This window comes from Lutra lutra, chromosome 8 (assembly GCF_902655055.1).
Source record: "Lutra lutra chromosome 8, mLutLut1.2, whole genome shotgun sequence".
Lineage (NCBI taxonomy): Eukaryota > Metazoa > Chordata > Mammalia > Carnivora > Mustelidae > Lutra > Lutra lutra.
Window position 1 is genome coordinate 72,154,869 of NC_062285.1, and position 273,386 is coordinate 72,428,254.

Sequence of the window (273,386 nt, forward strand, 5' to 3'; positions counted from 1 at the left end):
GCCCCCGCCCCCACAGCCTGGGCAGGAAAAGAGACCCCGAGTCCTAGGGTCACGGCCGGTGGCTACCTATGATTGACTCGGCCCACTACGGTTTTGCAGCAGGAAATGTATTCCAACATACCCCAAATAAATGTAAGAAAAATCTTTTGGATCATAGCCTGACCATCATTTGAGAGCCAGATATTCTATTATTAATTAATTAATTTATACTCCGTCTTGTTCCAAAAAGAAGAATCTAAAGGAATTGGCTGCCTGGGTCTTCCTTACCCATGTAGAGAATTATACTTTGGGTCATTTTTTAAATCCGAATCCTCATTGTCCAGACCTAGGGCTTTAAAGAAAATACAGCTTCCAAAACAGAGACATAAAAAATCTTTTTTTTCTGGGAAATGCTTTTCTCCACATCCTTCACTTAAAGACAGAATTTTCTACTACCTCCTGCATGGCCTTCCTTCTGTTATCCAGAATAACTTGTTCTCCCCGAAATGCCCTGATCAGAAAAGTTGCTCTTACTCGGCCAACCCAAGTGTGTTAGGGTCTGGACTGTGCATCGGCAATCTCACGGCTTCCTATCAACTTCCAGAACTCCTCCCTCCGAGATAATCCAGGCTCCTATAGGACTCGTGTCATTTAAATATATCACTCTTCTTAGCCTTATCTCTGTCAGAAGTGGACTTCTGTTCCCAGAAGTCATGGAAGACTCTGATCTTAGAACACAACCTCCTGGGGCAGCTCACGTCTTGTCACCCACCCATTGATGGACAGCTTCTGCAAATACCCTACTTGGACCACTTATGTCCTTTTTAATCCTCATTTTCTTCCCCTTGTTCTTCTCCCCAACCTTTTTCTAGCTAAAACCTTCATCAAAGCACTTTACCTTCTTTTCTCCTTGCCCAATGCTGCTGAGTTCTGCTGAAGAAATTTATAAAACTCTATAATGACACCATTGCAAATTCATTTTTCCAGCCTTAAGGGTCCTGAGGCTGCCTAGCAAACTTATTTGTCCTGCATTAACACATTCTCCTATTTTCCACATCAGCGATTTCAAACCTCCCACACTTTCTGCAAACCCTTTGTCCCACTCCTATCCAGTTTCAACGAACATCTTAATTTCTAGTTTCCAGAAAGCACTCTGATGATCGTGCAGAAATTCACGAGGACAAAGTGCCGAGGAAATGCGGAGTTCTCATAAAAGACTGGAGAGGGGACTAGTGGGAAAAAAAAGTATGGTGCTAAAATATTTCATTAGATACTAATCTGTCAGAATATTGCCAGAACACAATTTACAGTTACTATTTAATTTAAAAAACTAAAATGTATTTGTAAACTGTCTGAAAGGTAAATCAGATGATTACACAAATGTGTGGCTATCTATGTCTTTATGGTACAGTCTCCTCATATAATGCGTATATATTTATGTTTTGGAAACGGGTATAGTATATCATGATGCTTCAGTGTAAAATAATCTTTCTAGATAAATATCTACATGGTAACTTTCCACCCGAAAGTGAAACTATTTAAAAAGTCTTTGCCTGCCTTTAAAAGTCTGTGTCCAGGGGCACCTGGGTGGCTCAGCTGTTAAGCATCTCCCTTTGGCTCAGGTCATGATCCTGGGCTCCTGAGATCAAGCCCTGCATCAGGCTCCCTGCTCTGCGGGAAGCCTGCTTCTCCCTCTTCCACTCCCCTTGCTTATGTTCCTTCTCTCGCTACCTCTCTCTCTCTGTCAAATAAATAAATAAATAAATAAATAAAAGTTTTTTTTAAGTCTATGTCCAATAGAATGAGTAGATTTCTACAGTAAATTTCTAGTCATGACTTCATTTGAACATCTAAATAGTCCTACATAATCCAAGTCTGGGCCTCAAAATAATTAAACAACTTGTCCACAGTTATACAGGGGATAAATTAGAGTTAAGATGTGATCCCTCTTCTTCTGTCTCCATAGCCTGTTCTATTGTATCATGTTATCATTGGCAAAAGAAAGAATCCTCTCCTCAAAGAGTAGTCACTAAAGGACATCCCTGAAATATAGTCACCTACCTTTGACAGGAGAACAAGCAACCTTACCTTATAAATACTGTTCCACTCAAGTAAGTTTTAAAAAGCTTTAGCAATTCACTGCTTACTCCCAGTGTCAGCAGGATTTGCCCAGGCTAGATTACCCGATTATATAATACACAGCAGATCTCTTTGCAATTAAAAATCTATTAACGCACCTAGAAGGTATAAAAGAATCATCTGGAATATTTTCTCCAACTAACTGCCCTTCCCAGATACTCTGCTTTGACGTCAGATAATGGGGTGGTGGATGTCCTAGGACAGCTAGTTTGCCTCCCTGCGTATGGACTAAGTTGCCCTTTTTGTGGCTACACTCATAGAAAATAATCTCTAGAAAACGAGCGCTAACAGGCCTGCTTTACACTGTCCTCAGGTCATACCCAGAGGACGCTTTTTGTCCTCTGGGCACTCCAAAACGGTAGCAATGGAGCCAAATTAGAGCTTGTGCAGCAGCGGGAGGGTTAGTGACCCCCAGGTTGTAATAATTGGAGACAAACGTGGCTTTTCTTTTCTTGAGGAAAAGCAGACTCAAGGTCTGTTTGTTTTTTTTAAATAATGTATGTATTTAAACTCTGTTCACTCCAAAAATGGAATGGAGGCAGAGTGAGGCATGTTAACTATCTTCAAATATTTAGAAGGCTATCGTGGGGAAGAGGAATTAGTGATCAGAGGAACGGCTTCCTCTCTAGGCAAGCTATGCCACAGTGCTAACAGGAAGGATCTGGGAGACTGACACCTGAATTTAAACCTGGGCTCCTTATGAGTTATGCAATGGTCTGGCCTGCCAACGTCTGCATTTCCCTCACCTATAAAATAAGAATGATACCTGGCTCTTGTGTTCTAGTGAGGATGATAGGAGATCATGTTTGCATAGCACTTAGCTAAGTGTCTATATCACATAGTAAGATTTTTTTTAAACATCTTAACAGTACCGAGATGGAACGCGTCATTTGGGGGCAGGAGCTGGGGTGTGAACCTGTTGTCAAAGTTAGGAAGTTCAAGTTTAGCTGGTACAATCCTTGAGAATGTTATAAAGGCAATTCAAACATCAGGCCGGTGATTTTAACCAGACGATCTTCAATAGACCTGTCATTCCTGAAACTTCGTGACTACTAAATGTTTGCCAAAGAGGAGCTCAACTATTGTGAGCATAGCATATTCTTCCATAGGGAATAGGGCAAAAGAAAGTGTTAAACGCAGTTCTCAAGACCCTCCTGTTAAAGTTACACTTGCTGCGCCTCTCTGAAATTAACAAGTAAAAGCTTAATCATTGGCAAGTGAAATAAGGAAACTAACAATAAAGCAGATCTACCTCTAACCCCAGGGAGAAGGAAAATCCTGTGGGTACAAACCATTTCTAAATCCTGCCTCTTCAAAATTCTGCATCGTCTCGGTACGTTATTTTTATTTAATGAAAGGGTTGGGAACTCACGTTTGAGAACTGTTTTTCGTTTTTTTTTTTTTTTTTTAAAGATTTTATTTATTTGAGAGAGAGAGAGAGAGAGAGAGAGAGAGAGCATGAAAGGGGCGAGAGGCAGAGGGAGAAGCCAGCTCCCTGATGAGCAGAGGGCCTGATGTGGGACTTGATCCTGGGACTCCAGGATCATGACCTGAGCCGAAGGCAGTTGCTCAACCAACTGAGCCACCCAGGTGCCCTCGTTTTTGTTTTTAAGTGCTCCAGATACCCGTGAGTCAGAGAAACATTAATAAATTCAAAGGTCATGCATGGGTAGGCAAGATCAATATGCATTGCACAACTCAATCAAATGATGTATCAGTTTAGTATTTTCAGGAGAAATCGCTTTTTGTTCATCTTTATAAAGCAAGTGTCAAGATGACTAATACTTTCATTTCTTTTATTTGGGGAACTTTATTCCTTTTTTTGGAGAGGGAGAATGTGTGTGTGTGTGTGTGTGTGTGTGTGTGTGTGTGTGTATCGTTTGTTGGTGTTATTTTCCATTTAGGCAAACATAAGACATGTTTCAGGCTGCCTGTGAAGGTTTCAACTGTATCTTGCTCTACTCCAATCAATGCATAATTATTTCACTGGCAAAACTGATGGTATATGAAAAAAAAGTGATGCTTGATCAGAATTAATCTCTGTTTTACAAACATTGCTATCAGCTCAATAAGTAATTGCAAATCCATACTACCCACAGGTGATAAGGAAGTCCGTAAAGAAACAAAGTGAGAAAGAACGGCTTTGAAGTAAAAAAAAAAAACAAAAAACTATTCAAATGTATTCCTGAAAATGGGTCGCAAGGATCCAGTTAAACTTTTAGAAAATGCTTTCATTTGGAGGGGAACTGTATATGATGAATAGAAATCATTGCTATATTTACCATCTCCTCTTAGGAAAAGCTCGAAAAATGCAGCCCAGGTTTCAGTGCCAGGGAGATTCGGGTTATCTCTGTAGTAGTGGAATAAAGAAACAGCCGTGTCTTTTGGATTCCTAACGATGTAGATAATCTGTTAAAAAAAAAATCAGTTTATTTTTAGATGGAAACAGCCCCCATGCAAAACATGTTCTCAAAAAAAGCAACTGGACTTAACCTGTCCATGCCAGGATTTTTTGACCGCTTACACTGATTATTAAGCACAGACTCAGGGCAGTGTTTCTCAAAAGTTAACGTGTGCAAGAATTATTCAGGAATCTTGCTAAAATGCAGATTCTGACACAGAGAGTCCAGCATGCGGCCTAACATTCTGCGTTTCTAATAAGCTCCCAGGTGAGGTTGGTAATGCCAGTCCACTGACTACACTTTTTCAGTTTAGGCACTAACTGTGGCCCCATCATTTTAGCAGTGGATTCGAGAAACCATCTATCCATTTGTAGGACACGATTGCTTTCTTAATATAAAAATTTTTTTAACATAACATTTAAACAATTTTAATGTTATAACACATGATTTAAATACACTCAGATTTCTTGTAAATTGTCTACTATTATTTATAGGAAGAATGATATTTTAGAATTTCATTTTCTACAGTTGAATCCCCCACAGAGCAGGAAGTCTGAGCCACCCTCCTAATTTACACAAACACCGCCCTTGCAATCGGATTCAGTTTAATGCATTTCTGTTTATCATGGGCTACGGACTGGGCAGAGTGGAGTGTTCCTGGTCGGAGAAACAGGAGCAGTAAGGCAGAAACATGACCAGCTCCCTCGAAACAGTCAGGTGCAGGAGCGCGGAGTCATGAAGGTTATAACAGGGACGTAGGGACTGCAGGAACGTGCATATTAAAAAACCTCAGAAAACCAGGGTGAGGAGATGAACTATTTTCCATCACAGTCAGTGTTGCATGAGGACCAGATGTTCCACTTGCTCTTAGATCAATAATCAGGTGGACACATTTTACGTAGGTAAGAAAGCTTTTACTGAGTCACGCTTGATACATAACTATTGTTCTGTACTATGTTCATAGTCCAGGAGTGGTGCGTGTAACCCACATGAACAACACCCGTCCCTCTTGAGAGACGTGTAAAGGCCGCTATGCACTGAGGTGAAAAGCCACCTTTAGCCCCCATTGTGTCCCCATTATCCTCTCTTCCTCTCCAGAGAAAATTATAGAGTAACTCAACACTTCAGGCTTTCTCGAACTGCTCTCTGCTTCTGGAGCAGATTCACAGAAACCCAAAGCTCTGAAAGTGATTTAAAAATCCACTCACTCTTTTATTCTTTTTTAAAGCTGTTTTAAAGATTTTATTTATTTATCTGACAGAGAAAGATACAGCAAGAGTAGGAACACAAGCAGAGGAACTGGGAGAGGGAGAAGCTGGCTTCCTGCCAAGCAGGGAACCCAGTGCAGGACTCGATCCCAGGACCCTGGGATCATGACCTGAGCCAAAGACAGACTGAGCCACCCAGGCACCCCTCCCCTCACGGTTTTAACAAAAAGGGATAAAGAGGCGGGATGGGAAGCCTTAGCCATCTAGTTGGAGTTTTTTGTCTGTTTTGGTAGACAGAAGCATGCTTCAGGACCTTTGGACAATACCCGACATCACACATCGGTATCCAGTGGGAAGGACAATACAAACTACTAACACATTAATACATATTTTGACAAAAGAGGTTAAAAGAAGTATTCTGTAATTATGTGTAGTGACATGGTAAGTAGACTTACTGTGGAGATCATGTCACAATATATATTAATATCGAGTCGTTAAGTGGTACATCCGAAACTAATACAATGTTGTATGTCAATTAGATACTCAATAAACACACACATACAATATTCTAAGAAATATTAGGGGATGGTTGGAAGATATGAAGAGAAGGCAGAATAGTACTCTGAGAAAAAAATTAAATGTTAACTAAATATCAGGAAATGAGCTAAAAACAGACATTTCATGTAAGAGAGTTTGGAAGCAGAAAAAAAGATGGGGAGACAAAGATTAGGAAGAAAAGATAGGAGGCTAACTAGGGTTGAGGGCCACAAGAGGAAGTGATCACCTGACAGGACTGATGGAGCAGGAAAGCTTCCAGTAGCTTGTAAGCTCTGAGGGCTAGGCAGGGGGCAACAGAGGACAGATCATCATCTTGGGAAACCAAGTGCAACCAGTGAATCTCATTTCCCATTAGAATTGTACCTTAAGACTCTGTCTTTACTGTGGTGGTTTTAAGAAGCCACCCACCCTTTCTGAGCTTCAGTTTCTTTGCTGATGAAAGGAAAAATCTATGGTTACCTTTGTTGTAATGTGTTTACAAAACATAGCTTAATCTTTGCCACATTGTATGCGATGGATACTGTTATTTCTGTATCAAAGGAGGAAATCAAAGCTAGGAGAGCATCAGCAATTTTCCAAGAGTGGCAGAGCAAGAACCCAAGCCAGGTTTTCTGGTCTTCCCGAACCTTTGCCCTTAACCACTGCACTCACCTTGCATTGTTTTTGCTTAATATTCACTGGTAGCGTGTTGTAGCTCAAATGTGTGGGAATAACTCTTCTCTTACAGTTCATTTTTAGCTCGTCAAGTTTAGAAATATCTCCCAACTCGATAGGAGACGTTAGATTAATTCGAGCATTGGGAATGTTCCCAATGACCTCCGCAATCCAGTGAGTACCTTCACATAAAAATAAAACAAAACACATTTTTTAAATTAATTGAAACTCTTGATGAAATAAATATAGAATTAGCATGAGGTTATAATAGCAAGGAGCGCATTAATTTTGTTATAAATAGTTATTATTACCTCTTGACACCCATTGAAACCTGAGACACTTGTGAAAGACCAGAGACATCAATTCATTTGACAGGAACAGTCACACTTTAAAGCATGAAGAGACTGAGAACTGTCTATGCCTTTTTCTCAGCTTGAAGTATTCTCCTGTGCTACAGTTATCTCTAACACCTTCTCCAATCCACAAATATGCAGATCTTGCCAAACACAGTTCCTCACCGGTCCTGAAAGCTCATGTATCTTGCTCTTTTTCAAACTGTCTTCTGAGTCTCCCCTCCCCTGGCATAACTATTTAACCTCTCTGTCCCTCCCAAGTAGACATACCAGAGTCTAGTTGCTACTGCTTGTATTCATGCATGCATGAAATTCCACTGAAATTCAATTTCATGGAATTTCATCTATCTTGCTCTTTTTTAAACTGTCTTCTGAGTCTCCCCTCCCCTGGCATAACTATTTACCCTTCTGTCCCTCCCAAGTAGAACATACCAGAGTCTAGTTGCTACTGCTTGTATTCATGCATGCATGAAATTCCACTTCATGGAATTTCATCTATCTTGCTCTTTTATAAACTGTCTTCTGAGTCTCCCCTCCCCTGGCATAACTCTTTACCCTTTCTTTCCCTCCCAAGTAGAACATACAAGAGTCTAGTTGCTACTGCTTTATTCATCTATCTTGCTCTTTTTTAAACTGTCTTTTGAATCTCCCCTCCCCTGGCATAACTATTTACCCTCTCTGTCCCTCCCAAGTAGAACATACCAGAGTCTAGTTGCTACTGCTTGTATTCATGCATGCACGAAATTCCGTTGCATGGAATTTCATCTATCTTGCTCTTTTTAAAACTGTCTTCTGAGTCTCCCCTCCCCTGGCATAACTATTTACCCTTTCTGTCCCTCCCAAGTAGAACATACCAGAGTCTAGTTGCTACTGCTTGTATTCATGCATGCATGAAATTCCACTTCATGGAATTTCATCTATCTTGCTCTTTTTTAAACTGTCTTCTGAGTCTCCCTTCCCCTGGAATAACTATTTACCCTCCTTCCCTCCCAAGTAGAACATACCAGAGTCTACTTGCTACTGCTTGTATTCATGCATGCATGAAATTCCACTGAAATTCCATTTCATAGAATTTCATCTATCTTGCTCTTTTTTAAACTGTCTTCTGAGTCTCCCCTCCCCTGGCATAACTATTTACCCTTTCTGTCCCTCCCAAGTAGAACATACCAGAGTCTAGTTGCTACTGCTTCTATTCATGCATGCATGAAATTCCACTGAAATTCCATTTCATGGAATTTCATCTATCTTGCTCTTTTTAAAACTGTCTTCTGAGTCTCCCCTCCCCTGGCATAACTATTTACCCTCTCTGTCCCTCCCAAGTAGAACATACCAGAGTCTAGTTGCTACTGCTTGTATTCATGCATGCATGAAATTCCACTTCATGGAATTTCATCTATCTTGCTCTTTTTTAAACTGTCTTCTGAGTCTCCCCTCCCCTGGCATAACTATTTACCCTTTCTGTCGCTCCTAAGTAGAACATACCAGAGTCTAGTTGCTACTGCATGTACTCATGCATGCATGAAATTCCACTGAAATTCCATTTCATGGAATTTCATCTATTCTGCTCTTTTTAAACTGTCTTCTGAGTCTCCCCTCCCCCAGCATAACTATTTACCCTTTCTGTCCCCTCTAAGTAGAACATACCAGAGTCTAGTTGCTACTGCTTGTATTCATGCATGCATGAAATTCCATTTCCCCCTGGAAGTTAGCCCCTGGAACTTATTTTTGTTTGTGTGCAGACTGGTCGTGCAAACGAAGCCCTTGAACAATGAACAAATGCGGGTGCCTGGGTGGCTCAGTGGGTTGGGCCGCTGCCTTCGGCTCGGGTCATGATCTCAGGGTCCTGGGATCGAGTCCCACATCGGGCTCTCTGCTCAGCAAGAAGCCTGCTTCCCTCTCTCTCTCTCTCTCTGCCTGCCTCTCCGTCTACTTGTGATCTCTCTGTCAAATAAATAAATAAAATCTTTAAAAAAAAAAAAAAAAAAACAATGAACAAATGCTACATTCAAACAGCATAAAGATACAGTCCTATGCTACCATGAAGTCTGGAAGGAATACATAAAGCAAATGTGGGTATGCTCCAGTGTTGCAGACAATAGTAAACTGGAGCAGGGAAGCAGAAGTTTGGATGGGGAGGATGCTTTGTTGATTTGTAAGCAATGTTCCTAAAAAGTTTAAATCAGGCCTATTTTCTTTCCATTGAACTCATTTGTAATTTCAATTCAAAATATGTTATAATATTCACTAATATATAGCTGAATAAATATTTAAATGGTGCTCTCATCTGCATGATGTGTTTTAAATTTAAGACTTTAAGATAATAATGCTCATAAGTCAACTCTAATATTCATATGAGCATGACTAATATAACTAATGACATTTCTATTATTTTCACAGGATGTATTGATTTATTGTGGTGAAGAAGACAGAATACAGTTTTGGATCGTATTCAGGGGCCTCCAGAGCTGGCGGGTGATATAATTTATAGGCATCAATATGTGCAGTGGAAACTTTATATATGGTTGTTTATATAAGGTATAAGCTAGGGACCTGCTCAAAGAACCTTAAAAGTATCATAAATTACTTTCTGAACTAACATATCAATTTGGGGTAAGGTATGTTTATTCACGGAGTAACCTACCACATAGAGAGAATACTGAGGTATTCTAGAAGCAATCACTTCATTTCCATCTGCAACACCATTTTCCAATAAAATAATTACATATGTGATTTACATTTATTCTCCAAAAACACCCTAGAAAGTCTATGTGAACTCTGTGTCTTCTAATGGAGAGGGCCTCTTGGGCCTGATTCACAATCAGATAAAAGGACTAAAATGCAAACATTTGAAAGAGCTAAACTCTTAGTTGCTGGATCATGCTAGCAAGCATATGCCTATTCACACATGTCCACTCTTATGGAAATCACAGCAGGCAGATGGATATTATATACCCTGGCCACCTCTCAAAATTAAAAAGAATATATAATTAATATAGATTACCCCAGGATGCCATTATTTATAATGGTCCTTTCATGAGTGTATGACCATATATGGAAATAAACTTTTCATAAGAAGGCATAAAATTGAACACTAAAGTGGCACCTGGGTGCCTGGGTTAAGTGTGTGTCTTCGACTCAGGTCATCATTTCAGGGTCCTGGAATGGAGCCCCCATCAGTGGGGAGTCTGCTTCTCCTTCTGCTCTTGCCCCCTGCTCCTGCTCTGTCACTCTCTCTCAAATAAATAAATAAAATCTTTTAAAGAATGAACACTAAAAATACTTATGGTTTTTTTATTAGCTCAGGAAAGAAATTATTCATTTATAAATCAATCATTAAAGTATAAATTGAACAAATCTGCTTATGGCCATGACAGGTACAAGTATGAAGAGAACTTTATAATATTACAGACAATATGCTTATTATGTATATCAACATTTGTATACTTTAATGAATAAAAGAGAAACAAAACTGTAGTAAAAGCTCTAGTTGAATTTTCTTGAAACACAGTTTTCAGCTTTCTAATGTCAAACTTTTTCATTAAAATGAGCATTTAGGATACTTAAATTTCCTATGGATAAATTCTGAAAAATAATGTTTTGTAAAAATTATTATATTTCTATAGTCTACTATATTATTATATTATTATTATATTTTGATATAGTAGAATATCATACTTATTTCTTATATTTCACACATTTTAAAATGTACTTATACATTTAAAAATACATTAAAATAAACTTTACCAGATTTTGGATAGGACACCAGAAACACATCATCTTCTCTTGCATTGAAAAAATCCAGGGAATTTAGAAGTTCTTCTGAAGACATAGTAGAAAAGAGGATCTCCTTGAATTTATGAAGAACACTTGACTGGTTCTGGAACGACATCTTTTGTCAAATGAATCAAAAAGTATTACGAAACACTGACTTTACACAAGGCACAGAATAAGTAAGTTCCTTGATGTTAATCCTAGCTCAGTGGCAGGATAATCTTAGAATTACTAAACTGGTGTTTCAGCTAGAGGAATATGTATATATATATATACATTTTGCAATTCTCCATAGGAGTAATTTTTAAACCATAACTAAGCCAAAGTCTACTGTGAAAATGATGTCACTTTCTTGATAACACATTACAAAATATTTCCTCCAACTTGACATTCAAAATAGTTTACATATAAGGCTATCAAGCTATCAGAATGTAATTATTATCTGAAAGGACCAGAGTTAATCAAATCCTTTGGCCTTAAAAAGAAAAGAATTAGTGGCGATAAGGGATTATGTCACTGTGGAAAGGACAAGAAAAGTTGAATGCAATGTTAATATTAACACATAGTGAGAAAGTAGCTAATATGTATTACGTTGCTGGAAGAGGAGAAAATTGAGTGAGGAAATATAAATTTTTCTCAGAATTGGCAAATAAACTTGAGACTGAAGATAAACTTCACAGGAAATACTTTAAGAAAGATAACATGGGTCTCAGGAAACCCAAGCCAGAAAATAGATATCTTGATTTTTGTTGTATAGAAGTTTATGGCTGAATTAAGCAAAATTCTTGTCTGAGTCATTCTTTGGTTTTCTCACTAATATTGTTATATTCTGGATTCAATGAGATATGGCAACAAAGTGCCCAATAACTTCACTGAACCACAGTGAATTTTTTTGTTTGCTTGTCTAACCATCAAAAGAAATGTATGTCAACCAGGAAATGACCAGCATTTTATTGAGCATAAAAAAGTAGAGGTCTACTGTGGGAGAAATAATTAAAGAAGAAAGATATTCATGATAGTGGCAGAAATGACATTCAGAATAATCATATACATAGGAAATTCTAAAGAATCTACAGTTAGAATAAACATGTAAATTGGGTGTGGTTGCTAGATGATGAAAACAAATGTATTTCTACATTCTAGCCAACCCAATTGAAAAATAAAATTCGAAAAACACTACTATTTACAATAATATGAAAAAAATCAAATGTCTAGAAATAAATCTAACAAAAGATATGCAAGGCATTGAAAATAACAAACTATTACTGAAACTAGTTAAAGAAGACCTAAGTAAAAAGAGAAATATACCATGTCCATGGACCAGAAGACTCAATATTATTCAAATGTCAAAATTCTCCTTATTGATCTACAAAGTCAATTCTGTTTGATCAAAATCCCAACAGGTGTGTGTGTGTGTGTGTGTGTGCGCGCACGCGTGCGCACCCACGTGTGCATGAGCATGCACGTGTGTAAATTGACAAGCATTTATATGAAAATGCAAAAGCAGAAGAGCCAAGGAAATCTTAAAGAACAAACTTCTAAGAGTTAGATTATCAGATTTTAAGCTTTAGCATAAAGCAACACTAGTTAAGACAGAGTGGCCTGAGCTCAAAGATACATATATAGATCAATAGAATGGAATAAAGAGTACAGAAAAAGACCCACATTTAAATGGTCAGTTGATTCATGACAAAGGTATAATTCAGTAAAAAAAAAAAAAAGATGGTCCTTTGAATGAACGTTGTTTTGTTCAATTAGATTCATATGGAGAAAAAAAATCTTATCTTACATCATATGCAAAGAAAAAAAAGCTGGATCATAGAATTAAATTGAAAAAAAAGTTTCCAGGGGAAAACAGAATATTTTCATGAGTTATTGGCAGGTAAATTGTTCTTAAATATGATACACAAAAGCACTAACCATTAAAGAAAAAAATTATAGTTGGGCCTGATTAAATTAAGAGCCTTTGTCAATTAAAAGACACCATTAAGAAAGTAAAAGGCAAGACACAGACTGGAAGAAAATACTATAATTACATATATTCAACATTATACTCACTTCCAGACTCTTTAAATTACTCCTAATAATCAATAACATAAAAATCAAACAACTCAACAACAACAACAACAAAAGAGCATACCCCTGAATAAGCCTTTGGAAAAGTGTTTAACATCAGCAGTTATTGAGGAAATGGAAATTAAAATTAGCATTATGGGAAGATCTACTCCCACAACGTTGGCATGATAAACTCTGTGGACCCACTCCCTGATGAAACAACCATAAATAATGACAATTATTTTAAAAATAAAATAAACGTTTAGGAGCGCCTGGATTGCTCCGTAGGTTGAGCCTCCCCCTTGCCCCGACTTGGGCACTCTCTCTCACTTGCTCTCTCTCTCAAATAAATAAATAAAATCATTAACAACAACAAGCCAGTTGCTGTCAGGCAGTTGCTGTCAAGTTGTAGTTAAGTACTGGATTTTTCTGAAGACTTGACTGGGCTCGTCACAGAAGACAGCTTGATCACACGGCTGGCCGTGGATTCCAGCTGTTTACTGGGATGGGGCTCTCTATCAGAGAGCTTATGCTTGGCTTTCCCATGTGGCTTGGGTTTTTTACAGCATGGTGGCTAGATTTTGAAAAGAAGCATTCCTAGAGTGAGTGCTCCAAAAGACCAAAGCAGAAACTGCAAGGTTTCTTATGACCTAGTCTTGGGAGTCGTGTGACATCACTTCAGCAATATTCTACCAATGATACAGGGTCAGCCCAGACTCATTGCGGGGAGAGGACTACATGCGGATGAACACTGGGGAGTGTAGTCCCCGGAGCCATTGGTGGAAACTAGCTCTTACAGGGTTCTTTGACTTCCAATGTCTCATTTCTCTCCTGGCAGCAAAATGCTCTCACAACCTTTGCAAGGCCTCCAAGGTCCCACTCTGTCAGTTGTCAGGGTCAGGCTTCCCGTCTGTGATCTCATTACCTAAATCAGGTCCAGATATCAATGGGGCTTCCTGGGGCCATTCCCTTTGCGGAAGCTCCTTGAGCGCAGCTTCTGCAATACGATTCTCTCAATCTTTAGACTTGTGAATTAAAGAGACCAGTTATCTTCTCCGACACCCCACCATACAACAGGAACAACGGTATGAGACACGTTCATTTAAAAAGGCAAAGGACAGGAAGCACATAACTATTGGAGGACGATAGAAATTTCATGGAGTCCAGTCCTCCTCCTCCCTGTCCGTGATTCTGGATGGCTCTAGGCTTTGTGATCTAAGCTCTTGGTTCCGAGCCATCTTCCTTCTCCATCAGAAATAACACTTCAGTCAGCTGAGCTGACTTCTCAGGCTGACTCATGCCTGTAGAAGGTTGGGGTCCTATAGCTCTTTTCCTGTAGAGTTGGCTCTGTCCCTTTAAGTCCACGTAGGGGGTTGGTTGGTTTGTTCATTTGCTTAAAAAACAGTATCTAGGTTTTCTGTGGTTACTGTTGGTGCTCCCTCTGTGAGACAAAAGCCACATCCACAAATAGGCTGCATTCTCCTTTGGGATGAGCATGGGGGTGTTTGGAGATTACGTCTTTAAGGTTCTTAGAAACCTTAAGGTAATATTTGTCTAGCAGGTAATATTTGACATGTGTGCCCTTAAGATTTTCTTTTCTTTTTATGCCTCTAAGAGTCTTTTTTTAAATCTTATTTTATTGAAATTCAATTAAGCCCTTAAGATTCTTAAAAGCCTGTAGCCTACCTATGAAGTCTGTGAGGCACAAACATGTTTTAATCTCTCTGAGGTGTCATTAAAGGATCTTATGACCACATCCTTAACTTCATTTTCACCTTGAGAACGTGTTTTGCTGGTGGTGTTATGGATGTGATCTTTGTTCTGGTGTCATTCCTTACTTTGAGACCATCTTGCTCACTGGAAAGACTGTCATGGGCCCCCTCTATTTCCACTAGATTCTAATTAAAACCTGGGCAGTTTCTTCTTTAGTTCAACTCCCTTCCCATTTTTATTATAAGCAATAGAAGATACCAGTTATCACTTTCAGCATTTTTCCTGATAATCTCCTTCACAAAGCCACATGTGTGTCAAGTACTCTTCCTATTTTCCATACTTACTCAGGGAAGAGTGGTGCTAATTGTTCTTCCATATATGATTCATATCCTCTTTCATTCAGCCTCCAATAATCACTTTATCATTATCTCAGTCACTGTCTTTAAAAAAAAAAAGACTTTATTTATTTATTTGACAGAGAGAGAGAGAGATCACAAGTAGGCACAGAAGTAGGCAGAGAGAGAGAGGGAGAAGCAGGCTCCCCGCTGAGCAGAGAGCCCAATTGGGGGCTCGATCCCAGGATCCCGAGATCGTGACCTGGGCCAAAGGCAGAGGCTTAACCCACTGAGCCACCCACACGCCCCTCTTAATCACTGTCTTACAAGAATTTGTTAACAAGGTTCTGGTGGCTTGTCAGGTTTCTGCTCACTGTCTAGTCCCCAAGTCAATGTTACATGTTATAGGTTTTTGTTATAAAAACACTTCATATGCAAGTACCAATCTCCATTTGATCATTTTATCATCTATTTGCTGAATAACAAACCACTCCTTTTTAAAAAAAAAAATTGTTCATTTATCTGAGAGCGAGGGAGTGAGCGAGCAAGAGAGAGAGCACAAGCTGGGAGGGAAGTGACAGAGGGGGAAGCAGATTCCCTGCTGAGCAGGGAGCCCGATGTGGGACTTGATGGGGGGCTTGATACGGGGCTTGATCCCAGGATCCTGGGATCATGATCTGAACCAAAGGCAGTCACTTAACCAACTGAGCCACCCAGGCACCCCTAACAAACCACTCCTAAAATGTAGTATCTTCAGACAACAGTGTATTGTCTGTCATAGTTTATGATTTCACTGGGCAATTCTCATTTAGAGTCTTCTCATGATAGCTAGGGCTGGAGGAATGTGAAGACTGAGCTGGTGCTCCAAGATGACTTACTTACAGTGAGGAGGAGATGCTGCTGAATGTTGGCTAGGGCCCTCTACCAAATAACCTTTCTACCATTTTGCTCTTTCCTTCCTTCTCCCCTCTTTGTCGGTCTTTCTGTTTTCCTTTCTCTCTTCTTTTCTTCCTTTCTTCCTTTTCTTCCCCCTTTCCCTCTGATGCTTTGAGACTTTAAGTCTTTGTAGTGAAGAGACAGCCCTTGGCTTGGTGTCTGGATCAGGTGTATTCGTTTGGTCAGGGGGTGCATTTCTTTTCCATAGGAGCAGAGCGTGCTGTATCTCCCACCACTGATAGGTTTGCTGCCAACATGGGGTACCTAACAGAATTGAGCTCTGAGGGTGGAAAACCATGAGCAAGTGACTGATAATTACAAGCGAGCAGCTGGAAAGAAAAACTATGAACAAAACACCCAGATCTGGAAGGATTTGGTGACTTAGAATTGCTGGAAGAGATAAGTGACAATGTAAGTTTAGAAAATAAATAATAAGAACATTTAAAGAGATTCTATTAAAACCTTTAAAAAAGACCTTTTAAAATGAAAGATTTAGGATTCAAAATACAGAAAATGAATCAAAGGAGAAATTGGTTACAGATAAATACGCAATAGGTAGCCTAGAAAAACCACTGAAGGAAAAATGACAAAACACAGAGCAAAAATTAAAGAAATAAGGTAAAAATAATAAAAATGGAAGACAGCTCCAGGAGGTTTAACAATTGAATATAAGACATTAATAAAAGACATTTTGACAGGATAGAATATAAGTATTTAATGGGAATAGATATCACAAATCAAAAGATAAATAAAGATTGTGAAAATATTTCCAAATGGTATGACATTATCATCTATACGAAAAAGATTTAAAAACTGATTTAAATTTTTTTTTAAATGACAAAAAGTTTGAGACAAACTACAGATCCAAATGGATCATAAGTACATAGGATTTTCCTCAACTTATGATGGGCTTCTGTCCCTATAAACTCATGATAAGTTGAAAATATCAGAAGTTGAAAATGCACTTAATATACCTAATCTACCAACCATCACAACTTAGCCTAGTCTCCCTTAAACATGCTCAGAACACTTAGCCTACGCTTGGACAAAATCATGTAACACAAACCTGTTTTATAAAAAGTGTTGAACAAGACATGAAATTTACTGAACACTATACCTAAAGGGAACACAGAATGGTGGTCAGCACTGACTATTTACCCTCGTGATGGCGCGGCTGAACAGGAATTCTGCTCGTGGCCGTCACCCAGCGTCACAAGTCTTACACTGCATATCACTAGCCAAGGAAAAGACCAAATTTTGAAATTCCAAGTATGGTTTCTGTTAGATGCATATTGCTTTCTTACCAACATGAAGTTGAAAAATCCTAAGTTGTTAAACCCTCCTAAGTTGGAGACAATGTCTTACTCACACACATCTTACTCCTGTTGGTAAGGAAATGGTTGTATGAATTTGGATCGGGCCATACTGGGAAATATTATGTTGCCATTAAAAAGATGCATTGAGGGTGTAAGCAGCATACAAAGAAAATGTACACCATACGGTCCTGTTTTTACAAAGCAAACAGTAGCCCTCAAGCCTCAATTTCTCTCTAGCTATGTATGTATGGCACACTATGTATTTGTGTGCCTATGATAATACAGTAAGAGAAAGGTAGGGCTAGTTATCACGTGTGAATAGCTATAGAAGTGTGCAAAGAAGGAAAGGAAGAAAGAGGCAATAAAAACAGAGAACAAGAAGAGTCTTCCTGACGAAACAGCAAGCATGATATGATATAAACTAGGCAAAATTACATATACATATAATAAATGCCTATACATATCTATATGCATAAAGAGATATATGAAAGGAAAAGCATTAAATTTTAATGGTGGTTATCTCAGGATGAAAGGATTTCAAGTACCAGTTTCTTGTTTATATACATATTAATGATGACTTGAATTTTTTCTACTGGGAACATATATTATTCATATCCTCAAATATGAAATTATTTTCATTGTAGAAAATGGATAGGGGAGATGAGGGCTAGATACACTTTTCGAGTAAACCCATCCTGAGATGGAAGAAGGCTGAGAAAGGATGCCTGATCAAGAAGGAAAGAAATGTGTTTAGAGGTAACACTGGATGGTCCTGTGAGAGAGACTTGGTAGCTCAAAAACTGAATGGTGGCCCAAATCGTTCTACTTGTATGGGCCAGGAAACCCCTTTCAGCTCCCCTTCCAAGGAGTGCTTTTCTCCTGTCTGAGAGAGAGCTGGGGACCCTCATGGTGTGACAACCGAGCCAATGGCAATGCTGGAGCTAGAGCAAGGGCTTTGGCTTGTGACACAGGGGTGACAGAAATGACAACTGCCATCAGCAAGTCATGCAAATCCAGATCTCCTCACATGCTTCTTCCCATAATCCCCTGGGGCCAGAAAGGGGCAGACTCTCCACATTGATCTTACTGTCCAGACCCCCATAAGAGTAACTAACCATGAAGCCCTTGTTAGGATGGTAAAGAGACTAGCCTTGATGTGCTAAGAAAAATTAGAAGGGGAGGGGAGCGAATGTTCAAGGAAGTATTTAAATCCTCCTTCAAAATGATAATTTGGTTTATAAGAACATGTCTTGTTGCGTAATTCTACTTTCAATATGGAAAGTGGCTTTTATTTGCTTTTCTTTTGTATAATTGCTAATTCCCTTTCCCAATTTCTAGGAGTTCTGAGGTACAGTTCATGTGCTTGGAAATTCAAAAGAAGAAAGTATATTAATTATGTTGAAAATATTGCCACTCTCACAACAGGTACCATCTATGGTGTACTTATTACATGTCAGCCATTGTGCTAAGTGTTCTATTGCCTATCTTTACTTAATACTCCCCACAACACTATCAAAGAAATACTATTAAACTCATATTTCTTTAGTGATAAAAACAGACTCAGTGGGATTACAATTTACTTAAGAATACACTTAACTAGCCTACTACTGTCAGTGTTAAATATTAACTTGAAAGCCCCTATTCTTTTTTTTTTTTTAAAGATTTTATTTATTTATTTGTCAGAGAGAGAGAGGGAGAGAGAGCGAGCACAGGCAGACAGAATGGCAGGCAGAGGCAGAGGGAGAAGCAGGCTCCCTGATGAGCAAGGAGCCCGATGTGGGACTCGATCCCAGGACGCTGGGATCATGACCTGAGCCGAAGGCAGCTGCTTAACCAACTGAGCCACCCAGGCATCCCGAAAGCCCCTGTTCTTAATCACTAGGTGGTATCCTCTGAGTTGTATCTGTGCAAGAGCATGTGTGTGTGTGAGTGTGTACACATGTGTGAATAAAATGTCCCGGTAATAAATCTTTAAATATCAGAATTTTATATCTGCTATTTATTGTCCTAATAAATATATTCTCTTCACTCTCCTCTGCTCCTAAAAACATTGTTTGCATCTTTGAGGTCTTCCAGAAACCTAGGCATAATCTCCAGTGGGAAATAAAAACTTAGAGCAGAATCCAGGGTCGAGTTCGGTGGAAATACAGGGCTGTGTTAGTGGAGGAGAGAAAAAGCAGGTCAGAGGAACAGACTGGTAATGGCTCCAAGGAGAGGTGGCCTTTGACAAAGGATTTGAAGACAGGAAGATTTTCACAAAGTGGAGGTGCATCGCCATTTCTAAAAATGGTGTGGGGGTGCTGCGGGAGAGAGACTGTACACCTCAAGGACAGTGCCTGAAGAGTTCAGCGACAACCTAGGTTGAAGATAGACTAGGAGCAGCAGAAGGTGAGGTTAAAAGATCAGCTTGGGTCTCTGCGCTGGAGAGTCCTGGGGGCCAGAGAGAGGGGTCTGTTTCTCATCTGGGGTCATTACAAGATCGAGTCACACCCACAGAGGCTGGGGAGGTGATGTAAATGAGTGAAGAGGGCCAAGTGGAAGGCACAGACATATGCTTTCTTTTTTATATTAAACATTTAGAAATTAACTTGACTTCCCTAAGCAAACATGTTGCCTTTCATTTGTCATTTCAATACGTAGCTTCTCAGGCTATCTTTCATCTTCTTGTGTTTGAGAGAGAGATAAGGATAAAGAAAAATTTCTCCACGCTAAGAAAAGCAACAGCTCATAGCAATTTGACTTGTAATAGCCCAAAAGTGAAGACAACAACAACAAATGTCCAACAGGAGGTAAGGGGATAAAAAAATGTGTGCATCCGTGTGACAGAGTACTACTCAATAAAACGGAGTGAACAGGCCACCGCGTGCGTGCATCTCAAAAGACTTTTGCTTGATAAAAAAGCCAGGAAACAATACTGCATGACTTTACTTATATAACATTCTGAACAATGTAAATGTGTCTGTGATGATGGAATACAGCTGGGGTTGCCCGAGGTTCAAAAATGGTAGGGAGGGGCAGGAGGGAGAACCATGAAGGGGCGCCAGGAATCTTCCAGGTGTGACTGATGTGCTTATTGTGCTAATTGTGGTGATGACTTTGCAGGTGTGTCCCTATGCCCACTGTGTTCTTTCAATATGTGCTGTTGCTTGTATACCAAATATACCTCAGTGAAGCTGTTAAAATTATTGAGGAAAATATTTCAGTACCCAGAACCTGACGATCAGAGATTATTGCAACACTCTTTGCTATTTACTGTTTGTGTGTGTTCAATATAAGGTGGGCCTCGAATGTTGCTACTGAAATTATCTGATAAATCACTTATCTTTCTTCATAAATTGTTAGAAGTCTTTTCAATCAGCAGGTCAATTCATAGTTTTTCTTTCTTTTTTTTTTTTAAGATTTTATTTATTTATTAGAGAGAGAGGGAGAGAGGACAAGCAGGGGGAGGGACAGAGGAAGAGGGAGAAGCAGACTCTCTGCGGAGCAGGAACCTGATTTGGGGCTTCATTACAGGCCCCCAGGATCATGACCTGAGCCAAAGGCAAATGCTTAACCAACAGAGCCACCCAGGCTCCCCTGTTGCTTTTCAATTAATAATCTAAAATTGTTGGAAATACCCAGGTGCCTGGGTGGCTCCATCTGTTAACATCCAACTCTTGGTTTCAGCTCAGGTCACGATCTCAGCATTGAGGGATTGAGCCCTGTGTGGGGCTCCATGCTCAGCAGGGAGCCTGCTTTAAGATTCTCTCCCTCTCCCTCTGCCCCTCTGCCCCCCGCCCCCACTCTCACGCTCTCTCTCAACAAAATAAATTAACCTTTAAAAATTAAAAGAAATAATAAATCTTAAAAAAAAAACTATGGGAAATATCATGTAATTATGTTTTTGTCTTTCTTGCTAAGGTCATTTATTGTGTAGGTTTATCGTTTTGGTAATGAAACACGCCGTTGTCTTCTCCACCCTCACTGCCTGCCAATCACACATCTACCCTCTCTCTTCTCAGTGTGTCATTTCTAAGCACCCCCAAGTCTGTCTAATCAAAAGGCCACTGAACCAAAGTATTACTGCCTTTAAATACCAGGGCTTTATTTTTTCACTTAGCTGTTGATTCAGAGACATAGTTTATGTAGATGAAGTTCAGTTTGGGGAACTATTTTGTACCCACAGTGTGGGTGTTTCTCTGAAGTATGAAGAGTAATTGCTTTTCTCCTTTTGAGCCCCGCACACGTATTGATTGTCATTGCCAAGAAGCTTAGCTCCGAATATGAAATACATAGAGATTGATTTGGGAGGGGTGATTAGAGGTGTGAATCCAGGAGATCTAGCTTTATTGTATCTGTCCTGTTTGTGCACCATGCTCACACCATGCTCACACACCTAATTTGTGAAAAGCAGCACTAACACCAAGTAAAGTCAGCAATAAATATAACATCATAGTTACAATTTTTGTTTCTCATGAGCCTTGGAATAGACACCTATTACACAGGGAAAAGTTAAGAACGAACCATTGATTCTGCTATAGTTTCCAAGGAGAAAGAAGTTTTCTCTAAAATGGAGAGCAACTCCTTTGGAAGATACAGAATCTTTGTCACAGAGGTTTATAAAATGTCATTTAATAATAAGGTTGGAGCTTATTCAAATGATCTCTTGGGATTTTTAGAGATGCTATATTTCTATCATTCTTTCTGGGCTTAGGATGTTGGCATAGTAAGACCAAAAAGAAAATTTAGAATAGAGACTGTATTTTATTTAAGATTAGAAAAATCCAGCTTTGTTTATAATCTAAATTTATAATCTATTTGCATGCATAGACCAGCTAGCCTGTATATACAAATGGGACTATATTAAAAATAATAAATCTCATTTCCTTTGTCTATCATAAGAATACCACCAGTATCCTCTTCCTTCCAGACACAAATGTGTCCACACTATGTGATTCCATTTATATGAAATTCTAGAGTACAAAAAACTAATATATTGTGTCAGGAAGCAGATCAGCAATTGCCTGGGACCAGAATTTGGGGAGATTTACTGAAAAGGGTAACAAGAAACTTTTTAGAACCACAGGCATCATCTAGATCTTACATGGTTTGTCAAATTCATCACATTATGCACTCAAAATGGATTCTTGTTATTCTTCTTGAATTCTACTTTAATAAACATTTTTAAGAACTATATTAAGATATCACTTACACCTATCACACTGATTTAAAAATTTAAAAGCTTGACAACACACTCTGTTGGGCAGGCAGTGGGGAAATGCCCACGGGCGTTGCTTGAGGATTAAAAAAAATTCAATCCCTAAGGAGGGGAATCTTGTGCCTTCTGATATAATGTCTCAGAATCTGTAGCATTCCTGACAAAAATCTATTAACCAAATCATGAGACTATATCGGACAAATCCAAATTCAGAGACATTAATTTGACCAGAACTCTTAAATTTCAATGTTAAAGATAAAGGTAGAGGAATAATTTCAGGTTGAAAGAGACTAAAAAGACATGATATTAAATTCAAAATGATCCTAGATGGGATCTTAGAACAGGAAAAAAAAAGTTATAAAGGACATTACTGGGACAATTGGTGAAATTTGAATATAAACTTAGATTGGATTATACTATTATATCAACATTAAATTTCTGAAATTATTTTTGTACTATGGTTTTATAGAAAAATGTCCTTGCTGTTAGGAGATGAATGCTGAAGATTTTAAGAGTAAAGGATTGGGGCACCTGCTGGGCTCAGTCAGTTAAGCCTCAGACTCTTGGTTTCCGCTCAGGTCATGATCTCAGGGTCCTGGGATCAAGTCCCGCATTGGGCTCCCTACTCAGTGGGAAGCCTGCTTTTTCCTCTCCTACTCCCCCTGCTTGTGTTCCTGCTCTTGCTATCTCTCTCTCTCTGTCAAATAAATAAGTAAAATCTTTAAAAAATATATATCAATGATTGTTGGCTCTGAGTAAAGATTCTACTGGAATACAATTTTTACAGCTTTTTAAGTCTGATGGTTCTTTTAAGTTAAAAATTTTGAATAAATAAGATAAATCTTCATTCAAATAGCTGTTTCTCCATTAAGAAGGTAAACAAAACATGAGAAAGCCAATAATTTTTTTACCTCGACCTCCTATAAGAGAGTAGACCTCTCAGATTGTTGAAAGAAATTTCAAAATGTTCCCAAGATTGTAACTTTGGGTAGTCTAGGAGTTCAGAAAATGAAAGAGGAAAGAAGCCCCAGGAAGGAAGTGAGCAAAAATGTGTATGTGTGATGGTAAAGGTTAGAGGTCAGTATTTCTGCAGTCCTGTTTCTGCTCCTGGTCTACAAATTTGCCTCCCTAATTCAGAGGGCTCTGAACATCCTGTCGCAATTTTGACCACAATAGAAAATGCAGTCATATTAGTTAGGGGTTTTGATAGTCGTCAAATTTTCTGGGAAAAGAAGATGTCCCAGAATTTGCCTTGCCCATGAGATTAAGGCCATATAGTAGAGTTGCTGCCAGGTCATTAGAGTCTGGAATCTTCCAAGAAAGAAGACGACGAAAGAAGGGATGTCTAGGAAGAGAAGGGAAGGAGAGAGGAAGGCAAGAGGAGAAGAGCCAGTGCCAGTGATGCGAACAAGGGCAGCCCCTCGAGGGTACTCTCCAGGGGCCAGTGTCTCAGCTCCCATCCTGCCCCATACCCCAGTCAGGATGGTCCCTTGAAATATAGGGTCTGGCCACTTCATTTAGGGAGATGTTTAAATTTTTTTTACCAAGTCAAAGAAATTTAAGCTGATCTAAGGAAGGATTCACTGTTCTTTTGACAGTTTATAATTCTTTGTTGCTGTTTTCCAACACTGTCTCATGCCTCCCTTCATTTTAACTTTCGTATGTGCTTCATTTCCTATACCAAACTGTCAATCTCCTATAAGCTGAGTATAGAACGTACTCATTTTTATTTTCCTCACTCTGAGCCTAACAATTCATGCTCAGTAAATATTTGTTGAGAAAACTTTTTTTTTTTTTTTTTTAAAGAACAGGCTACCAGTATTTCATTTGACATGTTGTGTGTTAGAGCCCCCTAGTGTGCAAAACCAGCCTTTGGAAGGAGCCCAGATGAACAAGAATTCATGGAACAAGCTTTCAAGGGAATGATCTCTGACTCCATTAATTCACGGTCCTTTTCTTATTTCTCTAATTTATTCTTCTGAGGGGAAAGACCAGCTGCAGGATATGAGAACTCATTAATTCTCGGCTGCAGCACTGACTTGTGCTTCTGCCTCCTTCCAAATTGCCTTCTCTTTCACCCCAGGAATGGAGGATAAAGTGTTTTTATTGGTTCCAAAATACACCTTTTCACATTTTAACACTTCTGAAATCAAACCACATCTTACACTTGATGTCTCTCCGTATCACTCCTAGCTATGTGGTGCTCATGACCTCATCATTGCCCACACAGGAGCAAACTTGATTAGGGCACCTCTCAGGTTCACATCAGTTCAATTACGGGCTTTGCTTGTCCCATTTTTGTTAAATTTAACTGCCATTTCAATACTTTAAAAAGATATATATTAAGATACACTAACAATTGCATATCTACAGGTATAAATAGAGAGCCATAATTTGGCATAAAAACAGACAGCTATTATGTATGCAAAAAGGCAGGAAATTTATGCAGTGAATTTGTACATTGATTAGTGTGAACTGAATATTTTTTGGAAGAATTATTGTATTTCCAGATTGTGCTGTAAAACAACTAAGTTTTCTACGAGAACTGCAAAGGTCGATAGAGCTATGTCGTAGTTTATTACTGAGATTAATACAAACAGATTGCTTATCATGTATCAAGAAATGCAACCAGAGAAAATTTGCCAGCACCCCTCTGAATAGATAACAGATACTTTAAAGTAATGAGAGAATGTTGTGATCTGTTCATGCATTGTACAAGATGATTGGTAAGATTTACGTTGTCAGTTCCTTCAGGATAATTTGAAATAGAAGTTGCTTGCTTCCAATGCTACATGATTCATTTGAGGAAAAAGTAGAAACGATAATAATGGTAAATTGAAAATCCTTGTGAAACCGTTAAGTTAGGAACATTCCTCAAAATCATATTGACAGTGTTAATGGTGTTAAAGATATCATGATAGTGAGCACAAGTGATAAAAATTAGCTTATCACTCTGATAATACACATAATTACTGATAACTGAAAATTATCTCCATATATCAATTTTAAGCTACAACATGAAATCTAAGAATGAGATCGGCTCTAAAAATGCCACTGTGTGTACATGGCAAAATAATTGAATGATCATGGTTGAGTTAATGGTGGACTGGCTGAAAGTCACTTGGGATTGGTATCCAACAGCTTCACATAACGTACACTGTAATTTGATTTTCAATGTATCTTAACATTGCACCTTAACAATGTACCTTAACAGTAAAGGAGAAGCTCACTGAAACTATAGTAACTTGGGGTGTCTTGGCTATTCTTGGCTCTTTTCTTTTCCATACAAGTTACAAGTTAAGTTACACAATAAAATCTATAGGCCTAGATCAATGTTAAGAGCTATGACATCTTTAAGAATCTTTCTGTTCATGTGTATAGTGCATTTCTCCAATTAATGTACATATTTTTTTACTGTGTTTCAATACATTTTATAATTACTCCATAAAAGATCTGTGCATCTTTTCTTGTGTTTATTATGGATTGATACATCATTATTCTTGTTATGATCATAAATGGTTTCATTTAGTATTTTATAACTATTACTGGTGATACAAAATGAAATAAACTTTCATATGTTGATCTTATGTCTGGTAACTTTGATAAATTTGTGCATTAATTTTATAGATTTAGCAAACTTTGATAGGTGAATTAGATGATAATTTTGGGTTTCTTATCATTTTCATAAAGAAGAGCTTTGCATTTCCCTTTCAAGTTCTTTTGTGTTTATTTCTTTTTATTTTCTTATTGTGTCACTAGATCCCAAGGACAATGTTGAATAATATGACATCCTTTTCTCATTCTTCATTCTTAAAGGCATGTTTCTAATGTTTCACCACTAAGAATGACTTTTGCTATGCTTTTCTTGGGTAGATACCATTATAAAGTTAAGAAAATTCTATTCTATTCTTTTCTTTTCTTTTTTTTTTTTTTTTTTTTTTTGAAAGGGAGAGAGGATGGGGGTGGGATAGAGAGAAAGAGGGAGAGAATCTTAAGCAGACTTCATGCCTAGTGTGGAGCCCAGTGGGGGGGGACTCAATCTTACAACCCTGAGATCATGACCTGAGCTGAAATCCAGTCAGACATTTATTTGACTGAGCCACCCAGGTGTCCCATATCTTCTATTCCTAAACTGACAAAAAATTTTTAAAAATCAGGAATGATTATTAAATTTCTCCTCGTGATTTTTCTTAAACTACTGATACAATAATGACATTTCATGATTTAATCAAGTTAATGTGATTCATTATATTATTGTCTAATATTAAAGCCTCCTTGTATTCTGGAATAAATTCAACATATTCAGTCATCAGAAAGATTTAACAGTTCTAAAACTGTACCTAATAACATAGCTTCAAAATATATTAAATATAAACAAATTAGACAAAACTCCAATTTGACAAACACAACACAAAGGTGGGACATTTGTCTTTTAGCAGGAGACTTTAGTACATTTAAATTAATTGTTATAGGTGGTATATTTGGTCTTTTTGGTATATTTCACAATGTGAAGTATCCATTGTTTCCTATATACTTTTCACTTGCCTGGATTCCTTGTGTTATTCCATCTTCCTAAAATGTCTTTCCCCATCACCTCATTATTTTTTTTTTTTATCTATACATAATCATGATGTACTATTCCTCTTCAAGATCCAGCCTGAATTCCACTCTCTCCTCAATGATTCTCAGACTCAAGATTGAGAAGTAATCATTGTTTAAACTACCATAGCACTTTATCTTTATCCCTCCAGGAACAAATCAAAGTAGAGAAAGGTAGAAAGAAGAATGTAACACAGCTTGAAGCAAAAATCAAATGAAATCTTATTTTTTTAAAAGATTTTATTTATTTATTTATTTGAGAGCGGGAAAGAGAGAAAGCAAGCACAAGCAGGGGGAGGAACAGAGGACAGAGGGAGAAGCAAAATCCCCACTGAGCAGGAGGAGCCCCATGTGGGGCTTGATGCCAGGATCTTGGGATCATGACCTGAGCAAAAGGCAAATGTTTAACCGACTGAACCACCCAAGTGTCTGAAATGAAATTTAAAAAAAGAATGAATGAAACCCAAAATTTCTTTTTTACAAAGACAAAAACAATTGCTAAACTTTAACTAGGCTAAGCTGAAGAAAAAAGAAAGACCTAAACTATACATGTAGAAGTAAAAGTGGAGATATCACCCCAGACTTAGAGAAATTAAAAGGATAATAACAGAATATCATCTAAAGGTTTATGCCAAGAAGTGAGACAAATTACCCAAATTAACAAAACAAACTTGTGGAATCTGAATACCTATATTCAGGGAAGAAATATAAATGGCTAATTGAAATTTTTCCCATCAAAAAACACTAAGGTCCAGATAGTTTTACTAGTGAATTCTGTCAACAATTTGGTGAAGAAATAATATGAATCTCAGGCAGACTCTTTTAAAAGTAGAGAAGGAGACATATCCCAGCCTATTTTATGAAGTCAGTATTACCTCAGAGCCAAAAATATCACAAGGAAAGCAAATAGACCAATACCCCTCATGAACACGGATACAAAATCCTTACCAAAGTATTAGCAGACCAAATCCTGAAATACATAAAAAATTTTAAACAACATGAGAAAGCAGGTTATTACAAAAATGCAAGGTTGGTTTAATATCTTAAAATTGATTACTTTAATACACCACATTAACAGAATAAAGAAACCAAAGATGATCATCTCAATAAATTTACAGAAATGAATTTGTAAATAACAAATATTCATGTTAACAACTCTCAATAAACTAGGGATAGAAATCAAATTTCTCATTTGGATAAGGGGCATATACAAAGAAAAATTACAGCTAGAATTATACTGATCCAGAAAAATAAAACATTTTCACATCAGATCAGGAAAAAGGCAAAGATATCCATTCTTAGCATTTCTATTTAACATTGTGTTTGCAGTTTTAGTCAGTTTAGTAAGAATAAGAAGTGAAAGGCATACTTATTTAAAAGAAAGAAATACATGTGTTTTTATTTTCAGATAACATCAGTAGCATTATCTTCATGGAAAAGCATAAAATGAACTTCATCAAAATGAAAAACTTTTGATTTTCAAGAGATGCTATTAAGAAAATTAAGAAACAATGCATAGATAAGGAAAAAATAATTGCAAATATTATACCTGAGAAAAGACATGTATACAAAGGTATTTTTTAAAATCTAAGAACTCAATAATAAAAGGAACCCTCCCAAACAGGCAATGCAGAAGACTTTTTTTTTTTTTTCTTGCCAGAGAGAGAGAGCACAAGCAGGCAGAGTGGCAGGCAGAGGCAGAGAGAGAAGCAGGCTCCCCACTAAGCAAGGAGCCCGATGCGGGACTTAATCCCAGGACTCTGGGATCATGACCTGAGCCAAAGGCAGTGGCCCAACTGACTGAGCCACCAGGTGTCTCTGCAGTGCAGAAGATTTTAATAGATATTCCATTAAAGGAGATATATAAATGGCTAATAAGCACCAAAAATGCAGTCAACATCATTAGTCATTAAGGAAATGAACATTAAGTCTACAAAGATACATCATTACATACTCTCTAAAATGGATATATTTTTTAAAAGCCCAACAATACCAAGCGTTGTTGAGGATGTGAAGAAACAAACATACATTTACACTGGGTGGTATAAAATGGTATAGCTTCTTTGCAAAACAATTTAATAGTTCCTTAAAAGGAAAATCTTACCATGTGAATCAGCAATCTACATACAAATGTTTAAAGAAACATTATTCGAAATAGGCAATCACTTAAATGCAAACATCCATTCACTGCTGAATTAATAAGCTAGATGTGTTAAATGCATACAATGGAATACTATTCACCAATAAAAAGGAACAAACTACTGATACATGCAATGACATAGATGAACTTCAAAAACATTTGGTAAGTGAAAGAAGCCAGAGACAAATGACTATGTATTATTATTTCAATTGCATAGTTTCCAGAAAAGACAAAACTATAAGTAGATCCAGATTTGTTGGGCTGAGAGCAGGCGTTTTCCATAAAGTAGAACTAGGGAACTTTTGGGGTATAACAGAACAGTTATAAAATTGGACTCTTGTAATGGATTGACAACCATAAATTTTACTAAAAATAATCAAACTATACATTTATAATGGGTAAATTGTATGGGACATAAATTATTCTTAAATAAAGTTGTTAAAAATTTACTAACTTCCCAATTCTATTTTAATTAAAGTGTAATGTTCATCTCCCACACAGATATCAGGTAACTTGTTCATTAAATAATAAAAATAAATAATAATAATCATTCAAGCTGCTGGTAATGGGAGCACAAGGGACTGGAAAATCCTCAGGTGCACCAGTAATCTACTTGACCTGACATTCCCCTCCCTACTAAGCCACCACCAAAAACAACTTTGATGGGAAAAGGTTAGTAAGTCTTGACTTGAAAAACACAAGAACTCACGTAGATTTGGACATTTTGGTGATAATTAGAACTAGGGACTCTGATACTGCTAAGTCCAAAGGTGAGACCTCTGTCAAAGTGTCGAAGGCCAAAGATGAAGAAAAAAAATCCTAAAAGAAGTTAGTGAAAATAAAGCAAATATAACAGTATAATACAATGGCAATTTTAGCAAAATTCTCATCAAACACTAGACAAACCAGAAAGAATGAAATGACATATTTAAAATGCTAACAGTAAAAAACTGTCAAGCTAGAAGTCTATATCCAGTAAAATATATTTCAAAAATAAAGATGAATTATAGAAATTTTCAGACAAACAAAGCCTGAGAGAATTTACTATCAGCACTACAAGGAAAGCTAAAAGAATTTCATCAGGCTGTCAAGAAATGATACCAGTTTTACAGGGAGGATTGTAAAGCATGAAATTAGGACATGGGGTAAACATGAAAAAGTACATCATACTATCCTAATTTTTGTAAGATAACCGCCTACTTCAAGCAAAAACAATAGTATATCGTGGGGTTTATAACATGCATGGTAGTAATATACATGATGTCTTCATGTCAGTTTGGGCAGCAATGGCAAAGTTCCATAGAGTGGATGGCTTATAAAGAACAGAAACTTATTTCACTCCTTTCTGTAGGTTGTAAGTCCAAGATCGGGGTACTGGCATGGTCAAGTCTGGTGAAGACTTTCTTCCAGGTTCCAAACTTCTGACTTCTTGTATCCTTCCAAGGAAGAGAGCAGAGAGAGGAAGCAAGCTCTCTTGTCACTCTTTTTTTTTTTTTTTTTAAGGATTTGGGGTTGTGGTCAGTTTTTTTTTTTTTTTAAGATTTTTTTTTTTTTCTTATTTTGACAGAGAGAGATCACAAGTGGGCAGAGAGGCAAGCAGAGAGAGAGAGAGGAGGAAGCAGGCTCCCTGTGGAGCAGAGAGCCTGATGTGGGACTCGATCCCAGGACCCCGAGATCATGACCTGAGCTGAAGGCAGAGGCTTAACCCACTGAGCCACCCAGGTGCCCCTCTCTTGTCATTCTTAAAAGGGCACTCAACCCATTCATAAGGGCTCCACCTTCATGACCCTCCTCTAATCCTATTTCTCTCTCAAAGCCCCACCTTTCAATATCATCACATTGGGGTGTAGGGTCTCAACATATGAAGTCGGGGGTAGGGAACACAAACATTCAGTCCATAATATATGATAATAGGAGAAAAGGACAGGAAGGGCAGAGTAAAGTGGCTTATCCTGTTGTAAACTTGTTTTATTTTATGTGAGGTGGCATAATATTACTTCAAGTTAGACTGTGATTAAAAAAGCATATTATAATCCTTAGAGCAAGAACTTCAATAAAAGCGTAGGTTAAAAGCTAATACAGGAGATAAAGTAAGATACTAATAAAATACACGATTAATTTAAAAGAGAGCAAGACAATGCCTGAAAGGAAAAAGGAACACAGTGAATAAAGAGAAAACAAAGAGCAAGATGATATACTTAAGCCCACCCAAATCAGCAACTATGTTAAATATAAAGGGGTTAGACATTCCAGTTAAAGGGGAGAGATAGTCAAAATAGATACAAAGCTAACCAAGACCCAACTACATGTTTGTTTGTTTTTTTTACAAGAAAGGCATTTTAAAAATATACTAGGATAAAAGTAAAAGGATAGAAAAAGATATATCATAAAAACATTAAGCGTAAGAAATCTTGTAAGGCTTTCTTGATGTCAAAGTAGACTTCAAAACAAGGAGGATTACCAGAATTAACAAAAGAAATTTACACATTTATCTTGATATTTATTCATAGCATAATATTTGTGTTGTTATAAGTATAACAAAAAAGGGTCAATTCCTAAAGAAAATATAATAGTTATAAATGCATCTTTCAAGTAATCAGGTATCGAGGTGGCCAATTAAGATAATGAGCCAAATTAAAAATAATAATCAAGACTTTATTCACTTACTGTGACATTGCAAACAGGAAGCAAAAACAGGCCCCAGTTCCTAAGGGTTTCATTTTTCCTCATGAAATAGCACTGGCGGGGGTGTGGAGGGGGAATCAGGAGATGCTGTGCAGGTGGGGGAACTGTTTCACACCAAGAAGCACGAAAGGCTTCTCCCTCTTTATGTACCTGAGGGCCAGCAGGGACAGAGGGAAGAACTAGGCCTGGGAAAGTATTGAGTCAAAGTGGAGAAAAGTTGCTTTGCGTAGACCCCTACTGAGGCCTTCAAATTGAGGTGTTAGGCTAGGAATGCAGACACCCATATGATAGTAGCTGTCTCCGGGGTCTTGAGTCCTTGACTGCAATCCGCTCCAGAAGACCAGCACATTGGCTGCGTACAAATATGGTGTGGGCAGGACAGCTTCTCCACAGGAAGCCTGCTAGGCCAAGCCTTATAATTGCATATAGTTGGGTATGAAGGAGCAGCATAGTTGTTTGGCCTGGAGTCACACTCTTCACTTTATATAGTTTATGATGGAACGGCAAAGTACATAAAGCTAAAATTTATAGAATGAAAGGAGACGTGGGCATATCATATTGGGAGAATTTAGGACTTCTTTTTCTGTCATTGATAGAACAAATAGATAAAATATCAGTGAAGATACACTTGACCTAATAAACATATTTAGTATACTCCTGATAGCAACTGTAGAACATACTTACTTTCGAAGTAATTGTGGAAGCTGAGCCATAAAACAAGTCTCAATACATTTCAAGAAGTTAAAATCACACAGGGTATTCTTTGATCATGAAAAAATTAAAGTTAAAAAAGATTAAAAAGATACCATTAACTGCCCTCCCCCCTTATACTGGGAATTAGAATATATAATTCTAAAAGCTCATGGGTGAAAGAAGAATTACAAGGTAACTGGAAAGTATTCTGAATTAAAATACTGGAAAGTATTTTGAATTAAACCATGACAGAAGCACAATATACTACAATTTGTGGAATTCACTCCTACTTCCATCCCTTAGTCACCAGATCCAAATACTCTAAATGTGATCCAAGTATCTAAATACAGGAAAAACTGGTCACTATGTAAAACACACACCACATCTTACAAGATGGTGCCACACCCCTAAGATACTGTCTCTCAGATGGTTCTTAAAATGAGTCTCTATTAGGCCCTACCAACGTTCTGTAGGGCAAGTGCTTCTAGATCAGCATTTCTCTAACCCTTTTTTTAAATCCCCATCTCTGCCCCCAAGGAAGCTTTTAAGATTTTTTTTTTCCTCTAGTCATTGTAATATCTAAGGTTTTTTTTTCCTTTAGAACCAACTCTTGCCTCTTGTGGAGGCAATATTCCTCCCACTGAGAATGAATGTTCCACATAATATGGTAAAGAGAATACCCATTAATCCCATAGGCATAAGCCCCTTTCTACACTCTTTTGCTGTAAAATGTGCTTCTTGGCCAAAAGGATGCTCCATGTTGTATACAATACCGATATGATAAATAATTCATTATGTAGGTTCATAGGTGGGGTACTGGCAGAAGCACTAAGGACAGGAAAGGCAAATCCAAAATATATAAATACCTATTTCAGCGAGAACAAACTGTCCCATGCTCCATGATGGAAAGTACTGGTAATCATTCTTGGCCTCTGCAGGGATTAACAACACTACCTTTATAAGAGGTCCAGACAAAACAGGATGCTAAATGGATACCAGTTAATCTCTTTTCTCAATTACCGCACTACTTTGTCGGTGGGCTTCTATACAAAGTGGTTTTGGTAGCAGGTATGGAATTCATTCATGGAATCGATAACCTGGCTTCTAACATCCATCGAGTGCCCCGCCGGTCATAGCAAAGGCCAACGTTGAACATTCAGTTAGAAAACCATGTCCCAGGAGATCAGTAATCCAACTGGTGGGAGGCTGATGAAAGTGACCCACCAAACGAGCATTCTTATTCTTAATTTTCACCCCTCCTCCACATGCAAAAGCTGAAATCTTCCTGATTAAATCTTGAGAACAATACACTCTCAATTGCCTTATAACTTTTGACTGCATTATCAAAAAAAAAAAAAAAAGTTCCCAAATACTGATTTTTAAATTCATGCCTGGAAACCATGACTCTTGTGTGGTAAAGAAACAACTTTAATTCTATCTATATAAAAGAAAACATAAAGGGTTTTTGTTTTCCCATATTTTCAAAATCCTAGAAACTAGATATGTCTTAGAATTATACATGTTAAGCATAGTCAGATACAGTCTCAACTTCATCCCATGTTCTCCAGCTCATTCACAATGAACCCCACAAAATTCAATTCAATAATCCTACATCTTTGGTTCTTCATGTCATCAAGAATCTGTATATCCAAAATAATAAGTTTTCAAGCAAAAATCTAGTCTGTGACTGTAATTACCTTCTTTTTCGGTTTAGAGATTCTTGAGTAATTAATGCTTTTGGATTCTTAATATCTGTTTTTGAATGTTCTTGAGCTCAGTAATATCTAGATTTTTTTTTTTAACTTAATGATAGTTGGTAAAAACAAGTCAAATCTGTTTTCTCCATATGGTCTGAGAATAGGTTAGGGCAACCCACATTTATACTAGAGTTCTGCCTTTTTTTACCCCTGAATGATTCAGCTAAATACCGTGAAGTCTTAACATTAGGTAACAGAATGACCTTCTTAAAATAGCTGTAGCCCAAAAGGCTGTTGTGTGAGAGTGAATGCAGAGAATTAATAAGGAAATCTGTACAAAGCATCTTGATCAATATCTGAGGTGAAATGTATGATAAAGAATGGACCAAGGTCACTTTGCCTGATGTCCCTGCTGCTGAGAGAGTGTCTGACAGAACTGGGCCACTAGATCCCAAGGGAAATGGGGGCTCGAAGCAATTATCTAAATAATTTAGACAAGAAGGCACATTCGGGCTTGTCAAAGTCACCCATATGAACAGAAGGGGAATCTAAATATTTTGAATCCTGTTAGGAATTTGTTAAAGTATCTCTAGGATACACACACACTGATCCCAACCCATTACATAAAGGGAAAATTTTATCACTGGAAAAAATAGGCTCATGTACATATATCACATTAAAGAAGCGCTCAATTTTCTTTCTACTTTGCCCAATAGATAAGGTCTTTTACCTGCACAAGAGTAACAATAGTGTTCTTGTATTCTATTCATAGCATTTAGAGTTCTGTATTTCAAAAATAATTTTCTCACCCAGCAGCATGAGTTTTCATCCAGAAGGAAAAAAAATCAGTGTAGCTGATATGGATACAAAACAGAGGAACAGAAAAGGAAACAGAATTACCCATACACTTCTGGGAAATAAAAAGACTTCACAAGCTATAAAAAAATCATTTTATTCACAGGGTACATTTCCAAATTTTCTCCAAGTAAGGGAGGTAGAGAAATTGAGACTTACTGAACCTTCTCACTACCAGCCATAATTACAATGAACACACCAAAGAAAAAGACATGTTTTTACAGCAAATCTCCTCCTATGACATTGCATTTAGATACTGTAGAAACCAACTCAGCAGAACCAAGATAGATACTGTTTTTTCAAGTCACACTATAAAAAGTATCAATTAAGGTTTTTTTCTTACCTGCTACATTTTATATGAAACTTCAAAAAAAAAATAGAAGAAATGAAAAGCATTGATTTTCCCTCACACCGCCTGCCAGTGGAATTTAGCCTTATTAGGAAAAAGTAACTCCATATATACTTCAAAGGTGATTTCAATTTTATAGTCTAATCTAAAAAGTCTTTTCCAGAATTATTGCATTATCGGACTGGTAGTCAAACTACACTGTATGAGAAAGAATATTTGAATTTCTCTATTTTTCTCTTACCTCCCATCTGGGAATTGGCTGAGAAACAGCTTGCACACATGTGGAATGATACAGAAGGTGCAATCATCCAGTAAAGAGAACAATGGGAAACTTTTCATTCCTCAAAGCTTTTCAGACCAACTTTGCTGTGTGGTACCTAGAGTTCTAATGATGTTCCAGACTTTTAAAAAAATTAAACAAGCTTTTCATTGGAGCTGCTCCTTGTCCGTTCTCCCCGCTTCCCTCTAGTGTCTCTGACTCCGATGTACCCCTGTGGCCATCAATCCCCACAAACTGTGGAATCCTGTATGTCGAGAGGGATGTCTATAGTAACATATGGATAGGAAAGCACAAAGAATTGGGGCTTAAGAGTGAATGAGAAATAGAAAAAAATTGTTTCCTTGCTTCCATGAATGCTACTGTTTGCTGGAGGAACAAACATTTTTAATATAATCATTTTTAGTTTTCCTGTAGCTATCATCTAAGGAGCTCTCTATAAGAAGGTTCTACTACTTCAACAAAGGATATTTACATACCATTATCAGATGTCTCCAAGGCCTATATACTATTGTGCATTTATATAAAAGAGTCACATTCACTACATTTATAAGAGTTCTTGCTGATGGTAAAGATACAACTTGGAACAGACATGGCTATGCCTCTAAAGTGACTGGGGCACAGGAAGGAAATACAGAAGGAAGTGGGACCCAACCCGGAAAAAGTTAAGGCACCCTCTGCCACCCCCACCTGCTCAGCCATTTTTCTCTTTTCAATGGGCATAAATAATGCAGGGTGTGTGTGTGTGTGTGTGTGTGTGTGTGTGTGTGTGTGTGTGTGTGTGTGTTTACACTAGAACAGAGGGGAGAAAATGCATCTAAATCTTTGCAACTGTCACTTGGCATAGCATATGGTGACCATGTTTCAAAGGATCAAGTTCAAAGTGACACTTCCTACTACTGCTGCCTCACCATGCCAGATCTAAATAATAATCTTGTGCATGCGTCAAAGTAGAGATAAAAAGGGGCCATGAAAATGGCAGCGTTTGCATATCCCAGCTCAGATACCAAGGAAAGCATGACTCGGAGTTGGGGCAGAAGGGCCAAGTAGGTAAACTGGTGCGGCTCTTCCATTTTCTTCCCTGAGTGTCTCACCATCTGCCTCTCAACATTGCTTCCTCTAGTGTCTTTTCATCATGAGCCATAACAACGGCATAACAATATATTTCCTTTAAAATGTTTTGAAAGGTTCTATTCTTGGGACTGCACTCAAGGACAACAGCCTCTGTGCTCTGTGCTTAGCTTCATACTCAGATCCCTCCCAGGGGTCCTCCACAATTAAAATCCTAATTTTATCTCTCTCTTTTTCATTTTGCTTAAACCCTTTTTTATTACAATTTTCCATTTCGCTTATGATACAGAGAAAAACAGACATATCTGACTCCCAATTTTCTCTGCCCTGGATAAACTCATACCCCTTAGATGTTCATTGGTATCATGTGAAACATATGCTTTTAAAATGACAAATAACTGGGGGAAAATCTAATTATATAGAAGCAGAAAGAGACATGATCAATATATTTGAATATTATTCTATAAAACTCTGAGACAGCTTTGCATCATTGATTATATCCTACAGCTTTAACGGGAAAGCAAAATGAGAAAGGATTTTAGCACAATGCCAAGATCAGTAAGAACACAGAGGAGGTAGGCACAGAAATGACCATGAACAAAATAGAATTCCTCTCTTGTGCTTTAAAAAAGTTACAGCTGTGGGCTTTGATTATTGCACAAATGTTCACAGGTATTATATGTCAATTTATAAGTTATTTATTCCTTATTTGTTAGAGAAGAAATCAGAAGTGTTGGCACCAGAAAGAAGAAAATCAGAAGAGGGAGACAGAAACATGTCATTTTTCCTTATTGTGATGATGAGCAGAGGCTTTCTCATGTTTGAATGAGGTTTCCTTTCCTGACTTGTTTCAATCTTTCACCACTAGGAGGTATGTAAAAAATGCAAGAGACACCTTGGCTGAGGTTAGAGTCAACCGTAACCATTTTCTGATGATACAAAGAAAAAAGGCTATAGCAATTGTAGCTTCATGTAAGTCTCTTTCCACTTAAAAGATAGGAATCTTACAGGGTTCAACCTAAATATTCTGCCCTCGTATTTAGGAATCAAAAACAAATATTCTAGGCTTCCAGATTGTTTTGGATCAGTCTCCCCAGCTTTTAAAGAGACTATATAAGAACGGATGGAACACAGTCCGCTCCAATGTGGGGATCAGGTCAACCCTGCCATGCAGTCAAAAATCTGTTTGCAACCTCTGACTCCCCCAAAACATAACTAGTCCATAACGACTATGTCTAATTTTGACTGGAAGTCTTATCAACATCAACAGTCAATTAACACATACTTTGTATGTTATTTGTATTATATACTGTATTCTTGCAATGAAGTAAGTCAGAGAAAAGAAAATGTTATTGAGAAAATCACAAGGAATATGAGGAAGTTGAGAGGCAATGTGGGGGGTCTGGGGGGTAGGAAAGGAATAAATGAAACAAGATAGGATCGGGAGGGAGACAAACCATAAGAGACTCTTAATCTCACAAAACAAACTGAGGGTTGCTGGGGGGAGGGGGGAGGGGTGGGGTGGTTGGGTTATGGACATTGGGGAAGGTATGTGCTGTGGTGAGTGCTGTGAAGTGTGTAAACCTGGCGATTCACAGACCTGTACCTCTGGGGCTAATAATATATTATATGTTAAAAAAAAATAAAAAATTTAAAAAAAAAAGAAAATCATAAGGAAAACACATTTACAGTACTGCACTACATTTATTAAAAAAAAAAAATCCATGTATAAGCAGACCCGTGTAGTTCTCATCTGTGTCCTTCAAGGGTCAACTATATTTGCTATCTCCCTAGCTTCAAGAACTCAGAAAATTCATCTGAATGGGAAAAATGTTCCATTTTTAATCATCACTGACAGGGCCATAATTAGGTCAGGGTGACCAGAATTCTGTCACAGGACACCCAAATTTAGAGAGCATAAATTTAAGGGGGAAAAAAAATACTGTTTAAGGCAGTGTAAAATTTTAAGCTTCTCAGCAAGTTTTCACACCAAGTCCCCAGTCACAAGGCTACTAGCTTGACCCCACAGACAGCCCAGCCTCCTGGTAGAGATAGAAATAGATAGTGCTGGAAAGCGAAGGTCAAGGGCAGAGACTTCTCTGACCCTTCTGTACTCTGAGAGCTTGGGAGTAGGGTTTTCTCCTCCTTTCCACTTGCCTCATCCTCTCTCTGGCACAGAGACCCAAGTGGCTGGCTTTATTTAGTTAGTTACTACAGATTTTGCCAGAGGCTCGACCTAAGTTCTAGGTGCCTTGTAGTTGTTTACCGACTTCCTGATGTGCACTCACTAAAAGTCATCATCTGAGAGTTGACCTCCACACTGGGAAGATAAAAATATAAAAAGCATAGTGATGCTCTCAGTCCTTATGCCTCCGCATATCTGTCCTTGGGTTCTCACAAAAGTCTTTACAGCTCTTGATCCCTGGAACTCTATAAAGGGAGCAGATACTATTACCTGGTTCTGGTGGGAACATTTTTGAACAACACAATCAGAATTCCCTAAAGTTTTTGGTGGACTGTGCCGTTTTTTTACCTCTTAGGTCCTTCCTAACAAGGATTTGTCTGTTAAAAATTTCACAAAGCCACTATTTTTAAACATAAAAATTAAAATTACAGAGTCTGATTTTTCAAAGAAATAGAAAGCTGTATATAATACATTATAAAAACTGTGACAGTTGCTGACCAGAAGAAATGTTCTTGATATTTTTTTCTATTTCAGAATCATCTCTAACACTTCTGTAAAGCTTCTGAATAATCTAAGAATATTTTTGTCAAATTCAGAATCCTGGGATTTCTTCCATTGTTTTCCACATAGATTGTGAAGTTATGTTGCCCACTGCTTCAGGTACAAGTTACATATAATCTAAAATTAGTCTGTAGCCAGGGGCAATAGACATCACAAAGCCAAACAGGTGTTGTCTGAGTATCTATCATTTGGGGTCATTTGTATCATTTTGGAATATTTACCTTTTTAAATTAGAAGTGAACTATATAGAAACAAAATCCCATGGGTCCTCTTTAACTTCATGTGTTGGTTGCAGTTTAGATGTTTATATAAACTGTTGATCAAATACTCTACTTAAAGTATATGTATCCATTGTCCTCTTCCATACAAAAATCTTTCACACAAAAAATCACTTTTCTATCTTAGAGAATGACTTAATCCTTCACCTATGTTAATTTTACTCTAATGTAACTAAATTAAACAGAGGTCACCCTTACTTATGGTCCTTAGCATCAATGCAATTCTCAAACTGGGACTGAGGGAGCTGATAAAAGGTAAAAATCGAGTCAGGTACCCATGCCAGCTTCGTCACTCTCTCTTTTGCCCCCAGGGAGCAAGCTAATTTTTGCCAATAAAAAGCAATTTCAAAATTAGACCAATATTAGAGGGTGACACACTCTCTTGGCAGATGCATTGAAGGCAATGAAAAATTTTCTTACTGAGTATGTCTAGCATCACCTGAATATCTTCTGAGCTAATCTTATGGATCATTAGTATTAACATGTCATTGACCAAATTTGGCAAAGTATGAGGCCCCATTCCAGATAAACAGAATAAAATAACAGGTGCTTTGAGTTCAAATTCTTTTTTTTTAATGTTACTGTCTTCTTTTATTTTTTTTTTAAGATTTTATTTATTTATTTGACAGAGATCACAAGTAGGCAGAGAGGCAGGCAGAGAGAGAGAGGGGGAAGCAGGCTCCCTGCTGAGCAGAGAGCCCGATATGGGGCTCGATCCCAGGATCCTGGGATCATGACCTGAGCCGAAGGCAGAGGCCTAACCCACTGAGCCACCCAGGCGCCCCTTGAGTTCAAATTTTTAATAGTAACAGAGTATTCCAGTCTATTCTGCAAGATAATTCTGGATAGAGTGTCACTTAGAAAACATATATTTCAATAAGGATAGAGATGTATGACTTTATGCTACAACACACATGTGCGTACACACACACACACACACATATACACACACAAGGATAGTCACACTCTTAGTTTAGATACCTCTATCTAACCATGAAAAAGGACTATGTATGGCATATCTTTGAGTCAATATAAAATAATATCATCTGCAGTCTACTCTAAGAAACCATTCTCATTCAACTGTAGTCATATTCCACGCGATATGAGCATGTATAGGTGTCCCTAAGTGAAGACAATTTGGAGCAATCAAAGCATTCTTTTGGTCTAATCCAGGGTTTCTCAACCTTGCCTCTATTAGTATTTTAATATTAATTAAATATTCCTTCCCTGTGAGGGGCTGACCTCTCCACTGTAGGGTGTTTAGTGGGATCCCTAGCCTCTGTCCCCTAGATGCCAGGAGCATTCTCCAAATCACAACAATCAAAAATGTCTCTACGCACTGCCAAATGTCACTGGATAGGGGAGGGGAATCACCCCAGCTGAGAAGTACTGGTCTAATTCAATATTATCATCTTGGGCGATTTCTGTTCTGCCTTTCAGAAGCCACAAATTTATAGTCTGAAAATTACACAGTTCATTGTATAAATCTATCCCAGAAATCATAACAAGATGTTAAATTTCCAAATGGCAGCTTCAGTGGAACTGTGATGCATGGGCTTTATGGAGCTCTTTAGTTAAGTTTTAACAACTTTATCAGTTAAAATGCTAATTTGCGGGACACATGTTTTTCATTAGCACTTTTACATTTTTGATGAAGTGTACAGGTAAAAATATATTCCTTTTTATGGTAATTATTAAATAATTACAATGGCTCTAAAAAGGAAATAGGTTTAGGGTTTCACATCTAGTGTGTATTCAACACAGCTCACTCATAGTACATTCTCATTATATTTTTGCTGCCATATAGATCAAAATAACAAATCAGTCCTGTACAGAATCAGTATTCTCAAATTCTTAACTCTCCAAGCATCAGTATAATATGTGTTATGTCAACCAGTCATTTTTTAACTGCTGATTTCTATAAGAACCTCAAAATTTAGTCTTATTTAGAAATTGCTTATTCTGGTGGTGATACAGAATTTTTCCAAGGGCTCTGTTATCTCAATGCTTTTAAATGAACCCACCAAAAACTGCCACCTGTTTTAATTGATATGGTAGACTAAGTTTCTACCATTAAAAATGAGCAGAACTTTTTGGCATAGTTTACCTACATTTTGGTGATATTTAAACGAATAAAAATAGTGATTTCTAGTGTCTCCTTTTAGATTAAGGCATTCCAAAGAACAAAGACAGTGAAAGGTTTCCTTTACCTTCCTTGCACACATAAACACACTTAACTATTTATAATCTGTCAGGGGAGTTTGTTTGCAGTTTGTCGAAACTTATATAAAAAGCTTTCTAAGTGGCCTTACCTAGTACTACCAAGGAAATCAACATCTGTGAATTCACATCCCTTTACTTGTATGAACCACATGTGTGTGACCGTGCTCAACACAGGGTCCATTCATGAGATGTTAGGGAGAGTCAGAATGAGTAAAACAATTCCGCTCATTTGGGGTAAGCATGTGGGGGTCATGCTGCTGTGAGCTTTATGTGCAACAACAGGTGAGCTGGCTTGTCCTACCTCAAGGGGTAGTGGGTATTGGGTAGTGGGTAATTCAATTGTAGCTTTTCAACAATGATGACAGATTTTTTCCAGACTCAGTCATGCGGGTTCAGCTTTTGGAGTTGTGTGGGAATGAGTTTTGATTAATTGTGTGTATGTGTGAGTGGGTGTACATGAATATATATGTCTTATTTGTGTGCATGTATCCTGGAGTGAATATACCACGGGAGATAGAAAAGGGATGTGCCTTCCAGTCTGTTTTGTGACTAAACTTTACATCATTGTGCTTTATCTGAGTATTAAATTATGAAGACAATTATGCCAATTTGCAAATAAATAATGCACTCACATTTGTAGTCTTTTTGCACTAAAATAACATAATAATACAAACAGCGTTAAATAATGCAGACCTAAAATTGAGTTTATGCCCTCAATTCTGAGAAGGAGGGAAAGTGGCTCATGTTATCCAGACTATGAATCAACACAGTCTAAATTCAACAATGTTTCACATCGTCTAAGTAGACTTGACAGAAGGGGAGGAAGCAATTCTTAACATTTTTTAAATGGAAGGAGACTAGAGTTAACATAGACTTGGTTCAACAAATCACAATAATTAGCTGTAGTGTTTTATATCTTTATTACTCAGTAAGGGTTTTTTTTAAAATCTACCTCATCACCCACTCACTGCCCCTAAATAGGGCAAAAATAATCATTTTTTAAAAACCTATACTTCTAAGATATAAGATAGGTTTTTTGGTTTGTTTTTTTTTTTTTTCCCTAAAGCCAGATTGTGTTGATAATCAGTAACACTTTGCCCTGGCATTTCCTTTATTCTACCTTGATTAATTCCTCAACTGCAGCAATTAGAGCTCTGTCTTGTGAACTGCATCTTCTAGATTTGAACCACCAAAATGTGCTTCACCAACATCACCTCATCAGCATGTTACTGGTTGAAAATCCACAATGTGCTACGAAATATTTCACAGGATGTTTCATTTCTTATTTGTCCTCCAAGACAACATCCAAAGTAGAGTTTCTCTTGGGTTTTTATAGTTGTTTTGTTTTTGTTTTGTCTTATTTTTCCAAGTGGCCCCTGTGAATCCATGAAATGACTTGACCTTTTGGAGTCATGTAGAAAACCTAACAAAAATACCCTGTCTCAGTTCTTTCTTTTTTCATGGTCCCTAGGAAGTGGGCTGGAGTGAAGTGTCTTCACATGGGTCTAGCTGCATTCTCAGTGCACCGATTTTATGAAGATACCAGAGCTGGAGAAATTCCTCTGGCATGGCATGGAAGCCAGAGAAGGGCAAGACGTTATCGTAATAGTGGTGGCTGATGGGCTGCTCATGCATATTCACAGAGAAAGGCCAGAAACCATAGATAGCAACCTCTTCACAGAGGCCCAGAGCCGCACTCACCAGAAAGAGTCCTGTGGACAGGCGCTTGGCATGGATTCCCCTACTTTTCCAGAACTTTCCAATGCTACGCAGAAAGTTGGGGTTGGCAAAGAGCACTGTTTGATTGGCACCAACATCTGACAGTGTGTAATAAACCCGGAGAGATGGCTCTGTTCCCGTCTTCATAGAGAAGGCAGGCATGTAGATGTAACTGTGGTTATAGATCTTCATGTTGTCCACAAAAGTCTTCCTGGACCACAGCAGATTCTGAAACCTATTATAGAGAAGAAGAGGCTCAGCTAAACCCTGAGAAAAGGAACTCATCACATTCCACTCTATTGTTCGTCTGATGGACCTGATAGTTCACATTATCTCAGGGGGAAAAAACATGAAAGATGCTTCACTTATATTTAAAATCTTCCTTGAACTTAACAATTATTTCTCATCAAGTAGCTTGGCTTTCCCCAACCCCAACAGTCTTAAATTCAGGTTAAGAATCCTTAATGAAATTCCGTTTGAGCTAAAATATACTGTACATTTTGCTCTCCCAGAATTATTTGCCTGGAATGTAAAAATGGTTTAATACTCATGAATTCACAAAGGTTGCTGGTTGTTGGATTGGATTTTTTTTTTTTTTTACGATTTTTAAAAATTTATTCACCTGAGACAGTGAGAGCATGAGCAGGGGGGTAGTAGCAGAGGGAGAGGGAGAAGCAGGCTCTCCACAGAGCAGGGAGATCAATGTGGGGCTTGATCCCTAGACCCCAGGATCATGACCTGAGCTGAAGGCAGACACTTAACTGACTAAGCCATCCAGATGCCCCATTGGATAGCATTTTGTTAAAAACTACTTGTGCAGGGGCGCCTGGGTGGCTCAGTGGGTTAAAGCCTCTGCCTTCAGCTCAGTTCATGATCCCAGGGTTCTGGGATTGAGCCCCGCATCGTGCTCTCTGCTCAGTGGGGAGCCTGCTTCCTCCTCTGTCTCTGCCTGCCTCTCTGCCTAATTGTGATCTCTGTCTGTCAAATAAATAAATAAAATCTTAAAAAAAAAAAAAGCCTACTTGTGCAGTCTGATATAAGTACAGGACTGGTTTCTTCATCTGCAAATCAAAGGAACCACCTGGAAAATACTTCTTCCCATTGAAATTCTATGATCCTAGAAGTATTCAGATTATCTGACACTATATTGTAACTATAATATTATATGGAAAAAGAAGCACTTGTTACTATTATAAAATGACGCTGACAGAGTTGACCATTTTGCTTGCTCCAAAGAACTCTACTTTCCTATGTTCTTCCAGTTTGGATTCCATAAAAAGAGGATCTCTGGTTCAATGTATTCAACTAAAATTTGTGGTAAACATCTTCGTGTCAGGCACAGGGGAATTAAAAATTTAATGACCCAGGGGCGCCTGGGTGGCTCAGTGGGTTAAAGCCTCTGCCTTCGGCTCAGGTCATGATCCCGGGGTCCTGGGATCGAGCCCCACATCGGGCTCTCTGCTCAGCAGGGAGCCTGCTTCCCCCTCTCTCTCTGCCTGCCTCTTTGCCTACTTGTGATCTCTCTCTCTGTCAAATAAATAAATAAAATCTTTAAAAAAAAAATTTAATGACCCAATTTTTGTTCTTAAGAAATTCATGTCCAAGTGTGGAAACAAAAATGTAAATGAGTACCACATAATGTTCTAAATGCAACAGTTGATATCTGTATACAGTATTGTGGGAATACAGATGAAAAAATAATCCTGCCTTAGGAGAAGAGTGGAGCCTGAAAAAGCTTCAGCGAGGAGATGACGTTTAAATACAGCTCCTGTGGGGGGACAACAGGAAGCACAGCAACTAAATGAGAAGAAACACTGGTCACAGGCTGGGGTGCACGGTGTTCTGGAACATTCATGAAGAAGAGCCTGTTTTCCTGGGCCACGGAGGCAGGAAGGGTGGAGGCAGTGACATGTTGCAAAAAATGTGGAGTATCTCTAATTTGTTTGTGGACTTCAGTCAGCGGTGATAGGGAAACTCACAGACGCTATTTGCATTACAAATATTTCCTCATCTGTTTAGTGGTCAGTCTGTATCAAAAAGGTAACTGGTGATCTGGGGAAGGAAGAGGCTGGTAGCTTGGAGACCAGTGAGGAGGTTGCTGAGACAGATCAAGTATAAAAAGGGAAAAAAGACAAGGAACTACACTTAGGCTCTAGCAACTTTTATTCTCTTTCACACCGGGCTGTCACCTGTCTCATGTTACCTACAGATGGAGAACAATGCATGTAAGAATGGAACGGAGCCAAAACTTGCAGGGGAAAGTGTGGCCTGACACGTTGGCAGCATTCACCATAAATATGTGAGACTCAAACTCTGAATAAACAAATCCACAGGGTTTTCTGTAGCAATCAGTGTCCTTAATTCTGCCTGCCAAGAAAGGTATGTTCCGTAAGCCCCACAGAGGGAAAACTGCTCCAGGTTTCTTCATGTCCTTGACTCAGAAGCCTGCTTTAGCAATTTTCTCTGGGCCCTGACAAATTAAAAAAAAAAAAAAAAAAAAGGATAACAAGGTTTGACAGGGTTTGTAAGTGGGACCACTTTATTCTAGAAGAAGTCATGGAAACACATTTAACCATATTCCGGAGCTAGACCAGCCTTACCAACACAAACTCCTGCCTCTAACTCCAGTAGCCCATGCTTAATAATTCTAGTCTCTCTGTTGCCCATCCCGATCTTCTGCTGTGCTCCTTAAAACATGAATACTTTCCCAATAATATGAACACACCCTGCAGGTAACCTCCTACTTCTTTTAAACCACGGGTCTCAAACTCCAGTTAGAATATCCTGATAATACAGCTTCCTGGGTTCCAATGAGTAATCCTGCTGAATGCGTAATCCAGCTCTCCCTGGTGATTCTGGTGCAGGGGTCCTGTGGATAGACTTATTTAGTAGATCAAAGCCATCCATGTAAGTTGTCTAGCTCTCTACCATCTATCCTTCAACATCTCTTTCTTTACATCATCTAATTTTATCTTTGTTGTAATTCTAGCAGGAAGAAGTGATCCCTCTTCCCCTCTGTGTTTTGGAACAAACCATTTCATATTTTCTAAAAAAATTCATGCTCTAAAGTGGATCTCGCTTCTATAAAACACTTAACCTCAGAGTGCCTGGGTGGCTCAGTGATCCCAGGGTCCTGGGATCAAGTCCCACACTGGGAATCTCTGCTCAGTGGGGAGTCTGCTTGTCCCCCTCTCTCTGCCCCTCCCCAGCTCCTGCTTATGTGTTTTTTCTTTCCCACAAAAATAAATAAAATCTTTTTTAAAAACACAAACATTTAACCTCTCCCTCTATACCAAATTACTCCCTTCTGTCTTCTAAGCACGGTTAGAACTTGGTATGATGCAATTCTTTACATGCTCATATCATTCCCTGAGCTACATTCTAGTTTTTTCATTTCACTATCAACATTCTAGAGCAACTGGTCTACTTCTATCTGTTCCCTTTCTTATTTCCATTTCCTCCTGACTGCTGTGCAGAATGGCTCCTATTCCACAGCACTCTGCTGGTTAAGGGAACTTACTCCTATTTTTGTAGTGGACTACATACTAATGAGAATTACAGACAGCTCCAGTAAAATCGAGGAAATTGATTTTATGTTCCCTGTCTTAAAGCTGACTGATTATCCTTGAAGAAGGCAGTCTTTCTTCCTTGAGTTTTAACTTTGAAAAGGAACATACACCTTGGATTTACCATAGCCTTGATTTTTTGATACTGTTAAAGAACAAGCCTATATATAACATTTTATTATTTTTACCTACCCCATTTTTCATCAAATGACATTGTTTAAGAACTCCAATCAATTCAGTGCTTATTTATGGCACCCCTGATAGATCTAATGTTAGTCTGATCAAGAGCTTACTAGAGGTGGTTTGAATTCAACTAGAATTATAAGAGTAGTGCTCCTCCCCTTATCTCTCCAGCCTCATTCTCAGATACTCCTTATACCCTCACCCACTATTCCAGCCACCTCTGTATGTGCATCTGTCCACATCTTTTTGCACTGGTAGTTTCTTTTTGGCTTATCTATTCATGGCCCTGGTAAAATTCTGCCTAAACATCAAGACTCAAGCTTCTCCTTCTAAAGCTCATTCCTTCTTTCAACTTAAGCTTTCAAAGGAGGTTGGAGTTTCTCGGGATGAACTCAAAGGAGTTTCTCGGGATGAACTGATTCTACCCTCCAAGACTGTGTACTCCTTGAAGACAAGGGACAAGTCTTACTTGTCTTCTGATTTTTACAACTTAGCTCAGAATAGTTGTATACTATAAAAATGGAAAACTTTATTAAACTGAAAAAAGAAAATGAAATGAGATCAGCCAATGAATTATTAAAAATAGAAATGATTAATACATAATGAAAATGGGCATGAAATAGGAAAATATACCAATAAAAATAGAAATCACAGAAATAAAGCGTACTACAAATTGCATACATGATAATAAAGAGAAAATCATTGAAATTTTAAACAGTTACTATCAAGCTAACTAACAATTTGAAAATTGGACGGGGAATAGATTTATATTTGACAAGAAAATTTCAAAATAATTTCAAGATAAGTAAGATAAATATTTATAGTCTATATTACAAGAAAAACTAAACAACTGCAAATTTATCAGCCACTTGCAAATTATCTTTCTATAAAGGAAAATACTGCCAAATTGATTACATGAAGATACAAAATTTCATTGCCATGAAAATAAGAAAACTAAAATAAAAAGGGAATGACTCTGAAAAGTATTCTCAACAAATATAAAAATAGAAGCTCAATACTGATAACATTAAAGTGTCTAAATATATTGATATAATGATATGAAAATGGACAAAAACACAGATAAGGGACAAAAACACAGATGCAAGTAATAAAAAATGTTAAATGTTCATTTTCAGAATGCCACTCAAGATGCAAACTGAACAGAAAAAAGAAAAGTAATGGTTCAGTTCTCCCCTCTTCCAGCAAATTTCTAGAAGTGAAAGAAAAAATATTTTTAAAGATCTACATGTACCCTGAAAAAAAGGAAAAGAAGGGAAACCCTCAATGAATCCCCAAATCTGTTTACCTCTGAAAAACAGAATGCTTACAGAAAGAAACCAGAATATAGCTAATTTGCTGAGCACTGCTCTAGAACATAGCAGTGCCGTATGCCTAACGGCAAAAGATACTGAGAAGCTAGTCATCTTGTAACAATCAACAAGGCAATTGTTTACATTAAGCGGCAGGAGAGACATCCAAGTGGACTGAACCCTAAAATCCTGCACTGATCAATTATCACTCTGGTTAGCAGGGAGAGAGTATCAGCCTTTACAGAGGAACAGTGACTGTGTGCCCAGAGGTGGCCCAGCTGTGGGGAAACTGAGATTCTTTTCAACTTGCACAATATTGGCAGCCAAGCTTATAATTCCCAAGTAGAATATTGACACTGGCCCAAGAGAAAAGACGCCATATAGATAATGACATTTGGGAACCACCCAAAAGAAAGCCACTTGTTACCTTCTCAACCAAAATTAAAGCCTAGTCTGCACAGAGCTTCCAGTTGGTAAACAAGAACAGAGAGCCAAGATCAGAAGATACCAAAGGAAAGCCTCCACCAGGAGAGTCAGAGAGCAAAATTGAAGAATAAAGAACTCAGAGGAAACCAATGTTATTCAAGGGCCAGAAGAAAACTCTTAAAATCTGTAATTAGCTTGTTTAGAAATATTAATAGGTTATTTGGATCCATTAATAAAACTAGGATGCCATAAAAAGAAAAAGAACATTTAGGTAACAAGAAACAGCTCTTGGTGATTTAAGATAATTGATGGATTCTGGTAAAGGAAAATAAATAAAAATAAAAATTCTGGTAAAGGAAATCTCCAGGAAAAGAGCTACAAAACATGCCTAGAAACTTATCAAGCAGATTTTAGTGAAAGGGAAAGGGCGCTTCCTGGAGAGTTGTCTCAACAACAACAAAAAGTGCCTCTGACAGACTCCTCTGATAGATTTTGACAGTATTGAAAGAAAATTTGCAGTTCTCACTGGATTCTGGAGATGAATTAGTGACTATTGCATGGAAAGCCTGTATTTGCTCTGGGGAAAAATTAAGAGGAAAAAAATTGAGTTGAACAGGATATCAAATACTCAAAAAATAGACTTTTTGTCTCAGATGTGAATTATTATGTAGACAATAAGGTAAGCACTATTAATTTGTGATATATCTTAATTGAGAAGTTACGAAAGGGTAAGTGTGTATGGAGGAGTGCTGAGTGGCACTTTTTTTTTTAAGATTTTATTTATTTGACACAGAGAGATCACAAGTAGAGAGAGAGAGAGAGAGAGGAGGAAGCAGGCTCCCTACCTAGCAGAGAGCCCGACGTGGGACTCGATCCCAGGACTCTGAGATCATGACCTGAGCTAAAGGCAGAGGCTTAACCCACTGAGCCACCCAGGCAGTCCAGGAGTGCTGAGTGGCACTTTAAGAGAAAAAAAAAACTTTATTTTTCTGTAAGAAATCAATAGATAAACTGAAAAGTTTAAAACTGTGATTAAGCATGCTGCTTTAAAATGCAACAAGAGAAAAATCAGCTAGAGAATTTGAACATTTTGGAACATTACTTGGGGGAATGTGAGATAAGAGTTTGCTTCTTGCCATTTTAAATTTTGCCAAACTACTTGATTTTCAAAGTGTATATAGCAAAAACTGATTAAAATTTAGATATTCACAAATCTATAGAGAGTCTTCAAATAAAAAGTTTATTATTTTTAAACACAAAAATTTCTAAAAAGGATCACACATCACAAAATATATATGTGTATATATATAAAAAATATATTAGAATGATTATACAGGTCATAACACCTGATCTAAAATGAAAAGTCAACAACCCAAAGATACACACATGGCACTGAAAAAAATTTTTTTTATTTTTTAAAAGATTTTACTTATTTATTTTGAAGGAAAGAGAGCGGGGAGAGAGAGAAAGAGAGAGAGAAAGAGAGAGCAAGCACAGGGAGGAGGGGCAGAGGGAGAAGCAGACTCCCTGCTGACCAGGGAGCCCAATGTGGGACTCGATCCTAGGACCCTGGGATCATGACCTGAGTAGAAGGCAGATGCTTAACCAACTGAGCCACCCAAGTGTCCTGAAAAAAAAAAAAAAAATGTTTTTAAGTGTATTTCAAGTATGTCTTTAAGGGGGAATCTATCAGTATTTGCAGATGATATAATTACCTGTCTAGAATATATATAAGAGAAGCAATTGGAAAAATGATTTGTTGGAACTAATAATGACATAGAAAGCATAGTTTTTAAAAATCCGTAGATAAACCAGGCATAGAAAAGAACTTCCCCAACTTGATAAAGAATAGTTACAAAAAAATCTACACCAAGCATCATACTTTATGGTGAGAAACTTGAAACTTACCTATTATGATCAGTAATAAGTCAAGGATGTCCCCTCTCACAACTACTTTTCAACATTATACTGGAAGTCACTGCTAATACAACTAGACAAGAAAATGAAATAAAGATACACAGTTTGGAAAGGAATCCATAAAACTGTCTTTGCAAATATAGTCATTGTCACACAATATCTATGTAGAAAATCTGAAAGGATTTTAAAAAAAGCTTTCTGGAACTAGTAAGCAATTAAAGCAAGGTGGTAGGATATGAGATTAATATATCAAGTCAGTTGCTTTCCTAAATATAAATAATAAGCAAGTAGAATTTGAAATAAAAAATATAAGATACTTGGGTGGCTCAGTTGGTTAAGCATCTGTCTTTGGCTCAGGTCATGATCCCAGGGTCCTGGGATCAAGTCCCATATTGGGCTCAGTGCTCAGTGGGGAACCTGCTTCTCCCTCTCCTTTTGCTGCTTCCCCTGCTTGTGTGCACACTCTCTCTGTCAAATAAATAAAATCTTTTTAAAAAAGAAATAAAGAATAAAATGTCATTTATATTAGCAAAACTCAAATATGAAATACTTAGGTATAAATCTAACAAAATATGTAGAAGACCTATGTGAGGAACATTAGAAAACTCTGAAGAATGAAATCAAGGAACTAAATAAATGAGATTTTGAGAGATACTACATGTTCATGGATAAAAGACTCGATATTGTCAAGATGCTAGGTCTTTCCAACATGATCTATAGATTCAATGCAACCCCATTCAAAATCATAGAAGGTTATTTTATGTATGTCAACAAACTAATTCTGAAATTCATGTGGAGAAGAAAAAGATGTAGAATAGCCAATATAATATTGAAGGAGAAGAACAAACTTGGAGGACTGGCTCTACCCAACTTTAAGATTTACTATAAAGCTAGAGTAATCAAGATAATGTGGTATTGGCAAGAGAATAGATACATCAGTGGAAGAGAAGAGAAAACCCAGAAATGACCCACATAAATATAATCAGTTTATCTTTGACCAAGGAGCAAAGGAAATACAATGGAACAAAGATAATGTTTTCAAAAAATGGGTGTTGAAACAAGTGGATATCCACAGGCAAAAAGTTGAATCTAGACAGAGAATTGATAGCCTTCACAAAAATTAACTCAAAATGGATCATAAATGTAAAATGTAAAATGCAAAACTATAAAACTCATTAAGATAAATAATGAGAGAACCTAGGTGACCTTGGCTGTGGCAATAATATTTTATATACAAAATCAAAGGTATAATCCATGAACTATACAATTGATGAACTGGAATCCATTAAAATTAAAAACAATTCTGTGAGAGACAATATCAAGAGAACAAGAAGACAAACTGCATCCTGGGAGAAATATGTGCCCAAAAGACACAGCTGATAAAGAACTATTATCCAAACTATACAAAGAACTCTTTAAATTCAATGATAAGAAAACAAATAATTCAATTTAAAAATGGGCCAAAGATTTCAACAGACACCTCACCAGATGTCAAATAAGTATATGAAAGATGCTTCACATTGTATATCATCAGGGGAATGCAAATTAAAACAACAATGAGATGCCATTACTAGACATCCATGACAATGGCCAAAATCTAGAACTCTGCCAAAACTGAATGCCTATAAGGATGTGGAGCAACAGAAACTCTCATTCATTGCTGGTGGGAATGCAAAATGGTACAGTCACTATGGAAGACAGTTTAGTGGTTCTAAACTGTCCTCCTATGTGATCCAGCAATCCTGCTCCTTTTTATCTTCCCAAAGGCATAAAAAACTTAAACCCACGCAGAAATCTGAACAAACATGTTTATAGCAGCTGTATTCAAAACTGCCAAAACTTGGAAGCAACCAAGATGATTTGCTAAGGTGAATGGATAAAGAAAATGTATTATATCCATATAATGGAATATTATTCAGCACTAAAAAGAAATGACTTATCAAGCCATGAAAAGACACAGAGGAAACTTAAATGCATATCAGTGAGTGGAAGATGCAAGGATGGTTCAACATTTGCAAACCAATCAATATGATATATAAGATTAATAAAATGAATAATAAAAATATGATGATCATCTCAATAGATGAAGAAAAAGCATTTGACAAAATTCAATATCCACTTCTGATAAAAACTCAAAAAGGAAGGTATAGAGAGAGTGTACTTCAACATAATAAAGGCCATTATGAGATACTCACTGCTAATGTCATTCTCAATAATCCAATAATCCTGATCTCTAAAATCAGGAACAAGACAGGATGCCCAATCTCACCATTTTTGTTCAAATTAGCATTGGGACTCCTGGCCAGAGCAAATAGGTAAGAAAAAGAAATAAAAGGCATCAAAATTGGAAAGAAAGAAGAAAAACTATCACTATTTGCAATCACATGAAACTACATAAACCCTAAAGACTCCACCAAATAACTGTCAGAAACAAATAAATTCAGTAAAGTTGCAGGATACAAAATCCATATACAACAATCCATTGCATTTCCTTACACTAACAAAAACCATTTAAAAGAAAAATATTAAAAACAATCCTATTTACAAGCACATAAAAAAGAAGAAAATACCTAGGCATAAATTTATCCAAAAAAGTGAAAAACTGATCTATGGAAAACTACGACATTTATGAAGGAAACTGAAGAAGACACAAATAACTAGAAAAATATTCCATGCCCATGGACTGGAATAATTAATATTGTTAAAATATCTACACTATCCAAAACAACATACAGATTCAATGCAATCTCTATTAAATTCTAATGGTATTTTTCACAGGAATAGAACAAATAATCCTAAAATTTGTACAGAAGCATCAAAGACCCCAAATAGCCATGTAATCTTGAGGAAGAAGAATAAGGCTGGATGCATCATGCTCTGATTTCAAAGAAAAGCTACAGCAATTAAAACAATATAGTACTGCAAAAAACAGACCCAGAGATCAATGAAGCAGAATAAAGAGCCCCAAAATAAACCCATGCATACATGGTCAATTAATTTACAACAAAGGAATCAAGAACATATAATAGGGAAAGAACAGTGTGTACAACAAATGCTATTGGGAAAACTGTACAGCTACATGCAAAAGAATAAAACTGGACCACTATTTTCCATCATACATAAAATTAATAAGATAATGAAATAAAGACTTGAACTTAAAACCTGAATCCATAAAACTCCTAGAAGAAAACATGAAATAAGCTCCTTGACATAGGTCTTGTTGATGATTTTTTGGCTCTGTCACCTAAAGCAAAAGCAACAAAAGCAAAAATAAACTAGTAGGACTACATCAAACTAAAAAGCTTCTGCACAACAAAAGAAGCCATCAACAAAATGAAGAGCAATCTACTAAACGGGAGAGCATATTTGCAAATCATTTATCTGATATGGGCTAATATCCAAAATATATAAAGAACTTATAACCTTGGTAGAAAAAAAAACAAAATCTGATTTTAAAACATGCAGAAGATCCGAATATGCATTTTTCAAAGTAGACTTAGAGATGGCCAACAGGTACCTGAAAAGATGTTCAACATCATTAATCATTAGGGAAATGAAATCAAAACAAGAATGAGATATCACTTCACACCTGATAGAATGACCATTATAAAAAAGACAAGAGATAACAAGTGTTGGTGAGAATGTGGAGGAAATAAAATTCTTGTGCACTGTTGGTGGGAGTATAAATTGGTGAAACCACTATGGAAGACTGTATGGAGGTTCTTAAAAAAAATAAAAATAGAACCACCAAACTATTAAAAAGATATATGTACCCCCATGAACACTGCAGCATTATTTACAGTAGCCAAGATATGAAAATAACCTAAGTGTCCATCAATGGATAAATGGATAAAGTTATTGTGTAATCATATTATATATAATAATGCATATATAATTCAGCCATAAAAAAAAATAAGATCTTGCTATTTGAGACAAGGAGAGACCCGAGGGCATTATACTAAGTGAAATAAGTTAGACAAAGAAAGACAAATATCATATGATCTTATATGTGGAATCTAAGGAAAAGCAAAAAACTCAAGCTCATAGATACAGAGAACAGATTGGTGGTTGCAAGAGGGGAGGGGTCAGGGATGGAAGAAGTGGTTTGTTTGCTGGTTTGTTTGTTTTTATTTTAAATAAGTTGAATAAAAATGTTTTAAAACTGACAACATAAATAAATCAGAATCATAAAATAAAACACCATACAAAAAGACCAGGCAGATTTGATAAAGAACCAAGAGGAAATTCTGAAACTGAAAAAGACAGCCTTTAAAAATAAATATTTTACAAAAAGATTAAACAGTAGATTTGATAGAATCAAAAAGAGAATTAATGCACTGAAAGATAAATCTAAAGACATTACCCAGAATGACACCTGGGTAGAAAACATGAGAGTTATTAAGAGACAGAGAAGATAGAATAAAAAGATCCAAAACATGTGTAGGAAGAGTTCCCAAAGAAGAAAACAGAGTGAATGGGAGAAAAGCAATATTCAGAGAACAAATGTATATGTTTTAAAACCAATGTAAATTAGGTACAAATAAGGAAAGTGAGATGGGGAGATGAGTAGGGGATGGGCTAGTTGGATGATCGGCATTAAGGAGTGCACTTATTGTGATGAATACTGGGTGTTGTAAGTGACCAATCACTAAATTCGACACCAGAAACTGATGTTACACTGCATGTTTACTAACTGGAATTTAAATTAAAAATTTGGACAAAAGTAAAAATAAAGAAAAATTTTTTGAAAAGTCAATTATGTCTAAAACATACACCACAGACACACACACAAAAGAAAGCGAGGTGGTTATTAAGTAACATTCTCTTTTCTAGCATGATTAAAGTAAATAATACCACTAAAAAACAGTAATATACAAATAACACAAGAGCTTGGGTGGCTCAGTCAGTTAAGTGTCTGCCTTAGATTCCGGGTCTTGGGATGGAGCCCCACATCGGGCTCCCTGCTCAGTGAGGAGTCTGCTTTTCCCTCTCCTTCTACCCCTACGCCCTGCTCATGCTCTCTCTATTTTTCTCTCTCTCTCTCTCTCAAATAAATAAATATCTTTAAAAAATAAAAGCAAGTAACGGAAGAGAAAAACAGACAATGACATAGAAATGTCAAGTCTGAGATGAAGAAATTTAAAGGGCCAACATACATATTAAAATGTGTACAATCTCACCAGCATTAATATTATAAATTTATAACAATTTTGAAAATCATACCAATTAAAGCTACAGGAAAATTACAGTTTTCCACATATCCAATTGGTAGAAATTAAAGAACATGATAATACATACTAGAGTGTAAGAAGTAAGTACTTTTATGCTTCAAATTGGAGCAGGAATTATTTCAAACAGCTCAGAAGATATTTTGGCATTTTCAATATGAACACTCATTGACTCAGCACTTCCTTTCTCTGCAGGTCCCTTGGATATTTACAGAATAACCTCTCACTTCTCGTTGATCTTGGCTACTATATTTGACCTCAGAGAAGCCTTTTCTGACCACCCCATCTCTCACCTTTGTTGCATTTCTTCATCCTACCTACCACTACATGACATTTTATCATACATGCATTTCTTTTTTTTATTGTTTGTATCTTTTTGAATGTCTACAAGGAGGACTTCGTTTATTGATAGATCCACAACATCAAGAATGGTGCCTGGAATACGGTACTAAGTAAATACTCATGAATGTTTGCTGAAGTGTACAGAAAATTCAAAACAACCTCAATGTCCATCTCTAATAGTGTTACATCTATACTATAATTTATGGCAATTCTTTTAACAACACAATTCCATTTGTATTGACATGGAAATATTTCCAAAACAAAATGTTATATAAAAAACAAAAAAGTTTTGGAATTAATACTGAAATTTACATAGTGTATTGTCACTCAAGATAAAGATATATATTTTCTATACTTACATGTACATGTGTAAATGCATGGGAAAATATTGGAAGGATACACATTAAGCTGAAAACAATTGTTATCTCTAGGGAGAGCACTGGTTATGGGGCTGCAGGTAGAGGGTCAAGGAAAACTTTAACTGTGTCTGGAATGCTCTCATTCTTTGGAAGTTGATATATTTATGGTGCTACTTGAGTTATTAAATATTTCGTTTAGAAAGGTCAGTCTCCTTGGTTTTCACATAAATGCGAAGTAAAACAATCATGAATTTCTAGTTCACTCTTTCCAACACAACAAAAAGTTAGGAGTGGGTTATTTTATTCATTAAGTTTTAAATAATATTATGATATACTCTTTGCAGTATAAAACACATTTATTTTAAAAGGCACAAATGTTCAAATTAATTTCTGTTATTTCATTAAAAGTTCATTTCTCTTACATAGATTATTTGTTCCAATGTTGTCCTCTATAATAATTTTATTTGAACATTTTCCTTATTATTTATTTCCTGTTCAAATGTTTCAGCAATTTTCCAGTAGGTCAACTCATTTCCGCATATTATTTACTTGCTTTTCTAATATTTTGGACCATTTGCCATATTCATGGTCATTCACTGTCATTTTTCGGTCTCTTTGTGCAGCTGTTTGTTTACCCAGCTGTTGCTTCCTTTTCCTTTGTCAATGAAAATTTTGTGTTGGTCCACAATACCTTCCTCCCCTGCACCTTCTCATCCTATGGGGGTGGCTCTTCCACAGGAAAATACCAGATCGCAAACAACACATTCTACCAAGCTATTCCATTTGTACATAGTACATATTAAAATATGCCCTAAGAATGCAAAGTTTTAAAATATTTTCACAGGGGGGTTTCCAAACCTAGATCGAGGACATTGCTAAGAGGAGAGAAATTAAGACAGGCCTTTCAGAGATGGATATAATCTGAACTGAATTTTGTAGAATGAGTAGAATGAGCTGTGTAAACAGGGTTGAGGGGGAAAGTATGCTTGTCTGACAGAGTATTGTGGGCAAAGGCACAGAGGTGAGAAAGGTGGTATTCAGGGAAATGTAAACAATTTAATACAGTAAAGATTTAGAGCCTTGGGAATAGTTAGAGATGGGGGACAGGACAGGATAAAAGAATGATCTACTGCTAATCAAGGTTGATATTTTACCCATATGGGAAAAGGGAGACTAATTAGCATTCATTAGTCCTTGAAAGAAATGGTTAGGCAGTGTCTCACCACTCAGGCTATAGGGGAGGAAGAAAAAGCTGACTGTGGTGATGGGGATAAGCAAGGCTGATCTTCAGCTGGAAAGCAATGGTGAGGAACATAGGGCAGTGTCCATTCTGGTTTGCTGTGAATTCTGTACCAGTTGTTAAATATGTATCCCATCTAGGTGTGAAAGTGATTTTAGTTTGGGGGCCCGGGTGGCTTGAACTTCTGGTGGCTCCTTTCATGATGATGCGTAATACAACAGGAGAAGGTAGTTTGAAGAAAATATTATTGCCCAGTTTTGGACATGCTGAACCCCAGACACGAGATCACCCAGAAGAGCCACGTGCCAGCATGCAAACCACTGACAAATTATAGCATTGAAATGGTGGGCAAAGGAGGCAGAGTTGTAGCAAAGGGTAGGTTGGCTGGGAGGTGAGAGAAAAACCAGAAGAATCTTCAATAACAGGAGTAAAGAGTTACCAAAGTTTATCAATAGTGAGAAATGATGAGGAGAGATCAAGGGAAGTAAAGACAGAAGATACTCCTGGAATATTTAGTAACATGGAAATTTTCAGTGGCATGTGCTACTTCTGTGGAAATCGGTCTAGATCATGGGTTAAAAACTCAATTGTGCCCAGGGGCCCAGCAGATTGGGATAATATGTGAAGGGACCAGGCCTAAGATGAGTGTGGGTCTGAAAATGGAATGTACATGTCTCATCTAAAGAATTTCAGAGTAAAAATGAAACAAGGTAATAGCCAAGCAAAACAATTATGATGGCCAGATTTGGCCTACTGGCAACAAGTCTGATGTCAAACTTACTCCAAACTCCAAATGAAGATGAGACCATGGAATCACAAATCCCTTTGAAGCAGATAAAGAAAAAATATGTAGTAGATTTATTTATGACACTAGTGAGAGTGGGAGATAAAAACCAGAGGACCTATAATCAAATTACAGGAATGATCAATACATTCTAAGATTCTTGCTTAACACAGGTTATCTTATTTAAGCCTTGTAGTAACTCTGTGAAGAGGGTCTTATGCCTTTTCCGCTGTTGAGGAAATGGAGCCTAAGAGTGGTCGTGCACTCAAGTGAAGTCTCACAGCTACGATGCTGAAAGCAGATTCTGGATTCCAGCTCAGCACAATGTGATTTTTGAGTCAATGCTCTTTTAGTTATACTGTGCGGCTTTCCTCTGAGGGGGAGACAGATCTCTCCTGTTTTATATAAATTAATTTACCTGTGATCTGGGTTCCGACCCTTTGCACCTTCTCTGACCACATTATCCTTCTTTTATCGCCTTTACCTTCATTCACTCTTTTTCACTGGCCCTTCCCCCCACATAGGCTCTTGCCTAAGTCTCCTTCACTGGAAACAAAAAACTAACAACAAACAAAAATTCCCTCAAAATTACATCTTTCTATAGCTACTTCTGATCTCTTTCTTTCCATCCACAGTTGAACTCTTCTTAAATCTCCCATGCTTTCTGGGAGATTTGTTCACTTTCATTACCTCAACTAGGACTCAAACTGGTAATGGGTAGAAAATATTTTAATGACACACACTAGAATCCCTTGTGGAAAAAGAATTCTCTTTGTTTAGGTATGTGGTTGCTTTGGGTGTGGGCTGTGGAGTCCCAAGAGCATGTCCCAATAGCAGAAAAGGAAGTAAGTGATAACCAAGTTCTTCTGCACAAGCAGTTAACAGGAATTTGAAGGCAGGGAGAAGGGAAAGGTGGGATGAAGGGAGAAGGGGTAATGACATCCTGGGAGGTTAGAAACTAGACGAACACAGGGGGGACTCTGTGATTCTTGGTGATGGAGTAGTGAAAACATTTTAAGAAAACAGATGCCTAAGGGTGCCTGGGTGGCTCAGTTGGTTAAGTGTCTGCTTTTAGCTCAGGTCATGATCCCAAGGTCTTGGGATCGAGCCCTGCTTTTCCCTCTCCCTCTGCCCCTGCTAGTACTTTCTCTCTCTCTCTCTCAAATATGTAGAATCTTAAACAAAAAAGAAAGAAAGAAAGAAAGAGAGAAAGAGAGAAAGAAAGAAAGAAAGAAAGAAAGAAAGTAAGTAAAGAAAGAAAGAAAAAAAGGAAGGAAGGAAGGAAGGAAGGAAGGAAGGAAGGAAGGAAGGAAGGAAGGAAGGATATGCCTGATATGTAGTTTTTATGCTCTTTGCTTGATGGTTTTTCAGGCACTCCCCTCCCACTTCAAAACTTCTATAAATTTTGCTACCTATACATAATGCCCTTAGAAATTGGTATTCTGGAAAAATCAAGGAAAGAGACTTTTAATCCGTGTCTGGCTTGATGTGAAGCAGACAGAGGGGAGCCGTCACAGGAGATGAGATGAGGAGACAAGGAATCTGATGGCAATTTAAGCAACAGGTAACTGGAATAAAACAATGATCATATAAACGTAAGCTAATGGAAATTCCCAAAAGAGTGTAAAGAACATTACACTCTATGGCAGATACAGAATAGGAGTTCCAAATTAATTTAAGGGGCAGGCTGACCTCTGTTCACAACTAAATTCATATTGATGACTTCCTAATCTCCATGTCCAGTCTAGCTGTTTAACATCCCAAAATTACATGGCAGAAAAGCACCACGGTTAAAACTGAAGCCTTTTAACACCTAGATTTGAATCTCACCTCTAATTTACTAATGTAAGTTTGGTCAAGTTTTTTAAGTGTTATGTACTCAATTTCCTCATCTGTAAAATAGAGTTATTAGTTGTATCTAGTTCACAGGAATATTTTATCATATAAATTAATACTTGAAAAGTATTCAAGGGGCACCTGTGTAGCATAGTTGGTTAAGCCTCCAACTCTTGGTTTTGGCTTAAGTCAAAATGGCTCATTCCATTTTGATTGTGTTGTATTTGATCTCAGGGTCATGAGCTCAAGCCCCAAGGAGGGCTCCGTGCTCAGCACACACTGTGCTTCAAACTCAGTCTCCCTCTCCCTGTGCCCCTCCTCCCACTCTCTCTCTCAAATAAATAAATATTTTTTAAGAAGTATTCAGAACAGTGTCTGTTCCACTGTAAGCATGCAATAAATATTAACACTTACTATAACCAACAGATTGCTGGCAACTTCCATTTTGATTCATTTACACACTCAACAACTATTTATTGAGTACCTGTTATGTGACAGGCATTGCTCTACGCACTGTGGGATATAGCAAGAGAACAATATAGACTGAGTCTATGCCCTCTTAGAGCTTTCATGCAGGTGAGAAGAGACAGCCAATTAGCAAACAAACAGAAAAGGACAATATATGGGGAAGGTCATGAAGAAATAAAGTAGAGTAACAGGAAATAAGAGGGTTGTGATATTGCTACTTACAGTTACATTTTAGCAGAAGTCTTATGAAAACAAGGGAGCAAGTAATGTGGAGAACTGTGGGAAGCATCTCCCTCCAGTAACAACCACATTCCTTATCTGAATAGGACAACCCTCCACCAATGACTTAGCCCAGCTAACAATTCTTCCCTTTCTTGCTGCTTCTATACCCAGTACATTACTTACCCTTTTATAATATCTTGAGTCTACTTTCCCATTTCTCTAACCCTATTACTTATAGATTAAGCTACATGAAATTGCCATTCTACAGATCAGAAACAGTTAAATATTGGCATGTGCTTACCAAACCCAGTCTGTTTTCTTCCAGGGCATGCAGAAGGACTACCTTCCATTCTCTCTCATGTGACTAAATTCTGGGCAGAACCTCTGTAGGACACTTTCAGCCTGGACCCTACAATCTCTTCCCCAAGTCCAAATTTGCTCTAGTCATTCCCCTGACAGTAACACAGAATAATGAGGGTACAGTCCAGGATTCTTTGGCTCTAGAAGAATGGTGGAACCACAGGATGGAAGACAGCGTGGAACAAACTCTTCACCTTCCCTGTATACCCTCATTGTACTTGAGTGAGAATACTTCATAGTTTGTTACAACAGTTAGCCCACCCGAACTAATACATATCTTCAGTGCCACAGTTTTATTTCAGATCATCAACTTTCCTCTGATCATACCAACAGCATCCAAACTGATCTCTTAGTTTCCAAAACATTCTTCTCAAGACTCCCACATAACTGTTTCAAGCCCCAATTTGATCATGTCATTACCCATCAAAGGGCTGTTCTTCAATGGCCTGTCCTCAGCTTGTGATATAATCCTGGTCCTACAACCCCAGCCTCTCTTTTTGCTCTTGCTCATCATTATTCTCTACCCTTTCCCCACCTAACTACTTCATGTTCCTCAAACAGGTCATGCCCACCCATGCTTCTAAAGCATTCCACATGCTACTTTCTCTGTCTGATGTGAACACCCCCTTTACCCTAATTCATTAATCTTCCAGTACTCAACTCAAGGCATCTGCTATAGAAAGCTTTCTGTGGCACCAAGTCTGGATTAGGTACTTAACTTATATTCTTTTAGCACTTCATTTTTATCAAGGTACTTATCATTTTGTCATGAAATTATCTCTTTAATTTTCATGGCTCCTTTAACTGAATTCTTTCAAAAAAGGCAAATGCCCTTTATCTTTGGGTTCCCTAATATTATGCCTGACAAGTGTAGGCATTCATTGTTTAATGAATAAATACATAAAGGAATGAGTAAATTTCTAAGCATTTTTGCATCTTTGTCACAAAATGCATTTAATTCACTCTAAAACACGCTATAGAAAAAAAAAACACAAAATGCTTTTTCTTTCAAGAATACTAAGATAATATAAAAGATACTTCTGATTGTGTTTATATTCATCAACATTTTCTTTCACTGGTTTTTATGCAAACTATTACCCTGCCTTAGATCAGAAAATGGATCATTAGGAACTGAATAACATTCTTAACTATACATCCCTCATTAGATACTAGTTCATTTTCTTGTAAATAGAATATGGTAATTTCTGACAAGCTTCAACCCTCCAAAAATCATATAACCATTTTTAATCTCAGGAATCATTTAGAAAAATCTCATTTTTTCCAGAAAAATAAAATTATACTCGTTTTCCTGACCATGTGTCCTTTTATGATTTCTCCCTTTCATAGTTCTTAAATAGCAATTATATCCATTTCTCCAAATTTTAATGTCAAGTTAAAGCTACACTGAACTTTAAAAACAGATATTGACTCATTTTGAGACATATAAAATTAACCAAGTTATATTCTAATTTGTGGAATATCATACATTTAAGTAAAAAAATTATGGCAACGTTGGCACAAAGCAATAATCTTGTATTTTAAAAAATAGATTGCATTTTAGAAGCCACTGATTTTGCTATAATTGTATCTTACAAAAATCTCTGATATAGATGATGGCCTCAAATGTGACTTCCAATTATGGAGAAGGTACTTTGAGAAGACTGCATGTTCAGTCTCTTCCACGGGTAAACTTTATAATCTTAAACAAGTTACTTCATCCCTATGTGCCTCAATTTTCTCATATGAAAAAAAATGGAGAAAATAAGAGCACATAGTTACAGGATCACAGTGAGGTCCATGTGAGTTCATATGTGTGATGCACTTAGAAGAGTACCTGGCACATAAAAATTCTTAAAATTTTTAGCTTTCACCATCCCTACTATCATCATTATTACCATTATCATCAACACCATCAATACCATGATCCTCATCACCACACCATCATCATCATCTTCATCATTACCATCATCGTTATCATCAAGATCATCACCATCATCACCCTTATTGTTATCTTCATCATCATCACAAGCACTATCACCAACATGGTGACCAACATCACCATCACTATCATTCTCATCATCACCACCACCATCATCATATAATAATAATTATCCTTCTTCCTCTCTTTGCAAGAACAAGTGATGAGAAACCAGTTCCTAAAGAACCTCTAGAAAAATGAACACCATCTCCAGGGAAGCAAGTTAGTTACTTGCTAGGCAGTATATGCCTCACATGCATTTACACAGACATTTCTGGAATACTGAGGTGCATGTAACTTATATTCACTTGTCATTTGTCATTATTTTGTGAAAAAAATCTAAATGTTACTGATATTCCAAAATGTCAGTAAACACTCAGAAATAAGGAAAGAATAAATGTCAGGTAAGTGAAAACGGTCCCTTTCATGTAGTTTATCAGAGATCTATTTAGAGTAGAAAGAATATAAAAGAATCTCTCTTTTCTATAGTCAAAAAGAAAAAAGCTAAATATAAAAGAATGAGATTTCTCCAAAATATTATAAAATCCATCATCTCTATTTAATCATAAAGAATTTATGTCCTCCATAATGTAATTTTAAAGCAGTTAATGGAACTATTAACATTTGCATGAACATTTTTAATATACTACACATTTGTTCCAGCTATCACATTTAATTAATGGTAGATTCCATTATTCAATTATTATTTAATTAAAAATTTTTGCCTATAAAATCATCATAAATCTAAATCATGTAGTAATTTTATTGTACTTCTAGAGTTAGAGTCTATTTCTTTGATTATTTCTCAGTTCAAATATTAGAAAATAAGTCAAATTTCTCTTTTCTGACATAAACTAAACCGAAAATGCAAGAAGGGTATGAAGGTGCAGATCCTTCTCCCCTCAGTATCTGTGGGAGTGAGGGGCTGGGTCAGCTACACTTAACAGCCAGGACAGACATTTGATATCGCTGTGCAGCCATGACTAAATCTGAAGAAACAAAAGACGACTTAGTGTTTCACCCACCCAGCCTTTAGTTGGGTGATCTGGCAGATTGAATATTTGGCTATCCCAAGCCAAATAATGCAACTAATTCGGGGTATCTTTTTTGTTTTTTAAGATTTTATTTATTTATTTGTCAGGGAAAGAGAGAGAGATAAAGAGAGAACCCACAAGCAGGGGAGCAGCAGGCAGAGAGACAAGCAGACTCCCTGCTGAGCAAGGAGCCCAATGTGGGACTTGCTACCAGGACTTTGGGATCACGACCTGAGCGAAAGGCAGAAGCCCAACCACCTGAGCCACCCAGGAGTCTCCAGGCAGTCTTCTTAATGAGAATTTTTAAAAATGAAATAATCACTAACTAATCATTTACAAATTCCAAGAGCTACTAGAGAGTGTATTTGATAGCTCTGGGAAAGCAAATGAAAGTATCTCACTATTAATGCATCACTTGTACCTTGTACCTTGCAAAGGCTACCTTTGCAGGCTGCCAGAGTCATGTCAATATGTGCATCATTCATTTGCAAAGAACACCCACTGTTTTTGGTCTGGTGAACATCCATCGTATATAGAGATTATCATCTCAAAAATAGAATCAACAACCAGATTGGGTATGATCATTTGAGTACTAGGGTATCATGCTATTCGCAAACTTGTTCTACCTCTGAAGATCAAAACAGAATGCTGACTTGTATATAATCAAAGCGTGGTAGATTTAAAATTGTGAATGAAAGATCTGCATGGGAATTAAGCTCTGCATAAGCTCTACAAAATGAGTTGTGAAAAGCCTGGAATTTACAATCAACCAACCTCAAAGCGTATATTCAGAAACAGAAGAGTCAACTCCAAGACCTGATTTACAACTCACATGGTGGGATGTGTATCATTCAAATGCCATAATGGGTGAATCAGATAGACTTATTTTACAATAGTATTTAATTATTTTTTTTCTTTACAGAAGCAAAACTGTATAATTGTATAATCTAGATAAATTAGGAAATACAGATGAACAAAAAGATGAGCAGTATGTGCTTGATATAGAGTACATGTTCAGTACATACATATTAAATGATAGAGAAGAAAAAATAAAACAATAATCACACAACCATTTCACCATTCTGAGTTGACCTCTATTAACATAACGATTTCCATCTTCCACATACACCTCTAACAGCAGGATAAAATCTGCACACAATTCAGAAGGTCTGGCTTCCCTCCCCTCCCCCAACCCGCCCTCATCTTGCCTTCACCTTATTCTGAGGTTCCCATTCTTATTAATGACAAGAGAAAACCTTATATTTATCATTAAAAGTAATTAAGTATCTTTGAAAGTAAAACAGTCTTTGGGGTAAGTATTCCATCCATTTAAAATGCAAAATTCCTTCAGAGCTGCTTTCTGCCCTTTCAGAAGGCCTCTCCCTTCTGGATCCTCACAGAAGTGATGGGTCCTTCAGCTGTCTCTAAGGTGGTATGGTTGATCTTTGTCTGGTCCTTGGGGCTCAGTCTGGTATTTCTGGTTTTTTGGACACCAATGCTCAAATCTGTGATTCCTTCTCATGTCCCAGTTATTAATAATTTGCCTTTTCCCAACCTTGGCCCCTTCTACTCTTAGTACCTTTAGTGTACTGGATCTTCCTACTGGAAATATGGAAATGGCATGATTCCCAAAATACCACATGCAGGCACAACTACATTCAGCCATTTTTAATTTACCTCCCAGCATCAAGCTGGACTCTGCTCGGGATGCCAGTCTTCCTGGAGAAGCACACAGTCCTTTCAGACACACACCCTGCTCATCCTTGCTACTATGCTCTAACTCTGAAATTTATACCATCGCTGGGAAAAGAGAAGATGAGGCAAGAGGGCAGATGTGGAATAAAGAAAAAACAAAACAGTGAAGAGAAGAATGGGAAACAACCAGACAAGAGGAGGAGGGGATAAAAAATATTTCCAAAAACAAATAGCAAGGTAAGATCAGGCAATCAAGAGCTAGTGTGACATAGTGTTTGAGATACAAAAGGAGAAAAGGAACAAAATTCTCTTCCCTCCCTAGTACTGATCCCATTATTTATCTGCCCTGTTAAACAGAGATGGAGAGAGAAATAGCAAGGTGAAGAAAATAAGAAAGAAGAGGAGGTGAGAAGGTGTGTCTCACATGCTCTCCCCAACTTCAAGACCTAATTATACACTCATCGCATCTCACCTCCAAATTCTTTCAAGTCATGAACTGCAAACAGCCCTAAACAAAACCTCTCAGTACATTGCAAAAACAGTTGATTCTATGGCTAGGCAAAAACAGAGCCTAAGAGTTAATTATATTACAAGTTGTTGAAAAGAGAACATCTATTTTCATTTCATGTTGTGATTCTCATGTTAGTGAATTGCATCAGCTATTAAAGTAAACCATTTTCCCTACTTATACCTATATTAGATGCAGGACGAAGAGCAATTTCTTCCAGTTCTGTCTTCAGTCACTGCCTGTGCTAACAAAGTATTTTGAGTAAAAAATTTTTAGCAGCCGTTCTCCTACCTCTCTAAAATATAGCTAATACCACCATTCTTCATCTACCATTAAAAAATGGGAAAGAAAGTAAACAAAAACAAAAACAGAACAGTGTATATAGTGGAATCATTAATAGCAGGCCTTTTATAATCACAATGTGTTAAGATACGAGACCAAATATATTTACGTTAAGGATGAATTTGGAGGAAAAAATTAGTTTAGTATACATCTGTAACTGGGTTAATTTTATTTTCACATGTTAGTCTGTACCTTTTAGCATCACCCGGAAAGATGTCTCCTGTAACGAGGGGAGGCAGCTAAGTCAGAATCTCTGAGGAAAGTCTTGTGCTAGGTCATATGCTGAGCTGGAAAGCAGGGTCCAAATAGATACTTCGTTAAGAGACGCTTCTTCACAAGGGAAAATTGTACAAAAAAACCTTTTTGTTCTACTCGGGTAGTTTTATTTCAGAAACTGATTTACATTAGAAAAGCTTTAGTTCTCTAAAAACAAAACCTCTAATATTTAAGGAAAAGAAAGAAAAGACACTGAAAAATTTAAATGATTTTTGTTACAGTTGATGAACAGTAAAAGTTATTCATCAAAATATCAATGGAATTTTAACTTAAAGTAGCTCTTAATGTGAAAGAAAAGTAGTATTATTGCTAGTTACCTAGGAAAAGACCATATGTACTGCATGTCCAAGTCTTACTTTTTTTTGCAAGTAATTGTTATACTTATTGATTTATTTATTATTGATAAATAAAATTAGTTTCTTTCTATATTAATATGAAAAAAGATTCTATATAGTTATGGTGGTTTATTTTATATGTCAACTTGACTGGGTCACAGGGTGCCCAGATATTTAAAATATTATTTCTAAAAAATATATATAAAATAAAATAAAATATTATTTTTGGTGTGTCTGTGCAGGTGTTTCCAGATGAGCTCAGCATCTGAAATGGTACACTGAGTAAAGCGGGTTGCCAGCCCCAGTGTGGGTGGGCTCATCCACCTGTCAAGGGCCTGAATAGAATAAAAAAGTCAGAGGAAGGGAGAACATGGCTCTGCCTGACTACCTGAGCACAGACATCAGTCTTCTGCTCTCACACGGTGATGTACTCCATCAGTTCTCAGGCCTTCGGGTTTGGGTTTGATCTTACACCATTGGTTTTCCTGGTTCTTAGTCCTTCCGACTTGAACTAGAACTACACCACCAGCTTGCCTGGGTCTCCAGTTTGCAGATGGCAAATGCTGGGACTTTCTACCTTCCATAACTGCAAGCGCCAATTCTTTATGATAAATCTCTTCATATAAAAATTATAAAAATATGTCTATAACTTCTACTGGTTCTGTTCCTCTAGAGAACCCAAATACAGAAGTTATGTACTTGAACATAAATACTGACATACTCTATATATAAAATATATGTTTATCTATTTACTTATTTATTTATTACATAGACACATACACACCTAAATTTATATCTAAATTTACATCTAAACTGTGCTATCTGTACTTTTCTACCAGCACCACAACTCATGACTGCTGTAAAAAAGTCAAGTCTAAAGGGAACATAACAATCTTTTTCTGGATTTCCTTAAACCTTAAGACCACATAATAAATAACAATGGATATTTATTTTCTGTCCATTCATGTCACTGACTCTTACACTTAGTTAACAAACATTTGTTTGCTTGTTTTAATGGAGAATGAGGCCTATAAAATTACTTTAAGATCACTGTGGAAAAAGTAAAAGGTATACTTAAGTGAAAATCACCCATAGTCTCACACAAGTTTTAAGGCATTGATGTATTTCTCTAGAGTGTTCTGTCTCCAAATATTTTTTACATAATTGAGATTATACATTAAATATGCTTCTATTTCATGCTTTTTTAAATAAAAAAATTTAAGTAGAAATATTTCCAAAGTCATTTAAATATATTATTTATTTATTTATTTATTTATTTGACAGACAGAGAAAGAGAACAGCAGGGGGAGTGGTAGACAGAGAGAGAAGTAGACCTTCCACCTAGTGAGGAGCCTGATGCGGGGCTCGATCCCAGATACCTGGGGCTATGACCCAAGTGGAAGGCAGACACTCAACCGACTGAACCACCCAGGTTCAGTTAAATGACCCTCCAAAGTCATTTAAAGTCACTGGATGCATTTCGTGTATTTTGGGTGTTTAGAGTGTGGCAAATATACAGACTGGGTCACAGAATATCCATTCCAGCCTCCTTCTGTATCTTCCTCTACTCAGCAGCTGGAAAGCTAAAATTCATTTCCCAGACTTTTTTACAGCCAGGGTTCTAGTTGTGATGTAGGTTTGGCCAAGGAGGCACCTGTGGGTCTCGAATCCTGAACGGAGTTCAGGGAGGAGAGAGATGGGGTCCATGTTTCAAGTGAGCTTGTGGTTCAAGTAGCAGGAGTGTGGAGCCAACCGCTGGAGCTGGGGCTCGTCAGTGTGGCAGGAGGCTTCCTGATTCTGCACTCTGCCTGAGCACAGCAAGTTCAACCACGGGGCTTTGGAGCTCTTCTTCACTCCCTGTGTCTCACCATCCTCCCCACAACTCAAAAATCTTTTGAAATAAATCCTTTTATGCTTAAACAAGCTAGAATGGATTACATTCTCGGCAATAAATCCTCGACAATAGAGCGTTTCTAATTGCTCAAGATAATAATTATTTGATACATCTTTGATTTCTACTTCTTTATGCTTTATACATTTGAAGATTATTACTTTGGGATTGACTTTTAGAAGTGTTATTGCAAATTCAAAAGGGAGGAACATCATTAAGGTTCTTGATACATGTCAATTCTTTTGTTTTTCTAGAAGAAAGGTTGCACTAATTCACTCTCCCATTATTCTCCCACGAGAAGATACACCATCACTGTTACCTCTTCTCTTTATTTTTGCTACTTCAATAGTTAAAAATAGCATGCCGCTGCTTTAATGTAAATGTACTTCATTATCAATATGGCTGAACACTTCTAACTTCGTAAGCCATCCATCTGTATTTACTCCTCTGTGACTTTTCCACCTTCATATCCAATTATCTCCTGAGACTGTGCTTTTTCTAGTTATACACTATCTTTATATATGAAAGAGATTCACCCTTTTTATTTTTATACCTGATGAGTATTTTACCAAATTATTGTCAAGTTTTCAATTTTGTTCATGTTTTGACCTGAAGAAATTAAAAATTTTTGGATTCAAATGTATAAAACTTCCTTGTATGATTTCTTCCAGCAGAAAGTACTGCATACACTCTCAGAAAAAACTAAGTATTCACATCAATGCTATTTTTGGTGTGGTTTGCTTATTATGTTTTATGTTAATCCTTACACTGGGTTGAATAATGTTGACCCCTCCCCCAAATCCATGTCTACCCACAACCTCAGAGAGCGACCTTGTTTGAAAATAGGGTTTTTGTGATGTAATTAATTAAATTGAAATTAGGTCATAGCAGATCAGGATGTGGCCTAATCCGATGACTGTTACCCTTATAAGAAGAGAAAACAGAGACACATACAGACACACACAGGGGGAATGCCACATAACAATGGAGACAGAGATAGAAGTGATGAGTCTACAAACCAAGAAATGCCAAGGATTGCGGGCCCCCACCAGACGCGAGGAAGAGGCAAGGAAAAACCCTTCTCTAGAAACACAGAAAGAGCATGGCCTTGCCCATACCTTGTTCCCCATCTGCTAGCCTCCAGAGTTGTAAGAGTAAATTTCTCTTGATTTAAGCCACCCAGATTGCATACTTTGTTGTGGTAGCCCTAAGAAGCTAATAAAAAGAGTATAGATTTCATTTTGGTACACGGTCTGAGATGAAATTTAACAGTTTTTTTTCCCCAGATTGTGAACTAACTGGTCCAACTGAAACCAGCCCCTAAAGGCATGTCAGAGTCAAATGCACACCTTTCTTTCTGACTACACATTTGACATCACATTGGTAGTCTGAAATTGGCCACGATGGCAGAAGTCATACCACAGAAGTCATCGAACTACAACTCAGGTCTTTCCTCTCTACCCATAGAGCTGGTTTTAAAACATGTACTGTTTCAAACTCTCTGCATTTTTTAATTACTTTTGAATTATTATTCCTTGTACTACAAATTTCTTATTCTTTTGTAGTTGCCGTTTAGCTACAGTACAGATACACATATAACATGTTAATATCCAAGTAATTCAAGAAGGGTATTTGACAGGAGCGCCTGGGTGGCTCATTCAGTTAAGCAGCTGCCTTTGGCCCAGGTCATGATCCCAGGGACCTGGGATAGAGCCCCACATCAGGCTCCCTGCTCAGCAGGGAGTCTGCTTCTCTGTCTGCACCTCCCTCTCCCCATGCTCTCTCACCTCTCTCTCAAATAAATAAAATCTTTAAAATAAATAAATAAATTGGGTCTGATGGTGGCTTCATTTTTTTCTTTCTTGATTTTTCTTTGGAAAACCTGTAACCCACATTTCGGGTCTCCTTTCTTTTTCCTCCATCTTTTGTTTTATTATACTCATCTTTAGGTTTTTTCTCTACATTCTTAAAGTTGAAATATTACAAACTTTACTTTCTGCACTGTAACTCTGCTCTTTGCTGTGTCCAATGTGAAATTTATTACTTTCTTTGCAATTCTGCCTGCTCCCAGCTATCTCCTTTTTCAGTTCATTCTCAGTTCTCCTAAATGCTCCTTGCCCTGAGTAGGTAAATTCATATTGAGTATATCAAGCTAAGACTTTGGAAGTTCTTCTTTTATTCCCTTTGGAAAATTTGTTTTTTTCCCCTCTAGGTCTTTAAATTGCTTTCCCTCATGCAGAATGTTTCAGGGAGATCTATACCAAATTTTTTAACATTCAAACTTATTTTTCTTAAACAGTAAACAGAGAGAGAGAGAGAGAGAGATAATCATAAAACCTGATCCAGAACAATATCTGACTACAGAATGGGTGCATGGTGTCTTCTAACCCACAGTTACTAATCATTCAGGTATTTCTACATTTTCTTTCTTGGATCGAGACTTACAGAGAACACCAAACTGTTGAGCTCTGAGCCTGGTTGTTGAGCTCTGAGCCTGGTTTTTAGTCTTGCAAGCATTCACCTCATGGTTCTGCTGGATTAGGGAAGGATCTTTTACTCCAATTGTTCTGACTGCTAGGGAGTCATACACAGGCTTCAGTTCTTCTCCAGCCAATGATGGAGGTAAAAATTGCATCTCCAGCTGGACTATTCTTAGACTTCTTCCTTATATCCTTCCTCCTTGAACATCTTCCTAAAGCTCTTACACATCACCGTGTGCAAAGTACCACTGCATCTCCCTGTCACTCTCTACGCATGGCAGTTGTATATCTTGTGAAGTATGGTTCCCAAGCGGATGAAGGAAGAGAAGAACTGCTGGGGAAAAGGGCTGGCATGACACTATCGAGCTAAGAAGGGTTCACATGACTTTGGGATTTTCTGTTTCTTTGCTAGTAGATAGAGTGGGGTTGACTCATAGTCTTTTCCCATCTTCTTCCCAGATTTCTGTGCTATTCTGGTTCAGCAGTCTTAGTTTAGGATTATGACTCTCAACGCAATTCCCTCCTCACTGCAGTTAGTGGAAATTCCCTGCAGATTCTAGCATCTGATTTTCTCTTATCCTTATTTATCAGTTCTCTTATAATCTTCAGTCTATTTTTTTTAAATTTATGGTGATTTAATTTAAGTTAGAATAGAGCATTTTACCAGAATGGCACATAATAACCCAGTTACTTGCTGAAGACTGACTCTGTGTCAAACAAAAAGATAAAAAAGGCAGAGTCCAGTCTTTTGAAAGCTAAGCCTTATAAGAAACTATGAGGAGGACTATTTAGGCAGAAGGCATCACATGTATGCAGAGGCCCTGGTGAGCATGGTCTTTGGGGAGTGATGGTGGAGTTTGAAGCAAATGGGGGGGGAGCAGTGGGGTGGTGGTGATCAGCCATGACTTATTAAGAAAGTAATGAGGAGCCAGGCAAAATTCTAACGTTGGATTTTAGAAGACAAATATGTATGGTAGGGGGGAAAATGGATTGAAGGAAGATCTTAGGACCCCATTTGAGCTCTGGCAAGGAACTGTTACGTCAGGGCCTGAACGAGGCCCAGTGACAGTGGAAATAATGAGACAAGACAGAGTTCATCAATAACGTGAAAGTAATAGCGACAGCTGAGTAGATATGGATGATGGAGTGAGGGGGTGCGAGGGTGACTTAAAGGTCAGTAGCCCCTGCCTGCATGGATGGTGCTAATCATTGCTACAGGGACAAGGAAGATCTGATTAATTCGCTTTGGGGACATATTGAATGTGAGGAGCTTCTAGAGATAGCCGGTTGACACACGTTTGTCTGAAGCACAGAAGAGGACCAAGGCCCAGGATAGATCTGTACTAGAGGTTGTTATGGCTGAGGGTGAAGTATAAAAACTTGGGATGGCCACATAGAAACTGATTCTTCTACTTTATGCTAATGTAGCAGGCTACATTGTTCAGACTGGGTTGTTGTGGTATTACAAATGCCAAAAAACCATGCTAGTTTTTCCCCAAAAGAAGGCCAACCCAAGAATAAAGAGAGCTGAGAGGCAATAATGGGAACACCAACATTAAGGGGACAGATGAAAGGAAAACCACCAAAGGAAGCTAGTAAGAAAGATTGGGACACAAGGGAGAAAAGAATTTCAGGGGAGCAGAAAAACCACAGGACAGGATTAAGTGCAGCAGAGGTCAAGTAATGTAAATACTAATAACCAGAAGTTTCAATCTTCTAGGGCTTTAAGCCTCTATGTGCAAACATTTCTTTAATAAGAATTATGTTCGAACAAATAATAATGGAAAGCTCTTGCACGGTAGCACAATGCTTCTAATCAGAAAACTTTTTCATCTAATGAGAAATTGTATTATGAAACCTTTGCCTTCTGGGCTTTTTACTGCTATCAGGCACAGGTATTATCTAGCAAATATTTGAAAAAGTGCAGTTTTTTCGTTTCACAGAATTTGCTGCAATGATGAGCTGAGATGGAACCCAGAAGGAGACAACCTCCTAAGAGCCTCTGGTCTTAGAGGACAGAAGTAGTTGGGGCTTTGCAATCGGAAAAATAGTCTGTTTTCCATTAGTTTTGCAAAAACTGTCATTATTGTGGCATCTACGAATAACTAGCCATACAAATGGTGTGATAGAAACAACACTAAAGATTACTTTTTAGGAGTGCGTGGGTGGCTCCATCGGTTAAGAGTCAGGCTTCAGCTCAGGTCGTGATCCCTGGGTGCTGGGATTAAGCCCCACATGGGCTCCCTGCTCAGTGGGAAGATCTGCTTCTCCCTCTCTCCCTCCCCACTGCTCGTGCTTATTTTCTCTCTCACTCTGTCTCTCAAATAAATAAAATCTTAAAAAAAAAAAAAAAGATTCCTTTCTAATCCTTTGCTTAAAATGCCTCCCCAAGACCACCAAGATAGTCAAGTTGTCTGCAGTTCCTTAGGTAGAGAATTATTTTAATTTGCTGAAGCACTTCAAAAATTATCCTAATTTGCTAAAAGACTTCATTTCCTTCAGGTCGTACCAGTAAAACCACTGTTGGGGGGGGCACATTAACACACTATCAACCATTAATACCTCAACAAAGAACTGCTCATCAAATAACTTACTATCATCTTAAGAAGAAAAGATAAACACTGGGGATTGAAGAGTATGAATCAGAGGGCCTTGGAACCAAGAAACATCACATCACCCAAAAGAGGAGGAGGGAGGTACCAAAATGGGGAAAAAGGCCGAAGTAAAGCAGAATTTTTCAGTCTTTTTTTTTTTTTTTTAATTCTTTAACCTCTTTAACAACCATTAAGATCTCTTGGGTCACTGCCTTTCCAGATTCTGATGTTCTTGTCAAGGTGGGTGTGACCTTCTCTAAGAATCACAGATCTCCCACAAATCCTAAACAACCCCAAAATACAAAATACAAAAAAAAGAACAAACAAACAAAAAGGTTGCTGAGCTTGGCTTCCTATAATTTGAATAGTGAACATAATAGTAAAAATCCTTAAATTTTTCCAAATATAAATATTTAAATACATAATTAGATTATAATACTGCATATGCTTTCCCAAAGACCCCAGGCCCTGCTGGATATCCTGTCCTGACATTCAAACTGCTCCACCATCATCACCACTTTCACTAACACCTTCACACCTGAACAGGTAAGAGGCAAACAAATGACCAAATTAATTAATATAAGCCGTTTTTTTTCCCTGAGCTAAAAGAGCATCACCAAAAAATAGTTGTTACAGACTGAAACAGAAATTCAAGGTAGAAAAATAAGCCCATGTAGGAAGAAAATGCCTGAAAAGAGAGGAAGAAAGCATAAGAATCTGGGATGGCCACATAGAAATTAATTCTTCTACTTTATGCCAATGTAATGGGCTACAGTGTTCAGACTGGTTTGTTGTGGTATTCCAAATGTCAAATGATTAAAGTCAAGAATAAGAATCTTTTGTCAGTGTTCTGGTTTGAAAGCAGTGAAAAAACCTGCTTATTGGAATCAGCTACTGCTATGGAAAGGAGCTGCTGCTAGGGCCATACACAAGAACCACAAAGAGAAAGGAAACCTACAGGATGCCAACAGGAAGAAAAAAGGTCCCTCTTCCTTCCAGTAGAGGCACTACTGGAAAGCCTCATGGGGAATGAGCTGGCAGAGGAAAAATGTGATTTTGTAGAGTCTTGGTCCAGCATCACAAAACGGGGTATAGGAAAGTGGGTTATAGCTGAGAAATAATAAGCTATTAAATGGCACAAATGGTAAGGGTGGAAGCAAAAAAAAAAAAAAATGTTGGGAGCCTACTGCCATAATTCCGAAGAGAAATCACGGTGGCTGGGACCAGGGTGGTGGCAGTGGAGAAAGTGGGAAACAGTTACAATGCTTGAAAGGAGGTTCCTCATAATTTGGTCTTGGATTTAATCAAATGTGAGGTGTGCGAGAAAGAGATAAGCCAAGGAAGACTCCAAGGTTTTTGAACCGATCAAGTGGAAAAATCAAGTTTCCATTTTTTGAGATGGGAAAAATGGTAGAATACACGGGCTTTAGAGGAGGGAAATTAGGAGTTCTGTACTCATTAAGTTTGATACTCATGTTAGATATCCAAATAGGTTAGCCAAGCTGGGGGGTCTGGAGATAAAGAAATAGATCCTAGGTGCCATACACATTTAGGAGTCATTAGAGTATGGATAGCATTTAAAGCCGTGAGACTGGAAGAAATCCTGTAGGGAATGAATAAGAGAGAAAAAGAGAAGTTAACGGATCAATTCCTTCACTCCAATGTTTACAGGATTAGAGATGAGAAGAAGTCAGCAAATCTATCAAGAAGTAGTGGTTTTTGAAATAGCAGGAAAATCAAAAGTATTGACTTGGGAGCTAAGTGAGCAACGTGAATTCAGAAAGAGAGAAGGATCAGATCTATCTGGGGCTAAAAGGTAAAATAAGGTGAGAACTGACAGTTGACACTGCAGGTGACAATGTGGAGTTAAATAGATAGCTTAAGTACTTCTCCAAAGTAGAAAGACATGAACTCGCAGACTGAAAAGATCCACTGAGTACCAGCATAGTGAATAAATCAGGCCAATAATAAGGCACACCCTTATGAAATTTCAAAATCCTGAGGTGGGGGCCTGAGGGAAAGGGTATAGGAACGGGAAAAAAGAGAAGACCAGTTTGGAATGCAGGGAGAAATAGAAATCCAAGTCATATATGAAAGACCAGGAATGAGAATGACATCCATTTTCTCAAAACCACACTGGTTCTAGAAAACACTGGAGGAATGCCTTCAAAATGCTAAAGGAAAAGGATTTCCAAAGTAGAAATAAATCCTAGCAAAAATACCAATAAAGTATGAGAGAGGAATAAATATAATTCCAGACATGCAAGGTCCCAAAACTTTTAGTTCCCTTGAACCTTTCCCTGGGAAGCTATGGGAGAATGAGCACCACCAAAATAAAAAAATGATCCAAAAAAGACAATACAGATTATGTGAATTAGGAGATCCAATAAAGATAAAAGGTGAAGGGAATTCTTAAAACGATGGTGAAGGAGGATTCTAGGTTAACAACCTTGCATCAGGTAAATATTAGAACATATAAGATTCCAGGACTGAAATACATTGTTGATACTGCTGAATGCCATTTAAACAGCTGGCTAAGATTTGGAAAGTTTAAATACAAAGAGATACATTTTAAAGACAAGGAAAAGAAGAAACAAGACGGGAACTTGTATTCAAAGGGGGCCTGGGATTCTCAGGTGAGAGCAGGCTTCCTTCTTATCACTTCTGTTTTCTCAGGTAAGTAGAAAGCAAGGTTATTACCAGAAGGAGATGAAGGAGGAGGAGGTGTTGGGGTTTGATGAAGGGGAGGATATGGTACAGTCATCTGGAACCAGGCAAGTGAAGGCACTTGAGAAATGCTGTGGGAGAGCCCATCTACTGATGGGCAATTCTTGGACATATGTGAGAGAACTAACCAACTGCCCCCTCTCTGGATTGTAAACACATCTAACAGGAGGTGATGGCAGCAGTAAAGACCAGAAACTATTCCAATATGAGAAAAAAGGACACCAAGCAGAGGGTGTGGTTCCTGAGTCTCGCGTGGTCACTATGAAGAGAAGATCCACACTAGCGGAGACATGGCAGGAGGGGGCCAGAGGAGGGGACCCCTGGTGCTGGAGAGGTGGCTTGAAGCAGAGGGCGATGACTTGGCCTCATCTGAACGAAAGTAATTGGAAGAATTTAAGGAAGAATACCTCACAGTTAAAATATCATGAGATAATTTAGTTGTAAGAATTGACTGTAAAAAGCATAGAGGAAAACAGAAGCAGAGAACCTGGTAAGGGGTAATCACAATTTATCTTGGAAACAAGTAATTGTTTTTTATCCAGATAGGAATTGGTTAGGGGTTAGTTAAAGCTACCACTACAAGCAATTATTTTGTGATGGGCTGCTTCTGTCTTGCACAGCTCTGAAAAACAACTGGAAATAGGAGATACTGTGAATTACATTTTCATAAAAAGGCTTCCTGTATTAACTTAGAGTGGCCTGTGGTCTTTTTCCTGCTGGTTCATCATGTGTAAGTAGTAATCTTATGGCTTCCTGTGGTGTTTTTTTTTGTATTTATTGAACGTGTATTCTTCTACTCTTTTGTATCTCCTGTTGCCAGCAGAATATCGTAACATAGTGTCACAAAGTCAGAAATCACTTTTTTTTTTTTGCCTCCCACTGAGTTTCACCCAATTATTTCTAAATCAATAAATCCTCCCTTTCCCTTTTAATAAACGGTCAAGTCATTTACGGACCTCTTAGAGTCTTCTCTTCTCTCCTTCTTCTTCAGAACTCTCTGAGTTGCCCCTAGGTGGCATCTCCCACTACTTCCCAAGAAAAGAGAGTCCAAAGGCCTTGGTTCAGGCCAAGTCAGCCACTTCATGTCTGACTGAAGCGCATCTTTCAACTGTCTATCACCAAAGCTCTCACTGAAAGATCAGGATGACGTGAACCCCTGCCCCACTTGGCTCTCCTCGAGCCAGTCCCCTGTACCTCACAGATACGCGTGTCTTCCCATCCTCTCTCTTACATGGCTCTCTTCCTCCAAAGGGTGGCTCCTTTCTCTTCTGTCTGATTATTTAAATTTCTGAGTAACTAGCAGGTATCATTTATTTAAAAGACATTATATTTCATCATATAGAAGATGCTATCATATTATCTTCCAGTAATACAAAAACAACACAGCTGGAGAAACCAGGACTTGGTGTTTTTACAGAAGTGCTCTGGATCGTCCTGCAGAACCCTCCATTTGTTTGCACCTCCTTCATCCACGCGGAGGAACTGAGAGATTTTTGTCTTCTTTCACTTGCAGCCTTTGGCATGTGATATAGAGAATCGCTTCGCATCCAGCTTTGCAACAACTTCTGATACAGTTGCCCCTCTTTGTGGGTAATTTTCTTCCTTCTCATTTTGCTGCTTTTCAAGAAAATATAGAATGGTTTCCATCATTTCCCTGAAATAATAGTCTGCTTATAAATCAAGCTGGCCACCCTACTGTTCTGTTTCCATGTCTTTTTTAATACCCAATAGATATTCCAACTTTTCAGGGATATTTTAAATGTCAATCAAACTTGATCTGTGCAGTACCAATGACGTACAAATATCAATGAAGATGACAGGACAGGAGCAGCTCTGACCAAGGTCCTCCTCACTCCCACAGTGTCAACTCTGCTTCAGCTCCTAGGGGCTCAACAGAGGCTCTAAAAGGCAGCTCAGTCTCACAGATACTAAAATATTAAAAAAATGATACATCTCATAATCAATAAAATACAGTATTTTATTTTGTGGGCATCCCTCCTGCTTTTCCCTTCACTAGCACTTGTAAGAGTAATTTATTAAATATGCCATCTACCCTATCAATTTATATTCTGCCCATGTCCATCATTTACACCACAGCTCTGGTTTCTCAGACGCTCTCCTTCTCGGTTGTTGCTGTGTGTGCGGGTGTCACACAGAGATCCAGATATGAGAGCTAATAATGGAAACTTATGTCAAAATGCAGATCATGATTCAGAGATCAGCTGAACGCTAAAACTGATTTAAGAAAAAAATCCTTCTGTTAAACAAATTAAGGCAATTTACTAATAGAAACTTCTAGAGGTGAGTTCTTATAATTCAAGTTGAAAAGCAAACATTTTTTCAATAAGAGTATATAACATTATTTTAAGCTATATATAATCAAATACAAGTATAATTAATAATTTCAAAACTATATTCTATTAAATCCACATGGTTCATATGATCCAGTAAAATTAATTACAAATATAAATTTCACAATAATTTTCACAGAGAGTATAGAAATATTCATATACATACTAATAATTACTACTATCTTACCCTTTTTGTGAGGATAATTAATGAAGTTCGTGAATAGCTGAACAATCTGAAATTACTACATACATAATGAACTCCATGAAATGCAACTGTTCACAGATGGACCCCCACCATCTTGCCCAAAGAAGCTCTTAGCACATGTGGAGTTTGGGAAGATAATTAGCCAGTTTCAGACTTTACATTTAAGACTGCCTCCCACAGTTAAGCTTGAACACAAATACCTGGGCTCTAATGAAGTATCTTTGTGAGTTGAGAGGGTGTCTCCACTTTCCAAAGGGGCATGCAGTCAGTACAAGGGGAGCACCTGCCAGGATTTCAATTGAATATTCCTGGTAGAATTACATTTCCAAGGCCGTCTCTGCCCTTACGTGCCATGATTCAGAGTACAGGCCATACCGGTCCCAGATGAAACAGTCCCTCCACCATTTACACACACACACACACACACACACACACACACACACACACATAAAAATGCCTGGATAGATTAGAAATCTGAGTAGTAAGAGAAAGTGAGAGAGAGGTCATGGGAAATAATATTAGAACATATAGTTTCCGGAAAACCATTTACAACTGATTTTAGACATTTCAATTCTTTTCTACCAATCTGCCTAAGGTTCCCAAAGATGTCTCTCCTGCTCCTGCACCACCCTTCCCTCCTCTAGCCCTTCAGTATTTATTCCTTATCTCCTCTCATTTGGCTCATCCTAGTGGTCTTCTACTTTTCTACTACTCACATTCAATTCTGGAATCAGCACCATGCCCCCAAGTCTCTCCCTAACTCCCAGCAGGAAAGAGTTCCACATGCAGACAGCATACTTACTAAACAAAATTCTGGTACCAACTGTTAACACCATTTTCCTATGCAGAGAGTGGTTGAGTAACCTATCTGAGATCACACAGCCAATGCCACCCCACTGGTTTCCAGAAATCTGCCTTCACTTTTTCCTTTCCTTCCCCTCTAACTGAAACTCACTGACACTCTGCTGATTATGAAAACTGTACCACTGAAGTACATATTAAAAAGAAGGTTGAGGAGGAGTGGTTAGAGATTTTAAGTCTGGTGGTGCCAATATAAATCCTGTGTAACGATTCCTAAACTGGTCCTCTTGCTGAGTCCATGCCCTAGTGTTTTAGCACTGGGATGCTACCCATTCTCAATGAGCCTGTATGAAATGACCAGGAGAATTTAGGCTACTCTGATAGCTATTTACTAAACACTATCTATTTACTAAAACACTTCAGCTTTGTGTAAAACACTTCAACGCTCCCAATTTATGTGATGATGTTTTCCAGTACTTCAGTTGTGGCTCTTGTTTTGACACTACAAGTCAAAATCATATGTAAAGATAAGGAACTATTATTTCATGCATGTGAGGTATGTTTAGATTTGCTTACATGCTCACCAATTTCTTTGCATCCCAGCTTCTCCTTCTGAAGTGACCTTTTTTTTTTTCTCCTGAAATACACTCTTCGGGATTTCTTTCAGTGAACATCTATTGGTGGTAAATACTCTCCACATCTGTTTTTCAAAAAGGTTTTTTATTTTGAAAAACAATTTGCTGAGTACACCTCTCTGTGTTGATCATTTCTTCTCTCAGTACTTTGAAGGTACTTTTCCACTGCTTTCGGACTTCCACTTTTACTGTTGGAGGAAGTCTGCTTTTCAATTAATTATTCTTTTGCAAGCGTCTTTTCTATCTGGCTGCTTTTTACAGCTTCTTCTTATCTTTAGGTTTGCATTTTTTTTTAATTTAGCTGACAATGTTTGATGCTTCATGTTTCCTCTATCTATGGATTCTGTCATTATTTAATTGTAAAAAGTCCCAACTTTTACCTCTCTTTTATAATTCCACAATTCTACTTTAATGTAGTCCTTCTCATCCTATCACCCATGTTTGTTATCTTGCTTCCATATTTTCTGTATCTTTTATTCCAGCTCACCGATTCTCCTTCAGCTACGTCGAATCTGATGTGTGTTCATTTCAACAATCATCTTTTTCATTTCTAAAAGTTCTTAGTTCTTGTTCAAGGTTACCTAGTTAATTTTGATATTCTCTTATTGACTTATTCTACTTACTTTTTTCTATAAATATTTCATACTTAGATACTGCATAGGACATTTCCAGTACATTCTCAGGCATTTATATCTGTAATTTTTCATTTGCTTTTTGTCTCCGAGGACTCTCAGGGTTAATGGTTTGTGTGCATTTCAGTGTTTGCTTATAAGCTTAGTATTTGTTTGAATGTGATACATAGGAATTCTGAGAGTTTTCCTCAGAAGAAATCTGTGCTTCTGTTGGAAACCAGGGGCTGCTAATGACATGGGATCACATTAGGTCCCTTATCAGGGCTTAAAATGGGACACACATTAGTATGGTAGGTCCTGGGCTTGGTTTCCAGCGCTTAGCATTGACATCACAGTTTTGCATCTCATGGTTGGCTTTAGTTCTCTGATTTTCTGTTTTGTAGGGTTTTTTTAGTTTGGGGGAGAAGTGTGCAGAGGGGAGAGTTCCTAAATTTGATGAGCCCAATAATATATCTGAAAATGTGTTTTATCCAAGAACAAAATGTATTCCAAAAGGAGAGTCCTCTTGAGTAGCTCTGCTGGGTATCAGTCAGAACAGCTCCTACTGGACACACTTACATGATCTCATTTACACCACTCAGCAATCCTCAAGACAATTTCATTCTTACTTGAGAGATGGGAAGTTAAGAAACTAACGTTACATAGCCAGTAAGTAGAAGCACACATTAGTACTGGCACCAGAACTTGAACACCAATCCATCTACAGCCAGACTTGGGCTCCTCACCACTATGTAATATTGTCTCTCAGACACAAATTCACGAAGATCTGTACCTTTCCAGAGGCATCTCTTCCCTATCTTCTACTTGCTCCCTCCAGTTCCAATTTTAGTATCTGCTTTTTAATTCTCTTCTATCATGACAGACGTTAGACTGAACGGCTATCAGAGGCTGCCAAGCCTTGATGCAAACACTGATAAGCTGCTCTGAGTTTGGAGAGAAAAGAAAAAAGAAGTCATCCGGCAGAACAGATACAGAAGTTCAGGAACATAGTCTGAGATGTGAGTCATATAGAATTTTAAAGAGAAACTGCTATAATCTTCTTTAGACCAAATATTTTCCTCAATTCTTGAATTATTTTTTAAAGTACATAAATAAAATAAATAATTGTTCTCCCTGCTAATATCACTACACTGGATGAAGTCTGTTCCAGTTGTATGGGAAGACATTACCCATATTTGATATTAAGAACCTCAACATAAATACTGGGGTCTCATATCAAGTCCTCCTAATGAATTAAAAGTTATGCATTTTCAAATTTTAAAATGTTAACTCCACCACTGACTTAGACTCCATTTATTCTGAAAACTTTGTTTCCTAATTCATGTCAGCTTAAAAAAAAAAAGAGTAAATAAATCTTCCCACGTAAATATTCCATTAATACTGTTTTGAAATACCTGTTACTAAAAAGTCATCTCCTCATCCTAAGACCATAAATATTTTAACTTACACCAAAGGAAAAAAAAATCTCCTTTTATGAGACAATTCAAACTACGTCATTCAAATATGGTTTGTAAAATTTGGCTATTTATTCACTTACTCATTCATTCCATACATATTTGATCTGCATATCTTGTATGCCAAACAACATGCCGGGGGCTCGGGAACACAGATGAAAGATTGCTGACCCCAAGCTACTCACACCTATACTAATAACACCTCTGATATGCTTACATGGAAACACACACAGATCCTGCTGCTCTTTGCTAGTTGTAGCAAATAATCATTTCCCAAGTTGGAGCTTCAGAGTTTAAAAATGAATTCTTAATTTCATAATAGGACAATCTATTAAGTTTCAGTTTTTATCTTTAACAATCATTTACTCTGATATATACTGGACTCCTGCTATGGACAAATGGCTAATTGAGTTTTCAGCTCTACTGAAAAACCATTTTAAAACAAGCTTTGAGAACTCTCATCTCTATTTTTACATCATGCTACTGTAGAATGACTCAGGCTCGGCCAGTAAGTTTTAAACATTTGTGAGTAATGGAACCCATGGAAAATCGGATGAAAAAATGCACATGTATGAAATTTTTGTATACATTTCAGAAGTGGTTCAGGGAACCCCTTAGGCCCTGGTACAGACCATTCAATAGGACCATGGTAATGCCTGCTGACTGTGAGTAACCTCAGGGTGTAAACTTCAGTCACGTCTCATTCAAGTTAGTACTTCTTGTCCCAGAGCAGATTTCAAAAAGTATTGTTGAATGAGTACCTTGGCAACACTGTCCTCAAGAAGCTTCCATGATTATCTCCCTCTTCCCCCTAAACTTCCAAATCCTCAACTTCCACTTACATACTTTTCTAAAACTTACTTGCTCAAGCCTAATCTGAGTCTAGGTGACTCTTTCCCAGACTCTATGTCCATAATTTTCCCTCCTCCACTTCACAAAAGGCATACCTCCTACCACCCAAATGTTACAATGACGCATTGTCCCAGAGTATAAAAACCACTCAGGCCAGGAAAAAAAAAAAAAAAATTCCAAGATACACAGTGTCTGAGGGAGTGTCCCTTGAGAAAAAGCAAAAAGATCCTTATAAGAACTACAAGAGGTCATACCTCGTTTTATCCAGGGGATAAACTCTTGGCAATTCCCATACTTTGTTTACATGTTGAATAATTAGAATTCAGAGGTAAGATGATTATATGGGTTAAATATTAACACTTATACTTGAATTAAAAAGGGATCAGCTTTTTTTCTGACAGAAAGCTCAACTTATGAATTATTCCGACAAAGTATACTGAGGACATGTAACATCCAAAGAGCTAAATCTGCACTTTTGAGATTTTGGCAATATATATGTAAAGCATATGCACAACACAGAATACACTGAAAGTACATACTTGGTGACAATTTAAGCTGATGCCAAAAATTTTAGATAACTTAAAAACGGTCAAGGAAATAATGATGGGTTTTTAAATTTTTTTTAAGATTTTATTTCTTTATTTTGAGAGAAAGGGTGTGCAAGCAGGGGATGGGGCAGAGGGAGAAGGAGAGAGAGAGAATCTCAAGCAGGCTCCATGATGAGTGCAGAGTCTGATGTGTGGGGGTCTACCTCACAACCTCAAAGTCATGACCTGAGCCAAAATCAAGAATTGGACGTTCAACTGACTGAGCCACCCAGGCACCCCTGGATTAAATTTCTTAAATAAGAAAATTGAAACTATAAATGCACTAGCAAAATACAGAACAACATTTTTTTCAACGGAAGTGATGTGTGGAAGTAAGATCAAAGAAAGATTTTTTTAAAAAGAAGCCATAGAGGAAAAGATTATCAAATTTTATTGCATAAAACATATTAAATTTTGAAAGGACAGCAGTTAAAACATCAATGATAGGCTGGAAGAAAATATTTGCTACATATACAGCAAACACATCTATAACATAAACAGTTAACACCTCTAATATAAACAGTTCTTATAAACCAACAGGAAGATATTTTTTAAAAAGAAAAATAGCACAAAATGAGCAAAAAATACAAGAAGGCAATTCACAGAGAAAGTATTAACAGTCAATAGTCACTCAGCCCTTGCTGTAGTCAGAAAAAAATGTATAGTAAATAAAAAATAATGTATCATCTCTCACCCAATAAATTGCCAAAAATTTAAAAAATGAATACTACATGATGTTTTTAGGACTGGGAAACAGGCAGTCTTATTCTTTACAAAAGAGAAAGTAAATGGTACATTTTGGAGAGGTGATTTCACAGTATCTGCCAAAATTTAAAAAAATGTTTGGTTGCATTTCTGGATATCTTTTATATGGGAATGCTTACTTGTGAACCAAAACAGTGCAGCATTGCTTATGAGGTGACACACATGTGCAGTCACCTGGGTATGACTCCCTTGGATGACAAGAGCCTGAGCTCACCACATCTGAGATTGCAGTCCTAACTGCTAGCTAGGCAGGAGAGTGTTAAGGCAACGTTTGACTTCTCTTTTCACAGAGATTGAGTCATTCTCTACACTGAGCAATCCTTGGAGAAACAACCCATAGTTTACTGATGGGCTCTGTCAACTAGAGACCAACCCCCAAAAGCTCCCACAGCAGCTGTCGAAGATCTCCAGAATTGATCTGGGAGCAAGAATTTTCCGTCTGCTCTCCCAAATCTGATTGAACGCAATATAATGTAACATAATATCATCATGATTATATATTCCTGTATATTCTGACAATTTTGCTATTTTCATGCATACATATGCAGTGGATGGGGCATTTTTGTTTTTATTCTTTAACAAAACTACTATTAATAGTAGTGCCAATCAAGGAGTTGGGAATAAAGCTAGCAAGTTAGAAAGTAGAAATGAGTAAGCAGGTGATTGTATCGCTTCTCTGAGTGAAATAACGGATTCTCATGTTATTTCTACCATCTCTAAAGGCAAGAAACAGAATCCCAGAAGAGGCATAAATAGTGTTTGGATTCCCATAATCCTGCTTAGTTTATTTACAATTCCCTCCTTCATCCTTCCTGCCTGTCCAGATGGTTTTCTTCTTTGTTTCTCAAACTGAATTATGTGCACTGCCTTAAGATGTTAAATACTTCAAAGGCCTTCCTCTTCAGTTTCTCACAAACAGACGTCATAAACTCTTACCTTTGCCGAATTATGCTGGGGTTAGCGGTCACTAAATGACTTTTGGATCCAACATCTTTAGTGTATTCACTTGACAAAGGAGGAAGATTGCATCTAGAGAAACAAAACATTTTAGAATGAGTTATAAACTTTTAAATCAATTATCATGACAAATGGGAATTTTCCTAGATCTAGCTCACCCACAAATAATCAATTTTATCACCTCTCCCTTTTAACAGTCATTAGATGACTAACTATAACCATCTTCAAAATGCAGTCATAAAAATGAGTCCTGTTTTAAAAGAAAATGTCAGCTAGAGAGTTAAGTAATCTATTAAAAAAGAGACATTAACTAGGATGAATTTATTCCATTCAAAATATTTTTGAGTTGGTAGGACAGGAAGTATTAGGCTTGAAACTAGAGCTCAGGAGGGTGTGGTATACTAGGACACAGGGCTGGCAGTGTTCTCTGTGTACCCAGAAACCTCAAGACACAGGGAAGAATTGTATTTGCTTGTGGTTTTCTTTCTGTTTCCAAATCCTAAATTATAACAGTACATTTATGGCAAACTCTGCCACCTAAATCAATGCATGTCCAACTTCTGTATACATGACCAATGTATGCATTGACTACTGGTGGAACAGGGTGATTTGTTATCTCAAGAAATGCAATGATTTTCCACTGTCCCAGTTCAGCCAAGGGAAAGCATACAGGTGATGTTTTCTTGGTGACAAAAATAACTCCCCTCTCTCTCTCGCTCAGTCTCTCTCTCTTTTTCTCTCTCTCTGTCTCTCTCTCACATACATACACACACACACACACACACACACACACACACACACACACAACCACCCCAGCCCTTATTGCTTTCCTTGGCCACAATGTCTTATGAATGTTTACAGTGGAAAATAGGGCAACTACAAATCCCAATCCATGGCTTTCTGCCAGTGGAACTTCAGGCAAGTTAATTCATCTGCCTGGCCTTTGTTTCCTCATTACACAAAATGAGGATAATGACTTTTCTTCTCCAAGGAGCTTGTTGTAAGGATTACAGTAAGAAATGTATAAGAGGTCCCTACCTTGATACCTCCTCCATAGTAAAAACTCAAAAATATTGTGTATCAGAAATATATTTATAATTAAATATATATTTTTTTATGAAGACCCTAAATGAATCCATAGTTTCCATTAGGTTTTATTACTCTGTCCTAATTTCTCCTAGTCACCCCTAGCTCTAACTTGACTCCTACCACATCAGAGCATCTCTAACTTTGACTCTTCAACAAACTAAAGCATCATTTATTTGCAGGTAAAGAGATGTAGTAAACATTAAGGTCTCTGCCGCTCCCCCAACTATTAAATTCACCCTACAAATTTCCCCAGGACATGGAATTGTCCAGGCAGTCACTCAGCTGATTAGCTCAAGTTCCTTGATGTTGTCTTGTATTTGTCCTGTGACTCCTACCACATCAGGGCATCTTGGGTGGAACTTGTCTCAGTTGATTTGGAATCTTCCTTTCATCTGCTCAACAGTAAAAAGATGCTGGCCCTTCAGGCAGCTACCCACATATTACTTAGTCAGCCAGTTGGTGACTTTTGCTGAGTTCCCATTGAGAAAAACACAGTGGTCATTGTAAGGGGCTGGGGGTAAGCCAAGTCACAGGGCCTCCTCTTGAGGTGTCTATACTTTAATGGTCACACCATATCCAGTGTGGTTTCTGAGGACCCTTGTGAGGGAGTGAGCCTCAGCATTACCAGCCAGGCTCATCCAGCACGGGTGCTGACTATGGTCTTGTGATTGAACTGATCTTTGATCAGTTGATGAAGGTGACTTGCAGGGTAAAACACAAGCTAAAATTTGAGCATTTACATCTATTTTTTTTTAAAAGCTTTAATTATTTATTAGAGAGACACAGAGAGAACAAGTGATGGGGAGGGGGACAGAAAGAGTCGGAGAGGAGAAGCAGACTTCCCACCAAGCAGAAAGCCCAACACAGGCTAGATCCCAGGACCCTGGGATCATGACCTGAGCCAAAGGCAGACACTTAACTTACTGAGCCACCCAGGTGCCCCTGAGCATTTATGTCTTAAGGAAGCTGTTGGAGGCTATGACATGGCTGGAGTCGTAGATCAAACCAGGCCCTGACTTGTGTCTCCTTCAAAGTCCAGACACCTTGACAAGGTTAAGGACGGGAAAGCTGAGTAACACTGAGAAAGGGTCTGTGCTATGTGTCGTGCGCTCACCTACGTGACTTCCCACACACTCTCCCTACAGAAGGGAACAATGTGGTCAGGGTCATGAATTCTTAGTTGGTCCTTGTTGTTCCTGTACCTCCCATAACCCACTCCCTGGTTGATTGTCTTGCTCATGGCTTTAGCCAAGACTACCTGGCATCACGAGGTTTGCTTGTAGTTAATGTAAACTTGTTATAGGAACTTGCGGTCATCTGACTAGATACTGATGTATTACTCCTTCTATTGTGATCTGCCTTATAAATGCTTGTAAGATGTGGAATAAAATCAGCACTGTTGGACATCCTCCTCAGTGTCCCTCCTGCCACCATCTCTTTGTCTCTTAATTTCTTTTCACCATCCTCTTACCCTCACGTTTTCCTGGTCGATTTGTCGTGCCGGCCGCGACAGGAAGCTTTTGTCTTAATGGTCCTTCATAACATTGAGAATCAAACACATTATATCAAAACTATAACCTCTAAATACTGCTGGAGAGTACAGTTAACCTATTTTGTCATTAATGAAACATGTCAATTTTAATGAATAGTCTGTTTTTCTGTGTGTTCCTTGGAGGTTGATCCATGGCTCATATGTCTGGGTTCCTTCATACCTTCTATCACACAGTCAAAGTTCAAGAAAAACTTCTGGATACTGACTGTTAAGTCCTACAACACAAGGAAATTGTTTATAACAAGATAATGTTTTATAAATGCATTTCTGGAAAATAATGACACTGCATTTTGGTGTAAATATCTGTCTTAAGTTCTTCAAATGCAAATGTCTATGACTCTTCCTCGTAGTTCTTTTCTTAGAAAAAGCACACTGTAATTTTAGCTCTTCAATTCCTAAACTGATAATTACGTAGATTTACATAAGAGGCACATTTAATACAAATTGTTTCTAATAAGGCATAATTCTGTAAAAGTGTTTCAAACTTTGCATTATTGCTAATGTGGCTAATGTGTCTTCGTAACTGTGCTCATGACCCTAAAAGATGTTATCACAGAATTGCATTCTTTTGGGATGCCAGGTTGGCTCAGTGGGTTAAGAATCAGCCTTCAGCTCAGGTCATGATCCCAGGGTCCTGGGACTGAGTCCTGCATCGGGCTCCTTGCTCAGCAGGGAGTCTGCTTCTCCTTCTCTCTTTAGCACTCTCCCCACCCCGCCTTGTGCCCTCTCTCTTGCCCCTCTCAAATAAATAAGTAAAATATTTTTAAATTTTTTTGAAAAAACAAAGCAAATAAAAGTTAAAAATAGAACTACCCTATGACCCAGCAATTTCACTACTAGGTATTTGCCAAAGAATACAAGAACACAAATTCAAAGGGATACATGCACCCTGATGTTTATAGTAGCATTATTTACAATAGCCAAAATAGGAGAACAGACCAACTGTCCATAGTGAGATACATACATACGTGTGTATGTGTGTGTGTGTGTGTGTGTGTGTGTATCTATATATATATATCTCACCCATCAAAAAGAATAAAATCTAGCCATTTGTAGTGACATGAATGGAGCTAGAGAGTATTGTGCTAGGTGAAATATATCAGTTAAAGAAAGAGAAATACCATATTATTTCCCTCTTATGTGGAATTTAGAAGACAGAGCAAATGAATATAGGGGAAAAAAAAGAGAGAGAGAGAGAGAGTGAGGCAAACCAGGAAACAGATTCTAACTACAGAGAACAAACTGATGGTTACCAGAGAGGAGGCAGGTAGGGGGATGAGCTGAATAGGTAATGGGGACTGAAGGATGAACAACCTGTTGTGATGAGCACCAGGTGTTTGTGGAAGTGTTGAATCTCTATATTGTACACCTAAAACTAGTATTACACTGCATGTTAACTAACTGGAATTTAAATAAAAACCTTAAAAGTATTATGCATACTTAAGTATGCAAAACACACATGATAATTCCATGGCACCAAAATGATGTTGCCCTCACTTGTATCCCTGAGCCACCCAAATCATCTCCAAGATGCAATCATGTTACCTTTGTCTTACAGACCTTCCAGATGAATTGTATTCAATGATATTATTTTTTAAAGTGTTTTTTGGGTTAGAGCAAATGTTTACTTTGAAAAACAAGAAAATAGAAAAACAAGAAATAGATGTTTAGCATTAGGAAGTGTAGTTGAGTGGCACCTGGGTGGCTTAGGCGGTTAAGCATTTGCCTTCAGCTCAGGTCACTATCCTGGGTCCCTGGGATCCAGCCCCATGTTGGGCTCCCTGCTCATCTCAGAGTCTGCTTCTCCCTTTTCCTCTGCTCTCCTCTTCCTCCCTCCTCATTCTCTCTCTCTCTCTCAAGTAAATAAAATCTTTAAAAAAAAAAAGATAAGAAAATGTATTTGAAAATGTCTAAGCAAAGAAAATTACAATACTGTTTTATCCTAATACTGGAAAACATTTTGAACTGTAATGTGGTATATCACTGTATGCAGGTAAGGCTATTTTTGGATCTTTTCTCTCACTGTAACTCTCCATGCATCCTACAGTCTAAGATCAGACATACTATGTATTTTCTAATCGTATGTACTTACTAAATGTTTAATTTTGAATTATGACTCTACCTCAATTTTCTCAAAAAATGTGTATGAAGCAACCATTTTCAAGTAGATCTGTAAGTGGTCAAATGAGAATAATTTATAAAAAATTTGTAACACTCAATTACTCCCATATTGTAAACCATAAACTAGGCTTTTAGAAAATTCAAATATGTTATGAAAATGGCCATATTCTTCACAGGGGTTCAAGATGGTGGCATTGGAAGACCCTGAACTGACTTCCTCCCATTGGTACACCAAATCTACAGCTACCTATAGAATAATTCTCCCTGGAAAAGACCTGAAAATGAGCTAAATGGCAACTCCACAACAAAAGATAAAAGGACCAAATCAGGAAAGGTAGGAGAGGCAGAGACACGGTCTTGTCAAAAATCCCTCTCCTGGCATGGTAAGCCACAAGTGAGAGGGGTCTCACAAATATAGAGCATATCCCTAAGGAACAAGCTATTTGATCTCCATATCATGTATCCCAACACTTGGGACCTGCACCAGAGAGGCCCCAAAACATCTGGCTTTGAAAACCAGCATTGCTTATACCTAGAAGACCCAAAGGACTATAGAAAACGAAGACTCCCATCTTAAAAGGGCTCATGCATAGGCTCATTCTCCTGGGCACCAGTGCAAAAACAGCAAGAGGAAAAGCACCTAGACCATATGTGAAAGAAATTCATTGTCTAATCTTAAAGCATCTGCCAGAAGGGCAGGGGTCTGCTGGCACTCTCTCCAGAGATGGAGGTGCTGGTGCGTGTCATTTTTGCACTCTCCTACCTTTCTGCTTGCCCTGGGATGGTGCTCCCATTCCCCCCTTTAAAAGATGTAAAATGTCAAACTGGTCAGGTGTATGTGCCAATATGCCAGCACTTGTCTTCCCTGCCAAAGCCTATGGAAGGGCATGTCCCAGTCTGGCACTCTACTGTGAATCCATGCCGCCAAACACAGTAGGTGCTTTCAGAACATACAAGGGATGCTCTGTCTCTGAGCCAAGGGGAACTTATGTATCTGGGCCCCACAGGTCTGAAAGAATTAGAGAAAGAGTTCCCGGCAGGTTATCCCTCCCAGGTCAAATGCAGGCAGCAGACTAAAATACTCACTCATCTTCCTGTGACCATTCCTTTAAGACTGGGAGACACAGGGGCGCCTGGGTGGCTCAGTGGGTTAAGCCGCTGCCTTCGGCTCAGGTCATGATCCCAAGTCCTGGGTTCGAGCCCCGCATCGGGCTTTCTGCTCAGCAGGGAGCCTGCTTCCTCCTCTCTCTCTGCCTGCCTCTCTGTCTACCTATGATCTCTCTCTCTGTCAAATAAATAAATAAAATCTTTAAAAAAAAAAAAAAAAGACTGGGAGACACAGTTGTTTGACATAATACAAAGAAACAAACACAGAGAATCAAACAAAATGAGGAAAAGAGGCATATTCTTCAATTGAAAGAACAAGATACAACCCCCCAAAAAAAACCTTAATGAAATGAAGATAAGTAATTTTCCTGATAGAGTTCAAAGTAATTATCAAATAGATGCTCACCACTCTCAGGAGAGTGGATAAACACAGAAAGAACTTCAATGAAGAGATATGAAATATAAGAAAGTACCAAACAGAACTTACAGAGCTGAAGAATACAATATTACTGAACTTAAAAATACACCAAAGGTGTCCTAGATGAAACAGAAAGAAGGAACAGTGACTTGGAAGACAGGACAGTGGGACTCACCAAAACAGAGCAGCAAGAAGAAAAACAAACAAACAAACAAACATTTAAGTGAAGATAGCTTAAGGAACCTCTGAGACAATATCAAGCAGATGAACATCTGCATAATAGGGGTACCAGAAGGAGAAGAAAAAGGGACAGAAAACTTATTTGAAGAAATAATTGCTAAAAACTTCACCAGCCTGGAAAAGGAGGAAATAAACATGCAGGCTTAGGAAGCCCACCTAATGAGACCCACACTACAACACATTATAATTAAAATGTCAAAAGTTAAAGATAGAATCTTAAAGCAGCAAGAGATAATCAATGTGTTACATATAAGGGAACCCCCATAAGACCACATGCAGATTTTCAACAGAAACCTTGAAGATCAGAAGGGAGCGCAAGATATATTCAAAGAGCTAAAAGCAAAAAACTGCCTATCAAGAAGACTCTACTTCGCAAAGTTATCATTTAACTAAAGGAGAAGATAAGAGAGCTTTCCAGACAAGCAAAAACTAAAGGACCTCCACTAAACTGGCCTTACAAGAATTGTTAAAGGGACCTCCTTAAGCTGAAGGGAAAGGGCACTTATTAGTAACATGAAAATATATAAAAGTAAAAATGTCATCGATAAAGGAAAATACATAATAAAAGTAATGGACCAATCATTTACAAAGTTCACATGAAGGTTAAAATATAAAAATAGGAAAAATAACTATAATTACAATTATTAGTTAGAGGATACACAAAATAAAAGGATGTAAAACATGACATCAAAAACAAAACATGGATGGGAGAGTAAAAATGTAGGGTTTTAGTAGGTGTTCAAACGTAACTTGCTATCAACTTAAAATAGACTAGTGTGTATATATAGGCTGAGACATGTAAGTCTCATGGTAACCACAAAGCAAAAACCTACAGTAGATACACAAAAAAATAATGAGAACAGCATCTAAACATAAGACTGAAGAAAGACATCAAACCGTAAGGGAAGAGAGCAAAAGAAGAAGAAACAAGGAGCAACTACAAAACAGCCAGAAAACAATGAACTAAATGGCAAAAGTACATCCCTAGCTAGAACTACTTTAATCATAAGTGGGCTAAATTCTCCAACCAAATGACATGGAGTGTCCATCAATGGATGAATGGATAAAGAAGATGAAGTATATAGGCAATGGAATACTACTGTCATAAAAAAAGAATGAAATCTCACCATTTGCCACAATAAAGATGGCCTCTGAGGGTATTAGAGTAAGTGAAATAAATCACAGAGAAAGACAAATACTCTGTGATTTCACTTATATGTAGAATCTAAAACACAAAACAAACAGAACAAAATTCATAGATAGAGAGCAAAGATTGGTGGTTGCCAGAAGGGATGGGGTGGCAGTGAGAGTAATGTGAACAGGGAGGCAGGAAATACAAAATTCCAGTTGTAAAATAAGTAAGTCATGGGGTAACATATAGCACGTGACTACAGTCAGCAAATACCCTATTGCATATTATGTAACTTCTATGGTAACGGGGAAACGAACTCACTGTGATCATTTCAGTGTATACAAATATCAAATCATGATGTTGTACCCCTGAAACTAATAAAATGTTACATGTCAATTATAATTCAATTTTAAAAAAAGAAAATGGTGCTATTTTTGAAATTAAATCAATGGTCCATGCACAAATAACTCTAGTTCTTTGAATTTTCAATCTTCACCTCTCTCAGTATTCTGTGAACATTTTCGTTTACTCGTTAATTCTGAATTTGAATAGAGCAATGTTGATTGTACATAACGCAAACTTAGTCTTGTTTATTTGCAATAAATAAATATAGATAACCCCTCAAAAATGCTTAGCCCTAGTCTTCAACATGTTAAGTTTAAAACATGTACCTTCCTAAATATAGTGACACACATAGATATATAAACTTAGGAATAATATAAAAATATATTGTGCTGCCTCCTGCCAGACTGTATTAAGACCTTTTGAAATCACTTAAATTCCTTGAATTTGTAAGTATAATAACCACTCCTCCTTGCTCCTTACATAGTTTTTGGAAAGAGCAAATAAACATCCTTGAATGCAAGCTGCAAATATAAAGTAGACTACATGAGCTGTTATGATTATATAGTTATATAGACGTTTCCACAATGGAAAAGCCTGAGGAACTGTCTGCTCCTACTCCCTCACATGCTGAGCCCCAGCAAGGGTAAAACGACATGCTGTAGATCACAGAGCTGGTTTGTGGCAAGAGCTTGTCTTCTGTCCCTCTGTGTTCTCTGCTGGCTCTTCAGCCTCTACCTAATGCCAGTATATTGGAGTGGATGCCTGGATTTGGTCCAGGGCCTTTGCTCTTCTCATCTACCTCAACTCTACGGGTGATGGTGGCCCCTCCCATAGCTGAACTACCTTTCCAGGCTCATCTCAATGTACTGTGGCAGCACTTGGTGTCTTTCCCACTTCAGAGCCTCAGAAAGACTATTCCTGTGCCCAGAGTGAACTGTAGACATGGTTCACTCCACACACCACTTCTTAGAATGTCCCTGACCCCTCACCATCTGTCTCTGAATTACCTCTATCAGAGCACTCCAGGTACAACATACAGACAGAAATGGTTCAAGTACCATTCCTCGTCCCAGCTAACACCAATACCTAGCAGTAGCTCAATAAATAGATGTTGTACTGACGTAAGAGAACTACATTTTTATTTTCTACATTTTCCTATTCTTTGTATATACTGCAGCAATAATAATAATTGCAATGGAGAAAAAACCACATTCCTATACTGGAAAAACTACGGCAGGGCACTTCCATGAGGAAAGATGGATATAGAAAGACATCCCCCTCTGCTACAGGCTTCACGAGCAAGATAAAAAGTCTGCTGAAGGAGCCCAAGTCTCATTCTCTGAGCAGGAACTTGGCTCTCCCCCAAGTCCACGGCTTCCCCCAAAACACTCTCACCTAGTGTCTTCAGCCTCCTTACCCCCACTGCACTCAGAGCTCCCAGGTGGTTAAGTGTTCTCTTAGCCACCTTTGACCACTTCTAGACTATTCTCTACTTATCCTTAAAAATGATCACAAAATCCAAATCCCAAGCCCTGACTCCCTTCCTAGGCTCAGCCTTCTTCCCTTTGTGGTGCTGCAGGCCTTAGTCTTCCTAGCCCTGGAGCCTTTGCCACCTGCATCTCTGTCATCCCCATGTCAGTGAGGCTTTGGGGCCCATCTGAAAGAATCTCCACAACATAGCTTCAAAGTCCCTATGCTGCTTCAGCTACAAATGTCTTCTTTTTCTGTCACAGCAGATCAGCCCCCAGACATACTGAGTTCTGAAATCATAAACTCCACTGGGCTACTCTTTGACGTTGGTTCTTATCATTCCATTTCTCTCTTCTTTCCCAGCACCCACTGCCTGTGGGCTCAGAATGACCCTGTCCTTGGGCCCCATTTGGGCCCCTTCCTCTCTTGTTCTTGCCTCTCAGTGCCCACTTCCTGTCCAGCCCAGACCTCAAGGCATATCACCTTACACTCTCTCTAGCCAGGATCCTCCGTGTCGTTACTCCCCCTCCTCCCTCCCTCTCACCCAGACAATCTCAAACCCATGTCAGTCCAATCACTCGCTGTCTTCACTTCTGGTCAAAATCACCCACCAGTGCAGGCTGGTGCCCCTACAGGTGGAAGGCCTCTACCCCTGACTGGATCCATCTTAGCAGGTTTTTACACACCCCTGCAGAAGCCTCCTATGTTCCCCTCCAAGGGACACACGCGTCACCACTCTGCTCAGTCCCTTAACCAAACTTCCTCACTGCTCCAAAGTTATGCCCCCTCATTCCTTCCAGCTGTCCCAGCCATACACAGATCAGACCCGTCTTCAAATCCCACTTGCTACTCATAAATGCTTTTGTGAAAAACAAAGATGACAAGGGTGTAGAGTAGAAATGAATAAATGAAAACGTTCATTTAGAGACAATCTTTGAAGTTTTTATCACCCAACTGTATGGTCTAAAGCAAAATCTAAGTGTTTCTACTTTTGGGTCTCCCCACGACCTCTAAGCCCTTGGCTTTGTACTTTCTTGGGGCATGTTCCCTTGCTCCCTGGGCCTCTCCTGCATTCACTTGTATCTGAACTTGAAGCTAAAGAGCAGTTACAACTGATTAATCCCAAGTGACTAGCTTTGAAAGGCCCCAGGGCTTGTGGAAGGGGTGGGGGAAAGGAGAGAAGGCAGAGGCCATGCTGTGGGTGCTCTCTCTTACCGCATGACAAAATTTGCTTCATCTATTTGACGGCCACAGCCACTCTTCTTCAGAATCCCACCATTTCCCACCACCGCGCATTTCTTCAAGGGCAGCTGGAATGGGGTTGCCTAGCAACAGAAAACAAGGCGGGTTTTCACTGCAGAGAACACACAACCACTCACAAAATCATTGTTTACAGCAGACCCCTGGAGGAATTTGACTGAAGACTGGGCAGACCAAAAGAGCATGGAGAAAGAAAGATGCCAAGAAGTTTATAAGGAATAAACTAGACTGCTTCTTTGACACTAAAAATAAATAAATGAATAAACAAATAAAAATTAAAAAAATTAACTCCCTGAAGTGCATCTAAGTATAACATATTTTGTACCAAACTGACCATATACATTGGAGAAAGTGGCTACTAGGGAAAAGAGAAAAAATCCATACTAAACATTGGATTAGTTTAAAGGCATTAAACTGGGAACAAGCTCAAATGAATTCTATCTCCCTATCTGAATGCAATTTCATTCATTCATAAAATCTGCAATTCACTCAATAAACAGCAGCTGCGTGTTTCCTATGCTAACTGTTAGGGGTAAATACAAAAAGTTACAAAAAGTCACAGGCCTCAGGACTCACAGTTTGAGATGTAGGGGGACTGTGAACATAGAACTCTAACGTAATGCTGAAATTGTTGTAGAAGATGTATGCTCTAAGTGCTGTGGAGAATCCCACACAGGAGAAAAAGGGCAAATTTCTGGCAAGCCAGCTCAGGGAACGCTTTCTCACTTGAGATGAATCTTAAAGGATGAATAGGATATTGCCAGGCAGAGAAGCAGTATAAACAAAGGCACAAAGTATGCTGAAAGCAAATGCTGTGTTTATGAGAAAATGTACACTCTGGGTGGGTCTGTCTAGAACCTGGGAGGCGCTAACGGGCAAGTGACTTGTGCAAACCAGACAGCATGTGACTTTCTTTCTGCAAACACTGAGCTGGACTGCAAAGAAAATGTTCAGTGTACCCGAGTGTTCCCTGAAGTGCTATTTATAGTACCAGGGACTGACTATCAAAACCTAGCAATCGCCCCTGGAAGTGAAATGCGTCATTCAGTGTCTTTTAGCTGGGTTAGCAAGAACCACCAGGTACAGAATCTCCTGCTTGCTGAAACAATGCTTACTGGTGGCAGTTCTTTGGGGGAAGAACTTACATCTACAGAACTGGTACATAAAATAACTATTCTGATATTAAGTAGGCCATTCTGCATGAATTTGAAGCAAGACGGATTTTACCAGCAGAATAAATGGAATATATGAATATATACTATAAGAAATTCACATAGGCACAAAGTAATTAAACCAGAAAAATAAAATTCCAAGAGTCTGTGTGATAACTAGTAGCTGAGGTCGGCACTTAAGGCAGCACAAGAAAAAGACAGTGCTAAGAAAATATAGTTGATAAAGATACAGTACTTAAACCGTAAAGTCTAAGCATTTGCCAGCAGACAATTAAGAATTCCCTGCATGACTGCAACAGAGAACAGTCCAGTGAACTCCAGAGTGGGATACAGAGGAGACAGACAGGCAAAGGCCAGCACTCTGACACGTCCAGATTGATCCACAGATTGACATGTGGCATTTTCCTTAGTCAGTGCTAAGGAGGGTTTGAAGTCAGCATTAGAAATACATAGGTCAGATCGACCAAAACAAGGCAGAGGATAATAGGGGAAGAGAGGAAGAAATGAAGTAAGATGAAACCAGAGATGGAGACAAACCATAAGAGATTCTTAATCTTAGGAAACAAACTGAGGGTTGCTGGAGAGGACGGGGGTGAGGGGATGGGGGAACAGGGTGATGGACACTGGGGAGGGTATGTGTTACAATGAGCACTGGGTATTATATAAGACTGATGAATCACAGACCTGTACCCCTGAAACAAATAATATATTATATATTAATTAATTGAATTTAAATTTAAAAAGGAAAATATATTTGTATATTTTTAAAAAGTGCAAAAAAAGGAAATACATTGGTTAGATCTATAATATGTTAGATGTATATTTAAGTTTATATGCTCAAATTAGTTATTCATTTATTCCACAAGTATTTACTAAGTGCCTACTATGTTCCAGGCACTGTTCTGGGTGACAGGGACATAAGTAATTATCCCTGTTCTTATGGAGCTTACAATCTCATGAGTAAAGACAAACAGGTGAAATGAATAGTATGTCAGATGGCAATATGGGCTATGGAGAGAAATAAATCACTGGCAGGAGACAATCAGGAAATGGCTTTTAAAGAACTGCAATTCAAATAGGGTGGTTGGGAAGGACCTCAAAGGAGACATGTGAGCAAATCCTTGAACATGAGATGGTGAACATTATGGACATCTGGGGGGAACTGCTCTGGCTGACCTTGAGGAAGGAACATCCCTGGGGTAGGAAAGGAAGAGCAAAAGACCCCATTGTGTGTGAAGATGAGTAAGCAGGGGACTGAGACGTAGAAGAGGAAATCAGAGTTAACTTGTGGAGAGATTGGAGAATGAAGTCTGTAGGACCCTGAAGGGTATGATAAAGACTTTGGGTTTTGTTCTGAGATGTACATCAAGTCAAGGTAGGACAAGGAAAGGACTAACATTATGCCATATTTTGGAACAACCACTCTGCCTCTGTGTGAACAGGCTACAAGATGTCATGGTAGAAATAACATGACCAGTCAGGAGTCTCCTTTAACAGCGGACTAGAGATTCTGGTGGCTTCGACGAGGGTGATGGTAGTGGGGATGGTGAGAAGTGAGCAGATTCTGGAGATATTTTGAAGGAAAAGCTGACAGGATTTGCTGATGTAATGGAAGTAGAGTAAAATAAAAAGAGGTACTGAGAATGATGCCAAGGGTTTTGGCTAACATAGCTGTAAAGATGGACCTGCCATTTACTGAGGTACAGATTACAGAGGAGCAGGTTTTGGGGGAAATGGTTTAGAGTTCAATTTTAAATATGTCATGTGTGACATCTCCTTTAGGCATTTAAATGACAGTGTCAAGGAGGCAAATAAATATGAGAATACATCCAGGGAACTGGTCTTTCCTGGAAAGAGTTGGGAGTGATCAGCATACAGTAGGTAACTAACGTTAGGAGACTCAATGGTAAATGGGGGTGACGGAAAAGAGAAAAGGTCAAAGATGTGAATGCTGGGACATTCCAACAAGAAGTCAGGACACTAAGGAGACTTAGGAGTGGCCCCAGAAAAGTGTGGAGTCCTGGAAGATAAGTTAAAAAAAAAAAAAAGAGAGAGAGAGAGAGAGAGAGAGTTTCTCAAAAAAGAAGGGGAAAAATTGCAGCAAATGCAATAGATTTGCAATAATAGATTAATAAATAAAGTAAAGTAAAAACTAAAAATTGCCCCCTGGATTTAGCAACATGGAGATCCCCTGGTAACCTTAACAAGGATAGATGTGGTTCACAGCATAGACAGAAGCCTGATCTGAGCTCAGTGAGTTATACATGTTTATTTGCATATCTATTTTTACATAGTTTATTTTAAAAGTGTGGGCTCATTCATGTTCAACTAATATTTAGTTTGCCTTGGGGCACCTGCGTGGCTCCGTCAGTTAAGCATAGGACTCTTGATATCAGCTCAAGTCATGGTCTCAGGGTTGTGAGATCAAGCCCTGCACTGGCCTCTGCCTGCTTGGGATTCTCCCTCTCCCTCTGCCTCTCCCCAGGTAATAAAATAATAACACTCATAGTAATAATATTAGTTTCCCTTGTAAAAGCCAATTTAAACCCTCCCTCACTGCTGTTTGAGTCCTTGAGGGGTGCCTGGGTGGCTCAGTTGGTTAAGCATCCAACTCTTCGTTTCAGCTCAAGTCATGATTTTAGGGTCATTAGACTGAGCCCTGTACTGGGCTCTATGCTCAGCAGAGAGTCTACTTGAGAATTCTCTCCCTCATCCTGTGCCCCTCGCCCACTTTTTAAAGGTTTTTTAAACCTTTAAAAAAAGTGGGGGGGAGAGTTCTTGAACCAGGTTGACTGGCAACCCCAGGCTTCCTGGCACAAATCTGGGCACAGAAGCAGCATATCTGAAAAGGGCAGAAGTAGCATCAGCAATGTAAAGCCAGGTATCTCCAGGGGCACCAGGGTGGCTCAGTTGGTTGGGCAATGGGCTCTTGATGTTGGGTCAGGTCATGATCTCCAGGTTGTGGAATCAGGCCCAGTGTCAGGCTCTGTGCTCAGCAAGGAGTCTGCTTGAGATTTCCTTCCTCTCCCTCTCCTTCTGCCCCTCCCTCCACTCGTTCACTCTTTCTCTAAAATAAACAAAATCTTTAAAAAAAAATAAATAAATAAAATAAAAAGCTAGGAGCCTCCTACCTCCTAACTTCCAGGTTGTAGGACTGTGGGACTATAGCACAGGCTGTCCAACCCCTCAGTGTTCTACTTCCTGTCCCTAAAGAGGGCTAGTATCACAGGATTATATGAGATTATGTGAGCTAATATACATACATCTCATTGAGTGCCTGGTATGATGTTCCTTGCCTTCTTCTTTCTTCCTTCCCTTCTTCTTTCATCCCTTTCCTCCCTCTAGCACAATTCACTGGCTTGTTCAAGCCACAAAATACTGAGATTCCATGGGTTTGGGGAAACACGATAAAACAGTGATTTATCTAACTCTACCTTAACAATTGTAAAATGTAACTATTATATTCATATACTATAAAATTTTTTTAGAAGCTCTTGAACTAAAGGTCAAGGATGGGGGAGCCATTTCTTTTTTTGCTGTTAATATTTTCTTGCTACTTCTCCATTTGGTCAATGGCTAGCCCTCACACAAGCAATTTCATTTCAATAAATATTTGTCAAGTGCCTACATGCACATTGTTCTGGGCACAATAACAGCTCATCAAAGTTTTACAGAGAGGAAAAACTTAACCAAGAAAATACTGTGGAATTTTAACTAATTGAGGTAATACTATCATTATGGTATTTTTAAACACAGAATATCTCAGCTTAGCAATGGTCAGTGATATGTGAACACAAAGCTCTCCTTCTGGGGTACAGTACCTAGACAGAACTTTTGGTCATCTGTTTCCACATAAATATTATTATTTTGGAAAGGAGTATCTTTTTTTTATTAAGGCATTGCATTCTTTCTCTTCAAATGTATCTCCTTGCATCCCTGCCAGAAAATGTCTAATGATTCTGAGAATATAGTATACCATAAAACTCTTCCTGCTAACCTTAAAAAATACACTCTATGTCCATCAGTATATGAATGGATAAAGAAGTCATGGTGCACACACACACACACACACACACACACATATACATACACAACAGAATATTACTTAGCCATTAAAAAAAAAAAGAATAAGATCTTGTCATTTGTGACATGGATGGACCTAGAGGGTATTATGCTAAGTGCAAATGCGTTAGACAGAGAAAGACAATTTACCATATGATTTCACTTATATGCGGAATCTAAAAAAACAAAACAAATGAATAAACAAACAAACAGAAAGCAGAAACAGATCCATAAATACAGAGAACAAACTGATGTTTGCCAGAAGGAAGGAAGATGGGGGAATAAGCAAAATGGGTAAGGGGATCGCGATATAGGCTCCCAATAATGGAATGAGTAAGTCATGAAAATAAAAGGTACAAAATAGGGAATATAACCGTGGTTATACTGGTATTGTATATTGATATGGTATTATAATAGCATTATATAGGGACAGACAGATGGGAGCTACATATGTGGTAGGCTTATAGCATAATGGATAAACTTGTGAAATCATTGTTTTGTGCACCTGAAACTAATGTAACCCTGTGTGTCAACTGTACTTCAATTAAAAAACAAAAACAAAAACAAATATTCTCTAAATGAAAGAATGGCTTAGGCAGATCAACCATAGGGAGGAGCTCAAAATATTGCTGGACCACTAATTCACCTGATGGATCTTTGTCCAAATGTTTTGCCTATCACTGTCCCATCTATTAATGGCAATCTTCTTAATGACTATATTATACAAACCATCTGGAATTCAGATTCTGGATTGCCAATCCCCTCAAACTCTCTGTGCCCCATGGGAAGTCAGGCATGTAATAACTATCCCATCTGTCTCCCAGTATGATTATGAGAATTAAAATAAAGTAAACCATTGAACATCATCAGAAACTCTGAAGTCCTATATATGGTATTAGTACATTACTGTATACTAAAAAATTCAATTCTCTAGAGAAAAAAATGTGTCAGTATATTGCTAGACTAGTATAATATATAGTTTATCTTTGGGTGAGATACTTCCAACTTCAAAGAATTATTTAGGTCTTGAGGAAAATATTTTTTATCGTTGGCCTTTGAGAATATATTAACTACTTCTATAAATCAACGGATTTAATGAATTTTTAAATGTACATTTTTTGTGTGAATCATTCAAAGTACCCTATCTTTTTTTGGTCAACACTCTATATCCCAAGTAAACACAGAGCAGATAATCAACAATTTGCTTAATATGTTAATTATTTAATCAGATTTTTGCTGAACATCTCATTGTTCTCGCCAGTACCTTACCTAAAGTGGAATTTTCTTATTGTCACAATGGATATATAATTTAATCTCCAAACTGCAAGAACAAACATGAGCCCCACCCTTCTCTAAATAAGAGCCAGTGAATGAAATCATTGCCAATGTTGTTTTTTGAGTTATCCCTTATCCTTATTAACATGGCCCATGGCCTACATTGCCTGGGCCTCTCCTTAAATAGGCTGAGATCCAACTTACCTTTTCACTCAACAACTATTTGTTGAGCATCTCTGATCGTTCAGAAAATGCCGTGTATGCTGAGAATGTGCTGGTGAACAAAATGGACATGTACCCCATTCATGGACGTAACATGCTAACAGGAAAAACAGAATCTAACAAATATGATAGGAAAGTATGGAGTGCTCTACAGTTATAGGACATCTTTATAGGAAGTAACCCTGAGACCTGAGATCTCACGTTTTTAGGCATAAGAAAAGTAGTTGAGGGGCGGCTGGGTGGCTCAGTCTTTAAGTGTCTGCCTTCAGCTCAGGTTATGATCCCAGGGATTGAGCCCCGCATTAGGCTCCATGCGCAGCAGGAAGCCTGCTTCTCCTTCTCCCACTCCCCCTGCTAGTATTCCCTTTCTGGCTGTCTCTCTGTCAAATAAATAAAATCTCTAAAAATGAAAGGAAGGAAGGAAGGGAGGGAAGGAAGGGAGGGAGGAAGGGAGGAAGGAAGGAAAGAAGGAAAGAAAAAAAAAGAAAAGTAGTTGAGATTTCTGGTCTATTGAATAATCTTAGGAAAGTTGAAAGAAAAAAGACAAAATTAGGGTCTTTAGTGTTTTACGGCATAAATGAAGGTGAAGAGACTTATTACAGGCTAGAAGACTTTTTCAGAAGCAAATTACAAATGCCACCTGATGGAATTATTCCTGGCTTACAATATGACTTCTGGAAGAATGCTATTAAAATCTGAAAAATTTAAACCATGATTTTTGTGCCTTATGTAAGTAGTTCTAGAGCATCTCAGAATGGTTTTTACAGTTAAGTGAATGAAGCATTATTTACCAAAATCATTTCCAAAACAAGATGCCTCACTTCTTCCTCTTCATACGCAATCACACAAGACAACAAAGCACTAAGGACCAGTGACTTTAATTACTAACATGTGGACAGTCTGTGCCCACTCATCTTCTATCCCACAGATGTAACTAGATGTCTTGAATGAATAATTACACTATCTCTACGAGGAAGTGAGTTAAACACCATCAATCACTAACCCTTTTGGAGTCTGTGCTTGTCTTGCGGGGAGGGGAGGACATATATGGAGAAAGAAAAAATGCCAACCACTTAGTAGATAGAGAATGGATTAAACAATTCTGCAGTAACTATTTTTATAGGAATACACAACATTTTAGTAAAAACACCTCTAACACAAATTAATTTACAAAAGTCTTTGAGGCATGTCTACAATGTAAAAAATGAGCATCGTGCATTGACATGAAATAAAAATTGAAGAATAAAAAATGTTCCACAGAACCACCACAGGGCAAAACCAGGTACCGGGGGCAGGCTGTGAGGTCCCTACATCCAAGTTATAAAAAATAACTAACCTTATATGTAGGCTTCTTGGGAGCATCAGGAAGCCAAAAAGTTTAAAATCCCAGAGGTGACCCTCTGGTATTCTGTGAAAATGAGTAAAGGAAAACCTCATTCAAATTGGAGTTGAGACATCCTGAGGAAGGAGTTCTCAAGCCTGTACCACTACTTGCTGCTTACTTTACCTACCTGGACAGGAGGAAGCTTCTTTTACCACACTAGCAGGAGGAAAGAGATTTTGTCCTAGTCCAGCAACAGCCCAGACAATAAGAAGTCCCCACAACCCTGAACTCTTGCTTTCCTCCAATGAACTTTCATTTAAAACCACCCCTCTCAACTCCTACCTTTCCTCTCTAAAAGCAAACCTCTCTCCTTTGCTCTCCAGACTTGGTTGATTATAGTTTGCATGTCCCAAACTGCAATTGCTCTGCTATTCCCAAATAAACTCATTCTGCTGGTAAAATAACTGGCTACTTTATTTTTAAGGCCGACAATTCTATCCATAGTGGAGCTCGGCTAGAAACGATCTGAGCTCTGACCAAACAGGAGGAGGCTCTCCAGTGCCCAGGCTTGTAAGAACTGCGTAACAGACTGAGTCAGATTAAGCAAACTAATGACCAATGAAATATCTTTAATTTCAAGACTTTCTCTAAGCAACAAAGTAGCATTTTAAAATATTCTCTGGCTTTTGAAGATGGTGATAAAATAGTCCATTGGTTTAAACTTCATACAGGATATCTCAGATTAAAAAAAAAGATAAACTCAGTGTTAATGACAATTATCACTCTCACTGCTTCAGTGTAATTTTCCAGATGCACCAAATGACTTTTGCACCTATCTTGTTCTAGATCCTTCTTTCTCTAACCTCCTTCTACCACTTCCTGTTCCTATTTCACCTGTAACCTACATTTCCTGCTTGGTTGTGTCCATACCGGGGGGACGGGGGAAGGAAGGGAGAATGCAATAAATATTTCTGAATAAATATTTTCTGTAACTAAAAAAAAATAAGTGAAGCTATCAAGCTAAATTTTCCTTATTTTGTTACACATGTAATTTATGCTGATACTCTTTTAGCTAAGAGAGTTGGACTTTTATTTTCACACTTCACGATTCAAAGGAAAACTCTTTGTCTGTTTTTTCACCCTATTACTCCCTCCAAACTCGTCCCTTTGATAGGAAGGGGGAGCAAGTCTTCCATGTTATGCAGTTGTGTTTTAAAGCTAGAAAAATTACCAAACCACTCAGTATTCAGAACACTACCAAGTGCCACTATTAAGAAGAAGAATCACTATCAATGTTAGATGTGGGTCTCAAGTCTTAATAGAAAAGCAGAGATTTTGATTTGCAACCCTTGAAGGGGCTTGAAAGGCTGTCACTATATGCCAGCTGCTATTACTCATGATGTCAAAACATATGCTTGCACTTATTGATGAAAATCTCAAGTTTTTGTCCATAAGAATATGAACTTGCACTTCTAATTATAGCCCAACCCATTCATTTCTATGTACCCTCATCCACATATCCACATGCACTCCCACACATAATTATGCTTCACCCACACACATAATTTAATTTCTCACCCATATGTTAATTATATCCTCAACTTAGGCATCTAAATACACCCCCTGTCTCACATCTAATTACAGCCCCCCTCTTATGAATGTAATTACACCATTCAGCCACCCATCTAATTATGCCCTCCTTGGCATATTTAATTGCACTGCCCGCTCAAGGACCTAATTACATTCTAACCAGTGCATCAATTAAGCCCCCAACCCTCTGACAATATTCTTCAGATGCACATCTCTTTATCTCTGTACCCCACTTTATTATTTCCACTAAGGATTGACAACTTCCCACAAGCAAATTCCTACTAAGCATGGCATCCAGCTAACAGGCAAAATGATGACAAGAAGCAGCTGAATCAAAAGCAGCTTTGGTCCTTTCCAGTAAATAAGCAAATATGTATTTGTTTTTTCATTTATTTAACTAGCCCCTTGGAAATTCAAAGTAAAATTTCTGCTGTTTTCTTACTTTGCGTGTGTAAGCATTTTTATGATGAAAATATCTAGTAGTTAGTTAATTTATTTCAGAGACTAATGCTTCTCATTACAGATATTTAATTATCGAACCCTTAAAAAGCATTACCCAAAACTTTGCCTGGGGATATACAAGTATTAATTAAAGAATATTTGCCCATCCATACCATTCAAAGAAGTTTCACTGTCCTTCAATCATATGAAATTTCCAGAAAGCAGCTGCTAAGATTTGTATTCCACATTCCACTAATAAAATTGTGATTTAAAAAAGATAAACTCAGTGTTAATATTCTTTCTACACAGGATGCATCTCTGGAAATTGAATAATGTGATATATTTATGTGTTGGGTACTATTTCTCCATTAAAATGTTTGATTCAATCCATTATAAAAAATAGTCCATAAGCATTCCAAGGAGTATTATGTATTTTTCATATATAACCTGTAGTCAGGACGCAACCCCTGGAAGCCAAATATGACATCAGTTCATGGCACCACTGAGCAGATTCATTAGATGTTTTATAATCAATTCCCATCTGACTGAAATTTGTTACTGACGTTGGTTCTGACCCACGAATGCCAAAGCAATAAGGAAGGCCATCCCTCTATTTCAGGCCAGAGGATGGCTACATTTCAAAAGTTCTCAGACTGGGGAGATTTTTCATGGTGGAAAGAAAAGGGCTATGAAGGCCATGTACAACATTTCAAAGGTAGTGTCCAGTGATTCTTAGAAGTCGAGCACAAAATGGCAGCGGCAGCAGCAGGAACCAAGCTTCGTGCCATTCATTGCTAGACTCTGCATTCTCAACTCCTGAGGTAGAAGGACCACTGTAAGACTCTTTCTCTGCAAACACAGTGCGTCTTCCAATTGAGGACCGCTGCCCTCGAGCTCTGCCTGACCCTATCTGAGTCCTGACTGAACGTTTCTTCTATGACCACAGGCAACTTATTTAATCTCAGGGCCTTAGTGTTCTCATCTGTAATAATAGCACCCACCTCAGACAGTTGTTGTAAGGAGTAAATGAGTTCCGTCTTGTACAAAGTACATGATCAATACTGTTATCTTACTTTTAATGGACCGACATTTTCTCAGCAACATGGCCTAGAAACCTTAGAGAGTCATTTTCTCTCAATATCACCCTATCAACTACCTCTGCCGAGGTTCTTCTAGTCTCCTCTTTCCATCCTCATTGCAAAATTTTTTTAAAGATTTATTTTATTTTAGAGAGACGCTGAGAACTCCTGCGTACATGGGGGCAGACTCCCTGCTGAGCACATACCCTAATGCAGGGTTTGATCCTATGACCTATGAGGTCATGACCCATGAGATCATGACCTGAGCCAAAACCAAGAGTCAGACACCTAACCCACTGAGCCACCCTGGTGCCTCACCTCATTGCAAAAACTTTATAATGACTTACTACTATTAGTCGGCTTCGAGTTCTTGCCCACCATCTAACCTTCACTCTGACGTACTTGGTTTTCTTCCAAAACAAAAGTGATGTTATCACAACTGTTTGCAGTATGTCCAAACACATAAAATTACACACATTCAATATTCACAGTTCTTTCTATATTGCTTCTCTCTCAGTAAATTTTTAAATAAACAAAATCTAGTACAAGTCACTCCCCTACAAAGAATGTACAAAATGTACCATTTTTGCCCCATTATCCATAGACAAAAACATTTGAGATCTTCATTGTGGCACTCAGAACCCAATACCCCAAACTCCCTGTTCTTTCTTGTTTAACACCACATCATCTATGCTCACACTCCATATTCCCTCCATCTCATTTTACTTACGGGGCTTCTCCTCCAAAACAGCTTGAATTTGGGTGCCTGGCTGGCTCAGTCATTAGGCATCTGCCCTTGGCTCAGGTCATGATCCCAGGGTCCTGGGACAGAGTCCCACATTGGGCTCCCTGCTCAACGGGGAATCAGCTTCTCCCTCTCCCACCCCCTCTGCTTGTGTTCCCTCTCTCACTATGCCTGTCAAATAAATAAAATCTTAAAAAAACCAAAAAAATGCCTGAAGTTCTTGTTTCCCTACATTTGCTGAGGCTGCTATAATGCCTCCTCTCCTACCTACTCCCACACTCCCTACCCTATTCTCTACCTACCAAGTCATTTTTCACCATTAAGACCCATGAAATGCCTGCAGGTATTATGTCTAATAAGATCCTCTACAAGTAAAAAAAAATAAAAATAATTTAAAAAATAAAATTAAATAAAAAAAGATCCTCTACAAGTTCAAGGACTGCTCAAAAATGGAAACAGATTAGAGGAACATTAGAATTCATTTATGCTCAATGAGTCGTGAGTATTATGTGTTAAATCTGTGCACAGGAGCTTGTAGATATATGTGACATTGAATCAAATCATTTCTCCAATACTTCAGAGACTTTCAAACTTATTATTGTTGATGACGTTATTTTGTTTGTTTCACAATGGAAGTCTTCCGTTGTTTTTCAAATAAGATCTTATGTAGAAAATCTCCATTAAAAAACGAAAATAGAAAAACAGAAGATGCTGTTTGAGGTGCAGGTAGGCACCTCTCTTGGTCTCTCTTATTTCTGAAAGTGACACTTAGACACCCCAAGGAATTTGATGGTGCAGAAAACTACTAATCTAATCAGACTTCTGCCCACCTGGAAATTAAGAACTACAAATATCAAGCACATTTCAGTTAAAGATGTTTGGCAAGTATTTATTGAGTTCTAACCAACCATATACTAGCCCTTTAATGAAGTACTGGGGCAAAACCCCTGACCTCCAGCTTAAGGTCTCCTGCACTAAAATGTGTTATGAATTAATATCTATTTTGGTTTTTAACCATAAAGAGTGTGCAATTACTCAGTAATGCAGCAGACTGTTAAACTGTTAATCCAATTTAACTGATTAAGCACCTTAACAATAGTACCAGGATTAATTGCTGGCTAATTAACTATTAAATTATTAATTTCTTTAAAAAGCAAGCCTAGTATTGTCTCATATACAACTATTCCATGACAAAATGAAGAAATCAAGCAGAGAATATTTTCTTTGAGGATAACTGGCTCCTTCTGCTTTCTCCCCATGCCCCTTTTATAAAGAAAGTATCTGTCAGGGCACCTGGGTGGCTCAGTCTGTTACGTAACTGACTCTTGATTTCTGCACAGGTCGTGATCTCAGGGTGGTGAGATCAAGCCTGGGTTGGTCTCTCTCTCTGCCCCTTCCCCCATCTCCACTCATGTGTACACTCTATCTCTATCTCTCTCTCTCCCTCAGAAACAAAAAGTATGTCATTCTTTCTTGTGAGAAAAAGGAAAAGAAGTTGTTTCTAGAGCATTTCTTTCTTCTGACCATTTTTCCATTAATCATATCCCAGGGCTCACATACAAGCCTCGAATCAACTGAATTTTTTAGCTTCTAAATTCCTCATTCACACTCTTACCTCTGCTTATTTTACCCTATCGGCTTGAGTCATCTTCTCCCTCTTATTTTTATAGTGTGGCCCACATATACCAGAATCACCCAGAAATGTACAGTGAAGATACATATTCTTGGTCCCACTTCAGCTCTGGGTAGAGTTGGAGAAGCTGAAGTTCCCCTACACAATTCATGTGCACAGTGAAGTCTGTGACCCGCCCTGATCCTACCAACTCTCAAGTACAACCTAATGTCTTTCTTCTTCAGAACTTTCCCTGACCAACCTTATCTTCAGGGATCAGCATCCACAATCCTACCCACTGTCACAAAAAGAATCCTACAGCAACATCACTCCCCTTAACTGACACTCTAGACACTTAGCATTTGGTACTATTTGCTACCCATTTCGTGTATATACACTCATTCCTACACAGGTGGAGAATACATTGCTCAAGGTTATAAATCATGTCTTGTAAATATTAACCTCTGACATTATGTAGTAGCCTCAGTAAGTACAGAGATGTTTTGATTAATTGATTGATTTATCCAGAAATGCCAGGAATATAAGCAAATACAGCAAAACTGTTAACAATTTCAGACTACTGGTATAAAGGTTAAGGATACACAGATGAGCTAACCCAGTCTAGCACACAGGAGTTCCACAATCGAATGCCTACAGAATCCAGGCAAGGAACATAAGAGGAGTGGACGAAAGGCAAAAGGGAGTGCTAAGGACTGTGGTAAACAAAGGACACATGGCAAAACCCAAAAGATCAGGAGCTAATCAGACCATGCTGGTGGGCATGGGACCCAGTTGCTGCCATATATTCTAATTTTTTGTCCAACTGATAATATATTCTATGTGAAATCTCCTAGTTCTTAACGTTGGCAATATACTTCAAATAATTTTTTTTAACTGTAAAGGCTGAATAAAATACATTTAAGGGCCACACTTGGCTTGCTAGTAGCCAGTTTCCATTTTAAATGCTAGAACCCAGGAAGGGTCCTAGCCATCTGATATTTATTCAGGGTGGGAGGTTAAAGAGAAATATACATCTTATTCAGGAAAATACATGCTTAAAGGAACTTTTAGCCAAAGGTGGGAATGAGTCTCTTCTTCTTGCCAGGCCCAAATGAAATAATAGATCATTTTTTTAAGACAGTTTGTGAAAATTCATGATTCTAAGAAACAGAATACAGACCACAGGATTTCTGAAGTCTCCCTTATCTCAGCTCAAAATAACATAGAGAGATACTCAGATATTCCCCACAGTGATTTCTCAGCCCTCGATGACTGAGACTCTCATCCTAAACAGCTGTTTGTTAGTTTCTGACCAAAATGAGATCATCTTACTATGCTAACAAGATATTATGGGCATCTTTCCTTCATTATTTAAACCAATGTATATTTCACTGGTTAGGTGATTCAAAATTTAACCAATTCCCTACTGTTAATATTTTAGGTTGTTCCCAATTTTTCACTACGTTAAACAATGCTGCTATAAACATCTTTGAATTGTGGCAAATCCAGGAAGGTGAATAGAGAAGGAAGGACCAACACATTCTATTTTTCCCTTTGGCTGACGATAAAGCTTGCTTAATTTTATATAAAGCACCATGCAAGAGCCTCTTCAAGACCACCTCTCAGGCACCTAGGTGGCTTAGTGGGTTAAGCGTCTGCCTTCAGTTCAAGTTATGATTCCAGGGTCCTGGGATGGAGTCCGGCATCGGGCTCCTTACTTACGGAGTCTGTTTCTCCTTCTCCTTCTGCCCACCGGCTCCCCCTGCTTGTGCTCTCTCTCCCAAATAAACAAAATATTAAAAAAAAAAAAAAAGAGCACCTCTCAACAAGATTGCTGTCCCTAATCCATCCACATAGGATTCCTCATGCTGTCACTGACCCAACACCTGTAATCTTGAGCACTTGTCCAGTTATATCCTTACAGTTAATCCTTAGATGTGGAATTGCCAGGTCAGATAATAAGGATATACTTAAGGCCGTTGGTCCACATTGCTAAGTTACTTACCAGAATACTGTACCTGGTTCACTGGCACCACTTGTGCCTAAGAGCACCTATGTCTCAACCTCCCTATCTAGCGACCTTGGAACAACTTAGGTCCCCTCAATAGAAACAGCTGAGTACACATTCATCCATTTCCATAAGAAAAACACAATGGGAATCTCCTGAGGTGCTATGACAGCTATTTCAGACATAGCAGGGGAGAAACTTTATTGCACTGTAATCATTCTATGATGTTGTACTTAATCCAAGAGGAAAGGCAGTTTGGCTTAAGTGGGTAAATTCAGAGTTTGGTTCAACAGGTTTGAGTGCAAATTCAGAGTCGGTTTGGAATCTCAGCTTGGAACCAGCTGCTAGCTGGGAGATCTGAACAGGCTACTTAACATGTCCACAGCTTCAGTTTCTACATGTAAAATGGAGACAATAAAATAAGCTTTGTATGATAATACATACAAAACACACATGGCAAGAAGTCTGGCACATAGTAAGTTCTCAGCAAACTATAGCTTTAGAATGTACCCACAAAACCTTATCAAATTACAAAAATATAATGAACCCAATCTTTAATATTTTATCTTCTCTACTATATTTGATTTTCATTAATATTGCTTAGATGTTGTACCTATAATGTTACATATTTTGATACTGAATTAGTTAAACAAACTTCATTATTTCCACTTCAAAATAAAAATGCTTTTTTCTTGAACTCCACGAATGCAGTCATATGGCATTTGTCTTTCTCTGACTGACTTCACAGAGCATAATAGTTTTAAGCAGTTTATATTTATTGCTTTATTTGTATATGTGTTTGTCATAGGATAATAATTAATAATTGAAACATCTTTGAGAGGTCATTAAATTAACTCTTTTCCGGGCGCCTGGGTGGCTCAGTGGGTTAAGCCGCTGCCTTCGGCTCAGGTCATGATCTCAGGGTCCTGGGATCGAGTCCCACATCGGGCTCTCTGCTCAGCAGGGAGCCTGCTTCCCCCTCTCTCTCTGCCTGCCTCTCTGTCTACTTGTGATCTCTGTCTGTCAAATAAATAAATAAAATCTTTAAAAAAAAAATTAACTCTTTTCCTTTGACAAAAGAGGCAGGAATATGCAATGGAAAAAAAGACAGTCTCTTTGACAAACAGAACTGGCAAAACTGGACAGCTACATGCAAAAGAATGAAACTGGACCACTCTGTACACCATACACAAAAATAAACTCAAAATGGATTAAGGACCTAAATGTGAGACCTGAAGCCATAAAAATCCTGGAAGAGAGGACAGGCAGTAATTTCTCTGACATCAACCATAGCAACATTTCTCTAAATATGTCTCCTGAGGCAAAGGAAATAAAAGCAAAAATAAACTATTGGGACTACATCAAAATAAACAGCCTCTGCACAGTGAAGGAAACACTCAACAAAACTAAAATATAATCTACTGAATAGGGGCAGATATTTACAAATCACATATCCAATAAAAGGTCAGAATCCAAAATATGTAAAGAACTTATACAACTGAACACCAAAAAATAAATAGTCCAGTTGAAAAATGGGCAGAAGACATGATTAGACATATTTCCAAAGAAGACGTTCAGATGGCCAAACATACACATGAAAAGATGCTCATCATCACTCATTATCAGGGAAATGAAATACAAATCAAAACCACAATGAGATAGCACCTTATACCTGTCAGAATGGCTAAAATCAAAAACACAAGAAACAAAAAGTGTTGGTGAGGATGTGGAGAATATGGAATCCTCATGCACTTTTGGTGGGAATGCAAACTGGGGCAGCCTCACTGGAAAACAGTATGGAGGGTTCTCAAAAAAATAAAAATAGAACTACCCTAAATCCAGTAGTCCCATTACTAGGTATTTACCAAGAACACAAAAACACTAATTCAAAAGGATATAGGCCTCCCTGTATTTATTGTAGCATTGTTTATAGTAACCAAATTATGGAAGCAGCCCAAGTGTCCATTGATAGATGAATGGATAGAGAAGATATGATATAGGTACACCATGGAATATTACTCAGCCATCAAAAAGAATGAAATCTTGCCGTTTGCAACAACACTGATGGAGCTAGAGAGTATAGTGCTGAGTGAAATGAGTCAGAGAAAGACAAATACCATACGATTTCACTCTTACATGGAATTTAAGAAACAAATTAAAGAAACAAAAGGAGAAAAAGTAAAAAAAGACGGCAGTGTGCCGTGACTTGTTCCAGGACGGCTGGAAAGGCCAGTGGGGAGGGTGGATCAGCCCCCCTCTACTCCCTGCTTTCTTTGGAGGGTGGGCCCAGCCCCCCCAAGTGTTACAGCCCCCCTCTGTAGCAGCGCTAGCCTTTAGCATTTAGGTTTTCCCCCCAATAATTAAAAAAAAAAAAAAAGTCAGGTGCCTGGGTGGCTCAGTTGGTTAAGCAACTGCCTTTGGCTCAGGTCATGATCCTGGAGTCCTAGGATCAAGTCCCACATCAGGCTCCCTGCTCAGCAAGGAGTCTGCTTCTCCCTCTGACCCTCCCCCTTCTCATGCTCTCTCTCTCTCTCTCTCTCAAATAAATAAATAAAATCTTTAAAAAAGAAAAAAAAAAGTAAAAAAGAAACAAACCAAAAAACAGACTTAACTCTAGAGAACAAACAGATGGGTACCAAAGGGGGGATGGGTGGGGGATGAATGAAGTAAGTGAAGGGGATTAAAAGTACACTTATCATAATGAGCACCGAGTCATGTATAGAATTGCTGAATCACTATATTATATACCTGAAACTAATATAACACTGTATGGTAACTATACTGGAATTAAAAACTCAATAAAAATTTTTAAAATATCTTTTTAAAATTTATTTGGCCATATTCACTTGCATCCATTCTTCCTAGCCACCCTGCCCCTCTTGGAATTTTGGCAGTCTTTCACGGATAGGGTAAGTCCATGATGTCTACATTTCCCAAGCATACAGAGATTTCTTTTTTCTTTTTTGCACATACCAGTAGGATTCTCAAGTAAATGAAGCTTTCATTGTTCCGACAGCAGTGGCTTTGATGGACCATTTGGCTCACATATCCCCTAAGTGACTCAGTGAGAAAAAAATGTACATTCACAGGGTGATTTTCGAGGCTAGAATGATCTCCTTTCAAGTGTGCTAAACATAATGCCAAGCCCCAAGGAAGCACTGGCAATAGAAAGTTCGGGGTTGGCCAATCTAATCCCCAGCACTTCTCAAGCACATCTTAATTGAAAAACACTTTATAGATGGAACAATAACAATATGGACTCCATATTTATACACATAACATATCAAATCATTTGTCAGTCATCTTCTAAGTGCCCAGGTCATAGAAACAGCTCTCAAGTCATGGAGGCCATACGGTTAAGCATACAAACTAGAGAGTCAGAGATTCTGTCCTTACCGACCTTAAGATGGTCACTGAACCTTCGTTAGCCTCAGCTTTCTCATCTTCTAAAATGAGGATAAATAAAAGAAACTGCCTCCATGGAGACATTAAGAGAATTAAATAAGGGATAATTATAAAAAGTGCTAAGCCTGGTACTTAGAAATCAGTATATATTAGCTATTAATAACTTAAAATATGAAAGCTTCAACAACCATACTGCTCTGATCTCTTTCCTGGTTTTCTAGAATTTTTTCAGTGCCCTCTGCCCCGCATCTGCCCCTCCTGTCCCCATTCATTATGTACCCCCATCCACTGTTCTGCTTACAGCTGCTCTGAACCATCTGGAAACATGATTCACCAAGATTCCCACGGTATAATACAACCTAAAACACAAAATTTGTGTTTCCTTCAGACACTCTCTTTTTAAGGACATGACATTATCTATGACATTTTGTTGCCACTATTTTTATTTAAAGGATAATAGTTTGCCTTTTTCCAACAAAGTTTCCTAGCCCTTACTTTATCTACCTCACATCTGATAAATCCTTACCACTATTTATTTCCCTAAACATAAATCTTCATGTTCTAAATCTTTTCTTGCCTCTAATTGTTCATTATAGAAAAGGTCAACATTATAAAATGCCTTAAGAATTTAATGATTGTCATTTACTTTTAATTTTTGACCTGTTTCATTCTTCCTTCTGAATACTGCAGAGCATTTCGATCCTTCTGTTATAAGGCCATTTCTATGAAATGAGTACGATGTAAAAAAAAAAAAAAAAGAAGTTTTAGAGGATTAATTTATGTTCTTTACTAATTCCAAGAACAGTCACGAAGTTTTCAAATCAAAGGATGATTGTTCTAACTGCCCTACACTATAGAATAATCTAGTGTCTATAATCTGGCTGAAATTTTTTTTCCTCTCTAAATTTCCAAGAGGTTAAAAAATTATTACTGCCTCTGGCAAGAGGTTGTTTGGAAGCCATATTGATTGGCTTGTTTCCTAAGCCTATTGGCTCACAGGGCTACAGAGACTAAAAAATGTTTTCCTTCAGTAGCTGAGCCAAGATAACTTGAAAACAAGCAGGAAAGCAGTATGTTAATTTAAAAGATGGAGTATTATAATATCCATGATTTCAAAATACATATCCCACACATTCATTTTGTGGGGAAATTGGTGGAGTAGCTGATGGTTGAAAGACTGAGGAAAACAGAGAGCACCTTGGCCTCCACACAGGGGCCTGGAGCCTGGGGGAACCAGCTCCCGACAGGGAGGAAGGAGACCTAGGAGTCAGCCCCACTCTTGGCTCCATGCCTGCTTCTGCCATTTAGTTCTCATTGGACAGAAGGCAGAGACTGGCCAAGCTGACATCTCAGATAGTGATTCTAAGTCTTCAGAAAGAGCAGCAATTTCTCAACTGCAGTGTCTCCTAAGACTGATTTCATTGCTGTACCTGGGACTGGTATTGATAAATAACCACAAATGGGCAAAACACAGCTGCAGGAACAGCGGGAGCTCACTGTAACCCTCTTTGACCGTCTCCACAGTCTTCTCTTAAGGCCCAGGCTGAGACAGTCCTTCTCAAGTTTCCCCGAGCAGACTGCTTCCACTGTGGGGGTTTTCCCCTCCACTCCAAGTCTCTCTCTATTTATACCAAAACGTAGGCTGTGGGGTCTACCAGATTTACAGCCAGTGATTTTATAGCAAAACCGAGCAGTCTTTCCTTTTTCTTTTTTTTTTCTTTCTTCCTTTCCTTGCCCTTTCTTTCTTCCTCCCTTTCTTGTCCCTCTCTTTCCTTTTCCTATTCCTTTTCCTTCCTTCCTTCTCTTCTTTCTTCCTCCCTTCCTCCCTTTCACTCACTCATTCATTCATTCCACTAAAATTTACTGAATCTCTGTATATCCCAGGTATTATGTTAATAATTGAGATACCACAGCTCCCTACCCTCCCAGATTAAATACTGTTCCTGGGGAGCTTCCCAGCTACTGAGAGAGAAAGAGATAGAACCTTGAATCAAATACTTAAACAATTGACTACAAAGTTGCCAACGAGAGGTACCTAGTGCCTGGGAGGAAGACCCCTCAGACAAAATGATACTCAAACAGGATCTACTGGATTAACATAAGTGAACAAGGCAAGAGGAGACAAGAGTCTCCCAGAAAAAGAGACGGTGTGTTGAAAACCCCTAGAGAAAGAGAGAGTCTAGTGTTTATGAGGAGCTGAGAGAAGGCAAGTAAGACAAAGTGTAAAAGGTGAGAGGGAACGTTGTAGAATTGCATGCTGGAGGAACAGGCACCAGATCACCCAGATCAGGAAGAGCCTTGTGGGCGGTAAGGAGTTAGTCTTATGCCGAAATCAATGGGAAGCTAATCAAGGTTTTAAGCAAAGTGATGGCATTACCTGACTTGCATTTTAAAACAATAACTCAGGCTACAGTGTGGAAATGGACTGGAGTGGAAGCCAGATTAGATACAAGGAGGCCAATAAGAAACTATTGCAAAATTCCAAGCAAGAGGTCATTGTTATCTGGAATAGGATGGTAGAGGCAATGGGGGAAAATAAGAAATAGATACAAGAAAGAGAAAGAAATGATCTTCACAAACTTCAAAATGTCTTTCGGCTCTATTCAATAACAACTTCTTTTTTTTTTTTTTTAAGATTTTATTTATTTATTAGAGACAGAGAGAGAAAGGGAGAACACGAGCAGGCAGAGCAGGCAGGCAGAGGGAGAAGCAGGCTCCCTGCTGAGCAAGGACCCTGATGCAGGACTCAAACTCAGCATCCCAGGATCATGACCTGAGCTGAAGGCAGACACTGACTGAGCCACTCAGGTGTCCCTCAATAACAGCTTCTTAATACATGATCCTACAATTGCACTAGTAGGTATTTACCCAAAGGATACAAAAATACTGATTTGAAGGGACACATGCACCCCAGCGTTTATAGCTGCATTATCAACAATAGCCAAATTATGAGAAGAGCCCAAATGTCCATCAACTGATGAATAAAGAAGAATGGACTATGATTCAACCCTAAAAAAGAATGAAATCTTGCCATTTGCAATGACATGGATGGAGCTAGAGTGTATTACACTAAGCAAAATAAGTCAGTGAGAGAAAGACAAATACCATATGATTTCACTCATATGTGAAATTCAAGAAATGAAATGGATGAACACAGGGAAACAAGAAAAGAAAGAGGCAAACCATAAAACACTCTTAACTACAGAGAAGAAACTGAGGGCTGCTGGAGGGAGGTGGACAGGGGGATGCATTAAATGGGTGATGGGGATTAAGGAGGGAACTTGTGATTGAGTACCAGGTGTCACTAAATCCTACTCCTGAAACCAATATTACACTACGTGTTAACTAATTGGAATTTAAATAAAAACTTAGAATACAAATAATAAAAAATTTTAAAAACCCACATCAAAAAAATAAGTAAATAAAATAAAAAATAAAAAAATATGTATGTTTTAGAAGTGAGTAAGAATAGCAAAACAAAAGCAAAGTAACTACCCATCCAGCACCAAAGCTGTGGCTTAACTTTTTTTTTTTTTGTATGAACACATCAGCTCAAGAGTAAGATGAAGTTCTGAGCACCAACAGGGTGACTGTGGACACACCATCCAACACTCTGCATTACTGTTATCACCAGACCCTCCCCTTCTTCCAATGCTGTTGTCTATGAACAACTGATCCTGGGTCATTTTAGTGAGGAACACCTCCTTCCAAAAGAATTAGGTTCACACATGTGGTTGCAAAGGTTTTGAAAGATTGGACATCCCTTCTATTGCTCATTCAGCATACTTTTCAATTACCACCTGCTATGCTATGTGCCAGGCCCATCAAGGTTCTGCTCTTGAGGGCCTCACAGTCTGCTAAGCAGAAAGCATGTGAACAAATAGTTGTTATTCAACAGGACAGTAACAGATATACAAATTATGGGGGTGAAAAAGAACAGATTTTAAATTAAGACAGCAGAGCAACAGAGATTTAGGAGAGGGAACCAGGAAAGTTTTACAGACATAAGATGCTTTATAGCATGCTTCGTGAAGGCCCTATGTGCTGTCCTACAAAGTTTGAACTTTATCCTCTAGATGGTAAAGAAGAAGGGCTAACTTGTCTAAGACTGATAGGCTGCAGTCCAAAAAAGGAAGTGGCCTCCAGTAAAGTTCTATGGAAACCAGCAGTGGCCCAGTGCTGAGGGCCCCCAATCCTGCCCAGTGGCAAGGCTGGGATCCCAGCACTCCATGCCAAGAAAGAGGATAGCTCTTGTCTAACCATGAGCTGACTGATACATCCTCTTCTGGTCAAGGTGGGTCACTCACCTGCATCTGCAAGGCTTGTCCCCTAGCTACCAGTCATGGCTACCGAGGGCTTTCCATTACTTATGGACACTGAGCTGGTAAGTCAGGCCAGGACAAGGTTCTATTCTATTCTAGTACTATTATATCACATCAGTCTTTGAATCACATCAGTAAAGGCACTAGTGCATCTGTTCCTCATTAGACAACTAAAAAGCCCAGCTCAGTTTCTAGATCCTTTCCTAGGATCGAGAACATCTAGAATTTCATCATTTCTAATCACAAAAAGGCAGAGAGTATCTGACGTATCAGATAACAGGGTGTGTACTAGCTGCTACTTGCCCTTCTCCCTGAGTCTTCTCCAGTAAAAACTGCTCCCACAAGCTTGGTGAGTGTGCTGTGTGGCCATTTCCTCTTGCTTCCAGGGCAGGCAGAGAGGAGACAAGAAAACAGATTTATATAACAGCAACACTGGCAGTAGGGTGAAGGATATGCAGGGAGGCAAGGTGATAGTTGTGACATTATTAGAGAGTTCTTGAATTAGTCCACCTAATGCTGATAAGTGTTGAACTAACAGTGGTAGAGAAATAAGAAAAGAGGGGATAAATTCAAGAGATAGTTACAAAATAAAACTGGATTTGGATAGTGGTTAGTAGGGACAATGGGTTCAAACGTTAAGATCCAGGTGTCCAGATTAAGTGATTGAGTGGGTCATGATCTGGGACAGAGAATAAAGAAAAGAAGTAGGACGGGGAGGGCAGGAGTTAAATTCTGAACATGTGAAAGGTAGGGAACCTATGGGCCACTGAAGATAGTACTCAATGGGAGAAGGGACTGAGTCTGTTTTTACTCCATTTTACCATTATTTCCCCAGGAACTAGCATAGTACCTAGCACCTAGTACTAGTCGCCCAATAAATACCCGAAGGAATGGTGGAACTTTCATTTTATACAGAATCATCAAAATTTTAGGAAAACATTGTTTTGCTGGTAGCAGGGCATATCCCTGTAGGTAGTAAGTCTAGCAAATGTGAAAGGGAATTTCTGATGCCTCAAAGCCTTATTTTACATTTTGCTCCAACTCTGACTTTATTTTGTAGATTCTTGACTTGCTCTAAATTTCATGGGCCATAGAGAAGCACTAGGTTTTTTCCGAGTCCACTAATATCACAGGCCTTTGGATTGAAAGAAATCTTCCAACAGTCCCCATCTCAGTCATCTAGAAGACCCATGAACCATAGTCCTTTCAGTTCTTGCTGACCTTTTGTGTTGCTGTCAAAGTCTACATCAGGCTCTAACAAAAAGCAATAATTGGCAAATTTAAGTTAGGGCTTTGGAATTAATAACACTTTGTGAATATAGGCTATTATCTGAATAGTTGATTAGACTCAAAAATGTATATAATATCAGAATAGACTGAACCCTAGGAAAAGAAAATTTAAGCAAAATTATTAGATTTTGTATATTTTACAAGAAGCTGTTAACCAGTAACAGAACACCTCAGACAAAAAGATGACTGAATACATTTGATATGCAATTGCCTTTTTCTCAGCACCTTTTCTTTTTTCTTAGCAAAGAGCTAAAACTCTGAGGCTGGGTAGATAGAAACAAATAAATTTCGGGGGAAAAAATCCTATGCATAAGAGTTTTCAGAATAGGGGCACCTGGGTGGCTCAGTCAGCTAAGCGTTTGACTCTTGATTTCAGCTGTGGTCATGATCTTGGGGTAGTGACAGCAAACCCCACGTGGGGCTTTGTGCTCAGTGGGGAGTCTGCCTGAGATTCTCTCTCCCTCTCTCCCTTCTCCTCCCCCACCCACACATGCTCTCTCTCTAAAATAAATAAATCCTTTTTTTTTTCCCCCAAAGGGGGTTTTCAGAATATAAAATGTTGATTATTGGGACGCCTGGGTGGCTCAGTGGGTTACACCTCTGCCTTCGGCTCGGGTCATGATCTCAGGATTCTGGGATCGAGTCCCGCATTGGGCTCTCTGCTAAGCGGGAGGCCTGCTTCCCCTCTCTCTCTGCCTGTCTCTCTGTCTACTTGTAATCTCTTTCTCTGTCAAATAAATAAATAAAATCTTTTTTAAAAATAAAATAAAATGTTGATTATCCCCCAAAAGCACAGTTTCCTTTTAAGTCAGCAGAAGTGACCCACACCATCCTCTCACCACCTACATTTCCCCATCCTCTCACCACTTACATTTCCCTACCACGCTTATCCACTCACCTATTTTTCTGACAAGCTGCCAATATAATGTCTTAATTAACAATCCACCCAGATTCTCTCCTTTACTTAGCTGCTGCTCCCTCCATTCTGTCAGTCTCCACAGAGCTAGGCATAGGAGAGAACCTTATGTTTCTGTCTGAAAAATTCTGCTTCCTCAGAGGCTTCATTCTCAGCCTCTATATACAATCCTAAACCCACATTTGGGGCCACTGCAGATTCACTCAGCCTGAGTCCAGGAAATGTGGATCAATCCTGGCCATTAGGGGAATGGTTTGGCGAGTGGTCAGCCATAGCTGTGGAAATCACCATCAAGTTATGCCTGCAGTCTTCTAGCCTAGACTTTGAGGTGTGGCTCTTGGAACTTGTCTTCCATCTTATTTTTAAAACACAGCCCCAGGGTGCCCTTCCAAATTATCAGTGACCAGCTCACATGCAGTCCTAGAACTATGCTTCAGCCTGTTCTCAAAAACAGTCCCTAATTATGAGCCCAATGCTGGGGACCCCCACCTTGTTCCCTTGAGTGGCTGCCTTGACCAAATGATCCATTCCCAAGCCTCTAGAAGGGTGGCCCTGCCTTCTTCTGGCCATTACCTCTTCGAAGCTGCCAGTTACTAAAATCTCCAGCCTAGTGGGTGGGAACTTGAAGTCCACTGCTATTTGCACCCTACCAATTCCCCCATCCTGTTGGGCATGTCGACCCAGAAGTTCAGAACCCCGCAGATCACAGGATATGAGTAGTCAGGCCATGAGGGATGGTGAACATACTGTGCTATCTCCTGTGTGGAAATTACAGGCCAATTAGTAGAAGAGACAGTGAATTGAACAAATACAAATGTTAAGAAAATGTTCTCTGTACTCACTTGTATCTTCTCATTCCCTGACCACATTAATTAAGTCAGAGAAAGTCAGTGTTGATATGATACCTCCCCATAAGTTAATCAAATAAATCTTTATGCATTTAAGAGCTGTCTAATATAGGGTGTCTGGGTGGCTAAGTTGGTTAAACATCTGACTTTGGCTCAGGTCATGATCCCGGGGTCCTGGGATCAAATCCTGAGTCAGGCTCCCTGCTCAGTGGGGAGCCTGCTTCTCCCTCTCCCTCTGCTGCCCCCCCTCCTTGTGCTTGCTCTCTTTCAAATAAGTAAATAAAATCTAAGAAAAAAGATGTCTAATATAATTAAGAAGTGCAAATAAACATATCAATAGCAGAAATGAAACAGAAGCCTACAGGCATGCAAATGCTCGAAACTAAAGCAAAATCATTGGAAATTCCCTTCTACAGCTGGACCTTTGCCTATAATAAGAACCAAGATGAAGAAACCAATTGGAAAGAAAGAAAGAAGGAAGGAAGGAAGGAAGGAAGGAAGGAAGGAAGGAAGGAAGGAAGGAAAGAAAAGAAAGAGAGAGAGAGAGAGAGAGAGAAAGAAAGAAAGAAAGAAAGAAAGAAAGAAAGAAAGAAAGAAAGAAAGGAAGAAAATATACAAACTTTTTCTACAGGAAAACCCTGTCATGTCACCAAACCTAAGAAGAAAATGTTATGTGGAACATTAACACCTCCTGAAGAAAGTTTTCACTCCCATCAGACCTACAGAATGAGATTTGACTCAGTGGTAATTGGCATCATGCATCCTTTTCAATAGTTCCCAGGAATCCAGAAGCCTGAGCCATAATCAATCTTTGTACTAAATTTTCCACACTGTCAAATATTTTAGAAAGGTCTGCACCTTGGTACAATAGAGCATTCCTTACATTTAATTTTCATTTTGTTCTCAACCACAGAAAAATCTGTGAATGTTCACTAAAGAAAGGTCTTAATTTGTAATTATTTCTATATTTGCAAAAGAAAAAACTTTAGCATTTACCTTCAGCTCCACTGTGGGGCAGTTCCATGTACTACCTCACTTCTAATCATTTGCTTTCCTTTCCTACGAAGGTAACAGATATTGTGACATCCTATGACCATCACTCTCCTCATCTCCTCAGTTACACAGCAATTTGAAGAATACCGGATATGAATTCATTTAGATACACGATCTTAATTCCCTAAAAATTAATAACTTCTCTCATACTGCTTTTTCAGTTTATCATAATTATTACCCAACTATAATGACATGAAAGTACAAGTGGCAGAGTCTGTAGCATTCTCCATTACTGCTTTATGTTTCCCTAAGTCCCCGACTCAACAGATTTATCTCTTCTTACTACTCAACGGACTAGAAAATTAACTTCATTCCTTTTCTAGTAGTGTTTTTCCCCCCACTGGTTTCTAGTACTACCAAAATGTGAAAGAGACGTTTGCATGCCATAAAAGCTTTAGCAGATAATAACAGTAAGAGTATTACATGTTTGTATAGCGCCTTCGTTACAAAGCACTTTTACTTCCATAATCTCATTTTAACTGTTTCCCATCATAACACTGAAATACAAAGACCAGGGATTTTTAATCCTGACTCAAATAAAATTCAGGCTGATAACAGGTATATGACTTGTCTGGAATCATAAATGTCATCATACGAAGGACAAGTCTAAAACCTAGATCTTTAAATTCCATTCCCTACACAGTTCTCTAACATTGGCACTTGGCCAAGAGCAATAGAGTAAATGACCTGAATTACTTAATGGTAGTGGGATCATGTTCTGGATTCCTATAATAAAGCAGCAATGTGCAAAGTATAACTTGCTTCCCTTTGAGAACGTGGAGTTCTCTATTAGAGATGCAATATTGTGATTTATAAGAAATATATATTCAGATGATCAAAAAACATTTCTCATATATATCTGGTCTTCATCCACAGTTCCTGTCTCACAGCTCCCAAAATCCTTGGAATCCCTTGAACACTAAGAGCGCTGGTAGCACCTATTATCATATTTGGTCTCTTGCCCTCAGTTCCTGAAAACCCTTCAGAATTATAAAGATGAAATGGAAGTCTTGTTATTCATAACAAGGCCCTTTCCACCACCACAAGGTTTATGTTAATGAGGTGACTTTTGGAAAGCACCTAAGGGTGGGGGTGACTGCCAGACAACAAACCATGAATAGAGGACTGGAACTTTCAGTCCCACCCCTGATTTCCGGGAAGCGGAAAGGGGCTGGAGGTTGGATCAATCACCGGTGGTCAGTCATTTTCATCTCATCGTGCCTGTGTAATGAAGCCTCCATAAAACCCCAAAAGGACTGAGTTCGGAGAGCTTTCATGTTGATGAATTCAAACACTTCCACCTGCCACCATGCTGGGCCCCAAGTGTCAGAAGAACAGAAGCCCCTTTGTCTGGGACATCGCCCTGTCTTCAGGTGGCAGTTGACTGTACCCTTTGATATCCTTTGTAGCAAATCAGTAATATAGTGAGTAAGTGGATTTTCTGAATTCTGTGAACTGTTCTAACAAATTAATCAAACTCAAGGAGAGGTCATGGGACACTCTGATCTGTAGCGATTCAATCAGAAGCACAGGTTAACAACTTGGACTTAGCAACTGGGGTCTGAAATAGAGGGTGGTCTTGTGGGACTGAGACTTTTGTCTATGGAACGTGATGCTATCACCAGGTAGAGTGTCAGAACGGAGTTGAATCGGAGGACACCCAGCTGGTGTCTGAGAATTGCTTGGTAAAGTGGGGAAGCCTCCACACACAAGTTGAAATTGTGCCCAGGAACCCACTTAATAGAAATCAATATAATGTAACTGGTCTTATTCCTCCTTTCATTATGCACTGCTAGGGAGCTCAAAGTCAAAGGGAAACTACAGTGCCATACTGGAAACTAGTTTCAAAGGGAAGCTACAGTATGGTATAGGATCTTACAACTTGCATATCTACACTTTATTTATTTTCTCCCAAATATCTGTGAACGAAACTTCTCCATTTCTTCTAGGGATATTCATATAATGGAAGTGAAATGCCTCTAAGTGGTTTCAAGGTGACTGAGTGATAAGAATGAACAACTACTCCACCAGAACCAATGTCTTTTTAAGAAAATAAAAAACAGGGGCGCCTGGGTGACTCAGTGGGTTAAACCTCTGCCTTAGGCTCAGGTCATGATCCCAGGGTCCTGGGATCGAGCCCCACATCGGGCTCTCTGCTCAGCAGGGAACCTGCTTCCCCCTCCCCCTCTGCCTGCCTCTCTGCCTACTTGTGATCTCTCTCTCTCTCTGTCAAATAAATAAATAAAATCTTAAAAAAAGAAAGGATGAATACCCAAGTTTTGTAGCAACATGGTCGGGACTGGAAGAGATTATGCTGAGTGAAATAAGTCAAGCAGAGAGAGTCAATTATCATATGGTTTCACTTATTTGTGGAGCATAACAAATAGCATGGAGGACAAGGGGAGATGGAGAGGAGAAGGGAGTTGAGGGAAATTGGAAGGGGAGGTGAACCATGAGAGACTATGGACTCTGAAAATCGATCTGAGAATTTTGAAGGGGTGGGGGGTGGGAGGTTGGGGGCACCAGGTGGTGGGTATTGTAGAGGGCACGGATTGCATGGAACACTGGGTGTGGTGCAAAAATAATGAATACTGTTATGCTGAAAAAATGAAAAATTAATTAAAAAAAATAAAAAAAATTTAAAAAAAAAAGCAAGATAATAAACAATGGAAGCTTTGATATCAGACAGACCAGGTTTCAGATCCCAGCCCTTCCAGTTGCCAGCTCTAGAACCTTGAGTAAGTTTATTAACTCTTCTTGGTCTGTTTCATCCATGAAATGAAGACAATAAGAACATCGATATGGAGTTGCTGTAATGATAGCATGAGATAGCATGAGAAGAAGCTGAGATAGACAGGCCAGCACATAGAGGGCATTTGCCAAGAACTGAAATACTGAAATTCACAACTTCTCTTGCACCTAGACATGCCCATGTGATTGAATCCTGACCTCTGACACATCAGCAGGATATATTCCATATTCCCTCTTCTCCTTCCTCCTTCTTCCCAGCGGGATCCTGGACAGAAACTGGAAGGTCCTGTGGCCATCAACTAAGGGCATTCAAGCATCGAGATAGGAGCCTGGGAGCTTGATGACACTGTGTAGCCATCACCTGACCTTCAACTACCCACCTGCTAATTCTCTATTTTGGGAGATAAATAAGTACCTATTCCATTAAGCCTCTGTGCCAAGTTTCTATTATAAAGGAGGTAAACGTAAGCCTGACAACATGAACCTAACACAGATTTGGCAAAGATCTATGTCCACCAAACATCAGTCCCCTTAGTTTCTTCCTAGTCAAAAAGGAACAGGATTGGAAAAATTATCATAATAATATTGATAAGCAGAAAAACAAGTTACCAAATGCTGTAGATTATACAGTATAATCCAAATTTCATTAGCAAGGAGAAAAAAATTGCTGTGAGACTCAGGGATATCCAGAGGCTCAGAAGATTCTATTAAGCACATGACTGTGAAAGGAAAAAAAATGTGTATTTTCATTTTAACAAAGCCATTTAGACAAAACTACTTCAGAATGTCCTGCTGGGTTTCCCACAGGCCAAGGGCAATGCGAGTCTAGGCCAAGTGGAACACATCAGAGAGCTTATGGCAAACAGAGGAGCTGGAAATATGTCTGTGGTGCATTAATGATGCTTTGTGATTCTTTACAAATGGTCTTGGGTGGATATTCTGAGAAAAAATGGCTAGTCTGGCTTTTGATTTATATCACATGACTATTCAGCACAACATAAGTGAATAGTGTTTTTATTACACCAAAAGGAAATATTTTTCAGATTATAACTGCACAGTTGTGGTTTCTAACATTCCTACTGCTCCCTCGCTCATTTCCAAGGAAATTTATGCTTTTTCTGGGCACGGATATGTTTTAGGTCAAAATAGTATTTATTTAGGTAATAGCTACACACATGGGACCATGCAAGCTTAAAAGGGACAGTCTTTGGCAAAGCAGGAAGGAAGTGGGGACACAGAGGATGGGAGTATTCTCAAAGCAGGAACACTTACCGTCACATCCCCTCCAAACACACACACACACACACATACACACTGCATATTCTAGAAAAATCTATGTAAAGATTAAACTTCAGCCCTTTAAGCCTAATAATATTCAACCAATACTTAACGAAAATACATGCATAGAGCCACTTGGAAATAGCTGCATCAAAACGTCATGCTTGGTCTCCAAACTGTTCAAGCAAGGGCACTTCAGGGGAATCCCCCCAGGGAGGACAAAGATAGGAAGCCCTAGGCAAACACCAGCAGCTAAAAATGAGTATCTCTATCAAGTGGGAAGCCCTGCGTTAGGCCCAACATGGAAAAAATACTCTTGTTCCTCAAAAGCTCACAAGATGGTATTGAGATCAGCAGATAATGACTCTCAGAAAACTGTAACCTGTGGATATGCAGTTATGTAGCTAACTGTATATGAGGTAGAACTGAATGAATCTGATAATAACACTATAGGAAGTTATGGGAGGTCCAAATAAGAAACAACTAATTGGGAAGGAAGGAAGGAAGGGAGAGAGGGAAGGAGGGAGGAAGTGGGGAAGGGGGGAGGGAGGGAGGGAAGAAAGGAAGGAAGGAAGAAAAGAAAGAAAGAGAAAAAAAGAAAAAAGGAAAGGAAAAAGAAAAGAAAAGAAAGGAAGAATATTATAATTAAGGAGATTCACTGTCGCATCTAAAAGAACACTGGTGGGGTGCCTGAGTGCCTCAGTTGGTTAAGTGACCCAAGACTCAAGCCTTCGGCTCAGGTCATGATCTCAGGGTCCTGGAATCGAGTCCCATGTCGGGCTCTTTGCTCAGCAGGAAGCCTGCTTCTCTCTCCTCCTCTGCCTGCCATTCCCCCTGCTTATGCTCTCTCTCTGTCAAATAAATAAATAAAATCTATTTAAAACAAACAAACAAATGCACACTGGCTTTCCACGGGACCCTCCATGGACTCTCCAGCCCTGACTCAGGGCCTGCTACATTTCCACAATACATAGAGGATCTTGTATTGCTTCTTGGCAACGACTCCAGGAGCAAGAAAAAAAACAGTGGATAAAGGTAGGCAACAGAATAACAATAATGATGAGCATGTAGGGGGAACATGTAATAAAAATCAAGATTAACATGTTAGAATACATAATTTAAAATGTGACATAGAATTATACATCTGAGTTAGAGCATGAGCGATTTGGCATTATTTTGCTAAAATTCAGGGAAAGAAGGGATGCTTTGTTCAACCAACAGCACTGAGCCTAACCCATTCAGCTGCATTTCTGCCTCACTAGCACATACAACTTTCTTCCCACAGGAATCTGAATGAAGCGTATCAATTAACCGGTAACTTAACTTCCGGATATCAAAGTAGGAACATTGCACAAAGGAATAATAATGAAGTGAGGGCCCAGGGATATATACCATCCTTTTTATTGCACACTGGTTTTCTGGGATTTCTATAAATTAGTCATTTCAGAATCTCAGCAGAAAAATACACGTGTAACTTTAAAAAAAAATCTATTCGCTGAATTGGTTTAGCTTTTTGTCATGACTATGCACACACACAATGATGTAATGACTTCTGCTTCCTAAGAAAAACCATTTTTCCTTATTATTCAGGGATGGTTCCTTGGTCTTACAACCAGAACAAAGAAGTACAGAATTCATGTGCACACACTTTAAAAAGGAAATGTTTCCTGCTATCTTACGGCTGCAACTGACAGATAAAATGGGAGGCTAGTTTGTATTTCTTTAATCATCTCTTTTCTTCAAATCTATTTGCTAGCACAACGTTAGAAGTCAGTTGGGATGACTGAAAACCCTCATGTATAAAAAGACTATTTTGGATTTCTTTTAAAATTTTTCTATTTGATGAGCTTTAAAGAAGATTGCTTCCTTATCTCTTCTTCATTCATAGCAAGTTGACATCAGGTTTTGTACATAAAGGATACTGGGGATTGGCTTGTTTACCCTCCATTCCATCTCTTTTCTAGCTTCCTACTGAAGCCTGATTGTTTTAAAAACTGCCTCTCCTGGACTTCTCTGCAACTAATGTTCCAGACGCAAATTAATCTTAGCCATTAGATGCACTTGAGGGTGATTTAGAAGAAGATAAATTGGAACCCATCTTCCTGACCCTGTTCCTGTCACAGGCAGTTGTGACCATGTTAATTGCAGTGGCAGCTGGGGCTTTCTGATCTCTTAACCACAGTTATGGCAGTAAATTCTTGAACTAAGTAATTCCAGGAGCCACTCTTGACTCCCACTTATCCATTCTTCTAATGCTCTTTTAAGTACCTAATTCCCAATAAGAAGTATCTTTCTGCTAAAAATACCTGGGAAGATTTCTGTTCCCTGCCTTAAACCCTGACTAATGCAATTATCTCCTTCATTCCTCAGTCTGAAGATGCAATATATGAACCACGACATTTACAACATGCTTCGTGTCTTCAAAGTCCACGGACATGCATTATTCACATCCATCCTGACCACCACTCTGTGAGGTGGGAGGACAGGTACTGCTCTCACCACTGTACAGATGAGAAAGCTGAGTCTCAAAAGAGCTAGGTGACTTAGCAGGGCATTTAGTTAGTAAAAAATGGAGAAGAAATTCAATCTCACATTTTATGGCTCTTAGTCATTTCCTTTGACACTGAGAAGCCTCTCAGGGGCAAATGGAGAAGAGAGAGAAAACACATGGATGATGGCCAGGAATTCAACCTTCTATTTTACTACTTTAAAATAAAAATTTTGGGGGGGGCGCTTGGGTGGCTCAGTGGGTTAAGCCTCTGCCTTCGGCTCGGGTCATGATCTCAGGGTGCTGGGATCGAGCCCCACATCAGGCTCTCTGCTCAGCGGGGAGCCTGCTTCCCCCCTACCTCTCTGCCTACTTGTGATCTCTCTCTCTCTGTCGAATAAATAAATAAAATCTTTTTTAAAAAATGAAATAAAATAAATTTAAAAAAACCATCATTACACACTAAGACCATGAAGTTCAACTAAAATATCTAGAGATGAACTAGCAGAGATGGGCTAGTTCACAGAGTGGGTCTTTGGATTTGGCAGAGCCTGTGCCTCAGCTTGATTAGGGCCCTCCTTTGAAGCCTCCTGGCTATTAATAGGGACACACAAAAGGCCCGGCTCTGTTTTCCAACTCTTAACTGTGAATTCCCTTTCTGCCCAATCATCTGGCCAAACCAGGAGTGGCCTGAAGACTTGGGGAGGCTAATCTTCATTTCTCCATTTTTTCCTAAGGGCAGTTTCACCTAAGAACCACCCCCCTCTCCAACCTGGGCTCCCTAGAAATAACAATTTCTCTATTTTTCCCTTTCACTGCATATATTTTAGTAAAACATTTTATTTCATTGCTCAGGAAACCCAGAAGAAAAACTATAAGTAACCAAGGCTTCATTTGGACCATTTCAAAAATTATGAAATTCATTCTCTCCATATTCGCCACTCCACCACTTAAGAGCAGTGTCTGACCACAGGATTAAGATCCAAGAGCTCTAAGAAGCAAACTTCTAACCATATGGTTCCCAGTCCCCAAGAGCACACCCGTCCTAAGAAAACATTCTAGTACTGCAAATCTTCAAGATCATTCCACAGCCAACCTTGAAACACTAGAATTCCACAATTCCTGACCTTGCTTCCTTCAGTCTCAGATGACTCAAATCAGAAGGGCTAAGAAAACTATTACTTCGGCCCCTGCATGGAAGCATTATGTGATTTCTTCAAAAAAGGTGACAGCTATAAAGAAAAACATTTATAATGAAGAAGAGAAGAAAGGAGACGAAAAGGAGGAGATCTGAATTGTTAGGCAAACTCAATTATCTTTTCCCTATGATGTCAAGATACATGGGTAACTCTACAGCAAGGCAACAACAAACTATACTAACCTGGGGGAAGAGAGAATAAGTTGAATTGTCAATGGTGAATGAGTATAAAAACTCCCCGTCATACCACATGCTCTTTCCCATGGGGGAATTCATTTTAGTCATAGCAAAGAGATGGGCGGGGTCACAGCAGTCTTCCATCTGTTTCCTAGGAGAGAAAATAGAGAGAGAAAAGAACAGCAGGTTAAGTGAGCGGCAGACTCATTCACTTGTCATTCCTACTGAGATGTGCAGCCTTACCTCAGTGCCAGCTCACAAAAGCATCTGTGTCTCCATAGTTATTAGACTACTATTAATTCACTCTTCCAGCCATCAAAATGCATGACTGGAATCTTTTTTAATTAAAAAAAAAGTTAAAAAAAAAATACTTTAGCTCTCAGATGCAGCTAAAATGTGTTTGAAGGCAAACATGATCATTATAATTGCAGATTTGTTGATTGACTGAAACCTCCAGGCCCAGAAAAGATTGGAGGGTCTTCTGGAGACGTTGAGCTCTGCAGCTGCAGCAGAAATGTATCTTTATGGTGATTTAACAATCAGGGGGACAAGTTCAATGACCAGGCACTTTTACATGTAGGAAGTAGGGGATGCACAGAGTGGCCCAAAAGAAGGCATGCCTCCCAAAACTGGGGACAAAATTAAGGAACAACACCTGGGGGAAATCCTTCTAAATAGAAACAGAATGAGATGAGCGATGTGATTTCAAACACCAGCGAATTCATTTGTGTTCTAAGTAGTAAATCTCGTGGGGCTTTTGGTTCTTGTTTGGTCTGATCTCTTAGCAGTACTGGGCAGTTCAGCACCATGACCCCTGAGAAGGGATCCCCACTCCTTTAGCGTCTGACATATCAGGGTCTCCTGGGTCACCTCATTCCTCTGGGCTAGCTCGCGGGTGGCTGGCTCTTCTGCTTGACCCTCAGTGGAAGCTCTGTCACTAGTCTACAAGCCAATATTTACATTCTTCTCAATTTAAAAATCTGTCATAAACCAACTCCATTTATTCCCCGTGTTCTCAGGAGTAAAAGAGCTTATTCCCCAGCCCCACCTTTAGAAGGACCAATGAAACACACTGCTAACATAAACCACTTCTGAGTGGTGCCCCCACAGACCTGCTTGCTCAGACATCTTTGGCCACCATAGTGTAGAAGCTTAAAGCTGAAAGGGGAAGGTAATGTGGAGTACTTGGGTTCAAATCCTGGCTCTGCCACCTACTAACTCCATAACTGGGGAACATCCCAGCTTCACAACTGGCCTCAGACATTGTTTTTGAGAATTCACTAAAAATGTCCAAGTGGCACACACAGTACAATTTCAATACATGTCATTACTACATAGCCCCACTTTGCTATAGAAGTGAATACACCATGTCAGTGCCGGGGGCCCCCCACCTCAGCCAGGGCCCCTGACACTCTCCCCACCACGCAGTGCTTTTCCCAGCATGCTCTGGCTCACTTCCTCTTTACAAGGGTTTCCATAGGAAAAAAAAAAAAACAAAAAAAAAAAACAAAAAAAAAACAAGGGTTTCCATAGAAAGGATGGGGGAGAGGGGCTCAGGAAGAAAGCTTTCATCTTATCAAATTTGCTAGAATTTGTGGGTCGCCTGAACGGTTCAGTCGGTTAAGCATATGACTCTGGATCTCAGCTCAGGTCTTGATCTCAGGGTTGTGAGTTCAAGCCTGCGTTGGGTTCTATGCTGGGCATGGAGCCTACTTACAAAAAAAAAAAAAAAAGTTGCTAGAATTTAGAATTTTCATCACTTCTTGCTCTGACATCATTCCATCTCTTACCAGCTGTGCCTGTTTCCTCTACTCCTCCATCTTCATTAATCATCAGTGTTTCATCACCTAATAGGTGGCCTGAAATGGAGGCAGTCAAGTTATACAGTGACTTGCCTGCATTTTGTCAAAAGAGTATCCTAGACACTATATTCCATAACATAAAATTAGACATGGCTTAAGACCCTTTGCGGGGGGGGTGCCTGGGTGGTTCAGTCCATTAAGCGTCAACCTTCCATTCCCGTCATGATCCTGGAGTCCGGGGATCAAGTCCTGCATTGGGCTCCCTGCTCAGCAAGGAGTCTGGTTCTCTCTCTGCCCTTCCCTCTGCTCATGCACCCCCCCCAATCAAATAAATAAATAAAACCTATTTTTTAAAAAAGATTATCTTTAGAAATAAGGAGAATTATCATAGGCATGACTAAATTTTTGAACCACTATTACAGGCCTGGTGATATTTTACCACTTTTCGTTTTTACAATAACCCTAAGATATAATTAAGAAACAATTATTATTATTACCCCTGATTTGTATCTGAGGAAATGGAATTAGGGTTATTCCAGGACTTACTCAGGTCACACCAGTTCAAGTTAGGCTTTTTCCTCTGCGTGCTGCCTGTTCAGAACCTTTTTGATTCACCTTTACCATTCTCTGCCCTGAAGGAATGCTTTCTAAACAATGGCCAAGCACTTGCACTGTACCCAGTGCCTTTATAGATATTTTTCCACTTGATCATCACAGTGAATGACCTTAGAGCTAAATAGCTTTAAGATTCTTTTTTCAGAAACTTATCATGGGTCACATAGCTACTGAAGTGGTGGGGCATGGCTTTGCTCCCAGTTTTTTGCCTTTTTTTAAAAAAATCTCATGTTGGTACTTCCAACCAGACCACAGCTCTCACCTCCAAACCAAGCTAAATTTGCCATTCAGTACAAATTGCTACTGGAAATTCAGAGGAAAAACTGGCCATGGCCATATAATAACACCTCCTTTTGTCTAGAGCCTGGCTGTTTATATATCCTTCCACATTCATTTCTTCTTTTCATCCTCAAAAAACTGAGTTCGTTACATTATAAACCTATAACGCAACTGAAGCTCAGGCCAAGAGACTTGCTCAAGTTCATTAGGTTAATAAGTGTTTGCATAATTATTAATAAAATGTGTGTTAGATGGACTCAAATCTACATCTCTTCCTATGGCATCACCATGGTCAGAGCAATCAGACTTTTGTGGGAAAGCCAAATACTCAACGGAAAATGAAAGTGTCCCATGCGTACAAATATTTTTATTTTTTATTTTTTTAAATTTTTTTTAATTTTTATTCATTTGACAGAGAGAGAGAGAGAGAGATCACAAGTAGGCAGAGAGGCAGGCAGAGAGAGAGGGAAGCAGGCTCACCGCTGAGCAGAGAGCCCGATGCGGGGCTCGATCCCAGGACCCTGAGATCATGACCTGAGCCGAAGGCAGAGGCTTAACCCACTGAGCCACCCAGGTGCCCCTGTACAAATATTTTTTTAAAAAGTCCAAGAACTAGGGGCGCCTGGGTGGCTCAGTGGGTTAAAGCCTCTGCCTTCTGCTCAGGTCATGATCTCAGGGTCCTGGGATCGAGCCCCAAATCGGGCTCTCTGCTCAGCGGGGAGCCTGCTTCCACCTCTCTCTCTCGCTGCCTGCCTCTCTGCCTACTTGTGATCTCTGCCTGTCAAATAAATAAATAAAATCTTAAAAAAAAAAATCCAAGAACTATAGCAAATTTGTAATAATCATATCACCATTTGCAAGATGAGAGTACTCTTCCTATCATAACTCTCAAACCTTTCCCTCCACCCAGAATGCCTCCTCTCATCTCTTGCCATGCCCCTCTCCAGAAGAGGGTCAGAAAGGGATCACAGTGTGAAATGTGTGCACTCCTTTCAGGAGGAGTGCCTGGGAGGGTGCCGCTAGCTCACCAGCTCCACTGGCCACAAGAACAACAGCGGTAGGAATAGTACCTCCGGCAGTAGTCATAGTAGCCATAGTAGAAGCAGCAGTCATGATTTTCACAGAGTTCTCACTGAACACTGTGTGAGGTGCTTGGGATATAAAATTGAATTAAACAGACCTGTCTTCAGAAAACATGCTCAAGAGGTGGGCAACCAACAAGCAAGTCACTACTTATGAAGGCAGGAGGGTGGGGCCAGCGCCATGGCAGATGTGCACAGACAGCTGCAGTTGCTCAGAAAGAGGAGGGCATGAAGTCACACTCTGGGTTCCAGGAAGGGTTTCCTGCTCTGAGGTTGCAGCCTGGGAGGAGCTGGCAGGAAGAAGGAGGACGCAAGTCATCTGAGGCAGGGAAGCTGCTACAGCGGTATGAGACAGGAAGACTCATCCCTTCATCAGAATACACAACACAAATACTAAGAAATTGTTGACAGCTGACTATTGAACATTACCTCCATCCAACCTGGCGGTGATCCTGGAGAGATGACATATACCAACTCTTAGCATTTTTAGTCAATTTGGTCCCCATCCCCTTTCTCATACTTTACCCTGATGTTGCCTATTATTTGCTTCTGTTTTGCAGCAGACAATAAAATCGCAGGGTCAAAAAAGCAAAAGTAAATCGCTTTCTATACAAGTTTAAATTTGCAGATTATTACATTCCAGATGAGTGTAAATCGAGTAGTGGAGCCAAAATTAAATACTTTTTATTATTCGAATTCAAGCTTCAGCAGAGTTCTTATCAAATGATGCCACAGTTGCACAGAGAAGGTAAATACGAAGCCTGGGAGCCACTTACTAAAAACTCACTCGGGTTCTCACCCCCTTCTAATGAAAGCCATGCATACCAACTAAGCCAAGAGAACCACCTGCACTGATGGTGTCCACCGACAAGAAAGACTAAGGTTCTGGGGAAACTAAACAGGCAAATAAGGATGAAAACCCACCCCTTCAGTTAATAATGTCCCGTATCAAAATGAACCTTCTGAGACTCTCTCAGATGCCATGTTCAACATTTTAGTTACCAGAGATGAAGAAGGCTGGGAAGCTGTTGCTCCAATGGCTGTCCCTACTGGGCTGCTTCCAAGGAATGACTATTTGGGAAAGTAGGGGTGACGGGGGAGCTCTACTGCTGTTTCACGTTTGGCCAAAAGCTGCTGTTCTACTTCAGCTTCATACCCAGCTACTGGAAGGCTGAGGAGTCGAGTAGCCAAACAGCCAATTCAATCCCACTTCGGTGTCCCTGAATGTGTGTGTGACAAGAGCTTGTGTAAAAATTCACATCACCATCATATCTAAACAGGGTATTGTTGTGAGCAACACACACAGGGAATGTTGTAGGAGTTTACGGGTTTAACTAAATATGCAACTTAAAAATCTTGTAAGCAAAAGGTACAGCACAGAGAATAAAATCAATGGTATTGTAACAGCACTGTATGGAGACAGAGGTGAGCTACTTGTGATGGGGACAGCCTAACTCTAGAGTTGCTGAATCACTATTCTGTATACCTGAAACCAATCTAATGTAACACTGCATGTCATCTATACTCAAATAAAAAAGTAAAAACAAAATAAAATTCTGATGAGCAATTTAGAAGTAACCAGAGTGAAAATCTCTTTATCTGTTTTATATATTGAAATTCTGTCAGTCAGAGGAAGTTTAAATGTATCTCTGGAAGAATAAAATTCTGATAATAAATTTATTGTGAAATTTATTAATTTTATGTACTTTTGAATTATGAAGACTTATTGACTGCATAGGAGAACAAATTGTCAGCAAAAGGCTTTGTTAAGAGAAGAGTGCGTTTGGAAGATAACTTTGGGAAAAATACTGTATCATTTTTCTGCCAACAAATATTGATTAAGTTTTAAATAATAATGTAAGGTAGAATAATGGTTGAGATTACATGATAATTCAAATCTTTGTAGAATTAGTTGATGTGTTAACATTCAAAATATTAAACAAGCTGAACTTTAGGAGCTACATATAATTTTCAGTTACTTAATTCCATTTAGACAATGAGTTGCTCAAGAAAAAAGTCTTAGTTGGAAACTCTTCATATCTTATCATGAGGAATTATATGCCAAATCTGCCCCTAAAAAAATCCATAAGAAAGAAAAATTCCCAAAACCGACATCATGAGAAATCATCATGACCCAGTCATAGTAGAGAATTCTTCACATCTCTCTTACTTGCTTTATTCTTCTCTACAGTACTTAACATTATTTATATGCTGTATGTTTAAAGTTCTGCTTATTGTCTGTCTCCTGAAGTCCCAGAATGTAAACTCCATGAGGAGAGAGACTTTTGTCTTCTCGTCACTACTGTATCTCCATCTCCTGAAACAATGACTGATACACTGAACAGGTGCTTAATAAACATTGACTGAATGAAAAATTAACAAGTAGGAAGAAAAGAAGAAAATGTTAGAGAAACAAGAAAATCTCAAGGTGCATTTTGTTCTCACTAACCAAAATTCAAATTGAAGTCAATTCCTTATGGTGTTAGTCTACGGAGACCCAAAACACAAAAGCTTGTCAAAATAACTGCTGTAGACTGGTAAACATTTCTCAGTAACAACAGGTCCAAGATTCAGAGACTTGCTGAGTGGTGAATCCCAGGTTCCTTATACTGTGCACCAAACGTTAGTCTGATTATAGTGTCCCTTTAGGATCACTGATCCACTGCATGGGCACCACAGGGGTGGCCCACCAGTTGATGGTGCTGATAAAGTCTGTTTCCTCCACCGTAGTGTCAAACTTTCAAAATTTGATTTTCAAAATATTTGATAAGGTTTCAGATTTAATCTTGTCTTCAAAAAGTTCTTTCTATTCTAGCGATATCTGACTTCAGTCAATTATTGATTTTAACATCTGGCTTGTGGCCAAAAATGTATCTAATGCATCTCCTCCAGACAGCTAAATCAATAGTCCTTATTAGAAACTCTCCAGAATTGAGTTCCTAAAATTCCTTGTACACTATTATATGTTAACTCTTTGAGTTAGTGTCACAGAGCCTCAGCTCCACGGTTGAAAATGTACCCAAGATCCACATCAGAGGATGGCTTTGAAAGTGAGATATTATATGTATATATATATATATATATATATATATGTATATATGGAGAGAGAGAGCATGTGCGAGGGCACTTAGCAGATATCATGGTTTCAGTAAGTATTCATTTCACTTTCCCTCACAGTTAGGAACCACAATGCTCAGCTTGCCTCACACAATCCTAGGTTATGATTGTTTTCCAGATATATTAATAGTCACCTCCTTTCCATTCCTAAACATGTCCCTATTTGGATAATAAACTATACACGTTCACACTATTAAGAAGCTAGGGACGTCTGGGCAGCTCAGTGGGTTAAAGCCTCTGCCTTCGGCTCGGGTCATGATCCCAGGGCCCTGGGATGGAGCCCCGCATTAGGCTCTCTGCTTAGCAGGGGGCCTACTTCCTCCTCTCTCTCTCTGCCTGCCTCTCCACCTGCTTGGGATCTCTGTCAAATAAATAAATAAAATCTTAAAAAAAAAAAAGACTAGAAGCTAAATAGTTAGCTTCAAATCAAAGAGGACTTTTCTTTAAGTGAAGAATTTGGCGGCCTACAGAGAAATCAGAGATATTTCTTATGGCAGATTTCACCAAGATTATGGGAGGTAGGGTTTGAGCCAACATAGTTATTTCTCCTCCTAACTTAAAGGAATCTTGATCTTAAATGATCGGTTTTGAAGCAAGCTTAAAAGTTGGGAGTTGGGGCGCCTGGGTGGCTCAGTGGGTTAAGCCGCTGCCTTCGACTCAGGTCATGATCTCAGAGTCCTGGGATCGAGCCCCGCATCGGGCTCTCTGCTCAGCAGGGAGCCTGCTTCCTCCTCTCTCTCTGCCTGCCTCTCTGCCTGCTTGTGATCTCTCTGTCAAATAAATAAATAAAATCTTTAAAAAAAAAAAAAAAAGTTGGGAGTTACGGGGCCCCTGGGTGGCTCAGTGGGTTAAGCTGCTGCCTTCAGCTCAGGTCATGGTCTCGGGGTCCTGGGATCAAGCCCCACATCGGGCTCTCTGCTCCGCGGGGAGCCTGCTTCCCCCTCTCTCTCTGACTGCTGCTCTGCCTACTTATGATCTCTCTCTCTGTCAAATAAATAAATAAAAATATTAAAAAAAAAAAAAAAGTTGGGAGTTACTGTGACTCAGTGTCCAGGATATAGAATGAGAACTTAGAGCAGTTGCTGAGAACCAGCAGCACAGCCCTACCCACAGCAGGAAAGAGGAAACAACCAGTGACAGGTCCCTCTCTGGGACAAAGGCAATACCTTCTGTTCACAGTACGGGCCCCTGCAATAGCTGACATCATTGACCCAAGAGATTCAAAATACACAGTCAATACTTAGAGATTTGTATTCATCTTATTTTTCTGTAAAATTGTCTTGAGTGGTGTGGAGGAGAAGTAGTTTCATTAGATTATTGCTTAAAATAATGTTTTCTAAGGATATAATACAAAGTCTCTTCAAAGATTAATCTTCTAGACAATTTGCCAGGATAACAAAAACAGAGCAAAACAGCTCTTGTGTACTACTCAAGACAGCAAATAATCTTTTATTTAACAGCATTTGATTCTTCCCATTTGAAATAACTGCCTAAGAAAGGAAAAGTGTTCCAAAGAAAGGTAGATGACTGCCATGTGTAATTTGCATTTCTCTAAAACGGGAAGAACAGACTTAAAGGAGGAACTTTTAGAACATAAATATTTCAAGGATGATCCAGTTTTGCCTAGTACATGTTTGTTTTGTAATGCACTACGTCTACACATCATTATTTGAATTAAAACACACAAATTTTTTCTAGGATTTCAATGAATGCTTTTCTTCAGTCTTCCTATTTATGCTTACTTGTCTATATAGATAGAAGGAGTCTAATATTATCCTTTGAGAATCACCCATTGGCTGTTTTGGTAGCAGGAAGTAACTGGGTTCCTCTGGACAGCAGTCCTTATTTGATTCACTCAATAAATATTTATTGAGCACTTTCTATGTGTCCCATGTTATTCTAGGCACTAGAGACAGACTGGGGAAAAGGGACAGGGAATACCTTGCCCTCTTAAATTCTAATGGAGAAGCCAGCCAAGATAAAAGATGCGGTCTGCGGGCAAGAGGTGCAGTTTTCAACAGGGGGCTAAGTAAGTCCTCATGGTGTCAGTGGACAACTGAGTAAAGACCAGAAGGAGGGGAGGATGTAAGCCCTGTGGTTATACAGGAGAAGGGCATTCAGGTAGAGTCACCAGCAAGTGTGAAGACCCTCAGGCAGGAGTCTACCTAATGTGTTAAAAAACATGGAGGAAACCAGTGAAGTTCTAATAAAGAGAGCATGGGGCAGGCACGTCAGAGGGAGGGGATCGTGCAGGGTTGTGTAAATGTGGTTTTTACCTGCACCACCAAACTTCTTGTGGCATCAAACACAGATCCTCCAGAATAAATCCAATTCCAAAATCCAACAAACACAGCTGGATTTTATAGAAGTTGTCATGGAGGGGGCAAGGTCAGCACATCACCAAAACTTCATAAATCTTCCGGTGGATGCCTGTCTCTGCCCAGACACAATCCTATCCTTTCTTCTCACCAACCCCAGCCATCCTCTCTCCATCACATCTCCTCTCGCTTATCCAGAGCAATTTCACACTTCAGCTCTCCAATCTGCACTCCCCTCTAATTACTTACCCTCATACTTAGGTATGAGAAAACCATTATACATACTGTTTTTGGATTTTCCCCCCTTTTGAAAAAGGTAGAGATTTGAAAGACAAAGTTTTTCCTGTTATATATGTTTAATCTTTTTTTTAAGATTTTATTTATTTATTTGACAGACAGAGATCACAAGCAGGCAGAGAGGCAGGCAAAGAGAGAGGGGGAAGCAGGCTCCCTGCTGAGCAGAGAGCCCAATGTGGGGCTCGATCCCAGGACCCTGGGACCATGACCTGAGCCGAAGGCAGAGGCTTTAAACCACTGAGCCACCCAGTCGCCCCTGTTTAATCTTTAAAAATAAAATTGTTTTTCTCTTAGTCTATTAGCAGGATTGTGGCAAAACAGCTAAACAGATATGCACCAAATTTGGAGAGTACGTTTTCAGTGGCCTGAAATCTAAAAGGAGGAACGCAGTGAATTCACTTGGGCAGGTTTGGGTAGAAGCGTAGGAAAGGGCAGGTGTGTCCACTCCGGATGGCAGCTGAGCAGCTGTCCAGGAGAACATGGGGTTCTGAAAATAAGGTTAGGATCAGAGCCACCAGTCCACACATAAACCCCCATACTCCACTGAGTTTTAAACTTGTGCAAGTGGCAAATGCTCCAAATTATAAATTACACTGATTTAAAATTGGGTTATTTCTCCAATGTACAGGTTTACACAGCAGGATGGAAGCAGCAGGGATTTCTTTATGTAATCATGGTCCATGGTGCTCCTCAATTGTGCTAGGAAGCGAGACATGATGTATTATATATAAAAATTCTCTTCAGAAACATCCTTTCTTTTTGTAATGACACTTAAGTCTGAGATTATTTCTGTGAAAGGTGAGAAGACATTATAGGAAGGCAAAGAAAATGGAAAGCAGGAGACAAAATTAAGAGAAAAGCATTGTGGCTTTTCCAAATTATACAGACTTTTCTGAACCTGGAAACTCAATCAAAAAATATTAAGATAACCAGGGGAGTGGTGAATTCTAGAAGGTGAAGTTCAGGAGTCAAGTTCCCTGAATTCACCTCAGCTCTATTGCCTATTAGATGCAGGACAGGAGCATTTGTCCTGAAAGTTTTCCAGACCCTAATTATCTTTTCTATGATTTAGGGTTCACTTCTTTTACTTCTGTAACTGTTCCAGTATTTGAAGAGATTCAAATTTTGATTTATTTATTTATTTGACAGAGAGAGAGATCACAAGCATGCAGAGGGGCAGGCAGAGAGAGGTGGGGGGGGGGGTGGAGTGGGGAAGCAGGCTCCTCTCTGAGCAGAGAGCCCAATGCAGGGCTTGATCCCAGGACCCTGAGATCATGACCTGAGCTGAAGGCAGAGGCTTAACCCACTGAGCCACCCAGGTGCCCCTCAAATTTATTTTTCTGAGAAAAATTTTGGCTTTGCTCTATGACCCATTTCCACAGGATGGAAACACACAGCCAGGGACTCTCAATTTTCTAAACAGAATATTAACTGTGCTACCTGCATCTCTAAAACATATGGGTCTCTCTTTACTCAGCACAGAGTATCAGCATTTCAGGTTGCCAACAACCTTTGACTGTCATCTAGTTCCCATTAAATGTGTGGTTAAAGAAACAGGTATTTGAGAGAGATGAAAGGATGTGTTTGTTAACTCATTTGCTACTTGGAGCTAGATTCTTTACATCAAGTCAAGCAATGAGCAAGTCAGCTATTCACATTACATAAAGCATTTATTTTCAGGGCATCTGGGTGGCTCAGTTGGTTAAGCAACCACCTTCAGCTCAGGTCATGATCCCAGGGTCCTGGGATCGAGTCCCACACTGGGCTCCCTGCTGAATAGGGAGCCTGCTTCTCCCTCTCCTTTCCCTTCACCCTGCTTGTGCTCTTTCTATCTCTCTGTCAAATAAATAAATAAAATCTTTTTAAAAAATATATGGCAACTATTTTCAAATATCCACCCTATAAACTGTCACAAATGGAGACAGAGATATTTTCCAGGTCAAACATGTCAACTTAGCCTGCCACCAACATATTGTGAAAACAATCAAGCAGGCATTTTCATCACACCCACCCATTTTCCCTTACCTCGATGCTACGTTCACTGCACTTGTACTTAGTTTTGAATGGTTTTGTGAATATCATTGACCCCCATCATGACAGAAAAGTAGAGAGGTACTGAGAGAGTTGATGGCAACAGGTCAGGAGAAGCGTAGGCTTGGAAATGGAAACAAGAGTAGAGATGATTTTTTTAAACTGAAAGCATTGAGAAAATACAGGATATTACAAGTATAGATGAAATGAGTCATTTGACAAAGAGTGAATAAAGAAACAACAATTGGCAAAAGAGAAAGAAATAATAGATGAAATGGACTTTTTTTTTTTTTTTTTTTAGTTTGTAGATAAAGGATAAGCAGAGACTGAAAATTAGAGACCAGATAAACATACTATGATGTATTCAGGGCTCAGGGGTTAACAAGACTGCATACAACTAGAGAAGTGAGAAATGATGACGTTTATTGCTAAAGAAGCAGCACAGATGCCAAATGTCTGTTAACCCAGTGACAGTTTAGGGTAATGATAGGGCATTCTGAAAAAACTCGAAGGCGATGGTTTAACTACTGATGCAAAAGTGCTATGAGCTAGGATGCTTGCCTGTGTTCAAGACCACTGTGGACCCACCCATCAGAGGGTGCGTGGCAAGTGTTGAGGGGATGGCCTGCTAAAGAATCCTGGACGTGAGATCATGAAGGAAATGGTTTAGTTGCTTCAAAATCCTTCAATGAATACAGCACCTAACCATTTGGAGAAAATGTACCAAATCGGCTACATACAACAAAAAGTAGAAGGACAAACCCACACTCTATTTGGTAGAAATGTACTGGGGAACAAAAGGTTAAAAATTGGTCATTTTGGACTTAAAAAAAATCGTTTGGAACTGTAACCTATGTAAAAATTGAGAAGTCTCTGAATTAACTAATCATCCTGTCTAAATGCCTTCACCAAGCTACATTACAAAGTTGTGCTTTTTTTTGAGGGTCAGTATAGGAGCTACATCAGGAATAGCATTTAATTTCCTATAAAACTGAAGTTGTAGATAATGTCTATTATGTTTCTGTGGTCTTGTTTTCTATATAACTTCTTCCTTGAATTTACTGTCAGGAAGATTTTTTTCTAATTACATAAAAATGTATGCTTCCACTTATCAAACAATGAGAGCTATCTAACTGGTCCTTTGGTCTGAGTCATCAGAAAGTTCAGAAGAAAATACAGTATAAGACAATCTCAGCCTTACCTCCATGGATGGCCAACTCTCTTCTCTTTATTACTGGTTGCTTTTAAATTTTTAATGTACCACTTTCTAAATTTTAGAAATTTATAACTTTAAACTGTTAATTTTAGAAATTTTCAAAAATAAAAGTAGAAAAGTAGGCAAAAATAATTTATCACAGATAATCCCTACAGAGAAAACCACTGTCAATGGATTGTTTTTTGTGCATTTTTCCAATGAATTAATTCAAATATTCTCTGAGTAAATATTCAACAAATATTTATTGAGTACCTAGTATATGTCAGATACAATTCCAGAGACCCAAGATACTAAATAAGATACAGCACTAAGCAAGATGAGATCAGTGCATGCCCTCTTGAAATGGGAATTTGATATTTACAGTTTACTGATGCTACAAACAACTCTGTGGTACACATTCTCATGCTTAGATTTGTGAACACACCCAAAATTATTTTCCTGGGATAAGTTTTTAAAAAGTATTTCCTGAACTAAAGGCTATGTACTAAGGTACCCCTTGACTCAAAGAAGATGTTATATAATCTTTTAAAAATGTTTTATTTTTAGGGTGCCTGGGTTGCTCAGTCAGTTAAGCAACTGACTTTGGCTCAGGTCATGATCCCAGAGTCTTGGGATCAAGCCCTGCATCAGGCTTCCCACTCTGTGGAAAGCCTGCTTCTCCCCCTCTGCCTGCTGCTCTCCTGCTTGTGCTCACACGCTCTCTCTCTCTCTCTTTCTGTCAAATAAATAAAATAAAATAAAGTAATTTAGGGGCGCCTGGGTGGCTCAGTGGGTTAAGCTTCTGCCTTCAGCTCAGGTCATAATCTCAGGGTCATGAAATCGAGCCCCACATCGGGCTTTGCTCAACAGGGCTTCCTCTGTTCTCTCTACCTACTTCTCTGTCAACTTGTGAGCTCTCTCTCTAACAAATAAATAAATAAAACCTTCTAAAAATATAATTTAAAAAATTTTTTAAATTTTAAAAATAAGTAAAATTTTTTATTTTTAGCAAAGCAAAGTATGTACAATGTTTAAAGGATCCTAAATCAACAAAAATAAGAGATATCTTTCATATTCCCCACTACTGCATCTAGAACAAAAAGGCAATAGTTTTCATATTTTGATTATCAAATACTGCTGTTTTTATTTTCCATTTTTTATACTATCTATTGACTTACTACTATGGAAGATAAAGATATCATTTTCTAATCCTACCCCAAACAGACACACACAGACTTTCTTCACTCACATTCCCTATAGAATTACATTAAAATGTTTAGTTAAGGGGTGTCTGGGTGGCTCAGTTAAGCATCTACCTTTGGCTTGGGTCATAATCCTGGAGTCCTGGGACTGGGCCCCACATCAGGCTCCCCACTCAGTGGGGAGTCTGCTTCTCCCTCTGCTCCTCCCCTTGCTCATTCTCTCTCTCAAATAAATAAAATCTTTTTAAAAATGTTTAGTTAAAGCATGGTTATTATAGTGTCATGAGTCTCTAAGTATACTTTAAGAGCTGAGTCATGCAGTATATATTATCACTCTATTTTCTTTTCTGTAGGCTTTTTAAAATCTGCTCTCCTAGAGTTAGTTATTGCCTAACTTTTTTCATTCGCTTCATGTATTATGTACCTTTCAATAATTCCTCTTTTAATTCTTCAAAGAACTAAAACATTTTGTTGATGTGGTCAAATATATCAGAAAATCATTCTGCTCAATTTGTTTTCCTGGAAACATGTCTTCTCGAGCCTCTGGTCTGCTCTAATTTGGGCTATTTCCTCTCCAACTTCAATAAACACCTGTCACCTTGGGAATTGCTTTCACCACTTTTCCGCCTTGGATTACCTGGTCTCCTCTATCCATTTGTCCCCCTTTGTTGTTACTTCCTCACTGAGGTGTAACATATACTCTATTTCCTTCTTGAGAAAGAGTGAAAGCAAAATACATCTTGTAAGTCTTTGAATATTGAAAATACTTCTTAGTTTGGCTGGGTACAAAATCCTAATTTTGAAATAATTCTTTTTCCAGATTTGAAGGTCGTTACCCATTGTTTCCTAGCTTCCAATGTTTTAGTTGAGAAATCTAGCATCATTCACATCTAATGATTATACTGTAATCATTTTTCAGCTTTGAAAATTCTTAAATCTTTAACAAGGGATTCTGAAATTTTACCAATAATATGCATTATGTGGGTCTTTTTGCATTCGTTTTGCTGGACACTTATTGGTCTTTTGCAACCAGGAAATAGGTCCTTCCAATCTGGAACCAGCTTTCTACTATTTCTTTAATAACTTCTACCCTCCCTTTCTTTTATAATTTCTCTTCCTGGAATTCATTTCTATTATCCAGACTTCTCATCTTTTCTTCCTCGACCCCCTATTTCACTTCTTTTTCTTTTCTACTTTTGGGGAAATGATTTCCTAAACATTATCTAACAAATCCATCTACTGACCTTTTAATTTCCAATACCACATTCTTAATATCAAAGAGTTCTTTTTTATCTTCAGAAAGTTTTATTTCATAGCTTTTTAGTCTTTGTGAATGCAATTTATTTTGAGTGTGTGAGGGAGTCACAGTCAGAACATTTTTTGTGTGTTCCTTTTCTTCCTGCATTGTCTGTTTGGTGTATGATTTTTCTATTGGTTCATTTTGCTCTCTGTCTTTTATGTTAGAGGCTTTCAAGAAATATTTATAGATCCAGAGCCTGCCTGTTTACATTTAAGAATGAGGTACTAAACAACTGAATGGAAGTGCTTTATAGTTGGGTAGTGATTACCAACTGCTGGGCCTCATCAGAGTGTGATCCAGCAGGGACCCAGGCATTTCATGGGAGCATCCCCAAATGTCAGTATCCACAGCTTTTTCTCTTATGCTGGTCAGTTTCCCCAGAGAGGAACTTCCCAATTTCTTGGTAAGATGTAAGCCTAGTTGATAACATTCCAGGAGCTAGGTAAAAAGGTGGGGCTGAGATCTCACTCTTCATAACACAACCTTTCTCTTAATCCCTCTGTTTTCATCTGATGTCCCACATCCAGAGTCTCTGTTTCATCCCCCAGTCTTCTAACACATGTGCAAGGGCAACTTCTTATGTTCGTGTGTAAGGGGAGATCTGGAACACTTCTAACCAATCCTCCTGTTTTTAGTGTCATCAGCACTCACCTCTAACTGCTGAAACTTTCGGGAATTCTGCAACATGAACAGGCTTTTTTCTTGCTGGCTTCCCAGCTGCAAGCCCTCAAATTTTAAATTTCTGTCCTCTCCTGGTCAGATAACACCGAGCCATCTGCTTTTCATCTCCTAAAATTTTGTTGATGTCTTTTCTTTGCTATTGTTTCCTCTTCCATTCTCTTCATTTTTAAAAGTTTATTCCTATTTATATTCCTCTCTTATAATTTTATTAGTCTTTCAAGAGGGGTCAGGAAATCAGAAGCCAGGCTGTATTATCCTTTTCAAGTTTAACTTCTTTAATTGTGATTTTTCAATATTGTTTTCTGATTCTAAAATATATGTGTGTTACCAAGAATAATTTTGATGGTGGTTGCTTTAAAAAAATAAAAATGGAGTTTAAGGGTATGTGGGGACTTCTAATTTTCATCTTATGTGTTTCTATACCTTTTTAGTGTTGTGAACTTATATTACTTTATCATTTTAAATCTGATTTTTAGGAGCTATTAAAAATAAAAACTAACAGGTGATTGATACAGAAAATCTGGAAATATTAAAAAGGGTAAAGAAGAAATTGAAAGTTAAAAAATAATACAACCACAAGGAGAAAAATATGATTAATTTGATTTTTCTCTCTGATCTTGATGTTATAGTCTCAGGATTTCTTCAAAATTTACATAGATTAACCAACCAATTATCTCTGCTCTCCAGCATCTTCAAGTCTCCTTCTTCTTCTTCTCTTACTGAGTTATAACTGACATCCAATATTGTATTAGTTTCAGTCGTACAACATAGGGATTTGACATTCATATACATTGTGGTATGATCAACATAGTAAGTCTAGTTATCATATGTCACCATGCAGAATACAATATTATTGATTATATTCCCCATGCTGTATATTATATCCTATGGCTTATTTATTTTATATCTAGAAATTTGCACTTCTGAATCCCCTTTACCCGTTTTACACCCCCACCTCGAACCACCCTACACTCTGGCAACCACCAATCTGTTCTCTGCATCTACAAATCTAGGTTTTGTTTTGTTTCTTTATTTCTACATATTAGGGAAATCATGCAGTATTTGCTTTTCTCCGTCTTACTTCACTTAGCATATACCCTCAAGGTCCATCCATGTTGTCACAAATGGCAAGATTTCATCCTTTTTTATGGCCTGAGTTGTATTCCAATGTAAATATATACCACATCTTCTTTATCCACTCATCCATCAACGGACATTTGGGTTATTTCCATATCTTGGTTATTGTGAATAATGTTGCAATGAACAAAGGAGTGCACTTTGAATTAGTGTTTGCATTTCTTCCAAAAGATACTCTGTAAATGGCTAGATCATATTATAGTTCTATTTTTAATTTTTTGAGGAACCTCCAGACTGTTTTCCAGAGTAGCTAGCTACACCAATTTACATTCCCACTAACAGCGCATGAAGGTTCCCTTTTCTCAATGTCCTCACTAACACTTGTTATTTCCTGTCTTATTGACAACTGCCATTCTGACAATTGTAAGGTGATAGCTCGTTATAGTTTGATTTGCATTTCCCTGATAACTAGGACGTTGAGCATCTTTTCATGTGCCTGTTGGTTCTCTGTATATATTCTTTGGGAAAATGTCTATTTAGATCCTCTGCTTTTTTAAAATCAGGTGAGTTTTTTTTTTCTTTTTACTGTGTTGTATGCATTCTTCATATATTTTAGATATTAATCATGTGTTGGATATGTGATTTGAAAATATCTTCTCCCATTCTGCCTTTTCATTTTGTTGACGGTTTCCTTCACTGTGCAGGAGCTTTTTAATTTTATGTAGTCCCATTTAGTGATTTTTACTCTTATTACTCTTGCCTTTGAAGTCAGAGCCAAAAAGCACTGCTAAGACTGATGTCAAGGAGCTTACCACCTATGTTTTTTTCTAGGAATTTTATGGTTTCAGGCCCTACATTCAAATTTTTAATCCATTTTGAATTAATTTTTGTATATGTGTAAGATAGTAGTCCAGTTTCATTCTTCTGCATGTAGCTGTCCAGTTTTCCCAGCACCAATTATTGGAGACTGTCCTTTCCCCATTCTACATTCTTGCCTTCTTTGTCTTAAGTTTAGTTGGACAAAAATGTGTGGTTTATTTGAGTTCCCTACTCTGTTCTACTGATTTATGTGTCTGTTGTGTCTGTTATGCCAATACCATATTGTTTTGATTACTAGAGCTTTACAATACAGTTTGAAATCAGGGAGCATGATAATTTGGCTTTGTTCTTCTCTCTCAAGTTTTTTTAGGGGGGCTGTTTAGGGTCTTTAGTTGTTCCATGTAAACTTAGAATTATCTGTTCTATTTCTCTGAAGAAACAATGCCATTGGAATTTTGATATGGATTGCATTGAATCTGTAGCTTGCTTTGAATAGTATAGATATTTTAATAATAGTAATTCTTTTAATCAATAAGCATGAAATATCTTTCCATTTATTTGTGCCTTCTTCAATTTCTTTCATCAATGTCTTAGGGCTTTCAATATATAGGCCTTTCACCTCTTTGGTTAAATTTTATGCTTAGGTATTTAATTTTTCTTTTTAAGTCACTGGAAATAGGTTTGTTTTGTAGATTTCTCTGGTAGTTCATTATTAGTGATACAGAACCAACAGATTTTTGTAGATTAATTTTTTTATCCTGAGATTTTTCTGAATTCATTTATTAGTTCTAACAGTTTTATGGTGAAGTCTTCAGGGTTTTCTATATATACTACCATGTCATCTGCAAATAGCAACAGTTTTACTTCCTTTCTAAACTGAATACCTTTTTATTTTCCTGGGTTTTTTTTTTTTTTTATTTGTTTGTTTGTTTGTTTTAGTTGTCTTTTTCTTTTCTTGCCTAATTACTTTGGCCAGAACTTCCAAAACTATGTTGAATAAAAGTGACAAACATGAACATCCTTGTCTTGTTTTTGACCTTAGAGGAAAATCTTTTGGCTTTTCACCATTGAGTATGTTAGCTGTGGCTATGCCAACATTTCTCATAAGGTTGGTCTAGTAGTTATAAACTCCTTTAGGCTTTGCCTGTCAGAAAAACTCTTTATGTATACTTCAATTCTGAATGATAACTTTGCTGGATAGAGTATTCTTGGTTAGACATTTCTTCATTGCAGCAATTTGAATGTCATGCCACTTTCCTTTGGCCTGCAAAATGTCTGCTGAATAATATGCTGATAGTCTTATGGGGCTCCCCTTATAAGTAATAATTTATTTTTCTCTTGCTCCTTTTGAGGTTCTCTTTTTATCTTTAACTTTTGACATTTTAATTATCATGTGTCTTGGTGTGGATTTCTTTGGTTTCATCTTATTTGGCATTCTCTGGTATTCCCGGATCTAGACATCTATTTCCTTTCCCAGGCTAGAGAAGTTTTCATCCATTACTTCTTCAAATAAGTTTTCTGTTCTTTTTTCTGTTTCTTCTCCTTCAGGACCCCTAAAATGTGAATATTATTCCACTTGATATTATCCCTGAGGTCCCTTAAGTTAGATTCATTTTTTAAAATTATTTTTCCTTGAGGGTTGCCGGGGGGCGGGTAAGGAGAGGGTGGTGGGGTTATGGACATAACACTGTGCTATGGTGAGTGCTGTGAAGTGTGTAAACCTGGCGATTCATAGACCTGTACCCCTGGGGCTAAAAATACATTATATGTTAATAAAAAAATAAAAATAATTTTTTTTTTAAATAAATAAAATACTTTTTCTTTTTGCTCCTCTGTCTGGATGAGTTCCATGGTTTTGTCGTCTAGCTCACTAACCCATTCTTCTGCTTGTCCAGTTTGCTGTTGAAACTCTCAAGGGTATTTTTTCATTTTAGTTACTTTATTCCTAAGCTCTAAGTCTTATGTTTGGTATTTTCTTATATTTTCTATCTTTGTTGATATTTTCACTGTGTTTATCCATTCTCCTGAGGTCAGTAAGCATCTTTATGACCATTACTTTGAATTTTTTATCAGGTAGATTACTTACCTCCACATCATTAAGGCCTTTTTCTGAAGTTTTGATCTTCTTTATCTGGGAATGTATTTCTCTGTTTCTTCATTTTGCTTGACCCTCTGTGTTTATTTCTATGTATTAAGTGAAACAGCCACCTCTCTCAGTCTTGAAGTGGCCTTTGGTAGGTGATGAACTTTCTTATTCAACCTTGCTGTAGCTCTTGGTTGTCCATCGAACTTCTATGATAGTCTAAACCATCTGACATTCTTAATATGTCCCCATTTTGAGGGTGTGTCAGGACCTGTCTTGATGTCTTTTTATCCTTTGTTATGGAGAAACAGTTCATCTGTTTTCAGATCATCTTTTTCAGGGAGAAATGATCCATACATAGCTGTAGATTTGGTGTGTTCTTACACTGCCATCTTTGGAAACTGAAAAGGTAAGTTCCTACATTGCCATCTTTGGAAACCGAGAAATCAGAATGAAAAGATGGATCCTTTTGCATCAATTGTCTTAAGTTGGGTTTCCTAGAAGTAGAGATGGAGTTTAAGTGAATTATGAGGAGTGCCTCAGAAGAAGAGGAGAGGGAGTCCTCAAATTCTCTTTTTTTTAAGATGTTATTTATTTATTTATCTGAGAGAAAGAGCACAAGCAGGGTGAGGGGAGAGGGTGAGGGAGAAGCAGACTCCCTGCCGAGCAGGGAGCTTGATGCAGAACTCGAATCCCAGGACCCTGGAATCATGACCTGAGCTGAAGGCAGACGCTTAACTGACTGAGCCACCCAGGTGCCCCAAAGTCTCCTTCGTAAATAATTAACTTCTGTCCATAAGAATACTTATATTTGTCCTAAGTTAAGGAAAAATCCCCTGAAATATGCTACATCTTTAAGATATGCTAAATTCTGAGAATTCTTACAAACCAAACACATCAAAGCACTACTACCTTTATTTCTTCATCAGCCTTTTCGCTTGCCCATCACCTGTCCTGAAACTGCCCTCTCCAAGATCTTCAAATATATCCAAATGACCAAATCATATCAAATGGTCTTCTCTTACTTCTTATTCATCCTGACCACTCTGGCATTTTACACTGTTGACCGAATCCTTTCTTCCAACAAGCCCCTCTTCCCTGGATATCTACAGCAGTATATCAATATATCCAACAACCCCTATTTTTTTTTCTCTTTTCCTGACAAAATAGCACTTCTTCTCCTCACCTAAATGTGGTTATATCCCAAGGCTCAAACTTTGGCTCCCAACATTTTTTATTCTAAGAATAATGGAAGATAGAGTCATAGCCACATACTCAACCCTAGAGAACATTATGTCCTAAAGAAATACAAAAGAGAATAGATGTAGGATGGACCATCAGGAGATGTCTAAATTTGAGGGTGGAGAATAGGGTTGGGTGGATGGAGAAAGGACAACACAGAGGGAAAAAAAGGAAATTAGGAAAAATACTCCGTTCTTACTACGCACAAGACACTATCCCAGGTCCTTTCATATGTGTGCTACCCCATTTAGTTCTCAAAACAGTCCCAAGAGTCAGCTATTTTATTTCTCTTCGCAGGAGTTAATAAGCAGCAGCACAAAACCACATAGCTATGATCAAGGTCACCTGACGAGGAAGGCAGCATGGCAAAATGCAAAGAACAGAGACTTTAGGGTCATACAGATTTAACTCTGCCCCTTACTGCTGCATGGTTTCAGCCAAACCACTTAATCTTCTGCTGTTCAGCTTTCTCATATATAAAATGGTGACAAAATCAGTTGACAGTATCGTAAATAAGGTGTATAGAGTACCTCATAAACAGGAGGTGCTCATAAAGAGTTGTCAGTATTATTATGAACCTATAAATATGAGTTATTTTTATAACAAAAGGGAATGCTAAGGAAGGCAAAGGAAGAGTTTCAAAAAGAGGAGCTAATGTTTCTTCTGAGGTATAGATTCAAGCCCAGACTGAAGCCTGGGCTTCTCATGGCTGTGCAACCTTAGAGAAGAGATCCCAGCAATTTCCTATCTACAGGAGGTATGTCTACGAGAAAGGCAAAGAACCAGTACCCCTCTGACTGAGTTAAGAGTCAATGAGAGGGACGCCTGGGTGGCTCAGTTGGTTGGACGACTGCCTTCGGCTCAGGTCATGATCCCGGGATCCTGGGATCGAGTCCCACATCGGGCTCCCAGCTCCATGCGGAGTCTGCTTCTCCCTCTGACCTTCTCCTCGCTCATGTTCTCTCTCACTGTCTCTCTCTCAAATAAATAAATAAAATCTTTAAAAAAAAAAAAAAGAGTCAGCGAGAAAAATGCAAGTCACAGTCATCTTTTTTTTTTTTTTTAAGATTTTACTTATTTATTTGACAGAGAGAGAGTGAGAGATCACAAGTAGGCAGAGAGGCAGGGGGAAGCACGCTCCCTGCTGAGTAGAGAGCCCGACACGGGGCCCAGTCCCAGGACCCTGAGATCATGACCCGAGCCGAAGGCAGTGGCCCAACCCACTGAGCCACCCATGCACCCCCACAGTCATCTTTTGATCTAGTAAAATGTTCAATCCAGTAACTTATATTGCCTAGAGATCATATGTCCCCAAATCAAAGTGTTTGTATCACTACCGAATCTTATGAGAAGCTATGGCTAGCTTTTCTGGATAAGTTGTTTTGACAAAAATTTTTAAAAGGGAAAAAAAAAGTGGGGCATCTGGGTGGTACAGTCAGTTAAGTGTCCAACTCTTGGTTTTGGTTCAGGTCATAATCTCAGGGTCACAATCTCAGGGCCGTGAGGTTGAGCCCTACATTGGGCTCTGAGCTTAGCATGGAGTCTGCTTAAGATTCTCTCTCCCTCCCCGTCTACCCCTCCTGCTTGTGTGTTCTCTCTCTCTCTCTCACTCTCAAATAAATAAATAAATACTTTTTTTTAAAAAAAGGTACAAAAAAAGTTGTTTTGATAAAACTGTTTAAAAAGAACAATAATAGAGTGGCACTTGGCTGGCTCAGTCAGTAGAGCATGTGACACCTGATCTTGGGCTTGTGAGTTTAAGCCCCATGTTGGGTGTAGAGATTACTTAAAAAAGAAGAAGAAGAAGAAAAAGGGGGCACCTTGGTCGCTTAGTCAGTTGAGCATCTACCTTCAGCTCAGGTCATGATCTAGGAAGGGAGGGGCATATGGGGCTCCCTGTTCAGCAGGGAGTCTGCTTCTTCCTCTCCTCTTTGACCTCCCCACTGCTTGTGTGCACTCACCCTCTCTGTCTCTCAAATAAGTAAATAAAACCTTAAAAAAAAGAACAATAACAAAAAGGTGAAGGATTTAAGCCTCTGTAGATTTAGAAAGATCAGACTACAAAAATTCCTGACTATTCTCCATACGTACTTTATAGCATGACACAACATTGCTTTTGCCATAATAATAAATTAAAATGTGATCATCCACACGGTAAATCAAAAGTGAACAGATGGAAAGAAAAACACAACCTGACCCGAAGGGTGGAAAGACGCGTTAACACCCCCTGAAGATACTTCAGACGGCAGCTGCAGGCTATTCCCAGACACTCTGATAATGGAGAACATAATTAGTTTTCCTGACAAAGAAAAATAAAAGGACTGATGAGGTCGAAACCCAGAAATTAATTCAATTCAATGAGTGTTTGTGTTTGTTCGAAGGGATCCTCTGCGTTTAAATCTAAAGGTCATGGGAGTTATACGAGACACAAACAAATGCCATGAAGGGTACACAGGTATTACTCATTCACTCACTTACTCATTAATTCATCTGTTAAATATTCATTACACACTGTATGCAAAAGATCATGTGCTAAACTTTAGGAAAGGGGGTGAATAGGTCTTCTAGAATCTCGGGTCTTGTGTCGCAGTAAATAAACCCCAGCACAGTTTATCAGGGCATGGAAGAAGCTGTACAGAACGCCACTGAGATAACTAGAGGGGTGAGTAGGGTGGGAGAGAACAGGTGGAGGGAGATGGGAAAAGATTTTCTAAGGTCAACATGTAAACTGAGAATTGAAGGCCTAAGAGGATTTAGGCAGACAGGCCAAAGGCTAGTGACATAGGAAAAAGCAGAGAATCCCTGACAGAGAAAACAGTGCGTACAAAGGCACAAAGTTCCCAAACACCAGAGGCCAGTGCCAGTCCAGAACCATTTTTTCAACAGTCTCTGGCAAAATGAGGAAAATATAGGCAATGAATGAGGCTTTTATATTTTATTTTTAATTAGCAGCCCATTTTTTTTCTGTGAGCTTGTGTGCTTTCTACATTTTGAGGGAACATATAAAGTCTTCAGTGAAAAGTTGGTATTTTATTTATTTGCCAAAATATAAAATGATCAGAACTGTCCATTTATTAAGTTATTTGATGATTTTCTACCCCATTAAATCCTGAATCTGGGTAATCCTGAACACGATTAACAGAGCCACAAGTACTTGGCATGATTAGAAAGGCAGAATACATGTGGCAAATAAATATGTCATATTTTACACAGGAGATTAAGTTTGGAAAGTAGGCAAGGACCAGATTATGAAGGGCTTTACGTGGCTAGTTAAGAAGTTTAGACTTTAGGGGCACCTGGGTGGCTCAGTCAGTTAAAGTATCTGCCTTCAGCTCAGGTCATGATCCCAGGATCTCAGGATCAAGTCCTGCACTGGAGCAGGGAGCCTGCTTCTCCCTCTGCTCCTCCCCCTGCTTGTATGAGCGTGCCCCCGCCCCTCCAAATCTATTTAAATCTATTAAAAAAAAAAAAAGTTTAGACTTTATCCCATAGGCAAAAAGGCAGACAGTAACATTTTAAAAAGTGCCCAGTATGATGCTGGGCAAGTCACTTACTCTCTTTCTCTGGTACTTGTTCATAAAATGCTGAAGCTGATAAAGACCCCACACCTACTTCTGAGTACTTAAATGAAAATCAAGATGAGTTGAAATACTCCATAAATTACACTGTACACTCCAAAGGTTAATGTTAATAAGACCCTCCCTTTCCTCTAAAACATAGGTAAACCACCCACTTTAAAATCTCCCCTCCTCTACCATGATCACGAAGATGGTTTTCCCAGGGCGAGGCTTATCCATTGCACTCCAGATGTGCTGACCCCTGCGATTTCCCCAAATGTGGGAAACTCGACTGCATAATTTGTGGTAGTGGGGGACTGCGTTCGCGCTTTCCCCTGTAAAAAAAAAAAAAAAAAAATCTCCCCTCCTCCTCTATTTCCCTGATCGCTTCTGGCCAGGAATACTGGACCGACAGGTCCTACTAACAAGACATGAAGGGATGCTGACAGTCAGATGCTTCTTGAGTTATAACAGATGAACAGCACATCTCTTAAATTTTGATTTTGATTTGTGGTAAAGGACCACCTATGAACAATCTACAAAGTTCATTTTTTAAAGAATTATTAAAATTTAGCATTCAAGAATTAGAATCATCACATTTTTAGAGCTTACCAAGGATATCACTCAACATTTTACAAAGAAGCCTGGCCGCTGGGCAACACTTGGCCGTGTAACAATGCTTCCTTTGTGCCCAACACATGCAGTTTTGAAATTCCCACAATTGTTAGAAAAGACATGCTTTATCAGTGCATCATCAGTGTTGTGGGGAATTGGCTGTAATTTTCAATTGCCACTACTCTTGTTTGTAAATATAAATTACCTTAGTCATTGCAGAATTAACCAAAAGGCAGACTATGTTTGTATTTGGCATATGCCAAACAAATAAGGGGATCACAGAAATGGGGAAAAGAAGCACATTTTTAAAAAATAATTTGATATTTGAATTTCTCGAAAGCATTGTAGTCAATATGGGCAAATTCAAAAAACTCGACTAAACTAAGCATCCCATATTCTTTGCAATGCTTCTGTTCTCTTAAAGTCTTTTTTTTTTTTAAAGATTTTATTTATTTATTTGACAGAGAGAAATCACAAGTAAGCAGAGAGGCAGGCAGAGAGAGAGGAGGAAGCAGGCTCCCTGCTGAGCAGAAAGCCCGATGTGGGGCTCGAACCCAGGACCTGGGATCATGACCTGAGCCGAAGGCAGCGGCTTAACCCACTGAGCCACCCAGGCGCCCCTGTTCTCTTAAAGTCTTAATCAGAACTTTTGATTAATTTACCAATCAACTTTAGTTTATGCTGCATTCTTGGACAAACCATCTGGCATGTAGAGATCAGTATTTACATCACAATATTTTATGCCATAATTTTTGAAAAATTTAATTTGAGACCTATCTGTATTACAATTCCAATATGACTCATCCATAAATGTGTTCATATAGTAAGAGCCCATGGTTAGTAAGCTTTGAAAGCAAGCTAACCTGAATTTAAATTCTGGTGCTACCTCTTAATACATAAGAGAACTGGATCCATTCCCATAAACTCTCTAAGCCTCAGTTCTCTCAACTGGAAATAAGAGTAAAATAGTATCTGTCTCGAGGTTAGCAGAGAAAACTAAATAAGATCATGCATTTAAGTCCCTTTGCATGGAATGTGCCACATTGCTCAAAGTTAGCCATCATTATCATCATTATTGCTTGAATTCATCTTTCAACATAAAGTAATACTAGGTGATATAGAAGGACAACAAAACTCAGTGCATTAAAGTCACCAAATAAACACACTTGAGTTTGCCAACAAAGAAAATAAGAAAAGCACAGAACACATGCTGAAGGAGTTATTTCTGCACATAAAGCATTGGGGATAGAAATGGGATAATATCCAAGGGAGCTGAAAATAAGAAGCAAGAGAATTCTTGCCTGTGCCAAAGGGTTTGGGTAACCACTTGCCCATAAATGTCACCCTATTTCAGTGAGCCTGGACAACTAAGCCAAACACCCCTGATGTTTGACAACAAAACAGAATCACTGGACTATACACAAAATTGTACCAGAGCTGATTAATTGATGCATAAGCTCAATTTGATCATTTTTATGGTAAGTACACTTTAAACTTCTCACACAGGTGCTTTTAGATCTGGAATATGCTGGGATGTCCATGGAGCCAAAGGCATGTGGTGCCAGTGGGAAGGATCTTGGGCCATATGGGCTCATCAGTTGGTGGTCAGATACCTGCACAAGTAGATATGCTCTGTTTATACCTTGGTAGTTGCCTGTAATGCAAATTTAGATGTTTTCATTTTTTAAATGTTTGTTTATTGAGAAAGTATTTTGGTTGTATTTGCTCCATGTATGTTGTGTCTATGTTTTGGTGTGTTGCAGGGCAAGGGGGACATCTAGAATAAGCCCTCTGTGGTCCTTAATGCATTGGGTTGGTTTATCTGAGGAAGAATAAAGGAAGAGAATATGCATGTCCAGGACTATGCCTCTCCCAGCTATCCAGACCCCTGCTAGCTCAGTCCTACCAGGTGCACAAACATCCATTGCAAAATGGGCTAAAACAGAGGAACTGACGAAGCAGCCTAGCCTTACACCCTCCGTTTCCCTCCACCATGCTCATTAGTACCAGCATTCATTACAGATCTTTAGTCACCAAAAAAAATCTCAAATATAGTTATCGCCTGTTAAAGAAGAGAAGGAAATCAGCCAGTATGTTTTCTAACAGGCTTTTAACCTCTTCCTCTATTTATGCCATCATGCTTTTCACTCACTTGAGCATCTACTGGAGGACTGCTTAAAGATAACTCAACATATCTGACAAAAGTGTTATGGGAACACACCAAGAATCCCATCTAACAACTGAGAAAAACTTTAAGGATGAAAAAATAAAATGGTAACTGTCTCAACTGACAGGAAAGAAAAAAAAAAAAAGCCATTTAAGCCCAGATTCCGTGACTGATGGATGTATTCAGGATGAGAGTATATAGATAACGTCAAATTTGCCTGGCCAGTTTTGAATAATAGCACTTGAGGCTCAAGCCATATTTATTGTGTACCTTCCTTCTTTGCCATTAACTCTACTAAATCATTTTTTAATCTAGAGGGTTTTCTGCTAAGTCTCTTAGATCTGCCCATTCTCTGCTAGTCCCATAGTCTGCACTGTCCATGGGCTCTTGGCATGACTGCCTCTGAACTCCTGTCTCTGCCTTTGCCAGTCTGCCCCATGCCACTACCAGATCTGTGCTTCTAATCACAGTTATCCAGTTACTTTCATACCAAAGAACTTCCAGTAGCTCACAAAGTTTTCTTGAACCTCATCCTAACTGCTCAAGATTTTCTTTCATTCTCACACCCACATAATTCTGCTGAAGCCAGCCATTCAGCACTAACTCACAAACAAAACCATTTCTCATGCTGTCTCTCCCAGGCTCAGAATGTGCCGTTACTATTTCTCTGCTGATTCAAACACCATTCATCCTTCAGGAATAAGTTCAGCACTCTTCTTTACTCACAAGTACCATTACTTAGTTGTCTGACCCACTGGCTAAAAGCACCTAGAGATCAGGGACAATGCCTTACCCTTTCTTTGTATCCTCCCCTCAAAGCTATCATCATAGTAGGAATTCAACAATGATCTGTTGAATAAAAAGTATGTACTAAGTAGAGTTGTAAATCTATCACTTGCAAGTAAAAGGTTCCTATTTTTGTCATTTCTTCTACTCCTTATCCATCCCCATCCCAACCACCCAACACAGACCTGTACCTCACTTACAAAAGACTTAGTTTAGAGCAACCAATCTTTCTCTGAAGTAAGATTCATGCAGAGAAAATATAGAAAATTTAACACATACCAACTTTTTAAACCTGTCACTGTTTCCTCTCCTCTGAAGAGAACTTCTGTTTTGCCTTTTGCTTTCCTTTTTTCCACAGAAATTTAAACTATTTTCCTTCCCTCCCTCCTGTGCTCCTTTCTAAAGTAATGATATTTCCAGAAACCAGAGTCATTTGATTTAAGCCTCTCACAGTGAGCTGTGTTTCCTGTCAAACTGAGGACCTCATGGTAGTGAAGGATAAGAGAACATGCAAGAATTCTTGAAATAGTGAAGAAATTATGAAGTGTGAACAATTTGGAAAAGATGAAAGTGGCTAGGGCAAACAAATAAACCAATTCAGGAAGCCCCTCACCTCCAAAAACCAAACCTTCTCATAGATAGGCAATGTTATATGATGATATCTTCTGTTCTGAAGGTCAGACATACATCATGCCTTGCTTCCAGTCACCATAATGGTATATCTAGAAGCAAATTTCCAACACCACTACTAAAACAGGATGCAGTCTGGGATGAGATTTGGTGACTAGATTTAGAGGATCCATAAACAATAAGCAGAGAAAGGAGGAGAGAGAGGGAAGGGATAAGGAGGGAAGGAGAAAGAGAAACAGAGAAGGAAGAAGAGGAGGGAGGTGGGGGAAAAGGAAAGGGCAGGAGAGGGGAGGGGAGGAGGGGGGAAGGAAGAGGGAGGGAAAGGAAGGGGAAGGGGAAAGAAGGGGGGGGAAGGAAGGGAAGGAGGGAGGAAGGGAATAAACAAAGAAAATGGATCAGTATGAGCTCTGAAGCCAGAGACTCCTGAGTTTTCATCCTGGCTCAGCCACTCCCTAGTTCTCTAAGCTCCACTTTACATCATGTCAGTAACTTGTCTAAGTCACAGAACTAGAAACTGATAAGAAATAAGATTCAAAGAAGAGAGACAGAGAAGAGGAAGGCAAAAGAAATCCAACATTGAATTCATTGAAAAAAAATGCTGAAAGCATGTGCATTAAAGAACACAAGACAGAAGAAATAAATACTAGAAAAGAGAACAGATTATCATTATATATAAGTTAGATTAAAAATAGAAGTACATATTTGGAAAACCCAAGAGGATAAACTGAAAAAAAAACCAAACTAAGAAACTTAAATAAGGTGGCTTCCCATAAATAAATTTTAGTAACTTTCCTATATATAATCACAGAAATAATTATAAAAACAAGATATTTCTTAGTATGAAAGTAGAAGCATAAGAAACAAAATATCTAGGAGTAATCTCAGTAAGAAATGAGCAGAATCTAAAAGAAAAAAATTATATACTCTGCTTAGGGAAATAAAATAAGGATTGGATATATAAGTAAATATATCTATTCTTGAATAGAAAGTCTCAATTTTGTAATGATGTATCAAATAATGAAACTCAAATAAAAAATATCAACAGAAATCATTTGAACTTGGAAAGCAATCTCAACTGTACCTAGGAGAAAAATACGAAAGAATTACAAAGAAAATTCTAGGAAAAAAAAAAAAAAACAATGGCTGGCCTTATGAGATATTAAAATATATGGTAAAGCTACAGTAATTGATACAGTATGGCTGTAGAATAGAACTAATCAGATAAAGCTATGGAAGAAAAGTGGGACTTCCAAAATGACCCACACAGATTAGATTATCTAGCATGGATGAACCTGGCATTTCAGATGAGTGGAAGGAGGTAAAATTTTTGTTTTGGTTGTTGGGTAATAATGCTAGAAAACATAGGGAAAATATATCTTCCTCATTATACTAAAATAAATCATAGGTCAGAAATTTTAATGTAAAAAAATTAAATCATTAAAAAACTAGATGAAAATATCCTGGGCTGCAGGAATCATGACACAAAGGTTCAAAAGCCATAAAAGAAAAAACTGATAAAGTTGATTGCTAATTATTTTTAAAGTCTTCACACTCAAAAAAATGAAACATAAACATAGGACAAAAGACTGGGAAAAATATGTACGACAAATATAACAAAGAGCTATAGTCCTTTAACAAAGGACACTTTGGGTATCAAAAAGGAAGAGATGAACAGCTCGAGAAAGAAATAGGCAAAAGACCTAAAAGTGCCCTCCACAGGAAAGGAACTCTTCAAGGATAATCATAAAAAAGTAAAATAAGGCTCAGTCTCATTAATTAAAATTATAATTTTTCACCTATATATTAGCAAAACATTTTAAGGTTAATTATATTCCATATTGGAATGGCCAACAGCTCTTCGTCACAAAACAGATGACTTCAATTGGAAGACAATTCATTAAGTATCAATTTTAAAATTAAATGTGTTGTTTCATGACCCATCTTTGCTTTAAGAAGCTATCCTATAGAGATAATTACAGAAGCAGAAAAACATATTCCAGGATGTTTGTAAAGCCATTTCTCATTTAAAAAAAAAAAGAAAGAAAGAAAAATACCACAGTCAACCCTAAAATGGAATTTCATATTCTCTCCATCTTTTTTTAAAAAATGAGATAGTGTTGCTTTGTGTTACACATACTAAATGAGGTATCCACTGACCCATACGTTGTGGATAGCAAAAAGAGGATATTGTCAAAAACGATTTTATATGATTTGATTATTACTTAATATGTCAGTTATCCATTACTATACAACAAATTACTCCAAAATTCAGCAGCTTCAAACAACAAAGATTTACTTTCTAACAGTTTCTGAGGGTCAGGAATGTCTTAGCTAGTTCTAGCTCAGGATCTCTAGTGAACTTACAGTGAGGCTATCGGCTGGCAGCTGCAGTCAAGGAAAGCTGGAGGGTCCACCTCTCAGTTCATTCATGTGGCTATTGGTGGCCTTGGTTCCTTGCTGGCTCTTGACCAAATACTTTAGTTTTTTACCACATGTTCTAGACCAGTGCCTTACCTCAGCTCCAAATTGCCGGAGTGTCCTCACAACATGGCAGCTGGCTTCTCCCAGAACAAGAGACCCAACAGAGAAAGCAGGCATGCAAAATGGAAGCCACCATCTTTATAAATCTAATCTCAGAACTGCCAAACCATCACTTCCGCAGTATTCCATTCCATTCTAGAAGTAAGACACTGAATCTAGCCCATACTCAAGAGGAAGGACGACACATGAACACCAGAAGGTGGGTATCATTAGGAGCCATTTTAGAAGCTATCACTATATGTAATATATATATGGAGTATAACTAGATGTTTCTATAGATAGGGATTTTTAAGAACTCATATATACAGGAGGGGAATTATATATCCTGGTTAGACTGAAATAGTCCTAGTTTACATCTATTGTCCTGAAATAATGATAGTATCAAAACATTAACACTGTTCACTTCTCGGGAAAGAGACTGAGAAGACTTTTATGCTTGCTTAATATATACCTGTATAAAGTTTTAATGTTTACAATAAAAATGCATTACCTTATAAAGAATTTTCAAAAGACAAAAATTGCACTTCTAACAGAAATTAGACCTCTAGATTCTGTTTTGGAATAACTCAAAATATTGTCACATACATTCCATTTCAGAGACAGTGACTGAGTTCGAAGAAAAGTTTCTAGGGATTTCAACAATGGAGAGAAGACAAAGAATAACTTCCTCTTTTAGGTAACATAGAAAAAGTTTCCAAACAGTGGCTGTTCCACTCCTGTTTCTCACAGTTGTGTAAGTTTTTAGTTCCCCTGACTATGGCATAGTTTGTATCATTTCTTGGCATCCATCTCATAGATATAAATGGGAAATAACCAAGTAGGCTATGACAGCTAGATAGGAGAGCCCCCCCCAAAAAAAACACCCTAAAATTAAGCCACTGAGATGAATCCAAGATGTCAGGCAAAAAGAACAAGGAAAGAGACACCTTGCCTATGACTTGAGCCCACGCTTTATTTGTAGAATCCTTGAGGAGTAAATAGCAAAAACAGTCTTGGATATTAACAATAGCCAAATACCACAAGAATTAATTCACCTTCATAGACTTAAATTTTTCCATTTGAGAGTCGTTTCTCTGTAATAACACAATATAAGGAGGTGTCAGGATTTAACTTGAAGCCCTGAATGTCAATGTTGACCTTACTTCAAAGGAGTAGTCTGGCATAGTAAGGGGCCCTAGAGCCCTAAAACCCATTTCCTAACTGCATAACTTTGAGTGAGGTCCTAAAGCTCCTTTTGTTTCAGTTTCTCCATCAATAAAATAGGACTGTCTTAGTCTTTTCAATAAATAGTGTTAAAACAACTGGACATCCACATGCAAAAAAACAAACAAACAAAAAAATTAATCTAGACATAGACCTTACACCTTCACAAAAATTAACTCAAATGGATCACAGACCTAAAGGTAAAATGCAGAACTACAAAACTCCCAAATGATAACATAGGAGAAAACCTAAATGACCTTGGGTATGGCAATGATATTTTAGATACAACACCAAAGGCATAATCTAAGAAAGAAATAATTGCTATACTAGACTCCATTAAAATTTAAAACTCCTGCTTTGTGAAAGATACTATCTAGAGAACAAGAAGACAAATCACAGACTGGGAGAAAATATCTGCAAAGACAGAGCTGATAAAGAATTGTTTTTCAAAATATACAAAGAAGGGGCTCCTGGGTGGCTCAGTCAGCTGAGTGTCTGACTTTGGCTCAGGTCATGATCCCAGGGTCCTGGGATCAAGCCCTGTCTCAGGCTCCCTGCTCAGCGGGGAGCCTGCTTCTCCCTCTGCCTCTGCCTGCCTCTCCCCCTGCTTGTTCTCTCTTTGTCAAATAAAAAAACAAGATCTTGGAAAAAAAAAAGAAAAAGAACACTCAAGATTCCATAATAAGAAAACAACCCAATTTAAAAATGTCTCCCCCCAAAAAGCCCCTAAACATACATAAAGAGAACAGGCTGGTGGTTGTCTTAAGGGAGGGGTATACAAAATGGGTGGAGATGATAAAAAGGAACAAACTTCCAGCCATCAAATAAATCAGTCCTGGGGATGTAATGTACAACACCGTGACTGTAGTTCATAATAATGCACTGTATATTATAGTTGCTTAAAGAGTAAATCTGAAATGTGTTCATCACAAGTTAAAAAAAAATTGTAACTGTGTGGTGATGGATGATAACTGGACTTACTGTCGTGATCATTTTGCGATATATGTAAATATCAAATCATTATGTTGTACATCTGAAAATAAGATAACATTATATGACAATTACATCTCAAAATTTTTAATGGGCTAAAGACTTTAATAGATACCTCACCAGAAAGCAAATCAGCTGTGAAAATACCCTCCACATCATATGCCATCAAGGAAATGCAAATTAAAACAACACTAAGATATCACTACATATGTATTAGAGTGACCAGAATCAAGAACACTGACACCACGAAATACTGGCAAGGATGGGGAGCAACAGGAACTCTCACTCATTGCTGGTGAGAATGCAAAATGGTACAGTCACTATGGAAGACAGTTGGACAGCTGATTACAAACTTAAAGACACCATTACATACAACCCATGACCATGCTTCTCAGTATTTACTTACAGGAGGTTATTCACTTATATATTTACTTAGATAGACATCCAGCTCCTAAACATTTATTGAGATAGTATGTCAATGCCTTAAGTCTGTGAGGCCAACTTTGGAAGCAACCAAGACATCCTTCAGTAGGTGAATGGATAAGAAGACTATGGTTTATTCTTCCATGCTAAAAAGAAGTGAGTTATCAAGCCATGAAAAGACACAGAAGAAACATAAATGCTTATTACTGAGAGAAAAAAGCCAATCTGAAAAGGCTACATACTATATGATTCCAACTGTATGGCATTCTGGAAAAGGCAAAACCCTGGAAACGCTAACAAGATCAGTGATTGCCCAGGGATGGGGAAGAAAGGAGGGATGAATAGGTGGAACACAGTGGATTTTCAGGGCAATGCAACCACTCTGTATGTTACTGTAATGACAGATACATGTCCTTACATATTTGTCCAAACCCTCAGAATGAACAACACCGAGAGCAAACAGATGAACTATAGACTTTGGGTGATTGTACTACGTCAATATAGGTTCATCAATTGAGGTAGCTTTCTGAGGGAGGTATTGATAACGAGGGGTGGCTATGCATATGTGAGGCTAGGGGTATACAGGAAATCCCTGTACCTTCCTCTTAGTTTTGCTGTGAACCTAAACCTGCTCTAGAAAAATTAGGTCTTAAAAAAAAAAAAAAGACCCAACTTGCTTTTGAAGGCTTTTTAGAAGGAGGAAAGGATTCATGAACCAAGAGATGAGGGTGGCCTCTAGAAGCTGAGACCAGCCTTCAGTTAGCAGCCAGCCAGAAGATGGTCACGTCCATTGTACAACCACAAGGAAGTGAATTCTGCCAACAAGCGGGATGAGGAAGAAAACGGATCCTCTTCTAGAGACTCCAGAAAGAAATGAAGCTTGCTGACACTGATTTTTCACCCACTGAGACTCGTGTTAAACTTCTATCCTAAAAAAAGATAAAATAATAAATTTGCGTGGTTTCAGCAGGCACGGGGGAAGGGGAGACATTATCTTATAGGGCTGTTATCATGACATTAACATACATAAAGTATTTAAAAGAGGGCTGACACATAGTAAGCGCTCACTAAATGCTCGCTGTCAGCACCACCTACCATCTAAATGGCCTTAAAGAAATAATTACTCACAGCCTGATTCTTTGTAAAACAGGGATAATAATATCTCCCTCACAGAGTATTTGTGAATGCCAAATGATAACACTGTGTAAAGTGCTTAAAATAGTGCCTGGCATATGGCAGATACAAAATAAATAACAACTATGCTACTAAAAATATCATCATTATTGCCTAAAAAATGGAGCTGATTTTAAAACCAAGAGTTAGATGGACTGATATTTTGCACATGAAAGCATCTAGCATAGTACTTGCACACAATTGGTGTTCAAATATTCACTAAATATGAACTTAGGTTTCCACAGATCATCTCTACTCTAAAAGCCCAAAGAGAATTTTTTTAGACTGCTTAGAAGTTTTCAATCCTGAAATGTGATACTCTAGGAGCAATCTTCTGGCTTCTTTATTGGTGCTTTCCTCTTGTAACAGGATGTTCAGTGGGAATTTATGCTGGAATCATGGTTTAAGTCCAAAGCTGGAGACACAGTTGCTAAGTACCCTTTATGGAGTTGAGCAGGCAACTGGATATGTAGCAAGCCCCCTAGCTAAGTTTGGAAGGGGGGTGCTCTGAATCCAGCCCCACCACACAACCACCCCCAACTGTGGTCAACATAAACGGAAATTAGGAGTGAGAGGAACCTGTTGAGGAGTGCCCTTTCCTCCCTTTCCTGAAGAAGAGGGATCACCCAAGAAAATCAAGACTGGGAGCTCGTGCCCAAGGGGATAATATTCCCCAGCTGCGGTCTGCTTAGCCAGCATACTTGGCGGTCTGCCCCCAAGTTCCTGAGCAGAAAGGAAAGGAAATGAGGAACAACTGGCAGTATAAGAGTGACTCTAAAAGGCATGGTGACATCTGGAGACATTTGTGGGAAGCCCCCTAAAATGGGGGCATGGGGGTCTTGAACGCCTTGTTTTTGATAAAAAACCTTGATCAACCTGCTCAATATGAAAGTGAACTGACCCAGTTGAACATTTCTCTATTTCTGGGGCCCACAGGGATCGTTTAAGAAACAGTATGACTGAATTTTGTGAGAGTACACAAACGTACCCAGGAAATAAAAATAACAAAATATGAGGTTTTTCTCTCTTATCTGGGAGTTATGGTCAGAAGCCAAAACTAAGACCAATCTGTGCGAATTACCCTATTTCTTAGGTTCAGAGAACTACCAGGGCTGGAGCCAGCCACCTCTCCACAGGCTCTGTAAGTGGTGCTAGACTGTGACGCAGTCCCATCTCCATACAGCTGATCCACATGGAGCAGGACCATGAGAAAGGCACAGACTTGGGAGTGCCATGTTTTCTCATGAGGTTCTTACCTCTCCACCCCTGTAGAGTGAGTCCCCGAAGAGAGTTGGGGGATGTTCCAACAGAATCACTTGTAAAGACAATGAGGGTCTACAGTAAAGAGAAACGGGCATTTTTTGCTTGGGTTGTTTGCTGTGCTGGCCTGTGCTAAAAATGAACCAAGGAAAACCTCACTACAATGGAGACGGGAGGCCAGAAGGGGGAGCCCTCACACTGTACCACTCTACCTCAAGAAATTTAATTATAGACTACCCGCCCCCAACAGAAGAACCACCAGGGAAGAGTCATCAGTTACAATTCCCAACAAGAGAAGATGTACATTGCATCTCTTACAAGAAATTGACTACCCCTGCAACTCAGCCAATGGGAAACCATCATCACCCTGAACCTTTCTCCAATGGATTTTCCTTTAGAACAACCCCTCTCACCTTCTTCTTCTCCATAAAATAATGTTCCTCTCCTTTGTTGGCCTAGCCTATGGTATTAGCCGTCCCTCGCAATTTTCCATTTTTTGCTAGTAAAGTAACTTTTATTTTTAGGGGCAATTCTAGAAAGAAGAAACAGAAATGGAAAGAGATGGGGAGGTGGTAGGCTATAAAAATCCCTTTGGGGTGGCAAGAATGGGGATCTGCCTGTGGATGGATTGCCTACTAGTATTCCACCCAAGAAGGCTGCTCATCAGGCCAGTTTGCCCTTAGAAAAGCTGGGCAGCCCATCAGGATTCACCTGAGAAGCACAATCACTAAGAGAGAGAAAAAGGACTGAATATTCATGTCCTACCTGCCCATGGGGGTAAGAGGTAGTTCCTAGAGGGAAACAGAACCTCAGAAAAGGCCCTTCCAACATGCTCCTGGAGGTTCAGATAGAGCCAAAGCAGGCAGAGATGGTAGCCACAGGAGTTTTCATTGTGCTTTAAAATAAACTAAAACTGAGGAGCACCTGGTGGCACAGTTGGTTGAAGTCCCACATCTGCATTTCAGCTCAGGTCGTGATCTCAGGGTCATGAGATCAAGCTCCACATTGGGCTCCTTGCTGAGTGGGGATTCTGCTTCTCCCTCTCCCTCTGCCTCTCCCCACCATTCATGCTGTCTCTCTGTCAAATTAAAAAAAAAAAAAAAAACAAAAAACTTTAGGACGTCTGGGTGGCTCAGTTGATTAAACAACTACCTTTGGCTCAGGTCATGATCCTGGAGTCCCAGGATCAAGTTCCACACAGGGCTGCCTGCTCAGCAGGGAGTCTGCTTCTCCCTCTGACCCTTCCCCCTCTTGTGCTCTCTCTCTCAAATAATACATACAATCTTTTAAAAAAAAAAAATCTTTAAAACAGATTAGCTGCATACAAAGTAAATAATCCCCATCCAAGCCAGCCTGCCCCGGTCTCTTTCATTCTACCAGTAATTGGGCTTTGCTTTCCCCCACGGACTTGTGTGTGTATCTTTTAGCAATTTTTTTTTAAATATTTTATTTATTCATTGGACAGACAGAGATCACAAGTAGGCAGAGAAGCAGGCAGAGAGAGAGGATGAAGCAGGCTCCTTGCTGAGCAGAGAGCCCAATGTGGGGCTCGATCCCAGGACCCTGGGATCATGACCTGAGCCGAAGGCAGAGGCTTTAACCCACTGAGCCACCCAGGTGCCCCTCTTTTAGCAATTTTTTGAAGGCCTTTTCCCTCCTTAATATTTCACACGTTGCATAGGTTAACCAGCATCAAAAGATATCATACCACTAAACTGTACAAAGGCCTCTGGCCTCATGATCACAATGCAGGACAAAACCAGAGGGAATCAGAGGAGGGATTTTGACCCAAACACAGACACAGCAAAATTCTAAAAGTGAAATTAATTAAACCTTGCCTTGTTTTTCCTCCACAAAAAGGAGTTGAGAGATTTTCTTGGAGAATATTACTATTCTTTTTATAATGTAAGCTGTGTGCTTATCCGTTCTATGAGAGGAAGGCTCATGTCTTCTTGGGTAACTACTTGATTCTCAGCACCTAGCAAGAGTGCCCAGCACACAGAAGGCACCGAACAGTTAGATGCTGAAAAAAGGAATGAGTGAAGGAATGAACAAATGAATTGGTAGTGAGTACTAATAGCATGGAATCTCAATATTAGGTAATAAATGAATCTATCCCTGAAAGATACTTAGACAGCTTTCTACAGGCCTTGCAGAAAATGGAATGTTTTCATTAGTAAAATAAGTACTTGTTAGTAAGACTGTGATGAAGGATCAGAGGCAGACAAATAGAAACAAGACTCAACGCCAGACCCTACAGCACCCAAGCAACAGTATGTATGGCTGCTTCAACAGGTGCAAAGGAGAAGGACAGAGGATAGAGATGATTAGCCCAGTGTTAACACAATCAATCACCAACACCCAACTTCCAAAAAACCAACCCAACAAAATATCATCATGGGACTTTTGTGCCTTTCTGCTGTATTCTCATCCTCCACACAGGTGGATATGATCTGTTCTAGTTTCAAGCCCAAGATTTCCAATTCTGTTTTTTTTTCAAAGATTTTATTCATCCGTTTGAGAGAGGGAGAGAGAGAGAGAAAGAGCACAAGCAGGGGGGAGGGGCAGATGGAAAAGCAGACACTCCACTGAGCTCAGAGCCAAGATGGGGCTCGAAACCAGGACCCTGAGGCCTAGACCTGAGCTGAAGGCAGAAGCTCAACTGACTGAGCCACCCAGATACGAACCCCCAAGATTTTCAATTTTAGTATATAGGAAAGTGACTCTTAAAATAACAGTCATCACATAATTTTTTTTTAATTTAGGACATTAATCGTTGAAATCTCTACCTTGCTTTTCATGAGGAAAAGTAAACTTCTTTTTAAATTACAGTTTTTAATTGCTTAAATCCTAGAAAATAGTACAAATGGTCCCATAAAGGCATTTCTTTTTAAATAAAAATGAAACACTTTTAATGTGTTTAATTACATTTTTAAATAAGAATGAAACAGTTATGAACTGTTCTGTAATGAAGAGAATAATCATGACAGACAAAGGCACATCTTCCAGGGAACTAAATAAATTCCTCATAGAAAGGTCTCCACAATGCTCAATGAGGGGACTGCTGCCATACACATCCCATTGTATGGGAATCTTTCCTAGTTGGCTTCCACCTCTTGAAAATTTCCAAAGGAGAATTTCATCATTTAGTGTTAACAGTCATTGTATGTTTTCTATTTATGCAATCACTTTCTATACTGAAATGGAGAAAAACTCAAATCTGCCCTTAGCCAAAGTTAAAGATTTTCTATGAACAACCAAAGAAGCCAGTTATAAGAATTGATGGTAGAGGGGGGGGGAAAATGTCAAGAAACTACTTTTAGAAATGTATACTAAGAAAATAAACAGATTAAATGTTTAAGATGTATATACAAAGATGTTCATCACAGCATCATTTACAAAGGTGAGAGACTGCAACATGAATACAGAATAATAGTGGATTAGTTAAATAAATCATTAACTATCCTAACAAAGAAAAACCTTATAGCCATTAAAAAGAGCTGAGGTATACAAATGGCCAAAAGACACATGAAAAAATGCTCAACATCACTCAGCATTAGGGAAATACAAATCAAAACCACAATGAGATACCACCTCACACCAGTCAGAATGCCTATAATTAATAATTCAAGAAAAAACAGGTGTTGGCAAGGATCCAGAGAAAGGGGAACCCTCCTACACTGTTGGTAGGAATGCAAGCTGGTGCAGCCACTCTGGAAAACACTATGGAGGTTCCTCAAAAAGTTGAAAATAGAGCTACCCTATGATGCAGCAATCACACTACTGGGTATTTACCCCAAAGATACAAATGTAGTGATCTTAAGGGGTGCCTGCTCCCCAATGTCTATAGCAGCATTGTCCACAATAGCCAAACTATGGAAAGAGCCCAGATAGCCATCGACAGATGAACGGATAAAGAAAATGTGGCATATATATATAATGGAATATTATGCAACCATCAAAAAAAGAAAACTTGCCATTTACAACAACGTGGATGGAGCTAGAGGGTATTATGCTAAGTGAAATAAGTCAGATAAAGATAAATAGCATATGATTTCGCTTACATGTGGAATTTAATAAAACAGATGAACATAGGGGAAGGGAAGGAAAAATAAAATAAGATGAAAATAGAGACAGAGGCAAACCATAAGAGACACTGAACTCTAGGAAACAAACTGAGGGTTGCTGGAGGGGTGGTGGGTGAGAGGATGGGGTAATTGGCATTAGGGAGGGCACGTGATGTAATGAGCACTGGTTATATGTATATGTGTTATATGTAAGTGATGAATCACTAAAATTCTACCCCCCTGAAACTAATAACACAGTATATGTTAACTACACTGAATTTAAATAAAGAATTTTTTAAAAAATAAGAAGGGATGATACAGGTTTACATGTATTGTTACTAAAAATTTTAGGGGCTCCGGGGTGGCTCAGAGGGTTAAAGCCTCTGCCTTCGGCTCAGGTCATGATCCCAGGGTCCTGGGATCAAGCTCCACATAGGGGTCTCTCCTTGGTGGGGAGCCTGCTTCCTCCTCTCTCTCTCTCTGCCTGCCTCTCTGCCTACTTGTGATCTCTCTCTGTTGAAAAATAAATAAAATCTTTTAAAAAAAATTTTACAGGAGGCACCTGGGTGGCTCAGCGGGTTAAAGCCTCTGCCTTCGGCTCAGGTCATGATCCCAGGGTCCTGGAATCGAGCCCCACATCGGGCTCTCTGCCCGGCAGAGAGCCTGCTTCCTTTCCTCTCTCTCTGTCTGCCTCTCTGCCTACTTGTGATCTCTGTCTGTTAAATAAATAAATAAAATCTTTAAAAAAAATAAAAATAAAAAAAATTTTACAATATACTGTCAAATTCATTATATTTTTATTTTATAAACACACATAGAGGAAGCACTGAATGCTCTGGAAAACTATTTGCCAAAATATTAGCAATGTTTGTCTCTAGGTGATTAAATGTCAATTACTTTTACAAAGTACTGCTCTTACCATTTAAATGCCAACTTCAAGAAAGCAGAACTCTTTCAAGAGGCTTTTTTTTTTAATTTTTAAAAAATATTTTATTTATTTATTTGACAGAGATCACAAGTAAGCAGAGAGGCAGGCAGAGAGAGAGGAGGAAGCAGGCTCCCCGCCGAGCAGAGAGCCCGATGCAGGGCTCGATCCCAGAACGCTGGGATCATGACCTGAGCCATGGCAGAGGCTTTAACGCACTGAGCCACCCAGGTGCCCCTCAAGAGGCTTTTTGATTTCCCATGCTCAGTATTTACCAAATATATGAAGAAATATTTAAAGAAAAAATCTAACATGCAAATATGATATCCTTTATAAGTTTCCTTTGGAAGAAAGTAATTTGTTCCAAAGTGATAACATTTTAAAAATTCACAGTAAATAACATTTTTCCAAAATGAAAATCGTAAAGCATTTTATCACAAGCTTGGCAGTTAAAAATTATTTATATGAGAAAATATTAAAGATATAACACTGAGTGGATAAAAGAGAATATAAAACTAAATATACAAATATGCACAATTTAGGAATACACAGGCGCAAACCAATATGTACAAAAGAAACAGTGTTCACAATGAAATACTTCTGAGGGATAGAATTATGCATGGGTTTTTTTCTCCTTTTTACTACATTTAAGTTTTTTCTACAGCATCTATTACTTCCAAAATCAGACAAATAATGAACACTATAGATTTTTTAAATAAGTACAAGGGACATAAAATCATGCATATATTTGTTGTATCAGTAACTGAAACAAGCAATTTGTTCCCCAAAAGCCCGTTCTCATTATACTCACTTAGAAATCTCTGGTAGCGTACCCTGTTACTTAAGCCCTGAATAACAGAGAATGTGTAACTCTGAATTCACTTCAGCTTCCTCCTGACACCTAATTAAAAGAGTGACACAGCTCCTCTGGTCTTGGCTGCTTCCCTTGCATGCAATGCCATAGCGAGAAGACAGTCCAACAGAGAAGGAGAAAATCAATCACTCTGAAACTCCGCACAATTATCTGAAACAGACCAACCGTAGCCCTTGGAACACTACATTACTCAATTTCTTACTAAGCTACCTCATGACACTAGACCAGACTCTAAATTTTATAAAATCAGGAACCGTGTCTTAACTTTCACTGCTGTTTCCCAGCTCCTCCCTGGTGCAAAGAGGCAGTTAGTCAATGTGGACGAATGAACAGGTGACTTATGGCTCTTCCTTAAAATTCCACTGGCCATTTTACCCAACTTTAGTACTAGCACTAGGGAAGAAGAGGGTGTGTCATAAGGTCACAGTTCATTAGCTATTCATTACTGAAAGTACAAGTAATAGGCATCAGATGTGTCCCAGGAAGCGGCTTTTCCCATCATTATGGCTTAATCACCAGCAATAATTCAACACCTAATCTTCTTAAGGTAAGTACTGCCACGCACAGCTAAGGATCAGAGAGGCCAGGAAAAATTTTCAAGGTCACAAAGTTAATAAATGACACAACCAGGATCAAAACCTGACTCGCTGGGGCCCCAGAGTCTACGCTCTTTCTAGGTGGGGACAAGCATCCTGTCATCTCACCAGTCAGGTGAGGACGGCTATGATTCTACAATAATTAGTTCAATTATCATCACAAACATACAAAGTGGGTTAGCATCCTACAGACCATTTTTCGGATAACCAAACAAAGGACTAGAAAGGTTAAACAGCTTGCACAAGATCACACAACTCCCAACAGAGCCAAAGTAGAATGAAAAGCTGAAAAGTACTGTATTTTACTAGAAATCTATTAACTCCATCAAAGAAACTGTATTAATTACACATACTTAGCATCAGTTCCAAGATGATTTATAACTGTGATGAGAAAAACAATTTTTAAGAAAAAATGACTTTTGTTTTTCGGAGTTGCTGCCTAAACATTTTACAGTGTGATAACCCTGCTCACACCCACAGTCTGGACATTTAGACAAGAACGTAAGTTTAGGATTTCCACCTTAAGTTCCTGCTGTACTTTTCCCGGGGAACCTTTTAAAATAACCACTTACAGTCAAGCTCAAAAAACGTTAGTGACCTCTGCTCCAACCACCTTACACGTAATAGGTGCTTCCTACCCTACTCTCAAGCTCCTGCTCATTCATGACCCCGGGGCAGAGGCCTGCCCTTCCTCCAGCTCATTGCATGCCCTCAATTCTAGGATATGATAAATCTTGGGTCTATTTCCTTTGTGGGGGTTTATTGAAAACAGCGTCCTCAATCAAAATGACCCCATATGGGTTTCCTTCCCCAAAGTGAGAGCTCCAATGTTGAGGGAACCACCTTCTTCCCCCCACCCACCATCCCACATCCGCATGAGCAGCTTGTACCTTCTCATTCAGTGGATTATATTCTGTATGTTCTTAATTCACCAGCTCTGGCTTCCTAACACAACTTTATCAACAGACAAACTGGCCATACTCTACACAAACGTATAAAATTATTCAACTAATCCAATGAGCTCCTTAAGTAGTTCTCTCCAAAATGAAGACTAATAGAATTCCAAGTTGCAAAAAATCACCTCAATTTGCAAGGCAGAGGACAAAAGCACAAATGTATCTAAATATTTAAAAGTTACAATCAAATCAACAAACAGATAAAAAAAAATATATGTTCCAACCTCCTACCCTTGTCCCTGAACAAATATACCTGCATAACAAACTGGGATGCCACGTTCAAATTAAGGCTTCTAAAACTTCAGGAAGTTTGATACAGGAACAGGGCAACATGGGGAGAGCATCCCCACATGTCCATGTGAACCCCCAGTCCCATATCCAAGTTCTTTCCACAGCCTCTGTCTCCCACAGAGAGCTGTTCCCTGGCCATCCCTTGGCTGAAGAGTGCACACAGCAATAGGAGAAGCCACTCTGGGGATGGGGGATCGGGGGAAACTCCCCCATGCAGGCAGGCAGGCTGTAGAAGTGGGCGTGGGTCATTTGGGCAGGGAATTCCAGGGTCTACAAAGGTCCCAGTAGTGCCCTGTCCCTTTGCAAAGAGCTGAGACCAAGGGAGAAACAGAGTGAGGGCCCCCTGGATCCTTTTGCCAAGGTCTAAGTGGGACCCTGGTGAGAACCCTAGCCAGCTCTCACACAAGCTTTCAATAGAGACAGTTGCTTAAAGTAAATTTCCCAAAATGCATCTCCTCTTGCTACCTTTCTTTAACCAAGACCTGGCCATCTACCGAAGTATAATTCATCCACTCTTCTCCCAGTAGTCAAAGCATTTATGGTTTGTAGTTCCCAGATTTAGCTCTTCATGTCATATTTTCTGGGATTTTTTTTTCTTAAATCCCATCAATTGGGTTGGTTTTATTTCTCTAAAGCAGTGGTTCTCTACTGGGGGGCAACTTTGCCCCCTAGAAGACATTTTGCTAAATCTGGAGACATATCTCTTTGTTTCATTTAGTGGATGGAGGCCATGGATATTGCTAAATATTCTAAAATGTACAGACAGCCCTCCACAACAAAGAATTTTCCAGCCCGAAATGTAAGTAGCGCTGAGATGAAAAACTCTGCCCTAAAGTTAGAACTCTTTCAAAATAGAGAGGATGTCATTTCCTCCTTTGATGCCCACACGGCCAAGCAGAATATTGGACCTCATTAAGTATTTGTTGACGGACTGATTAGCTATCTGGTCCCATACCTTGCCAAAACGTTCTCACACAATAACTCAACAAAAATAACTGTGCCAGGAATTGCGCTCAGCTCTGGGAATGCAAATATGAATGAGCCAGCAAAAAAGGCAGACAAATAAACTGATATTTTTAATACAGCATCGTGAAAAATGCACCTGTCACGAACAGGTATTTGTATTTATATATTTATCTATTTATTATGTCTCCACTCATTAGCCCATGAACTTCAAGAAAGTAAATTTTAAGTTAACTGCTATAGTTCTAGCATCTTCTATGATAATAGTGGTAGATACATAGTAGTAAATGTTTTTAGATAATTAAAGAAATGCACATTAAAAAAAAGAGAGAGAGAGAGAGAGGAGAAGCTTCTAACACAGCCTAGGAAGGAAGAAAGGAGTAAGGGAGGCTGCCTTGAAGAGAGGTAACATGGATTAAGCACTATTATATGCCAGAAGATTTTTCAGTGCATTATCTATTCTAATGCTCACAACAATCCTACAAGACGCCATATTAAAAATAAAAAGAAGCAGCAGCCACATTTTACAGATGAGGAAACAGACACTGAAGGCTGACTTGCTCAAGAACATAGCAAATGCTAGAATCACAACTAACTTTGGGACCTTTGCTCTTAGCCAGTAAATGTGTTGTCAAGAGATGAGTAAGAACTGGCCAGATGAATGGCAAGGGGTTGCAGCCTTGAAGGAAAGACATTCCAGGCAGACGGAATGACACAAGCCAAACCAACACAGCCTGGCTTGTTTTGGCAACCAGAACCCTCAACAGTATGACTATACCAAAAGAGGAATGCTGATGAAAGATGATGTTGGAGAAGTATTCATGGCCAGATCATAAGGGATATAGGCAGCTGTACCTCATTTATCTAAGATTATCAGGGAATAAGCATAAGGCTTTGAGTCAAAGAGCTCTGGGTTGGAAAAGTGACCCATCATTTCGTTAATGGATCTCTCTGAATCTCCATCTCCTCATCCATAAAACAAAGAACATACAAATACCTACTTTGCGAAGTAGCTATGAGAGTAAGAGATAAGAAGCAGAAGCACTGAGAAGAAGGACTGGTACATTTTATGTACCCAATCAGTGTTAATGATTTATTCTTGCTATTGTGGTTATTGCTTATGAAGTTTTTTCACATTTGTAAATCCACAACATAATTGAAGCTTATTTTCTTGAGCACCAAAATGTATTAAACTATCTTTTTCCCAAACTACTTTTTTTTTATTTTTTATTTTTTTTTAAGATTTTATTTATTTATTTGACAGACAGAGATCACAAGTAGGCAGAGAGGCAGGCAGAGAGAGAGAGGAGGAAGCAGGCTCCTGCTGAGCAGAGAGCCCGATGTGGGGCTCGATCCCAGGACACTGGGATCATGACCTGAGCCGAAGGCAGAAGCTTTAACCCACTAAGCCACCCAGGTGCCCCTCCCAAACTACTTTTAAAGTGAATTCCATAAATCTCCACCTCACCAAACATAAGCCTTACATCCCATAGATTCAGAGGGCTGCACCTGCCTTCCCTGCCACCCCCTCCAAGAGCCCTTTTGCAGCCACCAGGGCAGCTATGGAAATATCTGAAGTTTCTGGGATCCACTGATTCAAAAATGTGGACAGAAACAAAGGCACATAAAGCTAGAAATGCTTAGAGTAGTATTTCATTCAGAATTTGGGAAAGGAAGGAGGAACATCATGGCTTAGAGTAATGGTTAGCACCCAGTGAATGAACAGAATTTTCCAAGCACTTTGGTATGTTATCTTCTACCCCCTAATTCAGTAACAGTGATGTGCCAACACTGCTGACAACTGACACATGGCCAGTACCCTTTGATACTTACTTGATGTTTGTTCGTTTTTCACAAACAATACCCCAAGCCCATTCAGAGATGGTGACCTGGCCTCCATCTATCTCCCAGTCTGCCTTCCTACTACCTTCTCTGTGGGAAAATTAATACCTTTCCACACAGGAGGCACATCAAGAATTTCTACACCTCCCTGCTTTTGCCTTTTCTGTTCTCCCTGCCTAGAATATCCTTCTGCCCTTACCTCTTACTACCACCCAATTTTACCATCTTTCAAGGCTTAGTGCAAACACTACCTCCTCTCTGATTTCTCTCCTTCCAGCAGAATTAAAAGCCATGTTCTGTGAACTTCCCTGGCACTTTGCTTGTGTTTCTCTCATTATTATGACATGCTTTGAACAGAAGTACGTAGCAAGCATCGTTCTAGGTGCTTTCTACATGCAGAAATTTATAGTGCATGTACTTTGCACTATAACTTGTAAGAAATTATTACACACCCCATTTTACAAATGGGGGGACCAAAGCTCTGAGGGTTGAACTTAGCAATGATCATATAACCAGAAAGGGATACAGCTGGGATTCCAACCATGTTCTGACATCTCCTAAGTCCATAAGTTCTTCTTTCTGCTATGCTCCTCTCTTTGATGGCCCTAGGTACAGGGTTAGTCAATTATACACACATATGCCTGTCCCTGGGATTATAGTAAATCCTTGATGGCAGGGACACGGATATGTTCCTCTTTACAAATGTGGATGATAATGTGTCCACTTATGCGAGGTTGTTAGGAGAATTACAGGAGACAGTACATGTAAAGCATTTAGCACAGTGTCACACACATTATAAGCTCCTAATCATTTGTCAGTTTTGTTGTTGTTATTGTTGTCATTGTTACTATGTCTGCTGCAAAGGATAAAGCCTTGAGCATAAACTGTGAGCTGAAGTTTCTTTCAAAGAAGCAAATGAAGTGGGTAAGGCCCTGGTGGAAAAGAGTAAGGCCCATGCCACTCTGGTTCGGCATTTTCCCACACTACTTGACTACTCATTCAGAAGCAACAAAAGTTGCACAGAAACTCTCCAGTACTTCTGTGATATGGTCAATTGATTCTTTTATCTTTCTATTGCCATGTGGATGTTACAAAAACCTCCTCTAGTTCAAAACTCTTGCAGCTCTGTGACTTTCTTGCTGCTTCTCCTATGCAATTGGTCAAGGTTCCCCTGAGAAGTTGTATTTAGATCTGAGCCAAGAGAAGGAGAAAAATCACAAAAGTAAATGAAAGCACAGAGGGCAAAATGAAATCTGAAATTCTAATGGTTATAAACATAACGAAACACTTTACTTTGTCTTCATAGCACTTAATGGCACTTTAAATCTTCTTATTGCTTTACTCCTTTGTTTTCGTCAGTCACTCCCCAGTAGGACGTAAGCTGTCTCAGAGAAAGCAATCTGTCCAAACTGTTCACTGCTATCTCCCAGGGCCTAACTTGTGTCTGGTGTATAATAGTCATTCATTAAATATTGGTTAATGAATGACTATTATACACCAGACACAAGTCAGGCACAGACACATGAAAAAAATGTTCATCATCATTAACCATCAGGGAAATTCAAATCAAAAACACATGGAGATACCACCTTACATCAGTTAGAATGGCCAAAATTAACAAGACAGTAAACAACAAGTGTTGGAGGGGATGTGGAGAAAGGGGAACCCTCTTACGCTGTTGCTGGGAATGCAAGTTGGTGCAGCCACTTTGGAAAACAGTGTGGAGATTCCTTAAGAAATTAAAAATAGAGCTTCCCTATGACCCTGCAATTGCACTACTGGGTATTTACCCCAAGGATACAGATGTAGTGAAAAGAAGGACCATATTCACCCCAATGTTCATAGCCACAATGTCCACAATAGCCAAACTGTGGAAAGAGCCAAAATGCCCTTCAACAGACAAATGGATAAAGAAGATGTGGTCCATATATACAATGGAATATTATGCCTCCATCAGAAAGGATGAATACCCAACTTCTGTATCAGCATGGATGGGACTGGAGGAGATTATGCTGAGTGAAATAAGTCACGCAGAGAGAGTCAATTATCATATGGTTTCACTTACTTGTGGAGCATAAGGAATAACATGGAGGGCATTAGGAGAAGGAAAGGAAAAGTGAATTGGGGGAAATCGGAGGGGGAGTTGAAACAGAGACCGTGGACTCTGAGAAACAAACTGAGGGTTTTGGAGAGGATGGGGGTAGGGGGTTGGGTGAGCCTGGTTGTGGGTATTAAGAAGGGCACGTATTACATGGAGCACTGGGTGTGGTGCATAAACAATGAATCTTGGAACACTAAAAAAAAAATAGGATTATTAAAAAAAATTGACTGATTGTAATTTGTATGTGTGTATATATGAATATGTGTATAAATTTACACATATTCATGGCATCATTCCAGTTTATGAATAAATGTACACTTATCTCCACCCATAAGTGCATATTGTGTATTCCTGTACATATATTTCTATTTGTGCAGAAGATATTTTAGAGTGGAAAACACAGCCATCTGTTTGCCAAAGTTGTGCCTTCTTAACATAATATAGACCTCTGGCTGACCTAATATTTTTAAAACATACAGTACTACCCACATCCTAACAATCCACATGTGTAAAACAACAGATTTTATTACACCTGCAGAGTACCAAAAATTTTTGACTCAACAAAGCATGATACTTTCATCTTTTAAAACTCCTCATCCCTATTTATCAGGTACAGTGTAAAAAGCTGGGAGGTGGGGGAGTAGTATATTGACCAGTCATGTTGCTCTGCAAATTTGGCAGGCAAAATGTTCCAAATTCTTACGGGCTGGCCCGAAGTCCTTATTTAAGCTGTAACATATACAGGAAATTATAATTCATGACAATTATAATAACACCGTTGACTGAGTAAATGTGTCAAACACCTGGCATCATTTTTTTTCTTTTTTTTTTTTTTAAAGATTTTATTTATTTATTTGACAGAGAGAAATCACAAGTAAGCAGAGAGGCAGGCAGAGAGAGAGGAGGAAGCAGGCTCCCTGCTGAGCAGAAAGCCCGATGTGGGGCTCGAACCCAGGACCTGGGATCATGACCTGAGCCGAAGGCAGCGGCTTAACCCACTGAGCCACCCAGGTGCCCCCTGGCATCATTTTTTTAAAATTTAAATCTATACCAACCTTGCAAGGTAAATACTATTATCCCTAAGAAAAGAGGAAAAAGTGAAATAAGGTGATATCAGAGAGGGAGACAAACCATAAGAGACTCTTAATCTCAGGAAAAAAACTGAGGGTTGCTGGAGGGAAGAGGGGTGGGGGGATGGGCAACTGGGTGATGGACACTGGGGAGGGTATGTGTTATAATGAGCACTGGGTATTATATAAGACTGGTGAGTCACAGACCTATACCCGTAAAACAAATAATACATTATATGTTAACTGAATTTAGATTAAAAATAAATATATATATATATATGTATGTATATATATATAGAGAGAGAGAGAAAGAAAGATGGAGAGAGAGAGAGAGAGAGATAAGCAAACTGAGACTCAAAGAGATAGTATGGGTTGCCAAAGTTATTCTGCTGCTTATCTATCTAGTCATGGCGCACACAGCCTAGAAAGTCTACTAGTCTAAAATTCTACTCCAAAGTCCAAACTCTTCAACAAGCAACAGTGCATCTTACACAATTTTATAGACACTAACTTTGAGGGATATGTGTGTAGGCAGTTTTTTATAGTGTGTGGATTTTAAGTGGTAATTCTCTACACATAGAGACTAAACCAAGCAACAGCCAAACACACTGAAGATTACTCCATGCTACAGATAGCAAGGGACAAATGTGTCTCAGAAATGATCAGCCTGTGTTTCTCAGAATATGAAGCATTTTCCACTTGATTATGTCCTGCAAAAGAAATTTATGCTCTAAAGGAACTTCCTTAGTCCTCCTCCTATACAAAATAAAAAAAAAAAAAAAAAAAAAAAAGGACTCTTTCATCATAAACCAAAGGGAAGTTCTTAACTCATTTCCTTATATTACTTGGGATAAAAGTGCTTTCTGCCTTTAGAGAAAAGGATTGCTGGATGCTATGGCTTTTGAGTGCTTTTGAGTCCAACAATCAATACTGTGAAGGTGAGAGAAAATTAGCCCTTATGTACTTTTAAGGGGCATGGGATTATTTTTAAACTTAATGATAGCTAAATTCGAAAGAAAAAGAGAAGGAAAGTCTTCCCTCCCAGTTCAAAGAATTCATCTGATCTCCCCTGCAAGAACTGGTATTATCTCTTTGACCATCTTCCCAAAAGCAGGCCCAAGGAGAAGGAACACATATGTTTAAAAAGTTTTTTGAAATTTACAGATAACATCTATACATCTATCTGAACATCTGTAACCAACGGTAGTGAAAATGTTCAGGCTGGCTCTCAGCTGCCCTTATATACTGCTTGGAAAGATCCTAGCAGAGCAAAGGAAAGCACTACAGTCTCAGGAAGGGCCAACTGCAGCATCTTTAGCCCCAGGGACTGAAGGGGAAAAGGGCACCTGGCCCTCGTGGAAGCCCCTGTGCGTCCCCCTGAACATGCCCAGGAGAGTGGAGAGGAAGGGGAAGCAGCACTGCATTCCCTCCAGTCTAGCTACACAACCCCGGCTGCCAAGAACTTATTTTTAGACACTTAAGCTGAAATTCCCGGAAAGGAAAGGAAACTACAATCTCTGAGCTATCCTCAGCATTCTAATATCCAACCTGAGGTTTTTTTGTTTGTTTTCTGATGTCAAGTCTCTACCTAAAGCCCATCTCCCATCCTCCAGAAGACATCCACAGTCTAAGCCAAAAAAAAAAAAAAAAAAAAAAGAGCTGGGAGCTATAGAGCTTTACATGATGACAGTGTCAGCTCCCACATTTCAAAGGGACATGTCATGACCTCAGGGAAAGAATTCCTCCTTCTGGAGACTCAGTTTGTGGTTGGTCAGATGGGAATAATATCTGTTATTGGAAAGTTGTTGAGTCTTCAGTAAAAATCACACAGTACCCGGCTCTGAGGGGACCAGTAAGTGTTCTGTGTTTTGTCATGGGCACACTGCACAAAGCAGCAGGATCCTAGCTAGGTGTCCATGTTTTTCCTGCCCAAGATTTGCCCATCACTCCGTCATTAGTGATTTATGTTACCAACCACTCACCTAACCTCAGGAAGATGCCTCTGACCTTCTTCTAGTTCTCTATAGCTTCAAACATCTGCAGAGCCTAAGAGATAAATTCTCATTATGTGAAAAGGACAAAGTTAGCCTGGATTCTCCTTCCCACCAGTTATTAACGAATCACGGACTGTAACTCAGGCTGGGGAAGAAATGCTTACAGGCTTTAGGTGGGTAAAGCAGGTGTCTGCACATCTCTTGGTGTAAGGGGTGGGTAAGGACCCCCGACTAAAGTCTTCAGGTTTAGAAACGGCAGAGAAAGGAAGTAGGACAAGAAGCACTGCAAGAAAGAGATGTCTCTGCAAGGCGGTCCTAGCCAGTGACCCTGTCCTCGGCGCACTGGGAGTAAAGGACACGAGCTGGGAGGAGCCGCGAGGGGGAGTACCTGAAGACTCTCGCCGCCGTCTGGTTCCTTCTCCACGCCGTGCCCTGTTGCAGCACCCCTTGCACGATCTCCTTCTCGTTGGGCAGCCGGTAGACCGGGAAGATGTAGAGCCAACAGAGGACCACGACGCAAAGGGCACTGGCTCCCACTGGTAGCCGGGTCCGCGGGAACTTCCACGCCAGGACTGCCATGGCCCCTCTGGACGTGTGTCGCCGGGCCCGCCTGCAGGGGCTCATCACAGCCCCGGAGTCCCGGGGGCGGCTTCAGCACAGCGTTAGGCAGAGTGGCAGCGGAGGGTCCCCCCACCGCCGGCCCCCCATGCACACACACCTTTCGCTTTCTTGTTTGCACTCGCACGCACGTTTCTTCAGCCCCTATGGCCCCAAAGGTCAGCGCAAGGATTTTTTTTTTTTAATGCAACTTTTTCAAGGGTTTCTTTCTAGGGGAAGTGGCCGGGGGGCAAGTCACGGGCTCTGGTCATGGTCGCTTCCCCTGCAGAGGACAGGCGCTGGGGTCTCCGAGAGCGCAGAGAGCAGCCACGGCGAGTCGCTCCCGCCGGTTCTGCAGCATCACTGTCGCCCTCCGCGCGGTCCGGGGAGAGGCTCGGCTCCCTCCCAGACAACTGGTCCGCGGCGTCCCCTTCCGAGAGATGCTCCTGCGCCCTTCGCCGCCTCTCCCCGCCTCTCGCACTGCTGCACCGCCAGGCACCCCCAGACGCGCTCTCCGCGCCGCGCCAAGTCCTTGGAAATTTCCACAGCGGCCCGGGACCGCTATCCTGCCCCGGGCTTCTCCTCCTTGCCCGCCAGGACCCTTGCTCCCCACCCCTCCCGGAGAAGAAAAGAACTCGCTCTCATCAGTTAATTCAGCACCGCGCCGCAGCCTTCCGCTGCGCCCTGGACTTCGCAGACAAACGCCCAGGGATTGGTGGAAATCAAGGTCTCCCCCGCCCTCCCCCACCCGCAAATTTGCCTCCTTCGACCCGTTCAGATCCGCGACGCTCGCCTGGAGCGCGCGCCTCTCCCTCCCGCCCTTGTTCTCTGGAGATAGAGGCAAACAATAAAAAATAACCTCCCACCCACAATGGTTGTATATACTGGAGTGTGGCGGAGACCGGCTTGATAACCTGAGCCTTCCACACGCAACCGGCCTGCCGGGACTGTCACCCTGCCGCCGTCACCCCCGTCTCTCTATAACTGGTTGGTTATTAACCCGCAATGAGGCGCGAGGAGGCCAGCGGAGATTTATTCCTTCCTGGGCCCCCACCCCCATTACCCGATCCCGGAGCCGCGGCTCCAGCCGACACTCGGGAGCGCGCACGCGCACACAGATACACACACTCGGATGCTCACGGACCCGCACGCGCGCGCACGAGGAGGTGCGTGCACACCGAGATCGTCCGCTTCGACTCCGCCCTGCGGGGAAAGGCGCCGCTGCATCCAGATGTGCAGCCCAGCTGGTGCCCAAGCTCGCAGACCTCCGGACGAGATAATGGCTTGGAGGCGCCTTCACCTCCTCCGCCCTTTCAATTAAAGGGCCGTTTGTTCTTAGACCTCTTCCTCGCTCCACACACAAGCTAATCGCAGCCCCGACCTTGGATAAGCGCCACCAGCCTGTACCCGCGGAGCTGAGGGACCCACAGTTAGCCATTTCTGCTCGCCCTGTGGTCGACGCAAAACAAAGCTCGGGTACCTCCTAGCGGTTGCCTCTTCCATGTGCTTAAGCATCTCATCAAGCAGAAAGTGTGCAGGGACAAAGAAAGCCAGCAGCCTACTAACCGGGTTAGCTTAGTCATCACGAAACCAAAATCCAGGGCCATAGCTCCATCTGCTCAGCTGACCAGTCTGCAGCGTCCCAGCGCCATCTCTGCGGACTGCTAAGAGGCCTGGTATCTTTCTCCAGCATCTTTCTCCACTGACAGGTGAAACTTGAGAACTTGATGGAAAGTTATTTACCAAAAATGACTGGAAGGACCACCATAGTCTCAATACTCCAACACTGCTAAGGCTTCTTAGGAGAATGACCCACTGCACTCCATTACCAGGCATGCCCCAGAAATCTCTCCTATTTAGGTAAATCCTTAGAGACAGGAACTGTGAAATTCCAAAGTTATATCTTAGCACAGTGGAGCCTAGTAAAGATGTTTGAAATGAAGATCACCTGAAGTCCTGCAAAGTAACCAACCCACCCTCTCCTGTTGTGGAAAGGCCAGGGATCTCTCCCAGAGTTGCCAGAGCAGTGCATAAATCACCTGCCATCCTTTTCCTTACAATATAAATAGAACAAAAACCATTCCAATTTCTCTTTTCTTCCCCAAGTAAAAGAGATACTTGCAGAGCAAATAGCAAATAAATAAACCATCAACCAAAAATAAGACACTGCAGTTCTGAAGGGGCTATGTAAATGTATCCACATATATAACATCATAAAAATGCATCAAAGTCGTATCTTATATTGAGAGATTTCTCAAATTCAATGTGCTATTTTCCTTCTTCTGAAAACTAAGGTTCTTTTACTTTTTTTGTCTCTTGCTTCACCCTACAATCCAACCTCATTCCCTGCTTTTCCTTAGGATGCACATCAAATCTAGACAGGCCTTGCCCTCACCTTTCCAAGTCACACAGGCTTCATTTTGGCACTGTATTTTGGGGTCCACCTTCATCTTGCATGGGATGTATTTTTTTCTCCCTCCATACAAATCCAATGCATCATTAAAGGCCAACCCAAGTGTCTAGAAATTCTCCAGGTCAATGTATTCCCAAACCACCTAAAATACAGGGGTCACGGGATAGGAATTCAGTAAATGTTTGTGGTTTTTCCTCCTATTCCCTTTGACTTCCTGCTCTGAATGTCTATAGTATTTGCTGACTCCAAGAAATAAGACATTCAGATGTGTTGTGTTGTTTTGTTGGCATTTTTCATATGTAACTTTGTCATAGCAACTGGGCAATAGGAGTATTTGGTCTTGTATATCAAATGGTAAGCCTGGGCTTTTGATCCAAACAACTTTTAGTAGGTAGCTTAGGTTTTATTTTCTATGCCTGCATCTGTGTACACAATAGGGTTTTTGCTCAGGAACTAAACAACTTTTAAAATTCTATAAATGTTTGTTTATTAAACCAGTAAACATGATGTGCAAAGCTATTTTATGCCATAAGTAAACTTGATGGGGGACAATTTTGTGACATCAGCATTGTAGTAGAAGCCAGTATAAGGGACAAAACCACTACAGAATTGAAGCTATGGAGAAAAGAGGAAAAAGAGAAACTCTCATTGAGAAGTCAAGAGAGAACAAGATGTAGAAAGATGATCACAGTAAATGGGACACAATTTACAAGGCAGCTTGGATGCTAATGGGTGTGAAGACAAATATTAATAGTCACATAGAAATCTTTCATTAAAAGACTAAGTAAAATGCGGCCCCTGTGTGGCTTGTTTGGTTAAGCATCTGCCTTTGGCTCAGGTCATGATCTCAGGGTCCTGGGATCAAGCCCCACATAGGGCTCCGTGCTTAGAGGGGAGCCTGCTTCTCCCTCTCCCTCTGCCCACTGCTCCCCCTACTTGTGTGTGCTCTCTCTCTCTCTGTCAAATAAATAAATAAAATCTTAAAAAAAAAAAAGAAAAGAAAAGCATATAGAAAGTTCTGAGCCTTCAAGTGATGGTGTGTGTGTGTGTGTTTGTATGCTAGCACAGAATGGGGGAGTATGGACAGAAGTTAACAAGAATCAAGCTAATTTGCTATATAGTAATCTTGAAAGACTTAGAAGTTAGAGGAACCTAGTACTCCTGAGGCAGACATGATAGATGAAACCAAATAAGAGATTTATTAGAAGGTCTTTAAAAGGAGCCGTGAAGCCTCTTGATCTTGTTCTCCAAATTAGCTTAAAACACAAGGTTACCTCTCTCGAGAAATTGAACAGCACCAATAAAGAGACCTACAGATTCTGATATGTGCAGCTCTCCAATCAGACAGCAACATCCCTGACCAACACCCTATGGGGAAGCCCACCACTAGATAAGCTATATTCACAGAATTTCTACCCTCTTTTCTGAGCTTCATTCTTAGACATGAATAGACAGCCAGGATCTCCAGACATTTGAAGGGAATCTCCAACATGACCAGAGAGACAAGATAAATAAGAAATACACACAAGAAAACCCAGAAGGGGGAAAGATTATGCAGAAAACAGAAGGAATCTTCAAGAAAAGCTGAAATTAATACTTTCACAGAAATAAGAGACAATCCATGAAGAACAAAAGGAGTACTCAGATCATCAAAAATAAAGTCCTTTAAAATTAAAAATATGGTAAACACACACAATTCATGGAAGAGTCGAAATACAAAATTGAAGAAGTATCCCAGAAAGTAGGTGAATAAGATAAAAGAGGGTTTTTTTTGTTTTGTTTTGTTTTTTAAGATTTTATTTTTATTTATTTGACAGAGAGAGATCACAAGTAGACGGAGAGGCAGGCAGAGAGAGAGAGAGAGGGAAGCAGGCTCCCTGCTGAGCAGAGAGCCCGATGCGGGCCTCGATCCCAGGACCCTGAGATCATGACCTGAGCCGAAGGCAGCGGCTTAACCCACTGAGCCACCCAGGCGCCCAAAAGAGGGTTTTTTAAAGATAATAAATTATAGACTCAAACAGAAAAATAAACATCCAATTAAAAGGAATCCAATAGGTGAAAAAGACAGAAAGGGGAAAATTTTCAAAGTCATACTTAAAAAAAGAAAATCCTAAAATTAAAGAGTCCACTAAGGACTCAATAAAATGAATTTAAAAGGCCACTAACAAAGTATAGAGGGGTGAGATTTTAGAAAAAAAAAAAATTGTGAAAGTTTTTTTTAAACACACACACATACCTAATGATGTTAGGCCTCATCAAAAGCAACATTGGAAACTAGAAGAAAATAGGGTTAGGCCATCAAAATTTTTAGCAAAAATTCTTCCCAAACCTGAATTCTATACCCAGCCCAAGTATGACTCAAATATGAAGGTAAAATACTTTTTTAAAAATATTTTTATTGGGGCGCCTTGGGTGGCTCAGTGGGTTAAAGCCTCTGCATTCGGCTCGGGTCATGGTCCCAGGATCCTGGGATCGAGCCCCACATCGGGCTCTCTGCTCAGCAGGGAGCCTGCTTCCTCCTCTCTCTCTCTTCCTGCCTCTCTGCCTGCTTGTGATCTCTGTCTGTCAAAATAAATAAATAAAATCTTTAAAAAAAAAATATTTTTATTTATTTAAGTTCAACTAGCCAACATATAGCACATCATTAGTTTTTGATAATAGTATTCAATGGTTCATTAGTTGTATGTAACCCCTAGTGCTCATCACATCACCCACCCTCCTTAATCCCATCACCCAATTACCCCATCTCTCCACCCTTCTCCCTCCAACAACCCTCAGTTTGTTTCCTATGATTAATAGGAGTCTCTCACAGTTTGTCATCCTCTCTGATTTCTTCCCATTCAGTTTTCCCTCCCCTCCCCTATGATCCTCTGTGCTATTTCTTATATTCCACATATGAGTGAAACCATATGATAATTGTAAAGACATTTTTTAAAATGCAAAGTCTGAAGAACTTCACTCCCATGCACTGGGAAGATACTGGAGATACTCCGGTAAAATAACAGGTTTACCAAAAAGAGAGAGCTAGGGATCCAGAAACCAGGGCTCTCATGCGGGAGAGACAAAGGCAATCCTTAGAGAGATAGCTGTGCCTCTGATCCAAAGAGCAATTAATTACTTTCAGTTTCAACTCAGACAGAACTTGGAAGTTGTAACTCCCATCCTTACAAGAAAGCTGAACAAGCTGAAAATCAACAGCTTTTCTTGTATTCATCAAAGAACTGAGGTCATAAAGCAAACTACCAGCTCCAGTCTGGAGAAACAGGCAAATCCACGTCAGAACTGAGGACTGTTTGTCTAGAGCAAGAAATACTGGAGTCATAAATTGGTGGGAATAGCTCAACAATAGTTTGGAGTTAGTAAAAGTGGAATTGCTGAAAGCTGAGGGTGAACTAGCACAGGGATGAGAAACTCCCGGGAGTGAGGTGGGCCTCCACACTATTATGAGTTTTACCTCCAGGAATCCCACCAGGTTTTCAGGGTGAAAACCTGAGAAAGATCCTCTTGGTGCTCTGTCAGGGATAGAGAAAACAGTAACCATTGTGAAATATGCCCAAAGGATTCTCCATAACAAAGTCCTACTTTCCAGGGAAAAAGACCTTATCATAACCTTATCCTACCTGAAGGAAGGCCACTTCTCTCACTTCAATCCCCAATAGCCTTCCTGTTTCACTTAAGCTGGAAAAAGAAAAAAACAAACTATGATATATTTATGAGGTGCATTGCCCAGGGACACAGCCCTACTGAAAGACTGAAATTTCGTAAGAAAATAGAACACCTTCCCTCTCCCACATCTTACCACCACACTATGAGGGCTCCAACAGAACATCAGTAGATTACATCTAATATGAGTTAAAAGACACAGATTCTCTCTCTTACCTTCATAAGTACTTATGAAAGCCCAAATTCAATAAGACGACAAAACCAATGACATCACAGAAATCTGAAGCCTCCAGCACTTTTAGATACACCAAACATAAAACACAGATGAACTCCCAGCCAAATTAGCATAAAATTCATATCAAGACCTACTTATTTTTTTTCTATTGTTAAATACATCACATCTGGCTGTCAACCAAAAAATGGTAAGGCATACTACAAGACAAGGGGGAAAAAAGCCTGAAGAGACAAAGCAAGCATCAGAATCAGACACAGCATAGAACATACGATCTGGGTGTTAGAATTATCAGACAGGGAATTCAAAGTCACTATGACTAGGATGTAAAGGCTTTAATGAAAAAAGCGGACAACGTGTAAGAACAGACTGTTAATAAGCAGAGAGATGGGAGTTCTAATAAAAAATCAAATTTAAATTACTATGAAAATATTCACTATAATGTTAATGAACCACTTTGAAGAGTTCACTAGTGATGGGATATGCCAGCATGCTTGAATATATGTCAATAGAAATGCCCCAAATTAAGGTGTGGGATAATTTCAAAAGGTAATATACATGTAACTGGAATATCAGAAAGAAAAGAAAGAGAGAAATGAAGAGAAAAAATATTTAAAGTAATAATAGCTGATGATATCATCCTCAATGGGAGGAAAATTACATGTCAATGGTTAAATGATAAAAAATAAATTAAATAAATAAATAAAAACAAGTAAATGAAAAACTACATTTCAATGGATAAATGATATTGAAATATTCCCTACAGTCAGGAATATGACACGGATGTCCACTTTCACCACTGTTGTTCAACACAGCACTGGAAGTCCTAGCCTCAGCAATCAAACAAAAAGAAATAAAAGGCATCCAAATTGTCAAGGAAGCAGTAAACCTTTCACTCTTCTTAGATTACATATGATACTCAAAAAGAAAACCTGAAAAGATTCCACCAAAAAATTCCTAGAACTGATACAGGAATTCAGCAAAGTCGCAGGATACAAAATCAACGTCCAGAAACCTGTTGCATTTCTATACACTAATAATGAAGCAGCTGAAAGAGAAATCGAGGAATGGATCCCATTTACAACTGCACCAAAAACTCTTGAGACACATAGGAATAAACCTAACCAAAGAGGTGAAAGATTTGAACACTGGAAGCTATAGAACACATATGAAAGAAATTGAAGAAAATGGAAAAACATGTCATGCTTATGGATTGGAAGAACAGATATTGAATCCAGAATGTTTGAGTGTGTTGAGGATAGACACTTGTGTTAGGTTGGAATGCAGTACTAGTAAGTGTATAGAAGAGTAAATCAATATAAAACTGAGGCAATAACAAACTCCAAATAAAACAAAACACTGTACAGGAAAAGAAACATTTTGGGGCACTTGGGTGGCTCAGTTGGTTAAGCATCCAACTCCTAATTTCAGCTCAGGTTATGCGCTCTGTGGAGTCTGCTTATGATGATCTCTCTCTGTCTCCCTATGCCCCTCCCCCCACTCTTCTCTCTCTAAAAAAGAAATAAAACCTTTTTTAAAAAGAAATTAAACATTTTATACATTAAAATCCATATTCTTAATAAAATAATAATAGATGCTAATTTAATTAAAATGGATAAATGATATTGAGTAAGGGTGGGATAAGATGAGGGTATAAGATAGAAAAATCTTCATTTTCCTTAGAAAGAATAAAATACACAATGTTTTTTTAAAGATCAAGAAAAGGTAGGGGCACCTGGGTGGCTCAGTCGGTTAAACATCTGCCTTCAGTTCAGGTCATGATCCCAGGGTCCTGAGATCGAGCCCCGAATTGGGCTCCCTGCTCAGCGGGGAGCCTGCTTCTCCCTCTGTCTCTGCCTGCTGCTCTGCCTGCTTGTGTTCTTTCTGTCAGATAAATAAATAAAATCTTTAAAGATCAAGAAAAGGCAACATAAGCACATTATTTAGAATTATGGGGTAACTACCAAAAGAAAAAACAGAACTGAAAGTGACTCTCTCTGTGGAATGGGGAACAGAAGATGGAGCAGGGAGAACTTTTTATGTATCTGTTTATTTACTTACTGTTTTAAGCTACTACCTGGCTTTTTGAAATATGTTTATTCAATCTATAAAATGAAAAGTAAATTTTAAAAAGAAAGAAAATTGGGGGAGCCAAAGTCTATTCAGAAAGATCATTAAGTGTGGGATGCTTGCAGTAGAGATTAAGGAAATAAAGTTGATTTATTTAGGGGATAAAACATTTAGGGGATAAAATTTACAGGAGTTGGAGATTAATTTGAAAAAGACAGGAGTGGGGCGACTGGGTGGCTCAGTGGGTTAAGGCCTCTGCCTTCAGCTCGGGTCCTGGTCTCAGAGTGCTGGGATCGAGGCCCGAGTCGGGTTCTCTGCTCAACAGGGATCCTCCTTCCTCCTCTCTCTCTCTCTGCCTGCCTCTCTGCCTACTTGTGATCTCTGTCTGCCAAATAGATAAAAAACAAAATCTTTAAAAATTAATGAATGAATGAATGAATTTTTTTAAAAAGACAGCAAACACTAGAAGCAGAGCAATTTGGGTCTGCAAACCTGAGTTTTGTTTCAGATGTGTAGACTTAAGGTGCCTTTGAGGCACCCAGATAGAGTTATCATCTAGACAGGGACCTATCTATCTGTATCTAAAACGCACTGGAGAGATTTGGGCATGGTATTTATTTGGAAGTCACAAATGGTGACAAAGATGAAATAGTTTAGTGGAGAAAAACAGGAAGGAGAGAACAATGCATAGGAATGAGCTATGATTATCCAGCTACAGGGGGCAGATAGAAGAGAACGAGTATGTAAAAGAGTTGGAAAGGGCTTGGCCCAAGAGGTGTAATGAAAATCCAAAGAGTATCACTGAAGGCAAAGGAATAACATATTGAATAAAGACATAGTCAATGGTGCGTAAGACTGTATCTCCCTTCGGGGCCCCTGGGTGGCGCAGTCGGTTAAGCATCCGACCCTTAGTTTTGGCTCAGGTAGATTTCAGGGTCGTGATCTCTAGGTTGAGATCTCAGGTGGTGAGACTGAGCAGAGACCACTTTAGGGGGCTCTGAGCTCAATGAGGAGTCCGCCAAAGCCTCTCTTTTCCTCTGCCCCTCCCTGCACTCGTTCGTGCTCTCTCTCAAATAAATAAATCTTTTTTTTTTTTTAAGATTTTTATTTCTTTATTTGACAGACAGAGATCACAAGTAGGCAGAGAGGCAGGCAGAGAGAGAGAGAGGAGGAAGCAGGCTCCCCGCTGAGCAGAGAGCCCGATGTGGGGCTCGATCCCAGGACCCCGAGATCATGACCCGAGCCGAAGGCAGCGGCTCAACCCACCGAGCCACCTAGGCGCCCCTCTCAAATAAATAAATCTTAAAAAAAAAAAAAAAAAAGGAAAGAAGAAAAAAGAAAAAAGAATTTATCTCCATTCAACTGGAATGTATTTTGGAGTTGATTCAATGAGGGCTGTTCATGGCCTGATTGTGTTGATATGAAATCATTTCAAAAATACAGTTTTAGGGACACCTGGGAGTCTCAGTTGGTTAAGCCTCTGACTCCTGATAGCAGCTCATGTCATGATCTCAGGGTTGTGAAATCAAGCCCTGCGTCAGGATAACACGTTGGGCAGGTGGAACCTGCTTGAGATTCTCTCTCTCCCTCTGCCCTGCCCCAAAATAAAATAAAAATATAATTTTGAAGAGAAATGGTCATATTGGTATACAGCAATAGTTTCCATGATTTCAAAACAAGTTATTTCAGATGCGTTAAATATAAGGTGGAGAAAGAATAGGAAAAGGGGATCTAACATTTACTGAGATACTAAATATGGCACTTAAACACATTTTCACTCATTTAATCCTCACAACAATTCTCTGACTTACTACATACTACTATTCCCATTTTTCGAAGGAGCAATTTGAAGCATGTAAAAGCTAAACAACTGACATCATTTTGTCCTTATTCAAAGTCTGCCTAAAAACACCTTAACAAACTTTTTAAAAAATGGTTAGGTGTAAGCCTAAGCAACTGAACTGAAGAGACGAGGTATTATACTTCCCATATACATTCCGAGATTGCTTGGTAAAAGTGGGTTAATATTTTTCCCATGAAAAGAATAATTATTAAGTTTATGCATGACAGGGGTGCCTAGGTCACTCAGTCAGTTAAGAGTCTGCCTTCCACTCAGTTCATGAGTTCAGAGTCCTGGGTTGGAGCCCCACATCAGTATCCCTGCTCATCGGGGAGCCTGCATCTTGCTCTCCTTTTGCTGCCCCCCTTCTTCTGCTCTCTGTCTTGTCAAATAAATAAATAAAACCTTTTAAAAATAAAGTTATGCATCATAAATATTCATCTTTAAGAAAATCCTAGCTTCCAGGTAGACAATGAAGCATTAGTGAATTTATAACATCTAATTAGTACTAAAGTCTGCCAATTTTTTCTTTGTGTGTCTTCAGGATCCAATTTCCTATCCTGTTACCATGTCAATTCTGCTTGTGATTTTTTTTTTTTTTTTTTTTGGTCCCCTATCACTCCCTTTTTCTGCAATTGTCTCACTCATCCATCTCGTGTAACACGGAAATATTAATCAAAGAAACTTTTATTTTTTTTAAGATTTTATTTATTTATTTGACAGACAGAGATCACAAGTAGGCAGAGGCAGGGGGGGGGGGGCGGGAAGCAGGCTCCCTGCTGAGCAGAGAGCCTGATGTGGGGCTCCATCCCAGGACCCTGAGATCATGACCTGAGCTGAAGGCAGAGGCTTTAACCCACTGAGCCACCCAGGCGCCCCCAAAGAAACTTGTAATTGCATCATCATTGTAAATGCAGTCAAAAAAGAACTCCTGGTTACATACATCTGTTGCCTAAGTCATTCTACTACTCTGTGTCCCCTAACTTTCTTGTGCTTGCTTTTGTTCGTGTTAAGTCCCTTCGTTTTGATGTAGTTTTTGAATGTAGGTGAGGTCGGGAGCTGTAGGCCAAGAAGGAATTCTTAAGACATTTTTGGTGTAAAAAGGTGGATTTATTAAAGCAAGGGAACAGGTCCCATGAGCAGAAAGCTGCTCTGGGGTACTGAGGAGCAACTGATTATATACAATGGGGTTAGGGGAGGTAAAGAGGGAGGTGTGCAAAAGGACTTTCATATGTTAAAGAAGACCCTCCAGATACTGGAGGCCTTGTAATTATCAAGCTAAGTTTGTTTTTCCCTTTAGCAAAGTATTAAGTATACCGAGGAATGTCCCACATAACCAGCCCAGGAGTGGGGGTGGGGGAGTTGCCAGGGAGGTTGTGGGGTGTCAGTTCATGCTTGTCCTCAGCTTGCCTTCTGCTCCCTCATCAGTTTGAAATTCTGTCACTGCCTCTGCCTCTCCAGATGCTGCCCAACTTCAAAATCCCATCCTTTTCATAAATGTTTATTTTTCCTCCACAGCATTCCAGGCCAGTCATCTTTCCCCTTGTGATTTTATGCTCGTATCCACAAACTTCATGTAGCACTGCACCAAGAGCTCTTGCAAGCTGGCTTGGCTGTTCACCTTTTTTCTTATCTGCCTATTAGATTTACATGATTTGCCTTCTCACTAGATTTTAAACTACTTAAGAGTGGGCACCAAGCAAATACAAAAAAAAAAAAAAAAAAGACCATCTTTGACAGCCACACGACTGTGGTGGGTATAAAAATGAAGCTATCAGGGCGCCTGGGTGGCTCAGGGGGTTGAGCCTCTGCCTTCGGCTCGGGTCATGATCTCAGAGTCCTGGGATTGAGCCCCACATCAGGCTCTCTGCTCAGCGGGGACCCTGCTTCCCCCCCTCTCTCTCTGCCTGCCTCTATGCCTCCTTGTGATCTCTCTCTCTCTGTCAAATAAAGAAACAAAATCTTTTTTTTTTAAAGATTTTGTTTCTTTATTTGACAGAGATCACAGGTAGGCAGAGAGGCAGGCAGAGAGAGAGAGGAGGAAGCAGGCTCCCCGCTGAGCAAAGAGCCCGATTCAGGGCTCGATCCCAGGACCCCGAGATCACGACCTAAGCGGCTTTAACCCACTGAGCCACCCAGGCGCCCCAAGAAACAAAATCTTAAAAAAAAAAAAAAAAATGAAGCTATGAAACAAGACAGACGGTCTCTATTCACACTGCGTTTGCAGTCTTCACCCCTTTTAGCTCCGCAGATAAAGCTGTATTAGTGGAGATAAAGCTGTATTGGTGACTATGCCTACCCATGATTCCTACTAGTGTAGCATGAAACAGACTGTAACATTATACAGAGGGCCCATGGAACATGAAAAAAAAAATTATCAACACAAGTCTGTATTCCCAAACTCATAGCCTAAAGCAAAGAAATTCCCTGCTCTTTCATACCCAAATATCTTTGTTCTTTTTTTTTTTAAGTTTTTTTTTTTTTTTTTTTTTTGACAGAGAGAGAGAGAGATCACAAGTAGGCATAGAGGCAGGCAGAGAGAGGAGGAAGCAGGCTCACTGCTGAGCAGAAAGCCCAATGCGGGGCCCCATCCCAGGACCCTGAGATCATGACCTGAGCTGAAGGCAGAGGCTTAACCCACTGAGCCACCCAGGTGCCCCCCAAATATCTTTGTTCTTGTCAGTAAGAATAATATACAGAAGCAGGGTCACATTCAAACAAATTCTTTGAACAGGGTCATCTTCAAATAAACTCTTTGTGCACTTTCTAAACTAATCTATTTTATCGACCTGGTGGAGACTAAATGCCCACTTTATCTGGCATAATATATTCATTTCTTTCCAAATGTCATCATGGACACCATACCAAATTCTACCCAAAGTGACCACAAAGTCACCTCATCCTTCTAAGCCACAGGTTTCTCTCTTCTAAAATCAAACAATTATGCTTGAGAATGTTGAAGTTCTTTCCAGTTATAGAATTCTACAGTTATACACATACCACCTAGACTTGTAATCAGAGTATTAAAATAGTAAGGACAAGAAACAAAGAAAAAATTTCTTTAGGTGTGTAATGGTTCATTTTATTTGTCAGCTTGACTGCATCACAGGGTGCCCAGATTAAACGTGGTTTGCAGGTGTGTCTGTGGTGTTTCAGGATGAGATTAGCATTTCAATCAGTGGACTCAGTAAATGACCCTCCCCCATGTGGGTTGGTATCAGCAATCCACCTAGAGCCTGAACAGAACAAAAAGCAGAGGAAGAAGAAATTTGCCCCTTTTCTTCCTGTATGCCTGCTTAAGCTGAAACATTGGTCTTCTCCTGCCCTTGGACTGGAATTTACACCATCACCTCCCTTCATTCTCAAGACTTTAGGCTTGGACTGGAATTATACCACTGACTTTCCCAACTCCCCAGCCTGCAGTTGGTAGACTTCTCAGCTTCCATAATGATTTGAGCCAATTCCTTAAAATGTGTGTGTGTGTGTGTGTGTGTGTGTGTGTGTGTGTGTGTGTACACATTACTGGTTCGTTTTGCAGGAAAACTCTAATATAAGTTGTAAAATACCAATGAGATTGGGGAAGGTAAGGTCAAAGATGCCAGAATAGGGATTTAGATATAACTCCAATTATATCTACTAAGACAAACACCCTACCACATACTGTTAGAAATGTTTGGGTACAAATGAATGGAGCAACAAAAATGTAGCTTAGCTGTTCTAGGTAAGTATATGGCATTTGAAAAATCTCTCTTACGCAGGATAATATATTTGGAAAATATAAAAACTGGGTAAGGTTCCTAATGACTCCTCCAAATCTACTGAAAGAAATAGAGGAAATCCTACAATATGAGTAGGATAGAGAAAACCTATTTCAGTGTTTCTCAAATTTTGATGTACTTGTGATTCATGGGTGGGGGGGGGCAAGTGTCTCTTAAAATGCAGATTCTGATTCAGAAGATTTAGGCTATTCTGTATGGTAAGCAATGATCTTTAATTTGTCAAAACCCAGCCAATTATGGGGAATATAAATACCTTTTGAAATTGGTGGCACTGTGGGTTTGATAGAACCAAAATAAAGATCACACTTCCTAGTGACATCTTGCCAGTTCAGGCTGGCCATAGTTTTCCCACTAATAGATTCTTCCAGACTGAGCTTCCATTACTCCTGGTCACTGCCCTTTTAAGTATATCAGATGCTACTGCAAGCAATCAAGGTTCATGCCTTCCCACAGAGATGTTAGCAAGCCTGATCCTCCATTAATTTAGTAATAAATAAGCCCATTCTCATACTGCTTCATCATCTTTTCAGATCAACTGTTAAGACTGCCGTGGTCCCACTACTTATCCTCATCTGAATTAACAGGTCTTTCCTATCCTGATGATAAGCCTCCACAAGAGCTATCTCCACTTGTCTTCACATGCCAAGTCCACCTCCCGAAACCCACAAGTCCCTCTTAGTACATCTTGGCCAATATTATTTAAGGCACAACAAATGTCGCCACTGTGTGCAATTTTTCTTCTTGAAGTTCCAAGAATGAACTATCAGTGATATGTGATAATCTTATCAAGCCAATATTCACCTTTTGGGGCACATCCTGATTCCATCAAAACAAACTTGTATAACACTCTATTTCTGTTCACACCTGGTATTGTCAAAAGAGGAAAGGAGACCCTGACACAAGGAAGGCAGTGATGCCTCAAATTATCTCCTATCATGCCCAATTGCCTTAATGCACTATCAACTCAGCTCACCAAGGCACTGATTAAGCTACAGATGCCAAATCTGCAAAGTATGCACCCAAATCTGCAAAGTATGCAAAGGTCTTCTCTAGAAACTGCAAAAGAACGGGTACAATAAATACAACCGACGTACCATTACCCATAATGGCAATTGCAAACTGCTCTTATTCAAATGAATCATCATGAGATGCTGATTAATATCTTTTCTCTAAATTTCCCAAGTACATTCTTTGGGTGAATCTTGTGTTATGCCTGAGTTTTCGCGTCCAAGAGACCAGCAAGGAGCCAAGCACTGATGCAATCACACAAGGGTTTATTTGACAAGCTTAAGCTTGGGCCCAAGTATACCGACACAGCTGAGTAGGGACTTGGACCCCGAGCTTAGTTAAGGCAGGGGTATTTATGGGTTCCTGTTACTAAAGCAGGGTGGGGCTTACTAAAGCAGGGTGGGGCAAAGTTCAGCCCTTGGGCACAGGGGTCTGAGATGGCTGCCAGAGCTAAGATGGCTGTACTTATGCTAAGGCTAAACCTGAGGTAGGATGGCCTTGATTTTTCTCGGCCTCCACACTTGTAGTATGGCCTTTAATCTAGTTCTCTTTTTCAGCAGAAAACAAATCTGGGGGCCGTGCCTAGCATTGCCTATGATTCAACACCACTTCTGGATTCTCTGGTTCTAACGTGTTCTCTCAAAAAGTGATGATGCCCTTTCCTATCATCATTACCCAGTTACATACTCCTTTCCCACAGTTTCCATTTATTACCTTGTTTCAGCCTTCCTGGGTAGAAGGCTGTGCCCAACCACAGCACAGGCAGTAGGCACAGCCTTGCCAGAGTTGCCCAGGAAAACAGGACTAGGCTAAGAAAGGTTAAGAATGATGAGAGAATTTCTATCACTAACCAGTGAGACAGCACTGAGTCAAATTCAGAGAAATTAAAATAGTGTTCTGAATACTATCTCTTTCTTCCAGACATACAAGGGCAGTCCCAGACAGCAAACCTGGATACAGAAAAACAAAGAGAAATTTTGTGAGATAGGAAGAATGCAGGATTGTTGTGACTGCATTGAGGCCCACTCCTTTTGTCCCAATTCTGCATTCCAGAAACCTGTCCGAAAGTATCTCCCCTTCACTACCCATGTAGTCATATGAAAGATACATTCATCAAAGTTAGTCAGGCGTCTTTTCCTGTCATACCATCCCTCAGATTACTAATAGGTGTTTTAATTGCTCATCCCAGATCTCAAACAAACTTTTACTTTGTGTATAGTCAATGATACGTCCATTCATTATTAATCTCTATAGTCCATTTCTGTACGTTGCCACTCGCTAAATGTATGCCTTGATCCAGTGAAATCTAGGGAACCAATTAATGTATAATCTGGCACTCCGTACCCATAAATGGTATTCTCAGCCACTGTTTAGGTCACTGGGTGAGCACCGGCCAAAGTAGATTACATGTCTACTCCAAGCAGGACCCATTTGAAACCAGCTGGGACTACTACTGAGATGCCCATATATTCACTTGCCGGCTAAATGCTGGCTCTTCAGAGACTTACCCATCTTCAGGTGGTTCTTTTCTTATTGACATTTATACAATCTTTTACCTTATTAGAAGCTTCAGCAGGAAGCAAAGGAGTTTATCATTTTTCTACCCAATATTTCATAACATGAGCATCTTCATGCTGCCCAGTTCGAGTAACTAGGCAGTTATTTCAGGGGCTGGACAAGGACAACCTCTACATTTTGGCCCCCTTCTGAGCCACCAGCTGAGCCTTTCTGGTTGGCATCTCCACTGTCCACTTCAATTCACCAATGGAATTCCTACAGTTATTTCTATAATTGAATTCTCCATAAAGCATTGAGCTTGGCAAGGTCAAGTTCTTGCAGTACTAGGCATACATCACCCTCAATTTTGACCCATTATTAAAACTTACCTTTGAGTCTTTAACCAAGGTTTTATGAGCCAGTGATTAAATGGGGCAAACTTCTAGATTGTACTTCATTCTCAATTTGGTAACTTTTATCAGTAAACCAGGAAATTCACTTTGCTTTAACAAGAAGAGAAGCCTTATAGCAGCAATGTCCACAATAGCCAAAATATGCCCAGATGTCCACCAACTGATGAATTGGTAAAGAATATGTGGTGGATAGATAGAGAGACAGACAGACAAATATATACAATGGAATATTATTCAGCCATCAAAAAGAATGAAATCTTGCCATTTGCAATGACATGGTTGGAACTAGAGGGTATTATGTTAAGAGAAATAAATCAATCAGAGAAAGACAAATACTGTATGATTTCACTCGTATGTGGAGTTTAAGAAACAAAACTGATGAATATAAGGGAAGGAAGGAAAAATAAAATGAGGTAAAAAGAGAGAGAGGCAAACCATAAGAGATGCTGGAGGGGAGGTGGGTGGGTGGATGAGGTAATTAGATAATGGGCATTAAGAAGGGTACTTGATCAACACCCAAAGAACAAATAATCTAATCAAGAAATGGGCAGAAGACATGAACAGACATTTCTGCAAAGAAGACATCCAGATGGCCAACAGACACATGAAAAAGTGCTCCATATCACTCGGCATCAGGGAAATACAAATCAAAACCACAATGAGATATCACCTCACACCAGTCAGAATGGCTAAAATTAACAAGTCAGGAAATGACAGATGCTGGCGAGGATGTGGAGAAAGGGGAACCCTCCTACACTGTTGGTGGGAATGCAAGCTGGTGCAACCACTCTGGAAAACAGCATGGAGGTTCCTCAAAATGTTGAAAATAGAACTACCCTATGACCCAGCAATTGCACTACTGGGTATTTACCCTAAAGATACAAACGTAGTGATCCGAAGGGGCATGTGCACCTGAATGTTTATAGCAGTAATGTCCACAATAGCCAAACTATGGAAAGAACCTAGATGTCCATTAACAGACGAATGGATAAAGAAGATGTGGTATATATACACAACGGAATACTATGCAGCCATCAAAAGAAATGAAATCTTGCCATTTGCGATGATGTGGATGGAACTAGAGGGTATCATGCTTAGTGAAGTAAGTCAATCGGAGAAAGACAACTATCATATGATCTCCCTGATATGAGGGAGAGGAGATGCAACATGGGGAGTTAAGGGGGTAGGAGAAGAATAAATGAAACAAGATGGGATTGGGAGGGAGACAAACCACAAGTGACTCATAGTCTTACAAAACAAACTGAGGGTTGCTGGGGGGCAGGGGGGTTGGGAGAGGGATGTGGGGTTATGGACATTGGGAAGGGTATGTGCTGGGGTGAGTACTGTGAAGTGTGTGAACCTGGCGATTCACAGACCTATACCCCTGGGGATAAAAATATATTATATGTTTATAAAAATTTTAAAAAAAAAGAAGGGTACTTGATGTAATAAGCACTGGGTATTACATGCAAGTGATGAATTACTATATTGTACCTCTGAAACTAATAATATACTATATATTAACCAACTTGAATTTAAATAAAATCTTAAAAAAAAAAAGCAAGACAGAAAAAAACAAGGAGAGAAACCTATAATTCAAACCATTCAGCACTAAGAGCTGCCACTTTTGGAAGCTCCTTTTGTTAGTTCTAAGGGCAGGACAGCAATATGGTTATGGATACACTATAATCCCCAGGGCCACGGCCAGTGGGGACTATATGGTATAAGGATGAGTACATGATAGGGTACTTCTATATCCATATACCATTTCCACTTTAACACTGAGCTCCTCTGAGATGCTCCTTCCTTATGGGAAGTCAATCTGAGAATGGTGTTGCCAAGACAGAATGGTGTTTGGGATCTGAGAATCATTTGAATCCCTGACTAGTGGAAGCAACCTCCACTAAATCCCAGTGAGAAGCCAGTAATTGTTTCTCAAAAGGGTTGTATCTCTTCTTGGCATCACATAACTATGAATCCAATGTTCCAGAAGTCGCTGTTTGGGGAGGAGAGGATAGTGTTAAAGACTTCTGCAAGAGACTCCAGTGTGCATGTGTCTAGACAGTAAAAGTCTCCAAAACAATTTGTGCATTAAACCAACCCAAATGGTACTGTTTGGGGCTAAAGCCCTCTGCAAATTTCTCAAAGCCTGATTTTTTGTTTGTTTGTTTGTTTGTTTGTTTTAGATCTCATTCAAATTCATTTTTTTTTCTTGCCACTCAATATATTAGGGTTAGCAAGATGCCCAGGAACAGTGTATGGTATTCCCCACAGTCAAATGCCCCACAAAGTATTGTGTCTCTTTCTTATTAGCAGAGCCTCGCAAATATATCCGTATAACCCCTGCCTTGTGTGAGCTGTCTCTTGTAGCCTTCAACCCAAGTCATTCTCAAAAGTTTAGCTAATTGAATTCAACCTTGTATTTTAGCCAAACAGATTAGCCATCTTCTACTAGACAATGTACCAGTGTTATTCTCAAATATTTCTCTCTGGGCTTCCTCCTCTGAGAGGGAGGCTTTCATGCTATCATTAATGCAGCTATTAACTTGCATTTGACTGTGATTGAATCTAAACCTCACCTTGCCAGGTTGTCAAAATATATAGACGAATTCAGCTACCCTTAGGAAAGGATGGTGAATATATATCAGTCACTCTCATGAAAGAGTGACTTTGTCTGACTTGCATCTAAGACTGCGAGGGAGAAGAAAGAATTCACCAAGACAACCACAGTATCCCAGTCATCTTAGCCTCTTGGATTTCCTGAACAGCTTTCCCCATGTCTAACATGCTGGAACTTACCAGTAGAACTACTTGATTTAAGCACAATAAACAGCAGCTAGCTTCCAAGAGTCACCCACTTTTTTCCACAGGCCAGAGATGAAGGAGGGTTTAGGCAAATCTAAAAATTCCCAATTAACATGACCAATTAAAATCAAGCAAAAAGGAGAACTGCCAGCAACGGCAAAGCCTCTATTCACAAACACAATGATTCTACTTGTGCACTTGGGTATAGAGAAATCCACTGCAAGCTTTTACATTTGGGGTTTGTTTTTTTTTTTTTCATTAGTTTTGTTGTGATTGTTGTTTACTCTCTCACTTTCCAAACAATGGTTTTTGCCATAAGTCTAGTGTATAACACCACAACTTTACCATACCCCTAAAGATCCACCTTTAGCCTCCTGAGGTTTCCTACCACCCTGTATCAGGTACTAAATTAAGTCCATTGTGCACCACCAGTGTGCTGTAATTCCATCACTCCAAGACTATGCAATTTAAACACAGCATACAGCCTTGTATTTCCCTGTTGGGATTCAAGTCAATCATCTTTGCTTTCACCATCTTAACAGATGGAGCAAACTCAGCACTCTGCTCTAACACATTCTTCTTCCACTCCTTATCAGTGTTATGAACTTTAAATTCATTCATGCTGCAGTAAATAGAGCGAATTGTAACAAGACCCTTTAGGCAGGTGCTCACCTGTGCTGAAATAGTTCTTCCTTCTAGCTAGCAATACTGTGCAACCCAGCAATATGCAAAGTTGACATGTTTTTTTTCTTTTGTTTCCAAATACCTGCTTTAACTTCATGTTGTCTACCTTAATTTTTCCCTGGTCCCATCAGTGATTAAACTTTTACTAAAGCAGTTTGTTGTAACCAGGGTTTTTTTTTTAGTTTTTGTTTTGTTTTGTTTTAAAGATTTTATTTATTTATTTCACAGAGAGAAAAAGACAGTGAGAGAGTGAATACCAGCAGGGGGAGTGGCAGAGGGAGCCCAGTACAGGGCTTGATCCCAGGTTCCTGGGTTCATGACCTGAGCTCAAGGCAGACGCTTAACAACTGAGCCACCAGGTGCCCCAGGGGTTGTATTTCTAGCCATTTCTTCCTCGTTTTGTTTCTCCTTCTTCATGCATTTTCCCAATTCTTTAAGAGTCAAAGTTTTAACATCCAAATCCCATTGATAAGAATTGTTCCTGGTAATCTGTCACCCACCTTCCACAACTTTGAACCCAGAGTGGGTCAGCAACCACCCTAACTTCAAAATGCTAGGAATTCAAAAATACCATGCTGGCCAAGATAGAGTAAATCTACTATTACCTAATTACAACTCTGAATGATACAAAAAGCAACTACCTGAGAGCTCTGAAAATTAAATAACAGCAGGCAGATTAGGAAAAGAAATTAAAATTTATGATGACCAGTAATGCAGTGAATTTTCTGATTTTTTCCCTTTTTTATCATCTGACTTTAACAGAAAGTAGCCTACTGCACAGTAGGCACAGATAACAAAAACTCAAAGAGAAATCCTCTTTTTCTGGCTAGAGGACCAGAAAAATAGGCTTTTATTTCTGTTATCTATTTTCTCTGAGACTTTCTACTTTTTCATTTATTTCAAATTTATTTGTTTGTTAAAGGCTAAAATTTTTATGATGGCTGCTCTGAATTCCTTGTCAGAGGGGTACCTGGGTGGCTCAGATGGTTAAGCAGCTGGCTCTTGATTTTGGCTCAGGTCATGATCCCCCCAACCCTAGGACTGAGCCTCTGTGGGTTCTGGGCTCAGCAGGGAGTCTGCCTGATGATTCTCTCGCTCTCCTTCTGCCCCTCCCCCCCTTGCTCACTCGTGCTCGCTCTCGCTAGCTCTATCTAAAGTAAATAAATCTTAAAAGAGAAAAAAGGAAGCCATTTTAAATAAATAAATAATAGGGACAGCTGGGTGGCTCAGTGGGTTGAGCCTCTGCCTTTGGCTCAGGTCATGATCTCAGGGTCCTGGGATCGATCCCCGCATCGGGCTCTCTGCTCAGCGGGGAGCCTGCTTCCCTCTCTCTCTCTGCCTGCCTCTCTGCCTAGTGGTGATCTCTCTGTCAAATAAATAAATAAAATATTAAAAATAAATAAATAAATAAATAATAAATTCCTTGTCATATGATCCCAACATCTGTATCATCCAAGTATCCGCATTGATTGTCTTTTCTTATTCAAGTTAAGATCTTCCTGATTCCTAGAATGATGAGTGATTTTGATAGTATTCTGGACATTTTGAGTATTGTTATGAGACTCTTATTTAAACCCTCTGATTTAGCAGACCTTTTCTGACACCATGCTGGTGGGTGAGAAGGGGAACTTTCCCACTACTCCCAGATGGGGATGGAAGTTCAGGCTCCCTAGGTATCCTCTACTGCACTTCATAGCAGAGGGTGAGGGAGGGGTGTCCTCACAGCTGGATGAAGGGCAAGTCTGGCGTCTTTACTCAGTCTTTGCTGAAGAAGAAGTACCCACTTTTTATTCTGGGTTGTCATGGTTATACTAGGGTGGTTAGCATGTAAAAGAGTTCTTTCTTGCTAATCTGCCATTTTTCAGTTCCTTTAGCTAGAGAGAGGCAACTTGCCTTGGGGCTTTTTTGGTCTATGCCCATTAATGTTTCTGGGTTACTCTTTAACATCCAGTCTGGGGCATATAAATCATCATCAATAACAAAATCAACAAAGAGGTACTTTGCCAGATTTTCCACATGTCCCATGTCCCCACTTTTTCTGCCTTCTCTCTGCCTTCCGAAGTCTTCTATGTTTGCTTTACATATTTGTCCAGGATTTTTAGCTGTACTTACTAGAAAGACTAAGGATAATTTCGTCTGCTCTAGACATCTTACAATCAGAGAAACCCTAACTGTCTTTTAAAATAAAACAATCAACTTTCTTCAGAGAATTTTAACAGAACTCGGTGTTCATGTCATTCCACTCAAAATGTCCAGGATGCAATATAAAATTACTCAAAATACCAAAATCCAGGAAAATGTGCCTAATTATTGAAAGGAAAAACAATCAAGAGAGGACAACCCTTAGATGACTCAGATATCGAAACTATCAGAAAAACAATCTTACAACTATGCTCTGAAGCAAAGGTGAAAACACTTGGGATGAATGGAAAGAGAAATTTCCAGCACAGATATAGAAATTATAAAAACAAATGAAATAAAAATTTTAGAATAAAATAATACAATGTTGGGAATAAAAAAATCAGTGTTTGGGCTCAAAAGCAGAAAGGAGATGAAACTGGGAAGAGCACAGACAATAGATTAAGGGAAATTATCCAACCGGAATAACAGAGAGAAGAAAGAAAAAATAAATTAACAGAGCCTTAGGGACTTGTGAGACAATATTAAGTGATCTAATATTCATATCATTGTCACCACAGGGGAAGATGATAAAAAATTAGTAAAGAAAAAAAAAATCTAAAGCAATTACACTGAAAATTTCCCAAGTCTGAAGAAAGGCCTAAATCTACGTATTTAAGTAGCTCAACAAACAATACTCAGATAAACTCAAAGAAAATCAAAACCAAACACATTACAATAAAATTGCTAAAGACCAAAAATTAAGAAAAACTTTGAAAGGAGCCGTAAAAGTGACACTGCATATGGAAGAGCAGCAATTTGAATGACTGCAGATTTCTCATCAGAAACCAGGAAAGCCAAAAAACGGTGAAACAGTGAAACAGTATCTTTAAAAGTACTGAAAGAAAGGTACTATCAACCCACAATTCTATGTCCAGTGAAAACATCCTTCAGGAATGATAACAAAATAAATATACTCTCAAATGAAGGAAAACTAAGAGACTTTGTTGCCCACAGATTTGCTCTAAAATAAATGGTAAAAGGAGTTCTTCTGGCTGAAAGAAAATGATACCATGGAAATAGTGGAACTTCAGGAATAAAAGAACAACAAAAGTGGGTATGTATTTAGATAATTTTTAAAATTATTTTCTTCTAAGTTCCTCAAATAATGTATCGTCATTGATGAAAGCAAAAATTATAACATTTTCTGATGTGGGTTTTCAGTTATTTATGATTAAAACATGACAACTACAACATAAAAGAGGATAAAGAAAAGATTTCTAAGAGGTGGCAAAATATTAACTCTAAGTACATTATGAAAGGTTACATTAGTATATTGTAATCCCTACAGCATGTGCACATGTATACATGCACAATATCTATCCAATAAACCAATAATATGAAATGGAATATTTTTAAAAATCAAACAATCTGAAAGAAGACAGAAAATGAGAAATAGAAAAAAAAATTAGATTGAACCACAAGCAGATTAATATTTGTATAAAATAAAAATAATCTAAGCACATTAATTAAAGGACAAAGAATTTCATATTGGACTTTAAAAAATGAGACCCAACTATATGCTGTCTACAATAAATTCACTTTAACTACAATTGTATATATATGTTAAAAGTAGATGAGAGAAAAAATATACCATGCAATTATTAATCAACAGTAAACTGTAGTTATTATATTAATAAGGGACAAAGGATATTTCATAGTAAATAAGATAAGTATGGATAAAGAGGGCCATTACATAATTATAAAAGATTAGCTCTCCAAAAATATATAAGAATCCTAAATTTGTGTTCACCTAATAGTAGAATTTTGAAATCTATGGATCAAACACAAATATGCTTAAAGGGAAATAAATAAATCCAAAATTATACCTAGATATTTAAAGAATCTTCTTTTAGTAATTGACAGAACAAGAAGACAGCCAAACCACAAGGATAAAGATTTGAGAAACACTATGAACAAACTTGACCTAGCGGACATTTATAGATCTTTATAGACTATAGAATACTCTACCCAACGAAAGTGGTGTACACATTTGTTTCAAGTTTACATGAACTTTCACCAAGACAAACCATATATTTGACCATAAAACAAACCTTAACATACTTATAAGAACTTATATTATACAAATTATTTCTTGACCCTAACAGAATTAAATTATAAGTCAATAATAGAAAGATAAATGGAAGATATCTAATTGAGTGAAAATTAAATAACTTGCTTCTAAATATCACATGGGCCAAACAGAAAGTTGTGGGAAAGTTAGAAACTCATTTAAACTGAATAAATTAAAATGTAATATATCAAAATCTGTAGCAGGAAACTAAATCAATGATTAGGGAGATAGATACGATTAAAAGGTTGTACTAGAAAAGAAAAAAGGTCTCAAATCAATCATTTAAGATTCCACCTGAAAAGAAACTCTTCACTATAAAGAACAAACTGAGGGTTGTGGAAGGGGAGGTGGGTAGGGGAATGGGGTAATTGGGTGATGGGCATTAAGGAGGACACTTGCTGTTACATGCAACTGATGAATCACTAAATTCTGCCCCTGAAACTAATAATATACTACACATTAACTAAATAGAATTTTAAAAAGGAGAAAGATTCCACCTTAAGAAGCTAGAAAATGAAGAGCAAATTGAAACCAAAGCAAGTTGAAGGATGGAAGCAAATGAAAGTACAGCAAAATCAATGACATTGAAATTTTTTAAATGGCAAAAATAAATGAAACCAAAAGCCAATTATTTGAATAGACTAGTAAAATTGATAGAACTCTCATTAGATTAATCAGGATAAAAAGAAAGAAGACACGCATTACTAATATCCGAAAGAAAGAAGAATTATCACTACAGACCACGTAGACTTTGAAAAGGTAGTAAGAATGGACACCTGGGTGGCTCAGTTGGTTAAGCATCTGCCTTTGGCTCAGGTCCTGATCCCAGGGTCCTTGGAAGGAGCCCTACATTGGGTTCCCTGCTCAGCGGGAAGCCTGCTTCTCCCTCTGGCTGCCACTCCCCCTGCTTGTGTTTCCTCTCTCAGTGTCTCTGTCAAATAAATAAATAAAATCTTTAAAAAAGAAAAAAAAAAGGTAATAAGAGAATGCTACTTATTTCTCTATGCCTATAATATGAAAGTGGATAAAATAGAATAATCCTTCAAATGAATCTGAATAATTCTTTGAAGGAATTACCAAAATTCACTTAAGAAGAAACAGATAAAATAAAAACCCCATGCCCTAACAAGATTCAACCAACACTGAAAGAAGAAATAATACCAATTCTACATAATCTCTTCAAAAAATTAGAATAGAAAGGAACACTTCTCAACTTATTTTATGAGACCAACATTACTCTAATACCAATACCAGACACAAATATTACAAGAAATAAAAACTATGGAAAACTATCCTTCATGAATATGATCACAATTTTTTTCAACAAAACATTAACAAATAGAATTTGTAACATGTTAAAACAACAGTAATCATGACCAAGTGGGTATTTTCCTAGGAATTCCAGGGTGTTTCAGATAGCACAATATTAACAGAAGAAAAACTAGATTAGTCATCTCAATAGATGCAAAAAAAAAGCAATTTACAAAATTCAATAGCTATTCATGATACAAATCTTTAGCAAACTAGAAATAAAATGAAAGATTGAATGCTTTTTCCATAATGAAATCTACAAAAATAGCTCCCCAAACCCTACATCCTACCTAAGACTTGCTAATAAAAAACTGAAGACTTTGCTGCTAAGATCAATAATAAAGCCAGAGTGTCTGCTTCCACCGCTCCTACTCAGTATCATACTGGAAGTCTTAGCTAGTGTAATAAAAGAAGAAAAGAATAAGTAGCCTACAGATTGGAAAGGAACAAATAAAACTGTCTCTATTTCCAGATGATGTAGGAAAGACATTAGGGTGCGAAGCCAACAGCCAAGAAAGAATTCTTGAGATGTCTTTAGTGCAAAAAGGTGATTTTATTAAAGCATGGGGACAGGACCTGTGGGTAAAAATACTAGCAGTGGGGTCGTAAGGGGTGGTGATCATATATCTACAAATTGGAAGGGGGGTTAGGGTAGCATAAGTCCTAAGGAATTTTGGAAACAAGCTTTCCAGGACCTTGAGGGGGACTAGTTATTGTTAGGAAAAAGTCATTTATTACCGTCTAGTAACATCTTAGTCATGAGATCCTTCAGGTGTATATCAGCGGGCCATATGCCTGGGAGATGTTTGTCAACAGGTATCTTGGGGGGTTTAGAGATAAAGGAAATTTCTAAAGGAATTTTTATATGTTAAAGCAGATTTATAGGACCCTGGGGGCTGGGCTAAGATTGCCTTTTGTCCTTTAAGTATTAACATGGAGGCAGTTGAGTCCCTAGAGGAATGTCACTCTGCCTGTTTCAAGGACTTGTCAATGGGCTGTAGGCAGTAAGGAAATTTAATAATTTTCCTTCTGTCTGTGTTTCCCACATCACTATCTATGTAGAAAATCCAAAAGAAAGTTTAAAAAAGTTTCTAGAATTAATAAATGAATGTAGCAAGGTAATAAGGCAAAAGGTCAATATATAAAAAGTAATTATATTTCTATATATGAACAACAGACAATTATAAATCAAAATTGAAGAGAAAAAAGTACCATTTAAAATAACACCAAAAAATAAATGAAGTAAATACAAACCTAAGGAGATATGTGCAGAATCAGTATGCTGAAAAATATTAAATATTGGTCAAAGAAATTAAAAAAGACCCAAATAAATGGAGAGATATTCTATGTCCATAGATTATAAGGATCAATATTGCTAAATTGTTAATTCCCCCAAAAGTTATTTGCAAATTTAAAGTAATCCCCCCAAAAATTCCAGAAGCATTTTGTATAAATATAAAAAACTGATTCTAAAATGCATATGGAAACACAAAGGAACTATAATAGTCAAACAATTTTGGAAAAAAAAAATTAGGGATTCATACTAACTGATTTCAAGATCTAATGCAAAGCTACAGTAATGAAAATTGTGTGGTATTGATGAAAAAATAGATGTATCTATCAATGGAAGAGAATAGAGAGCCCATAAGTAGACCAACGAAAATATAGACGATAACTTTTTCCAAAGGTATAATGGAAATTTAATGTAGCAAAAACTGCAGTTCCAACAATGGTACTGGAACAATTGGACATCCATATGCCAAAAAAAAAAAAAAAAAAAAAAAAAAAAGAACCTCAGTACATAACTTACACTTAAAAACTAGCTCGTTTGGCCTAAATATAAATTATAAAAGTATACAAATTTCAAAATACAGAAAAAAAAATCTTTGTGACCTTAAGTTAAGCAAAGATTTCTTAGATGTGACATCAAAAGCACAAGCCATAAAAAAAAAAAAAATTTCCGTTGATGAACTGGATTTCATTGAGTTTAAAATATTTTGGCCTTTGAAAGACACTGTTAAGAAAATGAAATTAGGGGATGCCTGGGTGGCTCAGCTGGTTGAGCGACTGCCTTCGGCTCAGGTCATGATCCTGGAGTACCAGGATCGAGTCCCGCATCAGGCTCCCTGCTCAGCAGGGAGTCTGCTTCTCCCTCTGACCCTCCCCCTTCTCATGCTCTCTCTCTCTCATTCTCAGTCTCTCAAATAAATAAATAAAATCTTAAAAAAAAAAAAAAAGAAAACGAAATTAGGGGCGCCTGGGTGGCTCCGTGGGTAAAGCCTCTGTCTTCGGCTCAAGTCATGATCTCAGGGTCCCGGGATTGAGCCCCGCATCAGGCTCTCTGCTCAGCAGGGAGCCTGCTTCCCCCTCTCTCTCTGCCTGCCTCTTTGCCTACTTGTGATCTCCTTCTCTGTCAAATAAATAAGTGAAATTAAAAAAAGAAAGAAAGAAAATGAAATTAGAAGCACAGACTTGGAAAAAAAAATAGAAGCCACAGACTTGGAGAAAATATTTACAAATCACACTAACGACAAAGAACTTGTATCTAGAATAAAGAACTCTAAAACTCAGCAATAAGCAAATTAATAGCTCATAAAAAAAACAATGGACACTTTAACAAAATAGATATGCAAATGAGAAATAAGCACCTAAATAGATGCTTTTCATCTTTATTCATTATGAATAATGAGTAATTATTTAAAACTACAGTATCAGTAGACAACAATTAAAATAGCATAATTAAATTTAAAGCCATTAACAATCTTAAATGCTGATGAGGATGCAAACCAACTAAAACTTTCATACATGACTGATGGGAACACGAAATGGTACTGTCACTTGGGAAAGCAGTTTACAATTTTTTATAAAGCTAAATATACACTCACTCTATGAATCAGCAATCCCATTCCTACATATTTACTCAAGACAAATAAAAACTAGTGTTCATTCAAAATGTGTACCTGGATGTTTATAGCATTAACTTATAATTGCCAAAAACTAGAAATAATTCAAATATCTTTTAACTGGTGTGTGATAAATTCTGATACATACATAAAAAGAAATATTACTCAGTAATTTTTAAAAAGGGCTAGGGGTGCCTGGGTGGCTCAGTGGGTTAAGCCTCTGCTTTCGGCTTGGGTCATGGTCTCAGGGTTTTCGGATTGAGCCCCACACCCGGCTCTCCGCTTAGTGGGGAGCCTGCCTCCCCGCCCCCTTCTCTTCCTGCCTCTCTGCCTGCTTGTGCTCTCTCTCTCTGTCAAATAAATAAATAAATAAATCTCTAAAAATTTAAAAAAAAAAGAGCTACTGATACACAACAGAAATGTATCTCAAATGTATCATGCTAAGTTTAAAAGGCCATATTCAAAAAGCTAATACCAAGCCATTCCAAATAAATGGCATCATAGGAAAGCCAGAACTATAAGAATAGAGAACACAGAAGTGGTTGCCAGAAGTTGGGACAGGAGAGGGGTTGATTACAAATGGGTAGCATGAGAAACTTTTTTCAGATGATGAAAATGTTACATATCTTGACTGTGGCTGTGGTAATTATATGACTCTACACATGTCTCACAACTCATAGAACTGAACACCCAAAAGTATAAAATTAAGTATGTAAAATTAAAATATTATTAAAAAAAGAAGTTTTAAAATAAAATCTTATTTTAGATCCTATGTCTGTGTGCTTTTTATTACGCCAGAGTACTTCAGTCTTGCCTCCAGCAATAATTGTTTTAAGTGAGAGAACAGACTCTTGTAGACACTCAATAGTTGCCACCATAGAAAGTTTATGATGCATGGGATTATTCACTAGTAAAAAATCTTTCTATACAGAGAAATGATGAAAAGATTAAAAATTTTCAAGTGATAGAATTTTTAAAATTGTAGCACTTTCTCATCCATATAAAAACTAGGTAAAACCATTGAAGTTGTTCAAAAAACTATAAAGACCTAAAGGTCTAAAAGTCTGAAAGCTAAAAGTCTAAACTATAAGAGCTTAAAGGTCGCTAATCCAAAGCAACCAGATTGAAAAGAAAGGAAAAGTAAGACAGGATAAAAGAATAGAGTGCAAAAAGGGAAAGGAAAGAGGGTTGTAAAGGAAAGACAAGACAGAGAAAAAATGCAATGGAAGAAAGAGAGTGTACAAAGTTTTTATATGTTTCTTATGCAGCATTCATTTCCCATAATGTAGATATAAAAGCGAAAACAAATACAGTACAACTGGGTACTAAATGTCACTGCCTTTTACAAAGCCACGTTAACTTTCTCACACACTGAAACATATTTTTGAAGTCTTCTTCCTTACCAAAATACTGTCAATTATTTCCCTGGAGAGCTGGCATATAAAACATCACCAAATATCTCAGAAAATGAAATTATCTCAATGTTCTCTTCTGAGTATGTCTGATGCTGGTTCTCATATCCTGTAAATGTAGGAAAACTACTTTTTTCATAGATGCTAAGTATAAAATAACACTGAAATAAACTTTACCAGTCAGAGAAAGGTTACCATAAAGTTATCAGTAAACTATGTGGTGCTTTAACATTTCTAACAGTATAATGTGGCATGGAGATCTTCATGACATAAAGAAGTAACTTCTTTCATCAAAATAAAACACTAAACCCTTCCAATCAAATTGTATCTATTAAAATGCCAATGAAAATACACAAAGACTTCCAAGTACACTATAAATTAAAGCTAAGAGAAGATAGTATATAAAAATTGGAGAATTTCCATGAATTGCATTGTCTACTGAGTCTTGAACTGTACATCTTATTTTCCAACCTATGAAGCAAAGCATGGCTGAGTCTTCTTCCTGGCTTTCCCAATGAGCACACTAGAATGGACATCTTGGGTTTTTTCTGCCCCAGCCTCTAATCCCCTTCTTTTGGGCCTAGCCCAGTGACAGCCAACCCTCCTTTAGCATCTGTCCACACAATGCAAATGAAGTTGACTCCACCCCATTCCAGGATAAGTATCCTGTGAACTAAGTATGGGCCATTAGAACACCGTGGCTCCCTTCCTACACTGATTGATTTGGGTATGGGCACCTGACCCAACCCAGGCCAATCAGAGCCAATAAGATTCTATTTTAGGATTTTAAAAAATTATTAGTAAAAGGAAAATATTTTTGCACCAAAGTTGAACTAGTAGAGTATACATCTAAAGATATTAGTGTTCATCTTACTACCACTTGGACAGAGCTGAGAAAGAAGACACACAGAGAAAGCAGAGCTTAGAAATGTGTGTAGAGACTGCATCCTAATGGTATCCTAATTAAGTCTCTGGATCTATTTCTATAGATCTACCTTTGAACTTTTCAGTTTTTGAGTGAATAATTTCACTATGTTTATTAGACCATTTGAGTTAAGGATTCTGCCAAATCTAATGGAAAGCATCTAGGTTAATAAAATTTATAAGCTAGTCATTTTCTACATTACTCAATCAAACTGTTAAAAAAAAAAAAGGCAATTAAGAGTGAAGGGCCAGTAGATGTGGTAGTTAGTTGCAAGAGTAGGGAAAGAGGCAAGAGGAATATTGGGAATCCTCCACTCTCTACCTCTAGTCCGCAATATCAAAGTAAGAGAAGCTTTTTAAAAAGCTTCTACTTGGGTTTGATTCTCTGCATAGCAGCATAATTTGGATTATGGTATGACATATCAGGGGTTTTCAACCAAGGAGATTTTGTTCTCCAGGTGACCCTTGGAGACATTTTTGGCTGTGATAACTGGTGGAAGGCTGCTACTAGCATCTAGTGGGTAGACGCCAGGCAATGCACAAGACCACCTTCCACAAAAAATTGTCCAGTCCAAAATATCAAGAGTGCCAAAGTTGGAAAACTGGTATCTGCAACTCTTACTATCCACTTCCTTATCTGTACCTCTTTTTATATCAAGTACTTATTTGAGGTTTGTGCTTGTTTTTGTAGTTTTGATATTTGGGGTTTTCTGATAAGGATGCTTGTTTCTGTGTAAGAGACCACAGACTCCATTAGCAGACTCTTCAGAGACCTAGGAAAGCTGTTTTTAGTAATATTGAGCATTGCCGCCCGCCTCTGACCCCAGCTGCAGAACCCTGGTTTACGCAGCCACATCAGCTCTGAAGAGGAAGAGACCCTGTGAGTAAGAATGGGAACTTCCACAGTTCTAAGGATTGCACACCTGGTCTCCACTGGGAAGTAGTAATATTCCTGCGGAACTTATTAAAAATAATAGCAAAAGAAAGGGGGAGCACCTGGGTGGCTCAGTGGGTTAAGCCCCTGCCTTCTGCTCAAGTCATGATCTCCGGGTCCTGGGATCAAGTCCCACATCGGGCTCCCTGCTCAGCAGGGAGCCTGCTTCCCCTTCTCTCTGTCTGCTTCTCTGCCTGCTTGTGATCTCTCTCTGTCAAATAAATAAATAAAATCTTTAAAAAAAAAAAAAAGAAAGAAAGGGGGGAACCCGTTCTAAGTGTGAAATACCAGCAGAATTATATTTTCAAATACCTAAAAAATTGGTACTTCTTTACCTGCAATAACAGTAAGTTAGTAAGTTGAATTTACTTTTTTTTTTAAAGATTTTATTTATTTATTTGACAGAGAGAGATCACAAGTAGATGGAGAGGCAGGCAGAGAGAGAGAGAGAGGTAAGCAGGCTCCCTGCTGAGCAGAGAGCCCGATGCGGGCCTCGATCCCAGGACCCTGAGATCATGACCTGAGCCGAAGGCAGCGGCTTAACCCACTGAGCCACCCAGGCGCCCTTGAATTTACTTTTTAATAGATCTCTAGACTAAGGTAATATTGCACACCTTTGAGAGGTATGGAAAGTACAAGCTTGGGTTCACCTTGTTAAGTGGATAGATAACTTATATATGAAATAAAACAGAAAACTATTTTTTAAAGCTAAGGAAATCTAAATGAGTGAAAATCTTACTCTGACAAGTTATTCAAATAGATGAGGGAGAATGAAGGTGAAAAATTCTCCCAGCCCTCTGTAACAGAAAAAAGTTGATGCTCAATTTTGAGTCATGATATTCATCCTTGAAAAACTGGTTTGTGGGGTGCCTGGGTGGTTCAATTCGTTGAGTGTCTGGCTTTGGTTCAGGTCATGATCTCAGTGTCCAGGGGCAGAGCATCACATCAGCTCCCTGCTCAAGCAGGAAGCCCACTTCTCCCTCTCCCTCTGCCCTTCCCTCCTCCCCTCACTTGTGCAATGCCCTGTGCAGGCTCTCTCTCTCAAATAAATATATAAAATCTTAAAAATTTTTTTTTAAAAAACTGGCTTGTTTATAAGAGTAAAGAAAAATTTGTAATTGTGTTTATGTTCATTTTTAAAAGACTAAAGCATTTAAGAAAATTTGCTCTGTTAGACATGAAACTGATTATAATCTATGTTTAAATATTTGGAAATTTTAATTGGCTACACAAATAAGTTTTTATTTGTAGTTGTATAAAGAATCTGTGAATATTTTCATAAATTTGTATTAAGGCTTAAACAGATATGAACTGACATACAAATAAAAATGAGGATTCCTCTACACACATAAAAAAACCCTCCACCTGTACCCCTGGGGATAAAAATATATTATATGTTTATTAAAAAAAAAAAAAAAAACCCTCCAGAGGGGCACCTGGGTGGCTCAATGGTTTAAGCCTCTGCCTTCTGCTCAGGTCATGATCTCAAGGTCCTGGGATCGAGTCCACATCTGGCTCTCTGCTCTCAGCAGGGAGCCTGCTTCCCCCTCTCTCTCTTCCTGCCTCTCTGCCTACTTGTGATCTCACTCTGTCAAATAAATAAATAAAATCTTTAAAAAAAAAAAAAACCCTCCAGAAAACTGCTTGCTTTACAGAATATCAGATAGAGTCTGCCCCTACTTTAGGTCTATCTGATTATATTGTCCTAAGAAAAGAAAGAATCCATAGAGAAAGCAATTGTCAAAGAAGTTCGAAGTAGGATTATAAAATTCTTCTCCCAGGGTCCCTAGTTGGTTCAGTTGGTAGAACACACAACTCTTGATCATGGGGTTGTTAATTCAAGCCTCGTGTTGGGTAGAACAATTTACATTTTTTTTTAATTTATGTAAATATTTGCATACACACAAGCACACACATAAAATGTTGAATTCTTTTAAAAAATAAATAAATAAAATAAAATCCTTCTCCCTCCAAATCATAGCATTTTGTTTAAGAGTCCATGTTTGAGAACCAAACTTCCTGGATTCAATTTCTGTGCCTTAGCCATTTAACAGTGGTGTTACCTTGGGCAAATTATTTAACTTCCTTAATCATTTTCTGATTCAGTATATCCATTAATAAATGGGAATAACAACAGTACCTACCCTATAAGGTTATTATAAGGAGTAAGTGAGACATACAACATTTTTAACAACTTGGCATAATATAAGAAAGACAGAAAATTTATTATATTACTCTAAACACTGAAACCATTCTCTTTATACCCTAGAATAGGCAGGGTTGTTTTTGTTTTGTTTTGTTTGGTTTGGTTTGGTTTTTGGTTTGTTGGTTTGGTTTTGGTTGTTTTACATTTCTTTTTAAATTTTCTGAAGTTTTTATTCAATTCCCAGTTAGTTAACATACAGTGTTATATTAGATTCCCATGTACAATATACTGACTCAACATTTCCATACATCACCCCATGCTCCTTAATCCCCATCACCTATTTAACCCATTCCCCCCCCACCTCCCCTCTGGTAACCATCAGTTTGTTCTCCATAGCCAATATTTTGTTTGTTTGTTTTTGCTTTTGTTTTAATATAGTAGAGACCCAGTCCTGAAAATCAGAAGGGATACTGGTCAAAAATTTTTGAAATTTATCACTGACTTCACCAAACTGAAAAAAAAATGCAGTTACTTTTAGTAAAATATTCTGTTATATTACTGTATTTCATAAATACAAAAATTTACAGGGTTGAAAATAAAACATAAGATATATCTCTGAGTTCTGTTTAGTACCCAAATGGGTCCAAGAGAGATAAGATTTAGATGAAAGGAGACATACTGACTTTTACAAAGGTGGTGACAAAGATGTGGGGATGGTTCACATTTGTCATGTACATAATGTGTACCACACCCTTTTCTGGGAGTTTGACATACCCATTCAACTGGTCCTCCAAGCAACCTTCTAAGTGGATACTACTGTGATGTCCATCTTTGTGAATGGAAAAGATAACACAGTAAGAGGTTTAGTAGCTTACCCAGGTTGGGAGGGGTGGTGAGTGGCAGAAAAGTTACTATATCAAAAAGCCTGAGATCTATAGTTCTAGGAACACAACATTTTAAAATTACTTTTATTACAGTAATAATAACTTGCTCATATGAAACAATGAGTTTAATAAAATGTTCTTTATGTCAATCATTGTAACAGGTAACACTTAATGCTTACTATGCACAAAAGGCTGTTCTAAATTCTTTACATATATTAACTTTCTTAACATTCACATTAATACTATGAAATGGACTGCTGTTCTTTAACGCAATTTGTTGACAGGAAATCAAGGCACAAGAAAGCTAAATGACATACCCAAGGGGTACACGTGGCAGGTGAAGAAAAGGGTCAGATCACACCATGCAATCTGTGTCTAAGAGACATACTGTCTCTTACTATAAAACTGGTCTCTAGGGGAGGAGACAAGATGGCGGAGAAGTAGCAGGCTGAGACTACTTCAGGTAGCAGGAGATCAGCTAGATAGCTTATCTAAAGATTGCAAACACCTACAAATTCCAACGGGAGATGGAAGAGAAGAACAGCAATTCTAGAAACAGAAAATCAACCACTTTCTGAAAGGTAGGACTGGCAGAGAAGTGAATCCAAAGCAACAGGAAGGTAGACTGCAGGGGGAGGGGCTGGCTCCCGGCAAGTGGTGGAGCAACGGAGCACAAAATCAGGACTTTTAAAAGTCTGTTCCGCTGAGGGACATCGCTCCAGAGGCTAAACCAGGGTGAAGCCCACGCGGGGTCAGCGTGGCCTCAGGTCCCACAGGGTCACAGAAGGATCAGGGGTGTCTGAGTGTCGCAGGGCTTACAGGTATTACAACGGGGAAGCTGGCTACAGAGACAGAGCCAAGGAGTGAGCTCTCAGCTCAGGGTTACCTTGAACCGGTCCCAGCCTGGGTGAGCTCGGAGCACGGCTGGAGGCCAGGGAGACAGGAGTAATTGGGCGCTATTCTCTGAGGGCGCACTGAGGACTGGGGCCCCGAGCTCTCGGCTCCTCTGGGCTGGAGACTGGGAGGCCGCCATTTTCATTCCCGTCCTCTGAAACTCTACAGAAAGCGCTCAGGGAACAAAAGCTCCCAAAAGCAAACCCGAGGGGATTACTCAGACCAGCCCCTGGTAAGGGTGGTGCAATTCCGCCTGGGGCAAAGACACTTGAGACTCACTACAACAGGCCCCTCTCCCAGAAGAGGAACAAGAAATCCAGCCAGGACCAAGTTCACCTACCAAGGAGTGCAGTTTCAATACCAAGGAGAGTAGCGGAATTCCAGAGGAGGAGAAAACAAAGCACAGAACTCATGGCTTTCTCCGCATGATTCTTTAGTCTTGCAGTTAATTTAATTTAATTTTTTTTTCTTTTTCAATTTTTTTCTTCTTCTGCTAAATTTTTTTTTAACTTTTACCCTTTCTTTGTTAACGTTTTTTAACTAGTTTATCTAATATATATATATTTTTTTCTTTTTTATATTTTTTCTTTATTCATTTTCTTTTTTTAATTGTTTCTTTTTTTTTTTTTTCCTCAACCTCTTTTTATCCCCTTTCTCCCCACCACGATTTGGGATCTCTTCTGATTTGGTTAAAGCATATTTTTCTGGGGTCTTTGCCACCCTTTTAGTATTTTATTTGCTCCTTTAGATACTCTTATCTGGACAAAATGACAGGCAGAAAAATTCACCACAAAAAAAAGAACAAGAGGCAGTACCGAAGGCTAGGGACATAATCAATACAGACATTGGTAATATGTCAGATCTAGAGTCCAGAATGACGATTCTCAAGGTTCTAGACGGACTTGAAAAAGGCATGGAAGATATAAGAGAAACCCTCTCGGGAGATATAAAAGCCCTTTCTGGAGAAATAAAAGAACTAAAATCTAACCAAGTTGAAATAAAAAAAGCTATTAATGAGGTGCAATCAAAAATGGAGGCTCTCACTGCTAGGATAAATGAGGCAGAAGAATTAGTGATATAGAAGACCAAATGACAGAGAATAAAGAAGCTGAGCAAAAGAGGGACAAACAGCTACTGGACCATGAGGGGAGAATTCAAGAGATAAGTGACACCATAAGATGAAACAACATTAGAATAATTGGGACTCCAGAAGAAGAAGAAAGAGAGAGGGGAGCAGAAGGTATACTGGAGAGAATTATTGGAGAGAATTTACCCAATAGGCAAAGGGAACAAGCATCAAAATCCAGGAGGTTCAGAGAACCCCCCCTCAAAATCAATAAGAATAGGTCCACACCCCGTCACCTAATAGTAAAATTTACAAGTCTTAGTGACAAAGAGAAAATCCTGAAAGCAGCCCGGGAAAAGAAGTCTGTAACATACAATGGTAAAAATATTAGATTGGCAGCAGACTTATCCACAGAGACCTGGCAGGCCAGAAAGAACTGGCATGATATATTCAGAGCACTAAATGAGAAAAACATGCAGCCAAGAATACTATATCCAGCTAGGCTATCATTGAAAATAGAAGGAGAGATAAAAAGCTTCCAGGACAAACAAAAACTGAAAGAATTTGCAAACACCAAAGCAGCTCTACAGGAAATATTGAAAGGGGTCCTCTAAGCAAAGAGAGAGCCTAAAAGTAGTAGATCAGAAAGGAAAAGAGACAATATACAGTAACAGTCACTTTACAGGCAATACAATGGCACTAAATTCCTATCTCTCAATAGTTACCCTGAATGTTAATGGGCTAAATACCCCAATCAAAAGAAACAGGGTATCAGAATGGATAAAAAAACAAAACCCATCTATATGTTGCCTACAAGAGACTCATTTTAGACCCAAAGACACCTCCAGATTTAAAATGAGGGGGTGGAAAACAATTTACCATGCTAATGGACATCAGAAGAAAGCAGGGGTGGCAATCCTTATATCAGATCAATTAGATTTTAAGCCAAAGACTATAATAAGAGATGAGGAAGGACACTATATCATACTCAAAGGATCTGTCCAACAAGAAGATCTAACAATTTTAAATATCTATGCCCCTAACGTGGGAGCAGCCAACTATATAAAACAATTAATAACAAAATCAAAGAAACATATCGACAATAATACAATAATAGTAGGGCACTTTAACACTCCCCTCACTGAAATGGACAGATCATCCAAGCAAAAGATCAACAAAGAAATAAAGGCCTTAAATGACACACTGGACCAGATGGACATCACAGATATATTCAGAACATTTCATCCCAAAGCAACAGAACACACATTCTTCTCTAGTGCACATGGAACATTCTCCAGAATAGATCACATCCTCAGTCCTAAATCAGGTCTCAACTGGTATCAAAAGATTGGGAGCATTCCCTGCATATTTTCAGACCACAACGCTCTGAAGCTAGAACTCAATCACAAGAGGAAATTTGGAAAGAACCCAAATACATGGAGACTAAACAGCATCCTTCTAAAGAATGAATGGGTCAACCAGGAAATTAAAGAAGAAGTGAAAAAATTCATGGAAACAAATGATAATGAAAACACAACGGTTCAAAACCTGTGGGACACAACAAAGGCAGTCCTGAGAGGAAAATATATAGCAGTACAAGCCTTTCTCAAGAAACAAGAAAGGTCTCAGGTACACAACCTAACCCTACACCTAAAGGAGCTGGAGAAAGAACAAGAAAGAAACCCTAAACCCAGCAGGAGAAGAGAAATCATAAAGATCAGAGCAGAAATCAATGAACTAGGAACCAAAAAAACAACAGATCAACGAGACTAGGAGCTGGTTCTTTGAAAGAATTAATAAGATTGATAAACCCCTGGCCAGACTTATCAAAAAGAAAAGAGAAAGGACCCAAATAAATAAAATCATGAACGAAAGAGGAGAGATCACAACGAACACCAAAGAAATACAGACAATTATAAGAACATACTATGAGCAACTCTACGCCAACAAATTTGACAATCTGGAAGAAATGGATCCATTCCTAGAGACATATAAACTACCACAACTGAACCAGGAAGAAATAGAAAGCCTGAACAGACCCATAACCACTAAGGAGATTAAAACAGTCATCAAAGGGAGGGGGTTGAGAGAGGGGGTGGGGTTATGGATATCAGGGAGGGTATGTGCTATGGTGAGTGTTGTGAAGTGTGTAAACCTGGCGATTCGCAGACCTGTACCCCTGGGGATAAAAATATATGTTTATAAAGCTGTAAAAAAAAAAAAAAAAAAAGAAAAAAAAGAAAGAAAGGATGAATCCCCAAGTTTTGTAGCAACATGGACGGGACTGGAAGAGATTATGCTGAGTGAAATAAGTCAAGCAGAGAGAGTCAATTATCATATGGTTTCACTTATTTGTGGAGCATAACAAATAGCATGGAGGACAAGGGGAGATGGAGAGGAGAAGGGAGTTGAGGGAAATTGGAAGGGGAGGTGAACCATGAGAGACTATGGACTCTGAAAAACGATCTGAGAATTTTGAAGGGGTGGGGGGTGGGAGGTTGGGGGCACCAGGTGGTGGGTATTGTAGAGGGCACGGATTGCATGGAGCACTGGGTGTGGTGCAAAAATAATGAATACTGTTATGCTGAAAAAAAATAAAAAAATTAATAAAAAAATAAAAATAAAAAAAAAAAACAAAAAAAAAAAACAGTCATCAAAAATCTCCAAACAAACAAAAGCCCAGGGTCAGATGGCTTCCCGGGGGAATTCTACCAAACATTTAAAGAAGAACTAATTCCTATTCTCCTGAAACTGTTCCAAAAAATAGAAATGGAAGGAAAATTTCCAAACTCATTTTATGAGGCCAGCATCACCTTGATCCCAAAACCAGACAAAGATCCCATCAAAAAAGAGAACTACAGACCAATATCCTTGATGAACACAGATGCAAAAATTCTCACCAAAATACTAGTCAATAGGATTCAACAGTACATTAAAAGGATTATTCACCACGACCAAGTGGGATTTATTCCAGGGCTGCAAGGTTGGTTCAACATCCGCAAATCAATCAATGTGATAAAAATGGTCTCTAGTCTGTCCACTTTCAAATACTAAATGATAAATATATATCATGTATTTGAGAATACATGAAATACATGAAAAAGGTTAATTATGGGGGAAATAATGTATTTCCAATGCTGGTTCATAAATTCATATTTTCAACAAATCTTTTTAAGTGTATATTAAAATTGTTCTCCTGGGGCGCCTGGGTGGCTCAGTGGGTTAAGCCACTGCCTTCGGCTCAGGTCATGATCTCAGGGTCCTGGGATCGAGCCCTGCATCGGGCTCTCTGCTCAGCGGGGAGCCTGCTTCCTCCTCTCTCTCTGCCTGCCTCTCTGCCTGCTTGTGCTCTCTCTCTGTCAAATAAATAAATAAAAAATCTTTAAAAAAAAAAAAATAAAATAAAATTGTTCTCCTTTGTGACAATCCTGGCCTGAGTAACTGAGAGTTATATAAACAAATTAGATTCTAAGAAAAATCTGTTCTTTAAAGACAGCCTTAGAAATATTTCTTTATTTGAATTATATATTAAATAGATTCCTGAAAATTTCATTGCTAAAATATATATAACATCATATCTTCTTAAATCTTTGTTTATACAAGGCCAAGGGACATAGAATACTATTCAGGTTAAATGTCTTTGAGACATGTATAAGTTTCACCATTTGTAGGGCAATCTATTTTACTAAATTTGAAAATGGTGTTAAAAAAAAGCAACTGGAGGATTAAAACTCTATTACTTTACTCTCTCATTATTTTAAATATTTAGGTTCTATTACTGTTCTATTAAGGATGGTTCTCATAAATTATGATCAAATAAACTGGCATCATACCTAGACCTGACATTTCAAGCAGTAGGGAAAAAAATAATATGGCTTAGATTAGTTTGACACCTTACATGGAATCCACAATTTCTGTGGCTTCTGAAATGTTTAGCAAAGAAGTTGAGGTTTGAATTACTCCTTTCCATGGAACACGACATCAAAAACTAATGATGTACTGTATGGTGACTAACATAATATAATTTTAAAAATGAAAAAAAAAAAAAGAATTACTCCTTTCTTACATTCTTTCATAAAATGAGAGAGAGAGGGGGGCACCTGCATGGCTCAGTGGGTTAAGCCTCTGCCTTCAGCTTTGGTCATGATCTCAGGGTCCTGGGATTGAGCCCCACATTGGGCTCTCTGCTCAGCAGGGATCCTGCTTCCTCCTCTCTCTTTGACTGCTGCTCTGCCTACTTGTGATCTCTCTCTGTCAAATAAATAAATAAAATCTTTTTTTTTTAAAGATTTTATTTATTTATTTGTCAGAGAGAGAGAGGGAGAGAGAGCAAGCATGGGCAGACAGAATGGCAGGCAGAGGCAGAGGGAGAAGCAGGCTCCCAATGAGCAAGGAGCCCGATGTGGGACTCGATCCCAGGACGCTGGGATCATGACCTGAGCCGAAGGCAGCGGCTTAACCCACTGAGCCACCCAGGCGTCCCTAAATAAAATCTTAAAAAAAAAAAAAAACATTAGGGGCGCCTGGGTGGCTCAGTGGGTTAAGCCGCTGCCTTCGGCTCAGGTCATGATCCCAGCGTCCTGGGATCGAGTCCCACATCGGGCTCCTTGCTCAACAGGGAGCCTGCTTCTCCCTCTGCCTCTGCCTGCCACTCTATCTGCTTGTGCTCACTCTCGCTCTCTCTCTCTCTCTCTCTCACTCTCTCTCTCTGACAAATAAATAAATAAAATCTTTAAAAAAATATTTAAAAAAAGAGAGATTAAAAAGATGATGTTAATCAAAGAAAAAAATATGTTATCAGAGTTAGTGCATCAGAATTTCGGATACCATGAACCTGGAAAAAGAAGTGAGAGATAAGAGGATCCTCAAACTGAAAGCTGATATGTGGTGTCCAAATTCAAGCAAGACAGAAGTTTTTCCCATCCCTGCACATGTAGAGCTGGGACATGCCCAAGATGACAGAACCAATTTAAAAAGAGACTGTCAGGGACGCCTGGGTGGCTTAGTCCATTAAGCATCTGCCTTCGGCTCAGGTCATGATCCCAGGAACCTGGTATCGAAGGCCACACTGGGCTCCCTGCTCAGCAGGGAGTTTGCTTCTCCCTCTGCCCTTCCCTCTCACTGGTGCACTTCCTCTTTCTCTATCTCAAAAATAAACAAAATATTTTAAAAAATAAAATAAAGTGTTGGATATCTAGTGCTATTTATTGAATATTGTAGTAAAGGTGAAAAACAGAATGGTAGTACAGGTACAGATGGTTGTCAGTGTACCAGCTGTTTACCCCCGTGATCACGTAGCTGGCCAGGAGCTGCTGCTGCCACTCGCCGACATCACCAGAGAGGATCATACTGTATATTGCTAGACCAGGAAAAGATCAAATTCAAAATTTGAGGTAAGTTTCTACTGAATGTGTATCACTTTCACACCATCATAAAGTCAAAAAATCCTAAGTCGAATCATTGTAAATTGTAAACCATCTGTAATTTTGGTTAGCCTCATGAAAAAGCAGATCATCTTTGCCCTGGCATAAAAAGGGTAAGGCCAAAGGTCTTCCCATTCACCTAGAATGACAAAGTAGTCCTTCCTGAAATTGCTGGTATGAGGCTTAGAGGTAAGATCACTTAAAACTTATGTAATGCTATTTGTTCTATCTTCACACATGTATTATTTAGATTTGCAAAACAAGAACCTAATAATTATCGGCTCCAAACAAATAATTAATTTTGGGTACTGGTGCTCCTGGGAATCACATGAATAGGGTATCCCCAAAAAGCCCAGGCAGTGGAAAACATTTTTATGACTTCCATTTCTGAAACACAGGCTTCCTAGATTTCTGAGCTATCACTCTAGCTGAAAACAACTGTAAATCCTGAATACAACTTACATGTTTTCATCTCATCTTAAAGGCACTGATAAAAGGAGATGGTAAGCAATTCCAAGACCTAGATCTAGATGAAGACAGGAACCAAGAGGGAAACCAAGCAAGGAGGCTATTTTTGCCCTGAGAGTATCTGCTGAACCTGGAGAACCTTTGATTTTGTTCTCATTCCTCCAGGGGTACATGGTCCTGGATGGAGAGGTAAAGCAGATGTGCTCACAGATCCCCTTTCTTCATCTCAAACCCATAGGGAGACTGCTGTTCCTATTCCTGCTCATAGTTTCTTTGAGCGCACATATCTAGTTTTGGTCAATGCAACTTCCATACACCACTTCCAGGCCTGGCCCTTAAGGTAATCTGTAAGATCCTCAGCTTCCTTATCTAAAAGTGAAAGATTTCTTGAGAGAAACTGTGAAGGAGATGAATCCAGGAGAGCCATCTGACTTATATCTGACTGTGACGTAAACAAAATAATACATTTTTATTTTTTGTAAGCCACCAGGATTTTGGCTATAGTAGCTTTTGGTCATTAGGCTGAGAAATTCAGGAAACTAAGAAGAAACGCTAAACCCTATAAAGGCAAAAACAATGTCAACCCACTCTACTGGCCCAAACCTAAGAAATATTCACAAAGAATGGCATCTCAGTTGAACAGAAAAGGAGAGCAATGAGAATGAGCCTGAAAAGCTAGAAACACAAATGAGTGTACACATGGATCACTAGATCATGTTCATATTTCCTGGACTGTGAAAACATCTTAAATTAAGAATTCAGTGTAAAATCATCTCAGATTGTAGCATTGCCTAGAGTCTGGCAAATACAAACACAAATCCTTTCTGTCAGAATTCATCTTTACCTCAGGCATCAAAGAATTTCCACAAATAATTTTAAAGGGATGATTAGAGATTGTACCCCAAAGTCACTGGAAACAGGCAAAAACAGGGCAAAATGAGCAAAACCAGCAGAAATAATAGCAGATACAGGCATGAAAAAAAGATAACAGACTGAAATTATCAGAAATATAATTATTGTGCTTAAAACATAAATGACTAGTGTGAAAGCATCTGCAGGAATCAGAAAACTATAAAGAAAGACCAGCAGATTTGTAAAGAATACAAACAGAACTTCTAGAATTAAAAAATGTAATAATGAATTTCATGAATATAAGATGTACTTATTTTTTCATTATTACTTCCTTGAAGTTGGAAGGTTTTTTCAAACTATGACAATACTGATTCAAAGGAACATGGTTATTGAAATGAAAACTCATTGGGATCCTGAAAATAATAGAAAGAAAGAAAGAAAGAAAGGAAGGAAGGGAGGAAGGAAGGAAGGAAGGAAGGAAGGAAGGAAAAAGAAAGAAAGAAAGAAAGAAAGAAAGAAAGAAAGAAAGAAAGAAAAAGAGAAAGAGAAAGAGAAAAAGAAAAACTGTACTATGAAGAAGAAGGTGGAAGAGAGGGGGAATAGGAGGGAAATTCATTTGGGAAATTTTAATAGCAAATGAGACAGAGCTAAAGGGAGAATTAGTGAAATGCACAATAGATCAGAAGAAATTATCTAGAAAAATGCACAATGAGAAAAACAAATTTAACATCTTTTGAAGATATTTTTAAAACATGGGGAAAGGGGTGCCTGGGTAGCTCAGTGGGTTAAGCCTCTGCCTTAGGCTCAGGTCATGATCCCAGGGTCCTGGGATAGAGCCCCACAGCAGGCTCTCTGCTCAGCAGGGAGTCTGCTTCCCCCTCTCTCTCTGCCTGCCTCTCTGCCTACTTGTGATCTCTCTCTGTCAAATAAATGAATAAAATCTTTTAAAAAAAATGGGGAAGTACTTTCAGCATTGTGGAATAAGGATCTCTGAAAATCAGGTCCTTCACAAAAGAAAATATTGTCAAAAGCAACTTTTTCTGTATTCTGGAATTTAACCACTGGCTTGCAACAATTCATGGGACATTTACAAAGACAAGTAACTCTTTACTCAAGGCTGAATTACAGTAGTAGTAGTGAGCCTCTAACTTTCTCTAGTCTCATCTGGATTCTCCAGCTCTGTAGTAGCCATGAAAACCAAGAGCTTCACAACTGTCATAGTTTTAAAAACCAGCAGTCAAAAGGCCCTGAGGAAACAGAATAGATTTGAAGCCCCTCAAATAGCCCCACAGTAAGAGAACTATCAATATTTGTCAGTTAAGCTTCATTCTCAATGCCTGTCATCATTTTACCTAACTCAGGACTTGATCTGTGCAAACTATCCTATCCTAGGGTGTTTCTTAAAAATAATTAGTGGGGCTAACAAAAAGCTTACCAAAACATTAAAAAGAAGGAAATGTCCATAAGGGGCATTGAATAGCTCTGACACATTCCAGGAAATCTAGAAGGCTGCACCCAGTACTTAGGGCTGGCTCTGTACATGTTCAGGAAGATCTGACAAAGCCCTAACCTCACACTTCAGACAGACTTTGAGGCTGTGTGCAAGCAGGAAGAGAAGGTTAAGGAAGAATCATGAACTTCCTGCTATAGCATTGAAAACACACACACACAAAGCCCATCAGCAAAGACTGGGATACTCACTGGTTCAAGACATTTAAGGAAATACCTGTTAGAATCATTACATGACCAATAAATTAACTGAACAGACATTTTAGTGGCTGCATACAACAAAGAATACAATCTTTATGAAATTAGTCCAGGAAAGTCACTAAAACAGCTACAACAACATCAACAAATAGCAACAGTTAACCCTAAGGAGGGAAAAGAGAAAAGGTTCCCAGAGTTAACATATTTGATTATTTTAAATATTCAGGGTTTTTTTTTAAGATTTTATTTTTTATTTGGCAGACAGAGAGAGATCATAAGTAGGCAGGGAGAGGGGGGGAAGCAGGCTCCCCGCCGATTAGAACCTGATGCAGGGCTCCATCCCAGGACCCTGAGGTCACAACCTGAGCCGAAGGCAGATGCTTAACCAACCGAGTTAACCACATGCCCCTAGATATTCAATTTTAAACAAAAAATTATGAGGACATGCAAAGAAACAAGAAACTATGACCCATACACAAGGGGAAAAAGTCAATAGAAATGGGTCCTGAGTACTCAGACACTGTATGTATCTGACAAAGACTTTACGCCAACTATTATAAATATTTCCAAAGACATGAAAGTAACTATATCTACAGAACTATAGGGAAATATGAAAACAATGTTTCACCAAAGAATATCAACAGAGACAAAAATTATGAAAAGAGCCAAACAGAAATTCTGCAATTGAAAAGAATAATTAAAGTGAAAAAAAAAATCACTAGAGGAGCTCAATAGCAGATTTGAAATGGCAGAAGAAAGAACCAGAAAACTTAAACCTAGGTTGATTGAGCTTATCCAAACCTATGAAGAGAAAGAAAAGAGGATAAACAAAATGAACAGAACCTCAGAGACCTATGGGAGATCATTAAGCATATCAACATACATTGATACCAGAAGGAAAGAAAAGAGATAAGGAGAAAGAAAAAATATTTGAAAAATAATGATTGACAAGCTCACATATTTGATCAGAAATCACAGCCAAAGAATTGTGGGACAACATATTCAAAGCACTAAAGGAAATAGACTGTAGAAGTAGAAATATACACATTTAAAATTATTACATTTTTGATATAGTAAACCATTTATTTTTATAAATAAAATGTTTCTCTAGAAAAGAACAGTTTTATATCCAACAAAACTAACCTTTGAAATAAATGAGAAATTAAGACATTCCTGGATAAATAAAAACAGAGAATTCACCTCTAGTAGATATACCCTATGAGAGACACAAACAATAATTTCTCAGGCTGAAATAAAAGGACAATAAATAGTTACTCAAATCCATATAAAAAACATCAATAAAAGTAACTAAATTTAGAAATACAAAAGACAGTATAAATGTACTATAATTTGTAACTCTTTTCTTCTCCTACTTGATCTAATAGAGAACTGCATAAGATAATAACTATAAAACTGTTTTGAAGGGTTTATAATAAAGATGTACTTTCTATGATAATAATAGCACAAAGGAGCAGTGAAGAAACAGAACTGTACTGAGTCATAGTTTTCATATTAAGGCGGTACAATATGAACTAGGCAATAATAAGTTAAGATGGTCATTGTACTTTCCAGCACAACCACTAAGAAAACAGTACTAGAATTTTATTCTCAAAAACATAATAGATTGGAAGAATGTAAAAGATATGTCATGAAAATAGTAAATAAAGGAAAACTGGAGTGGTTACCCTAATACTAAAAAAAAATTAAGATTTAGTAACAAAAATTGTTACTGGAGACAAAGAAGGACTTTTATAATGATAAAAGAATCAATTCATCAAGAAAATGCAGCAATTATAAACATATAAGCACCTAACACTAGAGCCCCAAAATGCATGAAACAAAAACTGACATAAAAATAAACAATTCACTAACATTAATTGAGGACTCTAATAGACCACTTTCTATACTAGATAGAAGAACAAGGCAGGTCAACAAGGAAATAGAAGATCTGAGCAACACTAGAAGGCAGACCGATCTAACAGACACAGAGTACTCCATTCAACAACAGCAGAATACACATTTGTTTTAGGGCTATATGGAACATTCTTCACCTTAGATCATATGTTAGGCCATAAAACAAACCTCAGTAAGTTTATAAGAATTTAAACCATACAAAGTACATTCTCTAGCCACAATGAAATGAAAATAGGAATCAGTAACAGAAGGAAATTTGGGAAATTTACAAAAAAAATATGTAAATTCAACATCACAATACTAAATATTCAACAGGTCCAACAACAAATCACAAGGGAAACTAGAAAATGCTGATAAATAAACACAAAAATACAATGCACCAAAATCATGAGATGCAGTTAAAGGAGTGCTTAGGAGAAATTATTTGCTTTAAATATTTACATTTAAAATTGAAGAAAAAACTCAAATTAATAAGCTAACCTTCTACCTGAAGAAACTAGGAAAGAATAAACAAAACATAAGCAGAGGGAAGGAAGAAATAAAAATTAGAGTGGAAACAAATGAAATAGAGAATAGAAAAACAGAAGAGAAAATCAATAAAACCAAAAGTTGATTCTTTGAGATCAACAAAATTGACACACCTTTAGCTATACTGAAAAAGAAAAAAGGGGGGGGGCGGAAATATTCAATTTACTAAAATCAAGAATGAAAGCAGGGACATTACTACTGATCTTACAGAAATAAAAAGAATTTCCCCCAAAAAATGTTATGACAATTACATGGCAACAAATTAGACAGTATAACTAAGATGGAGGAATTCCCAGAAAGACATGACTATTAAGAAACATATTCAAGAAGTAAAGAAAATCTGGATAGAAATATCACAAGCAAAAAGATTTAATTGGAATAAATCCTCCCACCACACACACACACACACACACACACGCCAAAGACTAAATGGATTCACTGGTGAATACTACCAAACAACTAAAGAATTGACACCAATCCTTCACAAATTCTTCCAAAAAATGGAACAGTACATAACACTTTGCAACCCATTCATTCCATGAGGCCAGTATTATTCTAACAACAAAATCAGACAAATTCATATCAGAAGAAAACTACAAATTAATATATCATTATGAATACAAATGGAAAAATTCTCAACAAAATACTACCAAACTGAATTCAGAAACACGTAAAAGATTACATAACATAACCAAATAAGATTTATCTAAGGAATGTAAGGTTGGTTTACCGTGAAAACCAATCAATGGAAAACACCATATTATGGAATAGAGAACAAAACCTACACAATCATGTCAACAGACACACATATAATACACAATCATTTGCTAAAATCCAACACTCTTTCATAATGAAACATTCAATAAACCAGAAATAAAAGGAAATTTCTCAACCCAATAAAATCACCTACAAAAATCACACAGCTAATATAACTAATGGTGAAGGAATGCCTTCCCCCTAAGATAGTGAACAAGAAAAGGATGTCTACTTTCACCGTTTCTGTGTAACATTTCATGCAGATTCTAGAGAAACATTTTATTTATAAAAAATAAATGGTGTACTATGTCAAAAAATGTAATAGTTTTAAATGTGTATGTTTCTACTTTATAACCACAAAATACAGACGGGAAAATTTTACATAACTGTAAGGGAAGTTAACATATCCACAATCAAAATGGAAAAATTTTTAACACATTTTCCCCAGTATCTGGTAGAATACAGACGAAAAGAAAAAAGGCTACAAAATACTGAATAGCACACCCTACAAACCTGACCTAACGGAGGGATATGGAACACCACACAAACAGGGCAAACCACATTCTCTCAAATACATATCAATTATTTACATAAATTTCCATGAGTTAATCCCCAAACAACTCTCAGATTATTTCAAAGTCATATAAATAAAGATCATAATTCAGTTACCCTAGAGGTCAGTTAATAAAAAAATAACAGGGGAATATTCCATGTTTGGAAATAAAGAAATATCATTTCAACTATGAGTCATGGTCCAATCAATAAATCATAGTGGAAATAGATGACAAGGAAAGTAAAACTGTCTACTGAAAATGGAGAAGAAGAACTACACAATAAAGTGAAAAGAAGTAAAAGATGGCTTGAAATATAAAAAGGAATTAGGAAAAGAAGATACTAGGTGGGGGAATTTGGGAATATCTTTAGAAACAATAGAAACAAACATAAAATAACAGAAACTGAAATTTCAGAAACCAAGGCAGAGTGGAAAAATTCACTATCTCATCTTGATTTTTTTTTAAAGATTTTATTTATTTGACAGAGAGAGACACAGCAAGAGAGGGAACACAAGCAGTGGGAGAGGGAGAGGGAGAAGCAGGCCTCCCGACGAGAAGATAGCCTGATGCAGGGCTCGATCCCAGAACCCTGAGATTATGACCTGAGCTAAAGGCAGACACTTAACCAACTGAGCCCCCCCACAGGCGCCCCTTGGTTTTTAAAATTCAATAAAATAGGAATTTATGGATATGTCCTTAACATAAACCCCACACACAGGTTTCAAACCATTAGTGTGACTAATTTAATACCAGAACAGAAAACAACCACCAAAAAATGAAAACAAAATAAAGAAAAACAAGTTGATTAAACTGAAGGAAGAAATATTTTTGAAGAAGTTGGAGAGAAGGCAAACTAGAGAGACACAAAAGGGAAAATGAGATTTTAGAGACCAGAATAGATATATTTAAATGAAAAAAGAGATCTATGAAGGCATTGGAAAAGAGAGAGATATGCAAGTTTTGTAGCATAAAGGGTGACTGGAGCCCAAATAAATCTGACAAAGGAAGAGAGATGAGGTCTCTGGCAGTCATCTGAAATGACCCACCCCATGTCCTCCACTGGAGACAGGGTTAAAGGTACAGAGAGGCCATGGTGAGATCAACTGGGGGAATTACGTTTGAAGAGTGGGAAAAGTATTCAAAATTGCTAAATAAAATTTTTGGACACACTGGTGGGGGGAGACCAAGAATAGAGTAAAATATTCAAAGAATTAGTGCGTGAGTTTCAAAGTAACACAAAGTTTATTATAACTGGAAAATGTAAGTATTAGCCATGCCCTGTATAGACATGCCAAGAAATGCACTGATTTTGGGACTCTTAAGGAAAGACACAGCCAAGATGAGGCAAGATAAAAGGGGGTCAGGCAGGGTAACAATAGATCAAGTAGAGGCCTGCAATAGATTTTTATTGATGGGAAAACATCTCCTATGTCAGATTAGCAAATGTTAAAAGGGGAAGTTAAGTGAGGTTTGTTTCCATAGTTGATGCTTCTAGCAGATCCATAACTTAATGACTTGTTTCTCTTATAATGGGAACCCCACAAAACAAAGTCTGAAAGAATACATGGGAAAAAAAAAAAGCACTGAGCTTGGAAAGAAAGAATTAAAAACAAAAATGGAAGTTTTTGGAATCTTCTACAGTAGAAAAGTAAAGGGGATGATTTTTAAAAGTAATTTAAATATGAAAAACTCAGCTGAGCCTTTCTGAAAGGAGTAGAGCAAGAGCAGAGGAAAAAGAAGTATTTGAGATATATCCCACATTTGGGAAAATAGAGATGGAAGAGTAAGAAATGCTACTCAAGTCCTGAAACAAAAGCTGAGGAAAACACGTCTTGAGGAGCACATGACAGAAAGCATCCATCCACCTTAACCTCCCAGAGGCAAACCCTTGAGATTCAACAAGAAGAACCTCAGCTGAGGAATCTGCTGAGGCGGATACTCCAGGTGGACCATAAGTGGAGACTGTGTGAAAATCTTCCAGGGGAAGCAGATTTCACAGGCACTTGCTTAGTAAGAGGAAGCTGAAGTGGTTTCTGTAGCATGCCCTGAACTTGTGGGGTCACAAAAGGATGGTAGCCGCTGCCAAAGAATGGAAATGAAGAGGTTTTGAATATTCTTGTTGAGGCAAAAATAGATTTCCACAAAAGACCTGGTAACTGGGTCTGCCATCATTGAAATATCTGCATTCTTGAGAGAGATGACAGTATCCACGGGAGGATTTTTACCCCCTCATGCGCAAATACACAGTACCATAATTACCTCTTGTGAATCAACATTCACAGATCATGGAATTCAAACAACTCACTTGGATGGACAGACATTCTGATGAACCTGAAATCAAAGTATTCTCTTCTTAATCTATCTCCTTCACTCACCAGACTTCCCATCTTTGGAGTTTATCAAGTACTATGCTCGGGAACATCATTTTGCTTGGGATAGCTCTTCTCTAGGAGTTTGGGAATATTATTTTTTTTAATTTTGTGGTGGGCTAGGTGTAGGGGGCTGAAATTGTGATTGTGTTGAGTAGCCTGTTATTTTAAAGATGAAGCATGTTTAAATTAATTTCCTGAGATTCCCCCAAAATCGTATCCATTAAAAGCAGTACGTTGAAGCTTTTCTTGCTTTGATTTTTAGCATTGGCTGACATTAAAATCAACTCCAAGCCTTTAAAAACTGTGAGTTCCATAGCCCAATGATTATCAGAATGTGATCTCCAGACCATGACCAGAACCAACAACACCTGGAAACTTGATAGAAATGTAAACTAGGGGGTACGGTCCAGCAATCTTTTTACTGAACCTTCACAGGGTTTCTAAGGCACAGTAAAGTTTGAACACCAATGCCCTAGCTCATCTCAAGCAAATGAAATCAGAAACTCAAGGAGTCCGGCCATAAGATTCAGAATCACTGTATTAAAGAATTCCTGAATCCACAGCCACTGGAGTGAGAGTCATCTGGCTAAGAATGACCAGAAAAGAGATTGGGAAATTAGAACCGGAGGATGGGAGAAGTAATTTAAAACATTTGGATTATAATTTCTTTGGAGTTTCAAAGATCAACAAAATTTATTATGACTTTTTTTGGTATTTGCAATTCACAAAAGCAAAATAATTTGGTTTCAGATTTTAAACCCTGTGGACTTTAGCTAATTGTAGTAATTAAAAGGACTTGAGATGGCATGCTGGGGTGGCTCAGTGGGTTAAGCATCTGCCTTCTGCTCAGGTCATGATCTCAGGGTTCTGGAATCAAGTCCTGCACTGGGCTCCCCCGCTCAGCGGGGAGTCAGCTTCTCCTTCTGCCTGCTGCTCCCCCGGCCTGTGCACTCTCGCTCTCTCTCTCTGACAAATAAATAAATAAAATCTTTTAAAAAGAAAAAAAAGGACTTGAGATGAAAGTTGTAAAGCACACATAGAAGTACAGAGAACAGTGTAACTGATCTGCATAGTCCTCAGATTAAACAATTATCAACATTTTCCATATTTGTTTCAACTACTCTTTTTCTTTTCTTCCTTCCCTTTTTTTTCTGTTTTTGTTTTCAGTTTTGGTTGTTTTTTGTTTGGATTTGGTTTAGTTTTGGTTTTATTTTGTTTTGTTTTTTGAGGAGTAGTACTGGTTTTGTTTTATTTAGAATCATAGGTACTTTCCCTAAGTTTCACTAAAATATAAGGACATGTTCTTACATAACTGTAATTTTTTTTCTTTTGTAACAAAATCAGTAATTTTTTAGCATCATCTTGATTGTAATAATATTTCTTCAACTGTCTTAAAAATATTTTGCAGATTCATTTGAAACAGGAACAAAACAAGGTCCACACATGCTATTTGACTGTTCCATTACATTTTTTAAAGTTCTGTTAATTTAGAAGTCACTTCTCCCTTTCATATTCATTCACTGATTTGTGAATGAAATAAGATGGTTCTTCTATAGAGTGTCCCCAGTTGGATTTGCCTGATTGCTTCCTTTTAGTGCTATTTAAATTTTTTCCTTCCCTTCTCCTCCCATTAAACTGGAAATTAGATATTAGAAGCCTAGATTCAGGTTCAAACCTTTTTGTGAGACTACCTGATGTGTCATTCTGTGTATTTCACAAAGTCTGGTTGTTGGGCTATGTCAATATTAAGACTAATGGGTGTATTCAGACAGTGTCTGTCGATCCTTCTGTTATAATTACCAACTTTTCTCTTCAAGATGTCAACATCCATTAGTGGTCACTGTCTGAATCAATTACTGCTTTGAAAATCATAAAATGATGCATTTATAATGCTATCACTTTACCTATATTTTCATTTGGGATTCTATAAAACCAACTTACTTCCATCAACTAAGGATCTTTAGTTAATTTGAAATAATGTACAGAACAAGATGAATAAATGCTCAGCTCTTTCTCCCTTTGATAATACTTATCAAAAAGTTAAGGAACACATCCTCCATTCCACAATTATGCTTCTAAAAACCTTTCCTACTGGGGTGTCGGTTAAGCATCCTACTCTTTTTTTTTTTTTAAGATTTTGTTTATTTATTTGACAGACAGAGATCACAAGTAGGCAGAGAGGCAGGCAGAGAGAGAAAGGGGGAAGCAGGCTCCCCGCTGAGCAGAGAGCCCGAAGCGGGGCTCAATGCGGGGCTCGATCCTAGGACCCTGAGATCATGACCTGAGCCAAAGGCAGAGGCTTAACCCACTGAGCCACCCAGGCGCCCCTAAGCATCCTACTCTTGATCCCAGTTCAGGTCTTGATCTCAGGGTCATGAGTCCAAGCCCAGTTCAGGTCTTGATCTCAGGGTCATGAGTTCAAGCCCCATATGAGTTCAAGACCCACTCCATGCCCAGCATGGAGCATACATTAAAAAAGAAACAAAATATTTCCTACATATATATTTACACAAATGTTGAAAGAAAAATGTACAAAGATTTTTACTGTATGATTTTTTGTAATAGCAAAAATAAATTTCTGAAAATAACCTAAATATTTCTCAGTAGGAGATTGCCTAAATAAATTATAATGTATTTGTGCAAAAGAATACTATAGAGCCATTAGAAAGTGCATTTTTCTTAGGAAACTAAGGAACTTCCTTAATTTGGTGAACTATCTACTGTATGCCACAACAATTATCTGATTTCATGAAAAGAATTCACACAGACATCATCTACTATCGCTTTTGTTTTTTTTAAATAGTATTAAAGTCCTGGACAACATAATGAGATAAGAAAAAGAAATAATAGGTATAAGAATTGGCAGGAAAGAGATAAATTAACCAATAGTGGTGCAGAGAATAAAGGAGTTCAGCAAGTTTGCTCTGTGTAAGATCTACATGTAAAAATCAACAACATTCCTCTCTCGTAGCACCATCCAACTATAAAATATACTAGGAAATAGGATACCCAGAACAAGAGCAATAAAGCAAAAAAATGTCTAGGAAATAATTGAATACATAATATATAGAATTTCATAAAATACTGAGTAAAGGAAAATGCTGTGGATGAAGAACAAAGGTACTGGCAAATATCAGTGAAGTATGAAGTCAACATTTGGATGAGGAAATTGGTTTGGACTAGGCTCACCCTACTGTTAACCAAGCTTCAGTTTCAGCCACAAATCCTAGCGGCTGCCCTATGTTCTGAGACAATAAATAGGGAAGGAGAATAAATTCCAGGTGGCAAGGGCTCTTCATGTATGTGCTCCCAGCTGGCTGAGGAAGCCTTTGTATTCAAAATCTTGACTCATTTCATGGAATGCCCATCTGCATTGTCTGCCACATGATGGATTTTGTGCTACAAGAGGCAAGTTTCACAAGTCATCAATTATACCAGATGGTGGTAAAAGACTTAATAGACAACATAAATCTGCTGGAGAAACAAATATCAACAGATCACTTCAGGAAACAGCATCCATCCATATATCATTACAGACAGTCACTAGTTTTGCCACAGTGGGTATCAGACGTCAAAGTTGGTTGGATGGTCATAAATTAAGTCATCCAGAAATCCAGATAGGAAATCCTTATTTTTATAAAATGTAAAATCCTGAAAGATCAATTCTAGGAGGAAAAATATATATTACATCTCTATTATGTCTCTATATTTGAAGAGAAATATAACGCAGTGCGATGCATTCATAGTGCAGTCTGCTTAAAACCCTGTGAACATAGACAATTGATTAAGAACATACTTGTCACAGGAGCAGGGACCTATTATCTGCTCTTTGGAGGGCTGCTCTTTGAAGTAGAAAATGGTACCAACAAACAGTAATGAGGTCAAAGTTGTATGTTCAAATCCCCTGGTGGGTCAATTTTGTTTTGTTTTGTTTTCAGGTTATACTGTACAATTTGCCCTCAATAGGACAGAACATAGGTAGGAGGAGTGAGTGTATATGAATCTATCTCTATGACTGGAAAGCTACTCAAATGGCTTATTCTGCAGGTGGCAGATCAGTAGTACCAGCTTTAAAATGAAAAAGAGCCAACCATTAGGAACACAAATGATACTTCTAACTCCTATCAGTGGTGGAAAATGTTAAATATTATTTCAAGCACTGTAACCCATTGTTTCACTATTGATATGAGATATAGTACTTTTATACCATATGGGACTAGTAACAACTTAACTCACACTACTTTCCACAGAAAAATTGTCTTCTTTTGAATTTTCCTAGTTCAGCATTAAACATTAAAAGAACTCACCATGGTAGCTCATGGAGAAGAAATACATTCTAATGTTCCTGCTAGTTTCCCTGGATATTGCAAAACATCATACTGCTAGCTCTTTTGTATAATACCCATTAAAACAATATTTTTAGTACTTGACTTTTCCATTGTGAGTAAAAGAAACAGCTATTAAAAATTTAATGATAGTAACAGTATAATTATTATTACTACTAGTATATAAACACCAATAAATAAAAGTAATAATATTTATTATGTTTCATTATGGCTCATTAATTGAGACACCTTGAAAATTTTTGCCAATTTCTCAGAATTGCCATGATCAAATTATTCAAATGTGTATATTTAGATAAAACATTGACACTGAATCTAATAAAACTGAAACCTTGAGGGGAACCTGGATGGCTCGGTTGGTTAAGCATCTGCCTTCAGCTCAGGTCATGATTTTGGAGCCCTGGGATGGAGCTCCTTGCTCAGTGGGAAGCCTGTTTCTCCTTCTCCCTTGCTTGCCATTCCCCCGCTTGTGCTCTCTCTAATAAATAAATAAAATCTTAAAAAAACAAACAAACCTGAAACCTTGATACTTGAATTCTAGTCATAATTTTCGAAGAAAAAAAAAGTTACCTTAGGAAAAAATGAATGCTTTCTTCAGTCTAAAAATCTAGCCCCTGGGTGTTTATCAGCTGTAGATAGAGAAGACAAAGAATGAGGCAGAAGAAAAGAAGGAATTACCGCTCAGTTTCTGGGATGGGCAAGGGAGGTTCTTCCCAGATGAGTCTATGTATTAGGTAGGATAGTCTAATTACTACAGCAACCCAAAATCCACAGGCTTAACTTACTAAAGGTTTATTTCCTGCCCAAAACTGCAGATGTCCTGGGTATCACTGCAAGTTTTACAAGTCAATGTCAAGACCCCAATCATTTTTTACCAGGGCCATTCTCAGAGTTACACTTGCTATGAGCAATCTTGAAAAATGAGATAATGTCTACCCCATGGGATTATGGGAAATCCCATGGCAAAGTGCAATCTTGCTTCTCCTTATTTTCAAAGTGGTGAATTACCCAAACTCAGTGTTCCTCTTCTGTAATGTAGTCCACTGCATGTGCTGACATCTCTCATATGTCCTATGCTGCCTGAATGCAACTTGAGAGACAAGAATAGAAACAAGCCAATACGAAGTCCTGCCTACCGTTTTTGCCAGGGATAATGAAGTCCTTTATCGCTGACTCAGGAGTTTTGGGTGTTCTGCCAGGATCCAAGAAACAGTAAGGGTTTAACTTACTATCTTGCAGGTAGGGTAAAATCCCAGACCCGTCACAGTTTTTGATACATGGAGTTTGGGCCTCTGTTACACACAATCATTCAAGGGACACAGGCATTTTCCATCCAGTGGCTCTTCCAGCCAGAGTCCTCACCTAGATTTAGCTGGTAGGTGAGAGAAGGACCAACATGGACCACATAGGAAGTTCTAGAAGCCTGGCCTAGAAGTGGCCTATAATATTTCTCCACATTCCATTGCCCAAAATGAAGTCATATGACCTCACCTTACTGCTGGGGAAGCTGAGATGTAATTTAAATGTAATTTAACTGTGCATCCAGGAGAGAAAAGGAAATAGGGATGGGTGGAGGATGTAGCAACGTCCTTGCCACAGACCATCATGCTGGTATGATCATGAAAATATGAAACTGTTTTTGGAACCAGAATTTTCTCAACAGAAGCCAGGGCCTGCACAAAATAAAATTAACAAATAAACATTTAGAGTAATGTTTTTTGTGTAGAAATCAGCATTTCTGCAATACTATGAGATGAGAAAAAAAAAATAAGAAGGGAGATGTAGCATTCCTTATTTTTCTAGAAAATAAAAGAGGTTTTCTCATCCTGATCTGAGATTCTTATTCTCTAATGGCTTGAAGCAAAAGGAGAATTAAATTTCTCAATTAAAGGTAACTTAGGCTCCCTTATTTTTAGAAAGCCTACTTGAGTTTAGTTTCATTTGCTTCAGGTAATTGTTCAATCGATCAATGACTCCCTGTCAGAGGGTATCTGAGTGTAGAGATGAGGAGAAAAGGATCCTGGGGTCCAAAGCTCTGGGGGTAGGCCAGCATTGTGCTCCTGGCCATCCCTGAAATCTGCCAGGCCATTTCTCATCCTGCCTTGACAGCAGGCATCTCCTGGTAGCTGCTGCTAAAACCCATGAGAAGGGAAACTTGAGTCTTTTTCTTTTCTTTTTTTTTTTTTTAAGATATATTTGACAGAGAGATGGAGAGCACAAGCAGGGGGAGTGGCAAGTAGAGGGAGAAGCAGGCACCCCACTCGATCCCAGGACCCTGAGATCATGACCTGGGCTGAAGGCAGCCACTTAAATGACTGAGCCGCCCAGGTGCCCTGGAAACTTGTAGTTTTCTCTCTGTCCTGACCAGATCCATGGGCTGGACCCTCCATAACCTGAACTTGGCTTTGGTAGCAGAGGAGCTGACTCTTCTCTCCTCTGTTGAGAGCATCCCCTAATTCATTCCAGCCTGTCACCTGGGATTCCCCTTGCTGGTTGTTCTCCTTCTTTGAAGGGACTTGAAATCCCAGCCTTTGCCCAGAGAAATGAGAAAGTCCATCTGCTCCCACATACCTGAGCCTTATCTGATTATTTTTAATGCTCCATCCTAGAAGTTGACCTGGAGCAGGGAGAACGAAGTCAGAAATGTGACCACACACCCTTCTTTCTTCTCTACTTCTTTTCCTGGAGATTTCCCGCCCTTCCCTACACCAACAGCAGCCTACCCAAACTGCAAAGTGTAATCTCCCTCTTCCTGTGCTCCCTAGTAAAATGTGAAGTTAAGACTTTAAGGAGTTTGGGAATGTAGAAATCCTTTTATCTCTCAATAAACTTTGCCGCTCAGAAGCCTGCTTTTACAAGAGCCCTAAACACATCCATGCAAGAAAGAGCGTGTTCTCTGAAGCCCTCAAACCTACTCTTTCATTGGGTGGAAAGTCCCAGAACATCATAATCTGAAAGGAAAGAAAATACATAACCTCCATGTCTCCAGTGTGTATCTGTTATACTCTCATTCTTGAAGGAAAACTGCTAAAAATATTGATAATGTCTCCTTCCCACACATTTCTCCAGCACCACTTATAAAGACTATTACCTTGTGGTATTTGGGGTATCACAACTTTCCTCTCTAGGACAATGCTAATATCTTGGATGACTTTCACATCCAATATTACATAATCCAGTTCCAGTAATCATTTCTCTGGCCCTTTTTTTCCAGATGACTCTTATGTAATACCCATCATCTTAGAGCATCACTGGGAACTTCAGTGTGGCTATCTTATGTTTAAAAAAGAGAAAGACAGTCCTTGTCTTATTAGAAATTTAACTTGTTTATGTCAGTATTACAATTAAAAGAGCAAGTTTTCTCGACTATGAGTACACTTTTTCAATGGGATTTCTGGAAAAGACTGCTCTTTGTGTTAGAAGTCTGGCTCTTAAGGTCAGAAAAACTAAAAACTGTCTCAAGTAGGAAACTAGGAAATGTAACCATAGAGGTTTGCTATTCTACGTATCCTTCATGAAGAACTGCTCTGTGTCAGAACTCATGGTGGTGGTGACACATGACTGCACTGAAGTGGGTCCCTAGATTCAGATCACTGTCTTGGGGAGCAGAGTGGGGCACTGGCATTTGGGCAACCTCCAGTGGGAGGAAGAAGGAGACAAAGAGTCCTTTAAACTAGTAGTTACAGATCTGAAAGTATGTCCTGGTTACACCTCTGTCAGATGGACTTTTGTGAGCCACAAACTATGAAGAATATTTTACATTTATAGATCGTGAAAACATTTTCTGACAATTACCTAATATCAGTGTTCTGATACTTCAAATTGTCTTTTTAAAAATAGAATAAGCTGCGTTGTGAGCAGTAAGTTTCTTTTCACAGGAACTATTTGAGTCAAGGCTGCTGAGGTTTATCATTGAAATAATGAAAATAAATTCCTTGTTAACTTACATTTGACAAGATCTACAGTTCTGTGGAATCTCAATCCAAAAGAGCAAAGAGACAAAATCAGTCCTTTGAATTTGGGGATGGGGGCGCCTGGGTGGCTCAGTGGGTTAAGCCGCTGCCTTCGGCTCAGGTCATGATCTCAGGGTCCTGGGATCGAGTCCCGCATCGGGCTCTCTGCTCAGCAGGGAGCCTGCTCCCTCCTCTCTCTCCACCTGCCTCTCTCTCTACTTGTGATCTCTCTCTGTCAAATAAATAAATAAAATCTTTAAAAAAAAAAAAAGTTGTGCTCTTAAGAATGGAAATATAGGAACACCTGGGTGGCTCAGTTGGTTAAGTATCTGCCTTTGGCTCAGGTCATGATGCCAGGGTCCTGGGATCGAGTCCCACATTAGGGTCCTTGCTCAGCAGGGAGCCTGCTTCTCCCTCTGTCTGCTGCCCTCACTGCTTGCACTCTCTCTCTCTCTGGAAATAAAATCTTTTTAAGAAATGGAAATATATGCAATAAGTATTTCTATAACCTCAACAACACAAATATCAAACACCTCAGCCTCCCCAAGGAATATCAGCAAGATATTACTTTATATGTAGCCAGTAAAGGGCATCAGACTTTCTTCCCACATCTGCTGAGTATTCACAGTAATTTCTATTTTAGCAGCTTCCAGTGATCTAAAGTGGAATAGAAGCCACCATATATCTTTTGAAAAAATTATAAATATCCAAAATGCCACAGACTCAGGAGAAGTGCAGATGCCCTCAACACCTTCCTACACTTTTGCATGTCCTTTTACAGCTTCTAGGCCAGCCACCTGCCTCTGCTTTCATTGATGCTCTGCAGTGAGTAACACCAGTCATTTCTTGTTCTTGTTGCCTCTTGGTCTATCGTAGGTACCCCAAGGGTGAAGCCCTTGTTTGTTCTATTATATCACTTGCCCTTTTTGTCTTTTTCTTGTGACAGAAGAGGAAGCAATATAAAAGATATTAGAATTAAAAACAGAAGAAGCTGTGGTCACTCGTGTTGGTAAAATGGAACCAAAGAGCTCTGTCCAGACTACTGTAATCAACTCAGAGTTTCAATTGAAATGACAGTTTTCTTCTTCCTAGAAACATCACCAAAAGCAAGGGAAGCAAGGGTAAACATGAACTACTGGGACTTCATCAAGATCAAAAGCTTTTGCACAGCAAAGGAAACAGTCAACAAAACCAAAAGACAACTGACAGAATGGGAGAAGATATTTGCAAACAAAATATCAGATAAAGGGCTAGTATCCAAAATCTATAAAGAACTTACCAAACTCAACACCCAAAGAACAAATAATCCAATCAAGAAATGGGCAGAAGACATGAACAGATATTTCTACAAAGAAGACATCCAGATGGCCAACAGACACGTGAAAAATTGCTTCACATCACTCGACATCAGAGAAATACAAATCAAAACCACACTGAGATACCACGTCACACCAGTCAGAATGGCTAAAATTAACAAGTCAGGAAATGACAGATGTTGGCGAGGATGCGGAGAAAGGGGAACCCTCCTACACTGTTGGTAGGAATGCAAGCTGGTGCAACCACTCTGGAAAACAGCATGGAGGTTCCTCAAAAAGTTGAAAATAGAGCTACCCTATGACCCAGCGATCGCACTACTGGGTATTTACCCTAAAGATACAAATGTAGGGATCCGAAAGGGCACGTGCCCCTGAATGTTTATACCAGAAATGTCCACAATAACCAAAGCCTAGATGTCCATCAACAGATGAGTGGATAAAGAAGATGTGGTGCTGTGTGTGTGTATATATATGTATACACACACACACACACACACACACACACACATATACAAACAATGGAATACTATGCAGCCATCAAAAAAACCTGAAATCCTGGGGCGCCTGGGTGGCTCAGTGGGTTAGGGCCTCTGCCTTCGGCTTGGGTCATGATCCCAGGGTCCTGGGATCGAGCCCCGCATCAGGCTCTCTGCTCCACAGGGAGCCTGCTTCATCCTCTCTCTCTGCCTGCCTCTCTGCCTAGCTGTGATTTCTCTCTGTCAAATAAATAAAATATTTAAAAAAAACCTGAAATCCTGCCATTTGCAATGACATAGATGGAACTAGAGGGTATTATTCTAAGCAAAATGAGTCAATCAGAGAAAGACAATTATCACATGATCTCTCTGATAGGAGGAATTTGAGAGGCAGGGGAGGGGGTCGTGGGGGGGTAGGAAGGGAAAAAATGAAATAAGATGGGACCGGGGAGGGAGACAAACCATCAGAGACTATTAATCTCAGGAAACAAACTGAGGGTTGCTGTGGGGTGGAGGGGAGAGGGATAGGGTGCTGAGTGATAGACATTGGGGAGGGTATGTGCTATGGTGAGTGCTGTGAATTGTGTAAGCCTGATGATTTACAGACCTGTACCCCTGAAGCTAATAATACATTATATGTTTAAAAATAATAGTAATAAAATAAGTAAATAAATATATAATAAAAAATAAAAAGAAAAAAAGAAACGATAGTTTTTCTACTACTAGCTGTGTGACTTTGGAGAAAATAACTCATTTCTCTGAGTTTCATGGAGAACATAAAACAAAAAAATGAGGAGAGTATGATCTTTCCCTCACAGGAAGTTGTGAGGACAAAAATTTAACAGATGTAAAGCATTCAGAGTAACATCTGTACATAACAAGCATAATATAAATGTCTGCTATTTTTGCTATGGTTTGTTCAGGTGGAAATAAAGGACCACAAACATGGGGCTGATATCCTACCTTCTATTATTATATCAGTGTATTTCTTCTGATTTGGTCTTCAGGAAAACTACTGACTCACTCAAGCACTTGGGTCCCCTTTTCAATGACTGCATTTTCTTAATAGCTACCCATCAGCCAATTTAGGCAATTATTACATGGCCCCTTAGCTTTCTTTACTTTAACTTGACAGTCTGACATCCCTAAAACCCATCTCATATATTTTCATAGTAAATGGAGGATTATAAAATTTATACCCTAAGGTTATATATAGCCCACAAATTTAACAGTAATAGCACAGTATAAGCCAGGAACTGTCCAAATTACAGAGTCAATAAATAATAACCAAGAGAGTTAATGCTAATAGAATTAATTCGACAACTCCAAGAAAACATAAAAATATATTTTTAGATGTCCATACTACATGAAGCAACTATATTCTAAGAAATACTTATATTTTCATGTAACTGAGAAGTGAGTCTGTGTGAAATACGATAATGCCAGTTAGGCAGGATTTTTTAAAACTGGACATTTAAAGTTTTCTAATTCTTTTCTCTTTAGATAAACCCATGCTTTCAATTTGGTCAGCATTTTCATCATTGAAGAAAGAGACCTGAAAGCTCCACGTCTCACAGGTTTTCCACAGGAATGCTGAGTGGCTGTGACTGAAGTAATAGCAGCTGAAAAATGAGTCTCCGAATGGACTGTTGGAGTCTTTGGTTCCTTCCTGTCCTGGCACCTGGACAGTGGAGAGGCCCCTCGGCACTAAGTAAGCCTCCAGGTTCTTACACATTTAATTGGAGGACATGAGAACTTGAGCAAATGGAGGCTGAGCAATTACCATGAATAATAAAGGACGTGTTTGAGAAAGTAATGCCATAGAAGCCCAGAGAAGACAGGTATCCACACAGAGCAGAGTGGTATGCAGTGTCCAGAGCTGCTGAGATTGGAACAAGATTGTTCAACATGCTATTTAGTCATCTCTTGGATCTGTGGTTTTAGGTCATCAACCTTGTGTACAGGTTCGGTGGAAAGATGGAGGTGGAAGCCAGATTTCCACAGATGGAAGAGTGAACAGCGAGTGAGGATGAAAAGAGGACGACGACGACTTTCTCAAGTTTGTTTGAAGAAGGGAGGCCCAGCAGCTGAAGACTGACACAGGGAAGAGCGGGAACAAGTTTGTAGGTTAAGATCAAGAACAAGGAGAGAGGAAAGCTTAAAAATAAAAGGGATGGACTAGAACTGGGAGGGTTTCCAGGAGGAAACTCACGGATGAGACTTAAAACTCAGCAAAGGGATTAGCCAGAGAAAGGAAGAGGGTTCCCCCATCCTCTGGCAGAGTGGGGAGGAGTAAATAAGGCTTGAAATAGCTGCTGAGAAGAAGGGGAGAGGGAGCCTGCCAGAGACAGGAGGACGTCTACTGTGTATTGCTTACGGTTCAACTGAGATCGTTCCAGCACCAATTTGCAAGAAAAGGGTAGATGGCTGGCCTGGCCCAGGGTTGGGATCTTCTCAGCTGGTGTGGCAAGGACATAAATTTCAAATTTCTCTCACCAGGTCACCATCATGAAATTCCTAGAAATAAATCTGTTTTCTGTATGTGTGTGTATGTATATGCTTACATATAGACCTCCTAGCAGTTCTGTCTCTCTGGTAGGTCCCTGACTGACACAGACATTAGTCACTTATTCAAGGGCGCACTGCTGGTAAGTGGTGGAGCCACCGTCCTGATCTGGGCAGTCTGGGCCTTCAGCCAATGTTCTTAACCCACCACCCCCTCTGCCTCCCTATAATGTCTAGTCATTCGTGGTCTAATGGAATATTCAGGACTTGGCCCTGAGGGAAAAAGCAAAGAGAAAGAAAAACAAAACACACATGAATGAAGAAAAATACAGTATAAAGATGTTCACTGAGTGAAGGGACAGGCAGAATAAGGACAATAGCATTAGGCTCTGGAGGACAGGTTTTGGGTTATGCCGGGAAATGAAAATGGAGAACGTGTATTTGCTGAGAGGAAGAGAAGCGCATTCCAAGTGAAGTGCATGACACAGGAAGAAGCACAAAGCAGATCGCGCAGAACATGGTTATGGCAAGCCTCCAAACAAGCAAAGAACGTGAAATCTGTATTTCTCATCAACTGCTGTTGGAATCAAGTGAAAACTCATTCCCACACATGTCTGGCAGTAATGCCGGCTATCTATGATGACACTTCATGTGATCTCTTCACATTAGCCATTTGAGCTTCTTTAAAACATGGGGGCTGGACCCCAAGGCCGAGTATTGACAGAGAGAAAGAGAGAGAGAGAATTGACTATATCACCTTCTTAGGATGAAGCCTCAGAATTTCGGTAATATCTCCTGTACTTGTTAATTCCTTTTATTCTATTTCAATTTCAAGTGGGAAACAGCTACCTCACCTCTTGGTGCAGACAGGCAAGGTCTGGAGAGCATGTGGAACTCAAAACACTACATTGTCAATTTTGGTAAATACAATGAGCCACACAGTAACTCAGGACAGATTGTCCCACTGTGAGCTGGGCCACTATGTCTTTTTTTATTTTTTATTTATTTTTTATTTTTAAAGATTTTATTTATTTATTTGACAGAGAGAGATCACAAGTAGGCAAAGAGGCAGGCAGAGAGAGAGGAGGAAGCAGGCTCCCTGCTGAGCAGAGAGCCTGATGCGGGGCTCGATCCAGGACCCTGGGATCAGGACCTGAGCCGAAGGCAGAGGCCTTAACCCACTGAGCGACCCAGGCGCCCCATGGGCCACTATGTCTTTTAAATGCTTACTGCTGGGGTGCCTGGGTGGCTCAGTGGGTTGGGCCTCTGCCTTCGGCTCAGGTCATGATCCCGGGGTCCTGGGATCAAGCCCCACATCAGGCTCTCTGCTCAGCAGGGAGCCTGCTTCCCCTTCTCTCTCTCTGCCTGCCACTCTGCCTACATGTCTCTCTCTCTCTCTCTGTCAAATAAATAAATAATATTTTAAAAATAAATAAGTAAATAAATGCTTACTGCTAGAGCAACTGGTTGGCTCAGTCGGTTAAGCATCTGCCATTGGTTCAGGTCATGATCTTGGGGTCCTGATATCAAGTCCCACATCAGGTTATCTGCTCAGCATGGAGTCTGCTTCTCCCTCTGACTCTCCCTCGGTGCTCTCCCTCTCTCTCTCTCAAATAAATAAATAAATAAATAAATAAAATCTTAAAAATAAATAAATAAATGCATATTGATAAATACTTGGTGGGGGAGGCAGAAGGATGTCTCACCTTCCTGTTTGTTTATAGCCTTTCATTCAACATTCTTCAAAAAATGGTCTAGGTTTTAAACCAAACCATTTAATTTCACACCTGAAACTCAGAGATCTGTAGTACATAAGCACTTTCTGTTGAACTTTTCTCATGTCATGAGTGAGGGAGGGAAAGCTCAAAGCGGAGCAAATAAGTGAGCCCAGCCAGAGTGGTCAACAACCAGCTCATGATGTAGGCTGACTTGGAGCTAGGATGAAGCAATCGGCCTTCTCATTCGACCAAGAAAACACTTAGATTTATGATAGAAGTATAAACAGAATCTGAACACATATGCTAATTATTCTTTCTATAGAGGGCACATGACTCTGGGTTTTCTACTCCCATTAAGTGGTGCCATGATGGGAAGTACTACCATCACCTTCATACAAGACAGGCTTAAAGACACAACAGGTTTTTCAATCTAAGGACACATGACTTTTTCCTCTGGTTTGAGGCTGTTGTCTGTGATACACAAGGTTTCCCCTAAGTGTAGTTTCTTCCCTGTACACTAATTGGCCAGCTGACACTCTATTCTGTATCTATGCACTTGGTCCTTCCTTGCTTCTGGGAGTGTGCTAAAAATCTCACTTTCTGTCTGACTTTTCTAACTGGAGTCACTAACTTTTTCATGTATTTTCTGACAGCAATAAATAAACTTTTCTCATCTATTTTTGTACTAAATTATTTTTTCAATGCCTCCAACAAGCCACATTGATTGACTTGGGTTTTTTTATTAATTACTTCTACCAACTGCTAATGTCCTAATAATTAATACCCTAATAATCTAATATCAAGAATATGGGAGTTCTTAGAGAACTGAAAAAAACTGCTAGAAAGTTTCTGGAAACAAGACAGAAATCAAAGGAAACAAGTAAAAGTACTTTGAAAACTACAAAGCACCACTCTTCAAATAATAACATACATATATGTACATACAAACATATATATATATGTATTTATATATGTACACACAAACGCATATGTGAAACTTCTCCATTTTTGTAGACTTGTATAAATGTTTATTTAAAGATTTTATTTATTTATTTGTCAGAGAGAGAGAGAGAGAGCACACAAGCAGGATGAGTGGCAGGCAGAGAGAGAAGCAGGCTCCCTGCTGAGCAGAGATCCTGATATGGGGCTGATCCTAAGACTCTGGGAGCATGACCTGAGCTGAAGGCAGATGCTTAACCAACTGGACCACTCAGGCATCCCAATATTTATTAAATACTATGTGAGGGATACAGTGATTGCAACTACCTTGTGTTAGTTGAAGCAGAGGAAGCCAGGGACACTGGGAGAGAAATAAGAACTAGTGTTGGCTAGAGTGGCAGAAGACAATTCATATTGAATCTTGCGGGATTTTAACTGTATTCTAAATTTAATGAGACATCAATGCAAATGGAATTAATGGAGAGAGCTTGACCAGAGGAGATCTATATTCTAGATATTGCTAACAACTGTACCTGGTTTCAGGGTCATTGGGTGGCACAGCTGCTTAAGCGTCAGAGTTTTGGTTTTGGCTCAGGTCATGATCTTAGAGTCCTGGGATCAAGACCCATGTCAGGCTCTATGCTCAGTGTGGAGTCTGCTTGAGATTCTCTCTCCCTGTCCCTCTGTCCCTCCCACTCACTCTCTCCCTTTTTTTCTAAAATAAATAAATCTTTAAAAAATATTGGGGGCGCCTGGGTGGCTCAGTGGGTTAAAGCCGCTGCCTTCGGCTCAGGTCATGATCTCGGAGTCCTGGGATCGAGCCCCGCATCGGGCTCTCTGCTCAGCAGGGAGCCTGCTTCCTCCTCTCTCTCTGCCTGCCTCTCTGCCTGCTTGTGATCTCTCTGTCAAATAAATAAATAAAATCTTAAAAAAAAAAAAAAAAAAAAGCCTCTGCCTTCGGCTCAGGTCATGATCTCAGGGTCCTGGGATCGAGCCCCGCATCGGGCTCTCTGTTCCGCGGGAAGCCTGCTTCCTCCTCTCTCTCTGCCTGCCTCTCTGCCTACTTGTGATTTCTGTCAAATAAATAAATAAAATCTTAAAAAAAAAATATTGTACCTGGTTTGTTGTTATTGTTCAACTTTTCTCTCTATTTGTTCTGTGGATTATAATATTTCAGGACTTCCCAGGGTTTCTGAAGACTTGTACTTAAGACCAGTTTTGAATATCCTTCCCTAAAAACTATAGCAAAAGATGAATTTAATGACAGAAGACTGGTCCGGGTGACCTGAAAACCCCCTCTAGGCATGGAAATCAATATATTATGCTTTGGGAAACCTCCATATATAGGGAGCAGGGCAGCTAGCAAAATCATCCCATCTAATCCTCTCAGAGGTGTTGCCTGCAGCTGGTGAGTGGTGTCTTTCATGTCCTCAATCAGGAGACACATCCCTTATCACTTCCATTTCAGGCTTAGCACCTACACAGAATCAAAAGCAATAAAGACTTACATTTTAACAGTTGATTCAGCATATAAATCTCTTACCCATCCTACATTTTACTTACTTTTTATTTATCTAATAATGAAGTGCATCAAATTCTGTTAGTCAAATTTCCCAAATTTGTTATTTTTTTATTTTTTAAACTTTGCCAAAAAAGGTTCATAATTAAAAAAAAAAAAAAAAAAGCAGTTGACCAGGAATGAAAGATTGTTCAAATTGCTCATAATATACATTAGCACACATGTGTTTTAAAATGTGACAGGTTAATTAATTTTCCATAATGTAGGACTCTGGAAAGCTAGTTTACAATGAATAATGTATCTGGAAGAGCATGGCCATTAGGCTGAACCTCAGGGGCTTTGCAGTTTCAAAGGAGAAAATATATTCGGTATATAATTGCATGGCATTTTCCATGGCGGCAGAAATACCAGTAATTAAGTAACTTTGATTATAATATTAACAAAAAATTTGGCAGCATACTTAGCAATTTTTAGTAAATGCAATACATTCATAACTGCCAGGATATGAAAAGTAGTCCTAAAATGGTCTTTAAATATTAAAATGGGTTTCTAATCCTTATTTGATTCTAATCTAGAAGTAGAAATTCAAATTTTACTGGGAAGAGAAGATTCCCACACCAGTGTCGAGGGTTAGCATCATGCCAAGTGCATGAAGGAGTCTGTGAGGACGTTTAAGACAGCTCCTCTCTGTCATGTCACCAAAATGGAATGTTTCCTGAGGCACCAAACGACGATAAATTATCTGTTCCAGAATGGCTACCAAAAAAAAAAAAAGTAATGCACTGATTTTAGTTAATAAATGTACTCCATTGTTCTTCCTCAGTTGTCTGGGGAGTATCTCATAACCCATGGAAAGAAACAGGCAGGAAGCAATTAATTACAATAGAGTCAGATACTTTCGGTAATAGAAGAAACAAAGTAGAAACCAATCCTGATTTTCCTTACTCGACTTTCAGTCCTTTGACTGATGTGGAGGAGGTCACTGTAGCCAAGATAGAGTCTCCAGAAACACAGTGGGACATGTAGTAAATTTAAGACCATGGAGATGAATGGGTGTAAGTTGCCATGCAAGGCATGGCCTGTAGATATTTTTAGCTGGATAGTGCACGTACATACAGGTTATGTGGGGCTTCATGGAGTTACTCCCCCCCATTTGTAGGCACTGGCTTCAGGCTTATAAACGAGAAATTCTGTATTTACAAAGTGGCCATTCAGCCACATCTAGAGATAGGATTCTGAGGGCTGTGTACAGACAGACAGCTCTTACTTGACAACCAAGATTTTTTAACTTCTGCCCATTGGGTCGCCTGCAGGTAGGCCAGATAGCCCCACAATGGCTGGAGAGTCTGTCATGGCTGCAACTGGAGGTCTAGCCTCAGCCCGGCCCCTCTAGATGTTTTCTAACCTTTCAGAGTCCAGAGGCCCTCCCTTCCCCGACCGCCTGGGAACTGAGCTACATAAAGGTTAAACATACAGTTCTTCCTGTGTAAATCCTCTCACTGATTACTTTTTCTTTCTCTGATGACAGGGTTCTATGTACTATATACCAACCAGCTAGAACCAGGGGAGAGAAAAGGGTCAGCTAAATGTGGCAAACCCCCCCAGACTTCACATAACTCGTCTTCTGATCTGAAGTCTTGCTCTTCTCACTGATTATCTGAAGAAGGGCCGGGTGGGAGTCTTACTGTTTGACCCGGACCTTGAACCCTTTAAGACTAGACTGAACAGAGTCATTTTTTTTTTTTTAATAGTTCAAAAATAAGACTTAAGGAAAAACTGGCTTGCCCAAGAACACAGATGGTTGAAAACAGTCATTTATCCGTGTATTCAAAAAGTACTTATTTATTGAATACACACACCCTATTTCTGAAACTTAAAGAGTTTCAGATTTCAGGGGCGCCTGGGTGGCTCAGTGGATTAAGCCGCTGCCTTCGGCTCAGGTCATGATCTCGGGGTCCTGGGATCGAGTCCCGCATCGGGCTCTCTGCTCAGGAGGGAGCCTGCTTCCCTCCCTTCCTCTCTCTCTACCTGCCTCTCTGCCTACTTGTGATCTCTCTCTGTCAAATAAATAAATAAAATCTTAAAAAAAAAAAAATTTAAGAGTTTCAGATTTCAAAGTAAATGTGGCCTTCAGAGCAAACTACTTCCTCTGGTCATTTTAAATGGAAAAATAACTATCTTATATAGGTAGTATTTTATGCAATGAAACACATCCAAATTTCAATGCAGTAAGTCATGTTATGAGAATGAATCTTGAACATCTCTGCGAAATGCAGGGAAGGAAGGAAGGGAAAGAGAGAGGGAAAGAGGGAGGGAGGGAGAGAAGGAAAGAAAGAAAATAAAGAAGGAAGGCAGGCAGGCTTAACATCAACTTTCTTATCTATCACTACTTTTGCCAAAGCTTTAAATAATTAGACAAAATGAATATCATAATTGAAGATTATCAATTTGGAGTTTGGGCAAAGGAATAATTGACCTTATTGGCTTTTAATTTTTTTTCCCAGATTGACTGCCATTTAGATAGCAGGGGATGTTTGTGAAAAATCAAATAAAAGGTTCTTGGTTAGTGACCTTTTAAAATATCACATTGAGTTCCAGAAACAAGCCTACAAAAGAAGTGATAAAATTTTCAAAGACTTTGAAACACTGATATCAAAGAATAAAATGTTAACTAAAAAGACACACAAGATAACTCCTAGACAGATTAAAACTCAGACAGCCTGACACCAATATGGTAACAAACTACTAAAGATTATACATAAACACTTAGGGAATTAACTGTTTTTTAGTTTAAACATCTTTTTACTTAAACATTTATCATGGACGGTAAAAACGTAGCATTTCAAGCTTTTTTTTAAAAAAGAAGAAATAAAAGCTTTCGATCATTTTACATGTAATAAATATTTACTTTCCCTTATTATGTACCAATCACTGTGCTCGTGGTGGTAGAACTCTTAACATCCCAAGATTAGCTGAAGCAATATAAAAGCAACTGTAAAGAGGTTATTAGGGGTAAAGTTTACCTCTGTCTATCCTGTTGAGTATGAAAGAAAATTGGTCTATGGTGGGGGCCATTAAGTGGCAGTCCTTTAGGTTCATGCCTGGGCAACATAATGAGAATAAATCTGAAAGGCCTCTCTGGAAAATGCCCAAGGGGACAAACAGCAATCAACCCAGAACCCAGCTGCTACCCACCTCCTTCTACCCATTATGAAGTGATGATTTAGCGGTGATTTCCACCATTACAACCCCTTTGGTAAATGAGGTCTTTGTGCCATGTGCATAAGAAAAACTTACAGACCAATAAGCATTTCTAATATCTATACTGGGAACCAATGACAGCCGAGTACTTTCTTTCAAAGTGGAGGATTAAGAAATGCCTCAATTTAAATTCGGAGGAGGCCCATCAAACATAACTGAGTGTGCCCAGGCGAAAACAGAAATAATTTCTCCTCAATTTTAGAGAGTGACAAAGAGATAGGGATGACATCTGCAGATAAACCAGTTTCTCTAAACAAGCTTAGCAAATACCCCCAAGGCAGACAAGAATAATTTAACTAGATGACTCTGCTATTAAAACATATGTACATGTTTGTGTCTTATAGGGTGTGGATATCCTAACGCCAGAAGGAATCCACCTTGTTCCTTCGACCTGATGATCTCTAGTGGTTGCTTGGAAAATCTTACCTGTGAGAAAAATGCTTGTGTGACTGGAGGTTTTTACACTAAGCCAAATAAGTCAATCAGAGAAAGAAAATTATCATATGATCTCACTGATACATGGAATTTAAGAAAAAAAAAAAAAAAGAGGGTCACAGGGGTAGAGAGGAAAAAATAAAACAAGATGAAATCAGAGAGAAAGACAAACCATGAAAGACTCAAGCAAAGGAAACAAACTGAGGGTTACTGGAGGAGAGAGGAGTGGGGGGATGGGGTAACTGGGTGATGGACATTAAGGAGGGCAGGTGATGTGATGAGCACTGGGTGTTATATAAGACTGATGACTCACTGATTTCTATCTCTGAAACCAGTAATATATTATAAATTAATTGAATTTAAATAAAAGTGATTACTTTAAAAATAAATAAATAAAATTTTAAAAAAATACTTGCATGACTGACAGCACTGCAAAAGGAGAAAAACCTTCTAACCATCATTGATTCTGGGTCATTATTCATTCTAAACTTCATCTGTCATCTTCTCTACAGATGTAATTCACTTAAACAATCTCAAATAAATATCTTCCTGTCAAAAAAAAAACATTACTTCTAGGAATATCAAGTTTTCCAAGTAACCATTTATACTTAAAATTATTTTTAAAACCACAATGAAAGTACTATATGGCTGCTATAGTAGAGAGGATTCTTTAAATATGCAATATCTATTTTTGCTGTGGCAGTATACTTTGTACTAATTGACATAATTAAATTCTACAGGTAAGAGTTATGTCTGTGAAGCATAATAAAGTAATCCTACTGTTTAGCAGTGAAAAATAAAACAACCTTATCAAAAATTCTAAACTATCTGCAAGGCACATTATCAAATGCAGTAAGTGGATGGGGATTTAAGTCAGTATCCTGGAAACATCTGTCAACTGATATTAATTACCTTGCAATAATTAATCGATTACTAAGAAATTATATAACTAGACGGGTAACAAATAATTCTCAAATCCATTATTTTCTTTTTATTTCAAAACTCACAAAGATGTTGTGAATTAGGGTCCCTTTTTCAAGTAAGACCATTATGCTAAATGGCTTTGCCAAAGCCTAAGTGTAATAAGTAGAAGATCTGGCATTTAAAGTCAGTTTATCTGATTCCTAATCCAGGATTCTTTTCACTATTCTGTCCTCCTAATATCTGTAAAACGCATTCATTCATCTGGAGGTTCTACTACTCTGCTAGGAAGTGTTGTACAGTTCTGAGGAAAAACTTGATAGAACCTAGAATTCTTTTTTCAGGAGGGGGAAGGGACAAAGGGAGAGGGAGAGAGAGAATCTGAAGCAGGCTCCTCACCCAGCAAGGAGCCTGATGTGGGGCTCGATCTCAAGACCCTGAGATCATGACCTGAGTTGATATCAAAAGTCAGACACTTAATGGACTGAGCCACCCAGGCGCCCCAGAAACTGGGATTCTATAATCACCTATATTAGATTGAAGTGAAGGCAGAACAAAAACAATTCTAGGTACAAATTTTTATCAAAAGATAAGAATTTGAATAAACTAACATCTAAAAAATATACTTGAGATGCAAGAAGGAAAATGAACCCAGAAGAAACTAATACATAGACATCAAAAAAGCACATTGGTGGGGCGCCTGGGTGGCTCAGTGGGTTAAAGCCTCTGCCTTCGGCTCAGGTCATGATCTCAGGGTCCTGGGGTCGAGCCCCGCATCGGGCTCTCTGCTCGGCAGGGAGCCTGCTTCCTCCTCTCTCTCTGCCTGCCTCTCTGCCTACTTGTGATCTCTGTCTGTCAAATAAATAAAATCTTAAAAAAAAAAAAAAAGCACATTGGTAATCTCAGTAAATATTTAGAATATAAAAAGAACATATCATTTGTATGTGTTTTTAAATGTTAGAATTAAAAATCATAGACAACAACATTAAGTCCTGACTTATTTGAGAGAAGGATAGAAAGGCTCTAAGTTTAGACTTGTTAGAGAATTAAAATATTACATATGTATGTGTGCTAGGCTGAACACTGGCCCCCAGAGATAGCCATGTCCTAATCTCCAGAACCTGTGGAAGTGTTTTATGTGACAAAGGGACACTGCAGATGGGATTAAGGATCTTGAATTGGGACAACAGTGGACTGTCCAAGTGGGTCTTAAATGTAATCAAAAGTGTCCACATAAGAGAGTTGACGAGCATAGAGACAGAGGCAATGTAATGATTGAACAAAGATGCTGAAGGTCTGGTTTTGAAGATGGAGGACACGAAGATAGAAAAGGAAGGAAGGAGATTCACGTCCTAGAGCACCTGGAAGGAAGAGAGCCCTGCTGTCACCTGGGTCTCTCCCCAGGGATACTGCTTTCAGACTTCTGGCCTCCAGAACTGTAAAAGAATAAATGTGTGGGGGAGTGCCTGGGTGGCTCAGTCGGTTAAGCGTCTGCCTTCAGCTCAGGTCATGATCTCAGCGTCCTGGGATTGAGCCCCACATTGGGCTCCCTGGTCAGCAGGGAGCTTCTCCCTCTCCCTCTGCCTGCCACTTCCCCTGCTTGTGTGCTCGTGCTCTCTTGCTCGCGCGCTCTCTCTCTGTCAAATAAATAAATAAAATCTTTAAAAAAAAAAAAACAGAATAAATGTGTGTTGTTTGAAACCATCAAATTTGTGGTAATTGTTACAGCAGCCATAGAAAACTAATAGGTTAAAAATGTGGGCGTAGTAACTAAAAGAGCAGCTATGGAATATATTATTTATTTTCTAAGAATACGTATGCTTCCACTTGTGTTTCTAAGGGTGATTTTTATTAAAATAATGTTCTCGGGCACTCAGGCCACTCCTCCTCACTCTTGTTTGGTAGACAAAAAAATTCTCAGAATGACAGTTCAGGAAAGGCAATTTGCTGGTTTGCAAACTGGCCATTGTACACAGAGGGCAGGGAGAGAATGAAGAAAGGCAGCCCTCTCCAGACTGGCAGGTGACAGTTTTAAAAAGCAAGGAAACTTGCATAGGAGTCTTGCTGCAAGACAAGAAAATCCCTGCCCCTCCCTGCCAGACTCTTAGAGGTTTATATGGAGGACTTAGCTGGATTCAGGCATGTATACTGTCCAGTTGGTCTCAACAACCTCTCACTTTCTCAAGGTTCTGTCTCTGAACAGCTCCTACTGGGGGAACGGTGGGTAGAACATACATTCTTAGGACATGGGAAGGGGTGAAGAGCCTCTGACTTCCCTGGGTCCAGCTCATGAGTCCAACCAGTGGTCACATCCTCTCAGTGACCTCCTCCAACAAAACTGAATGCTTAGCTCTGTCCCTTCTAATCTCTTTCCTCTCTTGTGATCTGTTTACCAGGAGAGAACATAAATACTCTCTGTACTGCTGAACTGTGCTTGTCCCTGAGGAAGGAGTTCTGTGGTTATGCAGCACTACTAGGGACCAGGTAGTTCTGCCTAATTCAGAGACAACGGACTTAGAGTCACGTGGTTCAAGAACTTCATAACTAATAAAAGTGGCATTTGACCTCTGTCTGCCTCACTCTCTTGTCTATCTCTCGGTTGCTTCAGAAACACACATAGGGAAAAATAAAATATCACCCATTAGTTTTTTCGAATCTGAATTTCATACTGGAATGAGAGAAAAAAGTGGGAGGACTTGAATCCAACGGAAAACACAGAAAGAGAAAAAAAAAAAAAGAAGCAAAGGAATGGTGGGCCATACATAAGAAGACACAATGAGAACAAAAATCCACAGAGAATTAAAATATATATATTTATAATATAAATATAAGCAGACCAGGCAAAAATTAACCCAAAGAAAACTGGCACACCAATGTTCACATTGCTCAAAATATATGATTTTAAGAAATGCATTTGTGGGAATATATCTCACATTAATAAAAAACACATTTACATCGGTAAAAGATGTAAACAACGAAGGTGATAGGAAATCACAAAATTACATATACCTAAATTCATAGCCTCAAAAAAGTAAAAGTACCAAAATTATAAAGACAAATCGACAACCGCGTAAAATGTTAATGCTGTGTGTTGGTTAGTTATTGCTCCGTAAAAATTACCCCCAAATTCTCTGGCTTAAGATAACTGTCATTATTACTCATGAATCTGCTCATTAGCTAATTAATTCAACTGCAAGATGAACAGTTAAGATGACTGATCTTTGCTCCATGGAAGTTTCTCCTCTTCTAGCAGGTTGGTCAAGGCTTGTTTGCACGGCATGGTAGAGGTTCCAGAGAGAAAGCAGACGGACACAATACACCTGTTATCTAGGCTCACAGGAGGCACATCAATACCTCTGCTGTATCCTCTTGGCCACTGCAAGGCAGAAGGCTAGCCCAAACTCAAGACATGGAGAAAAAGATTCCCCCTCTTGATGGGAGGAGCTTCAAAGTCACAGATTCACAGAAGTCATCAATGTAATCAATATACCACATTTACCTCTCTCCGAAATTGATAAATCAAGGGAACAAAAATATTGTTAAGGATGTAGAAGAGTTAATAATTAATTAACAAGCTCGATTTTATAGATCCTTGATGATAGACGATGGTAGATAGAGAGATATATATAACCTTGTATGCAACAAATAACATATATTCTTTCCAAATACATACGAAACAGTTATACAAATTGAGAGAAAATTGAAAGAAAAGCAACAAAAAATTTTCAAGAATTTCCAAAGAATGTGTCAATCAGATCACAATATTTTATCGCAATGCAACTTTATTAGAAAACAACAAAGTGAAAGAAACCCATACACTGGGAGACTAGAAATGCACTCCTAAATAACTTATAGACTCATGAAGAAACCACAATAGTTACTATAAAAATTCAGATTTAAAAGAAATAAAAATACTGCATAAAACTTGTGGAATGATAAAAGAGAGGGAAATTTGTAACTTTAGATACATTTATGATGAATTAAGAAAGACCGACAGTAAACAAGTTTAAGCATTCACCCCAGGAAGCTGATGAAGCCTAAAGAAAGAGGAATAAAAAAATAATAAACTTGATTACAGTCATTCAGAGACTATACTCCAACCACAAAGTAGTTATGCTAGTTTATTGGAAGTAAGAAATACTATAACTTATACCTAAGTACTTCATGTATTTCCAGTATACAAATCTGTACTTTTGTGTGTGTCCATGGGGAGGAAGGGTTTCATACTGAACTACTTTGAAGATAGACTATGATAAATTAAAAGTATAGACTGAAAAGTATAGAAAAACCACTAAAACGTTTTAAAAAAGAAACATAACTTACATGCCAATAGTGAAGATAAAATGAAATCAGTAAGAACTTGAGGGCATTATGCTAAATGAAATTAAGTCAGACAGAGAAAGACAAATACTGTATAACATTACTCACATGTGAAGTACTTAAAAATCAAACTTGCTTCTTAAATTCCACATATGAGAGAAATCATATGGTATTCGTCTTTCTCTGACTTACTTTGGTTAGCATTATACTTTCAAGCTCCATCCCTGTGGTTGCAAATGGCAAGATTTCATTCTTTTTTATGGCTGAAAAGTATTCCATTGTGTGCATAGACATAGATCTAGATCTATACCACATCTTTATCTATTCATCTGTCGATAGACACTTGGGTTGCTTCCATAATTTGGCTTTTGTAAGTAATGCTGCAGTAAACACTGAGATGCATGTATCTTTTCAAGTTAGTGTTTTCATATTCTTTGGGTAAATACTGAGTAGTGTGATTACTGATTACTGGATCATAGGGCAGTTCCATTTTTAATTTTTTGAGGACCCTCCATAGTGTTTACCACAGTGATTGGACTAATTTACATTCCACCAACAGTTCACAAGGGTCCCTTTTTGTCCACATCCTCACCAACACTTGTTCTTTCTTGTTTTTAAGAAACAAAACAAATGAACAAAGGAAAAAAAGAGAGGGGGGGGGCAAACCAAAAAACAGACTCTTATAGAGAACAAACAGGTAGTTACCAGTGGGGAGGTGGTGGGGGGGGGTTGAAATAGCTGAAGGGGATTAAGAGTACATTTACCTTGAGGAGCACTGAGTAATGTACAGAATTGTTGACACTATATGTTAACTATACTGGAATTTTTTAATAAAATTCTGACTTTCAAAAAATCAAACTTTTAGTGTATAGTGATTATAGGCAATACTGTATTATGAACATTAAACTTGCTAAGGGACTAGATCTTAATTATTCCTACCACAAAAATGAAATTATAATAATGTGAGGTGAGAGGTATTAGGTAACACCACAGTGGTAATCAAATGGCAATATATAGGGGCATCTGGGTGGCTCAGTAGGTTAAGCACCTACCTTTGGCTCTGGTCATGATCCCACGGTCATGGGATTGAGACCCGTATCTAGTTTCTTGCTCAGTGAGGAGTCTGCTTCTCCCTCTGCCTCTGCACTCCCCAGGCTCTCTCTCTCAAATAAGTAAGCAAAATCTTCTTTAAAACTTGTAATATATAAATATGTCAACATGTTGAACACCTTAAACTTATACAATGTTACATGTCAATTATATTAGTAAAATTAATAATGAAAATTTAAAAATAAAAACGCTGAACTCATAAAAACAGTAGAATGGTGGTTACCAGGGGCTGGACACTGGGGAATTGGGGGAGATGTTACTTCAGGGCACAAACTTGCAAACAGTAGATAAATAAGCCCTGGAGCTCATTGTTCTCACCACAAATAATACATCTGGAAAGTCCAAAACACTTGGAAATTAAATAAACCATTTTTAAATAAACCATTAGTCAAAGAGGAAGTTAAAAGGAAATGATAAAATATTTTTAATTTAAAGGTAAATTTTTTAAAATGCATCAAAATTTGGAGATACTATTAAAGTACTGTATAGAGGGAAATGCATCAGTTTAAATGCTTATATTAGAAAAGAAGACAGGCCTCAAATCAATGATCTGTTTCCACCTTAAGAAACTAGAAAAATAAGGGCAAATTAAATCAAAAGCACGCATAAAGGAAATATAACGATAAAAGCAGAATCAAATAAAATGAAAACAGAGGAAAAACCAACACAAGAAATCAATGAAGCTGAAAGCTGGTTCTTTGAAAAGATCGATAAATGAGAGGAACTTTTAGCTAAACTGATCAAGAAATAAAGTGAGAAGCCACAACACTATAGAACCAGGGGTATTAAAAAGATGATTAGGAAACAGTACCAATAATTTTTTTACCAATAAATTTGACAATTTAGAAGAAATGGAACAGTTCCTTAGACACAAACTACCAAAGGTTACACAAGAAGAAAAAGATAACCTGAATAGCCCCCTATCTATTAACAAAATCAACTTATAGTTACAGACATTCCAACAAAGAAAACTCAAATCTGCCAGCTTTATGGCAAATCCTGTCACACATTTATGGAATAAATAGCATCAATTATAGACAAACTCTTCAGGAAAATAGAAAAGAAGGGAACATTTGGTTTAACATTTGAAAATCAGCAAGTGTAATCCACCATATCAACAAACCAAAGAAGATTAATTAGGATCATCTCAGTAGGAGAATAGGCATTTGACAAAATTCAAAGGTCTTGGGAAAACCCAGGAACAACATCATACTTAACAGTGCAAGACTGAATGGCTCCCCATCAGGTCTGGAAAAAGGTCAGGATGTCCATTTTTGCAATCGTACGTCATACCTAATACTTAATCCACTCTACATGTTACTTAATATCTTAATAAGGTGATCACTAATTAGGCCAATTTAGTAAGGAACAAGAAAAATAAAATTCATTCGGAGTACTATGCACGATCATGACAATGTCTGTCTACATTAAAAAAAAAACCCATATCATAACCCAAAAAACTACTAGAAGCAATACCCAACTGCAGGACACGAGATCATTTCTACTTGTATATACTAAAAATAAATAACCGCTGAAAACTAAGGCCATGCTTGCCCTGCGCGGTCCCCCGGATCTGTCTCTTGCTTCAAACCTCCCCCCCCCCCCCCCCCCCGCAACATTGGTTCCCAGGGGCAACCTTCGGAGGCATCTCCTTGGCCACCCTCTGCCTTTGGGACCAGCCAGCAGCCTATTCTGAGCTTAGCTCCCTGTGACCGATCAACCCAGGAGCTCCCAGAGTCCCCAGAACTATTTCACCGACCTGGAGACCACCGCCAACGGCCTGGTCAACATGCACCTGCGGGTCTCCAACACCTACCTACCCCTGCCTGGGCTGGTCTTTCCACTGCAGCGACTACGTGGCTCTGGAGAGGGTGAGCGCGAGCTGGCTGAGAAGCACGCGGGCCCTGAACTTCTCTAGAAGATGCCAAACCGGCGCGGGAGCCGGCTCTCTTCTAGGACTCGCACAAACTGTGCCAAGATGAGTAACAAAAACATGGACGTGAGGGCCAGGTCCTGGCGAAGCCCCCGAGGCCGGCCCTCCTGCTCCGCGTGCCCCGTTCTGTCTGCGCAGACGCGCATCTCGCACTTCCCGGGGGAGGAGGGGAAACTCATCAACGAGGTGGCGCCCACCTGCCGCTCCTCCGCAGGCTGCCCCCGGACCCCGCTGGGTGGGTATCGCTTCCTCTTGGAAAACCTCCGGAGCGGAGCGGCCTCTGAGGGGCCCCGCGGGCATCCCTCTGGTGCCAGTGCTTGCGCCTGGCCCCCTCCCTACACGCAGTCATTGGGCAGCATTCTAAGAGCCCTGGAGCCCCCTCCCAAGCTGTGGGGCAAACGGAAACAATAAAGCTTTTTGCAGCAGCAAAGAGAAAAGAAAATTAAAACAGTACCACTTATAATAGGACCAAAAAACATGGAGTACTTAGATATAACTCTCCCCTCAAGAAACACGCAAGATTTGTGCGAGGCTTGTATATTGAAAACAACAAAATATTAATGAAAACAAAGAAAAATAGCACGCTCATGGATTAAATTGTCAATTCTCCCTAACCTGATCTATAGATTCAACACAATCCCAATTTTAAAAAGCAGGAATTTTCTTCAATATAAAGCTACCCTAAGGGGCGCCTGGGTGGCTCAGTGGGTTAAAGCCTCTGCCTTCGGCTCAGGTCATGATCCCAGGGTACTGGGATCGAGCCCCGCATCGGGCTCTCTGCTCAGCAGAGAGTCTGCTTCCTCCTATCTCTCTCTGCCTGCTTCTCTGCCTACTTGTGATCTCTGTCAAATAAATAAATAAAATCTTTAAAAAAAATAAAAATAAAAAAAAATAAAGCTACCCTAAAATTTATATGGAAAAAAAAGAGGAACTAAAGTTATCAGAAATATCTTTCAAGAATGTGAACAAAGTTTTAAGATTCACATTCCTTGATTTCCAGACCTATAAAATTAGAAAAATCAAGATCATGTAATATCAGAAAAAGGATAGATATGTGGAACACATGACAGATCCAGAAATAAACCAATAAAATGGCTCACCTGTGTATATGGGCAATCAATTAATCAATTTTCAACAAAAATGTCAAGTCAATCAAATGTATTAAAGTTTGTCTTTTCAACCAATTGTGTTGGAGCAATTTGCACATGGACATCCGTGCGCAGAAAGAGGAAGAGTTTTAACCCATACCTCATATCATATACAAAATGTAACTTGAAACGATTATGTACCTAAAAAAGCCAAAATCTGAAATTTCTAGAAAATCTTCACAATGTTAGGTTAGGCATAAATTTCTTAGAACACAGAAAACGCAAACCACAAAAGAAAAAAAAAACGTAGACTTTTTTTCAAAATTAAAAAATTTATGGGGCTCCCGGGTGGCTCAGTTGATTAACCGTCAGCCTTCCGCTCAGGTCATTATATTGGGGTCCTGGAATCTGGCCCTGCGTTGCCTGGGCCTTCCTTCTCAGGGAGGAGCCTGCCTCTCTCTCCCACTCACTCCCCCTGCTGGTGCTCTCTGTCAAATAAATACATAAAATCTTTTTTAAAAAATTAGAAATTTCTGTTCCCTCAAAAGACAATATTTGAAAAACACAAAATAAGTCACAGACTGAGAGATAATGTCTCTAAAATACGTATTAAAAAACAAACCATCACGGGACTGGAAGAGATTATGCTGAGTGAAATAAGTCAAGCAGAGAGAGTCAATTATTATATGGTTTCACTTATTTGTGGAGCATAACAAATAGCATGGAGGACAAGGGGAGTTGGAGAGGAGAAGGGAGTTGAGGGAAATTGGAAGGGGAGGTGAACCATGAGAGACTATGGACTCTGAAAAACGATCTGAGAATTTTGAAGGGGTGGGGGGTGGGAGGTTGGGGGCACCAGGTGGTGGGTATTGTAGAGGGCACGGATTGCATGGAGCACTGGGTGTGGTGCAAAAATAATGAATACTGTTATGCTGAAAAAAATAAAAAAAAATTTAAAAATGTAAAAAAAAAAAAAAAAAAAAAAAAACCATCCTCTGATATCTAGAATTTATAGGAAACTCTCACGACTCCATTGGCAGCTGGCTTGAGCACTAGGAACTGAAACTTGGCAGGCTTCCTTAGATGGTGTACGTAGGCATGGAGGAAATAGGACAACCTGCTAAAGAATCAAACAAACCTTTGCAGGAATCAAGCAAACCTTTGCAGGAGTCTTGGCTAAATTGGCGTCATCACTGCGGGAGACCCCGCGCCGTCCGTTTGTGCTGAGTCCATTCCAACAGCGACATCATGTGGCAGTGAGAAGTAAAGGTAAGAGTGTTCCGCAGAGCTTGAATGGGGAAGCCTTAAAGTCCTGGGGACTGCATCGAGCCCCTACAGTTCTTGGACAGTATTAGAAGTGGAGACGACCTCAAAGGTGGGACATTCTGGATTTATCCTAATAGGTTGGGTATTCAAAAAACAACTCATTAGAACAATAAAAGGACTGTACTTATATCCTGAGTTTGTGAAGCATTTCATATTACCATAAATATTGTAACTTTATACCTTATATATGGCCGTAGTTTAAATTTATAAGAACTTTGTATTCATTTTCTATTGCTTCCATAACAAAATATCGCCAGCTTAGTGGCTTAAGCAAGTTTATTATTTTTTTTAATATTTTATTTATTTGAGAGAGAGAGAGAGACAGTGAGAGAGAGCATGAGCTAAGAGAAAGTCAGAGGGAGAAGCAGACTCCCCGTGGAGCTGGGAGCCTGATGCGGGACTCTATCCCGGGACTCCAGGATCATGACCTGAGCCGAAGGCAGTCGCTTAACCAACTGAGCCACCCAGGCGCCCAAGCAAGTTTATTATTAAGTTATTATTTATTAAGTTGCATAGTCAGAAACCTGATATGGGTCTCGCAAAGCTAAAATCAAGCCATGAGTAGGGCTCTGTTCCTTTCTGGAGGCTCTAAGGGAGAATCGATCTCCTTGCCCGTTTGAGTTGTTAAAATTCAGTTATAGAACTGAGAACCCTGTTTTCTTGCTAGCTGTCAGCTGAGGAACGTTCCTGGAGTATAAGGCTACCCACGTTTCTCAACTGGTTGCTCCCTTCTTCCTTCTTCAAAGCCAGCAAAAGCAGGTTGAGTCCATATCTCATAGAATCTCTCTAACCTACTTTTTGAAACCTTTCTCTTCCACTTTTGAGGAAGATTAGATTCTAGGACCCTTGAAGATAACCATAATTTCCTCATCTCCAGGTCTTTTAACTCTGATCACATCTGCAAAGTCCCTTTTGTCCTGTAAGGTGATATAGTCACAGGTTCTAAAAATTAGGCTGCAGACGTCTTCGAGGGGGTGGGATTATTCTGCCTACCATAGATACATTGGTGGGGTTTTTGTTTCAAAGATTTTTTATTTTTAAGTAATCTCCACACTCAACATGGGGCCCAAACCCACAATCCCAAGATCAAGACTCATACGCTCCACCAATTGAACCAGCCAGACACCCTTGGGTTTTTTAATATTTAAAAATCTAATCTTAAGGGCGCCTGGGTGGCTCAGTGGGTTAAGCCGCTGCCTTCGGCTCAGGTCATGATCTCAGGGTCCTGGGATCGAGGCCCGCATCGGGCTCTCTGCTCGGCAGGGAGCCTGCTTCCCTCTCTCTCTCTCTCTCTCTGCCTGCCTCTCCGTCTACTTGTGATCTCTCTGTCGAATAAATAAATAAAATCTTTAAAAAAAAAATCTAATCTTAAAAATTTGACTTTCCTATTGCGGAAAAGGCAAATTTTTAGGATAGCATTTACCTGATCATTCCTAACCTCTACTTCAGCCTGGTTCCTTATTCTCCTCCATTGATTCTATACTAGATTTAAGTTCAGGGTCAGTGAGGGGATTTCAATGTTTCAATAAACCTTCTGAATTAGTATGCAGAATATCAAGGGTTTGCTCATTTCTCTGGGGAAAAGTTCCAGAGTTTAGATCAGATTCTCAAAGTACTCTGTGAAAGATCCTCCCCTGGGGAAAAAGAAACTATAAACCTGTTTGTAAATAAATGTTACTTTCATATCACATACATTTTCATGCCTCCTCACTTTTATGCATCTTGTTTATGAAATTGGGTGGTGTAGTGGAAAGGTTTAGACTTTGGATCTCCCTCAGGTATCTGACTCAAGCTAAGACCGGCATTTATCTGGTAAGAAATAAGTTTGGTGAGGAGCCATTGAGATGAGAGGAACCTTCAAGGTAACCAAAAAATCAAGGGGAGATCATCTTAATTAAGGGAATCTAAGAAAGAAAAGATAGTCATATTGTTCATAATAAAATTAAATGTTTGGATATGATTAAAAAGGTAAAATAAACTATGTTGGTGGACAACAAAATAAGGGGAAATTTTGTCATACACATGGCAAATTATCAACAAGAAAAGATAAACTCCAAAGAATAGAAATTCAGGGGGCACCTGGGTGGCTCAGTGGGTTAAGGCCTCTGCCTTCGGCTCAGGTCATGATCCCGGGATCCTGGGATCGAGCCCCACATCAGGTTCTCTGCTCTGCAGGGAGCCTGCTTCCTCCTCTCTCTCTGCCTACCTCTCTGCCTATTTGTGATCTCTGTCAAATAAATAAAATCTTAAAAAAATAAAAAAAGAATAGAAATTCAGTTTTCACAGAAAAGTGCTAACTGAATTTAAAAAAATCACTCTAGTCATAATAGCCAAAAGTGTTGTTCACATGTAGTTGCACCGAAATCATTACACTACGTGAAAGTTGTCAAGCACAAGATCCTGGAGCACCCAGGTGGCTCAGTCAGTTAAGTGGCTGCCTTTGGCTCAGGTCATGATCCCAGGATCCTGGAATCAAGTTCCACGCAGGGCCCCTACTTCTCCCACTCCCCCCACGTTCTCACGTTCTCTCTTTTGCACGCGCTCTCTCTCTCAAATAAGTAAAATCTTTTTTAAGATTTTATTTATAGAAAGAGCATACGCAGAGGGAATGGCAGAGGGAGAAGCAGACTCCCCACTGAGCCAGGAGTCTGATGAGGGACTCAATCCCAGGATCCCGAGATCATGATCTGAGCCAAAGGCAGGCCCTCAACCAACTGAGTCACCTGGGTATCCCTCAAATAAATAAAATCTTAAAAAAAAAAAAAAGGCACAAGATTCCATTTACAGGACAGAAGGGAAACCTCCTGGGGTGATGGAAATGTGTTTTTTTTAATGTATGTCCATGTGTGTATGTGTGTGAAAGAGAGAGATATAAAATGTTCTCTTGTGTGATGGGAATGTTCTTTACCTTGGTTACACAACTGACCTATTTGGCATAGCCTCTTGAACTGTACATTGAGATTAATTTTATTGAATGTAAATTATAACTCTTTAGAAGATTATTAATGGAGATGTGATGGAAAAGAGAAGAAAGCCAGGCCAAAAGATAAAAAAAATAAAGCCACTCTTAAAAATTGTGTATATGATCCCACCTATACATTAATCAAAATTGCAATGTGATACTGCAATCCAGTACTTGTGTCATTGGCATACAAAGGGCAGAGGAGTTGGAAGCCAGATGGCAATGGATTCGGAAAGAGAAGGAAGTAGAAGAAGTGGGACTGTGCAGTTAACAAATCTAACATTGGTTAAGTTTTGTAGCCGACCCTTGGAGCAGCAATAACGAATGAAAGAGATACATATGAGGCATGCTATAAATACTAAAACTGGCCTCAGTGTTTCCAAAAGAGTAAGTAGTAAGTCCCAGCACATCTGTAATGATCATTTTTTGAGGGAATCCACACAAAGGAAAGAGCAGTAGCTCTTGGAGTATAGGGCAACATTAGCTTTTCTGGAAGGAACCCATCTTTGCCTGGGCTAATTATGCTTCAAAGGTAGAGCACATGAGCAAATGGCTCATGTGAGCAGACAGAGCAAGCCTGAGTAGTTAAGGAAACTCCAGCTTTTTTAGAAATCAGCACAGGCCTCTGTTAAGTATACGATTGTTCATACCAAAATGGAGCTAATGCCACCCAGCTACTTTTATGTTAAAGAATTAGTAATAATGTTTGGGGTGCCTGGGTGACTCAGTCTGCTAAGCATCTGACTTTGGCTCAGGTCATCATTTCAGGATCCTGGGATCCAGTCCTGGATCAGGCTCCTTGCTCAGCAGGGAGTTAGTCTCCTTGCCCTCTGCCTGCTGCTGCCCCTGCTTGTGCTCTCTCTCTGACAAAAAAATAAAATCATTAAAATATATATACATTTATTTATTATACTGCCTGGTATATAGTAAGCATTCAGTAAACATTAGCAATTGTTATAGTGTGTGTGTGCACATGTATATACATATATACGTACATATATCTGTATACACACACGTACATATATATGTATATGTACACACACAATACATAAACATATATATATACCACATATATATGTATAGTATGTATAGTGTGTGTGTCTATACACACACACACACACACACACACACACACACACACACAGCTGTTTACAACTTACTTGTGTAGCCACTGAAAACGAGCTCCATGATCATAGGAACTTGTGTGTTTTGTTCACTGCCTAAAACTGGGATCTAATATCTAGTAGGCATTCAGTAGTTGTTGAATGTGAATACATTCAATGCGAATTCACGATGTGAATACCTACCTACCAAAGACAATGAAAGTGCCGCAAGGATTAGGAGCTAGCCAACAGAGGTTTGCTGACTCCAGGAATGAATGGAGGTGATTGGATGGCAGTACTACACCACACAAAGTAGGCAAGGAAGAGATTCAGGAATATTCCAGTTTATAAACTTTTTATTTAAAAAATAAAATTATAAACAAAATACAGAAAAATATTGACACCTGTGATAACA

General features: G+C 38.8%; 2 protein-coding genes and 1 non-coding gene across 5 annotated transcripts in view; 1 reads left to right on the forward strand and 2 right to left on the reverse strand.

Annotated features, from left to right (window-relative positions):
* Window positions 1–11,314, reverse strand: part of LOC125107482 (sulfotransferase 6B1-like) — a 17,828-nt gene extending 6,514 nt beyond the window's left edge. Inside the window, exons 1-3 of the mRNA XM_047742611.1 lie at window positions 11,038–11,314; window positions 6,938–7,122; window positions 4,401–4,527 (exon numbers count right to left, since the gene is read on the reverse strand). Of these exons, the coding sequence (XP_047598567.1) occupies window positions 4,401–4,527; window positions 6,938–7,122; window positions 11,038–11,182 (457 nt within the window). The 5' untranslated portion in view covers window positions 11,183–11,314. The remainder of the gene's footprint in view (window positions 1–4,400; window positions 4,528–6,937; window positions 7,123–11,037) is intronic.
* Window positions 11,315–15,181: 3,867 nt separating this feature from the next.
* Window positions 15,182–186,067, reverse strand: ST8SIA1 (ST8 alpha-N-acetyl-neuraminide alpha-2,8-sialyltransferase 1). 3 transcript variants are annotated; one of them, XM_047742609.1, is made up of 6 exons: window positions 185,831–186,067; window positions 133,285–133,429; window positions 97,978–98,087; window positions 87,268–87,360; window positions 43,931–44,183; window positions 15,182–15,272 (listed from the first exon to the last, which is right to left on the reverse strand). In XM_047742609.1, exons 1-6 carry the CDS (start codon window positions 186,064–186,066, stop codon window positions 15,246–15,248), a joined length of 864 nt encoding a protein of 287 aa, XP_047598565.1. In that variant the 5' UTR covers window position 186,067; the 3' UTR covers window positions 15,182–15,245. The 3 variants fall into 3 exon arrangements, with proteins under 3 accessions (XP_047598565.1, XP_047598564.1, XP_047598566.1); XM_047742608.1 differs by lacking the exon at window positions 15,182–15,272 and having other exon boundaries at window positions 40,803–44,183; XM_047742610.1 differs by lacking the exons at window positions 15,182–15,272; window positions 97,978–98,087; window positions 185,831–186,067 and having other exon boundaries at window positions 40,803–44,183; window positions 133,285–133,346.
* Window positions 158,156–158,313, forward strand: LOC125108151 (U1 spliceosomal RNA). Its single transcript, XR_007129826.1, has one exon. It is a non-coding gene; the product is annotated as a U1 spliceosomal RNA (small nuclear RNA).
* Window positions 186,068–273,386: the final 87,319 nt, after the last annotated feature.

Coding starts and splice junctions, on each gene's coding strand:
- ST8SIA1 (XM_047742608.1), bottom strand. CDS start 186,066: ATGAGCCCCTGCAGGCGGGCCCGGCGACACACGTCCAGAGGGGCCATG. Junction 133,430..185,830: donor ACGGCGGCGAGAGTCTTCAG/GTACTCCCCCTC, acceptor TTTCTCTCCTAG/GAAACAGATGGAAGACTGCT. Junction 44,184..87,267: donor CCCAGCATAATTCGGCAAAG/GTAAGAGTTTAT, acceptor TCTCTATAATAG/GTTTCAGAATCTGCTGTGGT.